Source organism: Furipterus horrens, unplaced genomic scaffold (assembly GCF_987537825.1).
Source record: "Furipterus horrens unplaced genomic scaffold, mFurHor1.1.pri manual_scaffold_2, whole genome shotgun sequence".
NCBI lineage: Eukaryota > Metazoa > Chordata > Mammalia > Chiroptera > Furipteridae > Furipterus > Furipterus horrens.
The window spans coordinates 143008039-143251831 of record NW_028327172.1 but is presented as its reverse complement, the minus strand read 5'-3'; the positions used below and the strand labels follow the sequence as shown (position 1 = coordinate 143251831).

At 39.7% G+C, this 243793-nt stretch overlaps 1 protein-coding gene across 2 annotated transcripts; it reads left to right on the top strand.

Moving 5' to 3' along the window:
• The first annotated feature begins 2533 nt into the window (after positions 1–2533).
• Positions 2534–205053, top strand: RSU1 (Ras suppressor protein 1). 2 transcript variants are annotated; one of them, XM_090268019.1, is made up of 9 exons: positions 2534–2802; positions 3033–3144; positions 31997–32047; positions 48198–48318; positions 54246–54364; positions 56251–56333; positions 56619–56733; positions 104911–105043; positions 204789–205053. In XM_090268019.1, exons 2-9 carry the CDS (start codon positions 3036–3038, stop codon positions 204889–204891), a joined length of 834 nt encoding a protein of 277 aa, XP_090124145.1. In that variant the 5' UTR covers positions 2534–2802; positions 3033–3035; the 3' UTR covers positions 204892–205053. The 2 variants fall into 2 exon arrangements, with proteins under 2 accessions (XP_090124145.1, XP_090124144.1); XM_090268018.1 differs by having other exon boundaries at positions 2535–2794.
• The last annotated feature ends 38740 nt before the right edge of the window (positions 205054–243793 follow it).

The window sequence follows — 243793 nt, the reverse complement described above, 5'->3', positions numbered from 1 at the left end:
ATCTGACACTTCAGGTACTCTTGCAAAGAATGGCCCAGGGAAGAGATGGGGCTGATGACAGTTTGACACTAAAAGATACTTAGGATATGTGTTCAACTCCACTTAACAGAAGGATTTTGATAAACATCTGCCAATTGTTCACCAAGGGAACACAAACACCATTAATTTTATTAATAAAAAATGAGAACTGATATCTATATATATGATATATGCCAGGCATCATTCTGATATATCACTCACCGACATAAAATATGAAGAACCATCGCCCCATGTTACACATTAGAAGAATGAGGTAGGGTAAAGTTACATAAAACTTGAGCAATGAAGCTGTAATTCTAATCTCAGCAGCTGCCTTAGAGAGAGCCTCCCATCGTACCTGAAGGATTCGGCAGCCGTCCGTCTCGAGAGACGATGGTGTAGCTTCCTGAGAGTCTATCTGCACCGCCGAGAATGGCTGTTATATAACCTTGAAAAAATTTAATGTAATTAAAATTTTAGTTTCATAAAACTTAGAGAGTATACATCAAAATAATGTTAATGAAAGAATTTTATTTTTTTTACTTACTGAGACAAAAGTCAACCCATAGCTATCATTTAATGGGGAAAAATCATTGGAATAAAAATAATATAATTGTTGGATATTTGATAAAAAAATGTGCTTTTCAAATTTTAATTTGGCAACTTTCTATATGCCACTCAAGTATGTAGTTTATTATAAATAGTTTAGAGCATAAAAAAAGACATTTTTAAAATTAGTGAGTTATATAGTTATTTATGTAAATTAACTAGCTGTCATAATCTAGTGTGCCTCAAGGGGACCATCCATTTTCCATACTCTGTGATTGGCCCACTCTGTGGGTCCAGGAGTGGGGATAGTACATTTCTGCTAATGGAAAACACTGAAGCATAGACTGTATGTAGGCAGAGCATTTGGCAGTGATGCTGCAGAAACGATTTACACTTTGATAAATATTGACTTTTCCATGCAGGATTGGCTAAATAATTTTCAAGGCTCAGTGCAAAAGGAAAATGTTTTTAAAATTATTAAACATTTCAAGACGGTGACAGCAGAGCATTAAATAATGTGTGGGGCCCACCTAGGCACGGAGCTTTGGGTAACAGCATGGGTGGAATATCCAGGAAGCTGGACCTCTTCCCATAGTATCGAAATCTGGGACTTAGGAACACATCTCATAAAAAACTGCACTAGTAAGTTGAAGAGAATGTGAAGGGAATACAAGGAATTGAAAATTTCTGGAAAGTAAATTGAAGAGAATGAGAGGAAAATTACAAGGGAGTGAAAATTTCTGGAAAACAGGATGTGAATGGAAGCATGCTAACAAATGAAACAGAAAGACAAGAAATTGCAGCCCAAAATAATTTCAAGAGAGAAATGCAGCAGAATTGGGAATAAATTTTCCAGGTGTTATCTGGATGTGGGGATGGTAGGTGCAGTGTGAGAAGGTGAGACCAGAAGTAATAGAACGGTACTAGCTGGTGCTCACAATTCATCACTTCCCTCCACCCGCAAAGGCAGTCTTGTGATGACATGAAGGCATAACACTGGGTTCTCACCTCTAAAGAAATTTAACAGACAGCCCCGGGAAAATTAATACCAACCCATGAGGGAAACAAATACACATGAACATAAGAGCTCCCACACCAGCTATCTAGAAAAATCCTCCCAGACCTTCATGCTTGAATATGAAAGGACAAACAAGAATCAGCAGACGGAGAAAGAATTACAGCAGCAAGAATGGCAAAGAACTAGGTAAATACACATAAAAAGGGATAGTTGAGAGAACATAATTTAGTAAACAGAGGTACTCCAGCAAGATGTACACAAAGAGATGTCAGTCAAAACCCAGGAACCAGGTGAAATCAGATAACCACTCAGCTGGAAGGACAGAGAGAATCATTTTAAAGATCCCTAAGTTAGTGGGTTCCTAGTCTTCAAGAATAATTGACTGGATTCCAAGTAATGGAGAGGAGTATAAAGTGAGATCTTTGTGATATCGTAAAAACGATTACAAGAAATTAAAAGTGTATAATGAAATCATCCATCATTCAATAGAAAGCAAAATAAAACGTGACAATTTTGGGTGTAGTACTAGAAAAGAGAAGTTGTTTATTTATTTTGGTATTTTCTTCATGTGATACAGAGGTCCATGGCTGGGCGCTATGTAGTTCTTGACTTTGACGAGCTCATAATATAGCGGGAGACACAATCATGGATATGGGACTCACGGTAGCAACTTCTAATAAGTGGATTCACAACTATAGAAGGAGGCTACTGAGAAAGTTTATTTGTAGCTTCCCCAGGAACCAACCTCAGCTACAACGTTCCATCTACAGCCACTTCCTAAACTTCCCCACTTCCGCCCACACTACTCTCAGCTTCTATATACCAACCGAGTCTGCACTAACACTAATGCGCACGCGCCAACTGCGGTCCAATCCGAATTCCAAAGCCGGATTCCTGGCGGATGAACTACTCTGTAGAGGGGCGGGGCTTCGAAGCCGAAGAGCGGATGCGTTCTTATATAGGCGGAACCTCGCCCTGCGGCCAAGTCTAGTAAACTGTTCTCCTAATTTGGGAAGGGTCGGGCAAGAACGCTAGCTGGGCGTGGTGCTGCCAGTGGCACCGAATGCGCCTGCGCGGAGCTCGGGGACCGGGCGTGTTCCTCGCTCCGGTTCCACTTTAGCCCCTGCGGAGTGCATCTTTCACCGCCGAAGTGTACCCTGCGGGCGCCTGCCGTCTCCACGCCCAACCTGTTAGGTGCTGCCCTCCGCAGTGAGTGTGTGTGTGGCATTGCACTTGACTTTGCTTGCGTCAGGTTGGCCGGAGGGGTGCTGGACCCTTCCCACTCTGCTGCCCCGCCCTGTCCTTCCCCCTGCACCCGGACCCTGCCGGTTGATGCTCGCTTTCCAGGGCCAGGGGAAAACCGAGAGTGCCAGACAGGGTCCCCTCATTTCTGTCCCTGCACTGCCCTGCCTTCACCCACGTGCTGTGCTGTTGTCGTTTGGTACAGATCATGTCCAAGTCTCTGAAAAAGTTGGTGGAAGAGAGCCGGGAGAAGAACCAGCCGGAAGTGGACATGAGTGACCGCGGCATATCCAACATGCTGGATGTCAACGGCCTGTGTGAGTTCTCGGGCAGCGCCTTTCTCTTGGAGGAGCTGGAAGGGCTTCCAAGTTTTCCAAGGAACTGCCGGTCATGGTGTGAGGGATTCTTATGGTTTATATTCCACCCTGTGCTTGTAAACGTCACTTGTCAAGACCTTAGCTCAGGAAGTTTGCGATCAGAATTTGCTCTGTTTTGACTGGAAAATGGTCATGGGAGCCAGGGCAAGAATCACACAGACGATTGCTGCTGTATCTTATTGGTGCTGATTTATGGCTTTCCAGTGGATTATCTACACAGTTTACCTTACAGCCACTTTATTTTTTAATTGAAAGTCATTTCTGAATCGTTCTTCTCTTCTTTTGACATGGTCTTTGGCCCCTGAATAAATGTCATGTGATGAGTGTTCTTGTGCCTGGAGCACCTTAAACGTTTCTTGACTCACTATCGCTTTCTGGGTCTGTGTTCTCTTTAGGTCAGGCTTTTGTTATCCCCAACTTGTATTACTGTGATGTCTTCATAACTTTTCCTCTTGCTTCCCTTTTTACAGTCCCCGTCATTTAATAACTGTTGCTTTCAGTGCTATTTTTCTTGTTACATAGGTCTCTTTGTGTCCTTCTGTCCTTTAAACCAGGGATTACAAACCCAAAGGCTGGTGGGAGACAGGTGAGGATGGTCATGAACCTCTTAAGGGTATCCCACATGCTACTCAGATCCAAACAATCATTACCACCTGAGTATGTTGGCTCAGTGTTGCCCACCCCTCCGTTTTTGTTTTTTTAAGTAACCAAGTACCTAGATGAAATTTACTAGTGTTTAGAACTTGGCAACTAATTTCAATATTTGAAAAAATACTTTATAACGGTGAAACAAAACACTCTTTGGGTTGAATGTGGCTTCAGCATGGACTTTCTCCCTTAAATACTTCTAGTTGTTCATTACCAACAGTAATACTCCAGTTCCCTGGATGTGACATGCAAGGCCTTCCTGACCACAGCCTACCTTAGCTCCCATCCCTTCCATCCATTTAGCATCCCAGCCATTCTGCCTCACTGCCCTTCCTGAACCAGGGCACGTACTTTCAGGACTGTATGCCCAAGTTTTGTCTCCTCCCTCTCCAGTCCTCTTCACCCAAAATATTTTTTCTTTTTATAAAGAGTCAGCTCAGATATCACAGCCTAGGTAAAGCCTGTGTCTCTATCAAGTAGACATAGTTAACCGAAGTCCTGACTAATACAGGTAAAGTGTTAGTTAGACATCCCTTGCTTCATGACTCTTGTTACTTAGGATTGTAATGTGTTTTTTTTTTTTTAATTTATTTTTTAACAAGGTTACTTATTTTATTTTATTTATCTGTTTTTAGAGAGACGGGAGAGGCGAGAGGGAGAGAAACATCAATGTGCAGTTTTCTCTCACCTGCCCCCAACTGGGGACCTGCCGTGCAACCTAGTCATGTGCCCTGACTGGGAATCGAACCAGCGACACTTGGTTTGCAGGCCGTGTAATGTGTTTTTCATGTAGATATCTCTCTTCCCCACTGGGAGACTGGAGGGCTAGAGCTGTGCAATATTCATATTTGCCTTCTTTATAATATTGCCTGGAGCATAGTAGTGCTCAAAAATGTTTGGTGGTTGGAAGAAGGCTGGAATAGGCCTGTGAGTTAATGAGATCTAGACCCAGATGTGACACTGGAGAAGAAGGGGAAGAGTTCAGAGGACCCTCGGAGATGTTGCATTGCTTGTTAGGCATGGAGAGAGCAGAGTCAGAGTGACTTGACTCCATGGTTTGTGCCTGGGACAGAGATTGGGGTTGCTGCAATTGATGTGCCTCTGAAAAGGAGATGAAAAGTTGTAGACAATTCCCACTCGGTCCCTCTTAGGAAGATACCTGCCATTAAGCTTCCCTTTTGTACTCATTAACATCTCAGCCTTCTGGTATGTGTTGGCCTCTCTCAGTGGTGATGGTTTCCTGGTGACAGCAACAGAGCAGATGTCTCTGGTACTGAATTGGCACTTGTGGGTCTCGATGTGTCCCCGAGCTGCCCCTGCCTGGCTCTGCTGTGATCCTGCTGCTATGGAGAGGGGAGATGGTGAGCGTCCAGGAGAAGGCCTGGCTCTGTTGAGCTTTTGGCCCTAAGGCTGAATGGTGCTCCTTGGCACCGTATTTCTCATGGACTTGAAGAAAGAGGTAACTTTCAGCAGAAGAATACTTTTCAGGCTTGAAGAGGATTTTTTCTTTAATAGTGGTATGGTTGTTTTGGTTCAGTTGCATTATGTCTTTGAGGCTTTGGCTTTTATTGAAGAAGAAAAGATAGTCACTTGCTTCCTGAAAGACATTTCTGATATAATATGAGGTGGTGAAAAATGAGGTTATTCTTAAATTTTCCTGGAGAAGTAGCTTAAGGAGAAATTCAGTGGAAGTGAATTTAGCCTCTGTAGTGTGTGTAGACTCAAGGAGGGGCTGTAATTCCCTGGCTGCTGGACTTCTGGAGCCTAGAGGGTTCAGAAGCCCATTCCTCATCTGGTATTCATGTATCAGTAGTGCATATAATACTTACTATACATGTTCTAATATTTTACATATTAAAATATTTGGCATGGTTATATTAATTGTAGTTAAAGAAGTCCCATATTCCTATACTTATACCATTCTAACTGTCATGATGAGGTTTTATGCATTAGTGTTGGGATTAAACTCAGGATAGTTCATTTGCATGGACAGAGAGTGGTTATTGTGTCTCATACTTTCCCTTCATTGTCCTTATGTTTTTTAATTTCTCAAAAGATAAGCAGGAATTAAGTTCTGAAGATAAGAGTGGAGGTTTTGTGTTTATTCTCATTGTATGAAATGTCCATCTTTCTGCTTGGGAGAATTGTGTCTTATAAGTGCAGCATTTCCTCTGAGACAGTAAATTGCCTTAAATGTTTTCAGGAGCTTAGGTATCAAAAACTTTCTGATGGAGAAAACTTCCTAGGCCAGAGACAGCCAGACAGGTTCTAGAATTTTCTGCCAGATTCTAGATATGGTCACATTGTAACAGAACCCCTGGGCTGCTCCAGTTGAAAGAGAACCCAGGGGCTGTTTAGTTAGGGGCCCAATTGCCCGCCGCCAGCAGCATAACTCTCAATACCAGAGTTTGGTGAAAAGAAAAAGAATTGTTTATTTAATAGTTATATAGATTTAGATTATTTGCGGATTTCTACTGTTAAGTCTTATTTTCTTTAAAACACCCACAAACACACAGTTCTGCCTCCCCCTACCACACCAGGCTAGTTTTAGAAAAGTCAAAGATATAGACTTCCTTCTTCCCAGACACAGTTCAGTTTTACCAGCAGCTCCCAATCATTCGAGCCTGACTGGGGAGGTTTTGCCTGTGTTGCAGTGGGTACTCTCCAGCTCTTAATGTAGAACCATGTGGAGTTTCCAGCCTCCTTTCAAAGTGCATAGGGTTCTCCCTTTCCTTTCAAAGCTGCATAGTGTTCTCCTCCTTCCTTGCAAACTGCGTGGATCTCCTCTTCTCTTCTCAAAACTGCATGGAGATCTTCCTTCCTGCAAACTGCGTGGATCTCCTCTCCTCTTCTCAAAATCACATGAATATCCTCGCTAAAAATGTCTGCTGCCTATTTTTAAACCCCTGACCACGTTTTCTGATGTAGTGGGTGTGGTAACCAGTTCTGACCATTCACAGAACCTTGCACAGGCTCTGTATGCTCTTTCCATACCATTCCATGGTCAAAACACCTTCTGTCTTCTTGGGGCCTTGGAAGAACCAAAGCCGTTTGCATAACTGAGACACTAAGCTTCTAGCCATAGTCATGCAAAGGCATCTTAAAAGTTGTTCCCATTTCCCCATCCCCCAACCCACAGGCTCTGGGGGTTTTTGGACATCCTCACTCTGTAACAACATCCTGTGGTTAGAGGCAGAAGAGGACAGTGCTTGTGAGTGAGGCCTTGGAGTTCAATAGAGAGGCTTCAAATTCTCCATCTTCTGCTTACTGCTATGAAACTTGAGCGAGACTACTTAACCTTTCTGAGCCTCAGTTTCCTCATTGTCCAAAGGAGATGTTTTCAGTGCTGAGTGCACTGATGTATTGGGTTGGCTAAAAATTTTGTTTAGTCTTTTCCTTACGGTGGCTCTAGTAGTGCTTAGATGTCTTTAACTTCATTTGAAACAATTTTCTTAGACTGTATGGTGACAGCTGTCATATCAGCATGTATTTAAAAAAATAAATCAGAATTGGTCAATTTCTGTGCAGCGATTCTAATATTGAAGATGAAAGAAAATATGTAACATTTTCAGTGTATTATACTTTATTACTTCAGGAAAGGTAAAAACACAACTGAAACACAAAAAAAGATTTGTGCAGTGTATGAAGAAGGTGCTGTGACTGATTGAATGTGTCAAAAGTAGTTTGCAAAGTTTCTTGATATTATTGACATTTTGGCCAAATAAATCTTTGCTGTGGGGCTGTCTTATGCATTGGAAGATGTTGAGCAGCCCTGCTGGCCTCTACCCACTAGAAGCGAATAGCAGGAGAAAGCTGACATACTCAAAATACCTAAATCAATAGTTATTGGTGAAAACGAAAAATATGTCTTTTATTTTACGTAAAAAAACGGATGTTTGGACCAACCCAGTATGTCAACTGCTGAGCACTATGCCTGCTACTGAGTGTGTTCACGTGACATGTTATTAACTGTTAATGGGAATTTCCAGGTGAGCCTGGTAAGCCTCAGATGTCATCAGTTCCCCTGCAGTGGCCTGAACCAAGAATATCACTGTTAATTTCACCAAGTGAGACATTTGTATCCTGTGTTGATGTTTTTATGTGTTTTATTAGACCCTGGAAGATTTGGCACTTTAGGATTCTTATAGATTTAGATTGCTGTTATTTTTAAAATTATCCCTTAATTTTTATTTTTCTTCATTTTTTTCTATGTTGTGAGAAATGCTCACAATAAAAAAACGGGGACACGGGACTTGAGCAGCAAAGCAAAGTGTTTATTCACGAGTCTGCAGAGTCGGGTGCACCGCCAGCCAGGAGGATGTGTTTGTGAAGTAGACAAAGAAAGCTGGTTTTATAGTAATGCGTTTAGCTCTCCCTCCCCTCTTCCTCTCCCCTGTTTCTCCATTATTGGTTAATCTGGGTTCACAATCTAACGCAATTAACTACTTAACTCGGGGTGTGATTAACTAAGGGTAATCTAGTTATAGATCTATCTCCAACTTATTTGGAAAGATATCTAGCTACATCTTCTCATTTCTCCGTGTTTGGTGACAACACTGTTCCTCCTTTTGATCCCAGAGATGTGTGAGGAGCTGCAGAATGTCATTTACTCGCCCCTTTTCCATGATTCATCTGTTAATTATCTCCTACTGGTTTGAGAGTCACTAGCTTGCTTCTTTATCCCTAACAATGCCCCCTCTCCTTTAGAAAATTGACTACTCAAGCTTCTAATTTGTCCCTTCAAAACTCATGAGAATTTCTCGTTTCTCTGCCCCATAGCAAGGATTTTCTTCAGCCTCCAGAAGGAGGACATTATTCCGTTGGTAAATTACTGGCATCTGTTTAGTTAGTGCAGTCTCAATTAATCTCCAAACTAAACCTCTGATGCAGGGAATAATACAGCAGCCTAAAGCAGTAAGGATGCCTGCTACTACTATGAGGGAGGGGAGACAAGAGCTGATGTGATCATTCCTTTCCGATTGCCAATCACAGGGCCTTTGCTGGAATGATATTTAACAGTGGCAATTTGACAGGTCCTCCTTGCCTGTAGATTAAACATTTTTGAAGATGTTACAAACCTACTTTTAACTTCTTAAACTTTTAAAGACATCTGCACTAGTTTATAGCCTACCACTGAGCATTGTGATTTTCCTCATATCATGATTTTTCTCCTTACGATTACCCTCCTTGTCATTAAAGGGACTGCACTAAGTCCAGTTTTAATTTAGCCCGTTCATTTGTGTAAACACAAGAAGAGCAGCAGTTGATCACATGTAATCTTTTAAGTCTGCTTTGCTGGAACTCACATGAGGAACCTTCAGGGTGACCTTTAGTCAGCCCTCTGGGCACAGAAGCTGAGCCACACACTTGCCATCTGGCCTTGCCTGTAAAACCCATGCATTTTCCAAGTCCTTCAGGTTTTCCATTGTGCCTTAAGGTTCCTCCTAGCCATCTTTCAGGAAAGCAACCTTCGTTCCTTCCCTAGAAAGATTACCATGAACCGCACAACCAACCAGGATATCAGGCTTTTTCCTCCTTGGCTTTTATTAGCCCTGAAAGTCAACTCCCGTTCCTCAGGGCTTTCTGGTAACAACCAGAGCCTAGGCATGCCTCCTTCAGGCATGACATCCCAGTCAAAGTCTTTGCTGACAAAACCAACATTAGCAACTGGTCTTATTAGTTTTATGCAAAGGAACCTTATATCATTTTTTACTTCTTAGGATTTCAAATAATGGAGGGATCAGGTAGAGAGAAAAATATAAAGGTATGAAGGAAAATCCTTGTCCTTCAAAATTGTGTTTTCATGCATTATACCTTCCATTACTAAAACCATACAATTTCTTTTCAAAACCTTTATAAACTTCTAACAAACCTTTTTCATTTTCATACCTTACACTTCCCCTGGTTCCCTTTCTTTCATGAGAAGTTTAAACTTTCCCTGGGAAACCTCAATTTTTTTCCTTTCAGAGCATAAACAGAGCAATAATTCAAAACACAGACAGCTAGGCCCTCTCTCTCCAGTATGTCCACTGGCCTCCTAGAGAGACATGCCCTTGGCAGAGACATATTCACTTGCCCAGGCTGGAGCACTCAGCAGCCCTGAATAACCCTTCCTGGGTCCTGGGTGGCAAAAGGAATTTTTGCCGACCGGTTTACAGATGGCCTTTCCTAGGTCTCATTGTTCAAAAACAGATACAGAGATTTCCACAACAGAACAGACCAAAATATGCTTTTATAAAATCAGAACACAAGGAGCTGAGGTTTCCTTTTACCAGGATAAAACTTCCATAACTTTCATTTTTATCATTACGACTTTCACAAACTTTCTAAATACACTTTACTTCTTTAGATTTAACCATAACATGCTTCCAATCCTTTCTCTATTCCACACTGTGAAGGACTATACTCAAACTCAATATCTGGCAGATAAAAGTTTCTAGATTTGCAGAGATATCCTGCAGCTTTTTGAAGTTCCTGCTTCTCCTCCTCTCTACTAACGTACACTTTCTGAGCTTTCCTGAGGAGTTTTTCAATTGTTCTATCTGGCTCATTCATCTACCTTCTGCAGTTTCTTACAAATTTCTAGCTAGTTTCTGTTACAACGGTGACTTTTAAGAGTCCCTGCCCTACAGCGTTCTCTGGATTTAGACCAGAATACTTTCTCATCTGTTCCCTGAGCTTCTGTAGGAATGCTGATGGATTTCATCTCTTTCTTGCTGTATCTCTAATGCCTTGGAGACATTCTGTGCTTGGGGAATGGACTCCTTGATTCCCTTGATGATGAGGCTCCCAAGCTCTCTCATCTGAGCCCTCTCCTCTGGCCTGTTATTATCCTATTCAGGGTCTATAATGGGAAACTTCCGTTCGGCTGGGACAATTCCCTGAGCAGCAGGATGTTCCCTTTCCCAAATACTCATAGCAGCCCATTTGATCATTCCCCTCTCTTCCGCACTGAAGATGTCTAATATAGACATTAATTCCAACCACATGTATATGCTGTGTCCAAGGAACTGATCTAATTGTTCTGCCAATCCAAAGGGGTCCTCTATCAAGTGCTTCATATCGCACTTGAAGTTTCTAACTTCAGTGCTTGTTGAAGGAGTATTTGACATATCCAATTTGTCCTGTGCCCATGGAGACGTCCCTAAGGGGAAACATTGGCTGCTCTGAGGGAATGGGAAAATTCTTCAGGTTTTTCTTACATTGTTCTAATTCTTTTCTTAATCTAGGGTACGTTCCGGCCAGTGCTGTGGGTGTTGTGGGCATGGCTACAAGTTGGGCACCTGTTAGGTGTCCCTGGCCTGATTTGTCTATACTGTCTGCCCGCGGTGCCTGTGCCTAGTTGGCTGCCAGCTCGCCAGGGCCATAAGATAGTGGGAGACAGGACAGAGGGTCCCAGGCTTTATCTTCTTTTTCTTCTACAGAGCAGAGACCTGTAGACCTAGTGGTAGGTTGTAACCAGCAGAGAGCATATTCCTTCTCTTCCTTAAAAGCTGATGCCTGATCATTCACATATAAGATCGGGGCTTGACAAACCCAAGTTTCATCAGACCCAAACTGGTGCCAGAAAGCAGATTGCCCCTTATTGGGTTCCTTTGGCCAAAGGAGATAGTAATATTTTACCATTTTCTGTTTTTTCTTATTCTGGGCCCTGGGATCTTCTCCCCAATGCTCTAACATTTTCCCTACATCTTTAGTTTCCCTAGGCTTAGAATTTTTATTTCCCATCCTCAGTCGATTCCTGTGGCTATGGCTGAATCTGGTTGTGTCCTCAACCCCCTTACTGGAGATTTCTTGTATATGGAAATACCGTGAGCTCAACCCCCCATATTGGAGGTTTCTTGCCTACGGCCCGTGAACTCACCTTGCCTTATTGGAGGTTTCTTGTCCATGCCTTGTGTGGTCAACCCCCAATAATGGAGATTTCTTGAACACAAACCTGTGAGCTCAACCCCCCGTTTTGGAAGTTTCTTGCTCACAGCCCTCAGCCACACACACACATTCGATCTCCGAGGCAGTAATTTTCTTACTTGGCTCGTGCACGAGGTTGCCTGGTTACTGCAATGTTTGCCTTTGTTTCCCCCCTGTGTCAGTTCTACTACTGTCCCAACAAGAAGTCTCGGGTCCATTTCTGGACACTGTGAGGTGGGTTGAGCGGGCTACCCAAAATCGGATAGGATGTGTCTCCCTGCCTCAGCTCAGAGCCCCTTCCTGCACACAGGTGGAGGATCCCAGACGAGCCCCCAAATTGTGAGAGATGCTAACAATAAAAAGAAAAAAAAAAACAGGACACAGGACTTGAGCAGCAAAGCGAGGTGTTTATTCACGAGTCTGCAGAGTCGGGTGCACCCTCAACCAGGAAAATGTGCGTGCAAAATTGACAAAACTGGTTTTATAGTAATGCAATTAGCTCCCCCTCCCCACTTCTTCTCCCCTGTTTCTCCATTACTGGTTAATCCGGGTTCACAGTCTAACTCGATTAACTACTTAACTCGGGATGTGATTAAGGGTAATCTAGTTACAGGTCTAGTCCCTGGCTGGTTTGGCTCAGTGGATTGAGTGTCGGCCTGCGAGCTAAGTGTCGCTGGTTCGATCTTCCAGTCAGGGCACATCAGAGAAGGAAAACTCTGACTCCAAAAAACCTCCGCTGCCTTGCGGCATACCTCTTCAGGGGAAAGGCTAAGGGAGTAAACCCCGACAGAAAATCCGGAGCCGGAGTCCCTAAGGCGGTTTGACATTGTAGTCAACACCAGCAACTCCTGCGGCGCACCTGAAGCCAAGCTGTATTGACTTCGTCTTTCCCTTGGACCCTTCAGCTGCGAAGAGAGGGGGGGTCTGCTGCATGGGCAACAGCAGACCCTCCATATCACCCCGCCCAGGCTCTGTAGCTTCAGCTTCACTGGAGAGGACACTCCAGCGTCATCGCAAGACGTCGATTCAACACGGGAGGAGACAGATACCGTGTCACTCCCGAGTCGGACTGCACAACCATTCTCGGCGGTGCAGATAGACTCTTGAGAAGCTACACCATCGTCTCTCGAGATGGACGGCTGCCGCCGCCGACGAGTTACAGGTCTATCTCCAACTTATTTGCAAAGTTATCTAGCTACATCTTCCCATTTATCTGTGTTTGGTGATGACAATCTTCCTTCTTTTGATCCCAGAGATATATGTGAGGAGCTGCAGAATGTCATTTACTCGCCCCTTTTCCATGATTCATCTGTTAATTATCTCCTACTGGTTTGAGAGTCACTGGCTTGCTTCTTTATCTCTAACATACATGATGTGTATTCTGCACACATGTTCTTCTTAAAGCTTCCAAGAGCAATGACACTGATTTTGTTCTTTTTATTAAAGAAATTTTACTGCAGAAATTCTCTTCCACACAGCAGCTGTCTTCACCTGGATGATAGTTACTTTTGAAGGGTCTGTAATCAGCTTCCAGGAGCCAAGAATCCCATCAGTAGCCTAGAAGACTTTTCTTGTTTCTTTTATTTAAGTCTTTTGTGATGCTTTTATCTCTTAAAGTTTATTGCCTTCTAGGTGTTCAGGCCTTTATCAGTTTTTTTTTTTTCAGGTTAGATTAAAATATCTTTCAGATCAAATCTTAAAGAAAAATAACCTGCTTCAGAGGGAGTAATCTTTCTAAAGGACCCTACAAAATAATCCACAACAGTACTCATAGGTTGTTATCTGGAAGGGCTGTTTCCAAAGCCACATTAAACCTGGAACTAGTCCCCCCTGTTAGGAATGAACAGTTAAGGACAAACCTCGTTTTATTGCACTTCACAGATGTTGCATGTTTTTACAAATTGAAGGCAAAGACCCTCTAGCACAGTGGTTCTCAACCTTCCTAATGCTGCAACCCTTTAATACAGTTCCACTTGTTTTGGTGACCCCCAACCATAACTAAAGCATAGTGATTAATCACAAAAACAGTATGTAATTATATATGTGTTTTCTGATGGTCTTAGGCGACCCCTGTGAAAGGGTCATTTGACCCCCAAAGGTGTCACGACCCATAGGTTGAGAACCACTGCTCTAGCAGGAAAAAGATTATGCCTTGCTCTATTGCGGTACTTTTGTTTCTCCAAGTTGTCTGTATATGCCCACCTTTGTGTTTTTTTCCTAATTTTTTATTGTGTTATATTTTTTGCATTACCATTTAACCCCCTTATGCCCTCCCACCCTGCAATCACTACACTGTTGTTCATGTGCATGAGTCCTTTTTTCTTCTTACTCAACCGCTCTACCTTCTAACCTTCCCCCTACTAGCTGTCATCCTGCTCTCTATCTATGAATCTGTCTCTATTTTGCTTATTTCAGTTTGTTCATTATGGGGCATTAACATAATGCAATACTGCTGAGTATAAAAAAGAAGAAAATTGTACCCTTTGCAATAGCATGGATGGACCTGGAGAACATTATACTGAGTGAAATAAACCCGTCAGAGAAAGACAAATACCATATGATTTCACTAATATGTGGAATCTAATGAACCACCTTTGTGTTTTGAAACCTGCACTTTCTTGGCCTGGGAACCCCTTTTCTCTTTCCCCTTGTAACTGTTCCCTCCCTTGTCACTTAATGCTTATAGAGAGTGCCTTATCCCTCCACATGACTTCATTCTTGTGTCACCTCCTCTGATGAGCTCCCCCACCATCTCATCCACCCTGGTTTAAGTGGCTCTTGGGCTGGTGTGCTTGCTTCTGTTATCTCTGTACTTGGCATTGTGCTTGGGGAAAGTTGATTGAAGAATGCTGTTGCTTTAGTTACAAATTCAGGTGAGCTAGGGAAAGCATAGCACAGGCGAGGGAATGTAGCCCCTGTCTCCCTCCCACGGGCTTCTCTCTAGCTTTCCAGAGAGAGAACAGTTTACAACCATCGGAGACATGACAGAACTGTTCAGTCTTCAATTTTTGATTTTAGGGCAGAGTAAAATCTGAAAATGTTTCATCCAAGTAGGAAATAAAAATAAAGAAAAATTGTGATCCCTTTGGTGTAACTGATCTAATAATGAATGACCTTTTATGGTTTTTCAGTCATTTGACATTTCAGTACTAGCCAGCCATGGCCTCTTTTTTTTTTTTTTAATAGCGGCCTGACCTTGGGCAAGTCATTTAACTTCTCTGTGCTTCAGATTGCTCATCGGTGAAACAGAAATGGTAAGAGTAGCTACCTCATAGCATTGCTGTGGGTCATCGTCTATAAAGGCACTATAAAGTGCCTAGTATCCATCTAGCATGTCTCAGTCCATTTATTCAGGCTGCTGTGACAGAATACCATAGGCTGGGAGGTTCATGGTTCTGGAGCCTGGAAGTGTAAGATCAAGGAATGGACAGATTCGGTACCTCGTGTGGATCTACTTCCTATTTCATAGATCACCGTCTCCTCACTGTGTTCTCACATGGTAAAAGGGACAAGGGATCTCTTTGGAGTCTTTTATTATATTCATGAAGGCTCTACCCTTAAAGACCTCATCATCTCCCAAAGGTCCCACCTCCTAACACCATCACAAAATGGGGATTAGGTTTCAGTATATGAATTTTAGGGGGAAACACAAACATGAAGTCTATCTCATGGCACATATTAGTCTTAATATTCACTATTGTTAATATTTTCAACTTTCATCTACGACTGTATAAAGTATGCAGTTTTTGGCATTCTTGGTCAAGGTACTTCTCCAGTGGTCTTCGCCTGCTTGTCTCACTATTCCATCCTTTCTGGGTACCTAGTGCTCATTACTCACCTGACGGAGCTTTCCCCTGGAGAAATTAGGTGGGTATGCCAATGTGATGGGGTTGGGAGAAAAACAGTGGCCTTACATGGCCATTGTTCAGAGCCATGGACAGCGTGGGAAGTGGCTCAGGGAACAGCAGCGTGTTTCACAGGATTTTAGTTGTAGTGTGCTTGTGTCTCTTGAGAATGATAAACAGACATCAGGCATAAAAACTGTTGGCAATTTTTTAACTAATAATTAAGATAGCATATGTCATCCAATAGCTATTGAATTTATTTATTTATTTACTTATTTGTGATGGGCACTGTCTAAGCTTAGTCTTTGGGAGTTTTCTCCCTGTTGAATCTTTAAATTATCCAGTGATAAATAATATTTTCTATATTAAGAAAATTGTAAGCTATTTAATGGATCAGAAGTAGTTAGATTTTTACCATAAGAAACCATAACAGCCATTCTTTTGCCATTATAGCCACCTTTTAATTGTGATATTCAGTTCTAGGGTTGATATGGATAATAATTGAAAGCCAGATCCTGGCTACTTTTTTCATAAATCTACATGAACTTGATTTAAAGAAATTTGATCTGGATACATGTGATCTACTATTACAAAGCAAAAAGTAGAATTGATTTTTTTACATCATATAAACATCTGTTCCTTCATTGAATAGCAAGTATGTGTAGGTTGAATTAATTTTTAAGGGTATAAAAATATGGCTTTCCAATTTTCCGAGCACCACTTATTGAAGAGGCTTTTCTCTTTATTTTTAGTTAAAATATTTTTATTGTATTTTTTCCATTATTGCTTATCCCCTTCAAATCCTTTTACACCCTTCCCACACACAGTCACCACACTGCTGTCATGTCCATAAGTCCTTTTTCCTTTTTGCGCAATACCTCTACCCTCTAACCTCACCACAGAGTTGTCATCAGTGCTCTATCTATGAGTCTGTCTCTATTTTGCTTGTTAGTTCAATTCGTTCATTAGATTTCACATATGAGCAAAATCATATAGTATTTGTCTTTCTCTGACTGGCACATTTCACTTAGCATAATGTCCTTCAGGTCCATCTACACTGTCACAAATGGTAAAATTTTCTTCTTTTTTATGGCTGAGTACTATTCCATTGTATAAATATCTCATAGTTGTTTTATCCATTTGTTAATGGACACTTGGGCTGCTTCCATATCTTAGCAATTATAAATAACACTGCAATGAACATAGGGGTGCTTATATTTTTTCAAATTAGTGTTTTCGGATTTCTTCAGATAAATTCTGAGAAGTGGAATTGCTGGGTTGTAAGGTACTTCATTTTTAAATTTTTTTTGAGGTATCTCCATACTGTTTTCCACAGTGACTGTACCAATCTGTGTTCCCACCAGCAGTGCAAAAGGGTTCCCCTTTCTCTGCATCCTTCCAGAACTTGTTGTTTGTTGATTTATTGATGATGGCCATTCTGACAGGTGTGAGGTGTTGGGAAAATTGAATAGAGACGTGCAGAAAAATGAAACTAGACCACTTTCTTACATCACACACAAGAATAAATTCAAAATGTCAAAAGACTTAAATGTTAGACCCAGAACTATAAAAATCTTAGAAGGAAACATAGGCAGTAAAATCTCAGATATTGTTCATAGCAATTTCTTTTTTTGCTATATCTCTTCAGGCAAGGGAAACAAAATAAAAATAAATAGACTACATCAAAATAAAAAGTTTTCGCACAGCAAAAGAAACAATCAACAAAATAAAAGACAACCCACTGATTGGGAGAATATTTGCTGATAACTCTGATAAGGGGCTAGCATCCAAATTTATAATGAACATATGAAACTCAACCCCTCCCAAATAATCCAGTTAAAAATGGGCAAAGGACCAGAATAGACATTTCTCCAAAGAGGACATACAGATGGCTGATAGACATATAAAAAGATGTTCAATGTCACTAATCATCAGAGAAGAGGCTTTCTTTTCTCCATTGTGTATTTCTGGCTTCTTTGGTGAAAATTTCCTGCCCACATACATGTGGTTTTATATCTGGGCTCTCAGTTCTGTTCCATTGATCTGTGTGTCTGTTTTTCTGCCAATACCATGCTGTTTTGATTATTGTAGCTCTGGTCTAATATCATTTGTGACAACATGGATGGACCTTGAAAATATGCTAAGTGAAATAAGCCAGTCAGAAAAGCTAAGAGCCATATGATTTCACTCATATGTGGGATCTAAAACTGAAACTCATGGACAGCAGTGTGGTGATTGCAAGAGGGAAGGGAGTAGGAGGTGGGGGATGGGGGTGCCTAATATATGGTATTGGAAGATGGTTTGACCTTAGGTGGTGGACACCCAGTGCAACATACAGAGCTAGTATCATAGAAATATATGCTTGAAACCTATATGATCTTATTAACCCATGTCATTCCAGTTAAATAAGTGAATGAATAAATAAGGAAAGAAGAAGAGAAAGAGAGAGAGAGAAAGGAAGGAAGGAAGAAAGGAAGGAGGGAAGGAAGGAAGGAAGGAAGGAAGGAAGGAAGGAAGGAAGGAAGGAAGGAAGGAAGGGAGGGAGGGAGGGAGGGAGGGAGGGTGGGAGGGAGGGAAGGAGGGAGGGAAGGGTGGTCCAGGAACAGTCTATCTAGATCAAGTGCCTGACCAGCAGGGGTCAGTATTGAGCCTCAGTGATTTCCTCAAGCCCATCATTCACTCCTGCCAGCGTGGGCCTGAGGCCTTTGCTGCAGGCCCAGGGTCCTCTGAATAGAGAGGGTCTGATCACTTAGTGAGATTCCCAGTGAAAGGTGGGGTGAATGGAATTTGCCGTTTTCCCTTCAGCATATTTCATCAATGTGTGATTTAGCAGTATGAAAGAGTATTTTGGATTTGAGATGTTGGTAAAGCCAAAAAAGACAAATGATAGTATACTATTTATTTTATTAGTTTGCTAGACTGCCATGTACAATAGCACATACTTGGGAGTTTAAACAACAGACATTTGTTTCTCACAATTTGAAAGTCTTGAAGTCCAAGATCAAGGTGCAGGCAAGGTGGGTTTCTCCTGCGGCCTCTCTCCTTGGCTTGTAGATGGCACCTTCTTGCTGTGTCATCACATGGTCTTCCCTCTATGCACATATGTCCCTGGTGCCTCTCTGTGTGTCCCTTTCCTTGATTATGGCTCATCTTAATGGCCTCATTTTAACTTGATCACTTGTTTAAAGGTCCTGTCTCTAAATATGATGAGATTCTGAGATAGTAGGGATTAGGGCTTCAACACAGGAATCTTAAGGAGCTACAGTTCAGCCCATCGCATCTAAATTAGAGGTTTCGAATGGTTCATGCTTGCGTGCTTACACTGGGGTAAGTGCTCCTCACACTTAACACATCAGCCTTTGGTGCAGCATTTTATGGGTGAGCAAGCAAAAGGTTATCTAGAATATGTCAGTCCCAGCATCACACAGTTAATGGCGGAATCAGAGGGTCACAGTTTAGTGTATCTGACACCTTTGTTCTATCATAACTGTGCTTTGTTGAGTCCCACCCTGGAGTGTATCAGGGGCCTGGCTCAGATCTTAAGGAGTGGGATTTCTGCGGTTGCCAGGGCCAGCAGTCCTTACCTCAGGGCATTTACTTTCAGAATTCTTGAAAACACAGGGCAAATAACATGCATCATTTGGACAACCTGCAGCCTGGAAATGTAGGTTTATTACATTGGAGGGCTTTAACTGTGGAGGAAAACACTGGAAGCAACTTATTCTCTAGCTGGTCAATATTAACTCTGAACCCTCCCCTTTTCCTTATGACTTTCTAAAATATTGTTAATCTTAACTGAATTTAACAATCAGATACAAGATGTCTTTACACTGCATATTAATTAATTTATTCTATTTTCAAACTCAGAACATTAGCTTAAAACACTTTATGAAGTGTAGTGCTGGAGATGATTATATTTGAGAATATTGGGTCATATATCATAACAGAATGAACCTGAATTACGTGAAATGGTACTGTTAATTTTAATTTACCTGTACTTCATTAAGAGCCTTTTCATTTAATATAATTTTTTGCAAATCTGTTAATTATTGCTCTGAACTCAAAATAGGTCACAGTTTTAAGGGTAAACTGGGCCAAATGAAAGACATAGACCACATAGTTAACTGGAACGGGTCTTAGCCTCTTGGCTTTTTTAAGGCACAGTGCAGACCAGAGATTGGTAACATGGTTTGCAACCTCAGTATACAAAATATTACATTTTGCAAATGTTTTTATGCAATTTTTTGTTTTAGACCTGTAAATATTTAAGTCTTCAGATTGTGTGAAAGATACATATTTAACCTGTTATATATTTGTATTCTACAAGTTGTGCATTCTTTATTAGAAGGACAAAAAGTAGATAATATAGTTAAAATGCCATATATACCTGGAGTGTATTAATCATACACATGCACAAACACACGTGCTTGCCATTTGCCAGACATTTTACTAAGCTCTCCTTTGGATTGCTTTTTTTACATCTCACAGTTTCATTATGATTGTTATCCTCCTCCTCCTCCTCCTCATCTTCCATGTTATATCTGAGGAAACAGATTTCTAGAACTTACGTAACTTGCTGCAAGTCACACAGCTAATAGGTAGTAGGGCCAGGTTTGGGACCCAGGCAGTCAGACTTGAGAAGCTGTGTTCTTAGCTCATACTACCCTGCCTTATTTATGTCACTAATGTTTTTGGCAGACTCATGCACATATAGAGATAAAACAGCTAATTCAGCAAGTGTACACTGAGCGCCTACCAGCAAACCAGGCCCATTCTAGAAGACGTGGCACCTGCCTGTATGAGCTAATGATTCTGTATGGATTTAGGAATGTGTTCATGGATGTCTACAGAAGTGGACCCACCCATGCTCCTGCCGACTGGCTGAGGACACTGGAACCCTCTTTTCAAAAACACTTACCTATCTTAAAAAAAGGGATCTACTTCCAAAAACTTTATTGAACTATTCATGTAGATTAGTGCATATATAACAGTACAGCTTGATGTGTTTTCAGACTAAGAAATGGAAGTCATCAGCACCCAAGGCTCCTGCACCTCCTAGTCACTGTCCCTTCCGTGACTGTCCTGATTCTGAAAGCATAGATTAGTTTTGCCTGTTTTTATGCATCATTAAAACAAAGGATTATACAGTGTGTACTCTTGAGTGTCTGATTCTGTTGTTCAGCATCGTGTTCATGAGATTCACTTACGTTGTGAGGTTGGTTGTAGATCCAGTGAGCGACTCCCATCAGTTTTTTCATTCATCTGCTGTTGATGGACATGTGGGTCATTTCTGGGTTAGGGTTATTATGGATAGTGCTGCTATGAACATAGGAATACATGTATTTTTAGTGAACACATATATTCATTACTGTTGGTTGTAGACCTAGGAGGGGAATTGTTGGGTCATAGAATATGGTCTTAAAGATTTTTTAAAATAGAAGAGAAGAATCACCAAAATGAGGGAAATACTTGAAACTCACAGTAGTCCCACTTTATCTGTGGTTGCACTTGCCATGGTTTCAGTTACCTGAAGTCATCCTTGGTTCAAAAATATTAAATGAAAGATTCCAGAAATAAAAATTCATAAGCTTTAAATTGTGTGCTGTTCTGAGTCTTGTGATCAAGTCTCCTGCCATCTCCCTCCATCCTACCCTGGATCTGTATCATCTCTTTGTCCCTTGTCTCCATGCTGTAGGTGCCCCCTGTCCGTTAGTCACTGAGTAGCTGTTGCTACCATGTCTATTGCTGCAGCATCACTAAACACTGCTTGTGTTTAGTATTCGTTAATTTACTTAATACCCCAAAACACAAGAGTAGTGATGCTGACAATTTAGATACACAGGTACCAGAGACAAGCTTAAAGTGCTTCCTGTAAGTGAAAAGGTTACAGTTGATAAGATATTTTGAAAGAGAGAGAGAGACAGAGACACACATATACATATTCATGTACCTTTTATTACAGTATATTATTATAGTTACTACTGTTATTCATCTCTTTTGTGCCTAATTTATAAAGTAAGCTTAATCATAGGTATGTATGTACAGGGAAAAACATAGTATGTATAGGGTTCAGGACTACTCATGGTTTCAGGCATCCACTGGAGGTCTTGGAACGCCCTCTCTGTGGAAAAGGGAGACTACTGCAGTAAGGGAGGCGGTGCGACACCATGACACGTTATAGAACGTAAGTGCTGTAAAGGAGGTAAGCTGATCAGAAACTCCCATTAAAAGGAAATGTTTGCAAGTTTTTTCAGGGTCAGTAAAATCTTTAAGGCCCAGAGTCAGTTTTATTCTATATCTACCTACCTTCCTTTCCTCCTCCCTCACCTGCCTCTTTGAGTTGTCTGTATTGACTAATATTTCTTGCATAAACTTTTATTTGTATAGTATAAAATAGGTATTTTTTGTTATAACATAAAATAGGTGTGTTTTTTAGAACTCAGTTGTAGAACCCTAGAAATCAAGAAGTTAAACTCCTCATTTACAGGTAAGGGAACTCTGACCCAGAGTGGTAAAGTGACTTTTTTCAGGATCCACAGATACCAGAGAGAGAACAGAGCCTTCAGCCAAGGTTTCCAGAATCTAGATCTTCAGCTTCTTTACAAAATTGGAAATATTATATTGGAAATAAAATTGGAAAATAATATTCACACCTGGGTGGATAGTTCTTTTCAAGGTGGAGGAAATTCCTGTCATAACAAAAAGAGTATAAACCTGAATGGGAAAATTTCTTTCTATTTTGAATGAAATATGACAGTTACAAAGTGACTCAAAGCAAAGCCTGAGACCCAGATTGTAATCCCATGACCCTTATAAAAATTTCTGGATTTCTCTAGAGCACAAATTCCTCATTTTGAAGATGGAAGTCTGAATTCAGTTCTTGATTCTGTGAAGCCTGGTACATCCATGTGCTTTGCTGGGTACTTCATAGCCACTCATTAGAATCAAAAACATTAAAATAAATTAAGATTAATAACATAACTAGGTAATGTTTACCAAATTCTTAAAACATGGCTGGCACAGTTGTCAAAGCTTTGTGACCTCATCTATTCTTCATGATAACCCTATACGATAGTACTATTCTGAACCGTATCTCTTGCAATTTTAAATGAGAAAAATGAGGCATAGAGATTGAGTAACTTGCCCATGGTTTCAGAGCTAGAGAGCAGAGACATCTCTAAAAGCTGTTTTCAAACAAGAAACTGATTCATGCTGACTCTGTTTTTGCTGGCCAAACAAGTACAGCAAACAAATAGCCACAAATGGCCCAACTGTATGGCATTTTAAGCTGTCCGAAAGATATCAAGGAGTCATAGTCTGTAACTTCATTTTTCTCCCCAAATGAGGACCTGGGCAGTATCAAATGAGCACGCTTTCCTTTTCAGACAGGTCAGTGCATTCTCAGCTTCCGTGTATCTCTGGAGATGACTGAGGCAGCCAGGTGGGCATGGGCACTTTTTTCTTCCTGGGGTCTGATGTTAGGCATTTCTCTCTGATTCCTCATTCCTCTCCTTGAGCAACCTCCACCTCCGCCTCCCTCCTCACCTCTTACCTCAACCAAGAGCCTGCATTTCCCCGTAAAGGCACGTCCCCTTCAGAAGCAGGAAGAAAGGAATGGTAGACCAGCTGCCTGCACAAGAGGTGATTCTTGGAGCTCTAAGAGCTAGAAGTCCTTCAGCAGCCACTAAATACAGTACTTGAGAACCTCTATGCCACCCGTCCTCACCACCCACCCACGATTTGGTTTCATTGTTGTTTTTACCCTTGGCTTTGAGCTTCTCTCCCCATGTCATTCCTTAACCTGACCCCCAGGTGCTGCCTTCTCCAGTCTCAGATAACTAGTCTCCTGAACTGATACTCAGATGCACCCAGCTCACAGCTGGGATGTGTTCTTTCTGACCAGCTACAGATGCTCGTTAAATTTCCTCCTGGCAGGATATCTCTCCCCATGATCCTGCTGCAGCTGCTTCCCCTGATCCAGCAAATGGATGTAGCCTAGATGGCACCCACAAACCCTCACCTGCGCATCTCGCCCCAAAGACATTAGACTCTTTACCCCCAAACCCCTGCCCCACAGAGCTCCCACAAGATCTTCACAACAGCTTGTGTGTCAGCTGACCAAATGCTGAATTTTCTAATTATTGATATAACCATCGTTTTTTGGGTACCTAATCTACCAGATACTACTGACATCATCTTTTATTTGAGGAGCAGCGTATTTTTTTTTTCCATTTTACCAATGGGAAAAATCATTATGTATTAAGAATATTAATTCTTTGCCTGTCATATGCAGTAGTCCCCTGTTACCTGCAGAGGATGCGTTCCAAGACCCAGTGGATGCCTGAAACACGGGTAGCACTGAACCCTGTATATACTATGTTTTTTTCCTATACATACATGCCTGTGATAAAGAGAATTTGGCACAGTAAGAAATTAACAATAGCTGATAACAGAGCAATCATAATAAGTGAAATAAAAGTTATGTGAAAATGATCTCTCAAAAATATTTTACTGTGTTCACTTTTTCAGTTAAAGGAAGCACTTTAGAGCTTCTTTCTGGCATATCCGAATTGGAGTTAAGCAAATAGGGTTACCTGAACACAGCACTGCAACACTGCGACAGTTGTCAGATAACAGAGACAGCTAGTAAGTGAGTAAGACAGGAGTGTCTACAGCATGGAGATGCTGGACAAAGGGATGATTCATGTCCCGGGGCGGGACAGAGCAGGACTCTCAAGATTGTGCAATTCAGAATGGTGGGCAGTTTAAAACTTACAAACTGTTTATTTCTGGAATGTTCCATGTACTATTTCAGACTGCATTTGATTGTAACTGAAACGGGTGAGGGGTAAGGGGGCAACTGTATTATAGTGTAAGCTTCTTGAGGGTAGTAACTGCTTCGCTCATATTCTATCCCTCTCACACCAGGCAAGTATAGCCTTGCAAAATGGTCATAATTTATGGAGTATTTGATACATTCTGCCCTACTTAAAACTCATGAGCATTTAAAGACTGCGAATCTCAGGTAGCTTACTATGTTTTTTGCTTTAATTCTCCCAGGCAGCTTCAGAAATGCAATTTGTCTTTGTCTTTTGTCCTGAAGGAGAAACTATATAAAGACATGGGCTTCACATTGTTAATAACACAGTACCTTCGGTCTGTTGTCTTTTAACTTAATGTCCCAAATGATGCAAAGCCCAGCTCATGGGAGGTTCTCACATGTGAATTCTCTATTCTTATTTACATATAGAAAAAAGTACCACCGCCCCTCCCCTATGGTCACATATGATAAATTGCTTTCTGTTGAGTGAAAGAGCAATTAATTATGGTTGATAGACCTTTTATCTGTAAATAGAATTCAGTCAAGTAATCAGTTTTGAAAACTTGCTACTGAAGAGTTCCCAACTCTTCAGAATAATTAGTTGTGTAGTAAAGGAAGGCTTTTATACCAGGGTGATTTTCTTTGAAGTTTTAAATTATGAACAGCATTTGAAAGAAATGTTTTTTCTGATTCTGAGCATGTTGATGAATATGATATTTGTATTATATCTTGGTACCAAACATTTTATTGTCTGTCTACACTTTAATATATTGTCAGGAGCTGCATATTTAAGAAGATATGAATCTGTATTCTACTACCAAGGGTGAAATAACTTCAGCCATGTGACATGGGCAGGCATTTTAATCATGCATTGTGGAGACGCAGAACCCAAATTGGTTAACGTCGCTTGCTGATGCTGACATCTGGCCGGTTCCCACATCCCCGTGGAGTCTCTGAATCAGGGTTATTTAGGGTTGTTGCTGTGTCTAACCTACTGGGGAGCCAAAATGGAAAAGCCATTCGGACTATCCTTCATTTTAAGTTCAAATTAATTCCTTTCCGTCTACAACTTTGGGAGGAAACAAATGAACGTATGACGATTTGCAGCGTAATTTGTGTTATAGCACAGAATTTGAATGGTGGCCCCTGGAGTTGTCAGACCAGGTGGCTCTCTTTGAATATCCCACGGGGGTATGGTGGTTCTTCGAACATAGCAATATTTGGTATTGCAAGAGTTATCAGGAAGGGGTAAACCATTTGCCTTCCAGTGATAGTGTTTTTGCAATTGCTTCGATGTAGAATGCAGTCTGTGAAGTGAGCTGGTGGCTGCAGTCCACTTTTTGTGACTAACGTTAGAGAACCTTTCGCTTGTAACCCGAAAGTGACCAATTCCGATCTGTGACAAGATTGCAGAAACTTTCAATTCTCATATCGCTTTGTGTGTTTTCAAGTCTCATTCCCCTAGTGTCTTCCTAGCTGTGTTTTTTTCCTCTGGATGTAAATGTCATGCTGTAAAGCCAGAACTTTCTATCCTCTCTAAAGTGCTACCAGAGGAATAATTTGCTTTCTAATTTGCCAAAATGAAACTGTAGAGACAATTTCCAGTGTGCCACATCTTCGTGATATGTTGGGTTATTTTGAAAGCAAGTCTATAATTTCATCTTAGGGGGCTGTGGATTTTATCATGCTTATTTTTCTCTTCTGATGCTGCCTTACTTTATGCTGAAGAGGAAGGGAAAAAAACTGAACCTATTTTAAATAATAATACCTACTTCCATGTGTTATCCAGAAAACATGATTCTTTTCCTTGAAGTGTCTGGTTAATCCTTTGATTTTTCTGATTTTATTTCATTAAAATATTGGCTGCCCTCTCCAATCCTGTGCCCTCCCTGTTTTCCATCTCTTCTCTCAGATATATGTTCCAAGTCTAGCTTAAGTGCCTGGTGTACCTCTGCCCTGTAGCATTTTTGGATGTGTCATTCATTCCACAATAAGTAACATTTCCTTCCAAACTGCCATTATCCTTGCCGATATATTTCTCCTTTGTCAACGATCCTTTTATATCTCGCATTTTTGGATTTTGGTGCATGTTCTATGTTTCCTAAATTGAGTGACTGTAATTTGTTATCCAAACCAGGGTAGCTTTGAAAGGAGCAGCAGGCGTAATCCAAGACTGTCCCAGACTAACCAGGACGTATGGTCTACATTACCTCTATGAGCATCTCCAGGGTAGAGACTTGACACTCAGTGTGTTCAGCGAACACCCGGTCAATGAACCCTTGATTATCTTTCTTGTGAAATTTTTTAACAAACCAGGCCCTATTTGAGCATTTTCCTGCTGATTTCCTTTTTTGCTAGATAGCAAATGATCATAAATCTTATATACAGTCCCAGCAACCTCACCCCACCACCCCTTTTCTAACAGACACCTCCGTCCCAATGATTTTGTTTCCAACCATTTATTTTGGCCTGATACAATGTTCATCCAAATCCCATTTCTAAAGGCTAGAGACAGAATGATAGCCCAGACACTGTAACACTTTACTGTGTATGTCAGCATACTTCTTAGCTATTTAGTTGACTTTTGAAATATACTCTACTTTGAAAATGGCTGGGCAAAAAATAGTTTAATATTGCTCTAGGAATTTTAATAACAGTTCTCACTGTTCTGACAGTGCTCATTCCTGACAGTTTATGGCTAGCAGGGCCATTAGAGTATGTTATTCACAGAGTGGAAAGTCTCCCAGTGTGTGATTCAGGTTAGCGAGGCAGGTCAGTGGGTACAGCCTGCTTCCGTTTTCCCATCGTGTTTGAGTAGAGCAGCTTTTATAGTTTAAAATAATTTGTTCTATCTTGGTATACTTTTTTTTCCCTTCTTTTTTCTTAAGAACTTTTATGAGCTTATTTGAGCCAAACTGACAATTGCTGGCAAGCAAAGCCTCAATGGATTGAGAAAATGCTCCTCCCTTCTTTTTTAACAGTGCAGTTTCCATATAAGACTCACAATGAACTCACCATTGCCAAGTGGGAGGGAGTGGCAGCTTTTATGAATATGCCTGTCACTGCTCAGTTGTTGCCTGTGCCGTGCTTTGTGATTGATTCTGTGGTTTTGATTCTGTTCAACCTTCTCTCCTTGTAGACCCAGCCCAAAGTCCTTTGTTGCCCTAAATATTTCCTCTTAAGATTTTTTAAATTAACTTTTTCTTTTCTGCTCTAGGTTTTTTCTCCTCTTACCTACTTTAGCATGTAACCTTATAACAATAGTGAGAAAGACAAAAAATACATTCTAGTGATGTGATCAGCTGAAGCAACAACTGGATTTCTGTTCTCTATTAAAAAAAGAGAAACTTACAAATTTTAAGACTCTTTCTTGCTAAATGCTTGTTGAAATGACACAATGAACTGATTGGAAAGAACCAGCTTTCCCTAATTAAATCTTTCATTGTTAATGTTAGCTAGGAGAAGAGCAAAATTTTTTTTTTTAATTAGTTGTGGTATTTTAGGAAAAATTAAGGCAGTAGTATATACAATTATCAGGTTTCTTTTGTAATCACAAATGATTTCTGTGACACTTCAGTGGAATAGTCTGCTAGTGTATGAGGTTGCTAGTTGTCTGCTAGTTTTAGTTTGCCCCACCTTTCCAGGTGATAAAACCCCTAATTTTAGCTGACACGTGATCATCTGGCATACAGACTGCATTTCTCTGCCTTCCTTGCAGCTAGGTGTGACTGTACTACAAAATTTTGATTAATTGCTTATAAGTGGAAGTGCTCTGTGCAGCTTCTTGGAAGTTTCCTAAAGGAGGAAGGCTTTTTAATTTTTTTAAAATTTTTTTGTCTTCCTAAAGGAACTGCAGGCATGATGGCTAAGCTCAGGCAGCCATAGTGGACCATGAGGTGGGATCTATGCATTGGGGGTGGTTGATCAACAAGATACCAGGAACCCCTGGATTGCCTCTGTGGAAATGAGAGAAAAACTCTTGTTTTGTGTAACCTTTGTTATTTGTGGTTTGTTCTCACATGAAGCTGCTAATAGTCTCAACTGATACATCTATGTATCCATTTCATCTTGTTAGGTAGGAGGGCAGCTCTTTGAGAATTTTAAAATCAAACTATATAGCACAGAGATAAGGAATTGCTTTATTTGTTGGACAAGAAAATCTTAACTCATAAGTAAAAATGTATGAGGTGTTCTGCCGTGTCTAAAATCTTAAATGTCATGTGAGAAGACACCATTGTTACTTAAAAACCACAAAAATGCTCTTTTCCTTCTACTCTTCCTTTCTTTTCCCTCTTCTGCTGTTGTTTAGTCCTAAAGCCAGTTAGTGGGACAGAAAAAGGGAGGTATGGCTTAGAGTGGGGTGTGGGAACCTGAGTGGGGAGAGTAGAGCATCTGTGTAGGGGGGCGAGCCTGGCTTGTAAGGTGCAAAGCCAGGCAGGCAAGGAGGGTGGAGGCAGATGAGGAGGGTGTGTCTGGTAGAGTACAAAGGTGTCCACATGGGAGAAAGGGGTGTAGGGGAGATCGGTTACTGTATTACTACACTGGATAGTTGAAAGAACTCAGAAGAATCCACAGAGTCAATTCATGCATGATTTAATAGGAGTAAGAAAACACAGGTGAGCCTAAGAGGCCCAAGAGTCTCACTGGTGATTCTTTAGGATGGATTCTTGGCTGCTCAGAATATATTTCATCTCTAGATATGAGCCATCAAGTCATGTGGAAGAATCAGAGTTTCAGGAAAACCTAGTCAAAAGTGTCCAGCAGTGTCTTTTATGCCCAGTTGGTCATGTACCTGTAGCCTGGTGTAAACCATGAGTTTGCATGTCCCTAAGCATGTAAACAAGCTGGCCTTGGGGGCTTCTGGGCATTTTCAGCTTTAAACAGAACATTGTACATCTCTAGCTAACCTACTCATCCTGATCTTGACCAAGAATCAGTACTAGACTCTATTTCGCTGCAGATAAGCATAGAGCTGTAGGATAATTCTATGCAGTTATATATAGAGATATTGATGAAATAAATAGGTTAAAGATAGTGGAAGCCTTTAGAGAAGGGAATTACAAATATGGAAAGGAAGAAAACTAATGAATTTGGTCATGCTGTATTGGAATTGGATTTTCTGGTGTGAACTCATGGTTTTCAAAAATATAAATAATGAAGTCAACATAGCGGTGTGAGTGTATGTGTATGTATGTTCATGTATACTCTAGAACTTCCACTGAGAGGGGCTGAGAATACTGAGCCCTAGATGGCACTATGCACATCTACTGCCCTGATTTTGGCTTATGTATGCACATTTTCCACAGAAAAGGAACCAGAGCTCATTACAGAAATGGCTGATTCCAGGGCCATGGCAGAAGAAGTACAAGATGAGCTTGACTGCCTTTTGCCAGAAAGCAAGGAAATGCTCAAAGAGTAATGGTGCATGCCAAAGGGACTCAGCAGCTGGGTTAAATGGGCTCCCACTGGCCACTCGGGGCAGTTTGAACATCAACATACATAATGATGATAGACTATAACCATTGATTAAGATAGGAAAACACAGAGCCATACTAAATGAATAAATACATTGTAATTCTCAGCAGCAACACTTTTGACATTTTGGACTGGAGGAGTCTGTCGTGGGGGCTGTGTTGTAGGATGTTTAGCAGCATTCCTGGCTCCTACGTTCTAGATGCCACTGCTTAAGACCAGTCCTATCCAAAAGAAATATAGTACAAGCCATATATGGAAGTTTACATTAGCGACTGTAGTTGTTGAAATAAAAAATGTTTCAAGACATTGCCAAATGTCCCGTGAGGGTCAAAATTACCCTGGCTGGGGACCATGAAATGCATGTGGAACAGGATATTTATATACGAAGTCCCCCCACCCCCCCGCCACCCACCGCCATCACTACTAATTACAAAGGGGAAAAATACAAATTGACAGTGGCCAATCCTGGCAGACATAAGTGGTCAAGGTAAGGTCATCAGTGATAGGGCAAATGGAAATTGTATGCCACCTGATAGAATACAATGAGAACACAGCATTTCTTCTATATTCCTAAAGATTCTTAACATAAATCTAAACAAAAAATATATAACCAATCCACATGGAGGGTATAATACTAAATAACGTGGCCTGCAAGCCTCACAATTGTCACAGTTGTTAAAGTTGAGAAAAGAGAAACTTGAGGTAGAGGTGGCTTGAAGAGACTTGGCAGCTACCTGCAGCATGGACTCTGGACTGGATCTTTTTCCATAGATGATTGGGACCTTTGGCAAAACTCAGATGAGAGCTGAGGATTAGATGGCAATGATGTATCATCTTAGATTTTGACATTGATGGCTGTGTCATGTCATGTAGGAGAATGTCTTTGTAAGAATGTTCCAAAGTTTATGGGGTATCAGGCCAGCAGCTGAAACTCAATAGTTCAGGGCAGGAAGATAGGTCTTCTGTATTTTGAAGTTTTCTATAGCTTTGTGATGGTTAAAAAAAGAAAAGCACTCGATAGTTGTGGTCAGGAGTGATACTCATTTTCTTTAAGTCTGGGGTGGTTTAACACTGTGACCCTTCTTGAGAAGAATTTTTGCCTTCTTACTCCTTAAGGAAACAACTCTACTGCATTTTTAGTTTCAATAACATACTCTGTGTGTGTGTGTGTGTATGTATGTGCGATGTACATATGCATGTATATATCATGCTGATCACACAGTGAAGTTTTATAACTCAAAATAAAACAAAAAACAGGGCCGTTTTTTGTTGGGCCTTTTTTTTTTTTTATTTTTATTTTGGTTTTTCAATTACAGTTGTCCCCTTTTCCCCTAATTTCTCTCCCCCACCCAACCCACCCCCTCTCCCGCAATCATATCCCTCCCCGTTGTCCATGTCCATGAGTTGTTGGGCCTTTTTATTTTGGTGGATCTCTTTTCCTTTTTTTCTTTATAGTTGGAAAAACCATCTTTTAAACACATCTAACCTTGTTCAGATTAAACCTTCGTGATATTTGAAAACTGGTATGCAGTCTGTAGGTGCATTAAAATGTCAACCAAACTTTTTTAGAAGAAAATTGTTTTTTAAATTCTGATCATCTGATAATGTGTAGACAAATTTCTGGGATGACAGTGGACATAGATGTGGTAAGGTGTTGCCATTCTGTTATGTAAGCTTTTTTTGTCCTAATCTGATAGCTGGCTTTTTTTTTTAGCTCAGGTGAGGGCTTTGTACCTCTCCACACTGTTGGCCAGTTCTCTGACTAGCATGCTTTATTGAGATGGATCACTTAGGCTGGGCCAACGGAAACCAGGTCTCCATGCAAAGCTAACTGGCCCTTGTGATGTCTGATCCTGCAACATTAATCTCATTAGCTCTAACTTGCTGTGCTCATTGCACTGCTAATTGCATGACTTTTCTTAATTTGGTTTAACATTTAACAGATAGTGTTACATGAATGCTTGAGTCTATTTTTGTGAGTGGTAACACTTCAAACTGTGAAAATAATTTAGCACTTTACCTTGTTAGGAGAGTAGTTGTAATTGGGCACATTAACTGACTGTGTGATTTTTTTTTCTTTCCCCTTCTGCAGTCTCCTTGGCCCACATTACCCAGCTGGTCCTCAGCCACAACAAGCTAACAAGTGAGTTGACTTTATCATTTTCTGACTTGTAGGTAATGTAGTGATACTGCCGACTCTTGTTTCTGTAAAGATGCTAATGACAGATGTTTATTTGGGGAATCCTAAAATTTGTTTTGGTGACACTAAGATACATGAGCATATTGTCTTCCCATATTTTGTACTTTGCTCTAGTTTGAAAATTCTTTCCTAGGGTGTGTATAAACTGAAGAAAGAAAATGACATTGTTTCTCTGGAAATGGTCCCATTCAGGGATGAAAGTGCTGCAGAGACCTGAACTACTGGGCCATCCATTAGTATTTCATGAAAAAAAGTCACAGAAAAATTAGAATAAGAGTTTTTTGCTTTCGTCTACACTTCCTCTTTAAAGGGGAAAATTTACCTGTTGAAAATTTCCCTGTTTAATAAGGGGAAAACCCCCCACAAAGTTGCCTAATATATAAATTGAATCTGCATTTTTAAAATTCTTAAAATTTCTGTTGGGCTTCAGTGGTGTCATGGTATGGTTAACGTGCAGTAGATTTAATACCTGCTTTTATAAGAATATCTTGTGTGAATGATATGGGCCATTTTATTCTTAGAGCTGAGGCTTTAAAGATTTTAATGACAGACACCCACTCTCCTTTTTCATTCCTAATTGACTGTCACTTCTTTGTGCTTGCCATATTTCCTGCAGACTTGAATGATTTTCTAATCATGTGGCAAGAATTTGTTCGGGAATTTTCCCAGTCCAATGAAGTTGAGCAGAATGTCATATTGAGGGATCTGTGTCATGAATCTATGTGTGTATGTGCATTCTATACAGCTTGAAGCAATGTCAGAGAGCTCTTGATTACTGAGAATTAAGAGTGGCAGGGCCCCTTGAGTGCAGGACACACGCAGATTTTTAGCAAAAAGTCCATATTTGTAAGATGAAAGCAGAGTGGCACAATTGTCACATTTGAGTAGCGAGGCCACAGAAACTGAAAATGAGGGTTACAAGTCACATGTGATCATTTTTTTAATAGGTAACCTGCTGCTGTTTTTACTGTTTTTGTAGCAAATGGTCCTGCTGTCCACTGGGAATCTAATCCCAGTCAGAGATTTGTTGTTTGTTTTGAAGGGTGGATGGCATTACCCTAAGTTCCCCAGGATTTTGTGAACAGAAATTCCTGAACTTGTATACCACGTAGTTGATAAGAATATTTCTTAACTGCCAAACTTGCATTGTTAGATCTGTCTCATCATTAAAGTGAAACACTTTACATTTAAACAAGAAAGCAAAACATGCTTTATTCCTATCGTACCATTAATTGATCTGTTAAAAATTCTTTCAGCTTGTTGTGGTTTATTTCTTTTTGCATGTCCACAAAGATAGAAATTTCAGGGATTGATGGATCGGTTTTTTTCTCCAGGCTTATGATAAGGGATTAATTTAGAGAAACAAATGTGGAGTTAAATTGGTGTGTAAAGAGGTTGACTGTTGTGAATGGATCCAAACTTCATATCACCCCCCTGTTTTTTTTTCTTTTTCCCCCCATTTGAGACATTCATCCAGTAAACACAAATTAATCGTCTTGGTAGATTTTGTTTCATGCCATTGTGAGTAGTGTCAGTGACACCTGGTCTGTTCTACTAAGGTCAAATTAGCATCTTTTACTATTTTTCTGGCATTTAAATGAATGGCTTTGCAATGGTTTTTCAAGTATTTATAGTAAATATGTCCATGTGATGGCAATATAAATATGCATTATGTGTAAGTGGCTGAGCACACCCTCCTGTCACTTTTTATTGTAATCAGTGTCTTTCACTGTCTGTGTTTTTTAGTAGGGACTGGCTGACAGCACTACATGAACACCGCTGGGACTCAAAAGATAAACCCCTCCACACTGCTTTTATCTTGCAAAAGTATTTGTGTTTTTCTCTCAGCATTCCGATCTCTGACATTTCCACTGTGGACTTAAGGAATGAATGACTGGCTTGCTCAGACTGGGGCCTTGATCTGGGAACACCAATTGACTCTACACACTTGAGTCAGTATCTGTGGGACCATTTGAACCCTGTGGTGTTGAGTTAACTTTCTTTCCCTCTTGGTGGTTTTGACATTGACAGGACCACTCAATGCAGTACAAATGAGGCCACAAGGAAGGTGAAAGTGGGCTGATGATCCTTAAATTCTCCAAGATTTTGTGGGCAGAAATTACTGAAGTTTTCTAAATTATAGTTCATTAAAAATATTTCAGAATTGTCAAGCTAATCACTGTTAGAGATTCATCATTATTATGGTGACACTGCTGAAATTTAAACCTGGTGGATTGGGGCAGTGTTGATGAGTTTTGGAAACTGAGAAGTCAGTGGGAAATTGCCCTGCCTGCAACCACTTTCCTAAATACCTGCATGTCCAGGACTTATTTAAGGAGGTGGGAGATAGAGTAGCAAGTGAACCTTTTCCTTCTGAGAACCCAGCATACATTCTTCCTGGCCCACTGGGAATGGTTTCAGAGTAAATTCACCGCCCCTTCAGAAACACCACTTTCCCTGCAATACTGCACACATCCGGTAGAAAGTGCTGTTTGCCCACCTTTCTGATCCAGCTCTGTTCTGGCCCCACATCCTGCAGTCAGCCTTTCCTCCCCACGTGCTGCTGCAGGAAGATTTCTCCATCTTCTCTCCCTGTGCCTAGCCCTGCTCTCTCCCGGGCTACCTTGCCCCCCCTTCCTTCTACTCTACAGTAGTCTTGCGCTGATTGATCCTCCCCTCCAGGCTCCCTGACTGCCCTGATGTTCATAGACTGTTCACACCAGCATTGCACTTCCTTGTTCTTTTATTGCTTCTTGTTTCTTCTCTCACCAAATACATCTTAGGCTTTATTGAAAGTGGGACTATGTCTTAGTCTTATTTCATATCCTATTCTTGCTGAGCTCTTAGTGTCTTCCCAGTAATTACCTATATAAAGCAGTTGATAGAAGGAAGCAGTTGATGATGGGGAGGAAAAGCTGACCAGAGGAGAAGTGGTCAGTGTGGGAACTGGATGGTTTCTTCAGGCTTCCCCAGCATCGGGACCTGAGTAGATGTGCAAAGTTTTGTTTCTAATTCATGGGCTCATTTCAAATGTGCTGTACTATGAGAGCTCTAAAGAAACTACCTTACGTCCCGGAATTTGGTGGCATATCACCTGTGTAGTTATTGGGGCTCTTTCAGACTTAATGAATGATGTGCTTGGATGGCACTCCTCATGTACATCTGAGGATCCACAGGTAGGGCGGGCTGGTACCACAAGGAGCCATGGGTGCTGCTTCTACCCCGTGACCTTGTGGGCCTCCTTTTACCACTCTAGGTCTCATGGCTCTGTAGGCCTGTTGCTCCTTTACTTATAGTTAGTTTTATAAACATATTTAAGGTCCCAAATTATTGACTAATTTCTTCATATAATTAACTGTATTTTATGTTTTCTGAGGTGAGGAGCTCTGTCTGATGTCATTTTGTATCTTACCTCCCACCCCCACAAAAGTGCCCGAAGCATGGTGAACATGCACTCGATACTCAGTTAATACTGGTGGATTAATAGATTGGTAGGTGATGAGCTGTGCCAAGTCCCAGCAGACTGAGATGATACACCCAAGGTCTCGCTTTGGGTTTTTAAAGAAGGGGACGTAGCAGTTATTCCGAAGTCTGTCTGCTTCTGTCTCTCTGTCCTCCTGCTGTACTCCTGCCTTTATGATTACCTCCCTTATATGCCAGTGTTAGCTAAGTTTTTTTTTTAGCCTACTTTGATCTGATTCTTGCTTCTTATAGTGTTCGAAAGTGTAACTTTTGTAAATGTTTACCTATTTCTTTTCAGTCTTAAAAAAAATTGTTTTTGGAGACAGCCATTTTAACACTTGTTCACTAGAGGTCACTGTTGAGGTAGGTATTTTTTTCCCCCTCAGGTCTTGTGCCTAACTAAAGATTAAAAATCAGAATTGTATCAGGTGAAATTTTTTGCAAGCTCTTCAGCTCTGTTCAACAGGGCATGTTGCTCTTTCCATTTGCATAGTGCAGTTTACCATAATTAAACTAGACCATTCTATAAGGAGCTATGTTATTTTTCTGTTTTGCTTCTAAAATTGTACATTCATTTTTGCATATCATTTTCCAGTGTTTATTATGGCTGCTTTCTCAAGTTAAAAATTTTATTACAATATCTTTAAATTGGAAGGATTTCATTGCCTCTTGTAGTATTTTGAATTAAGTATATGTGAGATATTTTTTTCCCTGTGGAAGAAAGTGTAAAATATATATGTATAACCACATTGTAATTCAATAAGAACCATATAAAACTCAGGAAAATGTGCACTTTGTGCATGTTTTTACTGATTCTTCTACCAAATACCTCTGTGTAACAAAGAATACTGTACCTTATAAAATGAATTACATTCTGCATCAGTGATATAACCATTTCTGAGCATTAATTTTTTAATGTAAAGCTTTTCTTAATATTAAAAATGATTTTATTCTTACAGCAAAACCCATATATAGATATTGCTAGAACCTTAAACATGACAATAATACTTTTCATTTTGTGACCCATGCATATTGAGGATTAAGCACTCACCATTTTGTGCAAGAAATACAAAGGATATCTTTTTGCTCTGTGCAAACATTGAACAGCCAACTTTATGTAAATCTTTCATAAGTGTAGGTCTCTGAATGTAGTAGTTTAGCTTTATGCTTTGAACTTTTAACTGTCATGTAAAATCTTTTCTTGAGGTATTAACAGTTTGCCTGCAGTTTCAGGCCTTAATGTGACCATATCTTGTTATTTAGTGTATCGGAAATGGCTAGACAGGCAATAAACTTAAGTTTTATGGCAAAACGTGTGCTTTTTAAAAACAGATTATTTTCTATTACTTAGCTGGTGTATGAATTTGAAATTTTAGTGAACAAGAAATGTTATGGTTATTATTATTTTTTTTTAGTGATTTCAATAACTTCTTTGTCAAAGATAATGTTCTAAATACAAGTTACTATGATGTTTAAAAATTTTATGCAGATGGTATATATTGATGGGATTTCTACCATAAGTGTTACTATAAATGAATTAAGCATCATGATCTACATAAAATAATGCATTCTCCAAATATGCAGATCCAATTATAATGAAGAAAATGACACAGTTTTTTTAAAGGATAATAAATTAAAACACTTTCCTGCAGACATAATAGATTGTTGAGATGAATGAGAAAACTTAACTATCCCAATTCATAAGAATGACCTTCACCAGTCTTTCAATACCTTCCTGTTCCGAAGTCTCTAGTTATTTCCTCTTTCATAGATTGTTTGTCATACCTTATACAAAAGTTCTTGTGCATGGCTTGTATGAAATTAAACTATGAGGGGAATATACAAAATAAATCATCTCTGTGTCATGAATTTATCTTGTGACAATGTCAAAACAACTTGCTGTTTGCATTTTAACAAAGTATAAATGTATTTATAATACAGAGGCTTTGATCAATAGCTTATTTTTTTAATTAGTGTACATTTATCAGTTTGTTACCATGTCATCATCTGAAAGATTGGGTATGGAAAAATTTATACCTAGCATTTTTGAATCTGACAGCTATGAATTACACAATAGCTATTGGATGCTACCGGTGGTTAGGTTATCATAAAATATTGCCTGCAATTGGCAATTTGGTGTGATTTTGGTTTTAGAAAGTGAGCATGCAAGATCATCCCATGAAAGAATCTATTGATCCCACAGTGCAGAACCAACACAATCCAGGGCCTGTGGGTGAAGTTGGAGAAACTGGTTCTCAATGGTATTGTGTCCTCAGCTCAGAGCCTGAAGTCCCTTGATCTCTTTCTTGCCTGTCCCACCGGCCACAGTGGCTCTCTTCTGGAATCCCTGTTCTTGGAGTCCTGCTCCGTGCTAAGAGGAAGCTAGCTAAGTGTGGTGTAGTAATCCTTCCACTGTGTAGTTCTAAGTGAAAACTTCAATTATGAGAACTTCAGAATGCTGGTAGGCTGTGGAGACAATAACTGGGCACAGGTTGAAATTGTCCCTTTCCAAATCATAACTAGGTCATTTGGAGGAGCCAATGTTGAAAGGATTTCTCTTACTATTTATAACAGAACTTTCAAACAGAACTGAATTAGTAGCAGAAATTTATATCTAAATCATCTGTTGACAATTTGTCCTAGATAATGTGTGTGTACTCAAGTGTGTTGTGTAGTGTGGAGTCGGGTGAGAGATAATATTCTAAGAGGTCCGATACTCGCCTATATACAACATTCTTTTAGAGCAGCTTTTCTTATCATTTTGTAACTCACTGACCTTTTTAAAGAATAAGGTGAAAGCTGTGTTCATGATCCCTAGAAATTTGCACATAATGGTTATAATATCAACAAGCTTGTGGGTCCCGTTAAAATTAGCTATGGAATTCTTCAGGGGTGCATGTAGCTCAGATTTAGAAGCCCCAGAATAGGAGAAAGATAACATTAGCATACAAGGTGGGGCAAAAATAGGTTTACAGTTATGAGTGCGCAAAACACAGTTTATTCTTGTATTATTTATTAAATATTGTTTTATCTCTCATACAAACAACTCTAAACATACTTTTTTTTGCCCCACTCTGATTGCAGTATGCATACACTGATGCTGTTTCTTAAGGGAGATGTTTCTTGGAAATTTGTATACAACTTTAAAAAGATGATATTCAATGCAATGTTAAATTCATTCTTTAAAAAAATTATTGTATTTTTTCCATGACCATTTATCCTCCTTACATCCTCTTCTACCTCCACCCCCGCCCCCCACAGTCACCACACTTGTCTGTGAGTCCTTTTTCCTTTTTGCTAGATTCCTCCACCCCCTCCTGACATGTCAGCCTGCTCTCTATGAGTCTGTCTCTCTTTTCTCTGTTTTACTGTTAGTTCAGTTTGTTCATTAGAGTCCACGTATGAGTGAAATTGTAAAGGTATTTGTCTTTCTCTGACTGGCATTCTTGATAGTCTTTTAAAAATGTTCATAAGCTACACTTAATTTACCTGCTTAAATTAAAATTTTTAAATTTAAATAAGAGTTTAAGATTTTGAGAATACATATATATGCATATGTCATTACATGTAATATAAAATATATAATATGTAATTATATAATTATATATACATATTTTTTATAATTTTTAAACTCCAGTAAAACCTTGAGAATCTCTTTTCCATTTCAGTTTTTCTTTCTCTTTGTCACTTAATAGAACGAAACACCACTCTGATATGGTTGACCACGAGTTAAACTCATGGGCCTTTTTTCCAGCTATTTTCATTGAAGCCTCTTTTTGTCTAGTTTTTTACTGTTTCTTTAGCTCTTTCCTGCTGCCTCTATTCTAACCACCTGATTCTGCTTTGACCGGAAATGTTTGCTCCCTCTCCAAATTTTGCTCTTCCTCCAAGAAAGAAAGATGCATTCTTAGCTTTCTCCATGAAGCCCCTGAACAGTGGAGAGGAAAGTTAAGGCACCCCACAGCTTACAGACCCTGAATTACCACACTCCACATGTACCATGACTTCAGGGAGAAAGGATGGAGAGAAAGAACTGGCATCATTGACACCCTCTATCGGCTGGGAGCAAAAGGCTTTGAGTGGTTAAGAAAGGGAGCTGGAAGGTGGGGGCAGGGAGTTATGGCTTCCAAGCCTGCCATTCCCCTGCCGCCCCTGCCAAGTGATGTTTGTGTGCAGTTTAAACAGCCCACTGAGGCAAATCTAGGAGCTCTGTGGGCTAAGCATTGGCCCTGGGTCTTTACTTGTTCAAATAGAAGAGCAGGGAGAGTTCCTAAAGTTTAAAGGCATAGTTATTATTGTTGGAGGGGGACTTAACAAAGCTACTGTGTGGATTTTTCCAGCACTGGGCATCTTCCTCTACCTACTTCCTTCCTTCCTTCCTTCTTTTCTTCCTTCCTTCCTTCCTTCCTTCCTTCCTTCCTTCCTTCCTTCCTTCCTTCCTTCCTTCCTTCCTCATGTAATTACTTCCTTCCTTAGCGCTGAAACATAAGGGGAGGAAGAAAGCAAAGCAACCCAGCCTAGCCTCTTGCTGAAATAATTCTTAGCTGTGAAAGAAAGCAAGACTATTGGCAGAGCGTGTGGGTGTCTGTGAGAATTTGACTTGTTTACTGTCTCCCTCTCACTGTTAATAATCAAGAATTGAGAGTGTGTATGTATAAAATAATATATTATAATTATACTTATTTATTTAAGAGCCTAGAGAGCTCTTTGTATGACCCTGAGCATGTACCCTATGGATAGAGTGAAGTTTTCTGTGTTCTTTTTCTTCTCACTCTCCCCAGTGTTTCAGAACAACTGAGGCATTTTTCCTAGAGGAGCCACTGTCCATTTTTTGCCCTTCACTAGATGTCACTTCCTTCCAGGCCATCTAATGCCATTGCCTCTCTTCTGAGTGCTGCTGCTCCGAACCTGCTCCCAAATTAGAGCTATTGATTGCTGTGTGGCGGGGCTGGCACTGCAGCGCCTCAGCGCAGGAGCCTTTTCAGCGGTGTGTTCCTGAAAGAGTTTGGGGTTTGGAAGTCCTCCTGAAGATTGCATGGGCCATTTTTTGGGTTCTGTCTGGGAAGTTAAACGGAAATTTAGACATTAACTAATTTTTGTATCTTCAGAGGAGCAGAAATCCGTGCTTGTCAGCTTTTTAGGAGATTTGTTTGGCTCTGTGTGCACACTTTTTATAGCCCAGGGACATAGATTTTTGCATGTTTGACTTTATGCTCTAAAATCTGCCTACTGCTTGTTCATAACTTTTTCCCCTAATTTTTGTATAAGTGATTATTTTCATTGTTGCTGAAAGAGTAGTATCTTCTTTTTTTTTTTTTTTTTTTTTGTAGTGAATTGAGTTGGGGATATTTTTGGATAACATTACTTAAGCTGCAGAATCTTAGGATGTTCATGATAGGATGCAATAAGTATGTACTTGTAGGTATGGATGCTCAGGAAATATTGTTGAGTAACTGAAAGTAGCATTACTCTCGTCATTTATAAAGTTAATGAATATTTGGACGGTGCTGGCTCTTATTGGGTGTATGTTTAGATATTTTGCTATTTTATTTTTACCTTGAGGACCATGCAGATAATTTTAAATGAGAATTTGCTTTACTGTTTCATAAACTTTATGTTTTTAAATAACCCATAACTACTTTAATTCACTGTTTTAATACCTGCTTTGGGGGAAATTTTATAAAATATATGAAGTTAGTTATCATTAATATACTTTTGAACTTCAAATTCTTATGCTAAGATATAATTAGTTCACTATTTACCTTGTGTTTTTTGGCCAGAAAACTAAAGTCATTGATCACTGTAAGTGTAAATGAACTTTTTTCATATAAAATTCTGAAGAGCATAATTATTTGTATGTGAGAGTGAAGAGGTTCTTCTTTTACATGTAATCATTAAAATGGCATTGAAGGCTATGATTCCTAATTGGCTGAAAGAATTGGCATCTGTATAATTAGTCTAGACATTGCTTCTGTGATGTGAATAGACTGATGTCTTCTAGCTATTGTAGCTAAGGATTAAAAGGACTGTCCTTTCACTCTGGACAACAACATCTCGAGTCATATTATATATAGTTTCTGTTAATTTGGCTTCTTCCTCCTTTGCCTCATTCAGGGCAAAAGGGGGTGGTTGTTATCCAGTGTCTTATTCCTCACACATTGGAACAAAGCAATGTTTGCTTTCACCATTTTCCCTTAACTGGTCTTTCTCCCTCCACTGTATGTGTGATGAATAACCTCACTCATTTTCACGTATTCTCATGTCTTTTGTAATTTTTGCAATCACTTTGTTGTTAGCAGTGTAACTTAGGGATCTAAACATCCGGCCCCATTTTAATATCCTCTGCCATTCCTCTCGTTACTTCATTCTTCTCATTTTATAAAGGAAACATTTTAAAGCATTTTAAATTAAAAAATATTTTTTAAAGCAACAGAAGCATGTAAAAATCTGACTGGTCATATTTGTTTATTACAACAGACAGAAATCTCCTATATTTTATATAAATATCTTCTATTTGGGACAGCCATGCTGTTCATTGCATTTTGCTTTACCTTATCCCGTATAGGGTGTCTTTGGGCTTGTTTGGCTCATGGGTTGGTGGCACTTTATGTCACTGGAAATGAGCACAAGATAGCAGGGAAGGAGTCCACTGCTGGGCCATTGCTCCTCTCAGCCTTTGGCTGCTCCCAGTAAGTGTTCCTCCTGTACTTGGACAGGGTTGCTTTGCATCTCTCTATGGTTTCCCATGAAGGAGGCAGTGGATGAACGACGAATTCAGTTTTTTGAAGAGGCATGTGAGCAGGGTTCCCTAGTTTTCATGTCCCAGCCTAGCACTTCTCCTTTACAAGAATTACCAGAGCTAAAAACAGTCTGGGTGGTTCTGTAGAAATAGTGGACAGAGGCAGAACATACTTGAACTACTCAGAAGTTTGCCGGAAATGGTGATGGAGTTCACCATGTACGTTCTTATGACAAAAACTTTCATGTGTTCTGCGCAGCTTCTGGCTTCCCAGCAGTCGTGGGTGGGAACATGGAGCCTGGTCTATTACCAACCTTTTGTGGCGGAAGAGGAGATGGCAGCTAGTGCTGACCATATGGCTCTGAAGACCCATGCGTGCCCTGCCAGCCCTTGTGTGGGCTGCACACAGGCGTGCTCCTGTCCTTATGTTTTGTGGGGTGCCTGCTGCTCCCAGAGCCTGTCATTCTTCACAGTTTTGTTTCTTTGCCTCAGGGGCCACAAAGTGCTTTTGCGCAAAATGCCCCTGGATGGGCTGCATCCATCTGGTCTGTCTGTGCTGTCGCTGCCACCCAGCATTCTGCATTTAGACTCCATGTTTCAAAGGCCAGAAGTACAGCAGATGGCACCTTGCCATGTGACCACACTCGGGCATGATGAGGCTGCTGCAGAGCAACTTAATTCAGTGGACTAGGGGATTCAGTGTTTCCTTTCCCCTTGAATGCTGTCCATACTACTACATATTGATTCACCATAAAGATCAATGTGGGCGGGTGGAAGTCCACTGGAAATAGTTTGATGGTTTGATGGCAGCCTTGAAGTTGGGTGCATTGGCCACCTAGATTGTCTTTTGTTTTTCTTTTTGTTCACTTTTATCCATGCGCAGGCCCAGGAGCTCACTGAAGCGACAGGAGTCTTAGCGTGGGTAAGATTGATTATTATCTTATTCAGCATTATTGTGTGGGGCAAGGGACACACCTATTAGGTTAATGATTTTGATGTCACCAGTGAGTTAGAAGTTTTCTGAACCAAAAGATTGTTCCCAGACAAGCAGCATCAGCATCCCCTGGAGACTTGTTGGAAATACAGACTCTCAGGCCCTGTCCCAAACCTGCTAAATCAGAAACTGTGTGGTATCCCTGACCCCAGTCTGTGTTTTAACAAGCCCTCTGGTACTTGTGATGTACTCAAAGGTTTGTGCACTGCTTTAAAGCAGCACTGTCTAATAGAAATTTCTGTAGCAGTGGTAGTGTTTCATGTCCATGCTACCCAGGACAGTGGCTCCCAAGCTCTTGAAATGTGGCTAATGAGACCAAGCAATTCTTAATTCTTAATTTAATTAATTAATTAACTAGTTAGTTAATTTTTAAAATACCTTCATCCAATTCCCTCAGCCCCTAAGCTCTGCCTTTAGTAAGCACAAATTTGGTCTCTTTCTATATATTTTTTAAATTTTGAAAAAAACATTTCACATATAAGTGAGATTATACAATATTTGTCTTTCTCTGTGTGTCTTATTTTACTTAGCATAATGCCCTCAACATCCACCCATGTCACAAATGGCAGGGTTTTCTGATTTTCTTTCTTTCTTTCTTTCTTTCTTTCTTTCTTTCTTTCTTTCTTTCTTTCTTTCTTTCTTTCTTTCTTTCTTCCTTTTCTTTCTTTTCTTCTTTCTTTCTTTTCTTGGTGAAACAATATTCCATCATATATATATATGTGTGTGTGTGTGTGTGTGTGTGTGTGTGTGTGTGTGTGTGTATATATATATATATATATATATATATATATATACACATAAACAATTTGGTTTTTTATTCATTCCTCTGTCAATGGACACTTAAGTTGTTCGGCTAAATACCCGTAAGTGAATTTACTGGATCATATGGTATTTCTATTTTTATCCTTTTGAGGAACCTCCATACTGTTTTTTAACGTGACTATACCAGTTTACATTCCCAATGTAGATTTAAATTTAACTAGTGGCTGCATATTTGGACAGCCCAACCTCAGAGCATACTCTGCCATTTATTATTGTGTGGATAAACTCCTAAAAGGCTTTACAGATAAGTTATTGGTTATGGAATTATTAATTTCATATTTCTGAATAAAATGCTCCTAGAATGGAACTCTTAATTATAACAATAGTTTATTTAGGTTCTCCTGTTGGGGGAGGTGATTAGCTTCTGCTTGCTAGTCGGGGAGCATGTTCTTATACAGATTTTTGTGACTGTGCTTCAGCTGTGCAGCGCCTGGTAGCCATGCTTGTTGTAAATGTAACTGATGAGGACAGGTATACAACCTTTTGGAAGAAGTCAAGCTGTTAGGGACAGAGCTGGGTCAACGGTTCTTAGAGTTGGTGCCCAAGTCTATCCCCTGTGTCCAGCAAGTGCTTCCCGAGGTTTCCTGCCTGAGGAAGCTTTTAAAAGAAATTTTAATGTATGAGATTGGGTGAGTTTCCTTTTGGCCCCCCAACTTCTGACCCTGCTAGGTCCTTTGGGCTTCTTATTGTGGAACCATTCAGAAAACAATTGGGGGCTGATAGCTGAGTCTTGGGCTGCACAAGGTTCTCGGATAGATGAAACTTTAGTGAGAATAGCATTCAGATTCTTAGGTAGCCAGAAGATACTTTGAGACCAGGCTCTGGGCATAGTTTTGAGGGTAACTTTATCACATCTTTGTCACCTTTTTCAAACATAGTGGAAGCTCCAGGCTGAGAGTGTTTCCAGCAGTCAGCTGATCCTGTGACCAGAGCAGAATGTGACATTTAGGACCCAAGGAACCTGAGAGTAGTTAGGGACTTTTCTCCCAAATCTAGCAACTAAAGTCTCAAAATTAAAACAGCCGTCATTGCTAGACAGAAAATGGTACTTAAAAAAAAATTCTTTGTCATAAGCAAAGTTCTACATGACTGAGTTTCCTAATTGATGGTCCCATTTGTTGCATTATTTATATCTAAATCATTGATTTTCATAATCCAGCTCTTAGAATCATAGAATGTCAAAGCCAGGTGGTAGAGAATTTAGAAATGGTTGTAATCCAGCCTTCTCGTTTTACACTGGAGGGAGCAGAGGCTCAGAGAGGTTGAGTTGGGTAAGGACACATAGAGAATATAAAGGCTGATTGGAGAGGCCAAAGGCAGCCTCTGTGGCCGGGCTGGGACTCCTGCGTCCCTGTGCCACACTACACTGCCCTCTGTTTGGTTTGCTAAGCTCCTTTTTGTCTTAGGCTGCATGTTTACTGCTGGGGTCACAGAATCTGGACAAATTGATGAAAAAGGAACATTCTAAAGGCATAATAAGAAATACCTTGTTGTTATTTTTAGTTATATTTTAAAATACTTTTTGATAATGTGTCACATAGATATCTTGAAAAATTCCACCACAATATTCTGACCAGTGCCATTGCTGCCACCTTTTTGTAAGTGTTTCACACATTGTTCCCTCCGTGTATGTATATAGTTTAGTTATTGCACAACTTATTATCTTAGCTGCTTATTTTTTTATGGACAGTTTGTTGGAGTTAGTTTGCTTTCTAAGCACTAAGCCTGTTTTCATTTATCAACTCTGATACCCCTTCTTTTGCAGGTTACTTTCCTTAAATAGCAGGCCTTTCTTTATCCCCAAAGTATTGAAATGCTAGGCGCTGAAAGTATGGTGCTGTGCATGTAATAAGCATTTGCTAAATATTGGTTGAAAGAGCAAATGTTATCCTTTCCAGACAGGTCTGAATGTTAATTTCTTTTGCTTTTTTACTGTGGCCACGGGAAAAATTATATAGTTTAGGGAGGATATTGGCTGTGTAATTTTTTCTCCTTGTCTAGCTTGAATGGAGTTTTAAGCACAAAATTCACATGTGCACCAAAAGGCTGGGAGAGGTTTAGTAAATTGAATGTGGGTTTTTGTTTGTGTCCACAAAACAAAGCCCTAAATCACATTTCGCATAATCTGTGGTTTTAAATTGGACTGATTTAGCAAAGAGAGTGAAATAATCTCTCATTCTGTCAAAAAGGCGATACCTTCAGACCAGCATTTAATTGCATTGGCAAAGTAACTTTGGGAAGGCAGCAGTAATTCTGGCTGCATTATTCTTGGTTTGTGGCTAAATTGAGATTATTTTCTCCTGGTTGCACTAAGTTTCTTTATTGCTCTTCAAACTAATCAGATGAATGCAGGGAGAGAAACTTTGTGGTAGCTGGAGGGGGAACAGGGAGAACGAGTGGGATCTCTGAGCAATGTTGATGTCATCTGTGGAGCTCACACACTTCGTGGTCCATGTTCAAAACAGGTAAGCTGACACCTGGTGACTTAGCAGGCACAGCCTGATTTTCTTCATGGTCATTTACACAAAGTACCGGTAAATACCTTTCATTTGCACACAAGTGTGTTATGACTACACATCTAAAAACGTGCTGCTGCAGTCAAATTGTGTAGGCAGGGCTCACATGCATTCATATTGGTGTCCAGGAGTGTGGTTTCTTCAGGCAATTTCCAGCTGTCTTGATTATCCCCTTAAAATCTGCCCTTTTGTCTCCATGCCTACCATCAGTCACTTCCCATGTGCCTTAGTCTTGCTTGAATGATTTGTATTCTTCACAATCCCTTCCTCCAATGAAAGCATTTACCTTACCTTTTACCAAGCCTTCTTCCCTCTAAAAGAAATCGGGTCCTCAATATCTTAGATGTTTTGTAAAGCTGAAAATGATGACGCAAAACTGGATTGAACAGTGTGCCTGTCTTCTTAGTCCCCTGAGAGTTACACAGTGGAGCTTTTGGAATGGCTCTCTGTGTCAATATTTTAGATGTGTGTTTGGAATTTTACGCATACCTTTGTAGTGGTTATAAGCAAAGGTGCTGCTGGGTTTTCTCAGCATTCTGGAGCATTCCCTGGAGGGGACTGGTGGAATGGGAAGTAAATATATTGACGTGAAACAAAACAATTTCTTTTGTTGTACCCAAGGCCCACATCCATGGTTTTAGTTACCTGGATAGTCTTGGCATTGGTGTTTGTATAAACCATGGACAACAAGCTCATGGCCAATTAAATCTTTATAGAAAGCTTGAATCGGCAAATGGATACATGAAATACAATCTATGGGAAATGTTTCTGCTACCAATTGAGAGTTTATACTTTTGAGGTAAAGACACATTTACTTTTAAATTTGTATTTGCAGGTATATACTCTAGGTAAGAAGAATCTTTCAGGCCCCTACTGTTTTATGTTAACCTTTGAGCTGCGTACTAGTATTCCTGTCATGCTTCTGAGTTGGTTTTTCATATTTCTGTATAACAACAGTGCATTGATCTGTTGGCTAATCTGATGGATAGAGAGAGAGAGAGAGAGAGAGAGAGAGAGAGTGTGTGTGTGTGTGTGTGTGTGTGTGTTTGTACTGCCCCAGATGCAAAGGCCAGAGGTCAAAATCAGAGACTGGGTAGGTTGAATATCTCGTCATTGAAGGTCAAACTTAAATTGACGTGATTTAGTGTAATGTTAAGAGAACAGCTCTTCAGATAACAGATTATTGAAACAGTTTGATAAACAACGTATTGTTGCTCAGGAAGGGATTTGGAGTTCGCTACTAGGAAATGAAAAGGATGGAAGCAGTTTCACTTACTAGAAGTTGTGTGACAATTATAAAAGTTTATATGCTTTGTAATAAATATTCACTTACTGGCTGGTAACGGCACAGAGATTTTCTTTTGCCTTTGAAGAAACATTACCCTTTCTACTCAGAGGTGAATTACAACCTAAGAAAAACCTACACAAAACAAATATATGTGAATTAGATGGTCATATCGGATGATCATCTCTCACATGAAGGGAAACACGATGTGTTGCTGGCGTTCCTTGTGAGTAGTGAGGTTCCTGTGTTCACAGTCGGCATTTTTGTTTCTGTAGCTGTGCCACCAAACATAGCAGAACTGAAGAATTTGGAAGTGCTTAACTTTTTTAATAACCAGATTGAGGAGCTGCCCACACAGATCAGCAGCCTTCAAAAGCTGAAGCACCTGAACCTCGGGTGAGTATCAGTGAGAGGAGTGAGGAGAGAGTGAATGGGGGCTGTGGGGGCGGGGAGCTGTGGGCCAGGCCGGGTGCCATTTATATTCCTGCCTAGGAGAAGCTGATAGCTCATTTCTTTTCATGTTTCAGGTTTTTTAAAAGTTTTATTGTTTTAATACATCCTTGCAATGGTCTACATTAGTGCATATATATTTGAGAGCTAATTCAGAAGCTAATTGTTTATGCAATAGGGATTTTTTTTACTGTATTTTGTTTCCAATAAAATTTTATTTTAGTGATGTTAACTGAGAGCGGAATTATTTGTATAGCTTTAACAGTTGTTAATATGGTTGATTTTTCTCTCTATATGAAGTAGAGCTGGTTTACAAAGCACCTTCCTCCTATGGAGGGGAGGGTACATTTCTTCCCATGGCTTTATTGATTCTTGTACTCCTATTACGTAGTCAAGAGGTTCTCATCCTATGTCCATCTTTATACAAAGATGAAGAGAAGAATTTCGATTCAGTTGAGGTTGCAGAAGCAGGTATCAGTGAATAATAGCAATATCTCATATCTGTATATAACTTTACAGTTTTCAAAGTCCTAATGCCAGCATTTGACCCTGTCAGCCATTACAGGGGAGGGCAGGCAGGCATTATTGCTTTCATTTCTAGGAGAGGAAGCCAAGCTCCTTCCGAGAGGTGAAGTGACTTGCTCCTGATTGCCCCCAGGTTAGTGGCCGAGCTAGGCAGAGAACCCCTTTCCATCAGACATCATAGGTGCCACCCAGAACTTGGGCTTCTGAATTCCAACTTTGTTGTTGTAGCTGGTGGTTGGAACTGCCCACTCATGCTTCCTTCACAAAGTAATGTATTCATGAAATTATAGCTATTAAATGCTCTAGTAAGTCAGTGATTTACATGGAGTAGTAATAGAAGCTGGCCAGGTATTTATCAATTTTATAAGAAGCAATCACAGGAAAAAAAATCTCATTCATGGAATGAGTTTTAGTTTAGTTCATTCTTTCTACAGGGATTTTGGTTAGACACTGTTATATTGATGTTAATTCTGGTTGAAAGAGGATCTTCTTAAAATCCATGAGCATTCTTTTTCCTAATGTCAGTGGGAAAGTAGCATCTAAAGGAGGGGAAATACCACTTTAAATCCAATGGCTTTTCCCCTATAAATATGCAGACTATATACCCATCAGAAAAGAAGGAATCTTCCATTTATATCTTTGTTTTGAAAATGTTGTCATGCTATTTAATTTGCATGTAGAAAGAAGCTAAAACTAGATACATATACCAGGTACATTGAACTAGATCTAGTCTTACTGTTAATTTTTTAATTTATTAAGTTGTTATTTATATATAAGGTGCCGGAAACAGCACCTTGCACATAGTAAGCTGTACATAAGTGTTAGCTATTATTATTATCATCATTGTTTTATTTATTTATTCATTTAGTTCAGAACTATGTAAGTTCCTGTGCCGCGTCAGGAACCTTACTAGTGTTGGGATCAGTGGTGAAAATCACAGTCCCTGGCCTTCAGTATGGGGGGCAGAGCTGCTATAAGTGAATAGTGACAGCGTACAGCTGGGTCACTGATGGGTGGCAGGCTGTTGGAAGTGCAAAGGGAGAGGGACCAGGAGCACGGTAGTCTGCAAGTAAGACTCTCAGGGCAAGAGTTCCTGCAGGGGTAGTATTTGAGCCAGATTTGATCCACCAGAAGGAATTTCCCAGACTCCCGAGCAGAGGGAAGACATCTCAGACTGTGGGAATGACATGTTGAAAAGCTCAGGGCACTGCCCATTCCGGGAATTGCAGGGTGCTCAGTGGTGCTGAGTGTGAAGTGTGAGGTAGGGATCAGTAGGACAAGAGGTGAGAAGAGAAGCATAGATGTCTGCTCTTCCTTTAATGAAAATTTCTTGAGCTCTCACCTATGTACCAGGCTGTGTTGTAGGTAGTGGCCATCCAGCCCTTATGGGCCATGCACCACAGTTGGCTGAAGAGACTGTAAACAAAAACGTCATTGGCAACGAGGGGCCTTGTGTGTCAAGTAAAGGAGCTCCAGTTTTATCTTGAGGAGTTTGCACAGCCGAGTAGCAGGTGTGAGAGGAGGTCAGGTTTTTGTGTGAAGGATTGCGTGGGGGAGACACTGCAGGGAGATATGGCTGGAGGTCAGGAGCCCCGCGAGAATGCTAGCTTAGCGTTCCTGGTGAACTTGGGCAGTGACAGCAGAGGCAGGGGAGGGACTGTATGTGAAAAATGTAGAGGAGATAAAAGTGACAAACAGTAACAAGATGAGATGGGATGATACCTCAATGTCTGCTGTTGGCAGCTGAAACAGAAATACAGATGGAGGCAGGTTTCAGATGACTGTGAGCTCAGGATTTGTTCCCTGGGTTCCAGGTACTTTAGGACGGAGTTATAAACTTTCCTTGTTTGTTGAACTTCCTTTGTTGTCCTAAGAGCTGTTTGTTAAAAGCTCTCAGTGCTTTATTGATTGTGTAAGTTTTCCATAGTTAATTATGTAGCTACATAGATGGGGTTGTCAAAGTTTCAACAAAATTCTTAGTTCTCTGGGAAAAGAGTTAAGATGGGTTTTAAGAAAGGATGCTTCTGTCCTCGGTGGCATAAAGAATTAATTATATCTGCACAGTTCTATTTAAAGCAAGATATCTAGAGCAGATTCCCAAGAATAAGCAGCCAGTATAAAAATACACACACAGGAGACCCTACAGTCAAGCAGGTAGGCCATGTGTATACATAATCCAAGCAGCACACTCAACCAAAAGTTGCCTTTCCAGTTTTACGTAGTATTTGCTGTTTATTCTGGTGATCACAAGACCTGAAAGGATTTTTAGGACATCTGAATAAATTCATTAAATGTGACTCATTTTATAGTTATTTTACAAAAAATGTAAAGCCACATAGGTTACCTGTTTGTAATTATTTGGAGATAATCTCACTTTGAGAGAACCATGGCCAACTGTTCCATGATAACTTTCCACTAGTGAGTGCTGGAGCTCCTCTCATAAACAGGAGTTTTCACAAAGCACACAGCACAGCACGAGTGTTCATGGATTTGGAATTTTTTGGTAAGTGTGTGACCAAGTCACTGTGGAGGAGAGAAAAATTCTTGCCTTTAGCCAGGAAGGTTTTATTAAAGCAAGCGGAGCCCCAGAGGACATCCAGAGATCCAAATGTTCCAAAAGGGAAGCATTAGCATGGGCCTTCCTGTGGGTTTTGAAGAAGAGAAAGAAAAATGATGCTGAACAGCCTTTGACTACCTGGTTTCATAAATTTCTCCATCACATGCTGGCACTTTCCCATTTCCAGTATGCATTTGGAAAATGTCCACATACACACAAAGACTTTATGGCATTTGGGATGTTTGTACCACGACCATGGAGTGGCTTTAGGGTGAGCTGGTTTGTTGCAATTGGGAAACCACCCTTGATAGTCGAGGCTTTCACTATGATCTTCTCCTAAAGGTGAGCTTTAGCCTTCTGGGGGCTGAGTCAAAATTCCTCTCAAACCTCCTGAAAAATAATTGTAGTTATAGCTGTCATTTTTTGAGAACCCACTCATAAGCCACGAGTTATGTTAGGTGCTTCCCATGTTTTTCTCTCTCATCTTCCTGACAATCTTGCCTGGAAGGTATTGCTAGGCTTATTTTACAGGTGAAGAGGAATCAGGTCTGAGAGAAGCTGAATAAATTCCCCAAGGTCACCCTACTAGCAGGTGCTAGAGCTGGAGTTCAGACCTAGATCTGTCCTTTCACTGTAACCTTTCACGGCCACTGTGAGTGCCAGCACTTTTGGAGGGAGCCCTGAGGACACATGTCCCACTCATGTAGATAATGTTAGCACCCACTGTGGGGGAAGCGAGCACATGCTACACGTCATTCTGCAGAGAGAGAGACTGGTTGTCACGTGCATGCTGGTGTTGAGAGAAATGGCCAGTAGTCCTCACGCTTCCTGCATTGTTTGTAGCTGGGGCTATTGCCAGCACTGCGCTGGACCTTGTGAAGTGTTTCAATTGGGGCTTCCCTTCTGCCCACAGACCTCCTAGTGTCACTTCCTGGTGTGAATCAACTGCACAGGGACTCTGCTGTGCTCCTGACATTGGGGTATTGCGTCATTGTTCAAAGAGAAAGAAAACCTGCAGTTCAGCTCATTCTACGCTGGAGATCGGGTGGGAGCTCTCTTTTCAGTGAGATGCCTTTGCCTCTAAGGCAGCGATTTTCAACTGGTGTGCCGCAAGAATTTTTAAAACATGCAATACCTGACTATTTGGCCAGAGGTAGTGGCCTCTTTTCCCTTAGATTGTCAAATAAAAAGATGACAACAGCCACACAACAATAGCTATCTGGTGTGAATGAATCAAAGTTTTCCCTATTTCTTTTGTCAGATCAGCAAAAAATACATTTTTTGGTGTGCTGCAGAATGTTAGTAATTATTTAAGATGTGCCAGGACATGAGAAAGGTTGAACATTGCTGCTCTAAGAAAGTCGACATGGATTTCCTTTACTTGATGTTTCACAGTGTACCTCTGTGTTTGGAGAGAAAAATTTGAGTGGTGATTTTTAAAGATGGGTAACTAAGAGCAATATTTGAAGAAAGAAGCACCTAAGGTACACTTCTGTGCATTGCCCACTATCTGACTTTTTCTACAGTTGACTCAGTTCTCACTTTGGAGTCTGAGGGTTAGAAGTGCCTTGGCCTACATGAGGTGCTGGGTCCTCTCAGACACCTGTCACCCCTATCAGTTAAGTCAAAAGGCCTTAGTACTTAACCTTGCTTGGCCTGTTTTTTCATCTCAGCATTACAGAGGTGCTTATAAGTGCCGTCCTGCCTATATTACAATTTTTTTGGTGATTCAGGTGAAATACTTGATATAAATGTGCTTCACAAATTGTGAATTCATAGAAAATATCAGTTGTTATCATTACAGCAAATTATCATGGAGGTTATTTTGTGTCAAGTTAACCCAGGACGTTTCTACCCATCTGGAGGTGGAGGTGATCGCTTTTTCTGTGAGGCCTGGCTGGTGGGTGTGAACAGGGTTGTAGCTCATATGAGAAGGATCAATGTCTAGAATTATTTGTAGTATCACAGTCCCTCCTGCCTTTTAACATCTGTCATCCTTTATTAGATATCTTAAAAATCATTTTAAAATCAGCTTTTAACTATGCTCAAAGGGAGCTGTGTTAAGAAAAATGAGGTCTTAAAAAATTATAGAAGTGAATAATAGAAAAATAATTTGCCTTACATTTCATTGGAGATATATATATTATTTCCAATTGTCGTAAAATTCACATAACAAATATTCACTATCTTAACCATGTGATTCAGTTGTGTTAAGTATATTCACGTTGTCATGCAGCCCGTCTTCAGAAGCTTCTCATCATGTACAACTGAGACTCTACACCCATGAAACAACCACTCCCCCTTCCCCGCACCCCAGCCCCTGGTAACCCCCTTTCTTATTGGAGATCATTTTGAAGGTTAGAAGTTCCAGAATAAAAAAGTGATTTGAGAGAAATAAGTGAAATAAAGTCAAGTCTGAAAATTACAAAGCTTACTATGTCTCTTTTTGAGGTACTATTATTGCTACATTAGCAAGGAAGTTTTGGAACTTTCTTTTGGAAGGAAAGATATTTTTGATGATTTAATTTTTTATGTGTAAAACAATAATTGAGCGTCACCATTGGAGAAAATGACAGCTAAGACATTTTCAAATGTTTCATGGCCATGTAGATTCTTGGACTAACATTATGAGGCTGCTTACAATAACAAAGAGTGATTATAGAACTGTCGCCCCTTTTAGGCTTTCAACGTCTCACACATGACTCTTAGGCTTGTGACACACAGGTGATCTGAGTATTCTGTCTGCACATGTTTTGTATGTGACATCTTGAATTTTTTTCCCCACCAACAGCATGAATAGACTAAACACTTTGCCTCGAGGATTTGGCTCCCTCCCAGCTCTTGAGGTCCTTGATTTGACTTACAACAACTTGAATGAAAATTCCCTTCCTGGAAACTTCTTTTACCTGAGTAAGAAACTTTTAATTCTATAAATCTCCCTAAAATGGTACTTTGCATTTTAAAAGTAAAATTTATTTGCCAGGGCCCAAACTCCAAGAGAAATTATTAGACATACATTTTTTTTCTTTACAGATTCCTTTTGAATATTCTGTCATAGCTCAACAGTATGTATATTTGATATTTAGTTATCAGACACCATTGCACAAAGTGGACTTAGTAATGTCATATTAACTTTCTGATAGAGATTATGTATCTAAATGGATTGTCTCACATTTAACTAAGAAGTTTGAGTTTCATTTTTAAAGAACATGCAAAAAATATAATAATATGTGCCCTTCCATGTCATAGTTCATTATTTATAAATTACTTATTAAAATATTAATAAACCACTGACAATTTTTTAAATTTCTAACCATAATTCTTGTTTTAAGCCTTTTAGAAAGTACTCTTATTGATATAATCTATTTTGTTGATAGTATACAATTAAACACACTTTATTTTTTCATATGAAAACAAATTCTTGTTGTAAATGCTTGTAAAAATTAGAAAAACTGACTTTTTTTCAAGAACTCATGAAAAATTTAGGGAAGAGTTGCTTTCCTTCAGTGAGTGTTCTGCTTCTCCAAATAGTGACATATATGGTAGCTAGAAATACTGAAATTTCTGAGCTAGGTTCTAAAATGACATTTTTTCACCTTATCTATACCCTTTCTCAGACTTCTTAAGCATGTGAAAGCAACTCTAAAATATTTTCTTAGGCCCTGGAATAAATTGTTTTTGTTATGTAAATTAATGTACAATTCCGTCAAATTTTAAAACATTAAAATATAATTGAATACCTGTAAACAAACAAATAAAAAACATACATCTGGTCATACTCCTTTCTGGTTGAGGATAGAAAGGTTCTTCAGGATTTTAGCCTTTAGTAATTTGGATCATGTTATCATTGTGTAATATTGTGAACAAATTTCTGATTACTAGTATTCTATCTAAGTTAGGGTTTTCTCTATTTTTAAACTCCACGTCATTATTTTAGCCCCTTTGTCTTATTTTATTTTTGTTGTTAAGGCTATAGAAACAAGTAATAATACAGTTGACCCTTGAAAAACACCGATTTGAACTGTACAGATCCACTTATACATGGATTTTTTTTCAACAAATACAGTAAATATATTTTCTCTTGTGTTTTCTTAATATTTTCTTTAGCTTTATTGTAAGGATACAGTATGTAATACATATAACATAATTAATGTGTCAATTGACTATTTGTTTTCAGTAAGGCTTCTTGTCAATAGTATCCTATTAGTAAAGTTTTTGGAGTCAAAAGTTATATGTGGATTTTTGACTGTGCAGGGAGTCATTGCCTCTAACCTTTTAATTGTTCAGGGGTCAAATGTAATTAGTCTATTTATGGAAACAGTGAACAGCGATTTTGGCCTCCACCACCAGAAAGCCTTTTAGTTGTTTATTTTTAACATAGTTCTCTTTACATGAAAGGGCCCTTTTTGCCCTGAGTATTGATATAAGTGACACAGTGGTTTTCTTTGTTTTACTTTGGATGCAAATCGAGTAAGAAATCTGAATCGGAAGTAATAGAAGAAAAATAGCTATCTTTTCTGAAAATGTATTGAAACTTTGTGCCCGAAACTGCTGATGCCCACAGTTGTTAATTGTGTCCGTCCCCATGGATATAGATGTTTTCCTGAATACACCAGCCCCACAATAAGCCAGTAAATCTAAGTTTGACCTGCTTGTTATTATTGTGAGCCCTAGGTATGTCACAGGCTTCTCCCCAGGCCAGGGTTATTAATCAAAGCTGACTCCCTTATATTGATCAGGCCTCAAATGGTCGGGTTCCATGCCACCCTGTTTATATGTTGCTGTTTAATTTGCAGCCACCCTGCGTGCACTCTATCTAAGTGACAACGATTTTGAAATCCTGCCGCCAGATATTGGGAAGCTCACAAAGTTGCAGATAGTAAGTAATTTATCTAAATTCTGAGAAAATCAATTCACTTCTGCAGCCCCTGTAGAAGTAGATTCAAGTCAATTTGAGCAGGAGGAGTAGGGTTTGTTTTGCAAGAATAAACCACTACTCTCGATACTGTTTCTTGTTCATCTGCAGACACTTGTAAATAAGTTGAAAGGACTAAGGCTTAAAGAAGAAAGGGCATGGAAGAGGGCAGGAGTTTATGTTGAGTGCCTTTTTATGGGAATTTATGTGAAATTGTTTTGACAACTCCTTGTTTTTTTTTGTATTTAGCTCAGCCTTAGAGATAATGACCTGATCTCACTGCCGAAGGAAATCGGGGAGCTTACTCAGCTTAAGGAGCTCCACATTCAGGGGAACCGCCTGACTGTTCTGCCCCCAGAACTAGGTAAGGTTGCTGATGAATGAGCTTAGTTCTGGATTTAATTAATACCGATTATCCAAATGCAGCAATTCTGAACAACCCTCCCTCCTCCTTTTGACAAATACCCTCCACCAAGGTACCCCATTCTGATTATTTCTACTAGCATTTGTCATTGGCCAGAGTCCAGCTGTGATGGGTATGACCTGCCCTGACGCTGTGGTCAGCAGCTGCGCTGACCAGTGTTGCAGAAACGGCTGGAGAAGCTGCCTGCGTGCTGTTAGTGAAGAGCCTGAGAGCAGTGGGGATGGTCTCGGTGGTGGCTCCCCCTCGACGAGCTGGGGATGTGTTTTGGTTTTGTAATCAAATCATCACTTTTATCTTTTTTAATCCCATATTTTTAACTTTAATCTCTTGAAAACCTTTACCAAATAGTTAGTGTTAGTGTTTGCTACAGCTGCTTGAAAATACCTTTTCCAGTCGTGAATTTGGTTCTCTTCTGATTCCACCTCCATTGTGGCCCAGGGCGGGCTATGACCTTCTTCAGAAATAACGTCCAAGCCTGTTACTCTGTTATTAAGGCTATGCTCCCCGTCTGGAAAAGGCTCATGAGTTCACTTTGCTTGTGCACACTCTTAGTATCCTTAAATTTCTTCTATATGTTGAACTGCATTGTTTCTTAAACTATGGCTGTTTGCTCTTCTGCCACAAAATACCATTGTTTAAAAAAAACACATTTAGCCCGAAGTTCTTTGGGGAGGTAGCTGAAATGAGTCTGGTGATTTTAAAGAGGCCAAGTTATTATAAATTAGAATGTAAGCTCACTGAGAGCAGGGGATTCTCTATTTGTTCCTCCTTGCTTACTATGTACATGAGGTATGTGCTTAAGGAATATGTCCAGAATGTATGAATGAAGTGAGACCCTCAGAAAGGATAGCAAGATTCTGAGAAATCTATGAGCCAGCAGAGTCTCACTTCAATTCAGAGCAGTGCTGTTCAGCATGGAAGCCACGAGCCACATTTCGGGTGCTTGATAGCCACAGGTAGGAAACGTAGATAGAGAACATTTCCATCAGCACAGGAAGTTCTGTTGGGCAGCGCTGGTCTAAAAGAAAAGAAAAACATTCACGTGATTCGTGGAACAGATGGAAAGGTTTATCCCCACTTTTCCTGTCTCCTTTAGCTCCTTCGTTAGTGTGAAAGTTCTAGAGAGAGTTGTACTGATTTTAAAGGCAGAAGAGTAACTCAGCACCTCCTTTCTCTGAGTTAAAAGCAGTCAAGTCTCACTTTAGGAGCAGACTACAGGATCAAGAAAATGTCTTTACAAATGCTTTTAAGACAGAAAAGTTCCTGTCAAAAGAAAGACTGTGCAGTGATTGTAAACCATAGGTATTCACATTACTAAGACTAGGCGAGCTTTTGCAAATACCGTTACTTGCTCTCTTCCAACCTGCTGAATCAGAATTTCCATACAGGAGACTAATTCTTGTCTAATTTGGTAAAGCTCACGGCTTGCATCCTTAGTATGATTAGCAGAAATGAAAAGAAAGTATTTTGTTGTTTTATTTTATTTTTCAAGCAGTGGGTCAATGTAAGACATTAGATTAATTAGTGATTTTTTTTTTTTTTTCCTGTGTGGTTGCCTCTCACTCGCACCCCCAACTGGGGACCTGACGTGCAACCTAGTCATGTGCTCTGGCTGGGTTCGAACCAGCGACACTTGGCTTGCAGGCCGATGCTCAATCCACTGAGCTACAGCAGCCAGGGCTGATTAATTCGTGATTTTTATTAGATTGTAGTCTGTTAGAAAAAAAATCTAGTTGAACCTACACATATCTGTGTTATTTGTATGATAAAATCTTACTCATATTGCTTTTCCAGTTTACATAGGGCATACTATTATATTGCCTAGCATTTCTGTTAAGTTCTCCAATAACAACTTACATGGTTTTTATTCAGCAGTAGAACTAAGCAGAAAGTCTTCTAAATAACTATTTTTGTGAACCATATCTAGAAAAGCTTAGTCTTAACATCTGCCTGGTAACAGTTTTCCCTAATTACAGGTAAACACTTAGCTGTAAATAAATGATAATTCCCTGGGAATTTCTGTTACAAATCTAACTCTAAACAGTGATTTTGAGGAAAAAAGGTCAACTGTAATAGATAGCAATGTAATAATAGCCAGTATGTATTAAGGCCTTATGTGCTGAGGCACAATTATGAGTGCTTTTCCTGTACTCGCTCCTGTAATTGTCATAAGCGTATTTTAGAGGTGAGGAAACTGAGGCTTGGGGAGAGTAGGTGACATGTTCCTAGGGGCACAGTTAATGAGTCACAAAGGTGGGATTTGAAGCCTGACAGGCTGTCCCTCCAGGTCCCCATTCCTAAGCACCGTGGTGTACTCCCGTTTGTGCCAGGAGAAGAATTCCTAGAAAGCGGTTTCCAAGTGTGAACACGATGCAGCACTGGCTCACTGCCCCAGATGTTAGCAGGAGGACAGATGATGCAGTGTGGCCAGTTGCATGGCCGACTGGGGTGGTCCGAGATCAGCAGGGCCAGAATACACTTTGCAAAATGCAGATGAGACAGCCTCTGGGAAACCTGTTCCAATCCAAGCTAGTTGCATTGTCCCTGGGGTTCTTGCCCCAGTAAGCACCCAGCCACAGCAGGAGTATCTTTTGTCTGTGGCCTGGCTCTGCACGTGCTCATGTGGAGCTGGTCTAGTGCTGGGGCCGATGTACTTGAAGTTCATTATACCTGTTCTACCAGCATTCACTGGCTGCGGTTTGCTCTGGGTGCATTTTATTTTTTATTTATTTATTTTTAGAGAGAGCAGAAGGGACGAAGAAAGAGAAGGAGGGAAACATTGATGTGACAGAGAAACATTGATTGGTTGCCTCTCAAATTCACCTGACTGGGGACCGAACCTGCAACCCAAGCAAGTGCTCTGACTGGGAATCAAACCAGTGACTTTCACTTCGCAGAATGAAACCCAACCTACTGAGCCACACCAGTCAGGGCTGCTCTGGGTGCATTTTAAAATGTGGATAATGATCTCTTCCCTATATATATATTTTACATGTATGAATAAGAAAGATAAATGCTTTTGAGATTTCTGTGAAATTTCTTTTAAAAATAAGTTTGGAGTTTATTAAGTAGAAACCTTTTTGGTAAGAGAATTGGGCCAAGCAAGGGAATCCAGTTGAGCTCTGACCTGTCAGATGTAAGAACATGCAGGGACACAGCAAAATAAAGTCAGGGGCCTGAGTAGAGTTTCAGCATGTAATCACTGCTTTCCTTTTGCTGTGTATCCCTGAGCAAGTTACTTTAACCGTTATGTTTGATTGCTACACAATAACTCACTTGATTTGATGTTAGTCCAATTTATCCATAGAAAATTAGATATAAATTGGGTCTGTCATTTACCAATCCATTTATTTATTCATTCAGACATTTACTGAGTTTCTACTTTGGTCCAGGTCTTATCTCCAAGGAGCTTACTTTTCTAATAAAGTAAAATTCACATATTCAGCAACTTTATTGAGCCTTGGCTTCATGTTTTATTTCCTGGAGATACAACAAGAGACAAAAATCCCCTTTGTGAAATTCTAGTGGGGGAGGATAAATGGATGGGTGGGTGGATGGATGGATGGATAGCATCTCAGATGACAATAAGTGCTCTAGGAAGAAAGTAAGCATGAGAGCAAGTACAGAAATGGGGGCGGAGGACAGTGCTCTGTTACAGAGTCAGCAGAGAAAACCTCACCCGTAAGGTGGTGTCTTAACCAGAGACCTAAAGGTGGGAGGGAGCTTCTCTGGCAGAGGGAACAGCAGTGCCAAGAACTGAGATGGGCTTGTGTGTTGAGGAATAACAGCAAGACTAGTGTAGCTGGAACAGAGTGAGCAAAGGGGAGAGTTGGAAAAGATGAGCTTAGATAGGAAGTAGGGACTACGTTCCATGGTAACTTGCGGCCATTGTAAGGACTTTACTTTTAATTGGGGTGAGATGGTGTAGGAGCATAAATAATAGCCTCCCAAAGCTGCCCCAGTCCTAATCACCAGACCCTGGGAATGTTTACCTTGCATGGTTAAAGGGCTTTAAAAATGTGATTTAGAATCTTGAGATGGGAGATTATTCTGCATTACCCAGGTAAGCCCAGTGTCATCACGAGGCCTTAGAAGAGGGAAGCAGGAGGGTAAGAGTAAGTATTGGATGTGATGACAGAATCATGAGGTTGGAGTCATGTGTAGAAGGGACCACAAGCCAGGGAATGCAGGCAGCCTCCAGAAGCTGAAAAAGGCAAGAGAATGGATTCTCCCCTAAAGCCTCCAGAAGAAATGCCACCCCTCTGTGTTCATCCAGCTACTAGTAATGGTCAGATTCTGGGTCTGTCTCGAAGGCAGAACTACGAGAACTGGTGGTGACTTAGGTAAGGGTGTGAGAATGAGGATTGACTGTGAGGTGTTGGATCTGGGGAGCTAGAAGGATGGGAAAGATAATGGGAAGGGTAAGGTAGGAGGTGGGGGGAGGAGAGGAGCTGGTCATGAGCAGAGTATGGGTATCTTAAGTTTGAGATGCCTTTTGGATTTTTAATCAAGAAGGCAATTGGAAATTAGAATCTGGAGTTCAGAGGAGAGGTCTGGGCTGCGTAGATGACTTTGGGCATTATCAGTAAACATGTAATGTCACAGGTTGGATGAGATTCCTCCAATGTGACTGTAGAGGGTTGGAGATTGATCCATGAAACACTGTGTTGAGCCATGAGATGTGCTTCCTCAACACTGGAGTCAGAGGGTCGGTTATTGTGGGTCAGGCTGGCTGCCAGGTAAGAATCTGTGGCCAGGTCAGGGGCTGTGGCTTTGCCTGGGCAGCCCACAACACTCAGTGCTAGTGCAGGGGGATGATTCTTGTGCTTCAGAGGGAGACTTTTCCCAGCATATGTAGATGAATGTGCCAGCGAAGAAGTGAGATAGACACACCTGACATCTCCTGAGCCTGCCTGAATCCGAAGGCTCACAGCTGAGCTCTCCCTCTAAAAAAGCAGCAATACGACTAACTAAAGTTTCACCCACTTTTCATTAGTGGGATGGAGAAAAGTCCTGCATTGGTAGGAGAGGAAGGAAAGGCAGATATCCATGCCTAGCCTCAGAATAGATAAAGACCCAGAATAAACAGTCTGGTGGTGATTTCAAAGCTGGCAGCTCTGTGAACAGTCCTCTGTTCCACTTCTGCGTTTTCTTACTCACACACGAAATTGTTATCTTAAGTTCTCCAGGATTCATTTACTTGTTCTGGATGGAATCGTTACTGGTTTTGTGGCTTCTGCAATCATGGGACCTCTTCTGCCTTTGGAGAAGGAAATTGCATAAGTATGCTAGGCATGCAATGAAGCAAATGTTTCAGAGGTCAGAACCTCATCTACAGCAGTTGCAGCCGTCAATGGGAGGGATGCATGCAATGCTACACACACCTGGGGCCAGTGGTCTCAGTGTCCTGCTCAGTGTGCCAGTAGTCAATGGCAGATTTTATTACAGAAATATGAGAAGCATATGTATTCTTTCTAGTGTGCTTGCAAGTGTGGAAACAACTATTAATTGCATTCAGATAGTAAGTGATGTCATGAATTGAGAATTTTCCTCCAATTGTATTCTGTAGAATGAACAGAATTAAGAAAGACTAGACATACCAGACTAAAATTCTTCCTACTATACTTCTTAATCCTTTTCTTTATGGTTGTTGAGAAGCTAAAGAAAAATACTTTCTTTGCAGGCAGGCAAGAAGGAAACACAGTATTCTCTTTTTGGTCATCAGGTTTCTGATTTTAAATGTCTTATCATCTCTTGTGTATTGTCATTCTGTCAATTGATTCCCAGTTTTCTTATCCAGATGTTTAAACATGTTTTAATGTATATAGTAGGTTGTAAAGGTTTGACTCCTCATCACTACGCTTGAGTTCAAATTTTACTTATTACCCTAAATCCATGCTCTGTGACTATAGATAAGTTATTTTACCTTCTATGTCTTGTATAGAATGAGGGTAATGATAGCCCCTTCTTATAGTTTTTCTGTAGGATCAAAAGAATAATCTACGGAAGAACTTTGCCTAATGCCAGTATTAAATAAAAATGCTCAGAATATATTAGGTAAATGAACATGCTTGCAAGTGCTTGTTTTTGTATGTACACATGGGATTTTTATACTATGAGACTGTATTTAGAGGCTGGTTTTCTAAAACTTCTCAACTTTTCTAAGACAGCCTAGAAGTTGTCCCAAGCCCCATCCTTATGACACAGAAGAAATGCAGTGAGTGGCCTGAATACCTGGTGAGAAAGAATGACTTAGAAGGTCCAAGAACAAAGTCTTCCTAGCACACTGTGATTGGTTGGTTTATCACATCAATAAAACAGAAGCTGTGAATTAGCTTCTTGTGTGAAAACTGAGAAGACACATTGGAGGTGTCAGAAGAGATATGCAGAGGAAGAGAAGGGGCAAGAAGAGAGCTCAGGTCAAATGGGGAGCGGCTCCACGTGTCGAATGCTCAGGCTGACACGAGGTCCCATAAGAAGGGTTTCACTGTTACTCTTTCAATCCCATCATCATAGTTTTAATAATACTCTTAATTTCATAAATGATTTTTCAGGTCTGTTTTTTTGCGAGTTTTATCTTGAAACTGGGAGCAGGTCACCAGGTTCTATTTAAAAAGGTCTATGGTTACCTTTTGCTTGGACTATTAGTGGCTTGGTTGCTTATTTCATTGATTCAGTCATTAATTCATGTAGTTATTCACTTTACTTTTGACATCCTTTGACTATGAACTTGTTCCTAAGTATTGGATGCTTTGTAGTGCTTGCTGTAACTAATTAGGTTCACTTGTTAATCCCATGCTGAGATCTCTGCAAGTAGCAACTTTGTTTCCAGTTGTTTAATTTGTTGCTGTCTTGTGTTACCTTTTGTGACAGTGCTCATTCATTGACAATATTTTTCTTCTCACAGAATGATTTCACATGATAATCACTGTTCTGAACTATTTGTTTTCATTTTTTAATATTACTGATGTGTGCATACCCCGTAGTCCTTCTGTCACTTGTCTATGTATTAATTGGTTTCAAGTTTAAAGCACACTATATAAATCCATTTTTGTAAATATTTTTTTAAATTTATTTGTTTGTCTGTTTATTTTATTTTTAGAAAGAGGGGAAAGGAGAAAGAGAGGGAGAGAAACATCACTGTGTGGTTGCCTCTCACCCGCGCCCCCAACTGGGGACCTGATGTGCAACCTAATTATGTGCCCTGACTGGAAATTGAAGCAACGACACTTGGTTCGCAGGCCAATGCTCAGTCCACTGAGCCACACCAGCCAGGGTTTAAATATTTCTTATTCTGTTATCACTTAAAACAATTAAAGAATCAGAGTCTCAAGTCTGACTGTTCTGGATTCAGGCAAACTAGTTTAGCTACCATGTGAAATATCTTAAGTCTTAAGAAAGCATGCAATGGCAGTTATTTTTTAAAAAAGTTTTTAAAGTACATTTTATTGATTATCTTGTTATAGTAGCCTCAATTTTTTTCCCTTTGCTCCCCTCTACACATTACCCCCCTTCCCTTCAAGTATCCCACCCCCCTTAGTTCATGTCCATGGGTCATGCATAAAAGTTCTCTGGCTACACCCTTTCCTATATTATTCTTTTTTAAAAAATATGCTTTATTGTTTATGCTATTACAGTTGTCCCAATTTCTTTTCCATTTGTTCCGCTCCACCCAGTGACCCCCGTCCCTCAAGTTGTCCCCACCTTAGTCCATGTCCATTGGTTCTGCATATAGTTCTTCTCAACATCTTCCTATCTACTCCACTCCCTCCTATTATGCTTCTTAATTCCTGTACCATCTCCCTCTCTTTCCCCCCTTCCCCCTCCCCACTGACCTTCCCCCCAAAATGTTCCCCATACCTATAATTCTTTTCCCACTCTTGTTGCCTACTTAGCCTGCCTTTGTTTCAATTCACTAGCTTCTGTTATTGGTTGTTGGGATACAGTTTTCATTTTAATGTTCATAGTTTTGATCCTCCATCTCCTAAACAAGTCCGTTTAACATTTCATGTAACAGTGGTTTGGATCTGATGAACTCCTTCAGTTTTACTTTGTCCTGGAAGCACTTTCTCTGCCCTTCTATTCTGAATGACAGCTTCGCTGGATAGAGTAATCGTGGCTGTAGGTTTTTGATTTTCATTACTTTGAATATTTCTTGCCATTCCCTTCTTGCCTGCAGAGTTTCTTTTGAGAAATCAGCTGAGAGTCTTATTGGGATCCCTTTGTATGTAATTCTCTTATTCTCTCTTGCTGCTTTTAAGATTCTCTCTTTATCCTTAATTTTTGACATTTTGATTCTAATGTGTCTTGGTGTCGTTCTCCCTGGGTCCAGTTTTTTTTGAACTCTCTGTGCTTCCTGGACCTGCAAGTCTATTTCCCCAAGTTCGGGAAGTTCTGCTTCGTTATCTTTTCACATAATTTTTCAATTTCTAGTTCTTCTTCTTCACCTTCTGGCAGCCCTGTGATTCAGATGTTAGCCCGCTTATAGCTGTCCCATAGGTTTCTGAGCCTCTCCTCATTTTACTCACTTCTCGTTTCCTCATTCTGCACTGGTTGACTGTTTGTTCCTTCCCTATGTTCCAATTTGTTGATTTGATCCCTGGTTTTCTTGCCCTCACCACTAGTTTCGTATGTGTTTTTGTTCATTTCAGCAGGACTAGCCTTCATTCCTTTCCTCTCTTGTTTAAGATCTGCTGTTAGGTCTGTAAGCCTTTTTATAACCAAAGCTCTAAACTGTGCCTCAGAAAGATTTCCTATCTGCTGCTTTGTTAGATTAGATATTTGCTGTCTGGTCAGCTGCCTCACCGGGATCTCTATCATGATCTGTGCCATCCTGACAGTTTTGTGTTTACCTTTTCTTCCTGGGCAGGGCTGTCACACCTCCTATGCTATAGGGGGCAGAGCCCCTTGCACTCATCACAACCGGGCGACCCGCCTCACCACGCTGTGGCATTTTCTGCAGGGGTGGGGGTCCAAGATGGATTCCTGCTGTTCACTCTCCGCTGAGAGACCGGGAGCCTCCTCCTCTGTCCCCATCTCCTCCAGGCCTCACAGTCCAAGGCAATGGAGGTCTGCCTTCCCCAGCTTTGGAATCGAAAGCTGATGGGTCTGATCTGCAGCTGGGGGTGCTCCCCAGGCGCTTCTTGCCTCCCCCTAAATACGGGTGTCTGTGCTTACCGTTGTGCTGCCTCTGTCGCGGACAGCACAGCTTCGCCCCTCCTACCTATCTGGACGAGCACCACTTCTTTATAACTTCATACATTGGACTTCCATTTATTTTCTGGTACTTCTGGTTATTTCTGGTTTTGCAGTAGTTGTATTTCTCCTCAGTTGTAGAGGGAAATGGGGTGTGTCAGTCTAGGCCAGAAGTCTCCGGTGTTTGTTTGCTTCCATGTTCCATGGAGAGTTGTCACTCCTACTACGTTGTAAGGGGCGGAGCCTTAGGGATTAGTCTGTACAGGGCGACATGTTTCACCACGTTGTGGCTCTGTATGCGGGGGAGGGGTCTGAGAAGGAACAATGCCACTTTCCCAGCACTCGTCCCTTTTCCAGGTACTTCTCCCACTTCTGCACCAGACTGGCGCCCCTCTAACTGCTGCCCTGGCCGTCGTTCCCAGAGTGGGTGGGTCTGCGGATGTTCTAGGTCCATGCGGGCGCTTTAAACAAGTGGACTCTCCTGAAAGAACAGCAGTTTCTGCCTCCACCCCAACCCCCACTGGTTTGCACAGTCAAAAGCAATGAGACTTGATTTCCCCCGATGCTGGGACAGTGAACTTCGTGGTCTGGTGAGGGGCTAGGAATGCTTCCCAGGTGTCCCTCCTGACTTTTTAAAATGTGTGACTGTGCTTTCCGCTGGCCTGCCGCTGTTGCTGCTGCTGCCACCACCACACCGAGCCCTCTCGGCCCCGGCTCTGCCCCTTCTACCTGTCTGGATGAGTATTTCTTCTTTATATCTTTGTTTGCTGAACTTCATGTAATTTGATTTTCTGGAACTTCTGGTTGTTTCTAGTTTCGAGGTAGTTGTATTCCTTCTTAGTTGTGGAGGGAGACGCAGCGTGTTTGTCTATGCCTCCATCTTGGCCGTAAGTCTCTCCTATATTATTCTTAACTTACCCCTGTCTATTTTGTACCAATCAATTATGCTTCTTAATCCCTGCACCATTTCCCCATTTTTCCTCCTCCTGTCTCCCAGCTCATAACCCTCCAAATGATCCCCATACCTATGATTCTGTTCCTATTCTGGTTTGCTTAGTTGGATTTTGCTTTTACTTTTTAGATTCAGTGTTTGATAGTCTTAAGTTTGTTGTCATTTTAATGTTCATAGTTTTGATCTTTTTCTTAAGTAAGACCTTTTTACATTTCATATAATAATAGCTTGGTGATGATGAACTCCTTTAGCTTTACCTTGCCAGGGAAGCACTTCATCTGCCTTTCCATTTTAAACGATAGCATTGCTGGATAGAGTGATCTTGGTTGTAAGTCCTTGCTTTTCATCACCTTGAATACTTTTTGCCATCCCCTTCTTGCCTGCAAAATTTCTTTTGAGAAATCAGCTGATAGTCTTATAGGAACCCCTTTGTAGCTACCTCTCTGCTTTTCTCTTACTGCTTTAAGATTCTCTCTTTACCTTTATGTTTAACCTTTGGCATTTTAATTATGATGTGTCTTGGTGTGGTCCTCTTTGGAACTCTCTGTGCTTCCTGGACTTGTATGTCTATTTCCTTTGCCAAATTTGGAGAGTTTCCTTCATTATTTCCTCACATAAGCTTCCAATTTCTTGCTCTTCCTCTTCTCCTTCGGGCACCCCTATGGTTTGAATGTTAGCGTGTTTAAACTTGTCCCAGAGGTTCCTAAGCTTCTCATTTTTTTTCAGTTCTTGTTTCCTTATTCTCTACTGGTTGACTGTTTATTTCTTTCTTATATTCCAAATCATTGATTTGAACCCCTGTTTCCTTCTCTTCACTGTTGGTTTTGTGTAGATTTTCCTTTGTTTCATTTAGCATAGTCTTCACTTCTTCCCTGATGTGTTTGCCATACTTAAACCTATCTGTTAAGCCTCTGAGCATCTTTATCACCAGTGTTTTGTTGAACTCTATGTCTGTTAGGTTGACTATCTGCTCATCACTTAGTTCTCCCACTGGAACCTTGATTTGTTCCCCCTTTTTGGGCCATACTTCTCTGTGTCCTCATCTTGACAGGCTCCTGTGTTTGTTTGCCTCTGTGTCTTAGGTAGAGCTGTTGCACCTGTTATGTTGTAAGGGGTGGAGCCTTAGGTATTCGTCATTATGGGGCGACCCATTTCACCACTTTGTGGCGCTGTTTGTGGGGGAGGGGTCTGAGAGGGAACAATGTCGCTTGCTCAGCACTCGCCCTTTTTCCAGGCACTTCTCCCACTTCCATATGGGACTGGCACCTCTCTAGCTGTTGCCCTGGCTGTCATTCCCAGTGTGGGTTGGTCTGCCCATGTTCTAGGACCATGGGGGCCCTTTAAATAAGTGGACTCTGCTGAGATCAGCAGTTTCTTCTTCTATTCCAGTCCCCACTGGTTTGCACAGTCAGAAGCAATGAGGCTTGATTTCCCCTGGCGCAGGGACTGTAAGTTGCACAGTCTGGACTGGTGCTGGGAGTGCTCCCCAGGTGCCTTCTGCCAGCCCGTCACTACCACCACTGCTGCCGCCACTACACTGTGTCTTCTCCACCCCGGCTTTGCCCCTCCTAACTATCTGGATGAGTATTTCTTCTTTATATCTTTGTTTGCTGGACTTCCATGCACTTTGATTTTCTGGAACTTCTGGTTGTCTCTAGTTTTCAGGTAGTTGTATTCCTTCTTAGTTGCGTGTCTGTCTAGGCCTCCATCTTGGCCGGAAGTTCTGCAATGGGAGTTATTAACCATTTCCAGAATAATCAAGCTCCAAGGGCATAATAAGAAGTTAAATTTTTTTTTTCTAGTCTAGATTCTCCAGTTTGGACAATTACCTGTGCTAACCGAAGACATCTTTATTTATTTTAATTTTATTTTTCAATTATAGTTTACATTTAATATTATATTTTGTTTAGTTCAGGTGTACAGCACCAAGGCATCTTTATGTTGTTATCAGAATTAGTTTTCTCTACAAAAATCCAGTTACTTGTAAAAGGTAGAACTGGATCATGGTCTGTTTAATTAGAATGAGAGGTAGAACTACTGAATTTGCCATCTTTTCTGCTTCTCTTCACCTTAGTTTTATTGATATGTCCATTTTAAACTGGTCAATGAAGTCAAGATGTGGGCAGCATAGCTGAATGCAGTATGTAGTATCTGGCCTGCCTGGTGACAATCCTTTTTTCCACAAATTGCAAGGTGAATGACCTTGAGCAAGTCACTGACCCACATGTTAATTACTGGCCATAACAGGTAGCAGCTGTTCTTTTTCCAACTGGGGTATAATTTCTCAATCACCAGAACCTTATCTGAGCCACTTTGATTGTGTACGATTTCTGGTAAAATGAGAAATGAAGAAATTACATAACAGGGTTATAGAGTATTTTACATATTTTTTTAATTTAAAATCAGTTTTTAATATATAAAAATATGGCGTGATATCCTCATATTCACTGGGCAATTGTAGGATTTATGAAATTCAGTTTGGAGTACTGCTGGCAATGTCTAAATAGTGGAGCACAACTTTTAAACTTATAAGATTAACATAGTCTCATGTTAGATTATCTCCTAGCAAATGTCAAGAATGTCTACCTGAGACTTTTGAAAGTGCTGTTAGTCTCATCCCCTCCCTCACATTGTTTCTTTTGCTCCTCTTACTGCATTGGTTTCACTGGCTCCTGTGTACACTTGAGTTTGCAGACCCTGACTATTTCTGGACCCAGTCTTCTAATGTTGGAATTGCCAGCCAACAGGAGTCCACTGACCGGCTGGCAAGAAGCGTTTGGCAAATGTTCACTCCATAACAATCACTCTTGCTATTACTCACCTCATTGTTATTTTAGTTATACTATACTCTCAGTTTCTGTTTCTGCCCTTTAGAAGTGGGTACTGATTCTGGCTGAGATTCACCTACCCGAGCCTTCAGGGAAAGCTGCCATCTGACCTGGGTGTGGTTGAGGCATCTGGCACTTGGGCTGGTGATCAGCAGGGAGAAGTGGGTGCAGGTCATCTGAGAGGAGTCAGGGAGGAGGAGGAGAGAAGAGGCAGGAGGTTCCTGCAGTGTGAGCCGGGAAGTGGCAGAGCACCTATTTTATGTTTACGTTATTTATGGGTTAAAAATTTTATCACTTTGTTTTAATTATTTTAGATTTTCCTATGCTGACCCAAAGAAGCCAAAAAGATAAGAGGAGAGAAAGCTAATACTTATTTAGCATGTAAATTTTCCATTAGGCATTTTATATATATCTTCTCACTTAAATCTCAACAGCCTTTGGAAGGTTGGGGGCTTTCTCCCCATTTTATGGGGAATAGGAAGATTGAGGCTCTAAGAGGATTACTAATATGCTAAGGGCTTATAACTAGTTAGACTAGACCTGAATATAGAACCCATGCCACAATCTGTGATAACTGTACCAGGTTAACCAAGGGTAGGACCATTTGCTGCTTCTGTTTTATGCTAGGACAAAGTAAAGTATAAATCAGTCTATATAAAGAAATAGCATTTTATGGAAAAAGGCTCTCTGGATTAGATATTAATGAAGATACATCCCAAAACATAATTGTTAGTCTATGAAATGGTTTGCCAAGTGCCATGATATATTAGGTTAAGAGAGCAGTAAGTGGTAAGGACTTTCTTTATGGGATTATAAACTCTGCCACTTGTACAAAATTGAATTTGTCAGTTGATCACAAATACTTTTGAAGTTAGTTTTAAGCTAGATAGAATTATAAGTACCTCAGTTTGTACACAAGAGGTTATAATTTACAAAACAGTTTCATAGACTTTATCTCAATTCTGTTAACATGGGAAGGGGAGTTCTTGGCCACTTTTTAATGATGGTGAAACCAAAGCATTGAGGGGATTGTAATTTGCCCAGACTACAGTATTGGCATGGCTTATTATTGACATATTTTTAGTTCAGATCTTTTGATTTCAAAAATATTCTTCCCAATAGAATATCCATACATGTATCAATACTGAGTCAATAAAAAGCATCATTGATCTTTAGATGACAGATTGCAGTGATTCCAAACATATGCCTTGATTTCTTTCTTTGAGACATAAAAAAGAATGTGAGGGATAGAAAAACTTTAAATTTTGACTTGGATTATATGGCATGCTCTTACATTTTATTTCTGTGTTACTATACCTTTTGCTATACTTCCTAAAAAATTACATATCATATTCTTTGATTTCCATGCTTAGTTGATAATCAAAAAATGACTCCCGTCAGGTCTCTTACATGATCTTTTTTACAAGTTCCATTTTCTATATATTCCATTTCAGTGAATTTTTAGCCTTGGAAAATGCTTTAACTGTGGATTTTAAAAATGCTAAGTGAATTATATTTCTACCTGGTGAGTTACTGCCTGAAAGGGGGTAGGAAGATGCACACATAAAACATTTCCATTTCATGTGATAGATTTCAGGAAGCCCAGTGTCAGGTTAAGTGTGATTGAACATGTGCATCAATCTGTGTTAACACCAGCTGGTAAAGCATGCCACCGTTTGCACTGGACCATCCTTTGATTTAATAGGACACTAAATGTATTCATGCCCTGGGAGAAATGCTGGCAGTATGAGATCCCAGATTTAATTTTTTTTTTTTTTAATTCCAGAGGCATATCTGTAAATACAGTTTCTATCACCTGCATACATATATAATATCTTACATTTATGTAGCATCTCCCTCAAAGTATCCCCTATATATTATATTATGCCTATATAAAAAATAAGCGAAATTATACTGAACTAGACTCAAATGAAATTGGATATGTGAGTGTGGGTTTCTTTTGGGGGGCTGGGACTAGGGAAGAGGTGAAACAGGGGATATCGTCAACACTAGAACTTAGTGAAAGACTTATGATAGTTATGTCTTATCATAACTCGCCATAGATCAGCCATTCCTATTCATGTTTATTTAGCCTTTCATGAATTGTTTGCTTTATCAGCTGAGTATTCTGTAGGTTGATCACCTACTGCACAAAAGCATCTAATGGTGCCCCTTGTACTTCTGTAAAGTTCTAGGCAGTAGCCACATTCTAATGTTAGTAAACAGGCTCATGCTCATTCTCAGCATACGTTTAATGGTTTTAATGAGCCTCAGTACTCTCTTTATTATCTTTTATATTTGCTGTTTTAAAAAGAATTGCTCTTCTCCTTACACAGCTCCACTCTGACTTATCGTGTCTGATTCTGACCTCTGGCCCAATATGCAGAATGTTGCTCTGATCTTTTAGGTTTGGGGGTTCCTGTAATCTGTTAGGCTTGGAGAACAGGCGTAAATGATATACACCTAATCCCTGCCTCAAAAAAGAGAATCTTTGAAAGAAACAGTGAACAAGCAGTTGAAAATGACAAAATGAAAATCACAACTAATACCTAAATCTATTAGAATGTCAGCTCCAGTGTAACCCTTGAGTGTCCATCCTAAGTAGAGAATATGCCACCCTCTTCTCTCAACTTGTTTCCCTGCTCCCTACCTGGATCCTTCCAGTCCATTCTTTACACACAGCAAGATGATCTTTTTAAAATTATATTTTATTGATAATGCTATTACAGTTAGCCTAATTTTCCCCCCATTGCCGCCTTTCACCTAGCACCCCCCATTTCCTCAGGCAATCACCCCACCATAGTTCATGTCCATGGGTCATGCATATCAGTTCTTTGGCTACTCCATATCCTATACTGTAATTTATGTCCCCATGGCTATTCAGTAACTACCTATTTGTACTTCTTAATCCCCTCACCTCTTCACCTATTCTCCCACACTGTCCCATCTGGCAATCCTCAAAATATCCTCTTTGTCCATGATTCTGTCTCTGTTCTTCTTATTTGCTTAGTTTGTTTTTTAGATTCAATGGTTGATAGATAAGTATTTTTGCCACTTTACTGTTTATAGTTTTGGTCTTTTTCTTAAATAAGTCCTTTTAACATTTCATATAATAATGGTTTGGTGATGATGAACTCCTTAGTTTTTTCTTGTCTGGGAAGCTTTTTATCTACCTTTTGATTATAAATGATAGCTTTGCTTGGTAGAGCAATCTTGGCTATAGGTTCTGCTTTTCATGACTTGGAATATGTCTTGACAGTTCCTTCTAGCCTGCAGTTTCTTTTGAGAAATCAGCTGACATTCTTATGGGAACTCCCCTGTAGGTAACTAATTTTCTCTTGCTACTTTTAAGATTCTTTATCTTTAACCTTTGGTATTTTAATTATGATGTGTCTTGGAGTGGGCCTCTTTGAATCCATCTTGTTTGGGACTCTGTGCTTCTTGGACTTGCATGTCTATTTCCTTCACCAAATTAGGGAAGTGTTCTTTTATTATTTTTTCAAATAGTTCTCCAATTTCTTGCTCTTTCTCTTCTCCTTCGGGCACCCGATATGATGCAAATGTTGGAATGCTTGAAGTTGTCCTAGAGTCTGCTTATTCTATCCTCATTTTTTTTGGATTCTTTTTTCTTCTTCTTCTGATTGGTTGTTTTTTCTTCTTATGTTCCAAATCATTGATTTTATTCTTGGCTTCATCCACTCTATTGGTGTTTCCTGGTAAATTGTTCTTTATTTCAATCAACGTATCCTTCATTTCTGACTGGATCTTTTTTATTCTGCTGAGGTCCTCACTAAGCTCCTTGAGCATTCTTATAATCATGTTTTGAACTCTGCATCTGATAGATTGTTTATACCCATTTTCTTTAGTCCTTTTTCTGGAGTTTTGATCTGTTCTTTCATTGTCTATCTCTTCATTTTGACAGCCTCCCTGTGTTTGTTTCTGTGTGTTAGGTAGAACTGCTTTGACTCCATGTCTTGGTAATGTGCCTAATGTAGTAGGGTCCAGTGGCATAGCCTCCCATATCACCCACACTAAGTACTCAAGGTACACCCTTTGTATGGGCTGAGTATACCCTCCTCTTATAGTTGAGCCTTGGTTGCTGTTGCAGATAAATGGGAGGAATTTACCCATGCCATTCAGCTGCAAGGCTGGCTGTGACCACTGACCACCAATCTTTGCCCTCCATAAAGCATTAGGTGTGCAGGGGTAGGGTGGTGGTGCTGCGATGCAGTCTGTAGCTGTCCACTGGGTGTGTTGGTCCTGGGGTTTCCTGGGTTGTGCAGGCCAAGGTCAGCCCCCACGTATGTTTTGCCAGGGGTTACCCCGCCTGAGCTGTAAAGCAATTTGAGATGGTTGCTACTTGTGCTGGGCTTGGAGATTCCCAGGCTAAGCCAAGCTGTGAACCTAGGCTGGCTGCTGCTGGGCCTGGGATTCACTGAAGCCACCTAGTGCTTGTTTGATAGGATTTAGGAAGTTGTGAAGTTTGAGCCAAGACCAGCCATTCTTATGGGAAAGCAGTTTGGGTGGACCTGTTAGTTGAGTGGGGTGGAGTCTTTGGGGATCTCTAAGATAGGTCAAATAGTGTTAGCAAAGTTGATGGGGTCTTAAATATGGTCCCATCTTGTGGGCTGTGTTGGGGGAGGGTTTAGAAAAGAGGAAATGGCCTCTGCTCACCTTGATGCCAGACATTTAAGTTTCTCTCTGTATGCCATTGGTGTCTTTCAAGCTGCTATGCCATTGCTGAAGCTCAGGGAGTGAGTCTGAGTAGGTGAGTCCATATGTGGGTTCTTTAAGAGGAATTACGTGGGTATCCAGCAGTTTCTTCCACCAACTCTTTCCCCATTGTTTTTTTGCAGCCAGAAGTCGTGGGTACTTATCTTCTTGGCACTGAAACCCTGGGCTGGGACCCCTCACTCCTGAGATATCCCTCCCAAATTTTTATCCACCACGCGTTGGTGTGGGACTAGCCTGTTTTGCATCTGCGCCCCTCCTTCCAGTGTAGATGGATGTCGTTTCTTTAATTCCGTAGTTGTCAGACTTCTATTCAACTCAATTTCTGACAGTTCTGGGTGATGGTTCTATATTTTAGTTGTAATTTTGATGTGGTTGTACAAAGAGTTGAGCCATGTCTGCCTACACCACTATCTTGACTGAAAGTAGCAAGGTGATTTTATAAAATCACAAATTGAATGATGTCACTCTGTGGGTAGAATTCCTTAATGTAGTCTTTGAGCTACAAGATCCTCTAGGACCAGGCCTCCATGTTTTTGATACTACTCTTCTTCCTGCCTCCCTCACTAATGGGCAACTCTCAGTGGCCACCTCTCAGTTCTTTGAGATCTTTACTCTCTGCTTAGCATCTCCCTAATATTTGCAGACTTGGTTAGGTACCAACTCATGTGATTTTTTTTCTCCATGAGTCTTTCCCTTACCATTCTCAACAGTATCTTTCTGTTATTTTCTATGATGGCATGTTTGTTCATTTGCTTTTATGCATAGCTCTTTTATTCAACAAATATTTGTTCAGTTCCAACTGTGTGCGTTATGCACTGTTCTAAGTCCCTTGGGAGATATCGATGTGTGTGGTTGGAAGGGAAGAAAGGAAAATCCCTGCCTTTTTGGAGTTTTGGGTCTATGATCACTTCAAATTAAATTCAATTTTGTGTAAGATATGAGATCAATTATTTCCACATAAATAATTGCTTTAACACCATTTATAGAAAAGAACTTCCTTTTCCTATTGAATTGTTTTAGTGCTTAGTCAAAAACCAATTCACTATATAAGCTGGTTTTAAAAACCAATTTACATATGTGTGGGTATATTTCGAGGCTATTTTCCATTGTTAAACCTTTATAGCAGGACCATGTTGTCTTGATGACTGTAGCTTCATAAGAAGTCTTGAAAGCACATAGTGTATGTCTTGTAACGTTTTCAGAACTATTTGGGCTATTCGGCATCCTTTGGACATGAATACGCATTTTTTAATCAGCCTGCTGGGATTTTGATTGGAATTTGAATTGAAAGCCTGGAGGAATCTTGCCCTAGATACTGTAGTTATCATTCAGCCAGACTCATGAGAACCCCTACGCAGTTTCCTGGATCTCTTTCTTTCTCACTTCTTTGTTTTCTACTACTCTGCCCCACAGATCCCCACTCCCTCAGTAGCCGCAAACCCTGATCTCTCTCCTTGCAGCTCAGCAACACCACTGTATTGTTTGATCTCTCACTGCCTGCATGGCTTTCTGGGAAGACTTCCAGGAGAAAAGTAGGGTGATCGTGGATTTCCACTCATTTATTTCCCTTCTCTCAGGTGTCATCATCCTCTGCTGCCTGTTGCCTAACAGCTAGAGGGAGTTATATCATTTATTTTGTCCAGTTAACTTCATTTTTCCTGGAAGCAGAAGTCTGGATTAAGTTTTGATAACTTTCCCTGTGGGCAGGTGTAATACAATTATCCCTTTGCCTCTTCCTTGCCCATTTGCAGGCCTCAGGCAGTTTTTCTTACTCGGTTATCCCCTCCCCCTCATACTCAGTGCCTGGGCACCCCAGCAGACGTGGGAGTGCTATTGTGCGGACCATCCTCCGTATTACTTACAGATGGTCGTTAAGACTATTTCCACTCTCATTCTTGGAGTTACCACATTTTTAACCCTCAAAATAATCTCTTAGTCTTTATTGCATTTTGAATTAATCCACTGTTATAAGCTAAGACCAACTATATAAGTTTGCTGGGCTGCTGTAACAAAGTACCTCAGATTGGATGGTTTAAACAACAGTTTATTCTCTTACAGTTGGGGAGGCTAGAAGTTCCACATCATGGTATCAGTAGAATTGGTTCCTTCCAAAGGATCCATCCTCTTTGGCTTGTAGATGGCCATCTTCTCTCTTTGTCATCACATCATCTTCCCTCTGTGGGTGTCTGTCCAAATTTTCTCCTCTTATCAGGACACTAGTCTTATTGCAGTAGTGTGCACCCTAATAACCTCATTTTTACTAAATCACCTTTGTAAAGAACCTACCTGTAAATACCTAGTCACATTGAGGTAGTGAGAGTTAGGACTTCAACATGAATATTTTGGGGAAAGACACAATTTAGCCCCTAACACCAACCATTTCTCTCATCTCTTGGTTTTCATTTATAAAACTTTGTGTAAAGCTTGATGTTTCTTAATATGATTTCATTGTTCAGATTCTAATTTATGCCTTGTTTCCCTTTTATTTTGCAATAATAGGTCAAGTCCCCTTAAGCCATTATTTTAAATCTTTTTAAGAATTACTGATCCCTTTGAGAAACTTCTAGAGCTACTCTTCCCAAAATGTATATTTTTGCATATAAAGTTTTGTTTATAACTTGGGAATTTTAAGATGCCCCCAAGTATATCCATTGACCTTTCAATATAGAATTCCCACCCCCAATACTCCTAGTTTCAACCCCTTGTTCCAGGTTCTGTTAGCTGAGTATCATGGGCATCATTTATGTGTACCTCCCAGATTATTTTCTGAATCACATGAGATGAAGAGCAATGAGTGAACCCAGGATACAGGAAGGGTTTGTGCATGAAGTTATAGCTACCTAGAGAGAAATCCATCACTTATTTGATTGGTTCTCCTTTGAATCTAGTTCATAGGATATAGTGGTAGATAGTCATATATAAACTTTAAAGAGGTGTTGGCTTTTTTCCCTTGCATTTAAAAGGTTATGTGCTGCAGTGTGAGACAAATAAATCATGATTCAGTACAACAGCATTGCATTCAGCTGTATAAATTGCCAGCAAAACACTAAATCTGTCACTTGTGTGTTCTGACCATTTAACAATTGGAATAGTGTTGGAAAGGAGAACTGACTGGAAACAAAAGAAGCAAGTATAGTGGCAGATGCAATTAGCAAGATCAATGGTTGGTGTTAAAGGGTTGTTGTTTGGTCATTTTGGGTGACCCAAGTGAAAGCAGTTGCTATCCAAAAGACTTCCCTAGCTATAATTTGCTGTAAAAAAATGCAGAAAAGTGAGTTGCTCAGTTTTACAGCATCTTGGAGAATGTCATTTCTCAGCTTAGTGTATTCCTAGGACAGTGATTAAAAGATCAGCCTTGTTCTTTTGATTCATGCTTTTAATTGATATTCCAAAACTCCTCACTGATTCACTAAGTATACTTTTTTTTAAACTTTAGCTATTCACATATTTCTTTAACAAAAGTGTTGTGGTCTGTGTTCAAAACGGTTCTTTGAACTTCAGTTTATCACAACTTTTTCTTCAGACTAGCAGATTTTGCACTGTCAAATCATATCCTCAGGATGACTACATGCACTATAACAAACACCACTTTGAATAGCATTGCATTTTCTGTTACTAAGGTTTTTTTTTTTAAATAACTTTGCATTTCATTGTCTTGAATTGATCACTTTTTATAAATGAATAAATTTGTAAATGTCAGTAATAATAGCGATAACTAATAATTACCATTTGTGAGTGTTTATCTCTTCTAAGTAAGATACTTATTCATAACTAAGGTTTACCTGTGAAGTGGTGTTACTGTTTTCCCCATCTTACAGATGAGGAAAGTGTAGCTTAGAGAAGGCTAGGGGCTGGATGATCTAGGATGGTTTCACTCATGTGTCTGGGGGCTGGCAGGCTATTGACCAAGGCTCAGCAGATCCCTTCCATGTGACTTTCATCTTCTGGGAGGTTAGTTTGGTTTCATTCATGTGGTATTATCCCAGGTATACAAGCACCTTATAAGTCTGCTTGGTTCACATTTACTAAGGTCCCATTAGTCAAAGCAAGTCACATGACTAAGCCTAGAGGCCATGTGCAGGGAACTATGGGCATGGTTATGGAGAGAAGGGAGCCATCTTTGCAAGCAATCTTTGACAAAAAATGAAGCAAATGCCATAAAAAAGTTAAAAAGAAACCTCTAAGTAACCTGAAGGCCTGACTTTAAAACTTTTGAAAGCCTTTATTACTTGTAGACATTCACTGTCTCCTTATCTTTTCTTTCCTGTGGTTATGATGAGTAAGGAAAGGAGCAATGAGTGAATAACTGACATACAGTTAATATTTCTCTGACTTTCTTGCCACTTCATTCCCCAGACTGGGTAGCTGGGAGCTTGGGCTTATCCACTAACTTTTCTTTCTCCTTAACTGAAACTTTCTACCATGCACAGAAGAAGGATCAATAGAAAGAATGACATGGAGGTTAATGGAAGTTTAACAGAAGAATGTCCATTTTATGGGTCTGATATGGAAGTATATGTTTTTTGTAATGTTGCTAATAATGTTATATAGCCTTCAGTGAGAAAAAAATGTATTTATAAATTTTCTATGCTGAGACAAAAATGTATTATGCTATTCTCTATGTAATAGGAGGCGACAATTTTCATAGACATTTGGGAATAGTACATTGAGAACTTGAAAAGTGGCCTATATTGAAGAAGGTGAATAGCTGAAGGAGCAAATGTACTTAAACACTCAGAATGCTTTTTCTTAGTGTAGTAGTTTCCCATTGCTGCTGTAACAGGTTACTACAGCTTAGTAGCTTAAAACACCACCAGTTGGTTCTCTTACTTACTGTTCTGGAGGGCAGAAGTCACTGAGTTAAAATCAAGGTATTGGCAGAGTTGGTTCCTTCAGGAGGCTGAAGGGAAGGATCTGCTTCCTTGCCTTTTCCAGCTCTAATGGGTGTCTGCATACATTGGCTTTGGTCTTCCATCTTCTCTCTCCATCATCGCATTGCCTTCTCTCACAGTGGTTCTTCCCCATCCCTCATAGGAGGTCCACTGCAATGAGATCAAGCCCACCCAGGTAATCCGTGGATCCTAAGTCACATTTGCAAAGTTCCTCTTGCCACATAAGCTGACCTTCACAGGTTCCAGAGATTGGGACATGAACATATTGGGGTGGGGGCATTATTTAGCCTGCCGCACATAGTCATGCACCCATGAGCTGTATAATGTTGTCACATCTGTGAAAATAATTTCTTTCCTCTACTTCTTGCTGGTCCCACTTCTCATACTCCAGAATCATGTGAGCTGGCTGGTTTTGTGGTACCTCTTGACTTCAGATCCTAATTCCACTATGATTTGGGTCTGGGTTTGATGAAGGAAGGCTATAGGTGTATATATGACTATTTCTCATTATTCATATTTGGGGAGAAATGGAGTTTATAAATTGCCTACTTCCTTTGTTCTATATATTGATATTATGATTAATAGTTTTTGACATAGAACTGTTTAGAAATAAGAGTCATTTATGACGTATTTTGACAGCAGCAATGTCATGCTTTTAGCTGTTCTAACAAGAGTGAGTTGTGGGGACTCCTAGCTTAATATTTCATACCTGAGTAATCAACCAAAGATGGCATGGCCAGAAATATCACTAAAATGTCAAGCACAAAATCTCTAAAATAACCTCATTCAGAGGACTTGAATCTTCTTTACTTGCAGTTTGAAATATCAAATGTGTTAAGGACAGGGAGCCCTAAGTTATTTCTTCCTTTTCAGAGATGCCAGATGGATGTTGAATTAAGTCCAGTTTTCAGTTTTTCTTCAGATAATTTTTTAAGTGTGTGATGGTGTTTTGGATCATCATCAGTATGTCGAGTGTGCTCTTCCTCCTCCAGGCCCCCACAGCTCCCTACAGCCTGGCATCAGCGTGGTTGCCTTGGTACCTGTTCCTGAGGGATGTCTGCAGTGAAATTTGGTTGTTTAAATAGCACAACTTGTCATCTAAAAGTAGAAATCATTAGCATGACATCATTTGGCTAGTAGTCTTTTAAATACTGTTTTACATTTTTTTTCGTTTTATCACGTTACTGTTAATGTTTACTCGTATCACAGCTGGAAATTTCAGGGCCAGGTTCACAGTATGGATCTGGAGTGAAAAATGCAACAAGTCCTTAAGAGTTGAGGGTGGTGATGGAGGGATTCAGCAAAAAATTAAAAAAGCCAGAAACAGGGACAACAGTGTGGTGGTTGCTGGGGGAGGGGGCTGGGGAGCAGTGGAAGAGGTATGGGGGGGATAAATGGTGACGGATGGAGAATTGACTTGGGGCAATGAATACACAATTCAGTGTACAGGTGATGTGTTGTAGAATTGTGCACCTGAAACCTGTATAATTTTGTTAACTAGTGTCACCTTAATAAATTAAATAAAAAGGGAAAAAAAGTCTCCTGAAACTTGTGCCCAAAACAATGGGCTATGCTAGATGTTTTGTGTATTTTGAGAGATTCAAACTTTAAAATTCCAGCTCCATTTTTACCCTGCACGATCAGTAATATATACTCAGATATCTGTAGCTGGAATCCACAATTGAACAGCCTTCTGCTATTTAAAAATGAGTTCTTAAATTCTTCCTAACTTCTCTTTGAACTCTAATTGGGCTTCATTGTGATTGTGAATTTGAGAGAAACACATATTTGTCTCAGAATGTAATGCTTGCTTTTGTTTAATACAAAAATTGAATTGGGTGCTTTGGGAGGGTGTGCCTCCATTCCAGTTATCTACTCACATAATTACTGCCGAAGATGTAGCCAGGAAGAACATCTTTACTCTTCCCACCCAAGTGAGTTGACCTTGAGTTGACGGCTTCTGTCACTGCAGGTGAGAGGGTAGCAGCTACCTGCTCCTCCACTGGTGAGCACCTCTTGCAGAAACCACCAAATGCAGCATGTGTTGTGAGGGATGTGCATTAATTAGTTGCTTGGAAGTCTTCCCTCATTAATTCCAGGTAAATTGTTAGAGAAAATATTCTGGAGTTCAGAATGTTGATTTTGATAACAGGAAAACAAGCTTAGTCATCAGACTATGTCATCTTGTTTGTAAAAGTAATCAAATCATATGCAGTTTCCTTCCTTGGGGAGATCCCATTTTGTCATTTGGGAACTGCTCTTTCTTGAACTTTAGGGCTCACATCATCCAGTGAGTGCACATTGTAGAGAATGAGGTCTATGTTTTAGGTACATTAAATTTTGTGGGGTAAGAGAGTGTAGTGGGTAAAGGAGAAGGGATACCATATTTTAGTATCAACTATTTTAATTTGGAAAAACATTATATTGCTGTTATACAATAATTTATGGTCATTATTTTAAAGAACTAAAACATTCATAAAGCTCTAAAACTTCACTCAAAGTCTCACCAACTTGAAATGATAATTATTGTGTTTTGGTGACCATTATTTATGATATATCTGACACAGACAAGGGTGAGTCAAGAGGCAGAAAGGCAACTAAACTATATTGATAAGTAAAAATCATAATATTTTTAAAATATTAGTTTTATTTGAATTTAAGAAAGAAAAATTAATTGAAGAAATTACTGAAGTCTTACTACTGGAGACCAAGAATATTAAGGTATTAATGTCTTAATATTTACTAAAATATAGCATTTTATATCAAATAAATTAATATGTAAATATTTAGTATTCACTAAAATATCACCCTAAAAATAAAAATTATGGACGTTGAGGCATTTTATACATATATACATTATATGTATATACTATATATGTTTTATACATAAATATATGTAACTATTCCTAAATACATTTTTCTTTTTTTAAGTATATTTTATTGATTATGTTGTTATAGTAGTTCCAATTTTTTTCCCCTTTGCTCCCCTCCACCCAGTACCCCCCTTCCCTCCAGCAATCCCACCGCCCTTAGTTCATGTCCATGGGTCGTGCATATAAGTTCTTTGGCTTCACCCTTTCCTACAGTATTTCCTCGCTTACCATGGGTTTATGTTCCAGACCCCCCTCCCCCCCACGGAGTAGGAACCTTACATTTATTCTACACTCTTAAACCTATGTAACTTTAAAAACATACGTATACAGCACTGCAAAATCCCGTAATATAGTGAAAAATCCACGATAAATAATTAAATACAATATTTTTTAAAATCCCATGATACACTGAGGTCGCAATAAGTGAACTGCAATATAGTGAGGGACTACTGTATTATTCTTAACTTCCCCCTGTCTATTTTGTACCAACCAATTATGCTTCTTAATCCCTGCACCATTTCCCCATTTCTCCCCCTTCCCCCTCCCAGCTGATAACCCTCCAAATGATCCCCATACCTGTGATTCAAATGATCCCCATACCTATGATCCTGTTCCTATACTGGTTTGCTTAATTGGATTTTGTTTTTATTTTTTAGATTCAGTTGTTGATAGTTGTGAGTTTGTTATCATTTTAGTGTTCACAGTTTTGATCTTCTTTTTCTTAAGTAAGTCCCTTTGACATTTCATATAATAATGGCTTGGTGGTGATGAACTCCTTTAGCTTTACCTTGTCTGGGAAGCACTTCATCCGCCCTTCCATTCCAAATGATAACTTTGCTGGATAGAGTAATCCTGGTTGCAGGTTGCCTTTCATCACATTGAATATTGCTTGCCAGTCCCTTCCTGCCTGCAAAGTGTCCTCTGAGAAATCAGCTGATAGTCCTATAGGCACACCCTGTAGGCAACTCTCCGTCTCTCTCTTGCTGCCCCTAGGACTCTGTCTTTATCTATCACCTTTGGCATCTCAATCATGATACATCCTGGCATGGTACCCTCTGCGTCCAGCTTGCCTGGGACCCTCCGGACTTTCTGGACCTGAATGTCCATCTCCTTCTCAAAATTTGGGAAGTTTTCCTCATTTTTTTCAATTCTTGCTTCCTCATGCTGCATTGGTTGACTGTGTTTTTCTTCTTTATGTTCCAAATCATTGATTTGAACCCCGATTTTCTTCCCTTCACCATTGGTTTTGTATGGATTTTCCTTTGTTTCACTTAGCATAGCCTTCACTTCTTCTCTAATGCGTTTGCTGTACTCAAGCATAGCTGTCAAGCCTGTGAGCATCTTTATCACCACTGTTTTGAATTCTGAATCTGTTAGGTTGTCTATCTCCTCATCTGTGAGATTGGCATTCTCCTCGTCGCTTAGTTCTCCCACTGGAACCTTGATCCATTCCCCATTTTGGGCCATACTTCTCTGTCTCCTCGTTCTGACAGGCTCCTGTGTTTGTTTGCCTCTGCGTTCCAGGCAGAGCTGTCGTTCCTGTTACGTTGTAAGGGGCAGAGCCTTAGGGATTCATCAGTACAGGGCGACCTGTTTCACCATGTTGTGGTGCTGTATGTGGGGTGGAGTCTGAGAGGAAGCAATGCCGCCTGCCCAGCACTCTCCCCGCTTCCAGGCACCTCTCTCACCTCCGCCTCAAACCGGCGCCCCTCTAGCTACTGTCCTGGCCATCGCTCCTAGAGTGGGTGGGTCTGTGGACACTCTAGGACTGCTGGGGCCCTTTAAACAAGTGGACTCTGCTGAGAGACCGGCAGTTTCTGCCTCCACCCCAGCCCTCACTGGTCCACATAGTCAGAAGCAATGAGGCTTGATTTTCCCTGGTGCTGGGACCGTGAGCTACAGGGTCTAGTGAGGAGCTGGGAACGCTCTCCAGGTGTCCCTCCTGACTCTTTAAAACGTGCGACTGCTGCTGCCACCGCCACACCACGTCCTCTCTGCTCCGGCTCCACCCCTCCTACCTGCCTGGGTAAGTATTTCTTCTTTATATCTTTGTTTGCTGGACTTCCATGTAGTTTGATTTTCTGGAACTTCTGGTTTTTTCTAGTTTTGAGGTAGTTGTATTCCTTCTTAGTTGTGGAGGGAGATGCAGCATGTCTGCTTACACTTCCATCTTGGCTGGAAGTTTTAAATACATTTTTCAAAATAGGTTGATGGCTTTTCAATTTGCTATTTAGTTGGCTGGATTTAATTGTGAAGTAATTGTTTTTCAAAGGGGTTATGTCCTGAGTTCTTGCTTACTTGAGAATATGTGCCCTTTTTCTTGGATAGATAATTTGGGTATAAAAATCTTGAATAAGCTTTTTTCTCCCCTAGATCTTGTGGACATTATCATTTGACATTGAATGTTGTTTGAGACACATCAGAGGTCAACCTGATTTTTCTCCTTACTGGGTGACTTTCCCTCTTTTCTCCCACTATGTTTATTAAAACATAACACACATATGTAAAAGTTCATGCAACATAAGCTTAAAGCTCAGTGAATTATCAGCCTTCAGTGACTCACGCAACAACTATTCAGGTCAAGAAGTAGAACACCATCAGTCTCAGGGCTCCTTCCAATTAATCATTAGGTCTTTCTTTCTGCTCCAAGGTTATTCTCTTAACTTCTAATATGATTACTTAGTTTTGCTATTTTTGAATTTTATACAAATGGAACCATGCAGTAGGTATTCTGGCTTCTTTCTCTTGACATTATGTTTCGAGGTTTATCTATGTTGTTGCGTAGAGCTCTATTTCATTCATTGTCATTGCTTCCATGACATGACTTATCTATGCATCAGCCCCACTTCTCCTTTGAGCTATGTATTTGCTTGAACAACATCCCTCTTACTTCTTAGTACTTGCCCATTTGGGGCCAACAGTGGAATTTAGGCTCTCAGGGTGTAATGTGGCTTGCTGTCACTTTTGTCAGGAGTGCAGGTACTGCTTGTAGCTCGCTTTGCAGCTCCTCATCTCTTGATTGCTGTGGGACAGGGTTTCTCTGGGCATAGTCACTGCTCCATTTTTCTCCTAACAAGCCTGTACCCTTCGGTATTAGTGCTTGAATACAATACTCATTTGATGTGGCTTTTCTTTTCTTGTATTTTTATTAATTGAGTTATAATTGACATGTAACATTTGTTTCAGATGTACAGCATAATGAGTCAGTGTTTGTATAGATTGTGAAATGATCATCATGGTTAATTCTAGTTAAGAGCCATCACTACACTTCATTAAAATTGTTTTTTCATGTAATAAGGACATTTAAGATTTACCCTCTTAGCAACTTTCAAATATATAATAGTATTATTAATTATAGTCTCAGTGCTGTACATTGCATCCCCAGGAATTACTGTCTTTGCCTTTGGAATATAGGTATTCTAACAGGTATGACGTGATACCTCATTGTGGTTTTGATTTGTATTTGCCTGATGGTGATGGGTTCTTTAGGACTGTTATAAAAATCTACATTGTGTCTGAATTCTGAGGAGCTGTATGTCAACTACAAATGTTCTCCCTCTTTTTGGTCTAAATTTCTCTGAATTCAGCTGCTGGTCATCATAGTTTGTGATATGAGGTGGTGACTTTTTAGTTGTTTTATTTAAGAAATTCTCTCCCTTCTCTGAGTGGATTTTAAGGAGGGGAGGATATAGAAAAATGCTTCTATTCCATCGTATTTAACTGTATGTCTCATAAGTAGCCTTACGAATAAGTATCTTTTAAAATCTCCTAACGTCAATAGTACAGATTTACCAATATGCAAGAATAGTGGATCACCATTCAGGTTCCTTTTAGTACTATCTCAGTCTGCATCCTTCCCCTTTACTCACCCCAGCACTGCACCTGCCCCTTCAGTGTCCATCTCTTTGCAGGCCCGTCTCCTGTCTTGCATTAGCCCTGACACTTGCCACTCTATCAGAAGCTTCCCATTCTGCTTTGAGGCTGGTGATCTCAGAAGCATGCTTTAATCAGAGGGGGTAAATTATAGTTTGAGCCTAGCTTTATGTTCCTTTATAGGTTTTTAATATCAGGGAATGGAGAATTATTGTATGCTGCCTTTGAACAGGAGCTTAATACTAACATTCATCATCAGAAAGTATCTGGAAATGGCCATCGGAGCTCCTGCGCCTATGCTTCCTCGGATTGTATGAGGTGTTTTTTGTTCCATTGTGTGTAATTTGGTGCCAACATGGCAACCCCCTGAAGATGGAGCTGTAACTTTTACAAAGGAGAAGTACTTCTTTCAAGAATATACATTCAAAGACTTAAAGTGACAGTAATGTTTTTGAGGAAATATTTATCTAAAGCATGAAAAAATACTGGATATTCTATAATAAAGAGAAATTTAACCTTTATATCTGATCGTATCCTTCTCTTTCTGATCCACTAAAATAGTACCCATAGATAGAAATGCCAATAAAAGTAATGAAGTCAGATCACTGTGCCCTTTACCCTCCTGCTCAAATTATGTCAATTAATATAATAAATTGTGTTTTATATAAATATGTAGTAGTTTGAGTTATGTAATCCCTGTTGTCTAGGGCATTGTCTGTTTGTCCATTTGTAAATGTTATATGAGTTCATTTCTCGAAGATGCTTAACTTTTAATTGTGAATTGTTTTACTCATGAATTCTAACTCCATATCTTCAACCTACCTACTCTTCTTGACTGATATTCCCAACTGTATGCCTCACTGCCTGGTGGCTCTTTCTATGGGTAGGCCATCACATTGAACAAGCCTGAAACTGTGCTCTTCCACTGTTCTTCCTGAATTCTGTATTGAAGTTGATGATACTACCATTCATGCATTTGTCAAGTAAAGGCCCGGTATCAGGTCTTATTTTTTCAAATGCGTTTTCTAGGTCAGAAGTTCTCATCTGTATCTTTTTTGGTATAATAATAGAGTAGTGGTAGCAGTCACCGTGGTAGCAATAAAATGTTTTTGTTGTACTTGCTGTGTGCCAGGCACTGTTCTAAAAGTCTTACATTTATTAAGCATTTTAATTCCTCATAGCATTGTGAGGTAAACACAGTCATAGTCCTGCAGATGAGGCAACTGACACACAGAGAGGATACATGACTTGTATAAAGTTTTAGTGTTAGTAAATATTGCATCTGGGATTTGAATGGAAATGTATGGAAATGGATAAGGAACACCAGAGCATTTTTTTCCCATTGCAATTATTGACACACTAGCTGTTTTCTACCCATTTCTCACCCAAGTGTATGAGCATCTTGACAGTAAAGGGTTAGTTTTAGCTCTAGCCTGATTTATAAAGAACATTTTATAAATCATTCAACTATCATTAGGAACAAATTGCCTGGGAAGCCGCTCAAGGCCACATAGCAGTGGGTCTGTGTTGCAGACTGCCCTTCTGTACAGAATGACTGAGGTGCTCTATCTAAAAATGAGACTCGGATCTGCCTTTCAGGTGTTAACCCTTTCCCTGTTTCATACCATGTGCAGATAAAGCCTGAGCTCCTCAGTGTGGCTGACATGGCCCTTCCTACCAATCTAGGCTCATCCCCCATTCTCTCCTATTCTCACTCTAGTTTTTACTTTTACCCTGTAGAGATTTCTCTTTCTGGAGACTCCACTAAGATCCAGTTAAGTATCACCCCTACCCAATCCCCAGAGAGTCATTTCTAAACCTCTCCCACCATTTCCATTATGGAACGGTGCCTGTTGTGTTCTGACATTTGTCCTGTGCATCCATTTGAACCACTAGACCGTGAGCATCTTAGGGACAGTTTCCCCTTTATCTTTGTGACAGAAACTCTACTAAATGAATGTTTATGAATGAATAAGTACATTTATTAATTAGAACCAGATATGTAAGGCAGACTTTCTGCTACTCCAGTTACTAAGCTATTAAGAAAATAAATATTGGACTTCTGGCTAAGATGGAGGTCTAGACAGATACGCTGTGTCTACTTCCACAACTAAGAAGGAATACAGCTACCACAAAACTGGAGACAACCAAAAGTTCTAGAAAATGAGCTGCATGGAGTCCAGCAAACAAATAAGGAAGAACTACTCATCCAGACAGGTAGGAGGGGTGGAGCCGGGGCGGAGAGGACGCGGTGTGGTGGCGGCAGCAGCAGGACAGCGGAAAGCACAGTCACACATTTTAAAATCTAGGGAGAGACACCTGGGGAGCGCTCCCAGCACCAGACCAGACTGCACAGCTCACGGTCCCATCACCGGGGAAAATAAAACCTCATTGCTTCTGACTGTGCAGAGGAAGAAACTGTCAGTCTCTCAGTAAAGTCCGCTTGTTTAAAGGGCCCTTATGGTCCTAGAATGTCCACAGACCCACCCATTCTGGGAACGACAACCAGGGCAAACAGCTAGAGAGGCTCCAGTCCCATACGGAAGTGGGAGAAGTGCCTGGAAAAGGGGCGAGTGCTGAGCAAGCAGCATTGCTTCCTCTCAGACCCCTCCCCACATACACGCCACAACGTGGTGAAATGGGTCACCCTGTACTGACAAATACCTAAGTCTCCGCCCCTTACAATGTAACAGGAACGACACCTCTACCTAAGACACAGAGGTAAACAAGGAGCCTGTCAAGATGAGGAGACAGAGAAGTATGGCCCAAAACAGGGAATGGATCAAGGTTCCAGTGGGAGAACTAAGTGATGAGGAGATAGCCAACCTAAGAGACGCAGAGTTCAAAACACTGGTGATAAAGATGCTCACAGGCTTGACAGATATGCTTAAGTACGGCAAACACATAAGGGAAGAAGTGAAGTCTATGCTAAGTGAAACGAAGGAAAAGCCACACAAAACCAATGGTAAAGGGAAGGAAACTGGGGTTCAAATCAGTGTTTTGGAATATAAGGAAAAAAAAGCAGTCAACCAGGACAGAATGAGGAAACCAGAATTGAAAAATATGAGGAGAGGTATAGGAACCTCTGGGACAACTTTAAACATGCCAACATCTGAATCATACGGGTGCCAGAAGGAGAAGAGGAAGAGCAAGAAATTGAAAGCTTATGTGAAAAAATAATGAAGGAAAACTTCCTAAATTTGGTGAAGGAAATAGACATACAATTCCAGGAGCACAGAGAGTCCCAAACAAGCTAGACCCAAGGAGGACCACACCAAGACACATCATGATTAAAATGCCAAAGGTTAAACATAAAGAGAGAATCTTAAAAGCAGCAAGAGAAAAGTAAAGAATTACCTACAAAGGGGTACCTCTAAGACTATCAGCTGATTTCTCAAAAGAAACTTTGCAGGCAAGAAGGGACTGGCAAGACGTATTCAAAGTGATGAAAAGCAAGGACCTACAACCAAGATTACTCTATCCAGCAACTCTATCATTTAGAATAGAAGGGCAGATGAAGTGCTTCCGTGGCAAGGTAAAGCTAAAGGAGTTCATCATCACCAAGCCATTATTATATGAAATGTCAAAGGGACTTACTTGAGAAAAAGAAGTTCAAAATTATGAGCATTAAAATGACAGCAAACTCAAAACTATCAACAACTGAATCTAAAAAATAAAAACAAAATTCAACTAAGCAAACCAGAATAAGAACAGAATCATAGGCATGGGGATCATTTGGAGGGTTGTCTGCTGGGAGGGGGAAGAGGGAGAAATGGGGAAATGCTGCAAGGATTAAGAAGCATAATTGGTTGGTACAAAATAGACAAGGGAAAGTTAATATAGGAAAGGGTGAAGCCAAAGAACTTATTTGCATGACCCATGGACATGAACTAAACGGGGTGGGATTGCTGGCAGGAAGGTGGGTACTGGGCAGAGGGGAAGAAAGGGAAAAACGAAAAAAAAAGAAACTGGGACAACTGTAACAACCTAATCAATAAAATATACTTTATAAAAAGAAAATAAAGGTAGTGGCTATTATGGGCTGAATTGGGTTCCTTCTTAAATTCAAATGTTGAAGCTTAACCCCCAGCTTCTTAGAATGTGACTATTTAAAAAGGTGACTAAACTAAAACGAAGCCTTTCGGGTGGGTCCTGATTCAATTTGACTGGTGTCCTCATATGAATAGAGTATTTAGACACAACCGAGACCACAGGGAAAAGCATGTGAGAACACAGTGAGAAGGCGGCCATCTGCCAAACCAAGGAGAGAGTCCTCAAGAGAAACTAGGTCTGCGGGTACAGTACCTCGATCTTAGACTTCTGGCTTCCAGAGCTATGAGATAATAAATTTCTGTTGTTTAAGCCACCTAGTCTGAGACATTTTATTTTGGCAGTCCTAGCAAACAAATACAGTGTCATAGAAAACAACTTCTAAAACCAACGTGATTTCTGTGCACAGGTACACACATGAAAGAGACTTGCCGTCCTTGGAATAATTTATTTTCTATCTGGTAGACTTATTAACATGAGAAACTCCAGTACATGAGAAAGTATTTCGCAAGAATAAAAGTATAGATAATTTTCTGCTTGACCTGAATTAACTGTAAAGTTAATAGGATATTTTTTACTCATGTTGGTATTATACATGTTGTTTTCTATTATGAACTAGTCAAAGATCATCTGTAATTAGGCCACTGTCTGTAGTGAGTTAGTGATTTTGTGCTTTTCTATTTGATACCTGATTTCTATTTGGCATTTCTAGTTGTAGATATATTTCTAAAATATATTTGTTCATTTGCTAGTCAGGATATTTTATATGATGCATTATATACTTTATATTATACATGGTGATGTACTATTTTAGGCATAATTAGCCAGTTGTCCTGACCCCAACATACATCAAAGTATGTTTACCATTGTTTTTTGTTTTTTGTTTTTCCCAGAGGGGAAAAGAGGAGAAAGAATCAAAATGGGTCAAAGTTGGGAGAAGGAAAGAAAATGAGCAAACAGACAAACTTTTTTTTTTTCTTTCTGACAATTGACCATGGCTTGTAGAAAGGAGCAGACCTTAGTTTGAATCCCAAATCTATTTCTTGGCTCTGTAGCATTTGGGAAATAAGGAATTCTCTTTGAACCTCATTTTCCTTAACTGTGAGGCACCCCCTCAGCTTGCAGTCCTTTGACACCTGAAATTATATACATAAAGCATCTAGGCTGGTCTCTGATACATAGATGCAAAAAAAGAATTTTTACCATTTTTGTATTATTAGATTATCACTTAAGCCAAAAAATTTTATTTCCTTTTCATTTGGGTGAAGTTGAGTTGCACATATAAACAAGCACTAATAGTCTTCCAGTTCTGCACTCCTCTGAGTGCCTGTGACAGTGCTTTCAGACTCTCTGTGTCCTCCCAGCCCCAGCTCACTCACATCTCTGTCGTGCCGTTATTTTCCATTAAGGTGGCAAAAGGAGCACATCAGAATCTGTGGTAGGGGCTGGGTGAGTGTAGATAAACTAGAGTATAGTTGTTTTAAAAACCCTTTGCCTTTAGATCATGTGCAAGACACCTTTAGAGGGATCAAATTTCATCCTATTTGAGAAGTACATCCCCATTTCATGTGCAAGACAGCAGGGAAAAAAGAATGACTAAGACAAAATGCCCATCCTATTTGATGAGCTAAAATGAAAACAACTGGGTTATAAGTCTGGTGATGTTATGGAGTGGGAGGAAATTCACGGCGGTCGGTGCTTGCAAGAGGAAGGTGGAGAACACTAGAGAAGGGGCTCTGGAAGTGGTGCCAGTTAGCACCCAGAGCGCAGCTGTCGTGGTCTCTGTGTCCGTGGCGCTTGCGAGGAAGTTAGAGAAACAAACCAAAGGAAAAAATAAAGCCAACAAAATAATTATAAAATGTAATGGGTGCTATGAAACAAGTGCTGTGATAGACGAAGAACGTAGGGATCACGTTTCAGTCTAGGCGGGCTTCTCTGAGGATGGCACAGAATGAAGCTCCCTTTGATCAGAAGTCGCAGGGCAGCGGGCTCTGGGCAGGTTCAGAGGCAAGAAGGCCCATGGTGAGTTTGGGTCCTCACAAGCAAGCCACACGTTGTCTCATGGAAAGTGCATGTGGATGTCCTACTTATGACTGCATGTTATAGTATTTGAAGTATAATTGTTTAAAAATTGAAGCCATGCTTCCGACCACTGTGAAGAACCTAGTTTGTTTATTATAGACTTCATTTATTATTTTAAATTTACATCATTGACTGGGGGACCTGGCTCTGGATCAAGTCATAGGATACTATTTGGTTACATTTGTTGATGACAGATTACTACCTCCAAATTTCCCCTTCTGAACATTTCTTTAGTTATTCAGATCATGAAGATTAAATAAAACAACAAATGTGAGAAATTTATAAAATGACACATATAAATAATTTACTGAAGGTTGTTATTTTGTGTTTAATACAACACTTGCTGATACATTAATGCTGATAACAATGTGTATGATGGTAATAAGGAACATCAAGATAGTCTGAAATTTAGGAATTGGTATTAGCAAGCTGGAATTTTGGGACCGACAAGCCTGTGAAGACCAGGAGCAACAAGAAGAGTTGTTGAGAAATGCCAGTGCCTGGAGCTGAGCCAGGGCTTGGCTAATTTGAGCTCTAATTTTTTTGTTTGTTTGTTTGTTTTTTGTAAATAAATTGAGCTTCTGAAACACCTTCACATATTAAAAATGATTTTGTATTTGTTGATTGTTTTTCCCTTGAGTATTATAGTACTTTCCTTTTATTTTATTGTTTAACGATATTTCATATTTATTTCATATTTTTAACCCAAGATAGTTGGCTTTCCAAAACTTCTGGAAACAAATTGACAGTGTAATCATCCTCAAATTGTGGTACATCTCCATTTTCTGTTATTTATAGATAATGCTTTTTCATATGTTAGGATGGGTAAATTGTCTAAGTAGATCCTTGGGAAGTGAGGTAGACATGTTTCCCTTGAGTGGTATAGTTATTTTGCTTTGATTTTTCTTAAGCCTTATTGTTAAAACTATTAAACATATTAGTTTATGTTTTTGCCTATTTCTTAACTCTAGATTAGCACTAGAGAATAAGATAATCTTGTTTATATTAGTTTGGGGTACTTATTTGCCTTTTATCATAGTTTTCTATAAAAGTACAAATATCAATGTTTTTTCTGCTTTTCCCTTACTGCATTTGTTTTGCTATAATATATAGTTTTTGCTTATATTGTCTATATGGAGTAGGGTGTGTGTATTTGGGTGTGCATGTGTCTATTTATACAGGTGAAAATACCGCTTTCAGATAGTTGCATTTTCTTTCCATTGTTTCTTCGGAGCCCTTACTGTTAAACTTGAAAATAAGTGAAAATAAGGTTCATCAAAGCATATTAAAATATATTGTTAACACATAACCTAAAATACATTGGGCGTGTTTTGTTTTGTTTTTTTATGTGGATAATTTCGAACTCACTGGAAATTAAATTACAATTATGCTGTTTTTCATGGAGACTGGACATTTGTGTCACTCAGAATTCTTAATTACCTTAGTACATATTTCATGTGACATAATATCCGTACTTTACCATCTACAGCCTCTTCAGAGAGCATAACACATGGCACCAAAGTAATAAAAATATAAGCTCTAGAGTGAGAAGCAAAGCTGAAACAAGCCATTTCTACATATAACTTAAGTTTAGGTTCTATGTAGTAGGTTGATCCCTTACTTACCCTTTAATAAAATTGGATTCAAGGGTATTTGTATATAAATAAAAAATAAAGTTAATTTTATTTCATACTTCCATATGAGCAAGTGCCTAGTAATGCACTGCAGAATTTAAACTTCAGTATTATTCCAACTGGTTGGAAAATTGGCACTTTTTTAGGAGGATAGGTATTGAAAAAGGTAAGTTGTTGTCATTTGGGAAGGTTATTGAGATAATTATTATTAAATTTATGTACTCATATTCAGACAGATTGAATCAGTCTGTATTTGGCATTTTACTTCCTATGAAGTTATCTCAGAAGTCATTTCCTTTTTTTTTTTTTTAATTAAGTAGTTTGGAAATTAAAATTTGATAAAAATCTGGATATGTTTAAGACTTCATCAGCACTAACTTCTCACACTTTCCATATTTCCCTGAGTGGGCTCTTGAGTTGTACATACATGTGGAGTATGGTTCAATTCATTTTAAGGAATGTCCTGATTAGCATAGAGGTTTTTCCCATTAAATGGAAGTAGAACATGCTTATGAAAACTTTTGTAAACCTAAATGGCCTAAAGCAAAGAAGCAATTACCATTAATTTATATGGAAATTTTTCTGAGTGTTCTCAGACCCCCAAAATAACAAACCATATCCTCTTAATTATATCCAGTTTTATGCTAAATTAAATATACTTATGAGATCTTTTGGGCTTTTCTGATACATTAGGACCCATCTTACTAATGGATGCACAAAATCAATAGAAATAAAGCACAGGTGCTCACAAGCATTGTTCAAAGCTGTGGTGTCTATTGCTGAGATGCTGAGTGTGGTTCCCAAGGAAGGAGCTTGGCTGGGCCACTCTTGCTCCTGGGCTCACATTCTGCCTCTAGAAGGCTCATGCAAATCAAACACCGAATGCTGTTTTCACTTTTCAGCCTTTTTATAAAAGTGAAAATCCTCTTCAGATTTCAGTCAGTGAAAACAGGTACCAATGTAGGTCTTTTCTTTTCTTTTTTTTTTTTTTTTCGCCCGACCCAATGTAGGTCTTTTCTAAAAGCAAAGTGGTATACAGTGAATGTCCAAAAAACAGGAGGTTACTTGTATTTGCCCTGTATTTGTCCTGTATTAGTGCATGTGGCATCTCAAAGTATAGATTTGGGAGCAAAGGGAGGAGTCTCAGATCTGCTTGGTTGTACACTTCTAACCAGTGCCATTGTGTGGTGCTGATATCATGGTGTGGAGGGAGATGACAGGAGATGGGAGTGAGTGGGCCATAATCCCATTGCCTCCCATTTATAGCTTCCCTAGAAAACAGTATTTGGAAACTGTCAGTAACATGTGAGGCCTCTCAAAAGTGCTTGTAATCAGCCACAGGCAGTTTGAAATGTGACTCATGGCCATTTCTTTGCAATAGTATAGAAGTTTCCATTTTTAAAAATACAAATTAAAATATACCACCCCGCCCTCAGCTGTCACACCCAGGCTTGGCACACACTGCCCTTAACCTTCCCCTGAGGGCTGCTTTCTCTGAGGCCCTACCCAACTCAAACCTATTCTGCCTTTTCCTCTGATCAAAATTTGCTCTGGGTAATTTCAAATCTTATAATTATGTAGTGATTTTCCTAAACAATTTTGAGTTAATGATGTTTTGTTTTTTTAAAAATAATGTCATGTTCAATATATAATTATTTGATATTCTATTCCTTTTGAAAACTGTATAAAAATAATTTATATAGTTTTAAATTTAGTTTTAATTTAAACAAAAAATTCCTTGGTGGTGTTTGACTTTTGAATAGGGAAGTGAATGTCTATATTAATCCACCCTGTTAAAAATATTCACTCTTGTCATGTTAATGAAGATACTATCACCCTAACCCGCTTTTCTGCCAGGGTATTTTAATTTAAAAAGAAAATTCTGGAAGCAACAAGGCTTTCAGCCCTAAGAAAATGGTTGATAGAATTGGATGATAGAATTGGGGGTGCGTGGGAGGGAGTTACGCTCCCATAGTATTCCTTAAGACATGTGACATTATTGAGTATTCCAACAATATCACAATACCTTTTTGTACTAGGAGAAAATGTGTCAGTGTCATGTACTAGAAAGACCCAGGCTTTGGATGAGCCAAATTGTCCTTTGAATCCTAGCTCTGCCTTTTACTGTTTATGTGACGTTGCATGTGGGCCTTAATGTCCCTGATAATTAGTTGTTTTTTCTTTTTTTTAAATGAGTTAATAGTAATACTTCCCATGCAAGATTGTTGTGGCTTCTTGAAATAATGTATGCAAAGCTCCTGAAGTGACATCCATACGTAATATGTGTTCAACAAATAATAGCAATTATGATGATGATAATGGCAAGCACTCGTTAGTTTGTGGGTTTATTTTTGATACCTTTAATAGAACTGCTAATAGTATAAAAAATTCAGATTTCTTTTTCCGTACTCTAAATAACTTTTAATGTATAAAATTTTGATTTTTCAAATATTTTTAACTTTATTGAGGAATAATTGCCCAATAAGATTGTATATATTTAAAGTGTACAGTGGGGTGGTTCAGTATGCATATACATGGTAGAATGATTACCAAGATTATTGTTATAAATAAATGGTGACTTTGCTAAGTGTCGTTGCTGGACCAGAAACATTGTCATCCCCTAATAACCTGTTAGAAATATAAAACTCTTTAGCCTCACCCAAGTACTACTAAATTGAAAACTGGGTGTTTTAGCAAAGCACCCAGAAAAATTTGATGCACGCTCAAGAGAACCACTGCTTTAGAAAATCTGGAAAACACAGAAAAGGATAGCTTTCATGACCCTGCCATCCAGAAATAACTAGTTAAAATTATGATTATATTTCCTTCTAGTCCTTTCTCTAGTCATATATGTGTATACTTATTTTTTAAAATATCATACTATATGAGTCTTATAGCCTACTCTTCAACTCAATATTATGTCATGATCATTACCCTGTGTCATTAAATTTTATGTGCAAACAATTTTAATCATATGGCTATATAATGTACCATCCTATGAATGTCTCATAATTTATTCACCAGTCCCTTAGATATTTGAACTGTTTCCAGATGTTCAAAAGAAACATAAGCAACAATGAGTTGAAAATTTATATTAATAAATTGTTGTGACTATTTATGATTATTTCGTTAGCATGAATGTATTACTATGGTGGAATTACTGACTCAAGTGGTATGAATATTTTTATAGCTTTTAATATATATTGCCAAATCACCTTTAAGAAAAGAGGTGCCAATTTGTATTCTAACCAGCAGTGTAGACAAAGTGTCCATTCCTGGAACCCTGGCCAATCAGGGGTTACAGTCCTTTTGAATATATGTCAATTTGATAGGAACATGTTCTGAATCTTAAATGATTTCTAGTCTTTGTATTGGCCTACACTTTTGTAGTCACAAACCTAAACAGTAGAAGCTGTCTCTTAATTATAAATGATGTTAGGGTTGTTAATTTCTAAAGTTTACTCTTCCAATACTGCCTGCCCCTCATCTTACAAAGACTCTACAACTTTGTTGAAAAGGTGTTGAAGCTCTTATGAAGAAGATGTGCTATGGAACAGGAATAACTAGACAACCTGGATGTGATAGCTCATGTGCCTCGGGCTTTAGAGATTAACTAAGGACTGGAGGGCCTTCTAGGGAGAGAACAACAAATTGTTTCTGTCTGTAGTATCACAAGTCAGTTAAGTAACACTATTACTAATATTACATATTGCTAGGGCGCAAGTTGTTGAAGGGGTCTGAGAAAAAATGTTCAGTAAATGCTACACTAGCAGAAAAAAATGTTTTATCATCATAAGGGGACCATCCTATACAGGTATACCTCAGAGAGGTTGTGGATTTTGTACCAGACCATTACAGTAAAGCTAGTGTTGCCATACAATGAGTCATAATCTTTTTGCTTTCAGTTTGTAAAAAATGCAGCATCTGTGAAGCACAATATAATGAGGTGTACCTGTATATGTTGAACTTCAACAGCTATGATGAAGGCTGGTTTGTGATACCTTTATTGATCCTAAAAAAATTCTAATTACTGACATTTATTCTTTGACCACATATTTATTTTAGCTTGTGTTGCATTCACCAGTGACTTCTCCCTGGGGTCTCCAGGACAACAGGACTCCCTTGGTGCTGACATTTCCAGCATCCCTGGTGGTCAGAAGGACATCCTGAACTTAGTCCCTATGAACAAGGGAACTTGAGTGGAATGGGGGTCAGAGTAAGGAGGTATACCCTGAGTACCAACTTCGGGAGGATTGTCTAGGCTCCTGCTGTTCATAAACCTTTCAGTCTTCTAGGAAATGAAATTAGTGTACGTAGATTTTATCTTAATTCTACTTTTGATCATGGACCTTTGAGAAGCTTATTAATGGGGGCCCTTTTCTCAGAAGAGTGCCACCATGCAAATTATTGTTCATACAGTGTCAGGAGGTTATTGGTTTCCTGAGCAAACCCTATTTTAGGCAACTTGGTTTCGATTATGTATTTTCTCTCCTTTGCAGATTTCACTTCAAATAATAATGAGTAATATAAAGAGTAGTATATATTTATGTAGTCATTGCCAGTTCACAGAATCAGTGTGTACAGTTTTTGGCTCCTGTTCACAATCCTGTGAGTTGTTACTCTTATCCTGACTTTGGTAGATGAGGAAACTGAAGCTCAGAAACAGCACAGAGATTTACCCAAAGTCTCTTAGTCACAAAGCCCATGAGTGTACTTGGGATCAGGAACCAGGTCCTTGACCAGATCCCTTGGGGACTGATTGAGAACTTCTATTCCATCTTACCCTGGAACACAGATACCAAGTAACCAAGAAGAGCATCACAGAGAAACTATGTAAAATGCTATTTTTCTTCATTGATAAATGGGTTTCTGGACCTGTTCATGCCATCATACACGTAAGTCGGATGCCATTTTTGTTGGAGCCTTTTGGCAGAGTAGTTTTTTAAAATCTTTTTTTATTTAACTTGTACTTTCCCTGCCTAAATCAGAAGAGTAACAGTTCACTTAAGTATGTTTTATAAAGCAACGATGCATTGTAATTGTTAAGTGAACAAAATGCCTGTTTAAAAAATGTGATGCCAGAATGACAGTGTGGCCTTGAATTCCCCACAGAATAAATTTGAGAGGTGTCATGAGACGTCCCAGCTCACTGTGATTGCACTGATGCTGCACAGACAGAAGCAGCCGCAGATCCAGCTTATCAGCCTGGTTAGGGCTTCATAGACCATCAGCTGCAAAGCATGCTTTTCACTGCAGTAGGGTCATGTCATTTGAAATAACATGCACTCCTTTGTAACTAATTAGTGTATGCCATGTATTTGGAATTTGCTTTTGATACTTTCTTTTCAATTCACTTTATTCTTTTTTAATTAAAAAAATAATCCATACTTGTAATCACATGGGATTTTCAAAAGAGAAAATAAATAGTTCACCCCTCATTCTGCTGTTCAAATCTCTGTCCCACCTTAATTTCCCCTCTTTGAAGAAATGAGTATTTACAATTAGATATGTGTCCTCTTCTTTTTCTTTCACTTTTTTTACATGAGATTCCTTTCTTCTGTATTTTTTTTCCAAAAATTAAATTATAGCTAACTTAGTATAGTTTGCTATACTAAGAAAAACCTTAGTTTTTCTTTTTAATTAAAGTGTAGATCTCTTTCAGAGTCTGTATAGGCAAATAAATTTATATCATTTATTTTAGTTACTGAATAACATTTTATTGTAAGGCTGTAGCATATATTATTCAGCTTCTCACATGTTGAACATTCTGGTTGCTTTCAATGTTCTGTTATTGCAAACATTTACTATTATAGTATACACATCATTTTGTAAGCCTTACGGTCATTTTCTACTCCATGAAATATGTTGCTAAAGAAATGAAAAAGTGGGAACCTTCCATCGTAAGCTATTATCTATAATCTTACACTTCTATAATTAGTTGCCTATTACCTAGTAATAAGAATTATAGAGACTTATGTGTAGAATATCTCTTTATATCTGGAGCAGCCGCAAATGTAGCTTTATTTTGTGCTGGAGTCATCTGTGGTTAGCTTCTGTATGTGGACTCACTGCAGAGCGGAGGTGATCATTCAGCTGTCATAATGCCCTGTCTAAACCCTTCCAGGGTGAGTAATTACCCGGGTTTGGGCAAAGCTAGTAATCTAATGATAGAATACCTAGTCAGCCAGTGTTTGTGGATTTTACCTTCTTAGACTGTGGCCTTAGATTTTTATGAGTGAGAGAGCCTGGCTTTCAGAGTGCATTAATTTAAAAAGTGCTTTGTGGCATTTTGGAATTAGGAAGGGAGGAACTCCTGCTTCGATGATGTGAAAAATTTGCCCAGACCCCCTCAATTGCTTAAAATGTTATCAATAATGTTACTGGCCATATGTTTCAGGATGTTGAATACTTAGAATTCTTAACTATGTAATTATGAAAATAACCAATTTCCATATGTGAAAATAAGCACGCTTATTAATGGGGCTGCAATTGCCTGCTGCATTCGGTCACATTTATAACTCTCAAGGAGAATTATTGTTTTCCATGATTTAGTGTTTATAAAATGTGTTCACATGGCAAAGTTTACTGTATATGAAGCATATATGGTCCTTTTCAGGTGATAAAATGGAAAATCCAATTTGCAATTGCAGAATAAGCCACTGAGTGATATATGATTTTCATAGCAGCATCGGTCAGAGGGTCATTGCTAATCACGGTGCAGGCTGGCTTCCCCTGTGTCCTGGGCCATCCCACTGAAGAGTGTGCATAGGGAATCTCTGTCTGGGAGCCAGCCAGCATGTCTGTAGATGCACCACTTTCTAGCTTATTAGATCCTCTTTGTCACAGTGCTTAATCCTGCTGCCTGATCCTTGTTAGAACAGCGCCGGAGTGCCGCTCGGGCTCTAATAAAGGAGATGGGTGAGGGCTCCTAACTAGACGCGCTGAAGCGTGCAGCCGTTTGGCGATTGCAGCCCGACTGACAGTGGGTGAGAGGCTTCCTGCATGTTATTACTTGAAAGGGAACCTACCTCCGGTAGCTGACAGATGAGCTTTTGCTGGGCAAAGGTAACTTGTTGTTAGGCCAATATGAGAAGGGTGTCATCTTTTCACACGGTATAATGGCCTAGCTTTACTCTAATTATATTAACCCTCTTCTGAAATGGCTGCATTCCAGGCTGGAGCCGAGTGAGGTAGGCAAGCCAGAGACAAATAGCTGGCTGGGAGGATTACGGCTGCACAGAAGCAGGTATTGTGTTCTCCACCAGTGACATTAAGTTAAAAAACAAAATAAGCATGCCCTATTACGCCAAGCCCGGTGATAACTCTGAAGAGGCAGAGCTTGGTTTGGCTTGCGCGGGTTCCATCTCAGTCATCTGTAATAGTCGCCTGCTTTAAGGTTTGCTGTGGACATTAAACACGGTTTTCCTGGTTCTTTGTTAAAAAGAAAACATGGTGTCAACGACAAAGCTATTGTTTTGGGTTCTTTTCTTCCCCTAGTGAATCTGAATCATTCTTTTCTATTAGGCTCCCTATTTCTGGTAGCTGTATGAAGCTCCTGTGAATGTGATTGTGTAGCAATGTTTGAGACTGAAATAAAGAGCCAGAATGTACAGATGAGTTTGAAGTGATTTCAGTGAAAATGCTCACGAAGAACCTGTGGGCCTTTCTGTGTCTCCCGACTTTTCAGACATCACTGTAAGACTCCTTTTCCCCAAAGGGAGTATGTCCGGCTTGCATCCAGCATTTCCCAACTGCCCCAGTTAGCAGGCATCATTAGCAATCCCCTACGCCTCTTATGTCTCCGTTGACAGCACTTTAATAGAGACATTGCTAAGGATTGACAGATCTCCGGGGGTTAGAGGCTTCAGACAAAGGGGCCCAGAGAACATGGCTGACCTTTCTTGGCATTATTCCCTTCAGTCTGTCTTCCATGTGTTGCCATCAGGGAGAATAGAATTTAGTACATCATTCCAGAAGACTATTACTCAAAAGGCTGCAGACTTAGTAAGAGACTGTTAATAAGTTAACAAGAGGCCATGTACATTCCAAAATGGGTATGTAGGTAGTTGGTAGTAAAATGTAGGCTCTTCCTTTCCATAGAAATATGCACCTGTACCTTAAGTTCAAGGATTATTATAACCTGCATTGCTCATAACATATCTGTACTTTGAATTATTGGGCCTGACTGGAAGGGAGCAGATGATGCAGTCTGGGAAAGAAGAGTCTTCTTTCTCTCACTGTCCCATAGAAGTTATCCCTGGACAGATTTTAACTAGCTGAGTCTTGTCTGTGGGGTCCTTCCTAGAGCCTTTTCGTGGCCCGTGTTGCTCACACACTGACCCAGGGCCCTGAATATATAGCAAGGTGAGAAATGCTCTGTGCTTCCTCCTCTTTCCTGTCTTCTTCCCCGGAGTAAAAGAAATCATATTCCCTTGATCCCCATCTGAACTAGATGTTAAGAGGAAAACAATCCATCTCAGTCATCTGAGTTAATTCATGGTGATGTATGAATGATGGGGAGTCCTGGCTGCATGTTCCACATATCAAGTCCTACCCATTAGAAATTCAGACTGTATTTCTCATTAGGATGACTAACTTTGGGGAATGAGGAGGAAAAATATTTAGGCACAAGGAGCCACTAAAAGGGAAATCCTCTTTGGTTAGGAATTGGTTCGTTTCTTTATGCAATTTATGCTTTTCATGGCTTTTTTTTTTTCTTATTCACTTTGAATTACATATATTTTCCCAAAGGCCTTAGTAATTTTTTCATAGTTGATTCCATGCAGGTGTCAGTGGGCAGGGTTTAGAGACAGAACGGTGGTAATATGTAAGCATAAGTTGTTAATTAGTTGAATGTTTTAGGAGATGTGCTCACCTCTAGTGCTTCCCCCACAGTTTACGAGTGGATTGCTGCAGCACAGTTACGGTCACTGGTGTATGGGCCCTTCTCTCAACGGCCATGCTTCTTGAAAAGAGTGGGCAACATATACACTGTGTATTTAAAACAGGACACTTTAGAAATACTCTTTTCTAATTGGAAGACTTTTCCAGAAATTTCTATTATGTTTATTTTTAGGAAAAGTAGAAATGGGAAAAATAAAAGTAATAAGAGAATGAACAATATGGAAGAGAGGACATAGAACATAACAAATGAGATCCTAAAAGGAAATAAGGACTAGAGAGGAACTTAAACAGAACAGTTTCATTGTTGTAAAGCTATAAAAACCCTCCCCAAGTAAAGACAGAAACAAAATAGACAGAAGGCAGCCCAGTGCTGGCAAGGTCACACACAGGTAAGACACCCAGCTAAGCAGACTAAGTGCAACTCTTGGATTTTCACTTGCCTTGAGCAGCTTTCTGATCTGTGGTTTAGAAAACAAAGCCCATTAATTTCTCAAGTGATTTAATATCTGACTAATGATGTTAACCATTAAGATGAAGAAATTGATATTATTGATAATCTTCGAGACAAATATATCTGCTTACTTTAGAACTTAACACCAACAAATTCTAAGTAACTTTGAAAAGATCATGATAAATTATTCCATCTTGATATTTGGTAATATCTGTATTCTTTAAAAGTATTTTATGAAATTATACTCACTTTTTTATTGGTCTTTCTCCATTTTTCTGAATAGTTACAAGTTCATATAACAAAAAGAAGATGGATTCAAAGTATCAATTCTTTTGTTTTAAGAAGAAATATATCATCATCCTAGTAAAAATATTCATTTGTTTTTATTTCTAAAGGTCACATCAGCTAGGCAATTTTGTGCTTCATGGTATACTTGAATCCCAGAATGTTTTCATTATCCGGAGTTATCTATCAGTTATGACAAAATTAGCAGTAGAACCTCAGAATAGGACAATATATTACTTTGGCTGTGACCTGGGAAGAACAATTGCTGAGTGTGTATAAAAAAGCCTTGGACTGTGGGTCAGAAGTCTAAAAAGAACTTCTGTAGGACTTTAGGGAAAGGCCTTTGGTGAGTCTGTGTCAAGTAAAACATTTATCTCTCTACTGCTTAGCTCCTCTGTCCTGGTCCCTTTTGTAAGCAAGCAAATTATAGGAAGCTCTTTCACACACTGCTTTCACCATGTTTGAATATACCAAAGAAACAAACAAAAAAAGAGTTAACTGATCATCAACAAATGGGTGACAACTTAATGGCTTTTTATGCTACCTTCATTAACTCATCCATGGTTGATCTAGGCTGATATGTAACCTGATAGCTTCACCAGACATTAGAGAAAGACTATGAGATTTGGAGTCAGAAGCCTTAGGTTCACATCCCCACTGACATTTTCTAATTTTTTTACTTAATTTCCCCACATTTCTATTTAATCATCTGTAAAGATGTTAATAACTGACCTCTAGGACTGCTGGAGGATCAAATGAGGAAATGCTTTGAATAGATAATTTATAAACTGAGAGGACTAGACAAACATGAGTTTCTGTTATAACTATGTGAAGGAGATCCATTGGGTGCTGAATCTGAGGTGTTCTTATGGTACCAAAGTAATGCAATAATAATTATATTTGGGCAATATTTTTATCTCTTCATTTATATTGTTCTTTGGCTGATGATAAAAGGTGGTGTTGATCAGATGGATCTAGATCAGATCAGAGAAGCAGTGATTCATGTTGTTAAGATAGAATTTCAGGAGGTTCTAATAGCACTTCTGTCTGTTTTGGATGGGGTCATTTTAGTCTCCTAAACAAATACCTAGGAAAAATAAAGCATATACTATCTTTGTTAAGAATTCCTTCCAGGTTTACTTTCTTCCTACCTCTTTCCCTCCTATCTCTCTCCTTCCTTCTTTCCTTTGTTCTTCATTTTTTTGGACTACAGTATTAATTGCTTGTGCACCAGTGCTGACTTGGGGTAAGACATTTTAAGAAATTCAAATCAAATGAACCAAACAGTACTTAGGATTATGTTGTGGTTACTGATCTGTGTTGGATGAAAAAACCTTCACCTTTTTTCTTCTCCATCTTTTCAGGAAACTTGGATCTGACTGGTCAGAAGCAGGTATTCAAAGCAGAGAATAATCCTTGGGTTACCCCGATTGCTGATCAGTTCCAGCTTGGCGTGTCTCATGTTTTTGAATATATCCGTTCTGAGACATATAAATAGTAAGTAGATTAATTTCCCAAAGTAGTACACTGGTTTTGTAACATTTGTCATTATGCCATTTCAGAACTGTCATGTGACATTGTCATCTTGGTGGCAGTTAGCTCACAGCATTTTTACATGTTTTATTAATAACGACATGTAGTAATGTCTTTTATTGATAGATTATTTTAATTGGCATTATGAAAGGGAATTTATACCAAGATTGTTTAGAAAATTTTTAAGGTGATGTATTAGTTGACTATTCATGACATTAAGGAAATTTGCCAGACACGTTAAGATCAGAACATACTGTTTTTCCTCCTTTGAATGCAAAGAATAACAGCTGTTATGAACAAAACTGTTAAGCAGTTTGTTTATAAAATGAGTAGAGAATACTAGGAACACATCATTCTAGTCTCTAAAAGTTTTTACTCTAGTGAGATGATAATATCTCTAAGAGAAAAAGGAAAGGCAGAGAAAGAGGAGGAGAAGTCAGCTAGCTTCAATCACAGCATCAGAATCCCTCAGCTTTTAACCCCAGGTCAAAGGCAGTTGTGGGGAGCCCGCCCATCTGCTGTTTTATCTTCTGTCATTTTCTCTTCATGCTACCGCCACATCTGTATTAAGATGATCATTTATCTTATGCTTTATTGAGCCCCTAATGCTGAAATCTCGTCACCTTTAGTTTTAATCAAATGCAATGACTTGTAAATATTCATAGTCAAGTTAATCTGTTTTTGCATCCTTTACTAACATTTGAGAATTTAACATCTCAACTGTTAGAAGAAAATTAGAGGATTGTTGAAGGTCACATTCATTTAGGAATCAATCTCTATCTCTCTCTCTCTCTCTCTCTCTCTCTCTCTCTCTCTCTCTCTCTCTCTCTCTCTCTCTCTCTCTCTCTCTCGTCGCATAAAAATGCCACACTCAACGTGACCTTCACTGAACCTGTGCTTGGGCAGTGAGTCAGTGCTGACTGACAGGGCAGGATCCCTTCTTATAAATGACCAGCTGTGGTCCTGCAGCCTCTTTCCCGGACTCCGTGCTCCTGGTCCCACAATTTAGGGCTTGGGATGCTCATATTTCCTATCTGATGGAATTAAGAGAAGATGAGCTCTGAAGAGTGATGGCATTAAAACTAAGTAGACTAAAATTGCCGAAATGATAGCATATCTTCGTATGTGGAAACAACTTGAATCATGGTTTAGAGTTTTTTAAAGGTAATACTGTGGCATTGACAATATATCTTAACACTTACATTAAGACTAAAATGAGAGAAGTCTAGGATATGTGTTATTGTTTTATAAGCCATAGTTATGTGTAAACTATAGATATCATTTCTTTAATTATGACTATAGTTCAACCTTGGGAATTGGCTTAGTTAATTGTGAAAATCTAATTGCAAATTAGCAGATTATTGTTCATTTTGTTCCTCTTAAATCATTAATCATTGCTGTCACCAATTTGAGATAGAGGTTTAATTATTTTGTTAGTAAATAGGGGGCTACTTAGAACTTGGTTTGTAGGGAATTGTTTTAGAAAACCATTCTGTATACTTTAACATATAGCAAAGTACACAAATGATCTCCTGTTAATCCAGAATTGGGAGAAATACTGTTTATTATTCTGGTGAACCATTTTTTGTTTTACCATACTTTAATTTATAATTTACAGAGAATTAGACTATATTCCATATGAAAGTGCTTCTAATTTTACTGCCATTTAAAAAGGTTAAGTTGTGATTTTTTTTAATTTTGTATTACCTTAACCATTATTGTGCAATTAGTCATCATTATCTGCTGCTATGGGTTATTTCTATTTATTTGATGGTGGTTAGGATTCTGAATGAATGAGAGGAATGTTGCTGTGATTGAGGTAATTGGTACATTATTTAAAAGGGTATATATGACACAACATTTTAATCAGTAACCTATTTGATGTGTATGTTCCTATGTCTATTACTGTCATCTTATATTTGGGAATCAGAGTAATCTAAGCAATATTTCTACTATCATACCTTTTTGTATTTGATTTCCTCTTGGACAGTTATATTATCTTTTATATAGTTAAATCAATATTAAAAAGCTTAAGTAAGCACAGGGGAGTCATTGTCCCCTTTTTAGAGGGACTAGTTCGTACCCTGCTCGTTGCTTTTAGAGGAGTGGGTGTGAGCCTCTGCTGGGAGAAAACACTTGGCATGAACTCCCCAAGGGCAGGAGCCTTTGTGGGGGTCACTGAGAGCTCTCCCCTTCTCTCCTTAAGGAAGAGAATGTTGACCACTTCCTATGTTTCAGCTTTTCGGTCCTTCATCCATTCTTCCGTGGTTATATTCACTCCTTTATCAAACATACTGGTCAAAACCATGGACTAGTAACTAAATAAGACAGTAAATCAGAGTCTTAGTCTTTTTAAAAAAATACTTGTATAAAAATGTCACTATATGTTTCACTGATTTTTAGAATGTAAGGTCCTCTTTTATATGAATATAGTAATATATACATATATATATATACACACACACATCTATTAATGTATATTAATTACATTGATTTTTAAAATTCAAGTTTCTTTTTTATATAAATGAAAAATTGTATCATCATGTAACTAGAACCCAACTGAATTTTTTTTTTAATGTTCTTAAGCAGCCACTTCATAATTAGAGGACTTGTAGTATCCTTTTCAGCTATTTGAAAAATAATATTTAATTAACAAATACTTGGTTACTTTTTAAGAGTTGTATATGTAGCAACCTTCAAGAAGGCAGTGTATTCAATACACTTATATTTTTTAAAAAGAGCAAATTTCACATTCACTACCTTAGTAATAATTTTCTAATGTAAAGCCTATAGTTTCCAGTCTTCACTTGTCTTTTCATATAAACTACAAACACCTCATCCAATAAAATATCTCTTAAAAAATATTTTATTCATTTATTTGTAGAAAGAGGGGAAGGGAGGGAGAGATACATCAGTGTGTGGTTGCCTCTCATGCAACCCCAACTGAATATCTGGCCTGCAATCCAGGCATGTGCCCCAACTAGGAATTGAACTGGTGACCCTTTGGTTCACAGGCCGGGGCTCAATCCATTGAGCCACACCAACCAGGGCTCCTTTAAAAATATATATATATATATATATATGTAGATCTTTAGACTTATCATACAGCATATTTTTAATTTTGTCTTCTTTTTTTTAAAGAAAGTTTCTAACCAGTTGACCGATTAGCTAAATGAAAATAGTAGAGTTTACCAGTATGTTTTATTTTCATTCATGTCTATAGTCAACTTTCACAGTGACCTTCACGTTCTAAGCACATCCTCAGAGGCATGAGTCTAGAGCAGTGACAGGCAAAGAAGATGGATTATCTGATCTCCAGGCTCTAATGGACTCCAAGCGGAGATGTGGAGTTAATGTTTAGGAAATATTAAAATACTGTGAGATGAATTAACTTGATGAAGAGATGGACTGTACAGCTATGTCAGAGGAGGTGCAGGTGGATGTGGCTGGGAGGTGTTGAGCTGTAGTTCTTCAGGAAATGGTCCTTTTGAGGACATTTTGAGCATTCATCATGTCTTCCTCAACATTTCTCTGGTGGAAATTACTCTGAGTTCTCTATTGTATGATCAACAAAGGGAATATACTGGCTGATATCATAGTATTGCCCATTTATTGTGAGTTATTCCTGCTATTAAAGGAAAATAATTTGCTTGGTCAGGTGGTTGAGGACCAAGTTCTATAAGCACATTATTGTTTTCAGGCTATTGTTGAGTTATATACTCACTTATTAATTCATTATTTGATAGTTCTCATCTCTTTGTATGACCTCTTTTATTTTTGTGAAGTAGAATTATGATAGAATAGTCCCTTCTTGCTAAGTTTTCAAAAGGTAGATGTTTTTTACCCCAGGAGAAGTCAGATTGGAGTCGGGATCCTTGACAAGATTCTTTGTGAAAGGGAGTAACTTACACCTTTCACATTTCCATCAAGGAAGGTGGATGGAAACCGCAAGCCATTTTAGAAGCTGACAAGTTAACTCTTAACCAAAGGAGAGGTTTGACAAATGTTAGGCTGAAACATGTCGGTTGAAAGAGACATTTGGAAAACAGGCGTCCTCATGAAGGCTGTAATTTGTGAAGCATAGCAGTCCTATTTCCATGGTGGCATAACTCAGCAGATGACTCTCTGTCATTCTTCCTGTCTTGTGACTTTCTTTTCTCCCTAGAGGGAGATGCCACAAACATGTGTGTGAGTGTGTGTGTGTTGTGTGTGTGTGTGTGTGTGTGTGTGTGTGTGGGTGGTTTTGATTTTTAGTCATAAATGAGGACTGGCCCTACTATTATTCATGTTTGTTAGTGGAAACATTTTAACAAAGTAATGCTTGGTGAATGGTGAACAATGATGAGGTAAATGCTGGTAATTTCTTTTCATTAGAAATCTAACAAAATAAATCATCCTGTTTGATTTGTAAGGAAAAATACTTTTATCTACTGGTTATTGTTTCTCAAGTTGTTTTACTTGTAGAATTAAAACTAAATAATATTTTGTTGTTTTCTGTGTTGTGTGCAAACCTATTAGAGGTTGTTATGGACATGAATGGGCTTTATTAAACAGCTAGTATATCCTCTAATGGCTTTTGAGTTAGTGGCCTAGAAGATCCTTAAGATAACAGATTTATCTGGTTTACGAAAAGGCTAGAGCATTTCAAGCTAATCTGTGATCCTATACATTTTATGACAGCCCTTTGCAGAAAGGATTTATTCTAACCAAAACTGTAAACTGCAAGATTTTCTGGTAAAGTATAAATGGGTGCACTGAGCTAGCATATGGTTTTATAAATATGAAGAAAGGATAGAGGAGAGGGTTCAATTGCCAAGATCTTTCCAGCAGTGAGTGAATTTTACATAGTGACCATTTGTATGCAGAACAATGTAGACTTTTGTCTTTCCTATATCTGAAAATACTCAAACCAGAGAAGAATAGTATTTCTTTATAGTAGACATGATAATGAAGAAAGAATTTGTTTTTCTAAAACTTTTGATGTAGAGAATTTTTTTTTTAAAAAGTTGACTATATTGTGTTCCTGGTAATTTATATATCCTTTATAGATACTACACATGTATATTTTGGTTCCTTTTTTAAGCTAATAAATGTTTTATTACATTCTTCCATAATACAAAATACGATTCAAATTTTTGACATCTCTGGACCTATTTGTATGCAAATATGTTGTGTATAACTGACATTGCTAAGAAATACCTAAGAGAAAAGGTAAGCCCATAAAATGTTATATTTTGGGTAGTATTGTGTCATAGCCCTTATTTCATGTTCACTTTTAATGGTGAAATTGCCTTGCATTCACTTTTTCTCCAGATAGTATATTACCAGTACATAGAGTTGAAAATATTTATTTTGCTATTGACAATATAAGTCAAGGTGTAACAGCAGCTTTTGATCTTTGACATAGTCACTTGATTGTTCCTCAATGTGGCCATAAGCTATTAATTGCCCTGGTAAATTAATACTTTTGCTCTTTAGGTAACAGGAAGAAAGCAGACTATTTGAGGAAGAGTATACATAACAGTTTTCTACCTCTTTCAAGATTTTTTTACAGTTAAAAACATTTTTGTTTTTCTGCTTTTGAACTTATTTAGCACCGTTATTTAGATAAACTTCACAGATAATTAGTATTTTTCCTTTTTCTGTATGCATTTTCACTATTTTTTGATGTATAAAATTTTTACAAGCTTTTGAAACTTTACTTTTCTATAATTTTATAGTTCATGCAAAATGCTTCAGTTTTCAAAGTAGCAGGTGCTTCCGGAACATTTGACATTTTCATTGTACTTGGATTCTGGGACAATTACAGTAGGGAACCTCCACCCTCCCCACCCACCCCCAAGCCAAACCTATGAAGGTCAAAGGTAAACCCTGTTAGGCTTCAAAGACCAGCTCCAGGAGGCAAGCTTGTATTCCTGAGGGCCTGTAAGAAACCCCATCTTATACATATTCTGGAACGTTGTTGACGCCAATGTACATTAGGAACAAAGCCAGAAGTGGAAAAGGTTTCCTCATGTATCCACCTGCATTCTCTGGCCCTCCAATATGTCACGCCTCAGGCACCCTGCTGGCCTGCGAGCTCTGCAGGGACCTGGTGGGATCAGGCTGGACCAAGGAGCAAGAGCTATGTCAGTGTTGCTGCATTTACATCACTGACTTGTGCAAGAATCATTAAAGAGTTCTGAATAACTTTAGGGGGACAAAAGGAAAACCAACATGCTGCTGCAGCAAAGGGAGAAGAGCCCAGTTGTGCCTATTCTGAACCTTGCTCTACAAAAGGCTTTAACTTAGGACTGAAAAGAGAATGGCCTTTCTCTGCCTCCCTCTGCCCTTATCCCGCCCCGCACCACTCTGCGTTGACTGTCAAGCTTGCATTAGGCATGTTTTGCACAGCCTCTAAGGTACAGTGTGATACATTACAGTATCAGTTTAAGGGAAATAGAATATAATTTGTCCCACTTAACAAAAAGAAAATAAACAAAGGCTAGACTCAGTCCAAACTTCAAAAAGGAAGTGTCAGTTTACTTCCCCTTCCTGAGAAGCTATTGTGAGTTCCATTTTTAGATGCTACTCATTTGATATCATCCTATTGAACTATTGAATATCAATCTACTTAATAAGATGAAATTGGTCAGTGCTACATATTGATAACTTTTATTAGCTCCCAGTAATCTTCAAAAATTCAATGCCTGATGCTTTCTATCCATCTAAGATGAGTTATTGCCAGCACTTGCTGTTTTTATTTGAGAGATAAATTAACAACTGGCGCTCTTATATTCAAACAAAATATTTGATTTTTATTCTTTATACAGTAGTATCTTGTTTTATTACATGCTGACAGTTTATTGAGGTCTTGTCTCTTATTCTGGTTGGGAATTGTTGGACAGTGGTTTTGTTGTTTGTTTTGGTTTTATTTCTATTGTTTGACAGTTAAGGGTTCTTACCTATTTTCAGATATTTTGGTTTATAATGCATAATACGAAAGGAATTTTAATCAGCTTTGCTAGATAAAAAGCTTAAAAGTGATTTCTGTTCATAGGCATTTGCTGATGCCTCAATTTATTCATCAAACATTAATAACTTCACATATTTATTCTGTTGTGCTTGTACATTATTTCATGTGTTTTTAAGACTCATGGTATAAAAGGTTTGTGCTGAAGAAAATAATTGTTTCCCACTATAATAGTTAATTTTTAAATAGTCTCACTTGAAATATACAATTCCATCACCTTCAGAATGGATGGACATTTTATTCTTCATCCTATTAGATAATGTTTGTTTAGCAAGTAAATACATCATTGTTGAGTGTTGCTTGTTTAACATGGCCAGTGTACTAAGGAAGCTCTGTGGCTTGTTTTTGCCCTTCTGGGATCTAATTTTGAGTGGTTAAGCCACTCAGCAGACATATATTGTGTCCCAGTTCTAGAGGCTGGAAGTCGGAGGCAACATGTCTGCAGGGTGTTGTTTTCAGAGGGCTGTGAGGGTAGGATCTGTTCCGGGCCTCTCTCTTTGGCTTGCAGTTGGCCCTCTTCTTCCTGTGTCTCCATATAGTCTTCCCTCTGTGTGTGTCCGTCTCTGTATCCAAATTTCCCTTTTTTTAAGGACATCAGTCATACTGGATTAGGGCCCACCCTAATGACTTTTGTTTAACTTGATAATTACCCCTGTAAAGACCATATCTTCAAATATGGTCACATTTTGAGGTACTGGGGGTTAGGACTTAAAAATGATTTTTTGTGAGGGTGGGGGGTGGGGGGTGGACACAGTTCTAACCCTCAACACTATTGTTTCCCAAATGCCCAGAAGTAACATTCACTTTCTATCAGTTTGTCCCACCACTTGTCTTTATTCTCTTCTCCCATAGTCCCCACAGTTTCCTGGGCAGGCAAATTCTGTTTATCAGTGACTGTGTTTAAATGCTCTGTAAGACTTCATCGCCCACCCCAACGCCAACCCCTCTCTTATGTGCTTGGCTTTCAGAGTTACATGTTCCTCCAAAACATGCAGTTCACCACTGTTTCATTTTAAGAACACACTGGATAAGCTTTTGTTCTTGGGAGAGGTGTCTCAATAATGTTATTTTATATTTTCTTTTAATAATGTTAAAACAGAAGCTGGTTAGAATTTGAAGATCCCTTGGGAAGGGAAGGCACTTAACAGAATCCCCTGCCACACTCTCCTTGGCTAGAGAATTCAAGAAAGCAGGGTCACGTGGGCACCAACCATGGACTCCACGTTGTTTTCTCTCACAAGAACCAGTGTAGGGCGGACGCAGCCTTTGTGATTGCTTCTTAGGATGGAACCCCCACTAGCAGGCTTGGACTGTCCCTCTCTGACTTTGCTGTCCTCAGTGGTAGCTACTGGTGTGTTGCTCTGTAAGATGTGGAGTCAGGGATTTCCTGTGTCGTGCTGGAGTTCCAGTAACCACATCTGGGGCCCCTATAACTTTTGTTTCACTTTCCTACATTGTATCAAGAGAGCTCTGGAGGCTTAATGGGCAAGATCAAGACTACTAATAACAGGGCACAGAATTCTCCTCCCATGTAATTAAAGCTAGTTTGCTTCCCTAGAGAGAGGGACATAAGAGCTGAAGCATGTATTTTCATACCATGCACCGTGGCATAAAGATGTAGGGATGTACTCTGCTTTGAAGCTGTGAAGAAAAAGAAGGGAAAATGAAGTCTGTTCTTAGAACACTGTCTTGGAGATATAGCTTCCAGTCCCAGTTCTGTCAGTGGCAAATGACCTCATCACGCCCAATGTCAGAGCCTCGCAATCTTAAAGCAAGAGGTTCCAGCTAGGTCATCTCTGAGAGTCACCCCAGTATTGGTTTCCAATTCTGAGGTCTTTATTTTTCTGGGAGACAACGTTTATGGCATATATTAACTCATTATTTTTTAAATTTAGTTTAATTCTTGAATTTGCTCCCGATCTAGATTTACTTTATTGATTTTTTTTTTCTTTTAAGGGGAATGGAAGATGATGATGACCCTGAATACAAATTGTTACAGGAAAATAGATACAAGATAAAATGATCAGATCAACCTTTTTATTCTATGTTTTATTGAATACCTAATATATGTTTGGCAGTAACTTATTCGTACACATGAATTCCTGACACTTTTGATTCTTCACACTTATTAATCAGTGTAGTCAGCGCCAGAGCAATTTTATGAGACTTACCAGTCATCAAAAATTTATTATCAGATAAATCAAAGAAACAATGAGCATCTTAATAGGGTAGAGAAAGTGACATGTAAAGGATCGTTTAAGACTGTGCATTTTGCCAGTTGTGTGTTATATTTACAACCAATATCAGAAAACTTACTCATAATTTCATGCAAAGAGTCAGCAGGGTAATAGTTATCCTCTTATGTAAAGTCTTTTCTGTTTTATTTCCAGTGGAATGTTGCTTTGGGTCTAACTGTAGCGCTGAGAATGCTAAATATATAGACCATAGGGAACATTGTGTTCTAATGTTAAGCTTACAACATTTATTTAAAAACAGTATCTATATTTTTCTCAGTTTTATTATAGTTGTCATCCAGAGTTAAGAATTATTAAACTCAGTCCTTTCCTTTGGGACAAGATTGCTAAACTTGAACCTTTTGATGTGGCTTGGAAAAATAGCAGTATGCAAAATGCCTTTTTTTTTTTTTTTGGAGACGTTCCATATGTACCTTCTGACAAATGTGAGGCCACTGGCTTATGTCTATCATATTCCTGGCAGTTTTGACAACTTTTGGAGGGTATAATAAAATGTTTAGATTTCATCATATGAGCTAAGTTACTTGGAAGGAAGTTTTTCCATCACCCTAGCCCTGTCCTGATAGTACTGGAATCTCACCGTCTTCCAGGACAGATGGGTCATGGCCATGCACCAGGTTGGAACTAAGCTGACTCTGTAAGGTGTTGATACAGATCCACTGGGAATGGGCCCAGCAAAACAAGGCATGGTTACTTTCCATCAAAGATGCAACTTATTTTCCACCTACAGTTTCCATTATGTGCTATATTTTCTGCCTGGTATGTTCCTTCCTCCTGCATTTACCTGTTGAATGTCCAGTTCCTCCAAATATCAATTTAAATATTGTACCCTCAGAGACCTTTTCCTGAGTGTTTCCTTACTGTCCCTCTACTCTAGGTCCCTTTTATCATCTTTCTTCAGAGCCTTTACTTTTCCTTAGTAGCAATTTTAATAATAGCTGTCAGTGAGTGTTGACCATGTGACACAAACCGCTAAACTCATATGTGTATACTATTCATCAATTTGTAATACAGTATTTATTTCTGCGAATTCTACTTATATTTAGGGTAGAATTTAAATGCATGTTTTCTTTCCCTTAAGATACTAGAATCTTTTTGAAAGCAAGACACATGATTCCTCTGTGACTGGGCTTTGCATGTGGCATGCCCTGGTGTCGTATATAAATGACCTATCTCATGCAGAGGAGCCTCCGACAGGTTGCTCTGATTTCTGAAAGAAAAACTGTTCTGGCATCCACAATGGATCCCAATATAGTTCTTTGTTTTTGCTGGTACATAATAAACAATACTCAAAAACATTAAAATGTGCTCTCAATATATCATACTAAGTGAAGATTTTGTCTTCACAACAGTCTTGACTTGCTTGCATGGATCTCTGTTTACCACACTACTCTCATATTAGAAATGAAACAGTTCTTTAACTTCCCAAATAAATGGATTATGTTTGAAAGTAAAGTTTCCTTTACATGAATCTTCAGACTCTGTGGTCATTTTCTGTGCCTCTCTTTGTCCATCAAGGGAGTATTTCCTGGGGAGCGGGGAGAGTGTGATTGTGTTTGTAATAGTTATGAGAGAAATGCAGTAACTAGTCCTGGTGGTTATCTCTAGAAAATGAAATTGGATGGCTAGAGACATGAAGGGGAGGGCACATTCTCTTTTATTCTTTGGGTCTATTTAATGCTCTGTCTTTTACATGTATTATCTAAGAGATTATTGGGGGTGGGGAAAACAAAAAATAAAAAACAACTAGTAACCAGGAGGGCCCATGAAATTAAGAAGGAAAAAAAATCACAAAAAAATGTAGCTATATAACTGATTTTGTCTCTTGTTATGTCCCCTTTCCATTCATTTGTATTGTGAATCCATTCTTACCAGTCTTCCCTTAACCAGGTACACCAAACACCTTCCAGGAGATCTGGCCTCTTAAAATGTGTCCTGAATCTTGGAAAGGAGCTGTCTGAATGAGAGCTTGAGAGAAGGTTTCTCACTGAACACATGGATCTTTCCTATCTGTGACTTCAGCATTGGGAAATCTTACATTGTTTATAACACCTCTCAGGCTTTCCTGCATCCTTAGACAAATCTATAGAAATTGTTTTTCCTTCAGAATCCAATATTAAATAGGAAAAAGTGGTCAGTCACAAGACCTAACAAAAGAAAATAAGGAAAAGTAAACCAAAAACAAGAAAACGTACATCTTCATTGAGTTTCTTTATATAGGAATATTTTCTCTCCTAAGATTTTAAGTAATTGAAAGCTAAACTTTTCTATATTTGAACAGTCATGACAGTTTGAAATAAGGAAGAATGAATCTTAGAAGAATTGATTATCTTTCTATTAGAGGATGAGATTGGGCTTCAGGTTCCCATTTGTGAGACGCGGGTTTTTTTGTTTGAATTTTCTCTTGTTTATTTATTTGGCTGCTACCTAAGATGATGTGTGTGAGATTATGAGCATTTTTAGCTTGTTGTTGTGCATTCTCAATAGAAACAGTGTGAGTGGTGATCTTTTAATAGAATGTGTCTTGTAAACTAGCAAATTTATTTTGGTATAAATTCTAGATAATTCCTAAAGAATAAAAGTTTGTCGATAAAAGTTTTTGTTTTGTAATTCCTAAAGAATAAAAGTTTGTCGATAAAAGTTTTTGTTTTGAAATACTTAATCTTGGAACTGTATTTTTAAAGTTTTTTTAAAAGATGGCCTATGTTTTATTTTTATGTTTAATAGGATAGGGCGATGAGAAGAATACTGGTCGTCAAGCTAGTGGGATAAAAATAACCTTTATTAATTCTATACTGAAATATGGTTAGGAAAGGAAATAATAACAAATGGGAAAAATGCTCTTTCGAGACCACCATGTGACTGCTTTATACATTACTGAGAATCCAGAGCAGCTTTTATTAGAAAAATTCAGAACATGCATGATAAAGTCAGCTGCTTCCCATACCTTCCTTCCTCAGTTTTCTTTTGCTCATGTGCTAACATACAGGTGGATTTCTGTGTGACACAATTTCCTCTGTCACACTAAGGAGAGACAGTTGACAGTAACTGACTTCCTGCTGTGGCCCAGGCCCTAGTGGGTTCCTTACAGGCTCTGTCGCCCGTAGACTCGTGATTCCATGAAACGTAGCTGTTCGCCCAACTTTCAGATAAGAAAACGAGAGTTGCAGAGCAGGTGAAGTGACCACTGGTTTATCCAAGTAATGGAGCCAGACATTAGAGTCCATCTGTCCTGCCTCTAATTTTCCATGTGATCATTTCACTTGTCTGATTCTTGAGTCGAACTCAGCGTCCTGCAGGGCCACATCTTCATCCTAGAGCTGAGTCACAGGCCGCATTCAGAGTTCCTGAAATAATATTCCTGCTGCCAGCTTTTTGGTCTCTGCAAGCCTTTTTTTCTGCATCTACCCCGATTCTGATTTATCATACTTTTATGTGGGTGGTTTTGATCCAGCCAATACAAATCTATTTTCCTGCCAGCTACATACACACGCAGGTTCAGCGGTTTTACTTGTCCATGGAGGGCTACACGCTTGTACTGTGTTGTAGTTGAAGCTCATGCAATTAATACATATCCAAGGGTGTGACCTTTTTCTACTATACATTGTATGATTTATCTGTTAGGGCATCATTACGGACTTCCGGTCTTTCTCAGCTCATCATGTACTAGTGACCAGTATCAGACTTTCTCTGTGGCTTCTTTGTATTTTTGTTTTCTTTTTAGCCCTAGATTGAGGTTAGAATTCATTTGCTCCAACAAAGAACTGATTCTTCTCTAAGAAGCCTTGGTTCCTGTAAATAGAATAAAGCAGTAGAATCCAAAATCTGAGGTCTGAAAGTACATGTTTTTAAAAAAGACTTCAAGGGTAGAGTAGAGTGATGTGGGGTATGCCAGCCCCTTGAGTGATAAGCAGAAAACTTACCTGTATCCAGAGGAGCATGTGTGCATATTCTGCTTCCTGTTTCTTTATATCTTTGTCAAGTTTCTTTTGTCCTTGCTCTATTACTGGAATTTATTAATCTAGTTCCCTCTTTGCCAAGCTGCACAGACTAAATTATTCATGTGTTTACACAAGTGATCCTACATTTACATGACTTCATTTTCTTCTCGTCCCAGACTCAAGTGTTCCAGACTTGGCTGCTAAGTGGCCGAGTCCAGAAATCTTGTCACTGTTCCCAGTGCACTTGAGAAAAAGAAACAGTAACCCCGTCAGGTTTTATACTAAAGAAACCAGAAGTGTGTGGGTCACTCAGTACCATAAAGATATAGATCACCCAATAGCTAGATAGAATCCTATTAGGTTAAGAGACAGTAACAGTGAAGCAGAAAACATACCAACACAGCCTTTGGAAGCTTTGTGTGTTTCCTCTTCATTTTCTTGGGCACTAGTGCTTGTCTTTTAACACAAGTAGCTTTTCTCTTGCATTCACTTTTGTTGTTGTTGTGTTTTTTGTTTTTTGGGTTTTTTTTTGTTTGTTTGTTCCCCTATCTCATTTAAGTTTCTACTCAGAGGAAATGTTCTTCACAAAACATCTCCATATCATTCTCTCTGATACAGCCCACCACCGACGACCCCACCCCTAACTTTGTTTCTCTCACACTTCTCTGCCCTCTTCTAGAATGGAGGTTCCTCCGGCAGGAGGGACTTCATTGGGTTCACTGCTATGTCCCCAGGAGCCTCAGACAGTGCCTGGGACTAGTGGGCTCCCAAAATAAGTGATGAATGAGAATTGTTCTTTCAACCATACACTGTAGCCTGCAGTTTAGACATTTCTACTAAAGAACATTAAAAAAAAAAAAAAATACTCCCATCACACATTCATTACACATTTTTAGCGTTTACCGTTTTCATCTCGTGTCTTGAGTTGCTAAAACTTCATGATATTATTAGTGCTGCCTCCATCACCATGAATGTTACTGTGATATTCCAAGGCTTCATCCTTCGCCAGCCAGCTATTTCCCATCAAATATAGTAGCTCCTTTTAGCCAAGCTTAGAAAGAAACCCCACGTGTGAAATTTTAGAGGGTAATATGAAAAAAAATTACCAGAACTGTAGGAGGGTATTTGACCTGGACTCAGCCCAACAGTCTGTTTTGGGTTTTGATTTTAAATCAGCCAGGCCTCCATCCTCTAACATATCTCTGTGTGTGGAACCTTGATGTTGGCTGCGGAGCACCTCAGGATGCAGGTGTAGCTTGTCCTCCATCATGATGATGTGAAAGAGTCTATAAAAGGTAAATTGGCAGGCTTTGAACTATAGTAATTGCTTAGCAATAAACAGCAAAGGAGAGGAATGGGGATGGGAGGCAGCTCTTTCTTCCAACCCTCAAAATATGTTTTGTTAACTTCTCCCTGTCTATTTTGTACCACCCAATTATGCTTCTTAATCCCTATACCATTTCCCCATTTCTCCCCCTCCCCCTCCCAGCTGATAACCCTCCAAATGATCCCCATACCTGTAATTCTGTTCCTATTCTGGTTTGCTTAGTTGGATTTTGTTTTTATTTTTTAGATTCAATTGTTGTCATTTTAATGTTCATAATTTTGATCTTCTGTTTTTTAAGTAAGTCCCTTAGACATTTCATATAATAATAGCTTAGTGATGATTAATTCCTTTAGCTATACCTTGTCTGGGAAGCATTTCGTCTGCCTTTTCATTTTAAATGATAGCTTTGCTGGATAGAGTAATCTTGATTATAGACCCCTGCTTTTCATCACATTGAATACTTCTTGCCAGCCCCTTCTTGCCTGCAAAGTTTCTTTTGGCTGATAGCCTTATAGGAACCCCTTTGTAGGTAACTCCCTTTCTCTTGCTGCTTTTATGATTCTCTCTTTAACTTTTGGCATTTTAATCATGATGTGTCTTGGTGTCGTCTTCTTTGGGTCTAGCTTGTTTGGGACCCTCTGTGCTTCCTGGACTTGTATGTCTATTTCCTTCACCAAATTTTGGAAGTTTTCCTTCATTATTTTTTCACATAAGCTTTCAATTTCTTGCTCTTCCTCTTCTCCTTCTGGCACCCCTATGATTTGAATGTCAGCACATTTAAAGTTGTCCTAGAGGTTCCTAAGCTCCTCCTCATTTGTTTCATTTCTTGTTTCTTCATTCTATACTGGTTGACTGTTTATTTCTTCCTTATGTTCCAAATTATTGATCTGAACCCTGGTTTCCTTCCCTTCACCATTGGTTTTGTGTGGATTTTTCCTTGTTTCACTTAGTCTAGCCTTCACGTCTTTCCTTCTGCATTTACCATACTCAAGCATATCTGTCAAGTCTGTGAACATCTTTATTACCAGTGTTTTGACTCTGCATTTGTTAGGTTGTCTATCTCCTTGTTGCTTAGTTCTCCCACTGGAACCTTGATTTGTTCCTTCTTTTGGGCTACACTTCTCTGTCTTCTCAACTTGACAGGCTCCTGTGTTTGCCTCTGTGTCTTAGGTAGAACTCTCTCACTTGTTGTGTTGTAAGGGGAAGAGCCTTAGGGATTCATCATACAGGGCGACCCGTTTCACCACTTTGTGGCAATGTATGTGGGGGGGGGCGCGTCTAAGAGGGAACAATGCGGCTTGCTCAGCACTCGCCCCTTTTCCAGGCACTTTTCCCACTTCCTGTATGGGATTGGCACACCTCTAGCTGTTGCCCTCCTGTTACTACCAGAGTGCGTGGGTTTGTGGACATTCTAGGGCCATGGGAACCTCTAAATAAATGAACACTGCTGAGAGACTGGCAGTTTCTTCCTCCACCCCAACCCTCACTGGTTTTCACATCCAGAAGCAATAAGGCTTTATTTTCCCCAGCGCTGGAACTGTGAACTGCAGAATCTGATCTGGTATTGGGAGCGCTCCCTAGGTGCCCCTCCCTACTTTTTGATAATGTGTGACTGCTCTTCCCACTGGCCAGCCACGGCTACTGCTGCCACTGATATCTCCACACCATATTCTCTCTGTCCTGGCTCCACCCCTCCTTCCTGTCTGGGTGTTTCTTCTTTGTATCTTTGTTTGTTGGACTTCCATGCAGCTCAATTTTCTGGGACTTCTGGTTATCTTTAGTTTTGAGATAGTTGTATTCCTTCTTAGTTGTGGAGGCAGACGCAGCATGTCTACCTATGCATCCATCTTGGCTGGAAGTCCTGTTTTTAGATTTTTTAATGGCCTATATAGAAATTCTTTATCAGATGTACTCTTTGCAAAGCTTTTCTTCTTTTCTGTGATATGTCTTTCAATTCTCCTAGCAGTGTCTTTTGAAGAATAAAACTTTTTAATTTTGTTGAAGTCCAGTTTATTAGTTATTCTCTTATGGATTGTGCTGTTGATACCATTTCTAAGTATTATTTGCCTAATTCAAGTTCATAGAATTCCTCCTGTTTTAATACAGAAGCTTTATAGTTTTGGGTTTTGCATTTAGGTCTATGATGAATTTTGAGTTAACCTTATATATGATGTAAGGTATGGATCAAAGTTTATATGTTTTGCTTATACATATCCAATTATTTTTGTACCATTTGGCTTCAGATTGGTTGATATTCTTGTGTAAACTCTTTATATCTTTACTGATTTTCTGTGTACTTGTTCTTTCAGTTATTGAAAGAGGAATATTGCAACTACAGCCTATAAGTATGGATTTACCTATTTTCCTTCTTGGTTGTATCAGCTTTTGCTTTATATTTTAAACATCTGTAATTATATCCATAAATATAGAGGCTTGTTTATGTCCTCTTCATTAATTAACCATTTCTTAATTATGAAGTGAAATTCTCTAACCATAGTAATATTCTTTGACCAGAAATCTACTTTGTCAGATATTAATATAGCTGCCCCATCTTTATTTGGATTAATATAAGCATGGTATATTATTTTCCATTCTTTAGCTTTTAACATTTTGTATCTTTATGTGTATGTATTTTTTAAGATTTATTTTATTCTCATTTGAGGACATATTCATTGATTTTAGAGAGGGAGGATGAGAGGGGGAGAGAGAGACAGAGAGAGAGAAAGAGAAAATTGATCGGTTGCCACCTGTAGGTGCCCCAGCTGGGGATCAAACCTGCAATCTAGGTATGTGCCCTGACCAGGAATTGAACCAGTGACCTTTTGTTGTATGAGATGATGCTCCACCCAACTGAGCTCCACACCAGGCAGGACTGTATTTTTATATATAATGTGGGTTTCTTATAGGTAGCATATGGTTTGGTATTGCTTTTTTATCTCATCTGACAAATATCTGTCCTTTTATAGAGATATTTTGACCATTTACATTTAATGTGATTAGTGATATGGGTAGGTTTGAATCTGTCCCCTTACTATTTTTTTCTATTTGTTCCATCTCTTTGTTTTTTTGTTTTTTCCTTTTCTCCTTTTGAGCCTTTTAGATTGTATATTACTCAGGACATCATTTTGTCTCCTTTTGACCTATTAGCTATTTTTTTTTATTCTCTAATGTAAGTGTATGCTTTGGGGTTTATGGTTTACATCTTTGATATTTCGCAGAAATGTTACACCACTTCACATATAGTGTAGGAACCTTAAAATAATGTATTTTTATTTGTCATCTCTAGGGTTTCATGCTTTTGTTGTCATATATTTACTTCTGATATTATATGCTAGAAATGTAAATATAAAGAAAGTATTTTATATATTTTGTAATGTATTTACTACTTATAGTACTTCCCATTTCCTTGTGTAAATCCGTATTTCTGTCTAGTATAATTTTTCTTATAGCAGAAGGCCTTCCTTTGACTTGTCATGTAGCTCTGCCATGTATGAATTCTTTCTGAGTTTATACATATGCAAAATTCTTTATCCACCTCTGTTTTTAACAGATATTTTCACTGGATATAGAATCTTAGAGTTTTTATTTTTCTCATATTTTAAAGATTTTTTTTTTCCACTTGTTTCTTAATTGCATTGTTTCTGACAAGAAATCTGTGTCTTTGTCTTTGTTCCTCTGTATGCAACACTTTTACCACCATGGCTGCTTTGAAAATTTTCTCTTAATCCCCGGTGTAACGAAAAGCAGATCTGGCTGCCTGCCACTATGAAAGCCAATACTCGAGAGGCAGGTGCTGATCTAAAGGAAAGTGTTTTATTCAGATGCTGGCCACCTGGAAGATGGGGAACTCATGTCTCAAAGCCCATCTCCTGGGAAGATGGAGGACTCTCACCTCAAAGCCCATTTCCCCATGTCAGTGGAGGCAAAGGTTTTTATAAGGAAGGAAAGGAGAACAGAACAAAGAGATCAAGAGAGGAGGTTGCAAAGTTCTCTACGCGCATTTGAGGACAGTCCATTCTGATAGGCAAGTGGTGGTTCGGTGTGCATCATCCTGGTTTAGTCATCCTGGATTCAGGTCATTCTGGCTCCACTGTAGAAGGTCAGCAAATCTCCTGGAGCTGGGATGCCTGAAGGTCAGAGTCTGTATCTTTTGAAGTTAATTCCTAGGATTCTTACATAAACATGCCGTTTATCTACTTGCTACATACTAGTCAGAGTCAACAATTAACAGGAAAAAAACTGTCAAAAGAATGGTGGGATGGGTTACACTTCCCACTGTTACCTTTTTCTACTGTTACATGGGTTTTGAGCATTTGATTTTATGTGCCTTAGTGTGGTTTTCCTCATATTTGTTTTTTGTGTGCATGTGTTTTGAGTTTGTTGAGCTTTATGTACCTGTGGGTTTTACATTTTTATTAAACCTGAAATTTTTCAGACATTCCTTCAGATTTTTTTTCTAGTCTCCCCTGTCCCCATTTCCCTCCTGTCTTTGGGGGACTCCTTTTCTGCTTGTTTCAGTCTCTTGTAGTTTTTCCTCAGCTCACTTATATTCCATTTATTTGTTTAATCCTCTTTTCTGTCTGAATTTCATTTTGGATCAATCATTTCTGTTACTTTGTTTTAAAAGTCACCAATCTTTTTATCTCATACATTTTCATCACATAATTATTTTGGGTCTCTTTTATATCATCTAAGAGTTAGGTTACTGATGAACTTAAAGAAAGGGAAGGAGATTCCAGGGACAGGGGCTCCACCTCGTTCTTGTTAGCATCCTAGGTGGTGATTACCTGCTCATGCACTTTTAAACTCCTGCTAGTTAAATGAACATATATTTTAATGCACTTTTTGGTAATAGTTGTATACAGAGACTTGACTGTATATTCTATTGGATTAAATTTCAGTGACAAAACTGTAAAAATAATTGTTTTTAAATATATTATTAGTAATAACTTTTATTATTTTTGAAATAATTGCAGATATAACAAAGCAAGTAAGTAACTATGCTAATGTTATAGATTAAGATTTGCAGTAAAAGAAAAAGGAAATAAAAATTAGAGAAGTTAACTAAATCTTAAAATCTTAAATTTGGATTTGAAAAGCAGTAAGAATTTGTGATGTATCTTTTTTCCTTGAAAAAAATTTTTTTTTGTTCAGCACCAAAGAGGGCTAGAAAAATATGACCCACACAGTAGAAATGAGTACTCCTATTTCTTGGATCATTTTTGTAAATAACATTTTCCTCTAAGAGAACTCTAAGACCTTTAGAAAAAAATGACTAATTCAAGGTCTGTATCAGGAGCCTGAAATATCTTGTCACTTCAGAAAACAAGGAAGCTATCAAAGACTGTGTCAAAAAGAACTCAGGGTGCCAACTTTAAAGAGGTTCCGTTGGCCAAAATTGGGGCAGTTTGGTGGTTATCAGTAACAATAATAACTAAAATGTTAAAAACACTTTTAAAACACTTCCAATGAGCTTTTAGAAAATCTCGATCAAACAAAGAAGGTATAAAAATTTTTTTCCAGATGATAAAATATGAATACTGAATATTTGAAAACATTAAGGAATTATTAATTTTTTTATGTGTGGTAAAGGCGGTTTGACATTGTAGTCAACACTGGCAACTCCTGCGGCGCACCTGAAGCCAAGCTGTATTGACTTTGTCTTTCCCTTGGACCCTTCAGCTGCGAAGAGAGGGGGGGTCTGCTGCATGGGCAACAGCAGACCCTCCATCTCACCCTGCCCAGGCTCTGTAGCTTCAGTTTCACTGGAGAGGACACTCCAGCGTCATCGCAAGATGTTGACTCAACACGGGAGGAGACAGATACCGGTTATAAGCTCATCCGATTGGCGAAGGAAACAAGCGCCAGGGGTCTCCTCTGACAGTGGGAGAGGTCATCGCACCTCACTGGACAGCTACCGTCTCGCCATGGCTCGCCTGCCCCACTGGGTGCGTGGGGATCAGAGAGGCGCCTCTCGAAAAGTGGGCCACAAAACACCCGCACCAGTTAATTCCAAGCAAACAACAAGAAAGAAGCCTCCGGCTCTTGGCCTCGCTAGCTGGAACATCAGGACCATGTGCCCCGGACTTACTGCAGACCTTCCGTGGATCAATGGTGCCAGGAAAACCGCTGTCATCGATAGGGAACTGGCACGACTAAACATCGACATTGCGGCTCTACAGGAGACCCGGTTGGCCGACAACGGAACTATCAGAGAAACCAACTACACCTTCTACTGGCAAGGGAAGTCTCCGGACCAACCAAGACAGCACGGTGTTGGGTTCGCTGTGAAGAACACGCTTGTTAACTCCATAGAGCCACCCACAGGAGGCACAGAGAGATTACTTACCCTCCGATTGTCAACAACTTTCGGCCCAGTCAGCATTCTTAGCGCGTAAGCCCCAACCCTCTGCGCCACCATCGAAGAGAAAGAACAGTTCTACCATGCACTGGACGAAGCGTTATCCAAGATCCCCAGAAGTAACGCTCTCTATCTCCTTGGAGACTTCAACGCAAGAGTAGGAGCCGACCACATGGCCTGGCCCACCTGCCTTGGAAACTTTGGGAGAGGAAAGATCAATGAGAATGGTCAGCGACTGCTTGAGCTTTCGTGTCACCACGGCCTGTGCGTGACAAACACATTCTTCAAGCGCAAAGAGATCCACCAGGTGTCATGGAGGCACCCCTGCTCCCGCCATTGGCACCAGCTTGACCTCGTCATCACCAGAAGAACGGATATTGGCAGCACCCTCCTCACCCGCAGCTACCACAGTGCAGACTGCGACACGGACCATGCCCTCGTGGTAAGCAAGGTGCGCATAATGCCGAAGAGGTTGCACCACTCCAAGATGAAGGGTCGCCCACGCATCAACACCAGTTGTGCCAGCAACCTAGTTAAGACCCAGCAATTCATCAACAAGATGGAAGATGCACTCGGCGAGGGAATGGCGGCAGACGTCATTATCGAATCCAATTGGTCACGTCTCCGCGACGCCATATACAACTCCGCCATTATTGCTTACGGGAAGAAAGAGCGGAAGAACGCTGACTGGTACGAGGCTCACTGGGAAGAAATGGAACCCGTGATCGAGGCTAAGAGGAAGGCCCTACTGGCTTACAAGGCCACGTCCACTCCCAGTACACTTCAAGCTCTACGGGCTGCCAGGAACAAAGTCCAGAAGACCGCCCGCCACTGTGCCAACACCTATTGGCTAAACCTGTGCAGAAGCATTCAGGAAGCCGCCGATATAGGCAACGCACGAGGAATGTATGAGGGTATCAAGAAGGCAACAGGCCCAATCCCCTCCAAGATCGCCCCCCTTAAGTCCAAGACAGGTGAGGTCATCACTGACCAGGAACAGCAAATGCGGCGGTGGACCGAGCACTACCTCAAGCTGTACGCGACGAGGAACACCGTAACAGACACTGCTCTTAACGCCATCCCAGACCTACCAGTCATGGAGGAGCTAGACACCCCACCTACTGCGGCAGAGCTCAGCAAAGCCATCGACCGCCTCGCTTGCGGGAAAGCACCAGGAAGCGACGGAATCCCTCCAGAAATCCTAAAGAGCGGGAAACCAGTCCTGCTACAGCCGCTCCACCATCTACTCTGTCGCTGCTGGAAGGAGGGTTACATCCCCCAGGATATGAGAGACGCCAACATTATCACCATGTACAAGAACAAAGGAGACCGCAGCGATTGCAACAACTACCGGGGCATCTCTCTCCTCAGCGTCGTCGGCAAAGTATTCGCCCGGGTCGCTTTTGCCCGCCTGCAGACCCTTGCTTCCCGCGTCTACCCAGAGTCCCAGTGTGGCTTCAGAGCTGGCCGATCAACAGTGGACATGATCTTCTCCCTACGCCAGCTGCAGGAGAAGTGTCACGAGCAGCATAAACCACTCTACCTCGCCTTTATCGACCTCACGAAGGCGTTTGATCTGGTCAGTCGAAGCGGACTCTTCAGCTTGCTACGGAAGATTGGCTGTCCACCACATCTGCTTGCTGTGGTCATGTCCTTTCACGACAACATGCACAGCACGGTGTCCTACAACGGCGCAACCTCTGAGGCCTTCCCAGTCAGCAGCGGAGTAAAGCAGGGCTGCGTCCTCGCGCCTACGCTGTTCGGAATCTTCTTCTCCATGCTCCTCCAATACGCCTTTAAGGACTGCAGCGAGGGTGTCTTCATTCACACCAGATCCGATGGCAAGCTCTACAACTTGGCCCGTCTACGAGCCAAGACCAAAGTCAAAGAGGTGCTCATCCGTGAGATGCTCTTCGCCGACGACGCAGCTTTGACATCACACTCCGAAGAGGGACTCCAGCAGCTAGTCACTTGCCTTTCCCACGCATGCAAGGAGTTCGGACTAGCCATCAGCCTGACGAAGACGAATGTAATGGCTCAAGGCACGGGGACTCCCCCATGCATCACCATCGACGGATACACCCTGGAGGTTGTCAACGACTTCACTTACCTCGGGTCCACCATCTCGAGCTCTCTGTCAGTCGACTTGGAGGTCAACCGGAGAATCGCCAGGGCAGCCACAGTTATGGCCAGACTGAACCGGCGAGCGTGGAACAATTCCAGCCTCACTGAGAAAACCAGACTGCGCATCTACCAAGCCTGCGTACTCAGCACTCTCCTCTATGGCAGCGAGACGTGGACCACCTACGCAAGGCACGAAAGGAAACTCAACAGCTTCCACATGAGGCGCCTGCGACGCGTCCTGCATGTCACCTGGCAGGATAAGGTTCCCAACACCGCGGTGCTGAAGCGAGCCAATATGAGCAGTTTGCATGCAGTTCTTAGCGAAAGACGCCTCAGGTGGCTCGGCCATGTCAAAAGAATGGATGCAGGCCGTATCCCCAAAGACCTCCTCTACGGCGAGCTAGCAGAAGGCAAGAGGATGACAGGGCGCCCAAAACTGCGGTTCAAAGACATCTGCAAAAAGGACATGACACAATGCTCCATCAATCTCAACACATGGGAAGTTCAAGCAGACGACCGCCTAGCCTGGAGGCTCGCGGTCAGGCAAGGTACGTCACGTGCAGAGGCTGCGTGCAATGAGGAGGCGGTCCAGAAAAGATCGAGGCGGAAGCAGCGTCAACAGCAGCAACAATGGCCATCTGCCTTCACCTGTAACAAGTGTGGCAGGGATTGTCATTCCCGAGTCGGACTGCACAGCCATTCTCGGCGGTGCAGATAGACTCTCAGGAAGCTACGCCATCGTCTCTCGAGACGGACGGCTGCCGACGACGACGACGACGGTAATAGTTTGTGGCTTTATACTTACAGATGAAGTAATATAATTTCTGGTTTGCTTCAGAACAATCTAGTGTGGGTAGGAGAGGCAGGTAGAAGTGAAAATAAACAAGGCATGCTTTGAATATATAATTTTTGGAGCTGATGTGGGTACATGAAGAGTTATATTGTTCTTTTGACTTTTGTATGGGTGAAATTTTCCCAAATAAAGTTAAAAAAATATTTAAATATGAGAAAATTAATAGCATGTTTACCATGGAATTGTGAGAAAAGCATCTGTAAAGTCATTACATTACTCAACCTTAAAAAAGAAAATAAAAATAGCTTAGATTACATGCACTCCACCCCAGCCCCTGGCCCCCACCCAAGCTATAAAAGATGCTTTCATTTCAGTCCCTTGGTGCTGAAATTCCCTGCAGAGCTATCCATGGTGCTCATCGTTTGTTGACCAAGGACAGCCTAGAGCAGTGGTTCTCAACCTTCCTAATGCCGAAACCCTTTAATACAGTTCTTCATGTTGTGGTGACCCCCAACCATAAAATTATTTTTGTTTCTACTTCATAACTGTTATTTTGCTACTGTTATGAATCGTAATGTAAATATCTGATATGCAGGATATATTTTCATTGTTACAAATTGAACATAATTAAAGCATAGTGATTAATCACAAAAACAATATGTAATTATATATGTGTTTTCTGATGGTCTTAGGTGACCCCTGTGAAAGGGTCATTCGACCCCCAAGGGGGTCACAACCCAGAGTTTGAGAACCGCTACCCTAGAGGAAAGGATAGGAGGCAGAACAGAGTGGTATGAAAGATAAGTTTGGTCCTATATACATTGAATTTGAGGTTTCTGAATACCCCTAGATGTAGAGATATCTAGTAGAGAAGAGGTTTTATGGGCATAGGTTTCAGGAAGCCTGGTTAGGCTGAAGGCAGAACCTTCTAGCTAAGTTTCCCCATGGCTTTGACTAGTCACCATTCTGCCAGCCCTTCATTGGTGTGCAGCTCAAGACAGGCACCAACAAACTATTCCACTGCTGGGCTTTTTGCTCTTAAGAAGTAAGATACCGGTTTATTAGATCCTGTTTATATGTATGTATCTCTAGCTGAGTTGAGAACGTTATTTTGGGTCTTACCAATGAATAAAAAGGAGTGCAATTGTGTATCAGTGTGGGGAACATTGGATAGACTCAGTTTCTTCTTTTAGGTGCCAAGCCAAATCCACTAACCCCTGTAATGTTCTCTTTAATTTAAAATATATCAGTAATATCCTTCTTAGTTGGTTTCCAGCATAAGTAATGAGAAGCAAACATTCATCTGGTCAGTTTTAGAAAACAATTTTTTGGTTCATATTAATTAGGTCTGAAGAGAAACATGTACATCTACATCTTAGTTTTATAATTTAAAATTTTGACCTAGAAACTGTTTGTGATTAGGCTACACTTTTTAGGGACCTTTTGCAATCATTCTGTGAGGTAATTCGTGCTGGGCACTGTTGAATACCAGTACTTCTGCTTTGTGCTGCCGGGTGGTGTATAAGCAAGAATGAAGATGAGAAGATGAAGAAAGGTGGCGTTTGTGTGTATGTTATCACTTTCATGCAGAGGATTTTCTCTTTAACGAGCTAGGAAGAGGACACTGGCTTTCCCTAGGTGAGGACAGTAGCAAAACACTGGAAGATCAGCAGCTTGTGGAAATTCCAAAATGGAAGTTAATGAAAAATGGTTAAAATGCTATGTAGTGCTTTGAAAAGGGGGGTGAAAGTGTGAATATCAAGAAGACACTACCAGAGAACTTGCAGTGCTGTTTTAGAGCGAGGCAGGCCTGGGTCTGAATCACAGCTCCATGGTCTGGGTGACCTCGTTATTTTAAGTGCTCTGAATATGTTCTTTTGTAACATTTAAAGGACTGCAGGCTTATGGGCCACAATCTGAATAACCCTGGTCTAACATGGTTATTGAAAATAAGCTCTGACATCGCCAGTACCTTACAAAATCTGAATTTTTTGTCAGTGTTCATCTTGAACAGAGAAATTTCCAAATACTTCTAATTGATTATAGGTTGATGTCAAGAGGCTTGAACTCCTACAGAAAGCAATGCATAACAGTGTGGAAGGAAAAGTGCATGCCTTTCAGTGAGTTGACAATATCTTATGGCTATAAATATATGAAATTTATATTGACAGTTTGCTTAATTTAAACACTTACCTACTGATCCATCTTTGTATACAACAGGCCCTTTGATAGGCCAAAGTTGCTTGGGACCATTTCAACAGATAGTAGTCCTAAAACAGAAAATATACATTACAGTTGGATAAATGTAACCCACCTTCAGAGGCAGAAAATGAGGTCACTGCAGTGTGATGTCTTTTATTTACAGATGTAGGAAAGTTAATAATGAGAGAGATCAGAGCAAGGGGAATAGATAAGAGGTAAAATGGAAATGTTTTTAAAATTCACCTCTAAGGATCTTTTGACTGCATTTAGAACCAGGGAAAGGAGTAAATCATGTTCACTGAAGTCTATTTCAAGTATTTTGTTTTATTGTGTTCAAATTTTATAGCGTTACAAACATCATAGAGCCATGGAAATAATCTGATTTCCCTGATTGTTCTTTAGATGGTGAAGTTGAATGCCAAAATGGTTAAGTAATCTAAGATAACCCAGCTAGTTAACATCATACTGTGCTCATAGGACCTTTTCAGACTGTGGTAAAAATGCTTTTCCACAGTCTGAAATACTTGTCCTCCCCTTTTGCTTGGTTAGTTCCCACTGTCCTGTCCTGCAGATTTTAGGTCATTTCTCACTTTCTCTAAGGAGTCTACCATCCCTAACCGCTTCTCCCCCCGCCTTGTCGAGGTCAAATAATAACAAATATCGGTCACAATTTTTTATTCAACACCTATTTAATCATCATAATGACTTTATGAGATAGGTACTGTTGTATCCCATTTTATAGAAGGAAAAAAATACAAGGGGGTTAAATAACCTGTTCAGGGTTATGGTTAATATATGGTAGAGCCAGGATTCAAACCCAGGCATTCTTGCTGCAGAATCTGAGCTCAGCTCCTACACTATTCTACTAGTTATTTGTTATCAGGATACCTCATATCATTATTAGAACTTATTGCTTGTAGTGTTGTGTTTATTTGTGTGATTATGTAATAGATTTCTTCCTACTAGATTGCAACCTTCAGGAGGGCTCAGATTATGTATCATTTGATTTATCAGATTTATCACTTTTGCTTAACTTCCAAGTGCATAATGTCTAGCAGGCTCATTAAATGCATTTTTCATATGTAAAATTGAGTTAATGATGGTATGTTTTTATGCAATTGTTCTAATTGCATTGTACTTTAGTACTGCATAGAGTACTATAATAGAATTGCATTGTTATGAGAACTAAGTGAGAAAATGCACACGAAGTACTCACTAGTTCAAGGCACTTGGTAAGTACTCAGTAACTGCAGGGCTATAATTGTAATAAAAGGCTTAGCAGTAATTTAAGACCACAACACAGAATTTCTACTCAAATGTTTAGTGCTCTTAAGTTTTATTCCTGAGTCCATTTTATACGTATAATGAGCCTTGTTAGAAAAGTGAATCTTAGAAGATACATTCCTTTCCAAAGCTGATTTCTTAACTTGATAGGCAGATAAAAGTACAAGTTTCATCCTTGGCAAGTATTGGTTTCATCCTTGAGTCCAGGACATATCCAGGGTCTTTATGATCTACTGGGCTTAACAGGTAACTTTCTGAACTGGTCTCCTGAGCATGAACCATAAGGAAAGGCTAAAGTAAGTTTTTTTTTTTAATTGACACATTATTTGAGAGTAGTTGTTATGTCCTCATTAAATTGCAGAGATGAACGCTTGCTTCTTTAGCCTTTCTTAGGTCTTTTAGATGCATTTGTTTCTATATATATTCTGTGTCTTCCTGTATATATTTTGTGTGGTGCAGATAGGATTTATTATTTCAAGTCATATCTTTGTAGTTAGTTTAGCAGTATTATCTTTAGGGTATAGAGATGCATTTGGCAAGTGATCAACAATGTATTCTAGGACATAGAACCACGCTGTAGAGTAAAAATTGAGCTATAGAATTAATCTGTACAGTAGTCACAGATAAATGGTGAAAGATCAAAAATAATCTTAAAGCGCAAGACAAAATGCAGATATCCTAGAATCAAAAATAATAGTATTCATGAGAGTGACTGTTAATTATTTAATTCCAAGGACAGACACATTATAGTCTAAATATATATTTCAGGTTCAAAACTGACTAGGTATTTTATGTGGCAAAATACCAGCTTTGCATATTTATTAAAATTATTCATAACTGCATAGCTGCCTAGATGAACTGTTGAGCTCTTATTCCTTGATCCAATATATTATCTTTTCCATTTTATCATGGCACTGTAATAGAAATTTGTCTAAATTTTAGGATGATCCATGGAAAATTTTCAGTATCATCATCTCCTAAGTACATATTTTATCATTTTCATTTTTCCTAATATGATCTTTTACATAGGTTTATAAGAAATCCTCTATTTCTAGAAAAATTACAGTTTTTTTAATTTAGGAAATAAATTTTAGACAAAAATCTTTACTCAATACGATGTTATTATAAATCATTACTATTTAGGGATCAAAATATTCCTGTTACCTAAAAATTTGGACAAGATGTGACTTCTTTGGAATAGTAGAAAAATAGTGGAGGTTCATATGGATTTTATGAAGAACTGTTTGTTTTTGGTATTTTACGAGTATGTTGAGTATTTAATGTGTTGCTGTGGTCAGTGTAGCAGGGTGGTTGGCACGGTGAGTTCTAGAGCCAGACTGCCTTCAGTATACCCTAAGTTCACTTGTTATTGATTTTATTTAACTCTTGAGCATTGATGATGTCATCTGTAAAATTGAATGATAATGTCTATCATAGAGGGCTGTTAGGGAACTTCTACCATATGAGCCATATAAAGTACTTAGAACTAGGTCAGACACATAATAAGCACTGTGAATATTAGGTACTGGAAGTGTTAATAATAATATATCATGAAATGCCACAAAAAGGGTGGGCTGTGGTTTTAGCAAGAATATATGGTAAAAAGATGTTTATCTCCAGTAACATGTCTTTAAATTGATAAAAACATAGATCATGTTGGGAAAGAAAAGTAGATGCAACTTTAAAAAATAGAATATTAATTATAATGAACTAGGGTTCAAAGAAATATTAGATAATCTAGATTAATGCCCTCTCTTTGCAGCTCCAGAAGATTTAAGTGACCTCCAAGAATTACCCAGCCAGGACAGCAGACTCTAATTCGTGTCTCCTGGCTCAGCATCTAGTTCTCTATTTTAAAGCACCAATGTATTTTACCAACAGGAAACATTCACTGAACCCCTTTCAGATGTGGCCATTGTTTTAGGAACTAAGTATATGACATCTTCTTCAGTATATACCACTTCCTTGCTCCTCTGTGTTTGGTGTCCTAGAGATTATTAATCCTCTGGAAGTCTCATATCATGCAGAAAATGATTAACTAGTTGAGTATAAGCAGCTCTCTCTGAATGCCTCAGTGGAATAACAGCTGTAGCTCTAGGGAGGGAGTATAGGAAAGGGGACATCTGTGATGTTGTCTAGAATTTTCCTTGAGATCTTATAAACTTCTAAAATTCAAATGAAGCCTTTCTTTCTTATAAAATTGAGTCATGTGTTCAAGGAGATGCATTATATGCTTCTGAGATATATTTTAGTGGTCTCTATAAAATACTCAATAAAGATCAGCGTTTGCACCATAAACAGTGTTCACGGAGGCATGTTTAATGCCGGTCTCTTTGTGATTTCCAGAGTGTATAGTAGATAATTGAACTTCTTTTCTTTGAAAGTGGCTCATGACCTGTCACCTCCCCAAACAACCCCACTGCCACCTGGGAGCTCTCTTTCTTAGAGGTACTAATCCACTGTCTCTGGGGCCAGCCTTTTACCAAAGGGGAAAATGAAACAGGTGATTTCATCTTGTTAACAGCATGGGCTTAGGAGCCTCCCTTCAGGCTGGGCTGCAGTTCTGCATGGGTTGTTGAAGTGAAAAGATTGTCGTCACACCAATTTGTGGAGTGTGCTGAGTGGACTCCTCCTTTATTTTCATGGAGACCACGTGTAAAACTAAGAAAGACCAATGGGTGACCTTTGCATACGGACAACACAGGTAGTTGTTCTGCTCAGTGAGTGGCAATTTCTGTGACCTTTCTGGTTGTCAGCACAGCTTCCCAGCCTACCAGTCTCCTGCACTGCACAATGGCAGCGCTACTGGTCCCTGGCTTGTTTCTTAGAGTAGTGAGGCTTAATCGAAGAATATTTTTAACCCATTATCAATGCATTAGGAGGAAATGTTCAAAGAGTCTTGATGCAGCTCTTTCCATTTAAGAAAGTAGATATATCCAAACAATCAAATTGTAGCCTTAAATAGTAATCCGATCTTTATTTTCAATTCATTCATCTGTCCAAGATACAGAGCCTTCTCTCTGATGCATGAAAAGGAGCAGAACAAACTAGAGTATTACAAATGATTCCTCCTCCTGGCGTGCATATAGCGCCCATGTTTACACCAGGATGGCTTTGAACGGATCATCCTGAATAAATTTTTCAGAACAGTAGTGAACGAGTCTGACAGGCTGTCAGTGACACAGATCTGGCTGGAAGGTATTCTAAGGTGTACAGGCCACGTGAAGTGAAGGCAACAGTCTGAGGAACATGAATGGGCTTTTCTTTACATCATTATTTCTGACTCCTTTCTGTTTTTATATTGAACAAATATCATTTCATTCTTTCAAACTTACAGGTTTTATTTTTGAAGGGTTCCTGAGAGATGTCCCCAAAATTATTATCCTTATTATATATAGCAAATGTGTCGGTCATGGATTATAGTCAAATTTAATGTTATCTTGAACTTCAAAGAATAATTATCTTTTGCTTGACATCTTTGATTATTTTATCTTATAGTTTTAAAATGGCAGGAAAAATTGTTTCCAATTTTTTCTTTAATTAAATCTGTATGAGTTAGTTCATGAACTCTCAAGAGAATGTCTGTCTAGTTAAAAATTGGAAGCTCCTTTGATCTAAATACATAGGAATTTTAACAGTGCTTTCATTTGTTGATTCCTATATTCTGGTATTTTTAAAAAAGTGTATTTCAAGTCACCAAAAATATGATTCTCAAGCTGTGACTGAAATTTGCCACAATTAAGACACCCAAGAATCTATTAAGAGGTAAGATGAGTTAGGTTATGTACATAAAGGTGGCAGTGTAATTTTATTAGGAAATTGAACACAGAGACATCTTTGTGGGATCAGTAAGAAGCTATGTTGTCTATTTAACAAAAATATGAGATAACTTCTTTTTCAAGTATATAGTAGGAGTTTTTGATGTCTCAAATACATACTGGTTCATGGGCATGTCTAGTCTTTTGTTTCATTGGTAATTCATTCAAAAAAATTCTCTGATGTTTCCAAAGAAAAGTGTTACAGATACCATGGGCACATTGGGTCAAATGGTCAGTGAAAAGGCTTTGTCCTAAATAAACTTGTGAAAATAAGAATGTCAGTGTGACAAATAGTTAGATTATACCAGTTGTATAGGTGTTGCAGAATGCTTTTAGTCTATACTTTGTAATTTAAAAGAAAGCTAATATTTCATAGTCTTTCCTGCCTGCTTGTATGGTTAACTAAATTTAACCATTCTCTAAAAGTCACTATCCCAGTAGCAGTGCTTGTGTAAGGAATCCAGAGCTTCACTTCCAAGAGGAGGCCTGGGGTCTACAGAGGGTTGGAGGCCCAAACATGAAACAGTGTCACAGAGCTGGAACATTTGCAGAGGCCATAACCTCAGGTGAAAGGTAGAGCTGGAAAAAAATTAGCTCACCACGAAAAGGAGCAGATGAGGAAGTCCATTTTTGTTATCACTCTAAGGGGAGGAAAAATAGTACTCATCTTTCCTGAGAATTTGCTACTATAAGCTTGTTTTTCTTTGATGAGTGTGTGGTATAAATTTGTTATTCTTGCAGGGTCGTGTAAACTATAGCCTAACAAAGTTAGATAGGAGGGTTCCAGATCATGGAACCTTCTGTCACTTGTTAGAGAGGTAAGCATGGATCCTCTCTAAAGGAACATATTAACATCCAGTTCCCTTAGATTGCTACAGAGTCAGCTTATATGAAGTTACCATTGAAAATATTGAACGCTCAATGGAAACAATTACCAAATAGAGAATAAGATAAACCAAAATTTGTAAGCATCAATAAAAACAACAGATTTAGAACTCCTGTGCCTAATGAGATTGGGGTGCTGAGTACTGAATATTAAAAACAAAAACAAACAAACAAAAACTCATGTGAAATATATAAAGAGAAAAAATTGAGCAAGGACTAAGAGACCATGAAAGTGAACAGAAAGATTTGGAAAAGAACCAACTAGAATTATAAGAAATGAAAAACATAATCATCAAAATTAAAAATTTAGTGCATAGGTTAAATAGAGGATTACACACAGCTGAAGAGAGAATTAATGGACTCGAAGGTCAAGAAAAACTTACCCAAAATGAAACTTATAGAGACAAAGGACATGAAAAGTAGCAGAGAGAGTAAGGTGTAGGGATGACTAGATGGAAAGGTCTAACAAATGTCTATTTGAAATTCAAGAATGTTAAAATACTGAAAATGGAAAATGTCAAAAACTGAAGGGTCTGAAATATTACCATAATACATATTTAAAAATAAATATTATAAATAAATACATAATTTTTATTTTAATAAATTAGCTTGTTACAATTTTATGGATGCTATTTGAAGATGTGAGACTCCTGGGTCAAATATAAAGGACTTTATTACTCAGCACAATAAGCAACATGAGCTTTTGTTCAAGTCAGTTTGTCCTGTCCTGGTTCCCAGTCCATTGGGGGTGATGAAGAGTGACCCCAGTGGACCCTGGGTGTGCACTGAGTTTTAGTCACACCTAAAGACACCTGAGCTTAGGCAATGGAACCTTCTAAAATGTAATGTAAGCTGATATGCTCTTTGCCTTGGAGGGAGACATCATCTTTACTCTCTTAAGACAGTGAATGAATCTGCCCTGTGCTCCACAGAGGCTCTACCTCTATCTTCCAATGCTGTTCCCTGTACAGATATCCTTGAATAGTTATCCCAGAGCTAAAGCTATCAATGCCTCTGTTCACAAAATATGCAGACGTATGAGAACCCTGTGGAAAATCATTTATCAGTAGTGCTGAGGCACTTGGTTTAAAGCATAAAGACAAAATTTTCCAGAAATGTTGAAATATTGGAATTCTCTATTAAAGGAACACACTGTATACCAAGCAACATTAACAAATACATATTTAGACATACCGTGATGGAACTAAAGGATATGTACCCAAAGGCAAAAGAGGAGACATGAAAAATAACCACAGAGAAGAGACTGTTCAAATTGACAAGCTAACTCTATAATTGTTTAAAGGAATGAGGGGTCAAAATTAACCAAGACATTTCTAGGAAGAACTAAAGTAGGAGAGAAGGAGGTTCCTTGTGTTATAGAAACCAAGGTCTATTATAAACCTGTAATAATTAAAACTGTGGTACCAGGGCATCATTGTAGCAGTAAACAAAGAGCCCAATGGAACAGGATTGAAAACCCAAACATAATCCCATGCATATGTGCAAACTTGATTTATGACAGGATAAGTGTTGTAGATCAATGAGGAGATGATAACCTATTTACTAAATAATGCAGTTTCAAGATTATATCTGTGGATAAAATAAAATGAAACCCGAGTTTGACATATGCAGTCTGTCCAGAATGTATCCAGCCATGTAATATGAAAAATAGACACATTTATTGAAGGAGATACAAGAAACATTGTACATAGGACAATGACGCTTCAGTCCCCTTCAGGGTAGGCACTTTGGGACCTCATATATTTCTCCCAGTCACCATCAGCTACCCCATTGTATTTTCCTGAATCTCAGCGATGGTCTGAAATCTCTTCCCTTTCAAAGGTGATTTTAGTTTGGGGAAAAGCCAGAAGTCACAGGGCAACAAATCCAGGCTGTAGTGGGGCTGAGTCACCTGGGTGACTTCATGTTTCACAAAAAAGCTGCACGAGACGTGATGTGTGAGCAAGCACATTGTCATGATGAAGCTGCAATCACCAGTTGCCCACAGCTGCGGCCTTCTGAATCATCCAAATAGTTTCTGCAGAGGAATGTTCAAGCTTGATGCAAAACTTCTTCAGTTTTCTTGCTCTACTTGCTCAGTCATTTTGAATGCCACAGCCGCACAGTGCACATGCTCACACAATGGCATCTACCTCCCCCACTGACTAGTACAGTGAAGTCATCATTGTTTACATATGTTTATTCCAGCCCACTCTCCTTGGTTGCCAGGTTGCACTGATGTTGCGCAAACCATTCTTGTTAACGATGGCCCAACTTTTTCCAGACAGACCTTGTATACAAAAAATCATTTCCAGGTAGATTCAGTACTTGAATCTTTAAATAACGAACAGGAAATTTTACAAAGAAAGGAGAAGTGTAGAACTTTTAATAAACAACAATAAAAATAAAAAATAAGGGAGTATCTTTATGACTACAAGCGCTTTCTTTGGAAGCTTAAGGAAGAACTGGCTGTAAGGGCGATGTTACTGAGTGCTCGCCAGCTGTATATATGGATCCAGGTTTGTCAAATCATACCACACACATTGTGACAGAAACTGTTAATGGAGATGAGGCTGATAAATTAAGACCTAAGCCAAAGCCAGAGCATGGAGAATTTGTGCTAGTAATTTCTTTACCAAAGAATGACCTGCTGAAGAGATTTGATGCTCTGGTAGTTGAAGAACAGCTTACAGTGGATTCAAGAGTCTGTTCCTGTGCTCTGGTGTAGAAACATGCAAACACAAAGCCATTTCAAGGGTCTTTCATGAAATTTGAAGGCCAAGGACAGTGGTCATATGTTTTTATAAATATGGCCACTAGACCTCTTTCATTAAGACTCTGTATTCAGCTTAGTTTAATGTAGACTTGAAAAGAGCTTTTTAATAAAATAAAAGCTACAGAGAATGTTTCTTAAAATGGGGGAAGGAATTTTTACCCCAAACCTAAAAATACTCAAACGGTCGTCGTCGGCGGCAGCCGTCCGTCTCGAGAGACGATGGCGTAGCTTCCTGAGAGTCTATCTGCACCGCCGAGAATGGCTATGCAGTCCGATTCGGGAGTGACAACCCCTGCCGCACTTGGTACAGGTGAAGGCAGATGGCCGTTGTTGCTGCTGTTGACGCTGCTTCCGCCTCGATCTTTTCTGGACCGCCTCCTCATTGCACGCAGCCTCTGCGCGGGACGTACCTTGCCTGACCGCGAGCCTCCAGGCTAGGCGGTCGTCTGCTTGAACTTCCCATGTGTTGAGATTGATGGAGCATTGTGTCATGTCCTTTTTGCAGATGTCTTTGAACCGCAGTTTTGGGCGCCCTGTCATCCTCTTGCCTTCTGCTAGCTCGCAGTAGAGGAGGTCTTTGGGGATACGGCCTGCATCCATTCTTTTGACATGGCCGAGCCACCTGAGGCGTCTCTCGCTAAGAACTGCATGCAAACTGCTCATATTGGCTCGCTTCAGCACCTCGGTGTTGGGGACCTTATCCTGCCAGGCGACATGCAGGACGCGTCGCAGGCACCTCATGTGGAAGCTGTTGAGTTTCCTTTCGTGCCTTACGTAGGTGGTCCACGTCTCGCTGCCGTAGAGGAGAGTGCTGAGTACGCAGGCTTGGTAGATGCGCAGTCTGGTTTTCTCGGTGAGGCTAGAATTGTTCCACGCTCGCCGGTTCAGTCTGGCCATAACTGTGGCTGCCCTGGCGATTCTCCGGTTGACCTCCAAGTCGACTGACAGAGAGCTCGAGATGGTGGACCCGAGGTAAGTGAAGTCGTTGACAACCTCCAGGGTGTATCCGTCGATGGTGATGCATGGGGGAGTCCCCGTGCCTTGAGCCATAACATTCGTCTTCGTCAGGCTGATGGCTAGTCCGAACTCCTTGCATGCGTGGGAAAGGCAAGTGACTAGCTGCTGGAGTCCCTCTTCGGAGTGTGATGTCAAAGCTGCGTCGTCGGCGAAGAGCATCTCACGGATGAGCACCTCTTTGACTTTGGTCTTGGCTCGTAGACGGGCCAGGTTGTAGAGCTTGCCATCGGATCTGGTGTGAATGAAGACACCCTCGCTGCAGTCCTTAAAGGCGTATTGGAGGAGCATGGAGAAGAAGATTCCGAACAGCGTAGGCGCGAGGACGCAGCCCTGCTTTACTCCGCTGCTGACTGGGAAGGCCTCAGAGGTTGCACCGTTGTAGGACACCGTGCTATGCATGTTGTCGTGAAAGGACATGACCACGGCAAGCAGATGTGGTGGACAGCCAATCTTCCGTAGCAAGCTGAAGAGTCCGCTTCGACTGACCAGATCAAACGCCTTCGTGAGGTCAATAAAGGCGAGGTAGAGTGGTTTATGCTGCTCGTGACACTTCTCCTGCAGCTGGCGTAGGGAGAAGATCATGTCCACTGTTGATCAGCCAGCTCTGAAGCCACACTGGGACTCTGGGTAGACGCGGGAAGCAAGGGTCTGCAGGCGGGCAAGAGCGACCCGGGCGAATACTTTGCCGACGACGCTGAGGAGAGAGATGCCCCGGTAGTTGTTGCAGTCGCTGCGGTCTCCTTTGTTCTTGTACATGGTGATAATGTTGGCGTCTCTCATATCCTGGGGGATGTAACCCTCCTTCCAGCAGCGACAGAGTAGATGGTGGAGCGGCTGTAGCAGGACTGGTTTCCCGCTCTTTAGGATTTCTGGAGGGATTCCGTCGCTTCCTGGTGCTTTCCCGCAAGCGAGGTGGTCGATGGCTTTGCCGAGCTCTGCCGCAGTAGGTGGGGTGTCTAGCTCCTCCATGACTGGTAGGTCTGGGATGGCTTTAAGAGCAGTGTCTGTTACGGTGTTCTTCGTTACTCAAACGGTAAAGGAAAGATATTGATACATTCAACTACATTAAAATAAATTTTTGATTTAACAAAGAATACCATTAACAAATAAAAGAGGCATGCCATGAATGGGAGGAATTATCTGCAATACATATCTCTGACAACAGATTAGTATTTAAAACAGATAAACAACTTATATGAATCAAAAATAGGTAAAAGGTATAAATAAACACTTCAAAGAGGAATTATTAATGCCTGTTATTCATGAAAAATTATCAACCTTATTATTTTCAGACTACAAATTCAAACCACAAAGATACCAGTTTACAACTAACAGGTTGATAAAATTAAAGTTTGGAACACTACTATTTGTAGGCAAGGATGGGGGCGCCAGAGGAATTCTCATACTCTTGCTGTTGTACTTGTTCAAAAACAAATAGAGTCTACCTATCTTTCGTGTGTCATACATGAGCAAAATAATTCAACAAATTTTTATTCTGTTTTTTCTTAACAAGCATGAAATTATCTTTTTGGCCAAAATATTCTCTGGTCAAACCTTGAACCTTTAGACAAACTTGATTTATGTTTTCAAGGAGAAGGAAATATCTTCAGAGTAAGTTCCACAACAGACTAGATGACACCAGTTAGTCTTCCAAAATATATTGTGCTTTTATTTTTGTTGTGATTAAAGTTGCCAAGTTGGCATACAAAATGAAAAGTGAAAACAAGATATACAGTGATTAGAATAAAGGAAAAGACACTAAAATTCCTGTGTTTGAGATGAAGAGAAATAATTCCACAAAACCCAATTAATCCACCAGAGGACTCCATTAGAGGATCAAGTTGGATCTCATCCTGAGTAATGGGGAAAAATTACAGAACCAATGACCGTGGATAGAAGTCCTGTCTATAGGATGACCACTGAGCAGCTGAAGACCACCGTGGGACAGAAGAAATAAAGAGAATTTTCTGAACTCTTAGTTTATGTCTGTACGATGTTAATATACAAGAATAAAATCTAACTTGTAATCATTTTTTGTTGTTGTTGGGCATGATAAACATTTCATGGTGATATTTAAAAATGACCCCAAACTCCCTACAAAGCTAAAAATTTAACCTAGAATAATGAATTGACAATGCTTAGTTTTCAAATAACTTTTGGTATGTAGTGAGGTATATATGTACATAATCTTATTATTTAACAATTTGTTTATTAAAAATTCTAAATGTTTGAATTAAACTAGATAATCAAGTTAGTTATCAGATTAGCCAGATAAGCTACAAGAAGTACTAGAAGTTACCATTTGGGGATGGAATTTCCCAGCATGGATTTGAATACTTGTCAAACTTTTTGGCAGTAGTCTAGGTCTGAATCGATATTTCTGCCTGGAAGTCACATAACCTCAATGAGAGATTAATGTGGTTGCTGTTGGACTTTGTGTTCTCCATCAGCTAAATATGTGCACTTGTCACTCATGTTTTGTTTTAAGCTTGTTACACTGACAGAAAAATCTCTTTGGAATAAAGAACCAATTTTCTGAGCGTATGAAGCTATATGGTATTTGCATATTTCCAGGATTTAAAGGGAAGTGTGTTTTACTTTGAAACATTTATCTGGTTCTTCTGTTTATATGGTACTGGAAAACATTATTGACAGCTGCTAATATGTCTGTCTTTCACTTTGTTTCTGCTGACTGTGAATTTTAAAATAGTACAGGAAATAAGGAATTTTTAAAATTATATGACTTATTTCCAAAAAATTTTCAATAAGATTTCTGACGTTTGTTAAAACCACTTTTCTCTTTGAATTACATAATGTTTATAGATGTATGTTGTAAGCCGATATGTTAGATAAGTCATTCCAATTTTACCTCTGTTAATTCAAATACGCAATTGGGTATCTGTGGGTATGCACTTGGTTGGTCAGGATGCATGATGGAGAGGAATTCTGAAACTACCTAAAAATCACTTGTTTAATATATTGACTTTATAACAGCTCCCTATAGCCACCAGCTAAAGGCTGAACAGAAGTGGAATTTTTTAATTGATGTTTATTTTATTCTGCATATGAAGTAATCCTCTTAACAAATAAACAAGGAGACTTCTGGCCAAGATGGAGCCCTAGACTGACATGCTCTGTCTCCCTCCACAACTAAGAAGGACACAACTACTGCAAAAGCAGAAATAACCAGAAGTTCCAGAAAATAAAGCTACATGAAAGTCCAACATATGAAGTTATAAACAGGTGGTGCTCGTCTGGATGAATAGGAGGGGCGAAACCGGGGCGAAGAGATCAAGCTGTGCCCTCGGCAGCAACTGCAGCAACAGGCGGGGGGACTGCAGTAAGCACAGAGGCCGTATTTAAGGGGAGGCGAGAAGCTCCTGGTAGCACCCCTGGCTGCAGACCAAACCCGTCAGCTCGCGATTCCAATGCTGGGGAAGGCAGACCCCCACTGCCTCAGACTATGAGGCCCAGAGGGCATGGGGACAGGAGAGGAAGCTCCCGGTCTCTCAGGGGAGAGAGAACAGCAGGAATCCATCTTGGACCCCTGCCCCACACAAAGCACCACAGTGTGGTGAGAAGGCTCGCTGGGTTGTGATGAGTGGTCAGGGCTCTGCACCCGATAGTGTAGGAGGTATGACAGCCCCGCCCAGGAAGCAAAAAACTGCTAGGATGGCAGGGACAATGATAGAGATCCCAATCACGCAGCTAACCAGAAAGCAAATACATGAATTAACGGATGAACAGATAGGTAACTTTTCTGAGGCTCAGTTCAGAACTATAGTTATAAAACAGCTTATAGAAATAACAGCGGGACTTAATCAAGACAGGGAAGGAATGAAGGCTAGTCCAGCTGAAATGAAGGAAAACACATATGAAACAATTGGTGAGGGAAGGAAAAACAGGGATCAAATCAACAAATCGGAACATAGGGAAGGAACAAACAGTCAACCACTGCAGAAGAGGAAACAAAAAGTGAGGAAAATAAGGAGAAGCTCAAAAACCTCTGGGACTACTATAAGAGAGCAAACATCTGAAATATAGGGTTGCCAGAAGGTGAAGAAGAAGAACTAGAAATTGAAAAATTATGTGAAAAAATAATGAAGCAGAACTTCCCTAACTTGGGGAAGGAAATAGACTTACAGGTCCAAGAAGCACAGAGAGTTCCAAAAAAATTGGACTCAGGGAGAACCACACCAAGACACATTATAATCAAAATGTCAAAAATTAAAGATAAAGAGAGAATCTTAAAAGCAGCAAGACAGAAGAAGAGAATTATGTACAAAGGAGTCCCAATTAGACTCTCAGCTAATTTCTCAAAGGAGACTCTGCAGGCAAGAAGGGACTGGCAAGAAATATTCAAAGTAATGAAAAGCAAAAAGCTACAGCCACGATTACTCTATCCAGCGAAGCTGTCATTCAGAATAGAAGGGCAGAGAAAGTGCTTCCAGGACAAAGTAAAACTGAAGGAGTTCATCAGATCCAAACCACTGTTATATGAAATGTTAAAGGGACTTGTTTAGAAGAAGGAGGATCAAAACTATGAACATTAAAATGAAAACTGTATCACAACAACCAACAACAGAAGCTAGGGAATTGAAACAAAGGCAAACTAAGTAGGCAACAAGAGTGGAAAAAGGATTATAGGTATGGGGAACATATAGGGGGGAGGTCAGCAGGCGGGGGGTGGGAAGGGAGGGAGACGATGCAGGAATTAAGAAGCATAGTAGGAGGGAGTGAAGTAGACAAGAAGATGTTGAGAAGAACTATATGCACAACCAATGAGCATGGACTAAGGGGGGAGGGGACAACCGGAGGGAGGAGGGGTCACTGGGTGGAGGGGAGCAGAGGGAAAAGAAATTGGGACAACTGTAACAGCATAATCAATAAAACATTTAAAAAAAGCAAACAAAAACTTAACCTCATTTATAATAATAATAATTGGGAATAACAGAGTGCTCCCCAGTATATAATTAAGTAAATAATTGTTCAACAGTGTGATCAAAAGAGATGCAGCCATTTAAGGTTGTGTTGTAGGGAAAAAAAGAAAGTTGTGTTATATAAGACTATCTAATGATTTGGAGAATTTTTATAGAGTATTATAAATTTAAAAAGACTGTATACCTATACCTCTAAGCAAAATGTATATTAAAAATAGCTTTAAATGAAATACCTTAAGATTAATAGAATGTTCTCAAGTGACAGCATTGTATGTGGTTTTTGTTCTTTCTTTATGCTTCCTATTTCTTTTTTTTCTAATTACATAAAACTTTTATACTTTATCATTTTTACTAACAACATTACATTTCTGATAAATTTTCATAAACAAAAAGTACTAAGGAAAAAAGGAATTTCATACTCTTGTACTTTTATTATCATAGTAGCATTTAGAATAATTATAGAATTCTCAATTATATATGCATTATATATATGCAAAATTATACATAATATAATTATATAACTATTGAACAGATATACTATGTACTCTGCTAAGTCTTTATGTAAATGTTTTATTGATTCTTCAGAATAATTTGAAGTTGACAGAAAATATAATCATCCCCACTTGATAGATCAGCAAACTGAGGCTACTGATGGTTAAATTCTTTGCCCTTAGTAATACAGCTCCTTTGAACAAGTCTAAGTCACAAGTCCATGATTTTAATCATCACACTTTTCTTGTACTTTTTTGCATATTGTTATGTATCAGCAGTGCTTTTGCTTTGATCATTCCATTTCTTGTTTTTCATTCCTCATGGTGGAAAAAGCTACAAATTTCATTTGAGAGCAAATTTTCAGTATTGTCGTAATTGAATGGAACAGGTGGTTCACACCTATATTATATCCTGAAATATTTCCTAAGCATTAGGTTGCATATTGCACATTTTATTGGATAACACAAAATGCATTTTTGAAGTGTTAGCCTTTTCTTTTTTTATTTAAAAATTTTTAAAATTTAAGTATAGTTGGTTGAAATGCATTTTTCTTTTTTTTTAATATGTTTTATTGATTATGCTGTTAAAATTGTCCCAATTTTTCCCCCTTTGCCTCTCTTCACTTGGTATATCCCCCTTCCCTCCAGCAATCCACCCGCTTAGTTCATGTCCATGGGTCATCCATTTAAGTTCTTTGGCTTCTCCCTTTCTTATACTATTCTTAACTTCCCCATCTATTTTGTTCCTACCTCTTATACTTCTTGATCCCTGCACCATTCCCTCATTTTCCCCTTTTCCCCTCCCAGCTGATAAACCTCCAGATGATCTCCATACCTATGATTCTGCTCCTGTCCTGGCTGTTTGCTTGGTTTGTTTTTGTTTTTGTTTTTTTTAATTCAGTTGCTGATAGTTGTGAGTTTGTTGTCATTTTAATGTTAATAGTTTTGGTCTTCTTTTAAAGTCCCTATAAGATTTCATGTAATAATGGCTTGATGATGATGAACTCCTTTAACTTTACCTTGACTGGAAAGGACTTTATCTGCCCTTCCATTCTAAATGATAGCTTTCCTGGATAGAGTAATCTTGGTTGTAAGTCCTTGGTTTTCATCACCTTGAATACTTCTTGCCAGTCCCTTCTTGGCCTGCAAAGTTTCTTTTAAGAAATCAGCTGGTAGTCTTATGGAAACTCCTTTGTAGGTAACTCTCTGCTTTTCTCTTGCTGCTTTTAAAATTCTCTTTCTCTTCAACCTTTGACATTTTAATTATGATATGTCTTGGTGTGGTCCTCCTTGGGTCTAGCTTTTTTGGAACTCTCTGTGCTTCCTGGAATTGTATGCTATTTCCTTCACCAAATTAGGGATGTTTTCTTTCATTATTTTTTCAAATACGTTTTTTATTTCTTCTTTCTCTTCTCCTTCTGGCATCCCTCTGATTCAGATGTTGGTACATTTAAAATTGTCCCAGAGGTTCCTAAGCCTATCCTCATTTTTTTTTAATTCTTGTTTCTTCTTTCTGTTCTGGTTGATAATTTATTTCTCCCTTTTGTTCCAAATCATTGATTTGAATCCTGGATTCCTTCCCTTTACTGTTGGTTCCCTGTATATTTTCTTTATTTCACTTTGTGTGAACTTCATTTCTTCTTTTATTTATTTATTTATTCTTTATTTATCTATTGCTGTACTCTGTGAGTTCTCTGAGCATCCTTGACCACCAGTGTTTTGAACTCTGGATCTGATAGGTTGCCTACCTCAATTTTGCTTAGGTTTTTTCTGGGATTTTGTTCTATTCTTTCATTTGGGCCATATTTCTTTGTCCCCTCAATTTGGCAGCCTCCCTATGTTTGCTTCTGTGTATTAGAGCTGCTTTTTAGTAGCGTGGCCTATGTAGCAAAGGCACCTATAAATTGTGTGTGGTAGAGCCTTAGGTAATTGCCACAGTGGGGCTACCCGCTTTACTACTTTGTGTCTCTGTTTGTGGTGAGAAGCTCGAAGAGGGATCAGTGCCACTGCCAGGCTTCTAGTGATTTACCTGGCATTCGCCCCTTTTCCAGTCACTTCCCCCAATTTCCCTATGCTATTGGTGCCCTTCCAGTTGTTCTAAGACCATGCAGGCCTTTAAGGGTGAAAATCCAGCAGTTTCTTCCACTTCCCCAACCCCCACTGGTTTTTACAGCTAGAGGTAATGGGGATTTATCTTCCTGGTGCTAGAACCCTGGGCTGTGCAGTCTGGCCTGGAGTTCTCAGGGTATCCCTCTCAATTTTTATCCAGCACATGTGAGTATGGGAACGTCCATTCTGCCGTGGCTGCTTGTCTGAGCCGCACCGCCTCTCTGTCCCATCTTGGTGACTCCATCCCTCCTCCCTGTCTGGATGAATGTGGCTTCTTTAAATCCTTGGTTGTCAGATTTCCATATAGCTCAATTTTCTGATGGGGCTAGATGTTATTTGTTTTTGAGATCTGGTTGTCATTCTTTCTGTGGTTGTATGAGGAGGCGACGTGTGTCTCCCTATACCTCTGTCTTGACTGGAAGTCTCCAAAATGCTTTTTTCTTTTGAGGAAGGAAAAGGTCCACATGGGTTGTTGCATCAGTGATTGTGATTATAAAATACAAACTAACAGATATTCTTCATTATGGGTGCGTGTGTCTGTGTGTTTTAAATTAGGAGTAAGCACAGTGAGCCAAATATGCAAACCATTTGTGTCTTAAGGTCACGTTGATTCTCTTAGACTACACAGTTTAGAGTTCCTGGAGGCTGTATAGAAAGAAGAATTTATTGTGTTAATGCACAAAACTACTTCTGTATTAGAAATCCAGTGGTCTTAAGTGAGAACACAGCTCCTGGAACCAGCCATGGTACCCATTAGCTTTGGTAGCTCTTGTGCCACATTTGGGCCTCGGTGAACTTCTGTGAAATCCCTTTAGGTTTACCACGTTCCCCCACTTTTTATAAAACTTTCAAAAAGCACATCCCAGTAATTAATTCACAAAAAAATCATAGTCTCATCTGATATTTGATCTTCCTGCTTTTCTGGAATCAAGTACAATTAACTTCAATCAAATAATAATAGAAATTATACTGAAATAAAATTATACTTAAAAGTTTTAGTCAAAGAGCCCTTTGGACTACAAGTATTTAGCTGATACATATTTGCATACCCAAGTGTAATTTACAGCAGATTTTTAAATCAGTGAATGGATGAATATTTCAGAAAAAGAAATTCTTGATTGTTTCAGTTTATGCACTCAGTTTCCAGAACACTAACACTCGCTAGTCCTGTGTGGAGATGAGGCAATGAAGCTTCATCACTGTTACATGAAGCTAATAGTGTTTTTTATTTTATACATTACACACACAGTATGCACACAGTATTGTTTTACAATAATAATTATGAGTAGATCTATTTGCATCCTGGCCTTTTGCTAATTCTGTATCCTTAGGCACATCACTGAACTATTCTGTATATTTCACAACTTTAAAATGGGGGTCCTGGGAATAGCCTATTAGAACATACATCAGAGTTGTACAGATATAAAGCATTATACCTTTTCTTTTTTCACTTGCCGTCATGAGCACTAAATATTTAAGCCTTTGGGAAGATTTTTTTCCAATGGTGACTCAAAGTTTAATGATTTCATCTCTGCTCGGCTCCTGTTCTTTTCCTGAGAGGTGCTGTGCTCTCCCTTTTAAAGTTTTATGTTTTTAAAGAATGCTTTATAAAAAATTATTAACAGATTCTTAATTTTGCATCTAATGCATTAAAATCAGCACATAATTTTTTAGTTTTTAAAAATTTGAAATGTAATTGCATACATGTAATGCACAGACCATAAGTGTATAGTTCCCCGGGTTGACAAATAACTATACTTGTATAGCCAACACCCCAGTCAAGGCACAGTAGTCACCCTTTATCTGCCATTTCACCTTCTGCAGTTTCAGTTACCTCTGGTCAACCGGGGTCTGAAAACATTAAATGAAAAATTCTAGAAACAATTAACTTAAAAGCTTTAAGTTGCATGCAGTTCTGAGTAACATGATAAAATCCTGCTCTGTTTCACTTTGTCCCACCCGTGCGTATATGAATTGTCTCTTTGTCCGGTGTCTGCACAGTGTTTATGCCCCCCTCATTAAACATTTTACACTGGCAGGTTATCAGTTAGGTCAGCTGTCACAGTAATCACAGTGCTTGTATTCAAGTAACCTGTATTTACTTAATAATGGCATCAAAGAGCAAGATTAGTGATGCTGACAAGTGAGAGAGAAGCTGTAACTGTTCCCTTTAAGTGAAAAGAAATGTACATATAGGAAAAAACATAACAGGCCTCCACCCTATCCCAGGTGTCCAGCATCCCTTGTGGGGGGTGGGGCTTGGAATGCTTCTGTGGATTGAGGGGAATGACTCCATAGAACATTTTCATCATCCGCAGAAGTTTGTCTGTGTTTGGGTTTGTTTCCTTTTTCCAGATTCTGACTTGATTTTCTCGCCTTCACGCCGGTGCCTCTACTGCAACTTCAGAACAGGCTTTTCTGAATTAGCCCTTCTGCTGATGACACGTCTTTTGAATGGGAGAAAGTTAGCCTGCTTTCTTCTATATGCATTTTCCTGTCTGTTTTGTCTGTCTCTCTTCCCATTTCTAACTGCTTGCTGGCCATATATTTTATACTTTAGCACCACTGAGAGTCAGCCTCCAGAGAGGTCATTGAGAGGTCATGAAGAGGTTTTTCTATGAGAAATGTCTCAGTGTCATCTCTAAAATTTATTTTACATTTTCTGACCCCTGCCTGATTTGGGGAAATACATAAATGCTTACTCCCCTCAACACTTTTGGTAACAGGTAGTAAAAGTCTGTGTTACTGTCATTTTTAGGAACTTCAGCTCAGCAGCAAACTAGTCATTCCTGTGGAGTGGAAATAAATACTTTGTTTACTGGCTCTACTTCTTTTCTCTCTTGCAAGTACTATATGATTCTTGATTAGTTCGAAACCACCCATCTTGTATTTTAAATTAATTATTTATGATTTTTTAAAAAGCCTTCCTTAGATAAAAAATTTCCATAAGTTTTTTAAGTACTATTAAAAATTGTCAGTAATCATTCTATTTTTATTCTTTGAATTAATAGGTAACCTAATACCTTTAGAGTAATATTTCAAATGAGCATTACTGATTGGAACTGGTTTGAAAAGTAACAGTTTCCACCTTCCCTGTATATTTACACCTCTTCGATTCTGCTTTATGTGCAGCAAAAGCAAACTTGTCACTATTTGCTGTAAATTGAAGCTTTTAATAACTATGTTCTATAACATTTGTCAGCTTTGAATATTCTGTCAGTAGAATATAAAAATAGGAGGGAAACTCAGCAGCAGTGACATTGAGAATTTATTTGCTTATGCTAAAAGTAGGTAAAAAACATAATCTTGAAGGGTGAGCATTTGGCATTTTCCCTTTAAATAATGTAAATTAGAACTGGCTCTTCCTCAAATAAATTTTAGATGAAAAGTTAGTAAAATAAATGAATAAGTTTCATCATTAAACATTGAACACTTTTTAACCTGGGAAAAAAAACAGAACACCTTTTAACCATAGAGGAGGGAATAAAGAGGTTATTTCAGATCATTGATTCAATCAAATATGCCTTGTTTGACACAAGCTTGAAAAACAGATTTTATAGATACATAAAAAGAAACATGCTAGCTCAGTAGTAAAAACTTTGACACATACAGCATTTAAATTTTTAAACTATCTTGTAGTAAAAAGTCATGTGCAGAGGATTATCTTAGACATATGATAATAAAAAATTAATTTAATAAAGATGATTTGAGTAAATCTAAGTAAATTCCAAAGTTCATATTTTTTTGTAAATTGCATGTGTCAGTTATAAATATTAAAAGCATGAATGATGTATATATCATGAAAAATCCACTGCTTTCTCTTTTTAGATAAAAACAAAAAGATTTTCATGACTCCCTACTGTTGCTGATTTCCAGTTTGTTACTTTAAAGTCAGTTCTTGTTATTATGCCTCTTTCTTTTTTGTACCTATCAAATTGTAAAAGAGTCTCTTCCCTAAGGAAGCCTTTATCATTATCTTTATCAATAACAACATTTATGCAGCACCTATGTGCCATGTTTGATAGACATTGACAATAGGTCAACAATATTTTAAGTGGGAGGAAAAGCTTTGTTCAAGTCCTGCTTAGCTGTGCTTCTGTCCAGTCTTCATTTAAACCTCTATTGCACAGAAAGGTGATTAATGAGACTGTATGAACCTGCTTATTCCTGTCAACCCTGTGACATGTCTGCAGACATAGGAATTTAAAAATAACCTCTATGAGCTAAAGAGGTGGTCTCTGATTTTACAGAATAGACATGCCTGCATGTTTTAATTTAGTTTTGTATTAGCATTATTTCATTATCACAGATTGAGCCTGAGGGAAAGAGCAAATTAATTATTGTAAAAATTAATAAGATAATTGCATACGTATAATTTTGCAGAGCTCTCTACAAGTGTTTTTTTTTTTTTTCCCTAATGAGAAATGTCTAGTCCTAATTCATCTTTTGGAGGGAGTGGAATTTGAAAAGAATTTTAAATAGCAGGATGTGTTTGGTTTGTTGTTTTAAACAAAAGTTCTAAAACAGTTAAGTACCATAAAAGTCTTTGACAGCAGGAAATTGGGAATTTATCATTGTGTTTGTGTTTGTTCATCTTGCCAATAAATGTTCTTATGTCTCTTATAAAATTTCATTTCAACCAAGATTAAGGAGTGATTTCCAGTAAAATTAGGGTGTGATTCAGACATTAATGATTTGTAAAGATAGTTGTATTCTGCAGAAGATTTTTGTACTAAATTCAGTGAGTAATTCAGTTGTGTTATCTACCCCACCTATAAAAAAACACTTGCCTATAAAGAACTTAATAGGAAAGACAGACTATAATCTTACTTTATCATTTTCCCTACCCTGATTTTCAAGACACTGGTAACAAAGCCTTGATGTAGGTTTTTGGGGGGGGGCGGGTTTGTGCCTTCCCCAGTATAGGAAAGTTAACGTTTTTGTTTGTTTTGTCTCCTTTATTGGCTGTGATTTTAAATACCTCTTAGGATTTACAAAGCTGTGTCTTGGATTCTTTCTGGTACAATATTTCGTTTTATATTCTGATAAGATTCTTCTCCCCTTTGAATGTGCTTTTTCTTTTTAATTTTGTTAATTGATTTTGATAAATACGTTATTCCAGTTGTTTGGGTATTGAAGAAATAAGATACATATCTTGAAGAAGGAGAGTAATTTAATCCTGTTTTCACTCATGCTGAATACTGTGTCTTGGTGATTCACAAGGACCACTTCTAATCTGCGTTTGTTAGGGTGTTTGGCTTGCTTACGAATCAATGTGAGTGAAAAACCTTTGAAGTTAAAGCTTGCATTGATGATTCACAAAATAAATTAAAAATGAAGATGAGATTGCTTAAATCTCTGATTGAGCAAGTTTGTAAGTTTCTCATGGTATATTTTAAAGAAATATTTATATGCACTTCCCTTAACTATTTAAAAGTCTCAGAAGAGAATCTTACTTTATAGGACATCTAATAGAAAGAAAAAGATGAGTATACTATAGAAAAATCTTTGCAAATGAAACCTAAAAGTCATCTGCCTTCACTAATGCTTTTAAATTTTGTGACAAGCAAATTTAACATTTTTTGCCCCACTGTTTCCTGTTTTTAATAGTTAGGTTTATGATAAAACAAAACAGTATCTCGCTTTTCAACAGCAATTACGGAAACGCTTGTTCTAAACTTTCTGTCTGTATTCCAGGTACATTTAATTCTCTGTAAACTATTGCTTTTAAGTATAAGGTGAATCATTGAATTTCCTATTTAATTTCATAAAAAATAAATATTTATTGTTTTAGTCATCTCATACTTCCTTCCCTCACTATTGTCTCCTTCCTGCTTCCTCAAGCAAGTTATAAACTTGACTAATTGGAGATTGCAGCTTCTCCTGAAAATATCTACAGTTCACACACTCCTAACAAGCTTTGACATGTCTTCACAGGTAATATGAGGGAGAAAACCAATAAGCAGTTTATCCAGAGAGGCAGCAAATTAGTGAGCATCAGACAAATCAGATTAGCTGACCTGGTAGTTTTAACCGTCTTGGAACTGCTTTAGTTTCCCCAAAATGATCAGTCTTCAAGAGACTGAAGAAAAAAGTGATTCAGAGAGACTTCATTCTGAAGTAAGCACACATTTTAGTGACCACAGCAGTTCCTGCTTAGTGCCAAAGACTAGTCAGATGCCAGAGTTCACGCATTGCTGTTTTTCCAATGGTTTTATTGAGATGAGATTCACAAACCATGCAACCCATCTAGAGTGTACAGGTCAGTGACTCATAGTATATTCTTCCAGTTGTCATTCATCACCACAGTCAAATATAGAACATTTTTATTACCCTGAAAAGAAAACCCACACTCCTTATCATCATCCTCAACCTTTCCCCAGCCCTTGGCAACCTCTGCTGGACATTTTACATAGAAACAAAGTATGTGGTCCTTGTGACGGACCTCATTCACATCAGCATAGTGTTGTCAGGGTTCATCCATGTATTAGTGTCTCATTCCTTTTTATGGCCAAATCATATTCCATTGTATAGTTTTGCCACATTTCATTTATCCATTCACCAGTCGATAGGCATTTAGGTTGTTGAAACTTTTTCTTGTTTGCTTTTGTGAATAATGTTGCTGTGAGCATTTGTGTACAAGCTTTTGGGTGCATATATGTTTTCATTTCTCTTAGGTATCTACCTAGGAGTGGAATTGCTGGGTCTTCTGGTAACTGTTTTTAGCCAGTTGCGGAACTGCCAGAATGTTCTCCAAAGCCTGGACACCATTTTACATTTCCACCAGCTATTTATATGAGGGGGTTCTAATGTCTCCACCCCCCCTGCCATTACATATTATTATTTATCTTTTCTATTATAGCCTTTCTAGTGGATGTCAGTGATATCTCATGGTGGTATTAATTGCATTTATGTAATGGCTGTGATATTGAGCATCTTTTCATGTGTGTATTCACATTTTAATATTGTCAGTAACAGTATCTTAAAAACTGTTGCTTATACCACAATATCGGATGAAACCACTACTCAGAAGTATCTGTGAATATGGGCCATGTCTGAACTAACCCCTGAATCTGGAAAGAGCTTTGCTCCATGACATACAATGTAGAAGAAAGGAAAAAACATGTTAACTAATACATGAAATAAAGTCTTCAGGGAGCTATGATGGAAGGAAGTGTGGGCAGAAAACACAGGGCGGAATAGTTTAATTCTGCTAGAGGAAAAGGAGAGTGATCAAGAGAACAAAGTTACAGAGGCGATACTGGTTTACCTGAGAACAATAATGTCTCAGGCAAGAAGGGGAACATAAGAATTAAAAGATATAACTCTTGACTATATTAAGAGCAATGAGTGGCCGTTATGGGTTTTGATTTTTCACCATCAGGATGTTTTAGAACACAGTTTAACACATAGCAGCACTTCTGAACTGGTGTGTTTCTCCTCTACCCTTCCTGACTGGGGAGAGAGCTTTCTCATATCAGGTAAGAACGGGCAAGATCTCACAAAGCAGCTGAGCAAGAGCTGTGTCTCTTTGGCCCGGAAGCTGCTTTTGTTGATGTTGTTCCTGAATACACAAGAATGCTTTTTAGTGCCTAGTTGATATCTGAAAAAAAAAGTTCCTTTTAGAATAAAAATGTGATTTGTAACCTTCAGTTTATGAAATATGAAATGACCTCCCTAGGTCATTTGCATACATGAAATTTTTTTCTTGTTTTTATTATTATTATTCTTTCTCTTTCTGGTGGCTTTTATGATGGTTTTGGAGTAAAAGATCAGCTTTTATGAAGCATGCAGATAAAACCACTTGAGGTACTGAGTCTCGTGTAGAACACTTCTCCTCTTAAAATGCTCCAAAGTGGTCTTTAAAAGATGTACAAAAGTGACTTTCAGTGTTCTTGACTAGCTGAAATCCTTATTTATGTTTACTAAAATTGCAACTCTGATATTTTAAAAGCCATATAGAAAGATTTTACCCATGGGTCACAATGTTAAGGAAAAACAGGTTTGTACCTTGAAACTTCTGTAACCTTCCCAACTTCACTGCTCTACCCCCACCCCTAAAAAGGGGGTTCTGAGAAATCAAAGCTATTATATACACACAATTTCTTTGATTTTATTTTTCTGTAGATAAAATTAGATCTGGAACAAAGAGTTCTGTAATGCTTTCATGAAAAAAATGGGCTAGTGCAGAAATGCCATGAAGTAATTAAAGCTCAATCATTTGTACTAGTGTTTTGTATTGTTTTTTTCTTTCATAAACTTGACTTATTTCATTTGCTGTTAACTTGTGTTTTCTTAAATTTGGTAGTAATTTCACATAATACATTTCTGCTTAAATATCACTTTTATTCATAGCAATGTGACAGCTTTATTCCTGGGTCTTTGCTATGTATATTACTCTAGTTCACGGTCAGTATTCTTTTTCTTCTTTTCTTATTTTTCTTCAGGTATATTTTATTGATTATATTGTTACAGTAGTTCCAATTTTTTCCCCTTTGCTCCCCTCTGCCCAGTACCCCCTTTCCCTCCAGCAGTCCCACCCCCCTTAGTTCATGTCCATGGGTCATGCATATAAGTTCTTGGGCTTCACCCTTTCCTATATTATTCTTAACTTCCGCCTGTCTATTTTATACCAACCGATTATGCTTCCTAATCCCTGCATCATATCCCCATTTCTCCCCCTCCCTGCTCCCAGCTGATAACCCTCCAAATGGTACTCATACTTATGAATCTGTTCCTATTCTGGTTTGCTTCGTTGGATTTTGTTTTTATTTTTTAGATTCAGTTGTTGATACTTGTGAGTTTGTTGTCATTTTAGTGTTCATAGTTTTGATCTTCTTTTTCTTATGTAAGTCCCTTTGACATTTCATATAATAATGGCTTGGTGATGATGAGCTCCTTTAGCTTTACCTTGTCTGGGAAGCACTTCATCTGCCCTACCATTCCAAATGATAGCCTTGCTGGATAGAGAAGTCGTGGTTGCAGGTTTCCTTTCATCACATTGAATATTGCTTGCCAGTTCCTTCCTACCTGTAAAGTGTCCTCTGAGAAATCAGCTGATAGTCCTATAGGCACCCCCTTGTAGGCAACTCTCTGCCTCTCTATTGCTGCCCCCAGGACTCTGCCTTTATCTTTCACCTTTGGCATCTCAATCGTTATGTGTCCTGGTGTGGTTCCCTCTGGGTCCAGCTCGCCTGGGACCCTCTACTTTCCAGACCTGTATGTCCATGTCCTTCACAAAGTTTGAGAAGTTTTCCTCATTTTTTTCAATTCTTGCTTCCTCATTCTGCACTGGTTGACTATATTTTTCTTCCTTATGTTCCAAATCATTGATATGAACCCTGGTTTCCTTCCCTTCACCATTGGTTTTGTGTAGATTTTCCTTTGTTTCACTTAGCATAGACTTCACTTCTTCTCTTATGCGTTTGCCATACTCAAGCATATCTGTCAAGCCTGTGAACATCTTTATCACCAGTGTTTTGAATTCCGCGTCTGTTAGGTTGTCTATCTCCTCATCTGTGAGGTTGGTTATCTCCTTGTCACTTAGTTCTCCCACTGGAACCTTAATCCATTCCCCCTTTTGGGCCATACTTCTCTGTCTCCTCATTCTGACAGGCTCCTGTGTTTGTTTGCCTCTGTGTCTTAGTAGAGCTGTCACTCTTGTTAACGTTGTAAGAGGCAGAGTCTTAGGGATTCGTCAGTAGGAGGCGACCTGTTTCACCACATTGTGGAGCTTTATGTGGGAGAGGGGTCCGAGAGGGAACCATGTCACCTGCCCAGCACTCACCCCATTTCCAGGCACTTCTCACACTTCCGCACTGGACTGGCGCCTCTCTAGCTACTGCCTTGGTCATCGTTCCCAGAGTGGATGGGTCTGCAGATGTTCTAGGACCATGAGGGCCCTTTAAACAAGTGGACTCTGCTGAGAGACTGTCAGTTTCTGCCTCCGCCCCAACCCCCACTGGTCTGCACAGTCAGAAGCAACTGAGGCTTGATTTTCCCCCATGCTGGAACCATGAGCTGCAAAATCCAGTGAGGAGCTGGGAACACTCCCCAGATGTCCCTCCCAACTTTTTAGAACATGTGACTGCACTTTCTGCCAGCCTGCTGCTACTGGCGCTGCTGCCACCACTAGACCTTGTCCTCTCCGCCCCAGCTCCGGCCCTCCTACCTGTCTGGAAGAGTATTTCTTTTTTATATCTTTGTTTGGCTGACTTCCATGTAGTTTGATTTTCTGGAATTTATGGTTGTTTCTAGTTTTAAGGTAGTTGTATTCCTTCTTAGTTGTGGAGGGAGATGCAGCGTGTCTGTCTACACCTCCATCTTGGCCTTGGCCGGAAGTCTTCTCCTTTTCTTCTTTTTGCAGACCCATTCAACATGCACGGTTGGAGCTCTGACTCTTCATGACAGTTAATTCTACTGGCCTTGGAGACCCACAGAGTCTGGTCAGATCCTAGCATCACCACTGTTCAGTGACATGACCTTTAACTAGCCCCTTAACTTCTATTACATCTCAGTTTTCTCCTTGTGGCATGTAAAATCAGTAATTGTACACATCCTGAGCAATAAATAAAATAGAACGTGAAAGGCACCTGCACATGGCTACACACCCCACATATCCCTCCATGTAACCTAGAGCTGCTGTCTTGGTGGTAAAACCTGCTCAGTGGGAAAAGAGGGTTTTAACTCGATTCTTTAAATTATCAAGAAACATTTTTGTGGTGGCAATAAGCCACTCTGAAAACATGAACTTCCTATATAATTTTTAAGTCATCTGCATCTGCGTATGTAATGGGTAAGTTGATAATAGTCACCACAGCTTATATTTATTCAGGGCTGGGCTGTGCCACACACATTTCTGGTGGGGCGGGGGCATAGAGAACTGTACTTGTATATTCTAATTCAGCTTAACGCTGACCCTCTAATGCAAGTGTTCTTATTATCTCCATTGTGCAGATTTGGAAACTGAGGCACAAAGAATTTAGGTAACTTTTCCAAAGTCACATCATTAATATAGATGACATCAGATTGATAACTATACAGATCATTTTACATATTAATTATTTTATGTGAGTGGAAATGAATTATGGTACCGAAGTTGTTATTTTAATTTTTGGAAGGAGGCAGAATAATGGAATAAAAGTTCACCATATACTTGTTCCTAACCTAATTTTTTGTATAATAAAATATTCATATAATAATATTTTAAGTAGTTCATTCATTATCATAAATGAAATGTTGCTTTACAAAGTGCTAACCTAACTTATCTAATGAATTCTTTAATGTACGGGTATTATTTAAATGCTGAAAATAAATTTTATATCTTAAGTGTCTGCTAGAAATCCACTCTGAATTGAAGGGTAGCCATCATTTTTTGGGTATTTTTGGTATGTCACTTCTCAGTAATACGTAACATCTGTTTTCCTTTTCTATAAATCATTGCTATGTGTTTGATGTTGTCCAGAAAAATGTACATGATCCACATGGCCAGGTATTATTGGACTGACTTCTCTTATTGTATTCTGATTTCTAAATTAGGCAGTTCTGTACAGATTCTAAACTATCCTTCATGGTGGTATCTCTGATAGCCATCCTGTTTCATAAATCACTTTGTTATGAAAAATTTGATCACTTCTTTTCTTTTGTCTCTTGAGTAAATTAAGCAGTAAACCCATGAACTGATCAAAAAGGAGTTTTAAGCTTTTCACCTCTTAGAATTATTATTTTAATTTTAAGCATTGGTAAATTTTTGTTCTGACTTGTAATTGTTAAAAGATGTACAGAGGTGACTTTCAGTATTCTTGACTAGCTGAAATCTTTATTTATGTTTACTAAATTTGCAACTGAATTGCAAATTTACATACAGATTTTCCTGTACATAAATTGTATCTGTCTTGAAACTGGCAGCAAAGAATCATATATAAATTCAAAGTGAAAAATTCACAAGGATTTTTTCTATATGGTGAATAGTCTTTTGGAAATAGGTTGAAGTTTAGTGCATTTACAAAATAAATTGTTATTTCAGGGCCATTTAGAGAATATATCTATATAAGTAGAAAAGAACATTATAGATTGGGCTTTAAGAATAATGGCCTAATTTTACATACCACTGATATTCCTCCAAAGCCAAGAATGAAGTTTCTTTGTTTACTTACCATATGAAAACACGTCATCTTGGGTATAATTAATAGCCAGAAAATTTTAGACGGACGGAACTGGCTTTTCCCCAGCATGCTGCAGCCTGTGAAAAACCACTGATGGAAAATGTTAAAGAGACCCAATTCTATAGGTGGTAGTAGATTTTATTGCTCATCACAGTCCCAAGTGAAAGGCTGGCATTGGTGCAGTTTCTGTCTTTAACCTGTCCTGTGCAGATCTCTATAAAGCAGCACTTCATTTTTCTACAGCAGGTCTGCGTTACTCAGGGTTTGGTTTTCCAGACCATCTATTGCCATGTTCATTGCTTCTTTTCCTTCTCTCTTACCTACCTGCCTTGGCACATTTGATTGCTTTTTTAGCAACATTATGAAAGAGAGAGTGAATAACAGTATTCATCTTTATCACCAGAGTTTATGTTAGGTAACAGAAGAAGTCAAAATTAAACTAAAATCAGACTGATATACATGGTCAATTCCATCCCTGTTTCCTTACCCATGAAAAAAAATCAAGAGCAGAATATTTTGTGAACATATAATGCCAAGTTTACAAAAGTGAGCTGTATTTTAGGCTCCTAGGGCAGAAAGGAATCACCTAGGACACTGTAAACTGTAAGCAGCCAGAGCCTGGACACTTGCCCCTCTGCCATGTGGTTCAGGTGTCTGACCCTGCCTGGAGAGCTGGATGCATGAACAGAAAGACCCAGGTCCTTGCACTATGATTGTTCTAAGACAGGTGGTTTACAACATCTGCCACCATATATTGGAGTATATGCATGCATGCATGTGTGTGTGAGCAACCTTTTTTAGTTCTTTGAAGAAAAAAATAACTTGATAACATAAACAGTGAGTGGAAGGTCATCATGTCAGGTGATTACTTATGTGGTTCTGCAGAGCCTTGATTTTACCAGTGGTGATGGTGGGAAGGATATTAGTTACCTTCTTACCTAATATCAGTGTGGTGAGGGGACCTGTTGTTCAGCTCCTTTCCCTCAGCCACCTGTGTTCATTGAGCTCCTATTTTACATGACAGGCCTTGTGCTAAGGGATTCATAGATGAAGATAGATATGTCCTCTGCGCATATGAGCTGTACAGTATAGTAAGGAAGACACATCCTAATCAAATATATCTCATAAATGGATGTGTATTCTAAACCGTAGTAAGTATTGAAATGGAAAGGTACGCTGTGCTGGGAGAGCTTGTACCAGGGGGTTTGATAACCAAACAAAGCTCTGGAGAGTGGCAGGAGCTAACCAGATGCAAGAGTGAGAAGGGTGAGTGGAGCCCAGCATGAGGCGTGGAAGGGCATTTCTGGCATTTCTGTACGTGCAAAGTAGTGTGGCAACAGGGTGGACTCACCTGAGGAAATAACAGTGCTGACATCCAGGGGAAGTCCGAATTCTTGGCAGGTACCGCCTCACGCTGGCGGCTTGCCCACGTTACGGATTATTTATCCCAGAACAAAGGGAAATGGCAAGTGTGGAAGTGTGGGGAGATTTGCTCTTTAAAAGATCACTGTAGACTATAAGGATGGAATGGAGTGCAGGGGTCAGTAGTTTTGGATACCAGTTGCTAGGCCATCTCGGGGGCCTAGATGAGGAACATGGTAGCTTGGACCAGGGGGGTGATAAAGAGCTTGAGAACGTTATAGAGGATGGAGAACTTGTTAACACTTACGGGATGATTGTACAGGAGGAAGGGTGAAGTGTCAAATATTGTTTCAAGGGGTTGTGTTCCCATTGCAGGCAAAATAAATACAGGTTCTAAAATACGAATTAACCAGAATCCAACAAGCCATGTGTTTCATTCCCTCCATTCCCCCCTACTTTATTTCTCAGTCCCTCTCTCCCCCCACCTTTCTCTTCTTTCTCTCCCTTCCTCCCTTCCCCTCCCTTTTCCCTCATTTCCTTCCCTTCCCTCCCCTCCCTCACCGCCTTCCTCTTCCTCTCTCTCCCTTTCCCTCCCTCATAATTTTCTTAACTTTCTGGTTCAACTCAGGAAGAAAGAAGAAAGGTCAGGTGCTTGTAAAGAAACTTCGGTGAATAACTTCAGAGATGGCCAAAGCATGATCAGTTTCTATTAGTATGAAATGGGGGTTTGATTTGAAACCATTCTAAAATATATCGTCTCATTTATATTAAAAGCATACAACTTCTGCCCTGGCTGCTGTGGCTCAGTGGATTGAGCGTCGGCCTGTGAGCCCAGTGTCGCTGGTTCGATTCCCAGTCAGGACACATGACTAGGTTGCAGGTCAGGTCCCCAGTTGGGGGCGCAAGTGAGAGGCAACCACACAGTGATGTTTCTCTCCCTCTCTTTCTCCTTTCCCCTCTCTCTAAAAATAAATAAATAAATAAATAAATAAATAAATAAATAAATAAATAAATAAAATTTTTTTTAAAGTCATCCTCATCATTTAAAAAAAAAAGCATACAACTTCTGAACATTTATTTTTAAATCGTTGGTGAGATAAAACATGAGCTGGCAAAGGTGGTTTCTAGGCGGTAAACTGAATGTATACATGAATTGCAATGTTGCTATAAATATTTTCAGACACAGAGAGGTAAATGCAATAGGAAAAACCTGAACAAATTCTTAAGATGCCAATATTGTCGCAGAGTCTCCATGCAGAATGAAGTTGTTTGACAAAGTGTTTCCCTGGTGATTTGGCTGCAGATGAAAATGTCTTCAGCAATAAAATTCTGTGCTTGAGTCTCTACTCTGTGCACTCATCAGTCAGCAAATGACATATCAAGGATCTTTTTTGAGGTATTAGTTAATATGTTGGCAGAAATATGTGAAACATTGTTATTCTCCTCGATTTCTGTGCATGGATTTTTTCCTACCTTTAAACACATATTAATTTACAAAATATTTGCCAGTTATAAATCTATGACTAATCAATAGGATTGCATTAGAACAGAGGTGGGGAGTTTTTTGTTGGAAGGGCTTTCTTAGTTACCAGTACTAGAAGACTTATAACAATAGCAAGAACTGTGGTTTTACCATGATTTGCAAATAGTTTCGGGGAGATTTAAGGGTTGGTAGGGCAATTAGGGATGAAGTATTTTTTAATTATAGTAACTGGCTAAGCGGTATACAGCTTTATGAATGAATATATTATTGTTTAATAGGTCACAGTCATGTGTGACTTTAATCACACTTCTTATTGTAGCTAGTTTCATTAGCAGTGGTGTTTTATAACTTAATAATTTATACATAATGAGTTCAAAGTTGCATTGGCGTGATATCAAGGAAATAAGTTACCCCATACATTACCACCCATCAACAGAAACAGAGTCCAGCAGGATCACAATACTTTCAATAATTAGTTTATTTTATACTACATTACCTTATTTCTGTGGATGCCAAGTCTGGTTTCATGAAGCCATTTAAAAAACAGGAGGAAGACAAATCACAATCATTTCACACGTATGTAATAAGCATGAATTACCCAGTGAGGTAAACATCCATTCTTTCAGTTGTGAAAACTATAAGGGTTTTGAATTCGTGCTATATTGTGGAATTTTCTTGTCTAATGCTTATCCCGCCCCCAATCCCGCCTGGCTTCAATGCATGTCAAAATCTGTTCTATGGACTAGATTGAGCTGCCTGTATTTTGGTGGCATGTGTGTCATACTTTAGCTTAGGTTTTCCAAAGCCTCCATGTATCCTCACCTCTGGGTGCCCATTTCCATCTCGGGGGCAGCCCAGCCTCATCTTATCCCAAAGTAACCTCTATATGAGCCCCTGTGAGAACACCTCAGACCCCTGGCCTTGCTTGGAAGCAGGAAACACACACTCGGTGACTGGCAGCTTTACAGCAGGCACGGGGCTCGTTTACACTTGTCATTTCGTAAAGATTTTATTTAAAATCCTAAGCTCACAAAGTGATATTGGAGAACCTTCAGGCTAGGTCAATTTGTATACGATTCAAGGATATTAATAGGTTCCAAGCCAAAAAAGGGCGTTATGTTCAAAAAAGCTTGAAGAGCCTTGAGGAAACTGTTTTCTGATATGTAAGTGTTCATCTTCGGTGTCTAGCCAGGGCATGCATGGGGCAATGTTTTCCAAACTTTATTGACATGGAATCCTTTTTGGAAGAGTGTCTTACCCTGGGTCTTTTTTCCTCTAAAAAATATTTAAGTATGTAAATGTATAAAACAAAAAAAGTACACAGTCACAGTTTTGTCATTGACGCAAATTTTGTCATGGTAGAAGAAATAATGTATGTTCATATGATTTTCAAGCTGTAAAATGCCATAAAAATGTAACATTATGGTTATTTTTCTCCCTTGATCTTGTTGGAAATAGTGTCAAAAAGAAAGTGCCACATTGTTCAGTTGTTCAGATTCCAGTGACATGGAATCTCTCTATCCCCTCTTCTTCCTGTTCCTCTGTCTTCCACAGTGGGCACATCACTTCTTTGTTTGAGGGCTTGTATTACTAATTACAGAAAATGATATTAGCCTGTGGTTGATCTGAGTGTTCATTTTAAGTGGATTTTCTAGTTGTTTTTCCACTGCCTTCAGCACATTCACTGTCCGTTCCAAAGGCTTAGAATGGCTTTTCTTTATATCAGCGCAGCCCTGTAATTATCTACATGTTGCCTTAGTTTCCGCGGTCAGCTTTTCCAGATTGGTCTAAGCTTTAAAAAGAGGGACAAGGGGCAGTGAGGTTCATGGCGAGTTCCTGCTATGCATATACGCAGACAGCACGCCCTACAGGAACCCTCCTTCTGGCTCCAACTGCCTCATTTTTCCTCTTAGTTTGTGCTCACTGTAGCATATTCATCAATGTTTATTGAATTAATAAGTAACTTTGCATATCATAAATGCTATTTTGATTTCATGTGGAGGCAAGATTGAACTTCATGGTTTGATTCAGTGCTGTTGATTCTCTTATGTGATTTGGAGAATATGCAGTTTTTCAACAGTGGTCTCAGTGAGCTAATTTATTGATAATGTAATTTATTTGTAATGTTTTGTTTGCAAGAAGTAGAAGGGACATATTCTACCTAATCCAAAGCATAGTATTCTTTTGCTATTTATTTATTCACTTACCCAGTGTTTATAGCTCCTATTACTGGCCCTGGACACAACAGGGAATAAAATACAACCCCTTCACTCCTGAAGTTTGCATTCTAGTGGGGAGAGACCCTCAGTGAACAAGGCTACTGCGGTACATGGTGGTGAGAGAGACAGGGAGGGACGTGTCAAGGAGGCCTCAGAGACCTGAAGGATGTGCAAAAATTTGGGAGAAGAGGGCTCAAGAAGCAGGACTGGTGGGTGCACCCTCCCAGCGAGAAGAAGGCTGGTGGCACAGGAGTGAGGCCATTGTGAGGTCAGGAGGTCACAGGGATCAGAGACTGGTTTTGTTCTCAGTTAGATAGGAAGCTATTGGTGTGTTTTGAACAGAAGAGTGACAAGATAGAGGATTATTCTCTTAGAAGGATCACTGTTACCTGAAGGTTAAAAGAGAGACCAGAGGAAATAAGTTGTAGACAATAGTAGTGCATGACCTAGGCCGGAGGTAATGGTGGCCTGGCCCAGGTGGCAGCAGTGAAAATGACAGGAAGGAGCACAGTGCTAGTTATTTACTTCAAGGGGGAGAGGCTGACAGAATTTACTGATAGAATTGGATATGGGATGGCAAAGAAAGAAAGGAATCAGATATGACTTTACCTTGTAGCCGAGGATCTAGAAAAATGAAACTGGTGTTACTCAAATGGGGGATCCTGAAAATGGGATGGATTTGAGAGAGGGGTCAGTTTGAGACTGACTAAGGTGAGGTGCTCTCACACAGCCAAGGGGAGACACTCAGTTGTTAGGTAGCTCTCTGAGTCTGGAAGGAAGATTGGGATCTTGGCCGGAGATGCAAACATGAGTGTCAATGGTGTATGGAATGACTGATAGTCACAAGTCTGGAGGAGGTCATCTGGGGAGTACTTATAAAGAGAAATCCAGAGGCTGAAACCAAGGCCCCTAGTGTTTAAGAGTCAACAAGAAGTGCCCTGGATCGGTGGCTCAGTTTGTTGGAGCACCGTTCCATAAACCAAAAGGTTGCAGGTTCAATCCTGGGTCAGGACACATTCCTGGGTTGCAGGTTTGATGCCTGATCGGGGCACGTGTGGTAGGTAACTGATCGATGTTTCTCCCTCACATCAATCTCTCTCTCTCTCTCTCTCTCTCTCTCTCTCTCTCTCATCAATAAATATATCCTTGAGTATTTAAAAAGGAAAAAATAGTGAGAGCAGGGATTGGGGGGGAAGGAAAACCAACAGAGGAAACTGAGTCATGATGTAAACTAAGAGAGTTTAGTGTTCCAGGAACCATGTGAACTAAAGGGTGTCAAGAAGGTGGAAATTATCAGCATTGCCAATTGTCATTGGTAGAATAAGATAATATTGAGATTGACCTTTGAAGCTAATGTTGTGGAAGTCTTGTCAAGGCCAAGAGATTGTTTTTGTGACAAAATGAAATTGGAATAAGAAGTTTCATTAGCTTGGAATGGGTTCAGCACAGATAAATATTTTGGGAATTAGCTCCAAGTAAAGGCAGGGAGATGGGCCATAGCTAGAAGAGGATGTTGGGTTAAGGGATGGTGTTTTTAAGATGGACAGCAATACAGTGTGTTTTATGTTAATGTGAGGAGTTAGCAGACTAGAGAAGTACCTGACATAAGATAAAGGGGGCAATTGCTGGAGCAGTGTCATTACACAGGAAAAAGGGGTTGGTGTCAGGAATGGAAGTGGAGGGGCTGGCCTTTTTTAGGGGTCCAGGCAGTTCATGCAGAGTGTTAGGAGAGAAGGCAGAGGGTATGGTACAGGCACCATAGGCTGGAAATCTGGTGCTGGTACTGTATGGAACTTCTCTTTGCAGTGTTTCCATTTTTTTGGTGGAATAGGGAGCAAGATTATCAGCTGAGAGGCAGGATGGAGGAGGAAGGATTATAGGATCACAGATTTCAGAGAGAGAAGAATATATAATAGTTGGCAAGAAAAAGGAAAAAAAATCACCTGAAGAAACGAGGCAGGAGGGTCAGGGGTACAGAGGCCTCCTGGTTACATCCAAGAAAATGGAAATATTTACTTTCTTCTTACTGTATTAGGAGAACTTGCCCAGGATATCTACAAAAGTAACTACTATGTTGTTGGAGAAATGTACCGCAATTTGTTTATCTATTTGCCTATTGTTGGACATTAATGTTGTTTCCAGTTTGGGGCTATTACAAATATAGCTGTTGTGAACCTTCTTGTACAAATCTTTTTATGGACATATGTTTTTACTTCCCTTGGGTGATATCCTAGAAGCAGAACCACTGGATCATAGAATAGATACATATTTAACTTTATAAGAAACTTCCAGTTTTCTTAAGCGGTTCTGCAAAAGTAACCAGGCAAATGCTTCATCCTCTTTGGTGGAAAAGAAGTTATAGTCAATGGAAAGTGCAAGATAGTAGAAATTCAGTCTCGGCTTAGTCATTAGTTAATCTTAGGAAAGTCATTGAACTTTTGTGGACTCAATTTTCCCAAAAGCTACATACATGGAGGAAATAAACCAGGTAATCTACTAGGTCCCTTTCATGTCCCAATCCGTGAATTTCAGTGAAATTCAACCACATGGTAAGAAATAAATGGAAAGCCACATCTCTGCTCATTTTTATGCTGTGGGAGGTGAGCAGCATTTAACATACTGGACACAGGAAGAAAATCTTAGAACATTTAAGTGCAGAGGCAAAATGATTAGGCTTATATGAAGCACGTGGTTGCCTGTCAAAATCACATATTCTGTAAAGAGAACAGAGTGAGGTGATAGAGGATTCAACTCAAAGTTTAATATGAAGAGTTGTTTTATACCCATGAACAGCTCCCACTCTTCTTTCGTTAGAACATATACTAGGAGATGCAATTAGATGATTCAAGAAAAAACTGCTTACACACCCACTGTTTGGGTTGCTGTGGCTTTGGAACTAGAGAAATAAAACAGTGGCTTCCCTTACTTTTGCAGACCTACTGGGTAAATAAGTGTTCTAGTCACACGTGCTCCCTCCAGCCAAGAGCAACACCTTCCAGCAACAGGAGTGTAGCCCCATTGCCATGCTGCCGTCCCTCTTCTCTCTAAACAGGTCTGAGTGAACAAGTGAACGCTGGTGCAGATCTTTGTCCCTCCTGGCTGCCTGTGCCTATACTTCAGCACTGCCTGGTAAAGACGGAGGAGTCATGGGTCACTGGGTTGAAGCATCTGATAAACAGAGGATGCTAGGAAAGACAGATTGAACATCACTGTGAGACCACGTACTTTTGTAATTTGTCTTTCAGGTTAATGAGAATTAGGAGTGGGGAGGGGAAACCCAGTTGGAGAAGACTCCAAGCCAGGTGGGGAACCTTGGGTAAGCTGTGATTGGTGGGCAAGATAAATGTCCAGTTGGTGCCCATCACCATCCCGGGTCCTGGGGTTGTGAACTCCTGCGACCCAGGGCAGGACAAATGCCCTCTGCTTGTCCCAGCTTTCTCAGAAGGGTCTCTGAGGAGTCTGAGTATTAAAAGCAGACACAGGCCCATGGAATGTTGCGTTTGAATGTTAGAGGTCAGTTAAGCCAACCTCCTGTCCCCTGTGGAGTCCCATCCACAGCATCTCTGGCCTGATTGTCCTCTGACCTCCACTTGAATACCTATAGTGACGTGGAACTCTCTACCTCAGCACATTCACTGTAGGACATGTGTGCTTTTCAGAACATTCTCTTAGGATACAACCTCACCAAGCCAGTGTCGTGTAACCTTTCTCCATGGTGCGAGGAAAGATTCTAACAAGAAAAGCATCCCCACAGCTCCATGAGGTGGCAGCTTTGGTGGATTTTGTTTCTCTCCTCAGGAGGGGATAGATCATGGGCACCATAAACATTTTATTTCTGATCTTTCTTAGTGGTCCGAAGAAGCACAAATAAGCATTTTCCCCTTCCAGTCGGAGGCTGTTGCATGCTAAGTGACCATGATATATCTTACATTGACATTGAAAGATGCCTCGTTTCTCACATTGGGTTTGTATTTTTAATATCGATTCAAAAGTCCACTTATTTGTAATTTAAAACAGTGGTTCTCAACCAGCGCAATTTTGTTTACCAGAGGACATTCGGCAGTCTAGAAACATTTCGGTTGCCACATCTGGTGTGGGGGCTGCTGCTGGTATCTAATGGGTTGAGGCCAGGGATGCTGCTAAACATCCTACAGTGCACAGAACAATCTCTCCACCCCTGCTCCGCCAAAGAATTATCTGGTCCAAAATGTCTTTGCACTGGAATTGAGAAACTCGTCTAAAGAACCAGGAGTTCCAGCCAATCAGTAGTACTGTCCAGTGGCAGCCAAGGTAATTGACTTTTTTTTTTTTTTTTTTTGTTCTGGCACAAAGCTTTATTAGGATCTAGGAAGACTCAAGAGTTTTAATTTCATAAGCAGAGGAGCTTCTGCATTTGTATTTGTCTTCATGGCTCTCCTAGAAGAGTTAGGATAGACCTAATAGAAAGGATTCATTGAGAAGCAGTTATTGGGGGCATGGCTGTGGCATTGCAGTTTACTTGCTTTAATCCACAACTGCCCTCAGGGAGTGGAGGGTACCTTCGAATCCTACATAGGGATTGGTTTTTTAAAGGCCTCCTGAGTTTTTAAAAATATGTCCAGTTTACTGCTAATAAACCAAGGAGGTATAGGTTGCTTGTTGGTACCTGCATTGAGTCAGCTCCAACTCCTCGTGACCCTGTGCATGCCTGATGCCCGCTGTGTCCTGCACTCAGCTGCCCTGCTTGGCCTCTGTCGCTCATGCCTATGGCATCTTCTAGGGAATCAATTCATCTCATAGGGGCTACATCCAATTAAAAGAGAAGGGTGGGCAGTCAGAATCAGAGAGTTGTAAGATGCTTTGCTTTTCAAATAGTTTATAAATTTTCAGAAAATATTTGTTTTCCATAGTTTACATAGAATTTTAAATCTGGTGCATTGTTGATTGTAGAGGTTTTGTTTCATTGGTTATATTTGTGTTGGAAGGGAGACAAAAGGAAAAATTTTCAAAGGAATCTTGTGAAATTTTTTTTCACATTGTCTTAAGAAGACAAAAGTATTATTGATGCCAGTTTTGATATATAATAGCATAACAGATACAAGCATTGAATAATTGCACACCCCCTGTGGCCCTTTTTAGGGTATAACCCATGCTGAGAAAGGCCGCAGAAGAGCTTGTCAGCCATGGCAGCAGCTAATTAGATTAGCTCCAGTGCCTCCCTAGACAGCTTTCAGGCACGCACCCTGTCACATTGCCATGAGTGTCAGCTTGGTCCTTTCTTGCCCCATTTCTTTGACTCAACCCAATCCTAACTGGAAAATGAATGGAATAAACATTTACAGGGGTACCCACTCTGAGCTGGACTATGCATGCTAGGTGTGGGTATTCGAATGAAAACAAGAAACACATTCTTTAGGGGCCTAAAAGCAGGGTCCAGGAGGGTGCCCCTGGCCCACAATGAATGGAACTGCATGAAATACTGCAGGGATAATGAACCTACAGTATAAACAAAGGACTGAATTGCTCCACTAGGTGAGCCCCTTTTATTTTTTTTCTGGCTCATAAGCATAATTATTAAACGACTATTTATATTTTTAAATTAAAATGGCAAAACTAAATTAGTGAACTGTTGTTAAGTTGTGGTGGACCCATTGGAGTTTGAAGGTGTTCTAGACCTCCTCCTTTGGTATATCTATTCAGAGTAAAAATATATATATTGAATATATATCACCTTCCCCATTTTCTTTTATTGTGAGGCTCACAGAAATACACCCAGCAGGCCAAAGTCCCACGGTGGTGCCCCTGGGCAAGTGTGCTCTCTGAACAGCGACTGAGCTCCCTGCTGCTAGCAGCACCCACCGGATGCACCCTGGGCTTGTTTGTGGCTTAAGTCATCTCAGTGCTCTGAATTCTTCCCTCTGGAGGTGTGCTCCGGGCCGTCCCCGCCTGTGGTGGCATAGCAGCTCTCTCGCAGAAGCTTGTCTTCTGATCCTCACCCGTGGAACATGACAGTTTCCTCTGTGGTGGTCGAATTAACTATCAGAAATGGTTTGCTGGCAGACAGTTGGATGCTAATTATGATTGGAACCTTCGGGGCCTTTAAGCCCAAATCTGTTATTTATTGTTGTTGTTAAAAATGAAAAACCATAACATGTGAAAGGAATTTTTTTTTTAACAACCAAAAGCGATGCAGATTAGGCCCGGAAATGTGCTAGACCGTGATCTGGGTTAAAGCTACTTAATCTTTGGTTGTGGTGAAAGGGATTGAAGAAGTGGTTAACTAATTGTTACTTTCTGGCGAAGAAGGGACTGAGGTTGGATATTTCAATGCACAGCAAAAAAAAGTGGCATTGATTTAATTGGAGGTGACATTTGGGTAAGTGTTCTCAGAATTTCTAAGTTTGATTGTCTAATTTGACTGCATGCTGTGTCCCAGGTTTGTGAACTCTTTTCTAGGCAGTCCTACCTGGGAAGAACTATTTTTAATTAAATGGACCATGACCACTGGAGAAAGAATCATGAAACACACCTACATAATGTGGGGTCACAGTGCGAACAAAACTGCCCAGCTCACAAAGGGACAGTTTGGGAGTTGGTCAGTATTAACACTGGCATGGCGTATCATTTTACTCTTCCCGTCAGCAGTTACGTTAATGAGGTAGAGAGATGAAGGAAGGCGGGTCCCTCTGGGAGCTCTGTGACACAGGAAGGTGGGAGCTTTCACTGGTTCTCACTGGAGGCAAACATTAAGGCCACAGACCCTTGATCATTGGAAGTGATGTTATCTGTTGGGATATTGTCCAAAAAGTAGGGAGAGGACCAAGTATTAATGAGAAAGCAGAAAAGTAGAGAAAAGAGCGATAGGAAACCTCCTAGTCAATTCACATAGGTTTGCGAATGGGCTGGTTTTCTTCTGTGAGGCTTATGATGTGATTCAGGCAATGTTTCAAGCATAAATCTGGAAAAATGTTGAATAAATAAGTAAACAAAAGGCACCCAGAAAATACTTGGGGGGGATTCCATGTTTTTTTTAAATAGGTTTTTTTTTCCTCAAAGAAAGTTCAACAATTCATTGTTTCTTGTTAAATCAGGTAGCTGATGTAAAATATGAAGACACATTACTCATCAGAGAAGACTGCCTGGCAGAAACATGAACTTCCCTTTAGGTCTTACTTAGGGACACAGCAGTGCAGTGAGTCCCCACCCATAAACCACTCTCAGTGCAGAATCACGTCTCGAGAGGATTAACAGAGGCAAAGACAGGTGTATAGAAATAAACGGCACTGTTCCATGCAGAACAGTCTGTAGTTGACACATTTCTCTTATAAGGGGCTATTTTAAACTCACTGAAATTTTTCTCCAATCACCCTTTGGTTAAATTTCCTGGTGCTTTTTCTTGTTTCCAAGGTACAAGTGGAAGATAAGACAGATGGCAAGTTTAGAGAATTGTATTTATTAAATCTCATTTATCTTTGTCTTTTCCATCTTCTTGATCATTTTCATTCTTACCATGCAGCAATTCAGTGACCCGAGTTCTCCCTCTCAGGAGCCAGAGGTGAAAGCCCTCTGTTTCAGCAGACTCAGCACCTCCAGTTTGCCCAGTTCTGCTAAAGGGTGCTGTGCTGCGGCAGTCCCCCCACCTGGCACAGGCAGAGATCGAGATTCGGCTTTATTAATAAGTGGTGAGGAGGGTGGGGGCTGAGCCACCCACACGAGCCCCTCCTGGATGTGTTCATGAGTTCCCTCGTTCATTTAGTCTCACACTCATTCACTTACTAACTGGTTCACAGTAACTTTCTGACTGTTTAAATAGTGTCTCAAACTAAACATCCATCATTGTGGAGAAGACACGGGTCCCACCTTCAGGGTGCAGTTCTCAGCGAAGCGATTGCAGTAACTGTGTGGCCTTATGACACCTCATGCCAGCAACGTCCACAGAGAGAAAGCACGGAGCAACCAAGTTCACACAGCCCAGGAGCTATGTTACCCAAGGGCACATCCTTCTATAATGGACATGGAAATTATAACTTTGCACTCCATAGTTTTCTAATATTAGAAAACAACACACTAACATCAGTGGTTGAATCAGGTGGGTCTCTGGGCACCATCACCTTTGTCACCTTCTAGGTGACTGGGCAGAGTGAAGCAGCCAGTTTGAAAAGAACCTTGGCAACTCATGTGTCCCCGCCAAGCCCCAGTTTCTCATTTGTGATATAAGATGTTTAAACAAAGTAAGTTTAAGTCCTAATTTTTAAAATCTATGCTTTTTAGTTTAATGGATGAAATCACCCACAATAATTTTAAAGTTTAACCCAATGATTTTGTTACCATAATAGGGAAGGAAACCCAACCAAACTTTTATTTTTCCATTTAGAACAAGATGAATTTCAAAAATATCATCTGAGCTGCATGTGGTCAGAAGCAGTATTTCAGTAATAACAACTGCCATCTCTTGAATAATTCCAATGTGTCAGTCTAACAGACAAGATCTCATTTAATACAACAACCTTAGGCGGGAAATTCTATTATTACCCTTGTACCATTAAAATGTTTATACTGTTCCCATTGTACAGATGAGGAAATTGAGACTCAGAGAGATTAAGTAACTTCTCCAAGTTCACACTTCAGCGAATGTTATGATGGGATTTGAATCCAGCCCTTCTATGTGACTCAGAGAACCAATTAAGACTAAGCATTCTAATCAGCTTTCTAGCCATAGCACCCGTCACAAAGGAGGAGGCATCCAGTATATGGATAAAATTGAAATAATTTAATGTGACCACTGCGGACATATACTCATGTAGCCCTTCTATGTATTTTCCATTACTGAATATTTTGTGTTACTAGGCACAAAGGAAGGAATCAGTGTTTCCAGATCATTTTCTTGCCAGTGACTCTAGTGACAAACCTTCATTAATTAAAATAATGACATGATGCTCTGGCACTATGATACTCAACTATAGTCTCCTGAACCTGCAGTATTAGCATTGCCTAGTAACTCCTCAGAACCACTAAACTAGAATTCGCACATGCGCAGGTGTCCCAGCGATTCCGATACACTTGGAGGTTTGGGGAGCTCTTCATGTCCAGCAGGTCTCTAAGAGAATGCCGGGCTGCTGGGCAGGGGAACACACGACCGATTACTTCACATTCGCACTGTTAGTGACATTGTGGCCAAGAGTGAAGGTGTGAAGAATGGGACTCTCCAGAGGAGTGAGAATAATCTGGACACAGAGAAGCTGTCAAATAAAAACCTGTATCTGTGGTTGAGAAAGAATCATTCTAGGTTGCTTGGAAGTTCAAATGATAAAGTTCAATTAGTAAAAAGTAAGAATTAATAAAAAGAGAGAATATGAACACTTAGTTATAAAGCAGACTTTTCAAGGCTCTCATGTTAAGCTAACTATAGGACTCCTTGCTCCTTTTCCCCCTAAAAATGTACATTTCTTGTAAAACAGCTCCAAAGTGAAAAAACATACATGTGTGAGATAATTATTCTTATTTGTTTTTAAGAAGAAATACCCAGCATGCAGCCACAGATGCGTTTCCTGCCTATCTCATGCAGCACAAAATTTTATAACATAGAGTAAACAAATATAAAATTTCTTACAATCAGTTTATTGTAACCAATAAGTGAAAACTGAAGCTTGGCTTAATTAGAGGGAGGTAAATTACATGTTCAATTAAGTTTTTAAGGTTTGCATTGAAAAAACTGAGAATTGTATATATACAAAACATAAATGGATTATAATGTAAATCACATCTGTTGTGAAATGTGAGAATGTGTGTTAACACGTGTATATAATGTGTTCTGATATGAAGGAAGATTATCATCAAATCTTTGATTTTGTAATGTGTTGATGATTTATAAAAGGTTAAAGCACATGCAGTGTTACCAGAATTTCCAAAGCTCTCCATTCTAACTTTAGGGTTGTGTTCTCCAAGCTGCTAATTAATGTAAAGTCAGCTCCATATATTGAGATGTTTAATCAATTGGCAGATTGCTGTCAATAAATATGTGTCTTAAGTGGCTTGTAATAGACAGGCTAATGAAGTACTCTCTGTGCGTGTCAGAGCTATTGGGGAAAATCTCTCTTCCTTCTGGGCGTCCTGCCATACGTCATTAGTCTCCCTCTGCTGCAGAGAAGAACGTCCTTCAGCATCGCCAATCTGACCTCTGAATGGAGTATCTGGAGAGTCAGAAAGTGCACTTCATTTCACACTAGTGGTTAGTTAAGTAACAGAAGGTGGAAAGGTGGTTACTGGTGGTATGAATGATGTTGATAGTAACTAACGTTTCCTGACCCATTACTGCATATGAGGCACAGTACTCAGTTTCTAACTTCGGTTACCTTGTTCATCTTCACAGCTCCCCTGTGAGGAAGGGCACTGTTCACACACCTCTCAGGTCCTTTTCAGAACCAGTAGTTTTGTCATGTCACTACAGTCCTGAAACAGATTACCTGTAGTTCCATGTGCAAATTGTTTTACGAAGTCACTGCAATTGCTCCTTTTGGCGTGTTGAAGAAGGAAAGACTCACCAATTCTTTGGTGATGCTCATATGCAAAGCTAGAAGAGAATTTCCACGTCCCAGTCAGAGACACTGGGCACCCTACTCTCACAGGCACGCTGCTGCCCCAGTGACTGCGACCATCTTGAAAGGGACAATAAACTTTTCTCTTTTGAGATCTTTTTCAGTTTAAAACTTCCACACCCTACCCATCCCAAAAGCACATGAAGCCTGGACAGGCAATCTTTGGATATTGCATCTCAGGGCATCATAAGAGTAGATGGTGGCAGGCCCAGTAGGGACACACAGGACCCCCAGGGAACAGAAGCTCTCTAGGTGGACACTGGGAGGGAGATCCTGCTTCCTGCATCGAACTTCATCCGTGTTCTCTGAGAGGTAGGGCAAGTGAAGGATTCCTTCAGCATATATGTAAGGCTTGTAGTAAAGGAGCACAAGTGACTAATTCTGCCTGAATTTCCCAAAGCTACTGCACTTGCCTTTGTTTATTAATTAATACTGTGCAACTAATGTTCCAATCTGGCAAGGCACAGAAAGGGGCGTCAAAATTAAGTAGAGGTTATAGCTCTTAAATACTAATGAAGGCGATACCTAGTTGGCATGGTAGAAAGGTGGGTCTTTATTTTAGAGTTCTTAATTAAGAATTGCCAAGTGACTAATATTAATTAGGAAGTCAGCTGTATCCTTCATTTCTGTGGTCTTATTTCTTCATAGGAACCTCTAAAGGGAGTAAGTCTGAGCCTCTTTTAATCAATCACCCCGTGAGCAATTATCTGTTAAGTATACTTTGTGTCTGTGGGGCCAGGCTGTGTAGACAGAGATTTATAAGATACAGTCTCTGTTCTTCAGGATCTCCACCTAATTGAGGAGTGTTGAGGAGTGTGCACTGACAGAGCCACTGTTTCAGGACAGCAAAGTGAAAGCAGGCCCTGTATCCTGTTGGCTGTGTGCAAGGAGTGTGGCAGTTCAGTGGGAGGGAGCCTTTGCAGGCTACGAGGGTGCCCTCTCTCTGCCAGGATCTCAGGAGCCAGCCAGTGACAGGAGGGTATTGTACCCCAGGTGTGGTGGGGTGGACAAAGGCTGAGGACCACCTGCAGACTGGAAAGTCGGAGTTCAAAGGAAGGGACAGTGATCATGGGCAGAAACAGTGAGATAACTAGAGTGGGCTCTGAAGAGAAGGGACAAGATTTCCAATGGATAATGAGCTATGGGCAGCTACAGAGTAGAAGATAAGGGAGCAGGCCAGTGGGACAGGAAAGGGAAGTAACAGGCGGCTCACTGGGGCCCTCGCCCCAGCTCTTCGGGGCCGAGTCTCCCCAGCTGTTGCATGAGCAGTTCTGTTGGTGCTGCGCATGCCTCCACACACGAATTTTTGGATATGGCGATATTTCCTGAATGTTTTTGTGCTGGACACAGTGCAGTGGCCATGTACTAATATACTTTAAAATTTCATCTGCATTATTAACACATTTCCAATCACTTAAGTCTAGATATTCAACAGTACCATATATCAACCCACGAATTTTAGTATTTTCCAGTTTCCTACCAAGGCCAACATAGTGGCACTGAGCATGGAGCTGGAATAGTTACCGGTAGTCCAGACCTTGGTGTATTCTATTTCCGGTACACTGAGTGATCCAGTAGCTGCAAATAACCTCAAGAGCATAGAAAATAATTAAATGTGTAAGGACAAGAAAGTGAGTTTTTATGTTTGTTTTTTAGACAGATTAATGGATGTATAATTGATTCAAAGTCAACTGTACATACTTAAAATTATTATTTTTTTAAACCCTCAAATGTGATTTACTGTAGGGACTTAGTCCTCTGACCTAGAGGGTAGGGGAGTGGCTGAAACAGTGACTCAATGCTCTCATCTCTTTAATATAATTACTCCTAGAATGGGGGCTTTATATGAAGCACCTCAGTATCTCTGTCCATGTTTGTGTGTCCTAAGTCTCTGCACATTGACATGTTACTACCCATTGAATTTTAGTTCCTTGAGTCTCTAGCAATTGAAGATGGATTATTTGAAGATTAAGTAATAGTGTACTTTCAACTTTGCCTGATGAGTGTTTTTTTTCACAGCTTTTTTTTCTAGATCAGATTGCAGATTAGTTTGCAATTCTCTCTTAATTTCTTTCTTAGAAACTCAGATTGCTGAGTTCCATCTGTGGATTAATGGTTTAGCAAAACACCTGGCAGAGTGCTGTCGGTCTTCTCCTACAGGGTTCCTGAGCCCAGACATTTGCAATGCTCCATGCTGCCTCACAGACTGTCTGGGATAGCATTTCCCTCAAATGATCCAAGGAGAGCTCTAGGTCTAGAATCATTAGCTGTGAGCCTGAGCTGTGCTTATTCACAAGGGCTTATTCTCTATATATTTAGACTCATTTTAGGGAACTATTTGATATGCGCTTCCCTCTTCAAACTGCCACTGACCTTTCTTCTCACATCTGTTCTTCTCATGTCTATTCTACGAGTGCTAATTTTCGTTCAGGTCACACTTGTGTGTAAGAGTTTAAACCCTCTCTAGCACTGGTTTATGAACATCCTTTTTCTTATTTTTCTTTATTGTATTTTTTTCCCATAACTGTTTAGTCCCCTTATATCCCCCTCCCCCCAGCAATCACCACATGGTTGTCATGTCGATGAGCCCTTTTTCCTTTTTGCTCGATCCATCCAGTTCCTAACCTCCCCCTCCCCCGCCACAGCTGTCATCCTGCTTTCCATCTATGAATATGTCTGTTTCACGTGTTAGTTCAGTTTGTTCATTAGATTCCACATAAGAGTGAAATCATATGGTGTTTGTCTTTCTCTGGCTGGTTTATTTCACTTAGCATAATGTACGTCAGGTCAATCCATACTGTCACAAAAGGGAAAAATTGCTGTTTTTTTACAGCTGAGTAGTATTCCATTGTGTAAATGTCCCATAGTTGTTTTATTCACTCATCTACTGATGGACACTTGGGCTGCTTCCATAGCTTGGCAATTGTAAATAACGTTGTAATGAACGTAAGGGTACTTATATTCTTTCAAATTAGTGTTTTGGGTTCCTTCGGTTATATTCCCAAAAGAAGGATAGCTAGATTGGAAGACATCCATTTTTAATCTTTTGAGGTACCTCCATACTACTTTCCACAGTGGCTGCACCAGTCTGCATTCCTACCAACAGTGCACAAGGGTTCCCCTTTCTCCACATCCTCGCCAGAACTTGTTTGTTGATTTACTGATGATACCAATTCTGACAAGTGTGAGGTGATATCTCATTGTGGTTTTAATTTGCATTTCTCTGATGAGCATTGAGCATCTTTTCATATGTCTGTTGGCCATCTGTATGTCCTCTTTGGAGAAGTGTCTATTCAGGTGCTTTGCCCGTTTTTTAATTGGGTTGTTTGTTTTTTTGGTTTTGAGTTTTGTAAGTTCTTTATAAATTTTGAATATTGACCCTTATCAACTATATTAGTGAATATGTTCTTCCACTCTGTGGGTTGTCTTTTTATTTTGTTGATGATTTCCTTTACTTTGCAAAAACTTTAGTTTGATGTAGTCCCACTTAGTTATTTTACTTTTGTTTCCCTTGCCTGAGGCAATATATCAGATAAAATATTGCTATGAGCAATCCCTAAGATTTTGCTGCCACTATTTTCTTCTACAGTTTTTATTATAGTTTCAGGTCTAACATTTAAATGTTTTGAATTTACTCTTGTGTATGGTCTAGTTTCATTTTTCTTCACGTATGTGTTCAATTTTCCCAGCACCATTTATTGAATAAACTACCTTTAGCCTATTGTATGTGCTTGTTTCCTCTGTCAAATATTAATTGACTATAAAGGTATGGGTTTATTTCTGGACTCTCTGGTCCATTGATCTGTAACTGTTTTTATGCCAGTGCCTTGCTGTTTTAATTACTATAGCCTTGTAATATAGTTTGATATTAAGTAGTGTAATTTCTCTAACTTCGTTGTTCCTTCTCAAGATCACTGTTGCTATGCGGGGTCTTTTGTGATTCCGTATAAATTTTTGAAATATTTGTTCTAGTTCTGTGAAATATGTCATTAGAACCTTAGTAAGAATTGTGTTGAATCTATAGATTATCATGGGTAGTATGGACATTTTAATGATGTTAATTCTCCCTCTCCATGAACATGGTATTTGCTTCCACTTATTTGTATCTTTTTCATTTCTTTCTTCAATGTCTTATAATTTTCCAAGTAAAGGTCTTTTACTTCCTTGGTTAAGTTTATTCCTAGGTATTTTATTCTTTTCGAATCAATTGTGAATGGGATTGTTTTCATAATTTCCCTTTCTGTTAGTTTGTTATTGGCATATAAAATGCAACTGATTTCTGTATATTAATTTTGTGTTCTGCTACTTTGCTAAATTCATTTATCAGTTCTAGTAGTTCTTGATGGACTTTGTGGGGTTCTCTATGTGTAATATGTCATCTGCCAATAATGACACTTTTACCTCTTTTCCAGTTTGGATGCCTTTTATTTCTTCTTGTCTGATTGCTATGGGTAGGACTTCTAGTAGTATGCTGAATAAGGGAGAGGAAAGTGGACATTCCTGTCTTATTCCCAATATTAAGGGGAATGCTTGTATTTTTTGCCCACTGAGTATGATGCTGGCAGTGGGTTTGTCATATATGGCCTTTATTATGTTTAGGTATATTCCCTCTAATCCTACTTTGCTGAGAGTTTTCATCATAAATAGATGCTAGATTTTATCAAATGCTTTTTCTGCATCTACGGATACGACCATGTGGTTTTTATCCTTCATTTGGTTTATGTGGCAAATCACATTTATTGATTTGCAAATATTGTAACGAACTTGGATTTGCAGAATAAATCCCACTTGATCATGGTGTATAATCTTTTTGATGCATTGCTGGATTTGGTTTGCTAATATTTTGTTGAGGATTTCAGCATCTATGTTCATCAGGGATATTGGCCTATAATTTTCTTTCTTTGTAGTGTCTTTATCTGGTTTTAGAATTAGGATAATGCTGGCCTCATAAAATGAGTTTGGAAGCCTTCCTTCATCTTGAATTTTATGAAATAGTATCAGAAGGAGAGCTGTTAGTTCTTCTCTGAATGGTTGGTAAAACTTACCTGTGAAGCTATCCAGTCCAGGGCTTTTGTATATTGGGAGCTTTGGGATTATTCCTGTACTTCACTTTGTGTAATCTGTCTATTCAGATTTTCTGATTCTTCCTGATGTATTTTTGGAAGATTGTATGTTTCTAGGAATTTATCCATTTCATTCAGGTTGTCCAATTTGTTGGCATATAGTTGTTCATAATATTTTCTTACAATCCTTTGTATGTCTTTGGTAACAGTTATTTATCCTCTTTTTTTTTTTTTTCCTGATGAGTCTGGTTAAAAGTTTGTCAATTTTGTTTATGTTTTCAAAGAACCAACTCTTGGGTTCATTGATCTTTTGTATCATTTTTTAAGACTATTTCTTCTCTGATCATCATTATTTCCTTCCTTCTACTGACTTTGGGCTTTGTTGTTCATTTTCTAGTTCCTTAAAGTGTGAAGTTAGATTGTTTATTTGAGCTTTTTCTTGTTTTATGAGATAGGCCTGTAATTCTATGGATATCCCTCTTAGGATTGCTTTCCCAGTGTCCCTCAGATTTTGGATCGTTGTGTCCTTATTTTCATTTGTGTCAAGGTATCTTTTGATTTCTTCCTTGATCTCATTGTTGACCCATTCATTGTTTAATAACATGTTATTTAGCTTCTATGTCTTTCTGGGTTTTTTAGCGTTCTTCTTGTGATTGATTTCTAGTTTCATAGCATTGTGGTCAGAGAAGATGCTTGATATAAGTTCCATTTTCTTAAATCTATTGAGACTTGTTTTGTACCCTAAAATATGGTCTATCCTAGAAAAAGTTCTTTGTGTACTTGAAAAGAGTGTATATTCTGCTGCTTTGGGATGAAATGCTCTGAAGATATCAATTAAATCCACTCAATCTAGTGTGTCATTTAAGGCCACTGTCTCCTTGTTGATCTTTTGTCTGAAAGTTCTATCCATTGAAGTCAATAGGGTGTTAAAATCTCCAACTGTGACTAGTTCTGTCGACTTCTCCCTTTATGTCCGTCAGGATTTACATATTTAGGTGCTTCTTTGTGGGTGTATAAATATTTACGAGGATTATATCTTCTTGTTGGATCATTCCCTTTATCATTATGTAGTGTCCTTCTTTGTTTCCTAGTACAGCCTTGGTTTTAAAGTCTATTTTTGTAGGATATAAGTATTGCTACCCCAGCTTTATTCTCCCTTTCCATTTGCATGAAATATCTTTTTCCACCCCTGTACATTTAGTCTCTGTGTATCTTTTGATCTGAGATGGGTCTCTTCAGGCTGTATATATATATATATATATATATATATATATATGGGTCCTGCTTTCTTATCCATTCAGCTACCCTGTGTCTTTTGGTTGGAGCATTTAAGCTATTTATACTTAAGGTGATTATTGATAGATAAGTATTTACTGCTATTTTATTTTTAGACTATTTTCCTCTTTTTTTTTTTTTTCTCTTTTTCCTCTTCTTAAAGCAAGCCCTTTAACCTTTGTTGCAGTACTGGTTTGGTGTTAACAAACTTCTTTAACTTTTTCTTGTCTTGGAAGCTCGTAATTTCTTCTTTGATTTTAAATGATAACCTTGCTGGGTAAAGTAGCCTTGGTTGTAGGTCCCTGCCTTGAATATTTCACCCCACTTCTTTTTGGCCTAAAATATTTCTGTTGGGAAATCAGATATAGTCTTAATTGGTGCTCCCTTGTACGTATCTACCTGCTTTTCTCTTGCCTACTTTTAGGATTCCCTCCTTGTCTTTAAGTCTTGTCATTTTAATTATGATGTGTCTCGGTGTAGTCCTCTTTGGGTCCAACTTGTTTGGGTCTCTCTGAGCTTCCTGTGTGTCTTTTTCCTTCACCAGATTAGGGACATTTTCAGTGATTATTTCTTCAAATAGGTTCTCTAACCCTTGCTAGCTCTCTTCTCCTTCTGGTATTCCCATGATGCAGATATTGTTATGCTTCATGTTGTCCAAAATGTTTCTTAAGCTCTCCTAATTTTTAAAAATTCTTTTTTCTTTTTCTGCTCTGCCTGGGTGTTTGGTTTGGTTTTTTGTTTGTTTGTTTGTTTTACCTTGTTTTCCAAAGCATTGATTTGATCCTCTGCTTCATCCAACCTACTGTTTATTCCTTCCAGTGTATTATTTATTTCAGATATTGCATTCTTTATTTCTACTATTCCTTTTTTATGGTTTCTATGCCTTTTTTCATGTTATTGAGTATCCTTATAATCATTACTCTAAACTGTCTATCTGATAAATTGCTTGCCTTCATTTCATCTTGCTCTCCTTCTGGAGAATTCTCTTGTTCTTTCACTTGGGGTCTGTTTCTTTGCTTTCCCATTTTGGTTGCTTCTTTATTTTTCTCTGTGTTCAGTAGATCCCCAAAGACTCTGGTGTAGGCTTTTGTCAGACTCTGCTTGTAATTGGTCCTGGTCAACCTGTTTGGAGCAATCAGCAATACACAGCATGTGGCTCCCTCTGCTGGGCTTGTTTGTGTGTGGAAAGGACCAGACTGTGCATCAAGGAGGACTTTTATCAGCCCAGGGCCCTGGGGAGGGTCTGCTGAAGTCTCATAGCGCTCCCAGAGATCCACCTTAGTTGTTAAACTAATTAATGATATAGCCTCAAGCTATAATCAGCAGCTAGCTTAAGCTTTACAGTGTGGGGCAGAGTAATTCCTATAGACAGGGCTATTGCTTCCCCTTAGGCTGATGCCATTCGGAGAGGAGTGCCCTGCCTGAGAGTAATGGCTTCTGCAGTATTGGAATGACTCAGCCCAGGAAATCCTGTTGGCTGTTTCTCAGTTCTCTCCCCAGAGCCCCCAACTCCAGACTCCCCTCAAGTGTCTCTAGTCCACTCTGCCCTCCCTCTGCTGAAGCCCAGGGTAAGTGGCTACAAACAAAATCTTGTGCTTTGACCCTTTAAGAGGCTCTCTGTGTCTCCAGCCATCTCTCCCTGGAAGACAGAAACCCTGCTGCTTTTCACAGCTGGATGTTATCTGGGTTCCTTTCTAGCTCTGGTGCTATACGCTGGGGAGCCCAGCTTGGGGTTTAGACCTCACACTTCTCAGGAGAACCCCCCGGCCACTTAAATATCCCTCCAGGACTTCAGCAGCTGCATGTGGGAGCCCATCCAGCCATCTTATGCCTCCTCTGCACTCCCTAGCAGTCTTATTGTGGTAAAATGGTTTGTTCTGTCTGTGCTTGGTTATAGGGCTTCTCTCTAACTAGTACTCAGGCTGGTTTCTCCACAATTTAGTTGTAATAGCAGATTGGTACTAGGAGGGGGTTAGTGTAGCTTCCACTTACTCCTTGCCATGTTGGATCTCGAACAGCCTTTTTCAATAAATCTGACTTCCAGAACAGTCATTTTCCAACTGAAAAACCTTTCCACTGAGGCTTATCTGGAACCCTACCTGCTGCTGCTGAAGATAAAATCCTGATCAGCTGCCATTCTTGGAATGCTGCGCTAATTCTGTGGCTCTAAAATCTTTGAATATTATTATAGACACTGTTCCCTTCAGAGGAAAAGAAACCTTGAAACTAGTAGACACCTGCTTTTCTTTTTGTTTTGTAACTCGGAGAATTTTCCTAACTTCATACCATCATGAACCTCAGATTCAGTCTGTTAAATAGCTACATATGAGTGGAATCTATACAAAAAAAACAAAATAAATACAGAAACACTTCATGGAGAGTGATTTTGCCCAACAGTCCTTGTGTTGTTATAAGATTTAATATTTTTCCTGAAATCAATTAATATCCTTAAATTTATTTTAAAAGAACCTGTATTACATTATTCTAAATGATAAATTGGCATCACTTGCAATTAAGAAAAATACATAGTAATTAAAATTTTAAGTTTGTATCACTTATTTCACAGAACACCTCTGAGAAACATCACTTAGGGGATGATGTTCTATCAAAGGGAGCTGAGATTGGGTGAGGGAAGCAGACTCATTTATCCCTGGTTTTAACACTCAAGTTTAATTTCACTTGTGAGTTTTGTTTATCATGATTTTTCAACCTCAGCACTGTTGACTTTTTGCGACAAACAGTTGTTGGAGACTGAACTATTCGTCGTAAGAGTTTAGCATCATCCTTGACCTGTAACCACTAGATGCCAGTAGCTCACCCCCAGGTGTGACAACCAAAGATGTACCTAGACATTGCCTAATGCCCCCCACTGGGGGAGGCAAAATTGTGCCTGGTTAAGAGCCACAGTGTAGCACATAAGTCATTATGTTTCCTTTCCTGTTGTTGTTGTTGTCTTAAACTGTTATTTTGTTAAGTGTACATATTTAAAATATACTACAATTTTTGAGACCATGTTTGATAGCATTCTTGTGACTATGCCTATAACACCCCTGTTACAGGAAATGGAAGGGGCCTTAACCTCTCCTGAGACTTTCTTGGGGGACCCCAAGTCCCGTCTCTATATAGAGGCAAGATACCTTTTCCCACTGTTTGTCACTTTCCGAAGGACTCGCCTTGGTAAATGAAAGACTGGATCCTCTCTACCTTCCTCATGTGTTTCTGGCTTACATGAAGATATGCTTCATTTTAAGAAAATTCAGTGACAAATGACTTTATGTGTTATTCACATCAGTGGAGACCTATATTTTTGTGAGATACTACTTTAAAGGTATTGACTTTTATACTTTCACAGAAGTCTAGTGACACTGTTTAGTATCATTTATCCATTTTTCCCCCCCTGTGAGAAAAACTGAAGCTCAGATAGGTTGAATGACTTGTCCAAAGCCACAATGCTGAAGTTGCTTTTCTGTGAAAGTGGAAGCAATCCATCTCCAATGAAGAAATGTTTACATTAATTATGAAATGCAGTAGAATTAATAGTAATTTTGTTTATGGATATGTGGTAAATACTGATGCACTATATATTTCCTTTAAGATTATAACCCTAATTATAAAATTATAAACTGTGATAATAACTGCTTAAAAAATACTTTGGATATAAACTTGAAAGAAATTTACCAAGATACTAGTAAAAGTTATGTTTAAGTAGGAGACATCTGAATTTCTAAATGGGTTGAAGACTATCCCTATTTCTTTTAAAAGTGAAATTTGTAAGTTGAATAACAAAGGAAGATGTAGTACAAATGACTGCCAAAGTTCCCTTTCCTTTATAATTCTAGCTCAGAAATGTCCACTTTCTGCACGTGTCCAAATGTTCATGTGTCCATATGCCTGGGGTTACATTCTTCCACAGCTGATTTGATTTCTGCTGTATTTTTGGGCAGAGGGCTGGCCAGCCACCTCTTGTTGAGGTAACCAGCCAAAGTAATATGTACTGATGGTTTGCTCCCTCTGTTTTTGGTGGAGGTTTGTTGTTTTTTAATGAAAATGCCTCTGGATGAGATTAAGCATCACCTACCTACCAAAAGAAATGGAGGTGGGGATATGTGGAGGAGGGCAAGGGGGGTGTGGTATTATAATAGAATAATAATAATAAATGATTAAGCCAAATAGATAGTTGTTTGCCTGCAGGACACATAGAACACTTTTTTCCAACACATGGGTGTTATCATACATGATATTTTTATTTGAACATTCTTCCATTAATGTCTTTTCATTCATTTTTAATTTCTTAGTACTTCATAATAGACAGGTGTGCTTTGAGTGGAGTATTTGGGTTACAATCATAAACTTTGTGCTCAAAATTTGCTAAGTATCTGACATTTGATCCTCATAACCACTATCGTTAGGTGGTAGGAGAATGCCTGTTTTATATGTGAGTAAGATGAGCCTCAGACAGGTTAACAATTCCCGCCTCTATGTGGTTCTGTGTGGTGATATATTCTGTAGTAATTCCTTTTGAATATGAGGAAAATCTGTTGTACTGTATTAGGGAGCTTTCTTTTTGGTGTAGTTTTTGTTAAGTACTCTCTGTCTCTTCACTGCTAAAAGTCTGTGATGCTTTTAGCTTATTGATTGTTTTCATGTGTTACACCTAATTTGAAATTGATATTTTGATTTAATAACTACTCGGCATGATTATTTCCCTTAAGTACAGGAGGACTTTGTTTACCAGTTTTGTTCTTGTTCATAATGGGAGGGCACATATGTCTCATTCCAAATTTAAAAGAGTTGCCCTCCTTACCCATAGTTTGACCTTGTTTTTTCTGGACTTGTTTCTATACTCACCCTCCCCACAACTACAGAATTCCCAAGAAATAGGACCTGGTGTGAGATTTATGTGTGTTCACATCCATGTGATCTTCATATCCATCAATAGTCTTCTACACTCACCAGAAGCACCGTGTGTCTGGGGAAATTTTTTAAGTGTTGTTTTAAAAGAGCTGTAGACATTTTAATGCACGTTTCTTCTCAGCTTTTCTCTGGAGTATATCAGGAGAAAAGAGCAGTAACAGGCATGTGGTATCATGGCAGCAGGCCTGTCTGAATCCCCTTCAGTTCATCGAAAAGGCAGTATTCTCAGCCAGGTATACACTGAGAAGACACCCAGGGTGGCAAGCCCAGATCTTTGGTGCCTACAGGTGTCATTCTTAATATTTTAAATTATTCTCCGGCACCATGGCAAACAGGAGCAGAGCTCGTGGCCTTAATGAAAAGTAATGCAGCGCAGTGGCAGGTGGGGATGGACTAAGGCCTCAGACTCAGTAAGAGAGGTGGAGCCTGCAAGTGTCAGTGGCCAGCGTCTGGCCCATGTGGTCTCCGAGCCTTTGTGCTGGGGACCTGAGGTGTGGCAGTGATGTGGTCTCTCCCAGGATTCACAACCTACTCATGATCAATTCCAAGAGCTTGCAGCACAGAGGCATATGGAAATTTCACTCTTGGGCTTAACATACAACGGGCAAAATGAATTTTTCACATTGGATTTTTTTTTTTAATGGAAGGATTCCAACTTTTCCTCACTGGTGTGCCTTTTGGAGTTAGTGCCCTTCAAAGCAGCTGGAGAGGGAATGGCTGTAATGTAAGCAGAGAGGCGTTTGCAAGTGAGAGCTGTATGAGAAGTGATGATGATTTTGGAAACTTTATTCTGGGTGTCAAATTGAACAAAGAGTCATTACTGAAAATGCAAATTACCAGAAACACATTGTTAACACTCTCTGGTTTGGGCCTAGAGAACCATACTGTGAATTGAGGGGGGAGATAAATAGAGAGAAAAATAGCAAATTAAGAGAACAAAAAATCAGGGGAAGGCAGGGTGCCTGCTGGCATTGGCAGAGGAGAACATATAACTGGCATCTGATGCATTTCCTTGAGATTCAGTACGTTTGCAAATTGCTCCATTGCATCTTAGCAGACTCTAATCTGAGTAACGAAGAGCTGACTGGTGAACATAGTTGGTTGAATTCCCTCAGTACTCCTGAAATATAACAGAGCAAGGAACAGTATAATGAAAAATAACAGAGAGAGTAGCTAAGGGCTTAACTTATGATCAGTGTTCATTACAACAAATGACACTTCCACTGCAGAGTTACCATAAAGATTATTGACTCTTACGTAATGTGGTTCCCATCTGAATAGATTCGAGAACAGCGTAGCATGTGAATGGGAGAGCTGAAGCTAGAGGAGGAAAGATGTGCTCAATACCCTTATTCATTTCTTCAGTTAGTACTAGTGAGCCTCCCATTCAGAACCCTGGACAGAGCGAAGAAAATGGACCTTCTTCCACGGACTCTGTTCAGTGGTTGTCTTTGGCATCGGCCAGTACATTGTATGAAGACCAGGCTCAGAAAGTGACTAAACTATTTTTAAAATTAATTTTTCAATTACAGTTGACAGGCAATATTATATTAGTTTCAGGTGTACAAAATAGTGATCAGACATTTTTATATACTTTATGAAGAGACCAGCTGGATAGGGAAAGTGACTAACTTGTTGATCGTTTTATATCCAAGGCCCCCAACTTATGTTCACTACCACTTTCTATTTTCCTCAAGCTTACATGTTACAATGTTTAAAAAATATCTCTTTGTAAAGAAACTGTCATTTATGTGCTTTCATCCTCTTAATGACTCTGAAGTATGTACTATTATTAACAGTTCCATTATCCAGATGAAAAAGTATGCTCAGAGAGGTTAAGTTCACCAAGCTTACCTAGTTACAAATTATCATAGATGAAATTCAAAACTAGGTCTCTCCAATAGTCTGCCAGACATTTTCACTTCTGCATAGGTGCTGAGCATAGAGAGATTCATGTTCTCTCTCCATCTCCCTCCCCGCTTCTCTTCCCCCCTCCCCTTCCCACACCTTTCTCCCTCTTTCTCCCTCTCCATTTCTCTTGACTGGATTTTGAAATCAGAAAAAATAGGACTTGGACCTTTACTTTTTCATTTGAGATGAGGTCCTACAAAAGTGACATCGTGGGCCCTGGCCAGATAGCTCAGTTGATTAGTGTCATCCCAATACATCAAGGTTACAGGTTCAATCTCCGCACATAACAAGAATCAACTAATGAATGCATAAATAAGTGGAACAACAAATCGATGTTTCTCTCTCCCTCTCTCTCTCTCTTCCTCTTTCTCTCTCTCTCTCAAAGAATCAATTTTTAAAGTGACAAAGTGACCTAACCTTTCTTAACAGTGGTTGTAATGAAAAAAGAAAACTTTCCCTGGTTGGTGTGGCTCAGTTGGAATGCCGTCCCACTAACTGAAGGGTTGCGGGTTTGATTCCTGATCAGGGCACATACCTTGGTTGCGGGTTCAGTGCCTGGTCAGGGTACCTATGCCCCCCAGCCTGGGCACATATTGGAGGCAACCAGTCAACATTTCTCTCCCTTCCTCTCTCCCTTCCTATCTAAAAGCAATGGGGGGAGGGGAGGAGAGTCTTTGGGTGAGGATTAAAAGAGAGAGAGAAAGTTTATGTTTAATATGTGGCTAGACACAGTGATAAGCTCTTTACATGAATTCCTCATTCAGTCCTCACAACTGTAAGCAGTATAGTAGGCCTGATTATCATTCCTGTTTTACAGATTGAAAAACTAAGGCTTAGAGGTGCCCAGGACACACAGTCAGTGTTCGAGTCCTACCAGCTGTGCCCATGGTGGGTGGTTTGTAAGTCAGCTCTGTAAAATGTCCTCTGTAAGAGAGGCTCCCCAGTGATACTAGCCAGAGGTGAGCGTGGCAGCCCTCAGTGATGTGGGAGATACAAGCACAGCCATGGACCCCAGCGAGGCTAATGGGTGAGGGGCTGTGCTGTCACAGGCAGGGAAGCAGTGGCAGTTGGGAACAATTCAGCATTTGTCAAAAGAATAACAAGGCATCTGTGGGTGCTCAGTTGTAGATGGGTCTTTGAGTCTCCACTTGCTTTAGTTTTCAATTTCACATTTCCGAGTTTTATGGGGGAAAAAATACCTTGAGATGAAATGGGAAATTTAAGAATGCTGTTACCTCAATGTAGCCAGCAGCTTTGATATATGTCTCTTATCTCTTCTAAGCACCTGTCTCTCCTTCACAAAAGCCTGATGGGGATGTCTGGCCTCGTGGCTGCCTGCGATGTGATTCTGTAGACCTTCCTGCATCCCCCCAGACTCCCCTCCCAGCAGTCAGAGATGGACAGGGGATGGAGCAGGAGCAGAGTGCAGAACCAGAGTCCAGATTTAGTACTTGCCACTTCAGAAGGAGCACAGCTGGGTGACACGGGCTGGCTGGCCTAGAAATGGCAACACTCATGAAGACACAGCCTAGGGCTGCTGGTTCTTGAACCCCTCCTCGTGAGACCCCCATGGATAGTGCACTCAGCCTACTTCAAGCCAAGTACTGTGGGCTTTTAAAGGTGTTTTTACATATTCTTGCTTTGGGGAAGGAGAAGGATTGACTCTACTTTCCCCCAACCAAGTAGTGTTCGTGTGCTTCAGGAGTTTACTTGTATTGGCCTTAAAGATCCTTCCCGGCTCGTACTCAGAACTGTGGTAAACGATTAAAGATTAGGCAGACCTCTAGGTAAGTGAGACTACTTTTTTAAAAAAAACTATGTGGTATATTTACTTATCCCCCCTTTTCCCAAAGCACTAAAAGTAACCATATGCAAAGAAAGGGTCCATCAGCTTTCAAAAAGTACAAGAAGATGGCTCAATTCCACTGTGTTCAGGTGGTCTCTGTGCCGTGCCATGCCGTGCCGTGCCGGGTGATACCTGCCAGTGACCTGTGGCTCTTGAGCTCTTGAATTCTACCTTGTCTGACGGGGATGTGTTGTAAGAATAAAATACTCACCAGATTTCAAAGACAGTACCAAAAAAATCATTACGTTTATATGATATATTCAATAAATAATTTATCTTTTAATTAAGGATAAAATTGATCATTAGTCATTGTTTTTATTGGGTACATGTTGAAATGATCATATTTTGGATATGTTGGGTTAAGTAAAATATATTACTAGAGTTCATTTCATCTGTGTCTTTTTAAATGTGGCTACTAGAGAAATTAAAGTTACATTTGTGGATCTCATATTTTGGACAGCTATTCTATAGCTAGATGAAAGTATGAAATATGTTTCTATAAATTGGAAGTACTAATATGTGTTTTAAAACAAGTTTTAAAAATAGCTTTCTGAAATATTTATGAGGGGTACTTGAACTCACCATACGTAGGCAACATAGCAGGCACTACTTACTAAGATGGGCTTGTTTTACAATTTCTGGAAAGTATGTTGGGCAAAAATCTTCTTGGTTATTAATAGCTATTCAGGGAGAATATTCTTTCCTGAGAACAGAGGTCAGCTTTCATCAGTTATTACAGAACATGGTTTGTTAATATGTGAGAGAACTAGTGTGCATGCGTTCCCTCTGGCTTTTCACGTAGGTGTTGTCCTACTGGCCACCTCATGGCCACACCCACAGAAGGTACTGGAAACCATCTCAAAGAGCAGCCCGGCAGTGTTCCGCAGACCCTCTGGTCCTCTGCTAGCTCCGCCTCTCGCTTTGACTTTCACCTCACTTTCACCGTCTGTATTTAGAACACTCTGACACCTTCCAGGAGTATTTTGTGGGTGAGATTCCTAGATGAAACACTTGAGATTCTTGGACTACAAGGCCTGTTGTGACAAGCTTTAGCTCTTCTCTTCCACCTGCAGCTACGGTTTGCTCTGAGTCGACAAGGCTTATTGGGGCATCAAATAACTAAGGCCTGAGTCCCGAGAGAGAGGCCTGGCCTCCTCTTGATGTGCTCACAGGCTCCCCACCCAGATTTACTACTCATGCACAGAATCCTCTAGCATATTGTTTTTACATCAGGCATAAACCACCAACAGCTTAGTTTTTAACCTTTTTGCACTTAGAGACTTAAAAATCTGATTTTAAAAAATTAGGAGAGATTGGATGACATATATTAATATTTACTTATTAGGACTAAAACATTTTTTAAATCTTTTGTTCCTTCTAGAATATGTTTTTTCCACAAAATTCAAAAACATGAAAGTCAAACTAAAACGGTGGGATCCAAAGACTTATCTACTATTGAGCTCTCACAGATGTCTCCACGATTCTTTTGACAGCTATTGGCTTGCTCCCCAATTCCACTTTGTTCCTTTGCCTTTGAAAGCCTGGCTCCTCCCAGTCTGCCAGTCTCTCCTTGCTATTAGCCTTTAGTTCAATGATTGTGATCAGGGATGGAGGGAAGGCACAAATCAACTTGATGTTATGTTACAAGGATGGGGTTTGGCATTTCAGAGAGAGCCCAGCTCACGTGAGGGAGTTCGCCTTTGCCGAGGAAAGAGCAAGAAGTCATGAGTGGATTTTACCCGTAGCTGCTTCTTCCTGGCATCTCCCTGGTGCGAGTCTTCTGGCTAGAGCACTGTGTGGATAAGTCCACCTGTAGGTCAGATGGATACTTTCTGTTTGTAATTCCTACGTTTTTTGTTTGTTTGTTTGTTTGTTTGTTTCTGTTTTTGTTTTGTTTGTTTTTTTAATCTCTTTGCACAGTCAGTAAGTAGAATGTGACTCACCTCACAGAAAATCCGTGGTGGACAGGGAAGAGGGGCAAATGATACAGTGCTACCTAAAATCTCAGGCATCATGCTGCAACCTAACCAGAACATAGAAAGAACCTTAGAGATGGCAGACGCAAGCCCTGTAAGGTTTTAGTTAACATGATTTTGCTTAAGGGTCAATGAGTTGATAAAAAACACAGTGCTGTACAAGTTTCATATGTAACGTGTTTGAGTTCCATTCAAATGCACGACTCTGCCCCAGTTGAGGCCGTTGCCTAGAGTGCTCTGTCTGCGTTGCTGCAGTCCGGCCCCGCGCCCATCCGTGTGTGCGGCGAGGGGCGGCATTCAGTCTCAGCAGTTACCACCTGTGAAGCCCACATGCCCGATTTTCTGACTAGGGAAGCGCAGATTGTGGATCAATCCCAAAGCCTTCTGAGTCTCATTCAATGTTATTTGCCCTGCTCTCTGGGAATATAGGTTTCTACTTAAATGTAAAGAGACATCTAGCTCTCCATTGACCTAAGCATAAGTCACCTGCCATGGTCAAGTCATCAAGTCAACTGGGCTGAGAGAAACAGGGAAGCATGGTCCCAGGAGCAGAGTCTAACATGGTAACTACAAAGAGGAGGAGGAAAAAGAGGAAGAGGAGTGATATCTCTATATTTTATCCTTTATCTGAAAAACAAAAGAAAGAGAAGGCAAAGCATTGGTATTTGTGACATCATTTATATCTAGAGCCATGGGACAAATATGCCCCCCACAGGATTTCTTTCATTCCTGTAATATTGTGTAAAGTTTAAATGAGTTAATTTATAGAAAATTTCACAGAAGCTTCAAGTGGAAATGCTACTGGATAGTCAGTGCTGCATGAGTTTTGCTATTGTGATTACTAGCTTAATAATTTTAGAGGTCATGAACAACCTGTAGCCATTCGTGAAGGAACCATGTTGAGGCCAGAAAGACTCTTATATATCCATAATAAAAACCCATTCTGACTTTTCATTTGTTTGTACGAAGGAAAATAAAAATCTCACTGGTTTTAAGATGTTCATTTTAACTTAATTCTCTTTTATAAGCAGTTACTATCTTCAGCTAGTTCTTATTTATATCTGATATGGTTAATATTCAACAAAAGCCTATCGCATGTTAAAAGAATTTAATGGAAATCCCTGGTCACAGTACTGTGAACAAGAATCTCCATGAGAGGAAGACAGACTGGGCTCCCAAGTGGCCTCACTAAATAAATGGTGCCGTGATGTATTTTCTACATTCCCAGACGTGCTCTTAGCCTTGTAGACCCAGAACCCTGTAGAAATTGAACAAAGCACATACGAAACTGATGTAGGAATCAGATTCAAACAGCCTGTTGGCCTGCACAGCACATATTCTCTCAGTAGACAGCTCTAAATGGGAAACTGATAGATAATCGATAAGCATGGAATTGAGGACATTGGGAAATGTTCCTTGGCTAAGACATTCCCCCAGTCTACCAGTAAATACTTATTGGGTGGCGAGTATGTGGCAGGCACTGGAGAAACAAACTGATTAAGATTGTCCCTGTTTCAGAGACACTAATGATCCAGTGGAGAAGGCATCACATAGTTGGACACTTCCAGTACATCCTCCAGTCATTCAGTCAGTCAACAAACATTCATTGCATGCCCATGGCATAGCAGTCACGGAACATACTAAATAAGACAGACGAGGTTCCTGCTCTCTCCGGGGGCAGGAAACAAGTAATCATATAAACTTATTATATTGTGACCACTGTTGTAAAGGAAATGAATGTGGTCAAAGGTCATGTGGGCAAAAAGACCTCTCAGAAATTCATGTTGGAAGTAGACCAGGGTGATGTGTCGGTCAGGACTCAGCATTCCTTTGATTTCAAGGCGTACAAATCCTAAGAGCGGTTGGGATTATTTGTTATTTTATACTGAAAATCATCCAGGATGCAGCAGATGTCAGGCAAGGCATGATAGCAGGGCTCAATGCCATCTCGCTGCATCTGCGAGTTCTGCTTTGTCTGTGTGGGCTTCCCTCCCAGGCGGGTTCTCTTCACAGGTGTCAACATGGCTGGCCTCAGATCTGGCTCCTAATTTAACTAAATCAGGAAAAAAAGTACTTTTCTTCCCAACAGTTTGAGCTAAGTCCCCAGGTCTTTCTCTAGTTGGCTCTAACTCGCCACAGACTCAGGTGTGAACCAGTTACTGTCCCCAGAGAAGAGGAGAGGTTTGAGACTGAGCTGGGACAGCATAGCTAGACTGGAGTCAGGAGCAGACCTGTGTCACACAAAAGCCATTTAACCTCTCTGTGCTCTCCCCACCCACCTGTGAAATGGGCGCGTAACTGCCTATCTCAGGGAGGCCTGGAGAAGAACCTTTAAGAGTGCATAGTAAGTACAAACCTCAAAAGTGGGCAGGGGACTGGGAATGTGGGGGTAGTGGTGGGAGATGGGAGTGCTGGACCATGCAGGCGAGGTCAGCGTTTCAGTGGCTGGGGTGATGCCACATTTCTCTTGGCTTCCTCTTGGAGACATGGCCCTGTAGGGGCATCTACAGCCTGGGGCCCCTCTGCTTTGCTCTAGGGGGCGCTTACTTCTTCCTATCACCATTTACCCCACCACATTGCCCACCAACACTCTTATGACGGGCAGACGACATCGGGCTTTTTTAATACCTGTGCTCTGGTTACAGTCACGTCTTGCTTGCCTAAGAGTTGTGCTGGTATTATATGGGGTGACATTTCATGTTTCTTTTTGATTCATTTTATGTTGATATTGTCATTCAACACCTAGCGGACAATCTCATTGCCTTTAGATTCAAATTTTTGGTAGTGCCTCACTCTCGCCCCGACTTCGTTTTAGTCCCTCTGGCCAAGGATGTACTAAAAATGAGAACATTAAAGGGGTTACATGATATGGACAAAAGCAGCAATTTGTGACTATATAGTGCCAGCTGTCCATGTTAAAGGATCTATTGGTAATTATTATATAGCCAGACTCAAGTTAGTGAATTTTAGTGGTTTTTTTTTTAGGTATCATTTTTGAAAGGGTTAAATGCAAATATAAAAATAACGTTTCCCCTTCTCATATTTATGAATAGGTTTGTATATCTATCTGCATATTATAAACACATAGAAACAATACAGTTGGATGTCTTTTTTAAAAATCTGATGCAAGTACTAGATCACAAAATCTTTTTATAAATAATATTTTTTAATCCTCAGGTATGAAATCTATTAAGGAAGTAGCTTGTTTAGGAACTTAAAAAATCCCTTAGACTTGTTTTCATTTCCTTTTAGTTTATTCTGGAAATTGCAACATTTAGCACTTTGCAGTTTAATTTAAAAGGATTGCCTATTTTCTTAAATGCTTAAGCAGGGAAGCAAGTTGCAGTTATTGATTTTTCTCTGCATGTATTCCGTGAAAGCTGTATTTGCTTCTTCCCCAGGGACCATACCTCTGAACTGCATGCTTGCTGGTGACAGCTTGGACCTCTGATACATAACCAAAGACCTTGCCTAATATCCTTGCAACTGCTCGGGGAATTTTTATTAAGTAAAAGCATCATTAAAGTAGACAGGATGATGAAGTTTAATGAGCATCTTTTGTGCATGAGATTGTTAGTTTTGTTCTGCCAGAATTCTTATTTCTCCCTTCCAGTGGGGCAGATAGCAAGTTTGGAATGTATGGCATATTTTAAAATCTGCCTTATATTTTACATTTTCATGTAGCTTCATATCTGTTGTAAGCCAGCTATAATTTTTTTGGCTATTTATATGGATGCCATTGGTACATGTATGTTTATACTTTTTTTATACTATGTGTTGGCAATGGAGAGCAGTGAGTTATAATGTGAAAGACACATATTGCCATGAGTGGATTACATGGAACCATCTCTTGGAGGCTTGATCTTCAAAAATCATTGCTTTTTGAATTAATGAGACTTCTCATGAGAATATGCTAACTTAATATTTTTTCTTTAAGACTCAGCAATTTATGTGCTATGGTTCTGTCATCAGCTGCTCATTGCTTCTAGGTAGGATAGATAAAGTTATTACAAATGCTTATTAATAATCTCAGCTTCACTCTTTGTCCACAGATTTATTTGTGGAGATTTTAAATTTAGCATCCTACCATAAGATTATAGATTATAAACAAAATATTTTCTCTTCATTATTGTCACTGGCCATATATTTAGATTTTGAAGTTGGTTCTTTTCTTGATCTGTATAAGGACTTCCCGTGGCCACCCCAAAAATAACAAAAGGGAGGCAGATGACGTGAGAAAATGACTTAAGAACAGCATATTGTCCGTCTCATATACCTGGCATTCTCAAACACAATATTTACATACCACACAATGTACTTCTAGCAGTGCTTTGAGTGTATAGAATTCACAAGAAGTGAAGTCTGCCTTCAGGAAGATTGGCAGCTTATTAAGAAGGCAAAAACTGAGAAATTTACAAAGATAGGAGACAAGATAATGTGATGAATTCAGAATTTGATCTTTGGGAGTGATAGCCTGGGTTTGATTGGGGCCTACACCTGCTAAGCCTCAGTTTCCTCATTTGAAAAATGAAGACAATAAAAGCCCCCACTTTACTGGGTTGTTGTGACAGTGAATGCTGAATGAATGGTAGGCACAGTTTAACGTGTCACCATACAGGCACCATACTGTTACTTTGAAATAACAAGCCAGGAGCAGGAATTGCTTTATGGATCATCAAGGGCTTAATGGTGAAATCCCGATAAATCCCACAGTATTTCATGAAGGGTGGAGGGAGTGAAGTGGCTTTAAAAAGCCTAAAACTACGGATGAAATCTGAGTTACAGAAAGAGCTCAGGCAGGCATTCCAAGAAGTAGTAACACAGATCAGCGAAAAGCAGACCAAAAGGAGTGCTGGCGGGTGGGAAAGGCTAATCCTAGGCCTGAGGTTGATGCAGCACTTTTGTATTTTTCACAGCACTTCAGTGAACTGAAGCCATTCTGACTGTCAGATATACCTGAGAGGCACACATGTGCAGATATTCCCATTCAACAGCTAAGATAATAGATATTCTGGAAAGACATGCAATAAGGTTAGTCAATTAATATGTGGCAGAATTCACACTTGATCCCTTTTCCTACACCCTACACTGCTACCTCCAGACCAGCCTTACTGTACTCAGGTGTGTTAGTGAACAGAGAAGGTGACGGTGGGCAAGTTAAATGTGATGTGGCCTGCTCCATGGCCGCCATATGCCACACACCAGGCTGGGTACTTGATCCCATGAGCAGTGGATGCTGTTTTCCATGCGTATGCTTGTGTATAAGACATACTCAAGAAGGAAATGGATCGGCATCAGGGAGACCAAGAAATGACCCATTGTAATAATCCAGTGGCCATGTGATAGCGGCCTGGTTTAGCGTAGGAGAAAAAGAGAATGGATAAGATCATAGGATGTTGAAAATAAGAATACATACCTTAAAGGGGCTAACTAATCCCTTTAATTATGAACCTATTGAGAAGCTGATGAAAACTGTGTTTTCCTTCTGCTAAAAAAAAGCTTTGCTTAGAGTTTCAGATATTCCCCTGGTCCCTGGCTAAGAATGTCTTTTGTAGAAGTGTCGGTCAAACTGATTCATGTGGTGATCAAAAAAAGAGGCAGATGTCAAAATGACCTTCATGACTTCAGTTTTGATCCTGAAGGTCTGAAGACATAGAGGAACATATTGTGGAAGTTGGGGTAAACAACTGTTACATGTTTTGGTTGGGTTTAAGAGCAGAGTGTCCAAGCAAGAATAAGGCACAGCAGGGGTTGAGGATGGTGATGAGATGGAGGGCTACCTCGGAAATTATCATGGAAGCTATAAAACCAGGTGATTGTTCTGGGGAAGAGAACACTAAGAGATAAATGCAGAAGTACAAGGACCAAAGAAGTGTCCAAACAAAGAATAACAACCAGGATAGTGCATTACAACTGAGGGAGGAAATTTTCCAGAAGGAATGGGGCAGTCTACACTGGTCTTCATTGCTGCGGCCGTGAAGAGGTTGAGAGTCTGCAACAGATCTTTGTATCTCTAAAAATTGAAGATGTACACAGTAGGTAAAATTTACCGATCCATAATATAAAAACATCATGTCATCCTGCTTCATATAATATTTGTTGCAAAATTTATCCTGATTCAGGTGCACTGGAATGTTTTGCTGTGCAATCTTAGGTGCCAACAGGCAGGAGTGTCCAGCTGTGTGAAGCTCACAGTGGCCAGTGTGCAGGCTGCTTTCACAAGGTGCCTCTGAAGGGGTCAGTCTGGTGACCCCAGAAGTCCCCGGAATCATTTCATGATTATTCCTCTAATTTTGGTCTTCGGCAGGGAGTTTTCAGGTTCAGGACAGGGCCCACCCTGAAGGGACAAATGGAGAGCCCTTGTGGCCTGGTGGCCCTGGCTCACTCACGTCCCACAGCGAGAGCATTCACATGCACCTCGCCTTTTATTTTCTATTTAGCGACAGAATCCTGTTCATCATACTCCTGAGCATAATTGATCGCTTTCCTCTCCCTTTAGGTTGTTATTTGCTGTTTTTTTCCCCTCTTTGATCATCTCCCAATTATCGTTTATAAACCTCAGATTTCAGGAGAGAGGAGATTTTCTAAGACTCTGCCATAGGTTCCCTTCATTTTCTGGGTTAAACAGTTTGCCCACTGGTGGTGGCTGCCCCATTGGTGACCTGGAGCCAGGCTCCCTTTGTCAACACCAGCTGCCTTGCCGGATTTCAGTGCCCACCAGGAACCTCTCTGAGAAGGGGTCTGATGGCAGGGCGGCGTTCCTGGCTGTGCTCTGAGTGTGGAGGAGTGTCTGAGAAGTGCGAGGAACTGGCCGTCAGCCTGAGTCACAGACCTTCCTGAGAGCTTACGACGGCAGAGCCATCCTGGAGCACCTGTTACATGCCTGAACAGACAAGACCTTTTCCATGTCTGAGTTAATCTTCTCCAAAGCCTTGTGACATAGTTAGAAATTTTTATCCTCATTTTGCAAATGAGGACCTCAGACTGTGGCAAGTTAGGCACTTGCCCGAGTCACATTGGTCAGAGCCAAGCAGGGTGCAGGGACGAGAGCTGAGTGAAGACTGGGACTGTTCTCTGGGAATCCTCAGGACAGGGTGGGGCAGGTGCCCCCTGAGCAGAGCAGTGAGGGGATGTGCGAGTGCTGGAAGTGCCTTGTGCCAGGCTCTCCAGAATGTCTGGCATTTTCCCAGGTGGAAGAGGTAGAAGGAACAGGCCCTAAGGGGGAAAGTGCCTCATGAGAATAGGATATGGGGTAGTCAGGAGGACAAAAACGCATCCCAAAGTCCGTGGGCTATATTAATTAATCATGTTTTTTTATTTGCTATATTTTATGAGGCTTTGACACATGGAGACCTTGCTGGCTGGGGAGAAGCTGCCCTTCCCAGGATTAGCTGACTTACAGATAGCAACCAACACGCCTGCAAGGGTGCCTTTCACATACAAACCAACCACTCCAAAGTCTGTACCCCCAAAGCACACACACCTCTCCCCGGTACCGGACAACTCGAGAGCATCCTGTGGCCTAGAGACCACTGAAATTATTCAGACTATCCAATCCTAAACTCTTTCAAATTTGGCTCCAGCCCAAACTCTCTCCTTCATTCCTCTGCTCCTGACCAACCCTGATACTTCCCCACATGGCCCTGCATGGTGTGGTGTGCCCCTCCTCTTAGGAACTGCACACTGTAAAACTTCTTCCAATGGAATTGACCTCTCTGTGTCAGCACTCAGTGACTCTCCATCACCCCTTATAAATTAATCCCAGGTACGTTCAGAACACGAGTCGTATTAGCTTCAGAGAATGGAGGGGCTGGAACCATCCAGACTAACTGCAGTAGAGAGGGGACAGTTTGCCAGCCTGTTCCCACCCTTCTGGTAGAAACAGTGCCCATCGTTCCTTGGGCACATTTTGTCTCCTTTCTGAAACTTAATTTTTAACTTTTCATTCCTTCTTTTCAATGAGCTGCTGCCCCAGAAATTTTTTCTTTTTTTTCTTCCTGCTGAAATTAAGCAGGATATTCCTGATAGGCTGCCCTGTGTAGACCCAGAGAGTTTCACTTCCGTATGAGTTCCCTATTGCTGCTTTAACAAGATAGCATGGACTTTGTGTCCGAAAACAAAATAAATGTGTTATCTCACAGTTCTGGAGACCAAAAGTCTGAAATCAAGGTGTCCACATGCTTGCTTCCTGTGGAGGCTCTAAGGGAGAATGCATTTCCTGCTGGAAGCTTCTAGCAGCTACCTGCATTCCTTGGGTGGTAGCCCCTTCCTCCATCTTCAAAGCCAGCAGGGTCACAGGCTTAGATCTCTCTCAGACTGACCCTGCTGCCTCCCTTTTATAAACTGTTGTGAATACTTTGAGACTACCCAAATAATCCAGGTTAACCTTTCCCTCTCAAGATCCTTAACTCCATCACCTCTGCAAAGTGCCTTTTGCAATATAATATAGTCACAGGTTTCAGGGGTTAGGATGTGGACATTTAGGGGGTGTTATTCTACCTGCCACACTTCCCAAATGGAGGCCCCATGGCTAATCACTGGTAGAGCCAGGAATGGAGTACCAGGCTTTGGACCCTGAGACACTTGTCCCGTTGCTCTGCCACAGTGATGTGTCCACATGGGAATGGCCGCTTAGTAAAGTGCCGACTTGCATCTGCACACAAAGCTGGAGGAGTGAAAGGATCCCACAGAGAAGGGAGGGCAGTGTCATCCCAGCTCCGCGGTGACTCACCGAGGAAGTGGGGCACTGCATTCAGCTCTGCCTTAGGTGCTTTCTTCAAAGAGGATTAAAACCTTTCTTCCAGAGATGCTTGGGGATTTGGCATTGGTAGAAAATACCATGTCATTTTTTTTTTCCAGAGGAAAAAGCCCTTAAGAAGTAAAGTAATCATATAATTATCTGTATTTAATCACTCTATAACCGCACGTCAGTCCTATTTTTCAACAGGTGTTCGCTGGCCACTTGCAATAGGCTTGTCATGGTGCTGGCTTATTTAACACATGGCCACCCTGAGAGGAAAACCACGTCATTTTTTTTTATTTGTTTTTTTGGTTTTCCGGCCCTTTGTAGTGACTTGCTATGTAGTCCCAGGAAGTTCAGGCACAGTTGGGTCTGCATAAAAAAGGCAGGAATGGAAACTGGGAACATTCCAGCTCCCTCCTAAAAAGAAGAGCCTTGCTGAGTCCCAAGAGCTTCTGCAACCCCTTCGGAAGTGACTTTGCTAGATGGCCACCATCAGGGCCCAGACAACCCCATGCCTTCTGGGACGCCTTCCATGCCTGCTAGTTCAGGACATGGTACAGAGCAGGCCCGTATCAGATCTTCTCCTTCCTCCAACCTCATTTTTGCCGATAACACTTTCCTAGCACCTCAGTACTACTGCATTTCCAAGTGCAGGAAGCATGGCATTGTATTTGCATGGATTTTTGTAACCCTTCAAATTTGATGTTGTCTATAAGGACGTGTATATTTTTATCACTTATTGGGTAAGGACTTGGAAAATAGAGGAGAAATACATGCAGCTGTGAGAAAGTTGGGTAACTGAAGATCCTGGAACCACGCACATGCCCAGAGCAGAGTCAGAGCCTTGCTTTGGGCCAAGTGAGAGGAGCCCAGAGAGGAGAGGCCTCCCTTCCAGCATAACACTGAGGCCCTAAGACCCTGCGCTTGAGGAAGGCGCAGGAGGAGGGGAGGGGCAGGGCTGCTAGACCATAAGTATGTTTCAAAGTGTGTGCTCAAAGGAGTAACCAGCAAGTCTGCTTTGTCTTGGGGTTTCCTCTGCCTGGTAGATGGCATCTGCGAGAGATGCTGGAGGTATAAGAGAAAGGGGTGCACAGTTTGACCTCCCCTCCCCCAGATAATTCAGGATAATCTTCCCATCTCAGGATCTTTTATTTACTTACCTCTGCAGAATCCCTTTTACCCTGTAAGGTGACAGTCATAGGTTCTAGGATTAGGACAGGGACATCACTAGGGTTGAGGCACCATGGCAGCGAAGCTGGACTGACTAGACCTTCCTCTTTGCCTGCACCAATGGTTCTTTTTCTGGGATCCAGGGCCCCTGGTGTCCCTGACACCTGTGGCCCTTTTTAAAGTGTGAGGGAGAGGGGCAAATGTGGGTGTAAAGATCGTTTTTCCTGGGTAGCAGGTTCTCTTGGAGTTTTTCCTGTGGAGCCACTGTCAGGCTGGGTAGGCCTGGGCCTCTCTCTCCATTAGATTAATGAAAAGTCTAAGCTAACTTACAGAAGTTGAAAGCTAATTTGCATGGTCAAATGTAACCTATCCAGGATAGATGATATCTCTTTGACCCAAAAAATGGCTCCCCGCTTTACCTGGAGAACATCCCAGCACCTGCCAGACCTACCTTATCCAGCTTCTGGTCCATCTTCTGCCAACTCAGATTCTGCTCCCTGGGAGCAGAGACCTAGCTTCCTGATCCCTGTGGAGGGAACCTGCTCAGACCGCTTGTAAGGAGATGCTTAGAAGCCTCTGGGGAAGATAGAATACAGGATCATCTATCAAAACCTTATTGTCCCCTTTCCCCAAGCCCTTCATCAGTAGACCAACTCTGCCAGGTTCATCCCTCAGGCCGTCAACCACAGTGTCATCAAGAGACATGTACATGCCAAGCAGTGCCACACTGTTGGCCTAGCAAAAAGCAAGTATTAGGAGAGGGCATCACTTCCTTGAGTGGACCTGAGAACAAGGCAGAACTTGTACAGGGAGGTCTGTCTTTGTGTCAACCCTCATTCAGTAGGCACAAGTCATTGCGACAAGCAGAGTCAGGCAATGCCTTTCCTCTGCAGAAACCAAGACACCCACCGGGGTCTCCAGGGACACAATTATATCAATAAGGGGAGTTGAGGTTGAGCTATATTTATTTCAGGGTGGCTTTTAATTTAGTTTAATGAGAATTACTCATAAATTATCAATTAATTACTATTTGCTGTTCAGTTCAATCCTCTCAGCCACAGAGCTAGTTTGCTCTGCAATGAATGCCATCCGCCATAATTGTAGGGTACTTTGTCAACATTTAATCAGCGGTACTTATTAACATGACATTGATGTGTGGTCGCCACGCCAACACTATCAATCAGACATGAGCAGACAGCGTGGCTCGGACACCATTGCTGTCTGTCACATTAGCCAGCCCCTGGGCTTTTAGGCCAGGCATAATGCTCACTTTTCACTAAATGGACACTATCTGTTCAGTTCTATCCAATTTTTGTCATTGTCGACTTAAACACTCACAGCCTTTGGAGCTTCAGTCTGGCATGTCGGACTGAGCATTACCAGTTTTCGCAGTCCTGTATCCCTCTTCCTTGGGTGTTTTCACACCAGCCCAGTGACTGTGAAATTCCAAGAGACTGGTCCAGAATTAGACCTCCTGGAGTGTGGTGTGTGTGTAACAGAATTTTTAATTCCTAAATACAGTGTATGACCCAGAGAAAGCAGAAATGATCTTTTGGTTTTCTAATCTTTTACTGACTTTTCCTGGTGATGCATCTATTGTTTCAAGCTCTACCAATACAAGCTTGTCTTGTGTTAGTGAGGTAAATCTCACAGTTTCTCCCTCTGTCTTTGCAGTCTCTACGGCAGACACATGCAGGCAAACCCGGAACCACCGAAGAAAAATAACGACAAATCGAAAAAGATCAGCCGGAAACCCCTGACAGCCAAGAATAAATAAGGGGTTAGCATGGGCTGGACTTCTGGTCACTTTTCTCGTTATTACCTCTGTTCTCTATTGCTCCGTCTCACAAATAAATACAAATAACCCTTGACCAATGCAGGTTTGAACTAAGAGGGTCCACTTATCCATGGAATTTCTTCAATAAATACTATAAATGTATTTTTCTTATGATTTTAATACAATTTTTTTCTCTTTTATTCTAAGGATATAGTATATAATAACATCTAACATACAAAACGTGTGCTAATAAACTATGTTTATCAATAAGATTCCTGGTCAACAGTAGGTTATTAGTAATAAAGTTTTGAGGGAGTCAGAAGTTATGTGTAGGTTTTCAACTGGGCAGGGGGTTGTACTTCTAACCCCTGTGTTGTTCAAGGGTCATCTATACCATGTGTGCATATGTGTGAGTGTTTCTTCTTCACATCTTTCTTCCTAGTGCCTACCTCCTTACCTTTTAATTTCTTTTGTAAGTGGAAGATTTTTATAAGTTCTTAAAACCATTTCCATTTGTTTTCTTAAAATTACCAAAGGCAGGAAGCAAAGCTCTAATGCAACTGCAAATTCCACAGTAGGCACCAGTTTCAGCTCCTTGAAGAGGTGTTCACAAAGCTGCTTATTATCCGAAGAGTAATTAAATCATGTAATCATTTAAATGTCACAGTTAACACTGTTCGCTCATTCTTCTGCTTTATTAAAAACTTTTCTTAACCACTGAGATATTATGTTAACTTACAAATGATTTTAATAAAATCTTGAATTTGTATCACATGTTGCTTCTTGAATAAAGAACTGTCTGACATTGGGCTGTCTAGACATTTTTCCCCCAAATTTTCTTGTCCACTTCTATTAGTTATAGATCATAAACTGAAACTTTCCATGTAAAAGAAAAAGCAAAATTAGAGCTATTTTCTTCTCCATCGATATGTCAGTTTTGGGGGTTTATTTTTTTTTGAAGACTGTTGCTAATTTAGGAAGGAGCAGAAAAACAAATCCCTGGGACATTCTGCCAAAGGATTTTGGAAAGCAGCATTTCATAGCTGAAGAAATGGTGACTTCTGCTTATGGCTGGTAGTCAAGAACTGTGAAATGGAAAGAGAAAAAAACTCAAGTATGTTTCTTGTCACTGCAGAAAAATCAGCTCACATCAAACAAAGCGTCCTGCTAAGGGGACTTAGTGATGCCAAAGAAGTTGTGTAAACGTGCACTCTACACCACACCCCGTGTAGAAACTGCGCCTGCAGAGTCATCCGACACCAGTTGTTTAACAGCTATGATAGGCAGCATTGTTCTCATCAGCACTGATATGTATGTAAGTGGAAAAACATCCAAGCCGAATGTTTGTGCCAAGAGGGCTGCCAACACCAGAATGCCCGGAAATCAAAGGTGTGTGAAGATGTACATACTCTCAGGTGGATGGTGGTACATCTATACCAACCAGCATCATCTCCTTTCACAGTTGAACCCTCAGGGCCAGGACTGCTGGGACGTGTATAAAGCCAAAATCAAAACACAACAAAAAATCCTGAGTTACTTAGGAAATATATAAACGAAAGAGGCTGCCAATCAAGCCCTGCACTCTTATTTCTGGATCACTCCCTGGTAGAACACTGGCTGTGGGAAAAGGAGTGCCCAACTGCCACTGCCTGTTTGGGAGTAGGGATGATGTAAGTTTTCTAGGTGCAGTCTTTGCCTCTCCCTAATCTTTTTAATTGATATTTTAGCTCCTGAAATTGCAAGAAGAACGATGCTTCTCCTGATGTTGATTGGAAAGATGTCATCTAAAATTAAACTAGAAACGAAGCAAAATAAATTACATGTGATACCTAGTTTATTGTGATATTTCATAAAAATATCAGTATATTCCTATGAATAAATTTTTTAAAGATGAAGACTCTAGATAAAAAAAATGTGAAAAAATAGTCCAGAATCAAAACATACAAATCAAAGCAAAATAAAAAATTATGTAACAATGAAAATGTGCAAATATTTTAAGATAATATTAAGTGCTGGAGGAGTAACATGAGATAAACATTCTTATACATTGCTATTGGGAATAAAAGTTTATCTTCAGGTAAGTGATAACAGTTTGGCAATAAGTAGCAACACTTTTTTTCTGCAAAAAGAGACATTTCTATTTGAAGATACTACTTTTGATACCAGGGAAGAATAAAAGAATGGAACAAAGGGGCGTGAATATTTCTTTTTTTTTTTAATTTCCTGTATTTTTCCTGCCTCTGATTCAATTTTCTAGCATTATTCATTTTTTTAATTCCCACCCCCCACCTCCTTTCCTTGCTAACCATCAGCTTGTTCTCCATATCTATAGGTCTATTTAATCTTTATTCATTTATTTTGCTTTTTTAAGATTAGACATATAAGTAAGATCATACAGTATTTCTCTTGCTCTACCTGACTTATTTCACTTAGCATAAGTTCCATCCATGTTGTTGCAAATGGCAAGATTTCATTATTTTTATTGCTGTATAATATTCCAGTGTGTGTCTGTGTATCTACTCATCTGTTCACCTGGGTTGTTTCCATCTCTTGGCTATTGTAAATGATGCTGCAGTTAACGTATGGGTGTATACATCTTTTTGAATTAGTGTTTTTGTTTCTTGAGATGAATACCCAGAAGTAGAATTAATTGCTAGATCATATAGCAGCTATATTGTTAACTTTTTGAGGCTCCTCTATACTTCTTTCCATAGCGGCTGTGCCAATTAGCAGTCCCACCAATAGTGTAAAAATGTTCCCTTTTCTTTACAGCCTTGCCAGCACTTTTATTTGATTTATTGATAACTATGGTGACAGGTACGAAGTGATATCTCATTATGGTTTTAATTTGCATTTCCCTGATGATTAGTGATGTTGAGTCTATTTGCCATCTGCATGTCCTCTTCAGAAAAATGTCTAGTTAGGTCCTCTGCCCATTTTTTTATCAGATTTTTTTGAGGGAGGTGTTACATTGTATGAATTTCTTATATTTTTTTAACATTAACTTTTTTATCAGATATTTCATTTGCAAATATCTTCTCCAATTCAGTAGGTTGTCTTTTTGTTTTGTTAATGGTTTCCTTTGTTGTGCAATCCTTTTTAGTTTAATATAGTCCTATTTGTTTATTTTTTTTCTTTTGTTGCTCTTGTCCAAGATGACATATCCAAATAGATATTACTAAGACCATTGTCAAAGAGTTTACTGCCCATATTTTCTTCTACAAGTTTTATGGTTTGGGATCTTACATTTAAAATCTAATACTTTTTGAGTTTATTTTTGTATGTGGTGTAAGAAAGTGGTCCAGTTTCATTTCCTTGCATATCTGTCTAATTTTGCCAATGCCACTTATTGAAGAGACTGTTCTTACCCCACTGTATATCTGTATCACCTTTGTCATAGACTACTTGACCTTGTAAGGGGATTTATTTCTGTGCTCTCCATTCTGTTTTTATGCCAGTACCATACTTTTTTGATTACTCTAGCTTTGTAGTATAGTTTGATATCAGGAAATGTGCTTCCTTCCACTTTGTTTTCTCAAGATTTCTTTGGCTATTCAGGGTCTTTTGTGGTTTCATATAAGTTTTAGGATTAGTTCTAATTCAGAATGGCATTGGTATTTTAATAGAGATTATATTGAATCTATATATTACTTTGGGTATAGGCATTTTACCTATATAAATTCTTTCATTCATTTCTATTTTGTTCAGTTTCTTTCTTCAAAGTCTTATAGTTTTCAGAGTACAGGCCTATCACCTTTTTGGTTAAATATATTCTAGGTATTCTTTTTGATGCAATTGTAAATGGGATTGTTTTAATTTCTTCTGATTGTTCATTATGGGTGTATAGAATAGCAACAGATTTCTGCATATTGATTCTGTATACTGCAATTTTACTGAAGTCATATACACTAATAATTTTTGGTGGAGTCTTTAGAGTTTTCTATATAGAGTATCATGTCACCTGCAAATAATGACAGTTCTACTTATTTTTTAATGTGGATGCCTTTTATTTTTTGCTTTGTGTGATTGCTATGGCTAGGACTTCCAGTACTATGTTGAATAGAATTTGTGATAGTGAGCATTCTTGTCTAGTAATAAGTAGCAAAACTTGAAAAGTTTTATTTCTAGGAATTTACCCTGAGGAAATTATCGGAGATGCATACACAGAACCATTTGAAAGTTGCCTTTATAGCAGTGTAAATACAAACAGAAACACGGAAAAAAGCTAAATGCCCACCAATGGAAGAAGGGTTAATTGTGGTGTATCTACATGATAAACTTTTATGAAGACATTAAGTATTGTTGAACAATCAAAGGACAAAGTGCAATAGTTGTAGCATCCAGTTAAGTAAAACAAGATTTTAAAAACTATATAGGAACAGTCCCAGTTGTATAAAAAGGAGGTTTTGTTTGTAATATGTATGTGCAAAAAAATTAAATTGGGACTTTATGGCTGATAAACCATCTCTATGTGGTACTTAAAGATTATTTAAATTTTATTTTTTTACTTATTTTCTTTAAATTTTCTTTAATGAGCATGTATATTTTTGAAATAAGAAAATATTAAATGCCAACAAAACAAAAAGTCAACCAAATGGGAGATATTTGCAAACAAAAGCTCTGACGAAGGGTCAATATCAAAAGTATATGAAGAGCTCATACAGTTCAGCACCAAACAAACAAACAACCCAATTAAGAAATTGGCAGAGGTCACCTCTCCCAAGCAGACATACAAATAGCCAACAGATACATGAAAAGATATTCAACTTCACCAGCTATTAGGGGAGTGCAAATCAGAACTACAGTGAGATACCACCTCACACTTGTTAGAATGGCTGTCACCAAGAAGACAGGTGATAACAAGTGTTGACAAGATTGTGAAGAAAATGGAACCCTCATTCACTGCTGGTGGGAATGTAAACCGGTATAGCCACAGCGGAAAACCATATGGCAGATTTCCTAAAAATTAAGGATAGCACTACCATATGACTCAGCAATCCCTCTTTTGAGTATCTACCCAAAAAACTTGAAAACATTTATTCATAAAGATATATGCACCCCTATGTTTACTGCAGCATTATGCACAGGGCCAAGACATGGAAACAACCAGTGTCCTTTGATAGGTTGGATAAAGATGTGGTACACGTATACAAAGGAATACTACTCAGCCATAAGAAAAGATGAAATACTGCCATTTGTAACAGCATGAGTGGACCTTTAGAGTAATATGCTAAGTGAAATAATTCAGACAAAAAAAAAGTCAAAAATCATATGATTTCACTCATGTGGCACATATATAAAACTGAAGCACAACAGTATGGTGTTAACTAGAAGGAAGGGGTGAACGGCTGTGTGTGGTGACAGAAGGTGAATTTACTTTGGATAGTGGGCACACAATGCAATATACAGATCATGTATCATAGAAATCTACACTTGAGACCTGTATAATCATATTAACCAATGTCACCCCAATACATTTAATTTAAAAATGTAATGTTACCAGAAAAAGTCTCTAATTAGGAAAATTGCTCATCATCTGCTACAGAATGTGTCAGCTCCTCCTGATGAGCTATTGGTGCCACAGTTGACAGCACACACTGCTCCCAAGGTCAGGACTTCTGCTCTCCCACACCAGAAAGTGTCCCAGTCTCCACATTCACAGAGCCAACTGGATGTGTCTCTGGAGGCACCGTGTTCTGATGCCTCTCCTGCCCAGCATGCTCTGAAGTTGGCATTTTCTGTGTACAGGTGTTGTCAGCACCACTGGCTGGTTCCTTCCCCCAGAGGAAAGCAGCTTCCACCAGCGAACAGCTGAAAGTAGGGAAAGCAGTCCAATCCATTCATAACTCCCCCAGAGTGTCACCCAAAATATCCCTGCCACGCCAGGCAGATGATCTTGCTGCCTGTGTGGGCTGCTGTATTTGTCACTGTGCAACCAGGATTGTAACAAAGAGGCACTTGTTCAATTACACCACAGCCTTGAGACTGAAGTTCCATTACGTGGGACCTGCCTGGAGATGCTGTCTGAGCTCTAGACTGTTTTGACCATTTAAATTTCCAGTGTGGGCTGGAGCTTTGTTGTCGCTGTGCTATTAGAATCAGCAATGCAGAGGGTTTCAGTGAAAGACAATAGGAACTGCTCTTGATCTAAAAATAAATAGTACAAGAGAGTGGTGGTTTGAATGGCAGGTGCATGGAAGACACGAAGACGCCTGGGGTCCTGAGGGCTGGAAAGAAGCTGCATTCTGGGTGGCAGGGAGGCATCCGTGTCAGCGCAGTTGTCCAGGTGGGCACTGGCTTTGACTTTCCTTGGTCACAAATCACCTGCCTTGGGTACTAGGCTGAGATGAATAACGTCCCACAAAGATTAATCTTCCCCTGGAATTTCAGAATGTGACCTTATTTGGAAATAAGAGTCTCTGCAGATGTAATTAGTTAAGTTAAAATGAAGTTGTACTGGACACGGTGGGCCCTGACCCCACTGACTGTTGTCCCTAAAGAAGGCCAAGAAACGAACAGGGGGGCATATATGGGGAAGGCCAGGTGACAGTGGAGGCAGAGGTTGGACTGACGCAGTTGAAAGGACTGGCAGCGACATCAAAAGCTGGAAAGGCAAGAAAGGGAGCGTGGCATTGCTGACACCTTCAGTTTGAACTTCTCACCTCTGGAACTGCGAGAGAATGCATTTCTGTCGGTTTAAGCCACCAAGTTAGAGGGACTTTGTTCCAGCAGCCCTAGGAAAGGAACATAGGCATATAGATCAAACCAGCTGCAACGGGCATGGGCTGCCATGACTACCTCTCCGATCAGAATGGAGAAGCCAGAGCAAAGCAGGACTGTCTGCGGTGTTCATCCTGTTGCAGGCCAACCCCAAACGAGATGTGGTCAGCGTCTGAGGGTCCAGCCCTCAGCCTGGACTGTGAGTCCCGGCACTGCCACAGAGAGATGCCTTACCCAGCTCCTGGCTGTGCAGCCAGGTCCCCAATAAGAACCCGAATGATTCCTGTTCTATCAGGTAGTTTCTTTGCCTGCAGAAATGGCTAAAAATGGAATTATCTCTTTTGAGGAAAAAAACAAAACAGAAAAACCTTTTTGGTTACCTCATTAAAGAGATCTTATTTCTTTATAGGTATTGGGTGACATTCTGCATTCATGCTTATTTTCTGATTCAAAGCTATAAACAAAGACAAAAAGAACCAATATGAAAAGGTTTTCTTCTGCACTGCCAGGTTATATTCTTTTTTCTTTGTTGCCTAGGTAGGCTTACTTTACACAGTTCTGTGCGCAGAATGAAAAGCTCTCATCCAGCTGCCCCCTGAAAAACTTTCACAATGGTTTTGTGATAATAGAAGTGATTCATTAACTCAGTCATCAAAGAACAGTTATTGGGTGTATGTGGAATGTATGCTCATTCTCACAGATTATCTCTGGCAGGGCACATAGCTAATACAGCAGAGGTTGCCTCTGAGGATAGAAACTGGGGACTTCTTTTTCACTGTCGACCCTTTTTAGAAAGCATCTATGCATTAAATGTTTAGAATAATTTTAGTATGCCAATTGTTTCTCTAAAATAATTTTTTTAATATTTATTGAGTATGCATTACATATAGACACTGTACTAATTATGGAATATGCAGTTTTAAACAAAGACACAATCCCTGTCCCCATGGAATTTAATAGTCCAGTTCAGCAATTTTCAACCTTTTTCATCTCATGACACACATACACTAATTACTAAAATTCTGTGGCACACCAACAAATATGTTAATTTTGACTCATCCCACTGGACAGCTACCGTCGTGTTGGCTGTTGTCATTTTGTTTGTCTGACAGTCTAAGGGAGAAGAGGTCAGTGCTCCTGACTAAATAGGTTTGGGGTGTTTCAAAAATTCTTGCAGTGCACTGCTTGAAAATCGCCATTCTAGTCTAATGAGAGAAAACATCTTTACATTAATAGTCACACAATAAGTATATAATTACAAATTTTATAATCCTATGAAAGAAGAATTGAGTACCATAAGAAAAATAATATAAGGGACAAATAAGATGAGTGCATCACTGAAAACCTGAGCAAATGATGTTTTGTTTTGTTTTTTTCTGAAGAAGGGTAGAAGTAACCAGACAAGGGGGAAAGAGAGTTCAGGCCGATGCCTTGAGCAGAACAGGAACTTGGGACATTTCTCAAAACTGAAAGAAGGCCCAAGTGGCTGGAGATGAGTAAAGAGAGGTAGGAGAGGTGAGCAGGGACCAGGTCACACAGGATTTTCATTCATTGAGCAAATGGTCCCTGTCCCAGGACTAGGACCACAGCAGTAAAAAAAAAAAAAAAGCCAGAGAGCTTTCTAAGCCATCATGTGGAGTTTGGGTTTCGTGACAAGCTCACAGGGAATCCACTGAAGGATTTGAAATAGAGAAATGATTAGAAGAGCACTGTGGAGAAGTGAAGAATAGATGTGGCAGACTGCTTGGCACAGCGGCACCTGTGTGATGAGCTTGGCAGGCCACTTTGCTGTGTGGAGACCAAAGTTAACAAAACCAATATCTATTTTACCAGCTTTGGCAGAATGGTGGTTATTCTGTCCCACAGTCATGGTGTGTCAATTCTGAGAAAGTTTCTCCAGGAAGCCAAAAAGTGAGAGGGGGATGTTTGATCTCGTCGTTTTGACCACTAACTTTTAAAGAAAGTAACAAACTTCATTTCACCATGAATATCAATTTGCACAAGTTCCCCATTGCACCATCATTTAGCAACCTGTCACAGATTCGGGGCTATATAACAACACCAGAATAAGACTAAGCTCCAAATCACCGCATTGAATCAATTAATGATATTTCTGTTACAATTTTTATTTTGCTGTTTTACTCTTCAAGGCTCCAACACAATCCTAGAAGCCTACTGATATTTTTTTCCTTCATGATTTCTGACCGCAAGAGAACAGAGATCACCAACTTTAAAAGCAGAGATCATATGTATGCATTATAAAAGAGTTCTTAGCATATTTACATTTTTCATATTTTTCCCAAGAAATGCCCTCTTGATTATAATTAGCAACTTATGCCATTGTGTATGGAGATCAGAGTGGAGAGATATCAGTTCCCTACTCAACCAATTTAATCAAAGCTTTGGAAAATAAAATTTTGCAATCTTATCTACACCACCACCCCCCCTTTAAAAAAATGACCGTAGTATGAACACAGGATGCCGGAGGACCCTGGAGGATTTATTCAGGCATAGTTTTTGGAAACCTCCATGTCCAGACCCCGCATTGGACAGATGAAAATGGCGATGCCCAGAAAAGTCAAGCGATCCCAGAAACTCAGGAAGTCCATGGTCAACTAGTGGCAAAATGAGGACAAGAATCAGGATGTCTACACATAATTCCAGGCTCATTTAATAAAATACTAACAGAGAAGAATAGAAACAAACCAACAGAAGGCGTACTAGCACGGTCTGTGCCTGGCATGTGCGCATTCACCACACGTAAGCGCACCCCACTTCCCTCATTTGAAAAAGAGAATGACAACACCTGTGTCCTCTCTTCTCTGAGGAGCTGAGTGACTTAGGAGCTCTGATGTTCCAGGAGTGCTTGGAGTTACCAAACATCAAGGGTGTCAACAGCCTGAGAACACGGAACTATTATTTTGCTGTGACACAGAACCATCAGCCCCACCACCATGTCCACCCAACCAATCACAGCTGCTTGAAGGCCACACGGCAAAGCCCCCATAGCTGGAGTGGAATATACCAAAATATTTATATGTATAATCCCAGAGATTTGTTTGGGAGAGGGGTATGGAAACACAACCCACAGAAAGCAAAAACAAACTCTCTTCTTTAGTTATCTGAGCAAAATAAATCAACACTCTTTCAAAGATGAGCATTGTTTGTTAGAAAAACCTAGAGAAAGATCTAAGTACAGTCACAGTCTAGTGAAAACGAACTGACGGTTTCATACACATTTGGAAGACTGCCTGAAAAGGAAAACTCTATTTGAATAAAAATCCATCTAACCTAACTTAACAGGCACATATACTGTCCATAGTGTAACAGAACCCTTGGGCTGCTCCGACTGAAACAGAGCCCACGGGCTGTTTAGTTAGGGGCCCGATTGCCCGTCGCCAGAATTATAACTCTCAATCCCAGAGTTTGGTGAGAAGAAAAAGAATTGTTTATTTACACAAAGTCCTGCCTCCCCCTCCCAGACCTGGCCAGTCTTAGGAAAGTCAGAAACACCGTTTCCCTACTTCCTAGGCACAGTTCAGCTTTACCAGTAGCTGCCAATCACTCAGTTCTGATTGGGGAGGCCCTTTCTGTGCTGTGGTGCCCTCCAGCTCTCAATGCAGAACCGCCTGGATTCTCAGCCTTCTTGTAAACTGCCTTCTTCCTGCAAACCGCCTTCTTCCTGCAAACCGCGCGGATCTCCTCTCCTCAAAACCGCTTGGTGAGAGCTTCTTCTTTAAGCAGCCTGGAGATCCCTTCTCCAAGCCAGATGGAGGGAGCCCACAAGAGCCAGAGAGTGAGGGCGTGAGGGCCAGAGAGAGCCTGAGAGAGAGAGCCTCCTAGAGCCAGAGCCAGCCCAAAATATGTGTGCAGCTGCTTCTCTTCCTCCCTGCCTCCTCTCTCCCCCTGCGTCCTCTCAGGTAGTGGGTGTTGCAAACAGTTCTGACCATTCACAGAACCCTACCTAGGCTCTCTCTTCTTATTCCGTACCAGCCCACAGTCCAAGATCCCTCCCATCTTCCTGAGTCTTGGAAGTAAAGTGGATCTTTGCAACAATGTATCCAGCCACTAGCTCCAGACATGCAAGGGCATCCTGAAAGCGGCTTCCTGCTGCCTATCTCCCAGTCGCAAACTCTGGGGTTTGTCTTTGGACTCCCCTGTTCCTGTAACAGTAGGTCTCTTTGGGTCATTCTCTTTAGGTCAGGACTAGATTTCCCTCCCAAAGTCATAAAGAGGTGGAAAACAGAGGACTATCTCCCATTTTACCTGACCCCTAATATATGCCTGGACGTGTTACGTTATCTGACGTAAATTTCAGTAACCCCAACATCGTATGTTAGTGCTAAATATTAGCTTTGCACATGACAGTTCATTGCTCTTTTTCATTGTTCCAGGATGGCGTAAGTGCATGGAAACATCTTATCGTGGCTCTGCCTCCCTGCTCTCCCTCCTGGCCCTTCACACCTCTGCCTCGGTCTCCAGGAGAAGGGTACAAGCCCTAAGCAGCTGGAGCCTGAGTAAATGAAAATCAGGAGTGACCAGAATACATGAGCATCTAGAAGGATGTTCTAGTAAAAACCCTTGAATAGATTGATTTGTGGGCACCAAGCCCTAGAACTAGTAGAATAACATCGAGGAGGAACAGAGGCATAGCAGAAAGGTGGTCATGAAAAATCTGCATGTCAATAAAATAGTTCAAGTCATTAATAGCTAGAATGATAAGATTCACATTTGTATACAGTATTATTTGAAGTCACTAAATAATAACTAAGTTTCCTGCATTACACCTCTATTTTCAGCATGGTAATTAGGCCAAATCATTTCCATTCACAGCAACTGAAATCCTCCTGTTGAGGGACACGAAGCTTTTTACAAGTGTGGTGTTAATCCTCTTCCAGGAATTTATAGCAAAGCAGAACACTTCCACCCCGTGGTCCACAGTAAAGTTTGAAATGGTAGATGTTTCTAGAATGATGTTGTCCCACCATAATTGTATGCTTAGATCTGTGTGTGGGGCAAGCAGTTGTTAAGCATCAGCAAAGGCTGTAGCTAAATTCCACCATTTGAAAGGGTGCCCAGGGGCTGGGATCTGAGGCATGCAGAGTCACAAAGGGGTTCTGCACTGATGGAGGGGGTTCATGTGATGGAAGAGTCTATTATAGATGTGAATCTATTGCTGTATATCAAAGACTGTGTTTCTTGAAACATTTTAATGTCCTCCCTCAGTTGGAAGCATCTGTGTCCAAAATAACAAATGGTCCCATGCTTTTCCCGCTGCACATCAGGAGGTTGCTTTTTTGAAGTGGATGGAAATTGGTGTGGAAATCATGAGGGAGGCCCAGGCAAGCCTAAAATCAGCCATTCACAGGTGCCAGCAACCCCTGGATGCACCTCTAAATTGTTATTTCCATGTCACAGTGTTTTTTCATTTTAAAACATTCTGAGATATTTTCATGGTGTTGTAACTAACCATTTTTAGTCAGTTAAAAAATGCCTTTATCACCTCCCACCAGGAAACTCATGGAACACACTGTTGGAGATGCTAAACTTCTTCCATTTCTCCTTAAAAAATATTAATGGTGAGCATTAGAAAAGAAAGGAAAAGTATTTAATTTGGTTTTCTGAAAACTAAGTTCAAAATTAAAGATTGTACCTCTATGAATAAAGCATCTGTGAGTAATTGAAATTAACAAACCTGATCATTTTAATTGGCAAGACAAGTGCCAGGTTCTCCATCCCAGTGAGTGGGTGCAGAGAATTTACCCGGGGGCATTACTGGAAGCAGCTCTGGGTTGGATGGTTCAATTGTACAAAACTTAAAAACTCTGGTTCCCAAAAACTAGTAGGCCTGGTGGAAAAGAATAATGAAGGAAGAGAGAGGTGGACAGGGGCCTGGAGTAGTGAGGGAGCTGAGACCAGCCTGCTGCTCAGGTTGGCAGGATGAAGAAGCCTGCCGTTCTGCTGAGCAGCAGGAGGGAGAGTCCCTATTAGCCCTCTCTCATCTTCTATCTTTTTCCAGAAATGAAACCCAGGGCCCTAGGTGAGAAAAGGACAGACTGTACAGATGGCCACGGTGTTCCCCTGAAGCAGCCGAGAGCACCCACTCAAAGCTGAATAGCTTACAGACTCTCCCTACACCTGGGAGGCTGTGTAAGCTGGTAACAGTATGCTATGTTTTACTCTGTGCTCAACATACACCACGGTGAATTACAGGCACAGTCTCTAGCAGAAGAAAAGGATGGCAACGAACAGCCCTCTCACAGACTCTTGGCCATTGGTTCTCTCCCCTGCTACACTGGGAAGAAATGCAAATGATTGTAATGGGATTTTCTCATTTCTTGAAAAGAATGAGGAAATAAGTGAGATACAGTTGGAGGGAACATAGTGAAAGACATAAAACCAGGGGAAGACAACATAATTCTGTAAAATGTATTTACTTATTTTTAGGAAGAGGGGAAGGGAGGGAGACAGAAACATCAGTGTGTGAGAGAGCAGTTGCCTCTCACACCACAACCCAGGAGGCACGTGCTCTGCCCAGGAATCAAACTGGTGACCTTTCAGTTCAGAGGCCAGTGCTCAATCCACTGAGCCACACCAGCCAGGGCAAATCCTTTATAAGAAGAGCCAAGTACCTGTACATACAAAATTTCCCACAATGGCTTTCACCTTCAAGTGGATCATAAATCTGCCCATACTCAGAGAAAGAGAGTTTGCTACATAGAAGGGAAATCTAGTTTACCAAACAGCCAACTTCTTACTTATTTTCTCTCTCTTAAAAGGAAAGATCCTTTTAAAAATATTAGTAAATAAAGACACACGAACTAAAGAAAACTGATGAGCAGTATTATGGGCTGAATTTTGTCCCATTCACCCACCCAAATTCATATGTTGAGGTCCTGGCCTCCTCCAGTACCTCCAAATGTGAACTTAGTTGGAAATAGGGTTTTTGCAGGTGTAATTCATTAAGATGAGGTCATACTGTAATAGAATGAGCCCCTCATCCCACATGACTGGTGTCTTTATTTAAAAAACGAACACCATTGAAGAGAAAGACACACAAAGATAGAGGACAATGTGAACAGACACAAGAAGACAGACACCTACAAACCGAGGACAGAGATTAGAACTAATCCTTCCTTCACAAGGAACCAATCCTGCTAACACCTTGATTTCAAACTTCTATCCTGCAGAACTGTAATACAATAAATATCTGTGTGTTTCAGCTGCCCCATTGGTGATACTGGGTTGGCCAAAAAGTTCATTTAGTTTTTTTCCATAAAATAAAACACATTTTTTATTTTCTCCAATAACTTTATTGATTTGGATATTTTGCATATGTCAGTTATCTCCTGCTATTGGCTTCTAGTGGGTGGAGGCCAGGGGTGCTGCTAAATGTCTTCCAGTGCATAAGACAGCCCCACAGCAAAGAATTACTCGGCCAAAATGTCAATAGCACCAAGAAACTTCACAAACCACTTTTGATATATTCGACCAGTTACAGCACCTTCTCCTTACACTGCACAAATCTTGTTTTTCTTTTCTTTTCTTTTTTTTTTTGTTTTGGTTGCATCTTTACCTTCCTTAAAATAATAAAGCATAATACATAAAAAATCGGCATTTTTTTCCATTTTCAATATTAAACTGGCTGCACAAAAATTCACCAATTTTGATAAGCTTCTAAATGTACGCTGATATAACAGCTGTCACAATACAATCTAACAAAATTGTTTCAAATAAAGTTAAAGACAGTTGAACGCTACTAGAGCCATTGTACGGAAAAAAACTAAATGAATTTTTTGGCCAACCCAATACTTTCTTACGGCAGCAGACTAATTGAAGCCATTTCTCTGAATCAAAATAGTATTATAATGAAAGTTAACATCCATTGAGCAATGTTTGCATACCAAGACCTAGGGTTTATATATGCATTATTTAGTCCTCAAGGTTTCAATCTCAGTTGCCTCAGGACGTGATGCCTGGAGCTATAGTAGCCATTTTTGTACATGAATAGGGACAAGGCTGAAGACGGAAGCCAGCGTTCTGAGGGTGTCAGAGTGGAAAGGCTGAAAACAGCTGGGGGCTTCATGATAACACCGTGCCATGGAATTGACCAAACCTAAAGCCTTCTGTCTTGAGACTTTTTTATGTGAGATAATATCTTTATTATTTAAGGCACCTTTTGTTGGATCTTTTGTTACTTGTAGTCAAGAACATCCTAATGATACAGTTTTTTCCTATTACATGTTATTTTACCTTCTGTTGCTTTCATTTTTACATTTTAAGATCCACCCACAGGAAATCAGCATTTGGAGGTAAAATTCAGTGTCTGTTGAATAAGCAAACAGAACAATGTGTCCTTAAACAGATAATATCATGGCATTTAACAGAGAGACGAAAACTCCATGAATTGAACTGATTTTCTGAAGATCATGGGAGTGACCCCATGACTCGCTAGGGTGGTGGGGGTCCCTGACCACCTCATTTTCACATTGCCTTGCCTTGGGTGCCCTCTGGTATGATTATGAAATTCTCTACCCAATACTGCTGTCCTCCCTGATGCTTTCAGCTCCTACATAATGTACAGATTTCCTGTGTCTGCATTGTTTAAGAGTTTCTATTCTGTCTGTAAATACTTTACCTATTTGTATAAGTAAAGTCTAGAAGCCAAGGACCACATCTGTGCTATTACTTTCATGTAATACTTGATATAGCTCAAGCTTGATTTGGCAATAAATAAATCCTTCTGGATGATGATGATATCTGAAAACATAAAATGAACTCCTCAGAGGCATAATCTTCTCTTCTCAGCCTATTCCTAAATGCTCTTTAGGAGGGAATGGCTAAATGAGAAATTAATAGGATTGGAAATTTTTTATACCTGTGAGCTGGGCCACATAGTGGTTTATGTTTTTTTAAGTTTGTGAGTTTAGTTTCATTGTACAGGTTGTAATTATATAAATCCACAAGCTACCCACAAAACAAATCTCACCATTTTGAGGTCATATCTCTGTACTGGGGACTCATAAAGTGGAATGATTATCTTAACCCTCTGGTCTTTAGCTCCAGTGGCCGAATGGTCATTTCTATTTGGATGTCTCATTATGACCTCAAACTTTACATATCTATGAAGAAACTTATGATTACCTGTGAACAAAAATTGGCTTCCCTTCTTGATTTTCTCACTCTTGTTACATTTATCCCCTTATCCTTGTGGTCACCCAGGATCAGAAACTCTTCTTTAATTCATTCCTCTCCTTTGCCTTCCATATCAAGCCAAATCGTGCCCATGTTTTTTATAAGGTATATCTAATCTATTGCCAGTCCTTTCTGTTCCCATTGCCTTCATGCTGTTCCAGTCTGTTATTTCCTCCCATCTTATTTCCCTGAATTCAATCTGTCTTTCATAAAAATCTATCCTATATTGCATACAAGTCAATCTCTCTTAAACATTATTTCATCATGTTTTCCTATTCAAACTTCACAGAGCCCTATCCTTTTTGCCTATGTAACCATATTTTCCACTAGTTACTAATATATATTGGTTCCCTCAGACTGATTTTCTGCCCATCCTTCTAAAATGATAGCATGTTTTACTTTCTCATTCCCTATCTTAATTACTTTCTCTTTCCTTATAATCTATCAAAAATCAGCCTAGTCTAGTCTAATATTCTCAACTGGGAGTGATTTTGGGCAATGACTTTTTCTGTTTGTTATATCTGTGCAAGGGAGTAGTAATGATGTGTAGGGGGTAGAGGCCAGGGATGCTGCTGAATATTCTGCAATACACAAAATAGCTTCTCACAACAATTATCTGGCCCACAATGTCAAGATTTCCAAGATTAAGAAAACCTACCCTAGTCAAATGGATGCAAGAAGCAGGGCTCAATCTGAACTCTGCTGAGTAACTTAAGTTAGTTCCCTAAGGCTGACACATGTCACGTGTCAGATGAGGCAAGTGAGCAACACTGTCTTGAACCCTGTCTACCTCTTTTATCTCTTCTGATTCTCCTTAATGCCTCAAATGTTTGTTAAGCTGTATGTACTATACATTTGAACCCTTCAGAAGTTGTGTTGGATTGTGTCTGCTCTTCCTTGTATGTGTATTTCCCTGCTCAGTTAGCTGCTGGCCTTCTCCCTGAAGATGAGTACCATGTCTCATTCTTGTATTCCCCCTCAGCACTTGCCTACCAAGCAAAACAATTGCCTAATAGGTTGATTGATAGGTGGATCATTTTCCCAAACAAATATTAGGTTGTATGAATGACCCATGGACATGGACAACAGTGTGGGTATTGACATTGGGAATGGAGCAGGGGTGGGCTGGGCAGAGGATTGATTGATAGGTTGATTGTTTTCCCAAACAAATATTCCCAGGCCATCAGAGACAAAAGAGTGTGTCTGTATGTACTCAGAAAACCAAAACACTCTGGACCTAGTGGTTTGGCCAAGTGTTGAGAGAGTGTGTTGTCTTGCCTAATGTGGTAAAGGACATCCTTCCCCTTCAGGCTAATCAACTTGGGATGGCTGATGGAGCCAAATTACAGAGAAAAGGGTGTTTTCCTAAGGACTCATATAATCCATTTGATTATAAAATTAATACACATTCATTAAGGAAAATTAAAATATAAACATATATAAAGTACAAAAATAAAAATAATTCTTAGCCCAACCATCCAGACATGACTATTGTTACCCTTTTGATCTATTTATTTAGCTTTTTACATTGTAATTAGCAATGTAAATTCAAATGCTTTGCTTTCATTTAAGTATTTTTAAAATCCTCGCCTGAGGATATGTTTTTTATTGATTTTAGAGAGAGAGAAGGGGGTGGGAGATAGAAACATTGGTGAAAGAGAAACATCAATCAGTTGCCTCCCATAAATGCCCTGACCAGGGATCTAACCCACAACCTGGGTATGTGCCCTGATGGGGAATTGAACCTGCAACCTTTTGGTGCACAGGAGGATGCTCCAACCAACTGAGCCACCTGAAGAGGGCTGCTTTGCTTTTGTTAAGTATGCACACACATTCTCATTGCAAATATCCAAGAGTACATAAGTTAACAAAAAATTCCCCTCCCTTTATGTATGTATGTATTTATTTATTTTATTCTTCTTTATTCTGTTACAGTTGTCCCAGTTTTTTCCCCTTTGCCCTCCTCTGCCCAGCCCACCCCCCATCCATACCCACAGTCAATACCCAACACTATTGTCCATGTCTATTGGTCATTCATCCATATTACTCACCCGTTCCCTTTCTTATAGCATCAATATTTTTCTACACAGTTACCCACTGTTAACAATTAGCATGTATCCTTCCAGATTTTTCTATTCACATAAAATATATATCTTTATTTTTTCAAAAAAGTATACATATTGTTATACAATATATGCTTCCACCTAATATATTTTAGGTAACTTCCTATATCATGTACATCTGCCTTTTTTTCAAACCTGCATAGTAATGTAATTGAATAAATGTAGCAAAACTTTTTTAACCAATCTTCAATGATGGCTCCTTAGATTGTTTCAATTTTTGCTCCTATAAGCACCTTTGCAAAGAATGTTTTTAAACATATATATGTTGATACTTGTGCAAGTTTTATTGTAAGACAGACAGATTCTAGTAGTGGAAATGCTGAGTCAAAAAAATGTGTTGTCTAGTCTTGGCCAGTGTGGCTTAGTTGGTTGGAGTGTCATCCCATAAACCAAAAAGTCATGGGTTAGATTCCCAGGCAGGGCACATGCCCGGGTTACAGGTTCAGTCCCTGGTTGGGGCGCGTGTGAGAGGCGGCCTGTTGATATTTCTTTCTCACTTTGATGTTTTGCTCCCTCTCTCTCTCCCTCCCTTTCCCTCTCTCTCAAATCAATGAGCATGCCCTTGGTTGAGGATAAAAAAATTATTGTCTAAACTTGTTTAGATGCTGCCAATTTACCTTCAAAATGTTTGCTCTTTAGCTTTTAAAAAATGATTTTATTTGGACTGATTTTATTGAAAATTAGCATTAGTAGAGGATGAACATATATAACTATTATTCTTTTTTTTAAGGATATTTTATTAATTATGTTGTTACAGTAATCCTGATTTTTTTCCCTTTGCTCACCTCTGCCAAGTACCCCCCTTCCCTCCCCTTTTAGTTCATGTCCATGGGTTGTGCATAGAAGTTCTTTGGCTTCACCCTTTCCTATATTATTCTTCTCTGTGTCTATTTTGTACCTAACAGTTATGTTTCTTAATCCCTGCACCATTTCCCCATTTCTCCCCCTTCCTCCTCCCAGCTGATAACCCTCCAAATGATCCCCATACCTATGATTCTATTTCTATTCTGGTTTGCTTAGTTGGATTTTGTTCTTATTTTTTATATTCAGTTGTTGATAGTTGTGAGTTTGTTATCATTTTTATGTTCATAATTTTGATTTTCGTTTTCTTAAGTAAGTCCCTTTGACATTTCATATATTATTACAATGGCTTGGTGGTGGTGAACTCCTTTAGCTTTACCTTGTCTGGGAAGCACTTTATCTGCCCTTGCATTATAAATGATAGCTTTGCTAGATAGGCTAATTTTGGTTGTAAGTCCTTGCTTTTTATCACCTTGAATACTTCTTGCCAGCCCCTTTTTGGCTGCAAAGCTTCTTTTGAGAAATTAGCTGAGAGTCTTATACACACCCCTATGTAGGTAACTTTCTGCTTTTCTCTTGCTGCTTTTAAGATTCTCTCTTTCTTTTGAACCTTTGGCATTTTAATTATGATGTGTCTTGGTGTGGTCCTCTTTGGGTCTAGCTTGTTTGGAACTCTCCGTGATTCCTGGACTTGTATGTCTATTTCCTTTGCCATTTTTGGGAAGTTTTCCTTCATTATTTTCTCACATAAGCTTTCAATTTCTTGCTCTTCCTATTCTTCTGACTCCCCCCTATGGTTCCGATGTTGGCACATTTAGAGTTGTCCCAGAGGTTCCTAAGCCTCTCCCCACTGTTTTTCAATTCTTGTTTCCTCATTCTGTACTGGTTGACTGTTTATTTTTTCCTTATGTTCCAGATCATTGATTTGAACCTTGGTTTCCTTCCCTTCACCATTGGTTTTGTGTGGATTTTCCTTCATTTGACTTAGCACAGCCTTCACTTCTTCCCTTATGCGTTTGCCATACTTAAGCATATCTGTCAAGCCTGTGAGCATCTTTATTACCAGAGTTTTGAACTCTGCATCTGTTAAGTTGTCTATCTCCTCATCTATTAGTTTGGCTATCTCCTTATCACTTAGTTCTTCCACTGGAACCTTGATCTGTTCCCTCTTTTGGGCCATACTTCTCTGTCTCCTCATCTTGACAGGCTCCTGTGTTTGTTTGCCTCTATGTCTTACATAGAGCTGTCACACCTGTTATGTTGTAAGAGGCGGAGCCTTAGCTATTTGTCAGTACAGGGCGACCTGTTTCACTGTGGTGCTTTATGTGGGGGAGGGGTCTGAGAGGGAACAATGCCGCTTGCTCAGCACTTGCCCCTTTTCCAGGCACTTCTCCCACTTTCATATGGGACTAGCGCCTCTCTAGCTATTGCACTGGCTGCTGTTCCCAGAGTGGATGGGCCTGTGGATGTTCTAGGACCAAGGGGTCCCTTTAAACAAGCAGACTCTGCTGAGAGACTGGCAGTTTCTTCCTCCGCCCCAATCCACACTGGTTTGCACAGTCGGAAGCAATGAGGCTTGATTTTCCCCGGTGCTGGAACTATGAGCTGCCCTGTTTGGTCTGTGCTGGGAGCACTCCCCAGGTGCCCCTCCTCTGTAGCTGCCACAACACCATGTCCTCTCTGCCCCAGCTCCACCCCTCCTACCTGTCTGGATGAGTATTTTTTCTTTATATCTCTGTTGGACTTCCATGCAGCTTGATTTTCTAGAACCTCTGGTTGTCTCTAGTTCTGAGGTAGTTGTGTTTCTTCTTTGTTGTGGAGGGAGATGTAGCATGTCTGTCTAGGCCTCCATCTTGGCTGGAAGTCCTGTAACTATTATTCTTATTTTAATATTTTTGCAATATATTTCAAGGTCAAAATTATATCCCAAGTTGACTTTTAGATTTGGTATGAGTGATGGCATATTTTCCGTGCAAAATCTCTCTTCCACGGAACATGGTCAGATTGTCCTTGATGTCCAAATATGTAGGTATTAACTTTCCAATAAGAAAACTAGTGTACCTGGGTGACTTTGGAGTCAGACATTTGACTCCTACCTCTTCTGATTATTAGCTGTGTGTTCTTGGGGAAATTATGTAACCACTCTGCATCTAAGTTTTATTTTATGCAAAATTGAAAAAAATAACAGGAAAGACTACTTTGTAGAGAGGTTCAGAAGAATAAATGAAAACTCTACACTGCCTTACAAACAATGGGCACTTACTTCTTGGTTCATTTCATGGAAGTGACGGATGTGACCCAAGCAAGAATCAAGCCTGTTGCTGAATATGACCTGGCAGAGATGCCAGACAACAACTCTATTTTCCATATGAGGCAGGGTGTTGGCATTGGTGTTGGTGTTGGTTCTGGCTAACGCTAGAAGACTTTCAAGTCACCCCTATTATTCAGTTTCCCGAAGAGCTACAAATAAAAACCAAGGGGAGAGTGAAAACCCTGCATCCCCTAGTCCTGCAATGTGTTGTATCATGGGACCAAGGGGGACCTAATCACCACACGTTTGTTGACAGAGTTATAAATCAGCACCTTTAATATGAACCACATAAGGAACATTCCACAGGATTAAGGCAGCAAGGAAATGCCATCTTCCTTGGCTAACTAGAGTGTTATTTTGTTGTAACCAGTGTTCTGCAGTAGCATAGCAATTCTTGATCCCTCAGGACACCCCAGAGCTCATGCTTGTCATGAAAGAGTAAAGGCAAGAAATTCTGCAAAGGAATGAGTGACAGTAATTGGAAATAATTTGAGTAGAAGGGATATGAAAAAGTAGCTTTTATTATTAATTCTCTTTTTATAATATAAATGATCATTTGTAATACATTTATTTTGACAGTAGTCCAAGAATTTAAAAATACTCCTACAAATCAGCTATAAACTGTGATAATCAATTCCTAGGAGATTATACTGATTAAGGAAACTATTCGTCTGCTATATTTTTAATCTCAGATATTTTTCAAATGTCACTTAAGTCTCTTAAACTTAAAAAACCTCACTATTAGCCAGTATGCATGGTAAATGTAAAACTGATGGCATAAATATTATGAATAGTACCTCTTAGGACAAAATTTGATTTGTTTGAAGGCAGATGACATTATAAAGGATAGTCATGATGTCAGGTGAAGGAGTTGGTGTGCTACTTGATTTACTTAGCATCTTTGTCACTTTATAGATTGAGATATGATTGATGGTAACATTAATATAGAAAGTATGTTAATATTAGAACAGGTTTTAAGATCCCCTAACTAGAAAATTCTCCCTGTCCTCAAACTGATATAATTTGAATAAAGTACCCTAAGGATACAATGCTTCTTAGACTGCAAGGTTTTGATGTAAGGGTTCTTTTTTTTTATGTTAAATCAGTTTTACTGAGATGCATGTTATATACAATAAAACATAACTATTATAAGCATGCATTTTGATAAATCTATACACAGATGTAACCATCACCACAATGAAGGCATATAGGACATTTTCATTACCCCAGAAGTTCTCCTTTCTTTTTTTTCTCTTCTCTGTCGCTTGCCCCTCCTCCTGAGCCATAGGCACCTGCTGAACTATTTTCTGTCACTATTGATCAGATATGTCTTTTCTAGAGTTTTATGTAAATCAAATCTTACAGAGTGTGGTATATTGTGTCTGACTTCTTTCACTCAGCATAATGCTTTTGAAATTTATCTACATTGCTGCATACATCAATCATTTATTCCTTTTTTTTTTTTTTGCTTGTTAGTATTCCATTACATGAACATAATGTATGTATTTGTCCATTTACCTGATGATGGACATTTAGTTTGTTTCCCCTTTTGGCTATCATAAATATAGCTGCTTTATACATTCATGAATAAGTCTGTGAACATACCTTTTTATTTCTCTTGGGTAAATATGCATTAGTAGTGTGGTAGGGAACATGGTAAGTGTATATTTATAAGAAACTGTCAAACTTTTTTGGAAAAGGGTTGAACAGTTTTACATTCCCTCCACCAGTTATTCCATATATTTGCCAACACTTGGTATTATCCCATCATTTTAATTTTGGTCATTGTAATGTGTATGTAGTGATATCTGTGTGTGGGTGATGACTACTGATGTTGAGCATCACTTCATACACTCATTAGCCATGCATAGATCTTCTCTGGTAAAGTTTCCATTCATATCTTTAGCTCATTTTAAACAATTTGGTTGTTCATCTTATTGTGGAGTTGTAAAAGGCTTTTATATTTTTTAGATATAGTTCTTTGTCAGATAGATAGATTGATAGATAGATAGATAGATAGAGTCTTGCACCCCGTAACAATATTTCAGTCAATGACAGACTGCATATACAATGGAGGTCCCATAAGATAATAATGAAGCTGAAAAATTCATATTGCCTAATGATATCATAGCTGTATAACATCATAGCTCACAGCTTACATGTTTGTGGAGATGCTGGTATAAAAAAACCTGTGCTGCCAGTTGTATATTATGTACAGTATAGAACACTTGGTGATGATAATATGTACAAAACATAATACTTGATTGTGATAATTACAAATTATGTTAATGGTTTATGTATTTAGCATACTTTCTACAGTTATTTTAAAGTGTACGCTCTGTACTTATAAAAATAAGTTTTCTGTAACATAGTATGCTGTATCAGCCTCATATATCTCATGTTTACCATGTTTCTTGATAGCATCATTTTCTCTTGCACTTGATTTAATCTTGTGTTGTATGTACAGTAACATGCTCTACAGGCCTGTAGCCCAGGAGCAATAGGCTGTACATATAGCCTGGGTGTGTAGTAGGCTGTACCATCTAGGGTTTTGTAAGTAACTCGATCATATTCACACAATGACAAAATCGCCTAACAACGTATTTCTTCGAATGTGTGAACCCCCATCATTAAATGGCAGATCACTGTATGTATGTTTATGTGTGCATATATGTATATGTAGTCATATTATAGTCATATACACATGTATATATAACTATATTTATAGTTATGAATATATATATATAGTCAGTTCTCATTTAACGTTGTTGATAGGTTCTGTGACTTCAAAGAAAGAACATATAACGATACCCATTTTACCATAAACTGATAAAAATAAGAGTTACATTTCTACTGTATATTATCAATGTTAAAACTAAATGATGCTGAATGAAATGACATTATTTGAGAACCTGCTGTATAATATTTTCTCTAATCAGTTTCTTGCCTTTTCATTTTCTTAACCTTGTCATTTGAAGACCTGAAGTTTTTAATTTTGAGGAAAAGGGACTCTTTTTAATATCTGCTTCTTATCTCCTCCACAGCTTTGAACTTTGAATAGAGCTCTTTGAATACAAAAGTAGACCCTTAGTGAATTTGTTTATTGATAAACTAGGAGAAGCAAAACCATTAGCTCCTAATTGAAAATTCTATTTTAAATGATGACATTCTGGCTTTCTTCAAGTAAATTATGCAGATATTTTAAAGCAGTGAAGTAGAAAAAATATCTATGCTCCCATTTTCTAGGAAAATAATCTCAGGGTGAAAAACAGGAATGCTGAAGTGCATGACCTGAGGTGATGAGAAGCAGCTGAGCCAGCAGGGACTGCAGTGAAACTAATTGGTCACAGTGACGGTTCTACTCCAAGCCCTTCAGGGTCTACCACTTGGTGGCCAAACCCATTGAGCTAAATAATTATTGCAAGGCCAGGGCCTGAAGGGATCAACCCAAGTCTGCTGGTATTGATTCTTCTCATTTTATTTTGTTTCTTTTCTTTTCCTACCCTCCCTGCCACCCTCCTTTCCTTTTTCCTTCTTTCTTTTTGTTTCTGTCCTCAGCGCCCTTAGGGGCATCACTTCTTTCCTCCTGTCCTCCTCCCTCCCTCCCTTTCTCCCTTTCCCTGCCTATCTTGAAAGGGGATCTCCCTTTTTATAACTAACCAAACCCTGGTTTGCACATTGTGCAGGAAAACATGCATTTGTCTATGTAATCTCCTGATGGTGGTAGAGCGGGGAGTGAAGGCCGATGCCCTCCAGCGCCGGGACACTTGCCATGGTGTCAGTGCTGACTGCATGGACGAGCTGGGTGGCACTGAAAAAAAAAACTACCTCATTTCAGGAGAAAGCCCTGATATGTTCTGTTGCTTTTCTCTTTTAAATTAAGTTTACTAGAAATGATTTCTTCCCTCTGTTACTAAGCCTCTGTAATATAGCAACCATCTGGGTAGATTTGTAAAGGAGTGATTTTTTTATTACACAAATCTCATCCTATTTCCCCTTTTCCAACTTGGATGAAGTCCTCAATCCTTAAAGCAACGTGCAAGGTCCTACATAATTAGGATCTCTCTCTCTCTGTGCTCACCTTGTTTCGGGCCACTCCCTCACATTCCTGAGTGTGTGCTTATTTGTTTGCTTGGTTGTGTGCTCACCTGCTTCCACACCAAGGTCCCCCTCCTGCAGGCTGTTCCCTGGAGTCCTCTCATGGCATCAAATGCTGCGCCTCCTGTCTAGCTGAACCCCCTACTCCCCCTCGTTTTTCTTCATAATAACATAACTGTACTTATTTTTTTTAAGTGCATGCTTGAAATAAACCCAACCAATACAAAGTAATTCAAAATATAGTTTTTAAAAAATTATTTTACCACTAAGAAATAGCTGTTATTCACTTTTAACATTATTTATAACACGTGTGTGTGTAAATATGTTAAAAGTTATATATATATATGTGTGTGTGTGTGTGTGTGTTAGAAGTTTTATATTTATATGAACTTCCAAAATAATAAAAAGAAACTAAGAGGAAACTGAAAGATAAAGGCTTCTCCACCATAAGTCATATTACTTCCTAGAAAACCCCTGTAAAGTTAATAAAACCACAAATTATTAAGATATAATCAGCATGTGCTCTGACCCATGAGGCTCAGTGGGTTGGGTGTCCCCCCACAAAGTGAAAGTTCACTGGTTCCATTCCCAGAAGGGGCTCATAGGAGAGGCAAATGATCAATGTTTCTCTCTTACATCAAAGTTTCTATCCCTTTCTTTCTCCCTCTCTTCCTCTCTCTATAAAAATCAATAAAATCTTTTAAAAAATATATCATTAGAATGCAATAAACTACACAAAAAATGTACCATTGTACATAAAATGTATAAATTATATAATTAAAATGTCCGATTTGGTAAGTTTTGCGTATGTACACACCCATGAAATTATGACCACCCTCAAGATACTGAACATACCTCATCCTCAAAAGTTTGTTCATGCCCCTCTGCAAATCCCTTCCTTTCACACACACACACACACACACACACACACACACACACACACACACATACACACACACACACACCGGTCAAGCTTGCCCCAGCAAAGCGATGTGCTTTCTATCATACAGATTAGTTTGAATTTTCTGGAGTTTTGTGTAAATGGAATCATATAGTACATACTCTTTTTTGCCTGACTTTTCTCGCTCAGCATAATTATTTTGTGATTTCTCAGCATTGCTATATACATCAGTAGTGTATTCCCTTTTATTGCTACATAGTATTCCGTTGTATGTATATACAGCAATTTGTAACTACCTGTTGATGGATTTTACGTTGTTTACAACTTGGGACTATTACTGTGATAAAGTAGACTTCATCAAAATGTAAAACCTCTCTACTTTGAAAGAAATTGTTGAAAGCATAAAACGAAAAGCCACAGACTAAGACTAAATATTTGCAAAGCATGTATCTATCTGATAAAGAATTTGTGTCCAGGATATAAACAGACATCTCAAAACTTAAGAAAACCCATTATAAATTTTTAACGACATATTTTGATTTCAGCAGAATCTGCTAACTCCTTGCTACAAAAGATAAGGAAATTAGCACTTACACCTCCTACAATTTCTCCCTTCTCCCTTCTCTTCCTGTTTTTATGGTTATATTACTATTTTCTATATTGTCAAGGTTTAGAACATTTTCACTGTGCTCCATAACTGTAATCATCACTATATTTATTCTTAATTCTTTATCTAAATGGATTCCATGCTTACAGCTAGTTCTTCACCATATCTTCTTTATTCCTAAAGGTTTAATTCTTATTAATTTATGACTGGCTGGACCTTGTCAACAAGCAACTTTGTTCTGTGCTCTGTGAGCAAGCGCGCTCGCCAGCAGCTTTCTGTTGCTGTTGTTCTTGATTTGGGTGTGTCTGTTTGCCTTTCAGCCTCAAGAGCAGTGTTTTCCTTGACTTTAAAATTAATGTAATGCCCCTGTATTTTCCCTCCAACTGAACAAAATTATAATTAATTAATTAGTTGCATAATTTTTGTTTAATAGCTTTTCTAGATGATACAAATTTTAACGGTAAAAATCATATCTGTTTTATGACGGTGATGACATAGTCCTAGCACAATATATGGCTCAGGATAGGTGCTTAATACATTTGTTCACTTACTTACCAAGTATTTATTGTTTGAGGAGCTAGAGATATAACAGCTAATAAAACAGAAAAAAAAATTTTTTTCTACCCTCATGGGTCTTACATTCAGTGGAGTTGGTGGGGGGGGGGGGGGGTAGAGGCAGAACATGAGCTAATAAACATATACAGTATTTGGAGTATTTTAAAGAAAAATATTAATTTTATTATGTAGAGAGTTTTAGGGAAAACATTTTAAAGGGTAGCATTTGTGGTGATTTGAAATAAGGACTGTTTAAATTTGGTGGCCAAAGAAGGCCTTACCAGCAAAATAATATTTAAGAAAAGACCCAAGGGAGGCAAAATTCATTCAGGACCAGCATGAAGACAGTAAAGGGAAAAGAAAAACTGTAACTGATACATATAGGAGGAGGAAGAAGGCCATTTTAGAATGGATTACAGATCCTTTTCTGGTCACCCAAGTCTATGTTCAACCAGGAATTTATACTGAACTAAGCAGCAGAAAAATGTAATTTGGATTTTCTGATTCATTGTTTTTCCTCCAACCATCCCTGTTCTTGACCAAGGAGGGGAAAGGTATTGAAAGGCACCCTTATGCCTCTGTTAGGATTGCCAGACCTCAGTCACAAATTAGGAACAAAAGGTAACAAGAAACTCTAAAACAGGGAATATTAATAAAATAACTCCCAAAATGTGAGGAACTTCTGTTTTCACTTTATTTTGGAACAGGGGAGATAGAGAGGACTTACACAGCCTTTAAATAAGTACCTGTTGAACATCTACCACATGCCATGAACAAGCTCCTAGGGACATAGTGTTAAGCTATGGTTCTGTCTTGCCCTCATTGAGCTTCCAGCTTAGTGATTTATACGTGAGAATCACACTAAGATTTACACCAGAGGAACTGGCAAGCACTACACATCTGAGGTGGTTCTACTGATTATCTGGATTTAAGATTAATTGAAGAATATTAATGAGGCGACTTTGAAAAGAGCATTGTGTGAACTGGAGTGTGGGTGGCCCTGGAAACCCCTTTGTTACTCAATTTCTTCATCTCTAAAATAGGAACAATAATAGTATCAGGTTCATAAGGTTATTATGAAGACTCAATGTTTTAATACCTATAAAGGTCTTGAAATGCTTTCTGGCTTATAATAACTGCTCAAAGTGTTAGTTATTACTAAAAAAGATTAAGTGATGGAGAAAATGTTAACCATGCAGATGAAATTTAGAAGCCTGTAGCAGTTGGAACTAATATAGTGCAAATAGCACAAAGAGTGAATCACATTCTAGTATTCAAAATTATTACCTGATTCAGTAGAGAAGTTACTTGTGTCATTGATAAATGAGTGAAATTCCAACATATGTCTTCTTTGTAGTTTCACTTTCCTCTTACTCATTAATGTAAACGAAAATATCAACCAACATTCATGTCATAACTAAGCTCATTTATCATTTGCAGCCATAGCTTGCCTACAGATATAAGAATCCATCAAAAATCAACAAAAACATGCTGTAGAATCAATAGGCTCATGCTTGAATCCGTTGTTTTTTCTGTCCACAGCATCATTATAAGTTCAAAATCAAAGGTCAGAGGGCAGATGCCTTGCATCGCCTGTTCATCTGTAGCCAAACATCCTCTCCTGTGGGCAACTCTCTCATGGCCCATGGTGTGTAATGGCAGCGGCTGGCTGACACAGCAGTGTTAATGCTTCTCCCTGGCAACACTGGGTAGGCCATCCAGTATAAAATTAAACTTTCATGTGAGGAGTTGGCTGTACTGATACTCCACTATGAGTTAGATCACATTAAATCACTCTTTCCTTCTGTCCGCCTAATGCTTTCATCCGGCTACTGATACGTGGGACATCTGGTAGGTCTGCTGATTGGGTCAGCTTTCAGAAAACAGCTTTATAAATGTTAAATAAAGCAATGGAACAGCAGTGGCACTTTTGTTGGGTTACTGGGGCATTGCATTGGAGTATCCCTTCCTCTTAAAATTTCCTTTTTGTAAATGTAGCCATACATAGTACATAAGCTCTAATAGGGCAAGAAAGTTGAAATTTTATAATGGTCTAGGAATTTACCCCTTTGAGGAAGTATCTCTACTTCACAGGAGAATTCGCCAGCATGATCAAATAAGTAGGTTTCTGAAATGTCTTATTTTACTGTGGATAAAATATATTGTTGAATAACCAGGACACCCTGAGTATCTTTGCTTCTGATACTTACTAATTCTGGGCTTTGTGGATTTAGGCTAGTGATAGAAGTCAATATTGAAGACATGAGAGGATGGTGGGGAAAATTCTGTAGAATTTTCTTCAGACACTCTGGAACTGGCTTTCTAGTATAGATGACTAAGGACCCCCAAAGATAGGTGATGTTACAGATTAGATAGCAAGGCTATAGTTGGGATTTCCCATTAAATCAAAGATCTGTCTATGAAAGCCTTCAACATACTGTTTTACCACATACAAACAACCATTCTTTTAGAAATGTATTACCAACCTGAAAGCATTCTGGAAGTGGTGGCAGTCCAGTGAATCTGGTTTGGTTCATTCTTTTACTAAAAATTCCATGTATATACACATGTAGATGATAGATAGAAAGATAAACAGACAGATGGCCACACATAACTCATGGGATGTTCTATCAGCCAGGGTCCAACCAGGAATCAGAAGTCATTAGAGTTTTTTAAAAAGAGGAACCTGAATAGGAGTTGACCAGCCAAGTATGGACCAGATGAGAAGCTAAACATGAAGAGTGAGGTGAGCCTAAAATTGACGTCAGGGAGAGGAACAACAGTGAGAAGAGGTGGAGTTACTAAAGCCTGTGGAGGGAAGAAGTGTGGTGAGCTTCTTCTCCATCTCCTCCTCCCTATCTGTCTACTCCCTTTCTCCATTTTTTTGTTGTTGTTTTTTGTCCCTCTGAATTTTTTATTGTATTTTTTCTCATTACCTTTTAGTCTCTTAAAATTCCCTCCCTATGCTCTGCAATCACCACACTGTTGTCCGTGTCCATGAGTCCTTTTTCCTTTTTGCTCAGTCCTTCCACTCCCTACCTTTCCCCCAACCCCTTAGCTGTCAACTGCTCTCTATGAGTTTGTCTCTATTTTGCTTGTTAGTTTACTTTGTTCATTAGATTCCACATATGAGTGAGATCATATGGTCTTCCTCTGACTGGCTAATTTCACTTGGCATAATGTTCTCCAGGTCCAGCCATACTAATGCAAAGAATAAATTTTTCTTTTTTTATGGCTGAGTAGTATTCCATTGTGTAAATGTCCCATAATTGTTCTCCCAAGGCAAGGGAAACAAAAGAAAAATTAAACAAATGGGACTATATCAAACTAAAATGTTTTTGCACAGCAAAGGAAAACATCAACAAAATGAAAAGACCTCACAGAATGGGAGAACATATTCCCCAATACGTCTGGTAAAAAGTTAATATCCAAAATTTATAAAGAACTTACAAACTCAACATCAAAAAAACAAAAATAGGCAAAGGACCTGAATAAACACTCACCCAAAGAGGACATACAAATGGCCATAGACATATGAAAATACGCTCAATGTCACTAATCATCAGAGAGGTGCAAATTAAAACCACAGTGAGATATCACCTCACACCTGTCAGAATGGCCATCATCAACAAATCAACAAGTGCTGGTGAGGATGTGGAGAAAGGGGAACTGTAGTGCACTGTTGGTGGTAATACAGACTGGTGCAGCCACTGTGGAAAGCAGTATGGAGATACCTCAAAAAACTACAAATAGATCTGCCTTTTGACCCAGAGATCCCAATTCTTGAAATATAGCTGAAGGAACCCAAGACACTTAACTCAAAAGAACATAAGCAGTCCTATGGTCATTGCAGTGTTATTTAGAATTGCCAATGTATGGAAGCAGCACAAGTGTCCATCAACCTATAGCAGTTTTCAGTGGCTCTAAGCGTTAGAAAGGGAAAAAGAAGGGGAGGCAATAGGAGGACAGTTCTTACCTCATGGCAGCTGGAACCCCCATGGAAATACAGTGACTATCCCAAGGCCATTTGCAGCAGAGGTAGGGAAAATGCCCTGTTTTTTTTTTCCGCCAACACATCCCTCTCTCTGCAGTACCTCTTACTGCCTGAACCCAGCTTGAGCCCAGCCAACATAGGAGCCTGGGAAAATAGCCTCCAGAATTAACTCTCCTGTATTAGTCTTTTCATAACTCTGAAACTGGGTATCACAGACTTAGCAGCTTCAAACAACACATACTTATTATTTCATACTTTCCTAAGGTTGGGGTCCAAGCATGGGTTTAGGAGGGTCTTTCACTCAAGGTCACACATGTTGGAATCAAGCTGTTGGCCAGGCTTGTGGTCTTACATGAGGTACTGGTCCTCCTTCACGCTCTTGCAGGCTGTTGACAGAATTCAACCACTTATGGTTGTAGGACTAAGTTTTGTTGCTGTCCGTGAAGTCCAGAGAGGCTTCTAGAGGTCACACTCATGTCCCAGCCACCTGGCTCTCTCACAACATGGCAGCTTCCCTTTTTTAAGCCAGCAGGAGAGTCTCCAGTCTGCTAAGGCAGAGTTGTATACAACGTGACCTAATTAAGGGGTAACCAGCCCATTATTTTCACAAGTTCTTCCCCCACGAGTGAGTGTATTAACCAACAGTTGGAGATTTGGGGGTCATTTCAGAATTCTGCTACCACAGCGCCAAGGCACGGAAGATAGTGGAGGAGGGCAGCAACGGGTTTGGGGCAACTGGATTCAGGACCAGTACAAATGCAAAATCAAAGCAACTTTATTTCCCTTTTGCTGAAGTACCCCTAGTAAGGCTCCTTAATTGCTTACATTAATTGCTTAATTGCTTGATGAAGTTGTTAGTAGACCTCGTAACTTCTCTGATCATTTTTAGGTCATAATGCACTGAGCCAGAATAGTGATGAGAATGTCCAGTTGTGTGGAAGAGTGACTTCTTTAAAGATGTTCAAAACTGATGCTTTTCCTTTTCCTTCTGAAGTCCAGATGCTGTTGTCTGGGAAGGTAGTGTGATTAGTTTCTTCTCTGTTTCCTTATTTTGTTTTTCTTCCCCTCCTCTTCCCCGGTTGCTAAGGTCAGTTCTGACACCCCCACCATTGCAGCAGAGAAGGGGGCGGGGCTTCAGAGTGAGGGTGGAAGGTGGGCAGGACAGTGCTTGTTTGACCAGGACTGCGAAAGGTTGATCTCATGCTTTCTAGCCTGGCAGAGGTGTAGCACTGTCCTTTATGGATGCTTCTGTGGGTCCTTTGGCGACATCTTCAGGGCTCTCCCACCTACAGTTCCCTGAATGCAGCAGAAGGAATCTCTCTTCCCTGTGGTCTCTAATGGTTATTTACTCAGCCTCTGTGAATCTGGATTCACCTTCATCCTCTTCCCACCAAAATCCCTTCATCTGCTAGGTGGCCATCTCAGACTTAATTAAAGCTATCGCTGTTCAGCTCTCTCCCACATGACCCAGTTCCAACAAGAGGCATTGCTGGATACTTTTGCTCTGACTCTCATAGGCAGGTGATGCCCAGCTCAGTCATCGTTCTTTGAGCGAGTCACCTTGCTCTCCACCCTTCAGGATAGGAGTTAGGTACCAGTCCACTGAGCCCACCATGTCATTCTAACTGTGGGGTTTCTGATGGGCCCCAGTAGGACGGAACTGCAGAGTACAGTCTCTCCACCCTACCCTGTCCCCTTCTGTGGACGTGGGGAAATGGGACTCAACATATCCTAATAGCTCACTTTGATACCCATTTATTCCTTGGATGTGGCTAGTGGCTTAAGAATCATACAATAGCTTTTGATTTTCTCTTTTGAGAAAACTTGTACCTTGGCCTGGTACCTGCCTTAGGAATATCATCTAATTTGATGTTTCAGTTGAAACTTCATTTTTTCCAGATGGAGAATCTTAAAATCAAGGGAATCCCCTGATTGCATAGAGGACATACCCTTGTTCTGAGGGATACTGATTTCTTTCAGCCCCAGTCTTTTCTCCCATAGAGGGATGCAAACTGTTGTGAGAAACTGCCCCCCACATCCTCCCGGGAAGATCATTTGATTTTATAGACTAGAATCCAACACAGTATTCAACAGCTTTCAGACCTATGCAGTCATTCTAATAAACTTAATAGCCTGGACATGTGTCTGTGAACGTTATAAATCATGTTTCATCAGCAAGCTGTCATAAGCAACTTAAGTCGATGTACAGCACAAGAAAAAGAATGGAATCAACGTTGTCTCCCTGCAGCATTCTCGTAATGCCGCTGGTGTTTCAAAGATTTCTCATGTCGCAGCATTGAAACATCCATCTTGACTAATGGCAATATTACACCCATGGGGTTTCACAAAAGACAAAAATTTGTCCTCATCTTTATCTGAGTATGTCTTAGAATGTTACAGTCCTGCATCTCTGAAACAGAATGTTTGTTTGTTTGTTTTTACCATGTTTATTCATGTGTAGGCCCTCTATGATTCTTCTTCTTCCAGTTTTGGTGATAAAATGGCACATGAAGACATTTTCCATGCTACAAATAAAGGGGAAAATATCAAAGTTGTATCAGAGGAAGATAAGTAAGTTGTTCACACAGGGACACAAAAATCCCACCAAAAAAAATATAAAATAAACTGCACTTCAAAATCAGACATGTCATAGTAAACTATTTGTTAACATAGACAAAAAAGCTTTTTTTCCAAACTTGTTTTCTGTCATTGTCTTATACATCCTTTTTGTCACTATAAATTTCATATTTTTCCAGATATCTGTTTTTAATCAGATGTCCCCAATTCTCAAACATATTTCTGTCTGCTCAGAATGTCTTTCTCCTTCTTTGTCGCCTGATGGCCAAGGCTTCATTCAAATGTCTACCTCTTACCTGTAGGCAGAGCTGGCTCTCTCTTCCTTGTAACCCCATAACACAGGGCACAGAGGTTAGCAAACTATAGTCCTAGTGGCCTGTTTTAATAAAGTTTTATTGGAATACATCCACCTCATTTGTTTACATATTGCCTATGGCTTTTTTCTTGCTACTATGCTGGGGTTGAGTAGTTGCCACAGGAACTCTGTGACCCACAAAAGCTAAATATTCATTATCTGCCCCTGGACAGAAAAACTTTGTTGATGCCTCCCCCAAAATTTGCATATGTGGGCCCTTGATATCTTGGGCTGAAATTGTTTGCATAGGTACCATTTTGCCCACCTCATCGTCATAGTCTTAGTTCTTCAAGGTACAGACCATGAAGAACAGGGGCTCTGGAGGGAGACCACCTGCTTTCAAGTTTTAGCTCTCCCACTTGTGAGCTGTGTGACCTTGAGAAAATTATTTCATCTGTCTGGGTCTCAGGTTTCTAATTGAGATGATAATAATAACCTCACAGGGTTGCTTTGAGGATTAAATGAGGTATAAAAGTGCTTCAAATAATGTCTGGAACAAAGAATGTTAGCCATAAAGAATCTTGGTAACCTACATGCCATTAATGTGCCCCACACTGTGGGAGTGCCTAAAATCTAGTGCATTCTCCATAAAAATTTCTTGCATTTGTTGAAAGAGTCAATGAAGAGAAAAAGATATAAGTATTCCTGGGGAATTAAAATAATGGAAAACACCTAAAGTTGTAGACTAATTCCATGAACAAAGCAGAAGTTTGACTCAACATACTTAAAAGTGGGGCAATAAAGCAAGGACATGAAAGTCTTCATAAAAGAAAGAGAAAAGGGGCCCTGGCAGAGTAGCTCAATTGGTTAGTCGCCCCAACCCACCAAGGCTACAGGTTCAACCCCTGGTTAGGACATATACAAGAATCAACCAATGAGTGCATAAATAAGTGAAATAACAAATTGACATTTCTCTCTCTCTCTCTCTCTCAAAAGAGAAATCAGTAAATAAACATTATTTAAAAAGAGAAAAGGAAAAACTGGAAAACTCTTGTGAAATAATAGAAATTCTCTAGTTGCATGGTTAATTTTTTTTTAAAGCAGAAGAAAAATAGAACAATGTTAGAGGAAAGCTTGTTCTCCATCACCCTTCCACATCCCTTTGAATTTAAAAGGTAGGCAGCCATGACACCAATGTAACCTTCACCATCAGTACACACTGAGGGAGGAGCTTCTGTAAATCTTTATTATCGTGACTATTACATTAACCAAATGTGTTCCTACAAGAAATACCGTCACCCTGGCCCCAAAGGAGCTTGCTCCTTCTCTAGCTTGTGTATGTTCAGGGATTCAACTGGCCGTCTCTTCTCTGAGCCAGTGCTGCCTTGGCCCTTATTCCCACAGCCTCCTAGCAGAAGCCAAAACCAGAGCACCCTAGCTCTGTCACTGCTAAGGGATCTGTGCTAATTTGCCATGATTAGAAGATCTTTGAAGGTCTTTACCAGTTTTTATCAAAGCATAAAAAGTGATTATTACAATTAATGCAATCTACCATGTGTCACTCTTTTGGAAAAGCTATTTCAGGGTAGGTCTGCCATCTGTCCCTTTCAGAGTTATAAACCTTATTGTTTAACTCTGTCCGGAATTCCAGGTTTCATGTAAAACCTCAGCATCTGCAGAGGGATCCACCCCAGTATTTGCCTGCTGGGCTGTCTGAGGTCTCAGGTTCATTGATCCTTTTCACCTCCGTTGTGAAAAAGCTTTCTTGGCTGGGCAGGAGGGTGGAAGAATCTAGCCTCTAGATGGGTATTCACACATTTGTTTCTGCAGAGTGAGCCCACAGCCGTCAGAGGGAGCTTATTTTTGCTGTCGACAACCTTTTCCTTAATTCTGCTGCTTAAAGATGCAGTCTACCAACATCGCTCTTGACAACCATGAAATGTGGGAAAAACACCCTAGTTGGCATATGTTGTCGCCCAAGCCAAGGGAAATAAAAAAAATGCTTGCCAGAGGGATCCAGCCTGAGTGGGGAAGAAAGGAGGTGGCAGAACCATGACTTCTAGTTTATGTGAAGTGTTTTTTCAAAAAATTAAAAATTGACACCTAAGGTCAAAGATAAAATTAAAATGTAAAACAACTACTTCTTATTGTTATCCTTTTTGAAAAATCATAACACTTGATTTCTGTCTTTATCTTCCTCTCTTTTTAAGTAGATGACTTGAGTCTCAGGAACTTTGAAGTGATAGGACCCATCTTTGAAAGCACGGTGCCAACCAAATCGCTAGAAAACTGGTACTTTGCTTCTCACCAGTCTCCCTCATTCCTCTAAAAGAAATCTGGCTAGAGAGCTGCCAAGTGTACAGTGAAAGGAGAAACAAGATAGCATTATCCCTGTAAAAACAGAAATTGTAAAGACAGGGAGAAGCGAATCGGCATTTTTCCCTGTTTACGCATTTGGTGGAAGCTGCCATTTCTGGGATTTGGCACCTCTTTTTTTTCCTATCATCAAGAAAATTTTATATAAAACAATTGGCCATCTCTAAAATACTATCTGCTTCTGTTTCTGATGACCAAATGTTCCTATGCTTTGGCTTATACACTGACTATCTTTTTCTATTTTATTAAATTTATTGGGTGACATTGGTTAATAGGGTCATATAAGTTTTATGTGTACATTTCTATGATACATGATCTATATATTGCACTATGTGCCCACCACCCCAAGTAAATTCATCTTCTATCACCATATACTTAATGCCCTTTACCCTTTGCTAACTCCACCTCCTTCCCTCTGGTAACCACCACGTTGTCTGTGTCTGTGAGTTTCAGTTTTATAACCCACATATGAATGAAATTACATGATTCTTAGCTTTTTCTGAGTGACTTATTTCACTTAGTATGATATTCTCAAGGCCCAGAATGCTGTTGCAAATGGCAGTATGTCCTTTTCTTATGGCTGAGTAGTATTCCATTGTATATGTACCACACCTTTATCCAGTCATCCACTGAAGGGCACTTTGGTTGTCTCCATGTTTTGGCCACTGTGAATAAAAATACAGGAAACAGAGAGGTGCATAAATCTTTGCAAATAAATGTCTTTGAGTTTTTTGGGCAGATACCCAGAAGAAGTATTGCTTATTCATATGGTAGCTCTATTTTTAGTTTCTTGAGGAATCGCCATATTGTTTTCCATAGTGGCTGTCTTTTTTTTTTACTAAGATTCGTGGAACCCTTGGGATCATGAGTGGTTCTTTGAGATGACCTTTGGAACTTCCAGAATTTGTGTTTCAGGAGACAGATTCTCCTCCATGCCTACCTTCAGATGAAGCTATAGGACTGGGACAAGGGTATTTGTCTGAAGTGTAATGACAGTGTGTCCTTCTTCAGTCCAAAAGGCTGTGGGGAGGCAGAGAGCTGCACTCACCATTGTTGGGAACTTCCCACTTTCTTCACATCATGTGAGCCAGCATCCTGCTCTCACACATGTGGTGAGGGAAACACAGACCTTGTTCCTCTTTGTCAGCTTCTTGAAACACCGTTTGCCTGACACTGTTTTAACCATGTATGCACTATCACATTTAATATTTGCTATCAGGCTTTTGTTTACCAGTGAAGATATATATTTTAAAATGACTATCAAGATGTTGCGTTCGACTTAAGATATATTTCAAGTTTTATACCAGACTGGGTTTTGTATATACTATCTTATGTGCCAATGAAGTATAATTTTCATAGTAAATTAAATCAAGTTAATAGATATGAAAACAATCAATAGATCATAATTGTTCTCTTAAGCTTATTTCCAACCCTTATAAACCATTTCAGACTGTGAGCCTTAAAGTAGAACTTAGGTGCACCTGAGATTCAAATGAGTAGGATGCAAAAGGGAGGTGCCCCGGACATGCCTGCCACATCACAGACTCTCTCACCATTCCTCTGAAAGACTGGGCTCTAACCAGATCAATGGCATGCACGTGACCCATCAGCAGGCCCAAAGTCACTGTGCACAGCCTGTCAAGATGGCTCTGGGCAGTCAGGCCAGGAGTCTGTCCAATGACCTGAGTTGGCCTCATACAAAGGACTCTTCCCAAAGTTACTATATTAATAAACTAAGTAAAAAAGACAAGGTCCTGCCAGAATCTCAGAACACCTGAAGGAATGACCAATTAAGACCTAGAGGAGAGTGGAGCCCACACACAGAGAAAGGAGAACAAGAAGGAATACTTAAGAAACAATATAGACACTAGAAAATCAAGCCAGTCCTTGAAGACATCTTACTTTCTGATGGCTTTTCTCCAGCCTATGTATGTTTTCATTATATGCACCCTTTTGCTTCAGTTGTGAAGTGAACCTCTGTCCCTTCTTTCAGAATAATCTTAGTACCTATAGATACTGCTACTATGGACTACTATAAATAGCCTCACTTAATCCATGAAAAAATATTATTATACTTAACTATTTAGTCTTGTCCTTAAAATCTCATACATGTGCTATTAAGCCAATGTAAAACAAAGATGACCACTTTCCCTTTTTACGTGGTGCCATGTAGACTTGATTTCCAGAAACAGAGTATTTCTGCCATGCTAGTGCTCTGCAGGCAGCTGAACAGTTAGTTCTCCAGAGAATGCAGTTACCTGGCACTTTCCACCCAGCACCAGGTGCCCTGGAGACCTCCCTGGTCAGAGTGATGAGAGAACACAGGTGTCTGTTTTCTCATAGTTGTTC

Bases quoted from the DNA above. Each gene is read 5' to 3' on its own strand.
- RSU1 (XM_090268019.1), top strand. From the start codon at position 3,036: ATGTCCAAGTCTCTGAAAAAGTTGGTGGAAGAGAGCCGGGAGAAGAAC. The intron at 3,145-31,996 runs GTGAGTTCTCGG...CCCCTTCTGCAG, and splicing joins GCTGGATGTCAACGGCCTGT to TCTCCTTGGCCCACATTACC. The intron at 56,734-104,910 runs GTAAGGTTGCTG...CCATCTTTTCAG, and splicing joins TGTTCTGCCCCCAGAACTAG to GAAACTTGGATCTGACTGGT.